This window comes from Barbatula barbatula, assembly GCF_947034865.1.
Source record: "Barbatula barbatula genome assembly, chromosome: 19".
In the NCBI taxonomy this organism is placed as follows: domain Eukaryota; kingdom Metazoa; phylum Chordata; class Actinopteri; order Cypriniformes; family Nemacheilidae; genus Barbatula; species Barbatula barbatula.
In genome coordinates this window covers 18,404,648-18,693,005 of record NC_136782.1, presented here as the reverse complement: position 1 = coordinate 18,693,005, position 288,358 = coordinate 18,404,648, and the positions used below count along the sequence as shown (strand labels likewise).

Sequence of the window (288,358 nt, the reverse complement as noted above, 5' to 3'; positions counted from 1 at the left end):
TTTAGTTAAGTTCATTAGAGCACACTTTATGTGAGGAGCACATATAGGCATTGATGTCTATTTACTTCCAAATCAGTCTTGTCGTGACTCTTGATCATTGGTTTTGGGACAGAGCTATATTTATGTAGTATCATGTGTAAATATAGAGGTGAACATGTCCATGCACAAGGTGGCCTGGAAATGCAGTCTCTGCTTGAACATAAAGCGATTTATTGTCAGTCCATCGACAGGTCGAAGTTTGGTAATGAAATAAAGGAGAAAGATACAAGCAGAGGCGGACAGAGACAGAGATATAGAGAATAGCTGGTCTGACAGCCCCTGTGGCAGACAGACAGAGATTGATAGATTGGTTTGAGCTGCTGGGGACATTTCAGTCACTGTCCGCGTGCTTTTATAAAGGTGTTTGCCACTGCCGGTCACGGCACTCTCACGGCTTCTTCAGGGTCAGAGACGTAGAGGCTCAGACAAAAACAACTTGAACAATGATGCTCGCGAGTACCCTGCGTATCTGACAGCGTGCATCAATCAAACGCGTCCCAGACTCAATTCTTTGATAGGACACCTTGATGGGTGAGAGATGCATGACACCCTATTTCACCTGGCAGTAAACAAGGTCTACGGATTATGCATGAGGTAACTGGATACCAAATGTGTTTGATAAGCCTCTGGGCCCAACTAAACGTTTAGCTGGTTTGGGATTTATAGAGCATTAGATCTTTTAATAACTTCTCTCTTTTCATTTTAATTATTAAATTTCTAATAATCCTCTGGTTTAGGGAAATTGCTAGGCTGCAAGACCCACAGTGAAACAGTGGAATCGTGGTATTTGTAATTTTTCAATATTTCTAATTATTCCCCACAACTGTGGTTTTATGCGTCATATGTCATTGCGTAACTTCACACTCAATATATTTGTGACAAGAAAAATATTTCATAATTTCTCCTAATATCTACCAAAAATCTACCAAAACAAAAATTCTGTAATAGTTTTTTACTCTCATGTTGTTCAATACAGACTCTTTGTCCTGTGTAACACAAAAGAAGATATTTCGAAAAATGACGATGGTTTTGTGTCACTACAATGGGATTTTAAAGGGGCTACAACAGTGATGTTTGCTTATCTGTGTTCTCTAAAATATCTTTCTTGTTTCTGCAAAACACAAGTCATAAACATTTGGAATGACGTGCAAGTTAACTGTCCCTTTAAAGACACTTGCATAATGAGACAGTATTTGTAATATTTCAATAGAAAGTCTGTTTACATAAAATAAACGATGTAAAGGCAGGGTACATGGCAGCCTGGTGGATTCCTCATCATTTCCGTCTCCGCCACATGACCGCATCCATCCTACAAATGAAACCACATTATTTTTCTCTGCATTAACAAGCTCCCAACCTTTCACCATGGCAGCTGCTTGTTTAGTGCTTGTTGTTGACTATTTCCTCCTCAATCCAGCATCTTCTAATGATGGTGCCAAGCTGTTTGTCGGGTGTAGCCCTAAATAGTCTTGCTTCTCTAATGGTGGCTCACAAACTTCTGCACAGTGCCGATATTTGGAATCGTACCTTTGTACCAAAGTTAAACCTCCCTGTGACACGTCTTCTGTGCTTTGTCGGCGATCATTAAGATCGCTTCCAAACAGAGCAGATTGCCTTAAGAAAACTCAGTGAATGTTGGCACACGCATCCTAGGGGACTTGCATTGAACGGGACTAAACAGACATCTGCTGCATCACACTGCCGCGTACATGCTTGTGAGTGATATGAGCGCACGTGTTATGCGATTGCAGGATCTAGTCAGGCATTGTGAGTCATCCACAGTCATTGAACTGAAGCAAATGGTCAGCTGAGCTCCAGACGTGGGCATCGGGCTCACCCGGGGAGGAGCCAAGTGGGATCCCTTCCCCCTCCGAGCTTGCCGCCCAATAGTCCGTGTCCGCCCCACTCAAAATTGAGTTGCTCACTCAGCCAAGGGCCTTTAGGAACATCCTCCACATCACTTTCAGTGATCAACCTAAATTTCAGTCGGGGGAAGAAAGCGTCCAGATCTTCTCAACTCAGGATGAGAATATTCTCAGACAGTCTTGGATCTTGATACAGGGGTGCTGGTTATAATGCCGTTGTAGCAAGGTAGGCGGGACGAGAGCCGGTATGCGAGGCCGGTGTCAGCTGTCCGAGCGACCGGACCGTCAGTGAGAGAGGACCAGGCCTGGATTTTATATTGTGTTTTATTGTTTGTTGTAATTAAAAGTTATTTTATGTTCGCCGGTTCCCGTCTCCCTCCTTCCCTTTTATTGAACCTTGTTACAGCCGTTTTGTTTTTACCTTGGCTTTTTGAACATTTGATTTGGAGGAAAGTGAAGAACAACACGTATTACCTGATGTTCTCCTCATCCTGCACTCTTAAAAATAAAGGTTTTTCACGATGCCATAGAATATCCTTTTTTTTGTCTAAATGGTTCCATGAAGAACTGTTAACACCCAAAGAACCTTTCTGCTTCCTTTGTGTCGAATAAAGATAAGAAAGAGAGGGTTCTTTGAGGAACCAAAAATGGTCAAAAAAAACTTTATTTTTAACAGTGTGTCTGAGAAAAGTGTAAAGTTTTCATAAGTGTCCATAGAGCTGATCACTATTTCGAATAAACTCCCGAGCCAAACACATCTAAGGATTCGTCTGAATTCAACATTCTTCTTTTAAAAGATGTACCGCAAGATCAAAAGGAGCGAACTCTCAAGTTCATTCTTCCACCAGCCAATCAGTCCACTCATTTATTGGCACTTCGGGAAGCTGTATAAATCACGCCGGACGCCATCGACCCGGGCTTTACTCGTGATCAGTAGCTCAGAACAACTCATGGATTTGCTGCTCGCTTTGATCAATATGAAGTTATTTAAGAACTTTGATAGCTGACCATTGGACGAGTGTTCTTATTTTATCTCATGTGTTTTTATTACCCAGTGTTGTCTTTGTGGTTATATATTCAGTATATGTGTATCACCAGTTTTTGCAGTGCATTGTCTTAGCCTCACATTACTTTTGTTTTCTCACAGGAGGTTGCGGTAAGCGAGAGCTCGGCTGGTGCAGGCGGATTGCTCGTGGGCGGAGGGAAACCCTGAGCCAGTCAGTGTAAAATAAATATGGACGTAGAGGGGCAAATGAGAGCGGATCATCTGTTTTGCCATCTGCTCACGCCACTGTGTGCGTGGAGCCACATCGATGCTCATTCCATCGAGACTTGTGTTTCTCGAATGCGGCCTGAACCGAGATCTGCCCACACAGACACAGTATAAAAAGGGACAGGGCTGTATATAAAACGATTATATTCAATGCAAACAAGCATATGCTAATTATATTTTGTTCAGACTATTCATTACAACTTATTAAACTCATAAAATAATACTCTGTCATCCTTTACTCACACTCAAATTGTTCCAAACTTGTGTAAAATTACAAAGAAAGATATTTGGAAGAATGTTAGCAATTGACAATTGAAATGAAAACTGTTTGTTCTGTTAAACACAAAAGAAGATATTTTTAAGATTTTAGAAAAGAACACAGGTCTGGGGTAGTCCATGGTGCCCCCCAGGAAATCTCAATTGCTAACACTTTTTAAACATATAATTCTTTGTGTTCAACCGATTTTATACAGTTTTGGAACAACTTGAGGGTGAGTAATGCACGACAGTATTTCCATTTTCGGGTGGAGTTACCTTTTAAGTCGTTTTTAATGTAAGTGAGGACATCTGATCAGATTCATCTAATTTCTGGAGGTAAACTAGATAAATATAGATACAGATACACACATCCCTTCATTGCTACGTTAGATCCTTTCATTGAATGGATATAAAAACACACAGGCACTAACATAAAAACATAACATTTACAGCCGACCTCTTACACACACCCTCAATACATTTGTTCACACAAAAGCAAAGCAATTTCAGCCGCTCGTTCCCAGATTTCCCCACTCACCACCAAAGAGCTCGATGGCCATGCATCCTCTTCTGGACTCGGATACAAAGCATGGAACAAAGTCTCTGTGTGTGTGTGTGTTTTGCTCTGCATTGCTTATTTAGCAAAGCAGCTGGCATGCTGCAGACGTTACGAAAGATAGATGGAGTGCCAGCCTGGAAAGTGATCACTGATTGTTCAGTTGGCAGTATCCAGTTTGCCAGCCTGGTGCTTTCTGTTCGCGTCCAGAGCTCCAAATTCAGCGGGGTAGGGAAAACAAAATCACATGCGCATGTATTTCTACATTGTAGTAGCGATTAGCTTTGAGTGGAAGTTTATTTAAAAAATACAGGATTATTTTCAACCCATGGTTGGGTCGATTATGAAAATGTTCTGGGTTAATATAACCCGAGGGTTGGGTTCCTTCTTTTATGACCCAACCAGGGCTTGAAAATTTAGTTTTTTTTACATTATGCATGTATTTGTATTGGATGAGTAAGACCCGGTCAAAACCCTTCATACGTGCAGGCAAACCACAGATTAAAGAGAAGGGAATGTCAAGTATCTCCAAGGCTGGGTCGTTTCATGCGGCCGTAAATGTATTTTAATAGTGGACCCCTGATGCTGCATGTCCAGAGGAATAGCCACATGCATACACAAATGTCGGATCACAAGTAGAAATGCTTTCTATTGGCAGTCATAAAGCAGTTTTAATTTAATTTGTTTCTTCATCTGAGGATCAATAGCCAGTCAATTGTGATTTAGTCACCAGCAGAAACAGGGCCTTTGTGATCAAACACAACCTGATTGCTTTGTTCTCCCTGTGGAAAGCTGGCAGGAAGAGCTTGTGCGCACATTTTATGGCCGCGTGTAAAGTCGGACACGGTTCTCATTGATGTGTACGTCTTGTTTGCCTGCTAGCTCCTCCCCCTCCCAGCCATACGGAGTGACCCAGTAGCCTTGATTCGTCTATAATTTGTGTCTTGTCTTGATAACTCAACAGCCGGAAAGAAAAGAAAGGGACTGAAGATGATGACTAATGCATCTCTCGAGTTAATGGTCCCCTTGTTCTTCATGTCCTAAACGCATTCCCAGCAGGGTGAAAGAGGAAGACAGCAGAACCGATGGGGTCACTCGGTTCGCACTGTTCCTTCCTACCCGCTTTCTCTGTGTGGCCCTTCTGGGTCCGTTTCCTGTCTTTTCCGTAGACTCGCATGCAAATGGACCTAGAGGGTTTTCTCAGTTCGTGACAAAAAATGAAAAGAGGGATAGAAAAGAAAGAAAGGAAAAGACAGAATGAAGAGCGAATAAATGTTCATTACGCTAAAGAGATCTTTCAGTCTTGCACATTCAAGAACTCGGGTCTGTCTTGCAGCGCCCTCTTTGATTCTGAATGTTTCTCTGTTAAACAAACCTTTGTTCCCGGTCTGCCTCTGCACTGTTAGCATTTGATAGAGAAATCCCCAGCATCCCCTGTCCCGCAGTAAAGCCTGGGATTTGCCATCCCTTTCAGCCATAAAGACGAATTGAAGCTGTACCAGTTTTGCCAGCTGTCATGTTTTTAGTTTTTTTTCTGTTCTCTCTCTCTCTCTCTCTCTCTCTCTCACTCTCCATCAGTAGTGTTTGAAGTGGCTCTGGCATTTGGCAACAGAGCGTGAGGGCTTTGAAAATTGGACTGGCTGAAAGTTTAATTCCAGCCTCTGATTCACAGGAGGTGGAAGGGACGCACAGGCTTGGCGCGTTTGAACCTGACTACAGTAACACTTCGCTTTGAATGACCTTATCAACCGTAAAATCTCCTCATTAACACCATTAGAGGGAATGAGTGGAGATCTAAATCTGAATGGAGTGACCAGAACGCAAAGGACCAGAAAAAGGTTGTTTTAAGACAGTCACGCAACCTGGTTACCACTGACAGAGCCAACTGGTCACATACACAACCTGACAGGTCACAATATTACAATATGATATACTATTGCAGAGTCTTTTTGGGGTCTTACTTTCTAATGTGAGAACATATGGGACCCTTTCATCATTTTGTGTCACTTTGCCCCAGAAACACTTTTTGAGTTTTGTGCTCTAAAGTAAAGAGAAACTATCTGCTATAGATACTGCATATAGTCATGTTTTTGCCCAACATGTTATGTGTAATATTGTGATGGTGTTTATGCTCATGTGGACTTTTTCTATTTAATTAGCTTGAGTTTGACGTTAAATAATGTTTCTGTGGTAAATAGTAAAGTAGTCGACAAGTTGTTTACATAATAACCTGTTTAAAATACGGATTGGGCAATAACATGAACGTTGAGGTAATAGAGCACTGTACTTTAATGAACATCAGATGCTATAACGCGAAATAGTAGCCTATCATGTTTTGATCTAGCTGTCCTTTGAAGTGGCAGGTGATCTGAGCTTTGGAGATTTGTCACATTACGTTAAAGAGCATCAAACAGTCAGTATTGTTTAGGATGCATGTGAACATTAATAGAAAAGCTTTGCTAAAAAATTTTCTTTTTTTAAACTTTATGTCATTTTATGCAGCAGTGTAGAAATGTTTTTATGTTCAATTGGCTCAGTTGTCTGTATAAAGGCTGTTGCTACAAGTAATACATTTACGAAACCTCAACTAAGCCTACTGAGAATGTAGATGTTACCAGTCACTAGAAAAGTTGGAGTGTTTTTTACAGTGAGTTATGTGCTTTATTTTAATTTTTTCAGTTTAAGTGTAGTTTTTATTTATTTTCAGTTAATAATTAAAGCGCCTCAACTTCAATTTAGGGTTAACTTGCTAGGGCAACATTTCAGATTTTCATTTAATTTACATAATTAACAGATTTATAGCATTTATTTTATATGATTGCAGTTAGGTTTAAGTTATTGATAATAACACAGCTTACATTGCAGGTGTGCCATGGCTGTTTAAAAATGTTAATATAAACCAAAATAAATCCAGTCCATCCGTGTTAAATGGTATTTGTACCATTTAATTATGACTTTGTATTTCAGATGGACAAAGAAACTAAAGCCTCCGGAATAGCTGTCCAGCACAACAAAACATGAAGGGTGTTCACCTGCATGCGTGTCACATCTGGCACTTGATGTGTAAACAGGTTTGGTTTTCTAAGTGATCTATAGTTGTGTTTGGTATTTTCAGTTGTTTTTATTGTTCCTGCAGGGTTAATAGGCTTTTGTAAAGTCATTTATTTTCAGTGAAATTACGCACCATCCCCAAAACGATAGCAGTCAACCTTTGCAGTTGTTGTCAGACCTCCACCCCAGAGGGACTCTGTTTATGGTCCATCTTTGAGTTGTTCTATCTCACCAGGCGCAGAAGATTAAGTGTTTGTTCTGTAAATCAGGTCAATATAACAGCCGGTGATTAAAGACATAGCCACTGCTCCTGTGAGCACCATAAATAGCCGGCGATCTGGCTGCAGAAACTCTCGTGAACGCAGACACACACACCTACGACCGCGAGCAAACACACGAGGCGGCTAATCCCGAGCTGAAGGCCCGTCTGAAACACACATACACGTAAGATCTGTTTTGAGGAGGGCGATGGGTTCTGATCATCAGCCAACGCGATCTTTCTCGGAGAAACCCCGTCCACTAAGATAAGCGCTAAACTCGGCTCGCGAAGAAGCGTGACCAAGATCAATTAAAGCCGCGGATAGCAATCAGTGCCGCAGGCCAGCCATCAAATGATGGGAGGAGCCGGGAGGAGAAAGAAGGAGTCTTTCACTGTATCTTTCTCCTGCTATCTTTTATCTCCCTCTTTTCTTAATATTTCTCTGGGATCGATTCGTCCCACCGTTTTACATCCGTACCGAGCGCAACAACAGGCCGTTGTATCTTCGGCCATCATGAATTGTTATCTTTCTGAATGATGCTGCTGCCGGATGCATCAACAGACCACGTCTCCAGATGTTCATGGGGCTCTTTCTGTAATGATTTTATCTGTTGTTGATGGATGCCGATTTATAACACATACAAAAACAATTCACCACATGTAGCGTGTGACGCACATCTTTTAATGTAGTGTCTAGCCTCCAGATAGAAAGGAGTTTGATATCAATTTAGTTCTTGGAGTCTCATGTAAACAGACGCAGAGAGGATTAACCGGGGCAATGCACCTGTTCCCCAGTGTAACGTAGAGATAGGTAACGTCAGTAGCGTACTGCGATAATAGCAATGCTTTTGCAGCACGTATTCAATTTTCTGTATGTATGGAGATCCTATTACATTCATGCAGAATAGGTTGTGTTAGAGATGGTATACCATAATGCAATGCAGCTTACTTATCTTTTTGTTAGTGTTTTTGTTGTCTCTCTGATATGTTGGTCAAAATTGAGTACTTTTTGCTTCCTAAATATTTCTAAGTACAAACATATCGATTTATAAGTAATATTAACCTTTTTACAAATTGTAAATGTTTTTACATTACTTAAAGTTAATAAGTTTCTGCTCAAGTTAAGCTGTTTTGTGAGTTACAGCAACTAGTCAGTATTTAAAATAGAAAGCTGGAATTACTTTGTATTGAAAAAATATTATTTAATTAAATGTAAAAAAATTAAATGCAGCAAAATGCATAAAAACATTTAATACAGCAAAACGTTCTACAGTGTATAGATTATAACAGGAGGATCTCCTATAACAGGAGATTATAACACATTATTCAAAATGTTTATTTAATATGAAAATAGTTACAGAAAGTGGTATATAGTAAAAATATTTTTTTACATTTTATTGTATGTTTTACTATGTGATGTAGAATAAGAGTTTGTATTTTCAGGGGTGGTCTTTTAATATCCTGGAGCGCATATTCTGTCTCAAACCAGCTGTGACATTTCTTAAATTGCTGATTTTCACGCGTCCTTGATTTTCCTAAGTCTGTCAAGAAATTCTGAAGGTACATTTCAAGTCATTTAACATTACCGTAGGTCTGTTTTGCAGCAGCATTTCCTCTATAGATTTATTTTTTAGTCTTCCTTCTGCCTGAATTCACTTTCTCTTCCCCAGAGACGTGCATCCGAGCCGCTCCTGAATCTTTGAGCCGAAGACAGAAGGAAACAGGAGGCTGCCCACAGACAACCCCACATTCGTGGATGTGCGTGTCCATGTGAGGCATTCGGTGAGCGTGCGACACTATGGTCTACCCGGCCCATCATCGCCTTTGTCTGTCTTCCCCTGAAATCATCACAGGAAATGAACCATCTGCTGTTTCTTATGACCACATAACACACACGAACACACACACACACACCCTTCCCCAGTAGCCTATCCCTCCCCGTCGTTTTCTAAATCTCCAATCTTGTGTTACTTGCTCCTGTCAAGGAAGCTTCAATTACATCCTTTCCTCCAGCTTATGTTTTGGGTGGATTACACGTACTCTCTGTGGGTAGGCTCTGTATGTAGGCTATGTCGGGCTTGCCTAAAGACAATGCCGCTCTTGGCCCCCACCAGCAAAATTGCTTCCGCCGCTGCAGAATTTCAGCATTTAGAGAATCAGACAAAAAAGTAAAAGATCCATCATTTGTTTTAGTTATCTTGTTTATTCTAGCTAAGGAAGTCTATTCAAGTTTGCCAACTGGCTTCACATGGCGGTGACCTATTTTGATTAAAGCGGGTTGTGGTTCAATGGTGGTTTTGTTGCCATCCTAGTGCTCATCGCGTAAACAGGGTAGTCGGAAGAACGCAGCTCACGAGCTCGTATATCCATGTGTCGATTTCCCAACTGGAAGTGAGCCACAGCATTTCAAAGAGTCAATTTACACTTTGGTACCTCAGATAATTGGATCAACAATAGCACTTTATCAAGAGAATTACAACGAAAGTGTTTTATAGTCCGTTAGAACGCAAGATGCCCCGAAATCCCAAAGTTTCCACGTCCAACCGTTATGATAATAAACGAATGCATGACATTTTCAGTCATGCTCGCTTTAGAAATCCCCCCAAGCTGCCAAAAAGCTAATTAGATTGTGCGTGAGCTGCTTCCTGCCAACTACATTGTCTTCCTTGCTGTTTATCAAAAAACATACGTTTAATAACAACTTCGGCTGATAATGTTTTTTCACACCTTTAGGGGCTGAAATCATATTTTCTCCATCGCAGTGCCTGGGAAACTATTTCAATCTTTACATTCTCAGTTCGTTTTTGATTAACCTAATGAACTGTTGACCTAACCGAGATACAAACACCACAGTGTTGTTTCTTGTATAATGCGTGTTTGTTATTTCAGTTGTGTAATTACTTGTGTATCTTAAAAACAAATCCTTAATAATACATCATCCCCTCCCCCAGACCTTGTAGAAGAGGTTTGTTTTGGTTTGAAGTCTTAAGTCCAAACCTTGTGTTATCTGCAACCGATCCAGCTGTCGCGTCAGTCAATAACATACAGCCAGGTTTTCCATTCGACTAGACCTCTGACACGCAGAAGTCAAGAAGAAAAGAGACCGAAAACAAAAGCTCGAGGTCGAAATGACTGAAAATGTTTCACTTCAGCACTGTAACCTTCGGCAGATATAAAAGATTTATTCTTTCTTTTGACATTCTTACTAATCTTAACTGTAAAATAGTTTTCTTAACTGTGGTGCGGTGGATAGATGTGTTACAGAAATACTGAGCTTTGGTGAAAATGCAGTCAATGTAGGTTTGAATCAGACTCTCGTCCTCTGTTTGTGTTTTTTGTCAGCATCCACACTTATCAGATCAGCGTAAAAATGAGAATAATTGCTTCCATGTGTTAGACGGGAATTACTCAATACTGTGACCTCCACTTCCACATGAGAGGATTTACAGTTTGCCAGCTTCTCTACAGTCACTTGGGCAGAGTAAATGGTATAGAACTGTCATACTCTTACCAAATCTCCCATAATGCCTAAATAGCAAAGCTCATCTTCTAATCTATTTGAAAAGAACCGCAGGTTCTTTGTGGGTTGGGGCTTCAACCCTTATCCCTTTGGATCAAAGTGCCACGAGGCTCTTAAATCCAAACTAATACTGCTCTCACATGTGTGTTTCCTAATCTCTGTACTAAAAGAAATGTTGTTGAAGTTGTTGTGTCAGCTCATATACTGTAGCTGGACCTCTATGGAAATCTGTAGCTAAATCGACAATATTGGTCTTGCATCACTTGTGAGATTTGCTTCTGCTGCTCCCGAGGTTCGGGGAGTGTTGGTACAAGACTCCAAATAGAATTGAATGTTGAACGTGAATCTCATGAGACTTTTGGCAAACCTAGATACAACCAAAATCTGCTTTCTTTTCCTCCCAGACTCCTACGGAGCTTCTTGTTTTAGTTAAAGGCACAAACTTCCCGTTGAGTAACACCTACTGTTTCCAAACCCTGTGGTGTATAGTCTGCCAGGAGACTCTCTCAGCGTTGGCACAGAGGAAGGGGGTCGTCTTTCATTCACAGGCCCCTTTACCAATTCTTGTCATCCGTATGGCTGCACAGGAGTGCTCTGGATCTTCTCTACATCCCTCTATGAAGATATAAAAAAGGGCACGGTGTCTTCTTCAAAATCGCAGACCTTGGAAACCCATCTGAGAAATAATGAAGAGAGAAAATCGAAAATGGAGAATAAAAACAGCAGGTTGTCACTGGTTTCCACTAAAGTGAATGTGTGTTGCAATGCTGTATAATTCAGTTTTAATGCGTTATATTGGATCCAGACAGGACAGATTGACTAAGCCTCACCCAGGGTATAAAACTCGTCACTCTTATTTCTTTCCGCCAGCCCCTTTCTTCCTTTTCCCTCTCTCTGTAAGGATTTTCTGAAAATATACTCTTGGTTATACAGTATCTCTGTCGCTGTAGCTGAGCCGCGTCGCATCTTAATTTGCGGTTTTATAGCTTTCCCAACTTTCAGTTCTTATTGCTTCATGCTTATTTTATTTAAAAGCCATAATGGAAGCCAATTTCCCACTCTGGCTTTGAGAGAAAAAAAGAATAAAAAAAGCATAATCAACAACAGCTCCAGAGTGTTATGAAGGTAGTCATGGATGCGCCTTTGCTGCCAAAATGCAATATTGTCTCTTTCACGGGTGCTGGAGCCTATAATAGGTTCATTACATTTTTAGAATTATTTAAGCATAAGGGATTTTGAGTATTATTTTAAATCTAAAAATTAAGAAGAGTATTTTAATGCTGAAAACAGAATATGTTTTAATGTAGTGTTGATGTAAATATGTTTTTATTAGTTATTTTATCATTTTAATTGTTACGTCTCTCTCTTCGTCCCTTATGTTCCTTAGTCCAGCAATTGCTATTTCTTTATATACAGTATCTATTAGATACAGTATGTATGTTTGTAGATTATTGTAGATATGGGCAAATGAGGCACTGATGGTTTCTGTTATTCTGATGTCAGATCCACTCGGAGAGGGACAGAACGGATGCACCAGATCACCTGTCAATGCTGCAGTATATTACAACGGTCAAACGTACAAAAAATCTTTTAGTTTTAATGGCTTATGAATGTTTAATTTCGGGGGGTCAAGTCTGAAAAAACATGACCGTAGCAATCAATAAAGTGAATTTTTAAATGGATGCCGGAGTAAAACCGAGGGACTCTAAGAGAGAGAGATGAGAACACAGGGAGAAAGAATAACTGGAAAATGACCTGATGTTTAATCGCTCAAGGTGCGTGCTAAGTCAAATCAACGGCAAATTTGGGATGCATGTGTGTACGTTTGCAAACAGTTTTATTTCCGACTGTGTCAGGTGGACTCGAGCCAGTGCTTAAGAATATAACTTAATGTTCGTGTGTGTTTTTTTTTATTTGAATGTGTGTGTGCAAGTGTTTTGGTAGAACTGTTATGCACATAAATTAAATTTTACAGAGGCAAAACATGAAACACAAATATATGTGATGGTATGAGAGAATGTTTGCCAGGATGCTTTAAGCTTGTGGGTGCGTTTTCACAACGCATAACTTAGAATCATGCAAACCTGTCAATGCTTGACTATAGCTCCGCTGCGATTCCTCACGGTACCCTGTCCTACGCGGCGATGGCTTTGCTAGCGGTGTGTGCCTTTGAAAGGAATGGAGCCCAAGGCAAGCTAAACATACATCATCCGGGTTCAAGATCTGGATCCCTCTGTTTAGATATGGGATTAGAAAGGAATGGACTGAAAAGCAAAAAGTGGTTCAAATTAAGAAAGGTCAAAGCGGTTGTGTAACCGAGAGATAGCTCGGGATGACCTGTGGGTGAGGAGGTAGCCTAAACTAACTTCTGGATTTCTGTTTGCAGAAATGGAGATGGAGTTACGGTGATACGGCTCTTGAATTCCGGCAGCAGCGAGAGAGACTCACATGCCTGCCAGCTGTTGATGAGAGCAGCTTACGGTCATTTCCAATTCATCTCTATACCAGAGCGTTCAGATGTTCAGCGCACCACAGGCAGGTTAAGAGAAGGACCACCACCACCTGGTCCTTTTTATTGGCCATCTAACCTGCAAAGAGGAGATAAAGGCCAACAGGCTTTTTCCATAAATGCACTTATCAGTGCCCAACAAGTTCTCTGAAGGTTGTTTGACTGACAGCCTGGTTATTTGGGATTCTGCAGGCATCTGGTTCCCCCGCACTTTACGCGGACACACAAACACATGCCTCCCGCTTCGCCTTGACAGTGTTTCGCGCTCTCAAGAAGTTGTGCACATTCTCAAGTAATCACTGTCAGACAATTAAAAGATGCAAGAACGATCATGCTCGCCCGAGCGTGCGCGCCCACGCGCATGCAAACATTCATTATGGATAACGAAGAGCCCTTTATTTTTGGCAGCGGAATGCGAACCAATAAAGAAATCAAACAGTGAAAATGAAATTCTGAAGAGTGACGCCTTCACCTGCCCGATTTATCAGCATGAATTTTTCATCAAGCCAGTGCTGCTATATTACGTGCAAGTCTTTAGCCAGCCACTCAATAAGAGCCCTTATATTTCAATCCATATGTTCCAGCGTTGAGGTGTTTTTATAAACAACCCCGCTCGAGCGGACAGACACAGAGCCTCGTTCAATCTGGCTTCAACATCGAGGAGAATCTGCTTATTTGCAAACCACTTTAACTGGAAAGGTTAGGATGGGTTGGGAAAGGGTGTTTGTTCTCGGTTCACTCTTGTGTGGTTATAAACCGAGCTTGTTATGAAGACTATGAGCAATCTGGAGCCAAGTTCTGACCTGACCCCTTAAGACTCGGGAATTGTTTGTGCTGCTGCTTCTGGTTTCTTGGTCTGGTCGTCATCTTCTGTTTCGTTGTTATCTTGGTAATATGTCATATAGTGCAGCTATTTTAGTTCACTTTGAGGGCATCTAGGACTTAAATAAGATGGTGCAGGTCCTGTTTATGTATGTTCCACTTTTAAAGTTTTATTGTGTCTAACCGAATATTTTGTTTTGTTACAGGGAGTTTTGTTGAGGATGTTTACTGGGTCTTATATAACCTTGGGGTCACGCAGTCAAAAACTCAGTTTGGCAGGACATTTTTGAGATCTGGAGAGTTTTCCAAACGTAGACCATAATGTTGAGCTTCCCACCCTGATACCTTTCACTGTAATTCACATTCTTGTTGATGCGCAAGCGTCCTGAATCAATATATTTTGTATTTTATTTAAAAATGCAATTTTCTAACCTGATCTCACTGGGAAATGTATTTTCTGAGGTGACTCTTAGCATTTTGAATCTAGATACGATTCATCGCGATAAAAGTTTGTGTTCACATAATATTTTGGGATTTATAAACGCATACATGTAAACATATTTAGGAAATATCGACAAGTATTTATTTTAATTTTAATTATATATGAATGCTTATAAAACAAATCTTAAACATTTGCATGTATTTGTTAATAAAAAATAATTATATGCACAGTATATGGTGTTAACACAAACTTTTATTACGGATGTTATTATTTGCGGTTAATAATTGAATCACTAGTTCTTACATATTATACGTCAATAAATGATATAATTTCATATATATTTGATATATAGAAGAATACATTGTCAATATTTCAATATTGCAATATATTAAATAATACATGAGGAATTGCTGCTTTTTATATTATATAGAAAAATATAAGCACTTGGTTCCAATAAATAGAAATGGATTATTTAATATATTGCATATATTTACCTGCATATTCACATATTCTTATGAGCGCAAGGCATGAAGGTTTGAGTGGACGCTATGAGATGTTCAGATAACAAAACCCATGTTTACTTTGTCTTACGTAGCCTTGTGTATGCCCCACTCAAATTTCAAAACTTCACAACACTTTATTCTCTATTCCATCTGCAAAGCACAAACATTATCATGTGCATCTCAACTTCATTTCATTTATAAAATATAAGCTCGGAACGTAGTACTGAGGACTGTGAGAAACCTTCGGAGAAATGGTATTTTACAAAGAAGTGTAAGCTACTTCTCGGTTCTTGTTTAAGGTTTAAAAGATAGCAAAGGTTGGTTTACAGAGAAGCTTGTGCGTCACACACAACTCCTCAATATTTCTAACAATGAAATGATAATGGATTTTTGAATGTTCTCCGAATCATTATTTTTCTGCTGTCCGGTCCTTATGTTACCAGATTCCAACCAGCTGCTGGTCTTGACTGCGCTGGGCTGATGTTCCACACAGATGGGAAAAAAGTCATGCCTTCCAGCCTACTGTTTATTTAGATGGAGAAAGAAATCATTACAGATTGCTACACAGATATTCCCCAGACGGAGCAGGTGTTTGTCAAACGTGGCTTTTAATATATGTATTTGTTATATATTTAGAGGTGAGTTTGCATGCAGATGGCTCCGGCGCTGGAAAAGAACTATATTTTACTGGGTCTGGCCACCGCCGTTCGAGACCCCCGGAGACCACGCCAGTGTGCTCTCAACAACGTAATGTAGGCCTCATGCAAAAAAACTGAAATGGACAAGTAGGCCTGTTCTCCCCAGGTGTTTTGGTCTCTTGATCTTGTTCGTCTGCTATTGGCTGGGATTTTCGAACACTGTTGAGACTCTTTTTCACAGCTGCTGTGGCGTTTAAGTAAAGTGAAAAGAAACGTCCCCCTACTCCTGGGAATGAGTGTTAATCTGTTATTTTGCTACACCTGTTATAGCTGGTAGATGAACATATGGCCCCCTCGGAAAAGTGCGGTTGACAAAATTGTGCTCAGGGTGTTTGAGGAATGCTTTCATTTATTTATTAATTCTCTATTTTGTGCGAGAGAGAGCAAATGAAAGACGTTTTTTTGCTTCCTGTTTTGCCGGTCACTTGCCAATAAGACGGTCCCATTAGAATCAGCATTTTTAATAAAGACTGTTGTGTTTTACAGTCTTTGTGTTGGCAGAGATATACTGTACATTGCAATTCGTAATTGTGTTAATTCAACAGTTGTTTCACAGTTGACGGTAAGTATGTAATTAAACAGGTGGATGTCTTTAAATTAGGGATGCACAATAAATTAGCAGCCATATCGGCCAATGAGTGGTCATTTTTTATGTTATCGGTATCAGACGATTATAATATTTAGGCAGAAATAATTATAGACGATAAATCATGAATTAATTCCTCTGGACGCTGCTCACAATTACAATACAGAACAGTAGGCTACTGTCTTTCTGTCATGATCATTCACTTACTGCTATTAGCAAAACATTGTCGATGTAGGTATAGGGTATGTAGATACAGTGTTTATGAAAGTGTAAATTATAGGAACAAAAGCATATTGTTTGATTCAGACTGATGTCTGAATGCTATCTGTCTTGAGACCTGTTTGACATGTGGGGTTTTCTGGGTTGCCCTGGAAGAACATCTATAATTTGTTTATTAAATAAAAAAACATATCAGAAAAGCTTAAAGAATTCATTTTTTGCGATTTCTAAGGTCCTCATTTGGTTCATGGAGTGTCCAACAACACGTTTCCGTACATACAAGGTGTACAAACACTTTCGTTTTCTAATAATAGACCGCATGAAATTTCATTTTAAGGAAACAGAATCGTTCTAATGTAAAGTAGGCTTGGTACATGATTTTCAGGGGAAAAAAGACAACGATGGTTACCTTGTTTTCTGCAGTGAATGTTTTCAAATACAGTTGCCTTTTGTTTCAGTGTTAGGGAATTTTTAAATTCCCTTTTAGATACTGAATATTAGCAAATATATCGGTTCCAAAAATCGAAGGAATAATCGGTTATCGGTCAAAATGTATATATTGGTGCATCCCTACTTCGAATTCAATTTTATTTATATAGCGCTTTTCACAATGTGATTTGTTTCAAAGCAGCGTTACAGGGGAAAATAGAAACCGAAAAACACAAAAAGGGTAAAACACACTACATGGTGTTTTATATAATGAGTTAAATTATTCTAGTGAATAATATCTAATAAATGCAGTCTCCGTGTCGTTTATTTAGCACATTTTGCAATTTAAGCAAATGCTTTGCTGAAAAGATGTGTCTTTAATCTAGATTTAAATTGAGCGAGTGTGTCTGATCCTCGAATAATGTCGGGAAGGCTATTCCAGAGTATAGGTGCTACGTATGATGTCTAATGTCAGTAACCGTGTGGCCAAGGACCGGTTTGTTCATAAAGTGGTTGCAAGTTAAGGTATGAGAGAAAAAAGTGTACTTTGTGTTATCTCTAGGGGAATAATTTAATCATATGATGCTCCAAAACGTGGTAAATCCAGTTACTAATAGGAGTTGTTGCATTCTTGTTATTCTGGGTCTGTTTTAGAAGTTGAATTGTCTGACATTATATTATTTTATAATATTCTGTATCTATGGGTGCGTCTGCACACATTAAAGTGGCCTTCGGCTGTCAGATCTGTTTACTGTTTAACAGACGGTGTTGTTTATTATGTTGACACCTAAAGCTAGTGTCAGTAGAGCTGTTTGATCGTGGATAAACATTTAAAACATTCTCATTCTGGAAAATACTTTATCGAATTATGTGTTGTGCATTATTAACATGATCTGATTTGCCTTTGAATTGTGTACTTTTGTTTCTGATGTTGACAAAATGATTCAGGTTTTGAATTTTTTCAAGAATTCTTTAAGAATTTATGCAAAAGAGTTCATTCAATTTATTTAAACGACGCAACTGTGCATCTAGGGACTCTAGTTTGGTTCTTTACTGTATCGGGATGCCACGGTTAACAGGACAAACAAAGATGGAAACAAAAGTCTTTAATATGGCATTAAAGGAGTAGTTTAACAAAAAATGAAAGTTATTATTTACTCATCATTTCGTCATTTCAAACCTTTCATTCTTGTGCAGAACACAAAATATATTTTGAAGAATGTTGGTAACCGGAAACCGTTGGTCCTCATTGACTTCTGTTTTGTATAGACACAAAACCAATGTAAGTCAATGGGTACCAGAGGTTTTCGTTTACCAACATTCTTCAAAATGTCTTCTTTTGTGTTCTGCAGAATAGTAAATGATGACAGAATTTTCATTTTTAGATGAAGTATCCCTTTCATCTTGTTGGAATAATTTAGACTAGATGTTTATTACAAGGGGGCGGTGTCGTTTAGTTACAATTTGACAAGGAAAAATGTCCTCCAAGTTAGAATCTTTCTTGTTAATGAAATACATTCTAACAGTGTTGTCGTAATCTTTGATAGAGTTGCTTTAGGGTGCTGTGTTCTCCGTACATATAAGAGAGTAGTTATATGTGATTTGATGTTGAAAGTGTGTCATCCATCACACTTGTGTGTGTGTGTGTGTGTGTGTGTAGCACTGTGAATGCGTTTGTGTGTTAATGATGTACAGCGATGGGCAGCTGTGGCTCTGTATGCACAGATGAAGGCAAAGTGGAGGGGATTTGGGGGCATGCTGGGAAAAAAAAAACCCTAATGGACAGGAGTTGATGGAGGCCTGGATTAAAAGCTGGTGTGTGTGTTTGTGTTCTAGAGAGAGAGAGAGAGGAAGGGAGTGAGAGAAAGAGAGAGCAAGGACGGTATAGGTGGGTGGCAGTTAGTCTCAACCTTAATTTGGAGTAATTTCCCCTTTCTGGGTATGGTGCAGGGGATTTGTTTGGTGGCACGGTCTGGTCCAATCTGTTCCTCTGATATAACTATATATATCTCAACAGCTTTTAATCCACATTACGCGGATTTATCGTGAGATACACTGGGATTTGTGAAAATCAGCGTCTGTCACACAGAGAAGCCGGAAAAATTAGTTTGGAACCTCCATCCTGTTTTTCAGTGGCTGTTTACCACGGAAGAGATTCTGATTCTTATCATTGCAATTTGTCATCCACTGGCAATTTTTTGTGCGTTTAGTGTTTATGTGACGCAACATGTTTCAGTGTCTACATATGGATTGTACAGCTAGCCCAATGTTGTATATACACACATACTCTACTGTTGAAATGTTTAGGGTCACTTCACTAAAATGTTTCCTATAATCTTAAAAAACTTTTCATCTAATGTTATAGGATTGATGTTGAAAATATTATTTTTGCCTGCAAAAATTCAATTGTTCCTAACATACTTTAATTACAAAACTAACATTTTATAACAGTGTTTTAATACGAGGACCACATAATAAAGAAAATGCAGACAATAAGAGCCTAAAATAGATGTGAACTCCTTAACCATTTACATTTAGGCATTTGGCTGACGCTTTTATCCAAAGCGACTTACATTGCATTATCCTATACATTTTACAAAGGTATCTGCAATCCCTGGGATTGACCCACAACCTTGCGTTGTTAACACAATGCTCTTACCACTGAGCTACAGGAGGTTACGTTATGTGGGGTTATGTTGACTCCACAAATGTTTTAATATACAACAATTTACTCAATTTTAAATTTTAATTTGTCATTTACTTTTTTACTCCCACTTAACCTACCTAATGTTATTTTGATCAAATGTAACCTTTTGATTTATGTGTACATTTGGTTGCTGAGTTCTCTTAAAAGAGTCATTGTCGCTTCAAAATAAGACCACTATCCAAGCTCTAGTTCCAGAATGCGTGTAAAAATAAAAAAATAAATAACTAAAACATAACCATTATTTTCATGCATTTGTGTTTTTTGTCACATCAATATGTTTCAAGACTCGAGGTTTAAAAACACATTCAGGATACAGGAGTCCCCTAGTTAGGTTTTGTGATATTTTACTCTTATTCCCAAACGTGGAAGAAAAATAAGGGACTTTTTGAATGGTAGTGTATATTCTAATATTCGCCTGACAGACTACCAAGCATTTGCATTCAACATGTTAATTCAATCTGATTAAACCCATAGACACATAATGCTTCAAACAATATTTGGTGATAATTAGATAATAAATCTTTTTAACAACGCCTTCTCAAACATCAGAACTGGCATTCCAAACATATTTGGGTTCCCAGTCATGGTTTCCCAACCGCATAATCAGGAGTTGACCCCATAACTTCTATCTTAAAGTAAACCTGACTTAATCCTGTGCTGGTCTGGCACTCATCACACATTCCTTTCAACTGATTGCGCTTTCTTCTTTGCCTAATTTAACCCAATAGGATTTTGTTTATTTGGTGTAGCTTTTGTGTGCCAATGTTTCCCCTCAGGCTGATATATATCAGTTTTGTCTGAGCTCTGTTTAGTTTTGAAACCCGAGTTCTCGGATCTGTTCTTAAGTCCAGGTGACTTTCCCGCCCATCAGCGCTGATATCTATGCCATATGTAAACCCTCAAATCTGGTTATTGGCTTTCATCGAATGCACTCAAGCGCACACATATCCTTTTACACTCCAGAGTGCAATTAGTGTGGAATTCGCTTTATTAGATTAGATTCAACTTTATTGTCATTACACATATACAAGTACAGTGTAACAAAATGTAGTTTAGGTCTAACCAGAAGTACAGTAAGCAAGTGCAGGATATACAGTTAGAATAAATACAGAATACAATATGAGAGAATATAATACAGTGGGCACACAGTTTATGCACAACACTCGGCAACACTTTCCCTCTCAACCAGGCTTTGCTCATTAAATGCTTACTTGCGATGACGAACACGCTGCATAATTGTCGCCTCGAAGTTCTCGGCCTGTAACGTTCAGCGGCGATGAGTTGTTGTCCCAGCAATACTGGATTAACACATCGTTTTTCTCAACCCCTTTAACGTGTTCCTGGACCAGTTTCAAATGAGAAAGGATGATAATTCACGGCAGAACAAATGCATTACGATTTAGCACCTTTGGAAATGGATACGGCAACTATTTTAGTAAATCCTTTGAGTAGACACACATAAATGTTTTCAAAAGTGTCCATTATCTACTGATGTATACATTGTAGTTATTAGGTTATCTGTGATGTGCAGTGTCACTCCTAAAGAGATACAGATTAGAAATCCAAATTCATTGTTTTGCCTGTCATGGCACATGTGCATGGATGTACACAGGGTTATTGTTGGGTTTCATGTTTTCACGTATTCTTTCGAATTCGCATGTTCTTTGTTTGAAAACGTACCGCGAATGACTAAAGGACTACTCCGCATTGGTGCTTAAACGATCAGTGCACCCCCAAATGAAAATTCTGTCAACATTGAATCCCCCTCTTGTCATTTCAAACCTGTATGACCTTCAGTCTTCTGCAGAACACAAAATCACATATTTTGAAGAATGTCGGTAAGTGAACAGTGGCTTTACCCATTCACTTGCATTGGTTTTGTGTCTATACAATAGAAGTGAATGGGTACAGCTATTGTTCGGTGACCATCGTTCTTCAAAATGTTGGCGTTCTACAAAAGAAAGAAAGTCATACAGGTCATGACAGAATCTTTGGGTGAACTATCCCTTTAATAATTTTTAGTCTGCTTTGTTATGATGTCAATATCATACAATGAACAATGTTTCCTCTTTCTCTGAAAAAGGCATGCCTATTTGTAACCAAAATGCAAAACACGTCATCCGACACATCAGCAGGAGTCAAAAGTTGCCGGATGATAAGCATTGCTTCAAATTTATACTTTATTCTGGCTGAGATTACTCTCTGTAAAGTGACCGACCACGGTTTTATTAAATGTACGGTCTGATGTAGTTTTGTCCCGTTGGGTGTCTAAAGCCCTGCCAGATCTGTCACCAGTCTTTGATTTGGACTTCATAATTTAATCATAAAGCCGCTGGAGATGTGAAGATCTGAGCGTTAGTCACGGCTAAACCTGACAATATAGCCTCTCTCTCAATTCGTGTTTACTGTGTCAATGATTCCCCAACATGAAATGAATCCAATAAGCCCAGTTAATAACCGTGTGTTATTATTCTGCCTCTCTGCTTTATTCATTCATCCAAAATCTTGTTTGGCTCTTCGGCTAACGCAATTTTTAGCACTCTCTCTAGCTAACTGTGTCACCTGATACCCACCATCAAAACCCGGTTGCATTTCCATGACATATTGTAACGCGCGCCATGATCATCTGGCCTGCGGTGTGCGTCCGTCACAGCTCCAGCAACCCAGCGTCGTGTGCTATCCCACACTGCAGAGAAAAAGAGCCCACCCTCACATCTTCAGCCTCTAAATCCACTTCACTCCGAGGACCAGCGTATTTAAAACAGCAAACTTGACGATTTTCTTGCCAAGCCCTGAGAAGTGCTTATGCCTCGAGTCTCTCTGGGTGGCGGGGGAACAAGCTGTCTCTGTCTCTGCAGCGCGGGAGAAAGAACTGAGAGAAGAAGATGATTTCATGTGTAATTTCTGACTGAGGATTTCGGCCCGCAGTGACCCTTTCTCTCCCTTTCTCCCCAGCTCTGACATTCTCTGCTTCAAAATGATAAGATTTAGTGTCATGTCCATGAGCTTAATCTTATTTATATAATTAAAGCTTCTTCGGATCCCAGGCATCGGTGAGAGAATTAAAAGGGAAGCTCTCCGCGGGAGGAAACTTTGTGAGAGCCATGGCAGAGAATTTCATTTTTTACAAGTCATCGTGGCTTAATGTGGGTGTCATTTTGTTGTCACGCTGAGTCTTTTAATAGCAAACTTTACAGGTACTGTCGGTGTGACTTCCAGAATATAAGCGCACCTGTTAAGTTAGCACACGAGTATCTGTGGTTGTTTATTATTTAGTGTTTTTATTTGCCATAATCTCCAGTATCCTTTATGTTAAAATTTTAAATGTACATATCTGTGTTTATTAAGTAACAAGACAGAAACATGCTCAAAGATAAGTTTAGTAAGTAGAATAAACTACAACTGGAAATCCTACCAAGTTCCCATGCAGAAAAAAGTAAAAACATTTCCCGGCAGATTCTGACACTGGTCTGATTTTATGCTTTGCAGTCTGATTAGAAAATGAAAAAAAATAGGATTGTCCCAATCACCCATTCAGGACCAACTGATCTGAGCTCAGTGTTAAGAGCTAATATTGTAAGTGTTGATCCTTGTCTGAATCTTCTGCTGTTTTTGAAGATCTTTACAGTTAGTGACATTTAAGTCTATTTCTCTCAGTCAATCTTTCACTGCTTTCAGCAACTTCTTCTCTGCAAAATCACGCCAAATACTTTTTATAGATCCAATCACAAAATGTAAACACCGGTCCAGAAGTACTTTTTATTAAAACATTTTACATATATGATAAAATGTTCAGTTGGTTGTATTCTGTTCAAACATTTGTGCAGTGTTAACCAAACCGAAACAGGCGGTTTTGGACCACCATTGGACCACCATTGGACCAGCATTAAGCTTTCATTTTCGGAACGTGTCTTTTAATAGACTGGTTGTGTAGGAAACACTAGGGCCATCTGTTACTCTTTATCAGCTTTATTTATTTATTTTTTTCCCCAAAAGTAACTGCAAATGACATACAATAAAATTCGACAAATTGTAACTCCATGTAATATTTCAGCTCGTAACATTACAATCATTAAGCTACTGTATTTGAATTTTGGGATATAGTTAAAATAATAATAAAATCCTATATATTTTTAAGAAAACTTGCCCAAATATAAATGTGAATGTGTGACTCCTAAAGGACTAAACATATGCAGCATTATTAACATGTCAAGGAAAATTTGATTTTTTTAATGTCTTGATTTAAATAGTTTTTCCCTGCACAAACCCACATTGGTCAGTACAAACCACGTCCAAAGTTGATTTAGCAAATGAAGCTGTATTACATTTGTTTTGTTTCTCTATTGGTATTGTTTTCATTCCGGTTGCATTTAATCATTTGCATCCAGCATCTTTTTACGCTGCTTTGCGTGACCCATTTTTAGGTCACAACCCACTAGTTGGGAACCGCTGAACTAGAACATAAGAACCCAGTTCTCTAACCTAAATTAGTTGCAATAGAACTTGAATCAGCCATACATTTGAAGTGGGCTAATAGAGAGCTGGCTTGTATCATCATGATATCAGAGAAGACCTCACTTGGCTGTCCATCAGTGGGATTTAGATCTCTGTAGGACTCTGTTTGAGCAGTATGAACCCAAAAGGTGATGCATTCAGGCAAACACGACTTCTTCTGTGGTGTAATTGCTCTTTTTCTTTGCATGATCATTTATTTAGCCGGACGCATGATGATAATGACTGTGTACGAGGCTGTGTTTTCTTTCATTATCCTTCTTCCTGTTCAATTACTAGGAATCTGATTCCCGGAAGACCACTGCAAAGATGAAGCAGACTGAGGGTTCGGTCACATGTTTACTCAGTAGTGAAGGGATAAAATCTTGGCGGAAAGGGAATATGGAGTCAGTGTCTTGATGTGACATTCCTATAATTAATATTACAGCTCGCTGTCAAAAGCGTGCATGAGAGCTTCGTCAGAAGTTCCCGTAATCGTCCGCCAAATTCTCAGCAAATCCCAACAGCCCCGCAAATCCGCCTAAACCTCTCTCCACAAACCTCCCTTTTTATTTTTCTGATTTAATTTCCTTCTGTTCTCCCATATTCTGTTTGCCTTTGTTGGCTGTTGGTCTTTGTGCCTAGCGCTCTTTCAATTCAATCATTTGTTCAATCAATCAATCTGTTTTCTCTATGCCTAGTCCCCTTACCTGTTCTCTCCATCCTCATCTCAGCTCCTCCTCTTCACTCCATTTATCTATCTGTTGTCTGTGTGTCTGTCCTGTGACCAGCCGCTCCTCTCTCTTTCTCTCTCTCTCTCTCTCTCTCTCTCTCTCTCTCTCTCTCTCTCTCTCTCTCCCTGGTGAATGTTTGTGGGCGCCAGGCTGTCAAAGCCCTTCACAACAGCAGCAGTCTCCTCCGATTACTGTGTGTTTGGGATTACCGCATACATTCTACGGCACATTCCATCCTCTCCCAGGCTGACTTCCTCACTGTGTCTTGTGAAAGTCACCGTAGTCCCAGCCAAACCTCAAATAGCAGCGCTCCGCATGTGTGCTGGAACTGGCGAGCCTATGTCTCCGTTTCGCCCGGCTGTAAAGATGGCCAACCCTAAATAGGTTGAGGTGGCTTAGTGAGGTTGGAGATCTGCCAGGTTGTGTATGGATGGGTAAAGGATGTGTTTGGTTGGTCAACTGAGCGTTAGGGTTGCGCTTTGACGAGTTGTATTTGTCCCCAAGGATAGGAATAGACATCATTTAATGTGCATCTTGTAACATATATTAATTTGAGAAAAGTTATGAATATATAATAGGGAGATATCATATCTAAATCGCCAATCCGTGATTTTTTCCTCTATATCTCCAACACTGTTAAAATTGCAGGTTACTTTACATAATTGTCTTTGTGTGTCTTGAAGTTCAGACATAAAACTGACATTTACCACAAAATCGTACCTGACAGATCAGATTGTATGTACCCCCATGTGAAAAGTGCAATTTAAGTGTACTTAAATAAAGTGCACTTTTTTTCCCTCAGTGGGGATAATGTAAAGATACAGTTTTAAACTAAAACATTTGTATGTACTTGCTCAATAAACTGACTTTTGTTTGTTTATCAAGAAAATAAAATCTTACGTTTTCTAGTGGTGAGGTTATGAATTGCAACCAACGGCTCACTTCACCCCTCCCATTCGAGGCACTACGGTGGCTGACACAGAATAACATTTGCTCTTCTTCGCCGAAGAAGATAATATATTTACGAAGCACGCTTTGTAGAGAACGCTTTGTTTGTCTGTTAAGGGCTTCGAAATAAGGATTTGAAATTGCTCAGTTTAAGGTAATAAAGACATAACACATCCTAAGGTCTTTATTCACCTCTGAACACATATGGTGCCTCCCAAATCACTTTATGACGCCATTTTGTTATATAAATAGTGCGAGAAGTGCGTTTACGTTGAAAATTCTCAAAGAAGAAGTGCACTTTGAGTACCCGGATGATGCATTTTTTGATCAGAAAATATGACGCACTCAACGGTCGCAGTTTCGTTTACGTAGCGGAAGGGAGGCGGAGTTATCACACCCTGCACGTGCAAAACTCTTCTGCAGAGTGATAACGCTTCAATCTGATGATGACTAAAGTAATGATGCAAAACAGATGAAAACTACATTAAATTTACAATGCACACATACATTTTTATTCACACGCATTGTGCCGTGCGTTGACATCATTTGTGCTCGTCTGGGAAAACCGATATGCTTCTGGTTAGTTTAAAACAGTTTAGTATTCTATTTGGGATGATATTACCCTTCAAAAATTCAAACACTACATGGTTAAGTGCACAGTGCATAGTGTATAGCATGTGCTTTGAGACACAACTATAATTAAGTATTGCATATCTGTCAATAGATCATCCCAAGAAATTACACACTGGACCTTTAAATGGTGTATTATATGACAATTTTCTGGGATATGACAATGTACACAGAGATGTTAAAATAATAAACTAAGCCTTTTCTGTATGGATTGTCACACCTAGGTGGGCGGAGCTAGGCATATCTTCAATTAACGGCTTCATTATGATCAGGCTGCTCTCATCCAAGCTGTACTGAAGACAGGTAATGTCCAATAAATAATGCATGTTAATTCTAGAAAAATCCCCATCTGCACTGGCCCAGCAAAATGAAATTATACGTTACTGTTCATTGACTGCATAGAACATCTTTTTTTATTGTTCTGCTGGATAAGATTAATGTGAGTCATTCTAGTTTGATAACCTTCATGGGGGGAAGATGTAGTCTTTAAAAGAACCTCTCATCTTGATGATGCTTCGGCAATTTAAAGAGAAAGAGGAAAAAGTATGTGGGAATTTATGCATGCTGTATATAATTTGTCCCTCCTCTGCAATTTAACAAAATTGCTACATAAGATTTCTTTCTTTCTCTCTTTCTCTTTCTCTCTCTCTTTCTCTCTCTCTCTCTTTCTTTCTCTGTCTGTAATTTCTAATTTGTTCTGTCTTTCCATTTGTTTTACTCGTACACCAAGGTCGCATTAACATAACTGAAAAAATATTAAAAGATCTGTCATTTCTAATTCTCCTCTTGTCTTTTAGGCTAAACCAGCTCTTATCTGCCACCACTGCTCTTAACTTGCTTCATAAGAGGGGGGAGAGCAGAGTCCGGAAGAAAAGCAAAATGGAAAATGAAGTCCTTTTGCATAAAACGGCAAGTTACAGAAATCTAAAACGGTTGCCGTGGAACTCTAAATAATCACTGTGCTTTTGGAGATGAATATATTACCATAATTTAGAACTCTGGAAGTAATCACCAGTCTTGGAAAGTGAGGGTCTCCTCGGGGGCTTGTTTCGGTCTGGTTTGTCACACATAGTGGACAGAAAAGATTGTGCAACCCAAACGCTGGTTAAGGTGACTTACTAATAACATGCAAGGTGAGGATCAGCTAATACTTCATCTTCTGTTTTTAAGAAGCGAAAAACACATATTATGTCAGAATATATTTTGCTAACTAGCGTACAGACACGCTGTCATTGAGCTGGCACATGTGTCACAGCGGTCCTTGAGGGCACGAACGGCAGCAAACAAAACTTGACAACTCGAAAACATTAAGACCCAAGTTCTCTCATCATATTCTGTTTAGAGTCCAAGAGCGTTATGTTATCTTATGGTACAGATGTTAACACATTTCAAAACGATACGTTTCACTTGTTACAGAAATACAGACTTGGTTATTTGGTTTATTTTCAGCGTGCCGGAGGGGAGGGCTTCATCTCTCAGCATTTGCATTCCTTTAAACGTCCTCGTCTTCGTTTTACTCCCTTGGTAATCACAGACCGCTAGCTGAGACCCGAGCACCGTTGTATCGGGTAAAAAATGTCTCATTTGCAAGTGCTGTCGAATTGTGTGCTTAAAACTCTCCACTCATCTTCTCTCTTAATCGCTCTCTCAATCGCTTTCTCTGCTTATAAATCGCATTAGCATATTCTTCATAAAGAACCGCATAGCCTATGGACAGGCCATGCAGAATGCTGCCCGTTTAATGAGCGATGCTCGGCATCTCTGATATCAGCCTGAAAGTATGCGTGCGACATCGTATTGAGCGCTTTCCTCATATGGCATGTTCAAAACACACACACACAAAGAGTTTCATTATTTGAAATGATGAATGAAAGGAAGAAGAAAGAAATGTTTTGGCACTTCTGAATTGATTGTGCAGAATAGGCTGTTCAGACGACATTGTGACAGGTTCTCTCTCTGTTCGTGGCGGTTTGCTGATACGGGGCCTGAGAGATGTACCGGGCTCCTTTTAACTGCAAACAAAGATTCTGTTTGAATGCAGTATGATAGCGCAAGCATGGGGTGTTGTGGCATCCGTCGGCTACTCTTGTTGCCGGCCTCTTTTTGATGATGTGACGCACGTGATAAGACACCGCTCGGGGGGAGGCTTGTGTAGACACTTTGTGTCTCGCAAAATTGAACAAAAAGAACAACCCCTGTGTGTTACCTCGTAGCACATATTCATTTCCTAAGGTTAGTAATATAAGTCATATCAAAATAATACTTTATATTATTGTGAATTCGACCGGAATGCTTCACATTTTGGTATTTCATTGCAACGGACGATACACAAAATTTTACCTTGTTACAGGAAAGAAGAAAAACCTTGATGTACTTCTACTTTATTCCAGTCCTGAGACTACACATTCACACTTTTGTGGCCCAAACTTAACTTCTGATACACATCCTCAAAGAATAGAGTACCTGTAGATTATTTCTGAAAACAAGCAAAAGAAATATCAAGTAAATAACTTTAGCTAGCAAGTTAAAAGTATGTCTAGCCAGTGTTATTTTAGGTTGCCGGTAGGAGATCTTAAATGCGACAAAGTTAAACGACCCATTCAACAAATAGCTTATATAAAAAATTGATATTCAACAAAATTCAACAAATTATTTATTAAATACAATTATTATACAATAAAATATGAACATAATTTAATTATAATATAAATAGTTATATTATTGCAATTGCCAGACCGATAAACAAACACTTTTTGCTTCGGGCCAGGTACTTGCGTCCGAGGAAATCGTCTATAACTTACTGTATGTTTTTTCATGTATTTGAAGATTTTAAACTTCAGAACTTCAGAGAAAGGCAAATTTATAAAGCTATTTAGGACCATCAAAATGTTCTAAGATTTCTCATTACTGTAATGGTAAATATTCTCAGTCTCACCACTATAATGAAAAATAATACAGGCCATTATTTAAATATTAATTTTACTATTTGAAAACAGTAAAAATGGTTAAGAGTCATTCACTGAATTTGGATTAAAGTCCAAAATACACACCTTATATCTGTTAATGTTTTTTGTGAGATCTGCTCAGTTTCAGCCAGGATAGTCTGATGTTTCTATAGAATTTGTTACAAAAAGATAACGTGTATAGAGGTTTTTGTGTAGCATGGCAAACATAATATAAATGTTAATATAAATGCTATTGACATTGCACTGAATCAGCTCCCCGGGGTTTAGTTTGGATAATGTGAAGATCTGATAATTGTGAGACTGAGGTCGTAGAGGGTCTGAAAGAGAGCGAACGAGAAAAGATGAGATGCAGTGAAAGGGCCAAAGTGAGAAAAAGAGGCAGAGCGATGTTCTTATCGAGTGAATGATAGAGCTCTCCAGACGAAATTAAGAGAAAAGAACTATAGCGCAGACATGAAGCAGATGAAGGGAACGCTCACAGCTGTCTCGCAGTAGAAGGAAACAGCACTCTCCTGATGTTCCAGGTGCAGAAACCCCCTCCTCCTCTTGTCGGTCTCTCTCTCATTCTTTTCTCTCTCTGAAGGTTGTCTGGCTTGCACGCCCTCAGTAAATGTCAGAACAAGCTGCTGCTCTTCCCAGACCACGCAGTGGGAGAACCACCAACCTCATCGCCTTGGCAACCCCTTGTCTCTCGTCCGAAAGAAGAAAGGGCGAGGAGGTGAACAAGAAAAGGGCTTTTATGCTGCTGCCCCCCCCCTGCGCACACACACACTAACATGCCCGTCATGCCCCCACCCACCCGAGAGACCTCTCTGAGACCTGGAACATGTGGGTGAGCTCCCAGGCTTTCTTAAAAGAGTGCTTTCAAAGTAAGAAAGTGTTTGTGATGTAGCCGTTTATAAAGTTTGCGATGCAGACTAGATTTACTGATTTAATTACCATCAGACCTTTTCACTTTTTCCGTTTCTTGGTTAAGATTTGGTGTTTATTTACCAATGAAAAAATATATATTATTTGTCATAAAATCTGACACTATATCAGGTTACCAAGGATACGTCACAGAGGGCGAGAGCATCTTTTATCAAGAATGTCACTTGAAGATTTACAAAAGAAAATAGAAAGTGTTTTGAATTTAAGAATACAGAGAGAAGAAGAGAAAGATTATTAGAACAGAATATGTGAATAAGACAGTAAATGAAAGGCAAGTAACATGAAATTATTATTATTTTTGTTCACATTTAAACCAATGGGAGATGTCTAGTCTAGTCTAGACCAAAAAACCTGTATGCATTTCTTACACCGAACACAAAAGAAGATTTTTTAGTCTCAGTGGTTTTGTGTCCGCTCAATGCAAGTGAACAGATGGAGAAGTGAGAAAGTCTCACAAGTTTGGAATGACACGAGGGTGAATAAATAAAGAATCTTAAATTCAAAGTGGCTTTGAATCACTTGGCTACCATTGGTCGATGAACAGGTTGACCCCTGACCCCGAGTCAATATGCTCAAGCAAACAATATTACAAGTGTTTCGTTTTCAGGAATATCACCTGCGAATTGCATTGTTCTCTTTGCACATTACACTGGGAAAGAAAGAAACATCTTCCCCAAAGTATAACATTTATAAAAATGCACTGCACACCTGAGATGCCCAGATGATCTACTGTATAAAACAAACTTGAAATGGAGTCTGTCTCTCAAAAGGAACCAGAGCTTCAGTTTTGAATGCGTATGATGCCTTTAAATCTATAATTTTTTTCCTCCACTGTTTGAGCTCCATTTTCTCCGTGCAAAGGAAGCTTAATGTGTCATCAGACCACATGGGGCCATTTTGTTGGATGGTACTTTGAGACTGCAGGTGCCCTTTCCATAATGGCTGCTGGGACTGCATTTCTTCCTCAAAAGTGCCCTGTCTGTCTCTTTTTCTCCTGGACTCCCTCTCCCCGTGTGGCAACTCTTACTGCGTCTCTGCAGCTGAGCTCATTCCTCTTGAAAACTGTTGTTTGTGCTGTCTTTTCCGAGAGAGAGAGAGAGAGAGAGAGAGAGGGGGGGGGGGTGGTGGGTGTGTGTCTGGTTTTATGGCGATATTCCATCGGGTCGCTGTGGTGACAGCATTTAGCAAAGCTCTTTGGGGAGAGAGAGAGACGACGGTAAATGAACGAGCGGGTGAATAAGTCCAGAAACATACTTTACGCAAGTATTTAAATGCAGATGAGAATTCTTGGCCAGCACATTGGAAGTGCGGCCCTGTTGAGCTCACTTGAGTTAAAAAGCCTCATTTAAGAGTGCGATTGAGTTGCCTTTAAACGTGTTGTTAAAAAGGTGTGCACTTTTAACTTGCTCAGCAAAATTTTCTTTGAATTGTTGCTCTGAAAGAACTGTCAACAGCTCCATTTAGTGATTATTTGCATTGCTATATGAATTGCTGTCTGACACATGTTGGAATGAAGCAAAACACAGATATAAGTTTGAGGCAGTGTTACATTTAAGTTGACTTAAAACCAATTTTAAAATTGGATATACTTAGATAAGAACATCTGTAAAATAACATTTATTGGTTGGAAACTGAGTTTCTACAAAGATAAAAGATTCTAGATGCGTCATTGCCATTACAAAGAATGGCGAGAAATTCATCGCTCAATATGGTCGCTCAAAAAAGATAATTTTAAGGCAATTTAAACTTAGCAAGCCAACGGAATGGTACAGTTTATGTGATCGGAAGTATGCTCTTAAATTCAAATTTCTGCTAGCGACTTATCTGAATAGAATATCTGCCTGTAGTCGTAAATAGCTGCCCGGAGGCGTTGCAAACATGGCCACCGAGTGGCACGACTTCCGTGAACAGACTCTGGTTTCTAGCAGGTTTAATAATAGAAAAAATGCTTTTTTCTTGTTGTTTGCTAAAGATGTTGTCTATTTTAATCTCTTCATGTTTTAACTGTTTGTCGTTGCTTTTAATTGCTCTTATTTGTTCAGCATTCGGTCAACAATTACTGTTTTAATGTGCTATAAAAATGTGATTGCGAAAGGTCATGCTTTATTTTGCTGTTTATTCCTCTAACCATATTAGCCCAATGTCAGCATGAAAACTATACAAAAATATGCAAGTTAAAAACATTTGTTTTCGGCTTGAGTCTTAACCTGATGAAATGGGAATTTGTATCTATTCTATGAGGTGGCTAATGCATATGAATTTGTACAATGTGAATTGAGCAAAAAGCAATACTTAATTGATAGTTCGCCCATAAATTAACATTCTGTCATTTCAAACCACTTCACAAATTCACTTCTATTGTACGGGCACGAAACCAATGCAAGTCAGTGGGTGGCGGTTAACAACATTCTTTTCATCTTTGAGTGAATTATCACTTTAAGCCCCTCCCCTAACGCCACCCCTAAACCTCACATCATGCGAATTAGCCACCTTACAAAAAGATTACGAATTTCTGTGCGATCGTGTCGTACGTCTTGTTATTTATTTAGCAAATTGCGGACTTTGCTTTGTATCAATTGTAAAATCTCTTTTACAAAAGCAAAATCCAGTTCAGAACCACTGTTTCACACCTAACAGTGTCCGTAAGATGTAAAATGATTCTGTTAGTGTTGCAGTCGGTCAGATCTTAAAGAGCCATCTGGTTGCAAGTTAAAGACTATAGTTAACACTGTCAAGGAGTCCACGAGACACACACTCTCTCTCTCTCTCTCTCCATCTCTCTTTGCTTTTATTCCTTTCACACAACTGGTGTAATATTCCCTCAAACAGAATATTCTCATCGCTCTCTCTCTCTCTATTCTGCTGTGGTCTGTCCTTTCGCACATGTTTTTAATGTTTCCACTGACAGCTCAACGATATATCTTATTTCGTTCTCCTTATCTTTGTCGTTCATTCTGGCTGTCTCTTGTTTCCATTCCTCAGTTTCAAACTCTCAATCTCTCGCTTTCTCTATGTCCTCAACGTAGCAATTTCCTTTAAGTCACTCTTAACAATGGGTTCACTCTCTCCCTTTCAAAATGACATACAGCCTATCCAGCACATGTCTTTTTCACTCTATATATTAGAAGCTCTCTCTATATTAACTGCCGTGATGTTATGTGAGTTTAGGAGTTTTTAGTCTCGGCTGTTGGGAGACACGTGTGCTTTTTATTGGGTGACTCCTCAACGACACAACCCTGGGGTCAGGGAACCGATATTTTTCATATCTTGGGGATTTTTGAGTTGTACCTTTGGTCACCCCTGAGTCCACTGAGGCCCTATGAACCTGAATAACAGTTCGTATGTGCTTGAAATGTGTGTTGCAGATTTAAGATTTTGGCCTGATGGGTTTGGCTTGGACTGGTAAGCAACCATCCAGCAAAGCTTGTAAGTTTTGCAACTCATAGTTCTTCATAAAATGGACAAATCCATTAATGTTAGTATGTGTGAGGCATCGTCCATATGTGGGTATTTAATCTGTGCGTGTGTCTTATTTTGTTCCTTTTGCTTCAGTGCCTTGACTATGCGGCAGTGACCTGTGCGGTCCAGCTCCGCATAACCTAAGGTCTTTAGGGAGGTCCTTACCTTTCATGTGCCCTTCCAACAATGTCACAGCAAAGTAGGTCAGGACATGAAAAAACACCCACACACCACTGTAACTTTGAACAGGCAGATAGGGGAGCACCGGGTGTGGACCAGGTCGCTATGAAGACTGGGCCTGTCTTATATAAAAGGTCAAAAGGTCATCATTTATTTTATATTTGGACTATTAGTTGGGTTACACTTTTCATACTTATATTAAATAAAATAAAGTCTAGGGTTGGGTATTTAGGTTTGGCCAGCATGTATGGGTTTCACGTATATGGGCTTTCACAATATCAAAGTTTCACTGCATGATTATAGTGGCACAAAAACCACAATAACATTGTGATATCTATTAATAAAAAAACGGAATAATGTTATCAATAAAATTCCAGAGTTTGTAAACATTTTGTCTCTTCAGTCTAAACTTTAAACGGGCGCTAAATTTGTAATGGAATTATAACTATTGATGTGTTGTCTTCTTCAACACTACTCTATGAGAATAGAAATATTGTTCACCCTGCCTTGCTCCATCATATGAGACATGGGCTGAAGTTTTTGTTGCTCTTGACATATTGGAGAACTTTGAGGACATCCTGACCTTTCCTTGAGGTACATACTAAACAAATACAAAAAACCTCTACGAGTGTCTTGTGATTGAATAGTGCAGTACAAGTGACACAGATGCTTTCCAACAGACTTGGATGTGATGACTTGGATGTTGGATGGTTATGGTGATTTGAGACCAGCATGCTGAATACTGTTTGAATTATCTTATTACTGAAACCCTGTAGGGTGGAAGCACAGGGACGAGGCAGGAGAAGGAAAGCCCAGCTGACAGCCATAGAGAAAGAGTCCAGAGCCCCCCAGCCGTCAGTGGAGACATCACCATCTGGAGCGAGGCCTGCACGACATGCTGGGGCTGTCAAAAAGACGAAGCTCTTTTCACAGCATACTTTTGTCCATCCTCTCTCTCCTCCGGTGGAGCTCTCACTATCCTGCAGAGCTTTCACAATTCTCCTCTCCATAAAGCCCTCCCACTGCACGGATTGTGCTGTTCATTGGCAAGAGGGAGGAACCGGATGGACATCACTCATCCAGGATTCCACAGAAGAGTTAACCAGTAGAATGGGTAGATTTACACTAATCCTTTGATGGTTATCGACATTCTTTTGGTGTTAAATCGGGGTGAATGCTGAATAATGAGCTGTCATTGACTTTGTCCAACATCACAAGTGTTTACGTCTGGTGTTAAATATCAATGAGATTTGAACATAATATGAACATTTGTGTTTTTGGTATGTGTGTGTGTCTGTGTGTGTAGATAAAAAAGCAGAAACAGGATGGCATTTGGATCTGTGCTGTATTACGTAATTTATTTTAATTTGTTTAATTTGAGTATTTGCTAACCGAGCCGACATGTTCATCAATGGCTTTCATAAAAATTATTAACATAAAGTCTTATTATCCCTACTTGTTTGCACTAGCGGCTCAACACGATGAGGCTAGGCTAGCGCACCGCCCAGGGAAATTAGCCTGCTAGCATACTGGTTTTATTTATTTTTAAGCCTAATGCTAAAGTTAAAGGGGGCTATCCCTCTGTGGTTCGGTAAACAACACTGGATGGGAAAAGATTGTTGGAGGATGGCACCAAGGGTTGCCTTTCACCTCAGTGCCAGAGGCATATCGGAGTAAGAAGTAAAGCTAACAAATCCCATCGTGATCTAAGAGCACGTTTCTGTGAGGAGGATGGACGATCTGACTCCACCAGCTGGGAAAGTCTCCTGTCGATGGCTATTCACGGGACTTTCTAAATTCACTCTGCCCATAATGCAGGTTTTGAACTCGAGGGGTGAAATGTGGAGCAGTGCGGCTAAACAGACCTGTCAGCACCATTCGCAGTATATTGTAAGTTTTTTTTTTACTCTTCCCACACAACCGTTTGAACAAGAGAAAACCTCAGAGGAGCTCATTTGGGAAACTTCCTTTAGCCTTATTTCGACTCTTCATTCTTGTATTTAATTGATAATTGAATAAACTATCGCCATGTAATCAATTAAGAGCTTGATCTCCGCCACCGAGACGAGCAGTAAATTGGCTTGTGCCACTGAGAGCTCAGGAGATAGCGTGGGTTCATGCTGTGATATCAACAACGGTGAGATTTCCGAGGTAATTTGCAGGTTTTCTTTTTAGCTTTGATTGCATCGCTGGTTTCAGGAATCGCTCAAGAGCAATGACCGGTAGGCTAGATTAGTCTTAGAGAATAGCAGAGTGCTAAAGCGTCACTGTGGAGTGTCACCATCTTTGATCTTGTTTTCTCAGACCTTTCTGTGAAGGTTTCCCGATCACCGACCTTTGACGGGACGAACAAGCATGCGTAAAATTCCGCACCGCCTGCCGTCGCTTCTTCTTGGGAACCTGTGAGCTGTGAATGAGGTATTGGTGGGGAAAAAGGTTCATCGATCTCGCCTCACCTGCTTTTTTTTGCTTTTCCGCTCTGTCCTCTCAAAACATGTCTTTTTCAGTCAGTTGACTTCCATTCAAAGCAAGCCAGCGATGGTGAATGCTTGACTAGGTTGCTTTGCACCAGCAGCCCCCTGGGTTCTGGCCAGTGGCCTGAAAGACGCATCAGGCTGTAGATGAATAGAGAGCTAGCGCAGGCAGGGGGCTAATAGCGGTGCACAGGATTGTCTTCACCGGTAGGGTGGGGGCCACTAGCTGAGAGTTGAGGGCCAGAACCATCTGCTTTTGTAGTGGTGTGCATCAAAGCCAGGAGGAACACGGCAGGGGATCTCCTTTCACCGGGGACACATTACATATGGGCCTCATATTTCTCCAGGACGGGTTCCTGCAGACCTTTTGGGAACACAGCATAGCCTCCTCTATTCTCTTTTTCTCTGCATGACTACTGAGAGCAAAATAGGTGTGGAGAGACAGGAATTCCCCAAGACTTACCCAGGGAATTAAGATAACAGATGAGTTTGTTTGACCTGGCAGACCCCGAACAACAAACACTCCCTGTTCCCTAATTTTAACCAGTTTTCATAGCCGAAAACGAGATCTTTGCTTTATTTTTGTAGTTGGTAGGAATTAAAAATGGGTCACTAGATGAATCGTAAAACATGCTCATAGCATGATTAATTATTTAAGTGACTAATACTACATTTGCCTCTGAGCGTTTTGTGACTTTAATCCATGGCAGGGGCCAGTGTTAACCAGTGTTTGGCTTGCCACTTGTGTATACACACTCTCACTTTATCGTTCTTCTATCCCTCTTTGCTAAAATTGCTAAATTCAATTTCAGATTCAATTAGCTTTATTGGAATGATACATATTTGAACTGCCAAAGTTTTATCACGTCAGTGTATCAGCATCCTTACAGTCAGTTTTTATTTACCCAGCCCTCCTCCATCCCATGCGTCCATGGAGCGTGGTAATCTCAAGTTTGCAGTTGCTTTCACTGTTATATTTTCTATATATATTTGGAACAACTGAGTTTTTCAGTGCATGTTTTAATGAACATATGTGCATTACGTGTTTCTTTACGAAATAAAATCGCCCACTACTGGTCTGGCTTGCCCCTTATACAACAGTACAGCATTCATTACAGCATTTTTTGGTGTTCCGTTGGAACGTCAGATATAATTGTCTTATAAAATGCTTCACTGGATCTCAGGTAACCTTTACGAGTTATTATAGTTTAGATTTTTAGTTTGATTTAGTTTAATTAATATTTTAAATTAGCATTTTTATTTTTGCTTTTGTGTTAATTTTATTTATAGTTTCAGCAATTTTCACAGAAAAAAGTCTAATTAAAGATGAAATGTATATCTCAGTAACACACATGTGGACATCAACATTTTTTCTCTCTCTATTTTCTCTATTTATTTCCCTTTCAGCTGCTCTTTCTGCCTCTATTTTTGAGTCATTAACTTTTGGAGGGAGCAATAGAGGGAGCTGAAGCAACCAGAAGAGAACCATTAGTTAAATATTATCCAGTCCGTTCCATGAAGGCTGCAGGGCAGGCTGGCTCTCAGAAACAATGGAGCATGTGGGACCCCCACCGCCTCCAGCCCTGAACACACAGGCGAATCTCTCAGGTCTTCACGACTCGCACTGTAGCAGCGCCACATATGGCTAAACTCTAATGACACTTAATGACAGCAACAGAGATGGAGAGAGACAGGTAAAATGCTCTTTAACAAAGAGATCCATGCTGAAAGGGACAGTCAGTAAAGCTCATTTCGCCAAGCGAGCAAAAGTCTGCTGGAGTACATAGCGGACATCACTCTGAAGGCATGATATTTACTCCAACAGCGTGTTTGAAAGTGAGTTGAAATTACCTGTACTTACCATCTAATCACGGACAGCGTGACGTGTCTCGCGGAAAACAATCTTGGATGTGTAAAACAAAGAATTGCTATTTTGAGAAAACACAATCATCAATCAAATGCTGCCTTGCAAAAACCCGGGTTCGATTTTTATTCCAAAACAATTAAAAGCGCCCTGTAGGGAGAGGTAACGCTGAAGCATATTGTTGAGGCTAATTGTGGACAATTAAAATAATTACATGACCCATCCGTATCTTCTATTCTTCGCCGGCTCACAAATGACTTCCCAATTTAACCCTTGAGACCTCAAGGTGCACATATGTTGTAGTTAACTCCTTTTGTTGCTTCTGGTTGACAACGAAATTGGCGTAATTGCATATCGATCATCATGGTTACATCCGGTGATGTAATAGCCTTCGAGAGCTGTTTTCTATATAGAAAGTCATGATACCATTATTTCAACAACAATAGTAACATTACGGTTGTTTTTCGTGGCGAAAGCGGTTTGAATAACTGCATGTGTCAAGGACCACTGGCTGGAGGTAATTTGCTGTGCGATAGCTGATAATGATAAATTCATGTTTTTAGACCGAGGTTAAGGTTTTAAGATCTCTGCAGTATGAACACAAACGCTCGGAGCACAAAAAAGCTGGGCTCATGCTTCTGGCCCGTTCACACTAATCGAACTGCAATCCCTCAACCAACTGGCAGACATGCACCCTCACACACCATCCCTCATACAAACACACTGACACCCCAATCAATTAGTCTTAGGGTTGTGGAGGAATGTCGAGCAGGCAATTCTAAGCTCGCAACATTTCACCTATCTCACGAAAGCAAACTGCTACGCACACGCGCGTGGTGGCTGGATGGCCTTAAGTATTAAGCATGAGAAATAATCAAGGGTATTTAAATGAGGTCGCATGAAACCAGATTGTGTTTTGAGAGAGAGAAAGAGATTCTAACCGAACATTCTAACCGAAAATCATTAGCTGAGGTTTGTGGTTTTTGTTTTACCTGTATTAGATTTGTATGTGTGGGCAGGTTGTGCAGTCACTGTAGGGACAATGCGTCTCCAGTGGAAAGTCTCATCAAATGTTGGTTTCAATATTGTTGCACGCACTTCTCGAAATGTTGAACACCATATATGCTATTCGACATTACTGGAATATGGATGATACCTCAGCTAGTGCAAAGAGGTTTCTATAAAACTTTGTTTGGCGATCAAACGCCACATTGGAAACATCTCCCATTGGCGACACGAATCTCAAGCCAGATGATGTAAGTCAGCAACCTTCCCCTTAAACCATTACATTGTAGAGGCGTGTTTTACATAAACAGGAAAGTGTTCACAAGGCCAATATGGTTAAGAATGCAATCATATGTTCCATAGATAAGAATTCATAATGCTTTGTTTGTGTGTGTGTGTCTATAGAGGTGTTGTCATGTTACGAATGAAACATAAACACAGATGGTTGATTAAGAACATTAGTATGATTGGACAGATAGCATTAAAATAACACCTAGCACTTGTTGGCGCCTGACATTGCAGTGTATTTGCGTGTTCTTGTTTGTGTGATTAAACATCTCTGTGTGACGGGCGTTGTGCGTATTATTTTATAATAAACTCTGTGTTTACTGTATTAAGGCTGGTAATGAATGGCTCACACAGACATGAGAGTTCAGACTCATTACTTGTGAAAAACACACACATCCTCATCCTCCTCCTCCTCCTCTTTATTCCTCCCTCTAATGGGATCATGACTCAATGTTTTTCCTGCATCCTTTCTAATTAAAAAAGGCCAATCACACATGTTGGTCCGTCTCTCCATTTGTTTGTCTATCTGTGATTTATGTCTGGCTGTCTGTCTGCCTACCTGCGTGTGTGTGTCTGTCTGTCTATCCACTTATGTCTGTGTCTGCAGTTTCTGAATTTAAGGACAGAGAGCAGATAATAGCTAACAACACACATTCTCATGTGTGAGTATCATTTGTGAGCGCTCATTCTTCCACTCATGTTTGCGCTCATCTACAGATTGTGGATTATTTGGTTTGCACAGGCATCAAAGCAATGAGCTCACCATGCTGCGTTCATGTGTTTATATATTTGCATAGGCACTTTAAGGGATACTTCGACCCAAAATTCATCATTTGCTCACTTTCGAGTTGTTCCAAATGTGAATAAATGTCTTTGTTCTGATGAACACAGAGAAAGATGTTTGGAATAATGTGTATTTCCAAACAGATATCTACATCCATTGACTACCATTCATTGGGCACTTCATTGGTTTTCATTTTTGGGTGAAGTATCACTTTAATTTGCTCTTTCTTTTCTTTTCTTTTCTTAAGGATTGTGATGGCGTACACATACGAATAGTCGCTGGTTGGAGAGGTGTTGTTTTGAAGTAGGACATTCTTGCTGCTTTCTCTGTGACATATTCAGAGGCATGCATTCCCTTCACATTCCTCTCCACATTGAGGCGGGCTGGATTATACGGCCTCTATAGACGGTACACAAAAGATCTGATCAATTAGCAGCCTTGTGGGTTTAATAGAGTACACACACTCACTTTTTCTTTGTCTGCCCTGGTTTTGGTTGCCATACAATGAAAAAAAGGCCATATCAAGTGAATGTAAGACGGCACGTCTAGGTGGCCATTTTATTTTTCGGTCATGACAATAAAAGGGTTGTGAAACGGCAGCAGAGACTCCCAGACGTTCTTTTATTAATACAGAGAGTTGCACGGAAAGAAAACAGAATGGCAACACAGCAGGCCTACTTTGACCTCCATCATACCAGAGAAGAAGAGAGTATGGTGTTGATGTTAATGTTGTGAGTTTGTGCATAGTGCTTTTGGCCTCAAGTCTACAGCTCATTAAGTCCATTGACTAAAAGGTTCATTAAAAACCAAGCAAGGCAACAATCTAAGTGGCTCTGTTAACTGAAATCCCCTCCCGGCCCACCCACGCCACCCTAAAGAACCAGCGGCTTTAAACCATGAGTGTTAACATCCCCTCCCCTATCCCCTCCTTCTCTCTCTTACACACACATTTACACCCTTGCGTTCCGCCACTCTCCTCTTTTATTCAAGTCTGTCTCTAGACAATAGATTCCATCTGTTAGCGAGATTTTCTTTCCCCAGGCTCTCCTCGGGGGGCTGTGAGCCCACAGCTCTGTGACTCCAGGTGGAGGGTGTGCTGGCGATCCAGCCGTGGTCTCTGCGGATGCTTTCACAGTGAGAGGGAGGAAGTCATGGGAACGGGAGAACAAGCAATGATGACTTCAGGAAAGCGAGGGAGTTTGGAGGGCGCCTTGAGAGGTTTGGCGAGGCAACCAAGGTGAATTCCAGAGCCGAGCTAATGACTCGCACCTAAGCACGGGAGAGAGAACAGCTGCCGTCAATCATTAATGAGAAAGTCTTAAAGAATGTGTCATTTTAACTCGGTGCCTAAGAAGATAAATGTCTATTAGAGGAAACATGAGCAGTACATTTGGCTTTGGTCCTGTAACGTGCAAGACTGCATTGAAAATCTGCAGTTGATCTTAGAGATAAAGTTTTAGGGATGTGAATACGGTCAAATTAAAATTTAAGACGTTATATTTAATATAAAAGAATATAAAACATTTATTTATTTTGATAATTTTATGTAGATGAAGCAGATTTGACTTACACTCTTAAAAATAAAGGTACTTAAATGGTTCTTCACAGCGATGCCATAGAAGAACCATTTTTGGTTCCACAAAGAACCATTTAGTCAAAGGCTCTTAATAGAACCATGTCTTTCTTACCTTTTTATGATCTGAAGAACCTTTTTTTGCCACAAAGAACCTTTTGTGAAGCAGAAAGGTTCTTTGGGTGTTAAAGGTTCTTTATGGAACCGCTTAGACAAAAAAAGAACCCTTTGAAGCACCCCTATTTTTGTATAAAATATGTGTATAAACTCAAAAGCAGTATATTAACACTTCACGATACAGTAATTGAAGCCTTGTTTTACACTTGAGCATTTTTTATAATCTGTTGTCGATCACAAAATGTCTTGGACACTTTTCAACACATTATTTTGATTGGAATAACAAAATATGCAGATTCAAGTGCCCAGCAATTAGCCTCAGACTAAACATTATTATTTATCTCATGCACGATCATGCCTTAGGCTATTTATGCATGTTTCCAACAATCACATTTTCCTGTAGCACAAGTTCAGGAGTTTAAGAAAGTTAAAAATGATTTTAATCAGACGGGGCTCTACTTAAAAATAGTTGTTCTTGCTCATGAAGTTGATGAACGGATAACATGAATAGGAAGTTGGAAAGTGCAACAAGGAGATATCTCATTGCGTGGCCAGCTCGAGTTAAAGTGGCCTTAAACAAATCTTTCTATGGTAAGAATAAGATAATACAGTTTGACCATTACGCAGTTTAAGTTCAGCAAATTCGAATAGCTGAGGTCGCTCAATTGAACGGTCATGTATGGTTGTTGTGGTCTGGTGAATGAATTTAAACTAACCTACTATGCCACTTTAAACTAAGATGCTTTATTGGAGGATTAGCCTGGATTTTGACCTCAACTGTTAATTAAAAAGCCTTTCATAAAGTTAAATACAGAGAGAGTGGCTTTCACCAAAAACCGATCCCAAACCCATCTGTCGGGTTACGTGACTGTGCAAGCGCGTGTGCGGGAGTGTGTATTTAAGCGTGGGCTATGAGCAGCGGCTATGAGACAGTGCGTGTGGGTGTAGGAAGGTGAAATAATAGATCGCATGGCTTAAGCTATTAAAGGACTGTTTTACAGCTTAATCGCTTTTTCGTCGGAGCTTCCATGACGATCTGTTCTGGGTTATTTCTGCCGCTGCTGTTTCCCTCTTTTGGAGGATTTAACCGAATTTACCCCTCTAATCTGACTCTCTTTGTTACTGATACTCAGACCTGCTTGCTGAGATTATAGTGGTGGTCTCGCTAACGTGTGATGGGTCTATTTCATTGTCACGTCCATCACTGTCAGATGTGATTTTGTCTCTCCTCTGAAACAAGCGATGTGCTTGGCACAACATGAGTTTGCGGGTCCATGGAGACGTCTGATCTGTAGCGTTGTAGCGTGAGCTGTTATTTTTCGCAAAATGAGAGTTTGTGGGAGAGAGAGATAGGTAGTGAAAGGGCCGGAGACAAAACGCAAGCTTTTGGTGTTGTGCGTGTACGTTTTGTTATGTTCGAGGGGCTCAATATGTACCTTATAGGCTATGGTGTGTGACTTTCACACAGTTCTTTTTTTGTTTGTTTGTTGTGCGAATATGGCAGGTAAATTGTACAAATGCATCATTACCTGGCGTGAATGTTTTATTGTCCAATAGAAGGACTTATTGAGATGAAGTAAGCACTGTTCAGCTTGCTGTCATGTGATCTTAAAGGGATAGTTCGCCCAATTCTGTCATCATTGTCATTCAAAACATGTACACGACTATACATATAGTAAGATATTTTGAGAAATGCCTCATTGGTTTTGTTTGAGTGGGGGTCGAATGTTGTTTAGTTATTTTGTTTGTAATGAAAAAAGTCATGCAGGTTTGGAATTGCATGAAGCTGAGCCAATGATGAATTGTCAAGTCATGTTTGGGTGAACTAATGGGATAGTTCACCCAATAAATGAATGGTCTGTCATTATTTACTCACCCTCTTGTCACTTCAAACCTCTATGACTTTCTTTCTTCTGCAGAACACAAAAGAAGATGAGAAGTCAATGAGTACTACCGTTGTTCAGACAACACTCCAACAACGTTCTTCCAAATATCGTATTTGTTCTACAGAAGTCAAACAGGTTTGAAATGACATAAAAGTGAATAGATGATGACAGAGTTTTAATTTTAGGGTGAACTATATCTTTAAAACTACTAATGCCAACCAGTTGTGGGTTTAATGTTGGGGCACAACAAATTCCATATATATTTTGAATATGAAAACTTTTACATGCCTTTATTATTCTCCAAAAATTAGTTACAGTTTTATAATCGTATTGTATGAGAGGTGTATCAACTGAATGAGCGTTGATACGATGGCACCGCGGGACTTAGCTGTTGAGTATCCCTCCACCACAGTAATCGCTAAAATTAAACCATGATGAAGTTATTAGATTTCTCAGCAAACACATCACGGCAAATAATTGTACAAGCTCTGGCTGTCTTTCTCACACGGACACATTCACACCTTTTGATACTAAAGTAACAGAATCCTGAATGCATCATTTACTAGCAACTAGCAATGCGGCTTTTGCAACCGTGGCACACAAGAAGGTTTTTGCAGCACATCTTGGTTGTTTCTTCGCTTATTACTGTATATATATATATATATATATATATATATATATATATATATATATATACTGATTTAATTGCATTTTAGTTTTTCTGAACAAAAAATAAATCTTACACATTTCCCCCAGATTTTCAGAAGACGCACACTTAAATGTAATTCAGTGAAACAATCTTGTCGTACATATTTACAACAAAAATCGATTTATGAGACATTAAAAGACTAATTTCTTTCACCCCAAATGCTAAAAATATTTGCCACTCTCCTAGGTTTTGGCCATTTGTCAATAAGAATTTTTTATTTTCTATTTAATTCACAAAAAATCATATGCTCCCTTATTCTTTTATATAATTTAATATGTACAAGTCAAAATAAGCATGAATTCAATTTAAATATTGTGTTACACTGTTACAATGACAGTGTAACATTATTTCAACCATATTTTGACATGTAATCCAAAAATTTGAAACCATAAAGTAGACCTTTTACTTACATTTGATGTGCTTTCTATGGACATAAAATGACTTTTGTAAATTGATTTTGATGGGGACATCTTAACATCTTTGACCCATATATATATATACAGTATGCACCCATGTTAAATACATATACAAACAATTATGGACCAGTGGTATACAAAAAATAAACACAATAAATGTACCACTCATTTGTTAGCGATATAAATAACAACGGCTCTGCCATATACTGCGGCTTCCTATAATAGTAGACAAAGAACGGTACGTAGCTAGCCGCTTGGCCCTCTTGGAACCTCTTGTTGAAGTCCTCTTACAACCAGCCTATCTACTGTACGTGTCACAAGCTGCCAAATATGAAAACTAACAATGGTCCCCAATAACCCAACTCTACAAGGTATTCAGAGGTTGGTATTTAATGACTTTAGTCATAAAACTTTCCTCCAAACTAAGTCAAAGGTACAAGCAACCTCCAAAACAAACACCTATTTACACATCTCATTAATGACATTAACATCTGGTGCACACACACACAAGTCTTTAGGTCTCTCTATCTGTGTAGATGTGGTTCTGTTATCTGGTAACCATATGATGGACCCAAATGTAACTTTTTGACCTTGACAGGGTATAAAATCAAACTTAAAGGGATTGTTCACACAAAATGAAGATTCTTTAATCATTTACTCAGTTATTCCAAATGTGCATACATGTCTTTGTTTTGATGAACACAGAGAAAATATTTGGAAGAACGATTATAACCAGACAGATTTTCCCCCAATTGACTACCGTAGTAGGAAAAAATACTACAATTCCCATTTCCCCCCCCCAAAAATTTTTTGACAAAGAAGCAAAAACATCGCTAGATGTCGCTAAAATCTTCACATTGCTCCTTTAATAATAGTTTAGAAAATGTAAAAATGCCTAAAAGTAAAACAAATCTGTAAAGGTTTGTTTTATAAATAGGGTGAAGGTTTGTGGTTAGAATATATAGTGTAACAAATGAAGTCATTAGAACATCCTCATACAAAATTTTATGGATACAACAAATAAAAATATATACCTTTATATAGGGTTATCTGTGAAAACTAATAAATCAAAAAACACACTTTGCTTTTCTCTGTGTATGATCTTGTATTTTCCCATGAGTTTTTTTATGGTGCTTGTGCATATTTTCTACCTGAAATGGTAGCGTATATGCTTTTGATTATTTTTGTTTATCTTGGTTGTTTACTGTGTGTATTTATGTGAGATAGCATCAGTAAATAGACTCGTGGTGCTGAAGCGGTAAATAAGGGAACGGGATGCACAAGGTTACCCCGATGCTCATCTTCTCTGACCTCCCGTTTTGATATGGCGCTCGTTTGATTCTGCCCCTCCTTCACTGTTCTTCACTCATCCAGCTTGCTGTCTCTTCATCAGCCCTTCATTGTGATCGATGGCCACGTGGAGGGACGGTAATGCCCTAAAGTTTGTGGGCCGTGGAACCCGCACCATTGTGCATAAAACTGAGTGGGAGAGACAGCGAGCCAGCGCCTCAAGAATTGGATTGAGCAAAGAGAATACGTCAGCATTTTTCTCCCAGTATGTTTCACTCAGCGCGATTGAGTCTTATTATCTGACCCCACTCCCTCCTCACGCTGACCAGATAATATTTCACCACTCACACATTCTCTCTGTCACTCCCTCCATCTTTCCTCTCGTGCTCGTTCTCTCTCTCGTTTGTTTTTCCGCCGTGGTGTTTTCTATCCTGTTCACTGCAAATATAATTTTTTACTTAGTATTGTTGTTGCTATTTGATAAAAATATCAAAACATATTTGAAGAGAAATATACAGTATAGTGGCAAAAAGTGATGTCGGGGGGATATTTGTACAGTTTTTGCTGTTAATGCTCTCTCAGGTTGGCGTCAACCTTGGACATATGGGGACATATTAGTTTGGCAAAAAGGCAAACGACAGCATATCAGGAAAAATTAGTTTATTTTCATGTGCAAAAAAAAACTAGGCTATATTAGCATCTAGGCTATCATAAGCTACAATTTTATCTCTTTCTAATATTTGGTTGAACAACCTCACTTGTTTTTTTAATTTAAAAACATTCTCCTGGTCCTTGACTCAATAAACATCCCTAAGTGGTGTGTGTAATGTTTTGTTTATATTATTCTCAAAGATGAGCTTTTGTTTATACTCAAAAGAACAACTAGACAACATGTTTGATACATCTTTAATAATATATTTAATGTTTTAGTAAATGGAGCTTTACTTTCTTTAAAAGAAACAATATAGAGTATTTTCTCGATTTGTCCATAGACGATTCTGAAGTTTTATAATATAAAATGTATAATCTCAGCCGCATGTAAACGGTACCCATCAGCTGTCCGAATATCACTATATTAAATAGCTCATATTTACAAGCTCATTTTAGGTTTGGGGTTAAACCGAGCCGATTTTGAGATTAGTCCCATTCCAATCTGGCTATCACAGCTGGTTTCCAGCCAGCACTGAATCTGGAGCCCCGTATCAATGCCAGAGTATGTTCGTGTGGTGCTAAACACCAAACAGATCCAAGATCCTAATCCCTCATATCCAGAATTCATAATTTTCTCCCACCTGCTCACAGTGTCCCTCTTGGGTCACAGACACATAAGAGGTTACAAGCAAACCCTGTCTTTGACCTTTAACCTTGAGGAGATTACTTACCATTGACATCCAAAAGATACATCCCAGCCACACTGCCGAGGCCAAACGGTTGTTTGTTGATGAAGGCGATTTCTGTAATCAGAGTGGTGTGTTTTGATGTTTCGAGTGCGATTTTTCTTTTTTTTTATGTGCGTGTGCAGTCTTTAAGTCGTATTTGGCCGAGCGAGAGCAATGTGTGTCATCATCAATCTTACAGTCAGTTCTTTCAAGTTAATACAGACAACAACTGAGATATTCCTGCGTTTGCCCCTGCCCGTGTGCTTCTGTTAGTAGCGATGCACAGCTTTTGTAAAAAGTTAGTGTCGCAGAGCCCACTTGGCTGGAGAGATCAGAAGGGCTGCAGACTTCTGCCTCTCCGTTACACATTAGCCAGACGCTTTACAGCAGAGAGCAGAACTCGATTGTTCTCCTCAATAAGTGCTCTACACTTTAAATACTTTATCAAGTGCAAAACTATCATACTATAAACGGTATCTATACAGAGTCATTGGTAAGTGCTAGAAAGAGTTGCTAAGCTCCAAGCTGTGGAATCTAGAGATGCACTTTGTTTCTTATTGAAAAGAAAGTAAACATGAAACAAAAAAGTGTGTTTTATTTATTTGTTGCCAGAGTGACCTTCTTGTCTGGAATTTGTATAGAGATAGCATTTAATTTGTATGTTAAAATGTGACATTCGATTAGAGTAATCTATAAGGAATTGAAACATAATCCATACAACATTATACAGATGCTGTGGATTTTCTGTTTGTTTTAAGTAGCAATCGTCTCTATATGAAGAGTTTATTTCCAAAAAGAGTTTATTTCCAATTTCTTATTGTGGATTCCTATTAATATCAATCAAACTGCAGTTGCTTTGTTTTGATTTAGGCCATAATAACAAAAAAATATATCTAACTAAGACAATAAAACACGATGACATAATAAAAAACAAGATCTGTTTCTCTTTATGGAAATAAACTCTTCATATGTTCCCTGTATTTAAATGTCCCGTATTGTGTCTGCATAAACATTGTCTCTGTCTATACATTGTCTCTATATGTTGTGTCTGTATAAACGTTTATGTTATGTGTACTGTATGTAAGCATTGTCTCCATAATGGAGACTGTATAAATGATTTCTTGATATAAATGCAACATTAAATACATTTCTGTAAGCCATCTCAATAAGTCTGTATTTTAAAATAAACATGGTCTAAGATAGAACATAAACATTGTCTTTATATACACATTGTCTCTCTACGTTGTCTATAATCACCTCTGTATATTTTCTCTATATGTTGTCCCTATATCCAAACGTTGTCTTAATATGTCTTCTTATGTTGTCTCCTATAGACAACTTTGCAAGATGTAAGCCCTGGTCCAGAAGCACTTCTGTGGCCTGTATCACGAAGCTGGTTTCGGCTGGTTTTTACCCAGGTAAGGTCGTGTTAAAATTGAGCATACTCAATTGGTTTTGAGCGGGATTCGCCGCCATGGTACGCTACACAGCTAACCTCCTCCGGAGCAGGTTTTATTCTGGGCCGGAGATTGCAAACTAGAACTGGACCGATCAGCCCTGAGAAAGTGACTTATATCTGTGAAGTCTCTCCCCATGTACTGTATCTCTTTAAGTTTAAAATGATAAAATATTAGAGAGAAAATATTAAGCTGTTACTGTAAGTCTTCATTTTTATAATGTATATTTACATGTATTGATTATAATTCAAAACCCTTTCATATAATTATTGATAATCAATATTAATTAATTAATATAAAACACAGCATTTTAATCAATGAAACAAACTTGAATATATAAAGCAATTAAAAGTTACTTTTGATCTCATTAAATAATTAAAATGTAGTTGATTTTGCATTGATATAGTCAAGCCTTCTCAAACTTTCACTGCAGCAGTGTCTAATCCTGCCTTGTAAATGTGTTTCAATTCATGACATTTTTTGATGTCTCAGTTCACAGGGAACGTTTATACCAAGCGTTGTGCTACAGCTTAACCTGATCTAAACCAGGTTGGGTTTGTCAACTTAAAACTTACTCTGCAACTCAGTGTTTGTTCACCTCGCTTTGTGATACATGCCACTTGTTTCGATATTTATTAATTATTCGTTTTTAAAAATCATGTATGTGATGAAATCTTAGAGATATATGTTTAACATTTTAAATTGGTTGTACATGTTCTGTTGGTTGTATTTTGTTTAAACATTTGTGTAGTGTTAAAGAAGTTCTTCAGGATCAGCTTTGAACCTGTGTTGTTAACGTCATCCGAAGAGGTCTTAATATATATATATATATATATATATATATATATATATATATATAATGTCTTTACTGCATGTTGTCCCTATGAAAATGTTGACTTAATATATCATTTTATGTCATCTCTTTTATAAACATTGTTTTTATAAAGAATGTTTAAATATATTGTTTTATATGCAATGTTTATAATGTTTATTTGTGTATACCTGTGTATATACAGTATATAAAGGTATACTATATAAGTTGTCTCTACATGTTGTCTATAAAAACATTATTGTATGATTTCTCTATATGTGGTCCCCGTCTTAACTTCTCAATATGTCCTTTTATGTTGTCTTTTTTATAATCATTGTATTTATTTAAATTTGTATAATGTTTATGTTTGTAATGTTTATTTGTATATATAAGTCATCTCTATATGTTGCATCTATATTAACACTTCTATTTGTTATGTCTATATAAACATTGTCTGTGTTGTGTCTATATAAATAGTCTATGTATATGTTTTCCATACTTAAATGTTGTCCCTATATTTTGTCTCCTATATAAACATTTTCTCTTTATAACAGGGTGTTGGAGATGGTAAAAGGACTTGATGCAAGACAAAAAGGACAGTAGTTTCAAAGGTTTTAAGTATTAAAATAAACCTCTGATCAGACATTTGGTAAAAAGAATAATTAAAAGAATACATCTACATGTAATGAACTAACCTAAATTCATGAACCTGAAGTCAGTATAAATCAGCATGGAACTGGGGTAAACTGTCCCTAGGGACAGGAAAGAGTTTTAACGAAAACCTTTCAGTTGTTCTTAGATCACGTGATCTAAATGAGGTCACTCAATCGAGTTTTTCCACATGTAATAGTCTGGTAATTTGTTTCTCATGAGGGTGTCTTCAATTCCAAGAGTCACTTTGAGAAACATATAGTTTTTTTCTTTAACTCACACACAAATATTGAAAACATTTCCTGTACTTTTTACCCTATGTATTCTTGTGCTAATTCTTTAGCTTAGTAGCTTGTTAACGTGTGATTTTCTACCTGCTTCTAGGGATTGGGAAGTCTTATTTTATTTAGATCTACACATTCGTGAGACGCTTAGCCAAAGCAACTCACGGTGCATTCAAGCGATACATTTTTATTTCAATGGAGATTTTACCCATGACCTTTCCATTGCTAATACTAATACAACTTTTTGTCAAGTTTTGTTGAATCTTTATAGAAACTGCAACGTTGTCACACCTCAACACAGTGCAGCCAACCATTTCCAGAACTAATACTTTGTAAAACCCATGCCGGTTGGATCTGGCACTAATCAGGAGCGAAACCCTACTGCTGTTGTACGGAATTAGTACGGCACTCTGCCGTTAACAGCCTTAAGCTGACAGCAGGACTATAGGATACAGATCACGAAGGCTACTGGGTTAGGTTGTAATTCCTGAGCTCAGAGCGCACATATGATCCGATCTTGAGCCGGAGCCGTCTTAGGTCCAAATGGGTCAGTGAGGTCCTATTTCATTAAATGCAACTCTGTTCAAAGTGCGCTGGTGGGGAAAGGCAAATTCCCTCTGATGAAATCGGTTATTAGTGTCTGTAAAAGCTCTTTTTTCCTCATCTGTCTAACCTCGAGTGACTCTTTACACTTTATAATTAAACTTCCTGTCACCCACTCACCTATGTGAACAAGTGATGCAGGTGTTGTATTTTGGTACATGTAGCCACAAAAATGTCTGCATGGATGGGGAGCTCTTTATAAATGTATCTAACAGAATTAACATGGAATTATATTTTCAAACATATATTTACATTGCTAAAATGAACAATTATTTCCAAATTCATTTCTCATAACATTTTGTCAATTTGTAGTTGTGCACATATTTTGTTATTCCACAATCCTGCTAGTGCATATGTGTGTGTGTTTTATACTTATCTAGTCACAGAAGCAGCCTCTCTCATACACTGCAACTTTGAGAGCCCCTCTTGCACCTACATTTAGTTTTATTGCTGAGGATGTTTCTTTCCTTGACCATTTCCCCTCTCCGTTTCTCTCTTGATTGTGTGTGTGTGTGTGTGAGAAAACAAATATGCAGGATCTTCACTTTTCTGTAAACTATCTCTGCAGCATCCACGTCTCCAGGTGCTGCCTCTTGTTTCTTCATCTTATTTGTTCAAGCCTTCCATTTTACCTCCACTCGACTGATGTCCCTTCAATTCAGAATTTGTGGCCTTGACAAACAGACAGATCAAAACACTAACAATACTACAGTTTCTGTTATGGACCACTTAAGAAAATGTAAACAACGCTGGTCCAGAAGAACTCCCTGTTTCCGTTTTTTAACACTGGACAAATGTTTGAACAACCAATTGAATATTTATAGCTGAATAAAAAATGTAAAACGAATATATTAAAGAAAGTAGGATTGACTTCTTTTTGTAGTTTCTTTTTTACCTAAATCCTACTATTTGTTTTTTTTACAGTTTATATAAGTATGATTTCAGAAAATAAAATAAAACCGGAAGTGATTCTGGACCAACTCAACTCAACTTTTATTTACATAGCGCTTTTTAAGAACAAAGCTGCTGTACATGGAAACATGCTAACTATAAGCATTTGTGATATAAATGAATACAAATAGAAAACAATCTTCTATGTTACCCAAAAGCAAAGAAATTGTAGGGCCATCTAGTTTTATATCTTATTTATTTAATAATATTACATAAAATCCCACTCCATTCGATGATTTTATTGGTTTAAAACTCATCTTTCAGCGTTAAAATAGCATATGTAAAAGTTTGGATTCATAATTATGCAAAGTAGTCCCCGGTATTCAATTGTCTTGTCTTGCAAAAGTAGAGCTGAAAAAGCAGCGATCATTTCAGTTCCGAGTCTACGCACCATCCTTACATATCTATGGCTCAATCTCTGGATCAAAATCTACCACCATGCTTTTATTTTTGTGTGTGTGCATATTTTCTGGATAGTGAAGTTTTACCTACTGTGCAAAATGTGTGTGCGGGGGGGCATTAACCTGCGCCTGGGGGCCACTCTACATAATGACAGAGCAACAGGCCCCAGCTGTTTACATCTGTCTCTCTGGCGCTCCCCCTGCCTCTTGTGTGTGTCTGTCTTATATGCGTGTGTGTGTGTGTGTGTGTGTGTGTTCAAGGCCACCTCCTTGACAGTGGTTCATGCAGATAAAAGAACACTCCGCCCGAGCTTTTAAAGTTCATCTTAAATCTATGATCCAGTTCTCGCTGAGGTTGGGCTCACTGTTTCACATTCTGCTTCTCAGTTTATCTTCCCACTACAGCGAGAAACGCTTTACGGAAAACCTTGTTGGATTCAATGCATGTCTTTACAAAAGAGTGTGTATTTTACATTTCATCAACACGATTTAAAAACATCTTCAGAATATGAAGTATGGCTTTTTTGTGTAGTTTTACTGGGTTGTTGTAAACATTACACATCAAATACTGAACCAAATCTATTTTGATGACTTTTCCTTGTCAAGAGGTTTGGTCAAGCATTATAATCCTTGGAAGTTCTCATTGATCTAAAAGAAATACCCTAACCCTGACCAAAAAGCGTGTTGTGCACGCAAGCGTTTCTTAGTTTCTGTGTCTCGTATTTTACAGCACGGTGTTTAAATTGTCCTTCTTAGTTGTGTTGTATCAGGCCACAGTCAATTCAGCACACATAAATAAATGTATAGCCTGAATGCACTGCAAGTCTCTTTGTACAAAAGCATCTGCCAAATGAATGTGAATTTATTAGACTGTGAAGTATAGGAGAACTATACCGTTCTGAAAGAAATAATGCATTGTGGATGTGCTGACTTTAACATTACTTATTTCTTTGTAACCACTAAAATCCATACACGCGTGTTAAAGTTTAACTGACACTGTCTGAAAATAAAACGCCTTCTGGAACACTGACAGAGGGTTTGATTCTCAAGAGGAAAGTGACAGGGGTGTTTCCCAGTAAGTCTAGACATTTCTAAAGAACAAAATCTTTTCGAGAATTAAAGAGGGTTCCAACTGTTCCGAGCAGAAAAGTAAATCCCTTTCTCAGTCCCAGACAACAGTTCTTGGTATATAATCCTAATAATAAAAAAGAAGAATTACAGTGTGAGGGAAAAACAGGGGTGTTCAGAGCACAATCCAACATTCAGTTGTGGAAAATGAATTATTTGTAAAATGTGTTGTTGGGCGCGACGAGGGAGCGACGGCCGGCCCTGAGGAGTGTTCAGTATACAGTATAAAATAAAGTGAATATTCTCTGAAACATGTATTATGCATGAGCGTAAATGTTACAAAACCGGTCGCTGTGGAGACTGCTGCGCTCACTCCGGTGTTGGCGAGGGTACCGCGTTCCCACAAGACACAAACAGCGTTTAAGACTACAAGAAATGAAATAAAATCATCATTGTGCAGTAGTCCGTTAGAAATGCCACAGCCTAGATGTTAGCATGGTCTTGTTAATCTCATTAAAGTCTCACAACTGGCTAAAAGTGATCAGATGAAAAAACAGGCCGGCCGTCTGGAGTGACGTGTTAGAGGAGCTTCTCGTCTTTTTTGAAGTCAGCAGTTTATTCGTCATCTCATTTCATGTCATCTCAACCTCCCTCATTCCAGTCTTCTGTTGCTGTCAGGCTTTTTTAAACTGTCAAGATGAGGAGGATGTTTGTACGGGAGCCCCGCTGGCATTTCTTCACCAGAGCTGGTGAACGTCTTCAGACGAGAACCTCCAAATCGAGACAAAGCAGGGCGGTGAAACTCAGCAGGTAAGAGAAATTCTCTCACATTTAAGTGCTTTATCACACTCAAAGAAACCTCTTTCTTTTTTCACTTGCCTTGTATATGTTTTCGTTTTTTACATTTCTCCTTTGGCTTTAAGACGCCATGTGAGAGGGAATATGAAGAGGGTTGAAAGGAGGCCAATCGTCTCTCTCTCTCTCTCTCGCTGTCTGTCTGTGTCTTTCTGTTGTCAGTTCTAAGTTGGCTTTTGAGTCAGGGGGATGGATGGCGAGAATGACAGAAGTGTTTCTGTGTCGAAGCCGTGAAACTGAGTTGAAACGGCATGACGCAGAACATTTTAACCGCACTGCCTCTTTAGGGGAATCTAAAAGTGGGTGAAACCATCATAGGTCTTATGATGGGCCCATTTTCACCGTAACGCAACGGTTTAATCCTTTAGCTGTTAGTGAGTTTCTGTCTGTGCATTTCACAGTTAGCAAGGAATGATGAATTCATGTCATTGAGCATAATCACAATCGTCCTGCAGTATTTTGCATTTTATATTATTTGTATTGATGACAATTTAGAATAGTAGTAAACTATTCAAAAAAAAGAAAATAACATAATTGTAACTGGGATTTATGTTGTGACTGAAAGGATTACAATTAAATGAACACTGTTATATTTTAGCATCTTCAAAGATGTCACCCTTAGCCTAGAATTTGCTAAATTGTACTCTTGGGAGTTTTAAGTTAGCTTCTCGAGGAATTAAAGGGACAGTTTACCCAAACAATTTTAATTCTTATTACTTTATTTATTATATTTGTTCCAAATCTGTATACAATTCTTTGTTCTGTTGAACAGCAAGACAGATGTGGAAGAATGCTTGTAACCAAACAGTTCTGTCTCCAGTATCTTCATTTGTGTTTGATAAAACAAAGACATTTATAAAGCAATTTTTTCCTCCTATTGTGGTCAATGGTGACCATAAACTGTTTGGTTACACGCATTCTTCCAAATATACAGTATTTCTCTGTGTTCATCAGAACAAAGATATGTATACAGGTTTGGGACAACGCGAGGGTGTGAATTTATATTTATATGAGTCTTATTGGCTGATTTTTATTCCTTATCAATATTAGTAGTATAGTATTAGAAATCCATTTCAAAAATTAATTTTTTATTTTAGTTTTCTAATTAAAGAAATTAATATTTTGACAATTGAAATATACCGTTTTTAAAGGTGACAAGAAACTTTTGAGTGGTAATGTAATTGTAAATAAGTAAATATCTCAAATTTGGCTCATGCCTTCTGATTTTAAACTTGGCATATATGTTTAACTGCTTTGCTAACTGCTGGTTTGCATTTACAATACAATTTAGCATTTTCTGGTCAGGAAGCAGATATCCGTTTCTGCACATTGAGAAATTTCATGCCGTTATTGCATCCAACAGGCCCAAGTTTGAGAGTATAAGCGTTGTTTGATGTTGTAACAAGAAAAAGATTCAAACGGGAACGTGACCTCTGCCATTTCCTCCCCGCACACCACCCCAGAGCCATCAGAAACCATACTGGCTTCTACTTACAGTGCAAAATTGAATTTCGCATAAAAGTTCTTCAAGGCACTAGGAGACTTGCAAGGACATAAATGAGATGTAAACAAATTGCAAAACAAGCATCAGTTGTCACTGGGTGAAATGACATCCGTGACAGCGTGCGGGAATGGTATTGACATTTCTCGGTATCCAGCTTGTATCTGAGCAGATTACTGTGTTGTTCAATCTAGCAAGGCCAAATATAATTCTTATTCGGCAAGACGTGCAACGTCAACGTTGCATTTATGTGAAGGACAAAAAAATGCATTTAACTGGAAAGTGCACTAAGCATTTTTGTCTTTTGCTGGTCGATGCTTCAGTGGGTTTGAATATATTTCAATGAATGATGTAAGTGCGAAAAGCATATTTTTCCATTGAAGCCATTCAGAAGTAGTCACGAATTTTTCGAGCATTGCTAAAATTGTATGTGATACCAGTACCCATGTTTCGTATAAATAGAGATAAATTGGCTCACTTCAGACTTATATTCAGATATTGTTGTTTGCATTCCTTCCAGAAAGACCAGCTGGTACCAGCGGAGCCGTTCAAAACATACATTTATACATTTGGCAAAGACGTTTTTATCCAAATTGGCTTACAATGCATTCGAGTTTTTGAGGTCGTCTTTGGGATTTAAACCAATGTTTTTTTGCTAATGCATTGCTCTGCCATGCTTAGAATAGTTAAGATACCAGGTGTAGATTTCAGCATTCACAAAACAACCTTTAGCACACTTAGCAAGGCAAAACTACGCCGTCTCCTTTCACATCAACCTGTTTGTTTTGACCTGTTGAGTTAAATATACCAGCGATGTTGCAGTAGGATAGTTTGACAAGAACACGAGCAAAAAAAGCTAATTAATTTCCCGTTCCCGTGCAACTTTATATTTTCTCTGCAATTAAGGATGTTGTTTGTCTTTGAAAGTTGAAGGCAGCGGGACTTTAGACAGGCCTCGAGAACATCTCATTAAAGATCGGTACAGAAAGCGCTGAGTCATTCAAAACAACTCCAGACACGAACCGTTCACAGCCAAACGCTCTCTCCAATGACACGCCAAACTGGGTTTTCCTCCAAAGAAAAAGGCTAGATTCATTTTCCCAACAAGCAAAGTGAGTTGAAAGCACTGAATTGAGAACAAAAACTGTGGGTCTGTCTTTTGATTAGTCTGTGACACACTTGGGGAACATTTGAATGAGAAAAATCCAGAGCGAGAGACGCACGAAAGAAGATAGGGAGGGAAACGAAGGGATATGTTTACGGAATGCATAAATACAGGATGCGCACGCTCTCCAGCTAAAAACCCTCCATCCTTTCAATGCGCGAGGAGGGCGATTGCAGTCTGCGCATTCACAGTTTGGCGTCTGGGACTGTTTGCGGGCAGAGAGTATAATTGACTGTGAGTTAATTCCTATCAAAGCCCATTGGACTGAAACTAATGGACCGAGGGAGATGCCTCAAGGAGCCCGTGCTTTCAATTTCTTTTGTTTATTTAGATGGGAAAATGTTTTTAATTAAGTAAATCACTATTATTTGTTCCACCGTGGTTGGTAATTTGAAGAGATTGCGACCTGACTTGAAACACAAGCACAACTGGCTTTAAGAGAGAGAGACGGGGTGTATTGGGGCAGGCTAAAGCGTGGCATAATGACCATGAACCATAAGATAGCTCTTGCACTAGAAAAAGACATTTCCTTGGCTTCACTTTGAAGTGTTCCTAAGGTTCTCAATGAAAACCTGTACTTATTCAGAAGTGCTTCAAAGTCGGAATAAAAATCAAGAGGAGCCATTGCAATGTCCTAGACTTTCTTAAGTGTAACATGTGTTCGTTTTTCATACCTTTCTTTCTTTGCTTTGTCTGCAGATTTTTGCTGGCCTGTGATCGGAGGTGATGGGATGCTTGTCTTCAGTGATCCTCTTTCTTCTAGCACATTTCAATGGTACTGTTGGAAGGTTAAATGCAGCTTATTTCCATTCATTACACGAATTGGCAGTTTTATGCAAAGGTATTCATTTTAACAGTATAATGAGATCAAGGACTTATTATAGCAATCTGAGTCTCGCCTTACTAATGTGTGAAAACACTTGTTAATGGCAAGACTAAGTGCCACATAAAGGAAATGTACAGAACATACATTTGTACGAAAGTATGAATGAAAGAAAGTTCTGAGAGCAACTCAGAAACTGATTTGTCCATAGAAAACATATTTTATTCGAAAAACTATGTGCATGTAATAATTATATAGAGTAGGTTATGTATCATAATATTTCTTTGCACTTCAGTTTAATTTCTTTCAAAATATTGCTTTTTGAAGAATCCGAGATGTGAATACTCACAAAGTGTCTAATACCAGCAATGAATTTTATATTTATGAATTTACTTTACTAAAATTGAAACTTTGAAAACGTCTCTTTTCATTTAAATCAAATCGAATATTGACCCAATTATTATTGGAAAAACGTATTTAAATTAAAATTAAAAATTGAAATGTTGCCTAAAAAATAAACTGAAATAAGTTCAAAGCACAAAAAATACAATAATAAACCAAAATTAAAATTAAAAATCATTAATATTATACTACAGCATCATCATCCATTATTTTGGTATAGAACAAAGAACCATAGTAATTTAATTTTGTACTATCGCTGTATTTTAGGATACACTGTATATAATCTTAATTAATGAATCTTAAAGATATTTGTTTAACATTTTAATTGGTTATAAATATTCTGTTGGTTGTATTTTTGTTGGTGTAGTGTTGAAGAACTGAAACGGGACGTACCAGCATTGAACCAGCATTGTTTACATCAGCTGAAGATGTATATATGCTTATAAAATGTTTTTTATAGGTCACATTATGAATAAATATATAGCTAGCCAATTGTTCCCACAAGAAAATGCTCAAATCATCAGCTAGCACAGAACGTGTGGTAAATGCTCGATCACCAGCATCACTCAGCTAGAGAAAACTGCATCTGAATTGCAAGAATGGCTCAGGCAATTTACTGTAATGATCGGTTGTTGCATTTTCTTTTTTTGCCTCCACATGCACAGAGCCACTAAAAGATTTCATGGGGTCTGGTCCTGATACAATCAGACGTTTTAAAGACGTGTTTGGTGTGCACCCGTTGGTCCGGGGTGCTTTTAACATGCAGGCCTCCACCTCCTGTTCTGTTCACCATCTTGAAGTGAGCGTTTATTTCATAACAGCTCTGTCGCCTGTACAGTAGCAACGATCAAGTTTAGTCGAGAAAAAATCGGTTACTCTATACCAAGGCTCAATTTGGCCTCATAGCAGCATATGTTACTGCATGGCTGCGATGGAAATAATCTGCTTTGAGTGGAACGTTGTTGTTTGTGGAAGGTCTTTGCTACTTAGACAGAAGGAAAAGGGGGAAACACAAAATGTGTATTTGTGTGTAGTGTGCTGGAGATGTGATGGAAAGAGGAATGAAGATTTGAAATTTCTGTCTCTGGGGCGGCCCCCTATAAAAGTACACTAAAGACAACCTATTAGTTCCTCAGTTGGTACCAAATGTATACATAAAAGTACCCAAATGGTCCCTTCTTTTACAATTTTTTTCTGGGAGTGTCCAATGAGTTTTTTAGTTTTAAAGAGTAACTAACAATAACAATAAAAGTCCTTAAAATGACATTTCATGCCGTGTGTAATGTTGCAGTGTGTGAATGTAAGCAGTCTGCCAAGCTGTAAAGCAGAAAGTGAACGAATAACAAAGTTATTGGCTTGGGAAAAAGGAGTCGACTCTGTATCACGCAAACAAGTCGTCTGTCGTCCTATTTCAGTTTCGGGTCAGATTTGCGTCAATCCGCCTACGTTAGGGTTTCCTTGCGACACTGCTCGCAGCAGACCAATCACAGCAGACTAGACCATCTGACCAATCAGATCAGAGTGGGCTGACAGAAAGGAGGAGATTAGACAGATGAATCGCTGAACGAATCATTTGAGATTCCCTCAAATGATAAGGTAATAATAGGTAATAGGTAATAATAACTGGCTATTATTAGAAAATGAAAGCGTTTTTACACCTTGTATGTACATAAACTTGTTCTTGGACACCCCAAAAACCAAAGGAGGATCTCAAAATTCACTAAATATTTACTCTTTAAGTATTAACTCTATTAACACACCATGAGACATAAAGAACCATTTATAAAATAATCTACATAACGTCTACTATCAATATCTTCTGAAACCAAATTATTGCACTGTGTGAGAAGTAGACTAAAGATTTCACCCTCACAGGAAGAATGACATTTTGGCACCTGGAGTGATTTCATCATTTTTGAATTTCTTTTAAATCAGAATTTGGATCTCAGAACCTTTATTCCAAATCAGTTCTTTCTATGTAAATAAAAATTTCAGTTATTTGTTTATTCCATGAACAAGTAAAACTATTGCAATACAAATTACATTATGAAATACTTCATATGTTATGTAAGAAAGAGATATTAAGAAATGTATGAATGTCTGGCAGCACATCTATGGAATAATCTCCAACCTGCATTCCAGCGTAATCTCACATGGATATTTCTTATGAATTTATATTAAAGGGACAGTTCACCCCAAATTTCTTATTCTGTCATCATTTACTCACACTCAAGTTGTTCCAAATATGTATTCATTTCTTTGTTCTGATGAAAACAGAGAAAGATATTTGGAAGAATGCTTGTAACCAAACAGTTCTTGGCCACCATTGACTACCATAGTAAGAAAAATGACAATGGTAGTCAAAAGTGCTCCAGAACTGTTTGCTTTCATACATTCTTCAACATATCTTCTTTAGTGACGAAGAAATATATAAAGCAATTTTTGGGTGAACTTTAAGTATTGTGCAAAAACATGATTTTTGGAGAAAAGCAGTTACAAAGCCGAATTGCCTTGAAACTGTATTGGTGATTCTGTGTGTCTATTAATATTCATATAATTTATGTGTTTTCCGTATAGATAACATGCAGTATTACCACGATGTCAATCTAAAAGTTCCTCTCTTAACCAGACGAAGAACAAATGTTACATTTTTTCATAGTGATTTACTTTACAACTCCACTCTGTGAAACTTTCAGATCTCGCCTTTGATCCCACAGAAAACACAATAATTGAGATTATAATCTCAGAGTGACATTTATTCAGACTACAAAAGGAGGAGAATCATTTTACATTTACATTTATTCATTTGGCAGACGCTTTTATCCAAAGCGACTTACAAGTAGTTTTTTTACAGTGACACATTACTGCAGAGCAATCAGGGGTAAGGTGCCTTGCTCAAGGGCCCTTCAGTCATGACCTGCTGGCACTGAGATTAGAACCAGCAACCTTCTGATCACAAGCCCAACGCTCTAACCCCCAGGCCACAACTGACCCCACAATCATGTAGTGTTGTACATCGCATTAGCACTGATACTTTTTGTTCGGGCGCTGCGTTTTAGCAACGGCTGCTCTAGACTAAAAGTCAGATTGTGTGATGCAGCTTAATCCCATGTCTTTATCTTGTTCAAATAAGACGTCAAAGCACCACGTCAGGAGTCGAAAGCAGAGCAGAGCCCATTTGACACGTCTTTCCCATCCTATCTCTTCTTCTCAGGCAGCCGAAGGGAATCGAGTGCTCTTGTACGACCGGCTGCAACATTTAAATGTGCCACGCTGATTATCCCGCCGCTGTGTTTACGTATTCATTTATGTAAACATTATGCTAATATGTTTTTCGACTTGTCGCTCGCGTCCAATCGCGTCCTTCAAGTTTGACGTGAGGTGACTGATGCAACCTTGATGGGACGTCGCAGCACCTGTCGCTCGGTCTCGGAGCGGAGTCGAGTGCGCACAGATGTACTGGATATTTGTCATTGGCTCAAAAGAGAGGTTGGGGTTTGAAAAGTCTCACCGGTGCTCTTGGGAGCATCCTTTTAAGAAAACGTATCCTAAAATAACTGACCCTTTTGCGCGTGCTACATTAAGTTTTTCATGCTGAAGGGTCTCAGAGAAATCATGGTCTCTAAGAGGCCTTTGAGGGCCGGCTGAAGTCAGAAGCACATCAGAGGAACCTTACAAAAGTTGGACGCCACATCAAGTAGGCCTACTTGTGGGATTAGAGGGAAGTATGAATAGATGCAACCTGGTGTGTGTGACTTTAAAGGAACAGTTCCGCCGAAAATACAAATTCTACAATTTATTCGTTCTCGTGACTCATATGCTGTTATCGTTTTGTGAAACACAAAAGCAGTTAAAGGGATAGTTCACCCAAAAATGAAAGTTCTTTCAGCATTTATTGGTGACCAAATTATTCGGGACACCATTGACTTTCATCAAATGGACTCAAAACCTCTGATATCTTTCTCAAAATATCTTCTTTTTTGTTCCACAGGTTTTGAATGAGATAAATATATGGTGAATTAAAAATTATTAATTTTAATCTTGCGTCAACTATCACTTTTAAGATAACAAAAGTAACAATACCACAAACTTCAGTTTCCACAATTGCTTTCCCGATGTTCCCCAACGGGGTCATCAGAGAGTCAGTGTCAGCCCCGCGTCCCATTAAATCACGTTTATGACAGGTACAAGCCAACCCATCCCAAAGAATGATCAGCAGATGAGCGTGACACACAAATCATTCAGGCACAACCCGACCGCTGAGGAAAGAGGCGTCTTTTCCCAGCCCCTACATTATTCTTCCATGTGGATGTAAGCTGAATGTGTATTGACAGCTAAGAAAACAGCAAGGGGATTTGAGATCCCTCTATCCCTTTTTCTGCCCGATCTTCTCCTCGCGGAGGAGAGATTTAATTCTCTCTAATTATTTTATTGATTCATTTGTGGAGCCGAATTGGCTCCAATCTGTCATCAATAAAACATACACAGAGATGAGGAACGGCACAGCCATGCTTGAGCACAAACATCATAGTGGGAGGCAAAAAAAATCCCTCTACTGGGTAATTTACAAGCCGTATGTGTCATTTTTACATATAGAGCTGTTACTTGACATTAACATGACATGATTTCAATGGCTTATATGAACGCATATGTCCTTGTAATGCCACTGGATAGTGTTTTACATATAATACAGGGACAGGTTGAGTGTTCTGAATAGCATATTATCATAATACTACCACTACTACTATTTTTCAATATACTATGTATACTGTACACAGACTGCATTGAATATTAAAGGTTAAGTGTAGCAGCATTTAGTGGTGAGGTTGCGCATTGCAGAATCTCAGGTCCTGTGCAAAGGCAATGTGTGGGGTCCCTCTGCGCTTTATATCAAGTAAATTGTTATATTTATAATACAGCAATGAATCTCGTTTCTGTATGAATTGTGATATACATAAATATTAAAGGATCAGCCCAGTCTCCCTTAAACATGAATTGACAGTTGAACTACATTTTATTGAATTGTATTTCATTAATAGAGATACTGTACAGTGTAGTCTAAAACATTACACATTTAACTATTAAGCAGTAAAATAAAATAGGAATAGGCTAGTACTGCATCATGGTAATAATGCCACTTCATGACTGTAACTGAGGCTGCCAATAAATATTTCTTAAAAAGTGAATGCCAAGTTGAGAATGTCAAGAACAAATGGCTCTCTTCTTAAAAAAATCTAAAGTCCTAAATGCACTTGCACATCTTTTTATTACTTACATATTTATTAACCTTTTTAACTTTGGCATGCTATTATTTCAATTGACTGTTTATATATTATTAGGTATAATATATGTCAGAAGAACTGCCCCAATGTCATACATATCCAAAGTTGACCTCAATATGCTGATAAAAACAAAAAGAGCGAGATGTTTGTCCCTTCGTGCTTTCCGTAGTTCGGTGTACATTGTTTTCAATTGATTTTTTTAAAGTCTTAAAGCTTGCCCTGTATATTCAATTCTGACAATCTTTTGGGGTTGTCTCCTGAATATAACTCTCGCAGTCTCCTGCCTAATTTTTGTGAAGGCTGAACAGCGAATTTGGTGTTAATTTAATTGGGTTACTGTATTGAAACAACATGGTGAATTCCAAGGGGTCCCGCGGTGTAGATAGAAATATCTCATTTTAAGCTTATACACCTCTAAAGACATAGTTATGTATATTATATTGCATTTCTAGTACACATTGGATATTTAAAGAATAAAGTACGTCGGATTTGTGCAATATGCAGTAAATTGAGATTTGAAAAAGATTTGAAGATGAAAAGTCAGATGGGAACATGTGGCGAGCCAGATTTGAACTCCGCTTGCCCACACGAGCATCACAGTTCTTCCGAGTGTCTGGGCAACAGCTTCAGCAAAAAGTTTTGCTAAGGATGGAAATAAATTAATGTTTCTAATATTCTGAAAGAAGAAAAATCTCTAGTCTCTAGTTGTTGACCTTCAGCACATTGGCAGAGAGTAATTGGCCAGAGATGAAAGAGTCCCGCTCTATATTCTCTATCTCAATGTGATGATAGCTGTGTTAACTCAACCTGTTCCCGGCTCTGATAACTTGAGATTTCAATGACTCTGGCAATTCCATGACTGTTGGGCATTTACATTTTCTGAAGAAAAACCTGCGACAGTCCTGTTTACTTGACTGTACGACATGACCAAAGGGTCAAACCGTACTCTATGTAATGTAGTTCTTAGTCTAAACACATTAAATGTGTAAAAAGCTTGGTCATTTGGGTTTCAATAAATGTTTTTGATGATTAAAAACTAATGAGATTTTAGCAACAGGACAGTAGATGGATGATGAAAGAATTTAGCAAGAGGTGCATTTTCATTGGGCTGACTCTGATTCTGAATCAAATGATTCGGTTACACTTGACAACAATGTTCATATTTGTAAGGTAAATATAAATTTTTACAAATACAACTTTACCGTAAAGTGTTACTAGTTTCCATGCATCTGTCTTGACCAAAGGTTAAAAGCCTGTTTGAGGGTGTCTGATAAGTTAGCATCCTTCAGAAACAGAAACCCATGTCGTAAATGAAAGATTTCTCCATTCTAACCTTGACTCACCTCATTTTTTCCCACTGTTTTCTGTTTGTAGGTGTGTGTGGACAGCAGGCGTTTAAGACAGAGCCGCGTAATATGACGGTCAGGGCACGGGCCACGGCTCTGCTGAAGTGTGAAGTGCTGAGGGCCTCAGGGGCCGTGCAGTGGGTTAAAGATGGGCTGCTCCTGGGACCCCAGAGATCTCTTCCCGGCTATCCACGCTACAGTATGACAGGAGACCAGCAGAGAGGTGTGAGCTCTGAGGGTTGGAAAGACTGACGCGCGGTGATTAAAAACAAACGTCTGCGAGTTGCCGGGATATTTGCTGACAAGTTGTTAGATGTGCGTGAGTGCTCGAGTGTCCCGGTAGAGCTGGAGAATACTCGAGTAGAACATGTTGAAAACCCGTCCAGGTGACATTTTAATTCAAAACCAAATGAAACATAAAAATAAAGAATACTTTTTCATATTTTATTCAGTTGGGCGCAGTTTTGTCTTTAATTCCAACATTTTAATTTTAACACTTCTTATCAAAGTGATGAGAATTATGATAGAAGTTTCAATTATGGTAATAGGGGAAGGATGGGTAGAGGATACTTTTTTGTCATGAAAAATAGTCAGTTTAGTAATAATAGTCAGGTAAGTGCCATTTTCAGGGTTGTCACATCCATACATATTCCTCATGAATGGACACCTTTATGCATTTCAATTCACAGAAATCCTTCAACATTGCTAACTCCCCAAAACGGTGTCCTTTTTTCGTCACATTCATAACGCCTGTTTGTTTCCCTATATAGAAAATTTTTGCATAAACTGATATTTTTCTGATGTTTAAACTCTATCAACAAGGGTTTAGTAAAATATAAACAGATGAACTTCGAGTGCGTCCGGTGACACGTTAGTTCATATGAGGAAAATGCTATCCACCTAATCTCCGGCTAATTTGTATGAATTCATATAACGTAGATGAATCATAACAAATCGTATTATTAAAATTATTACTAGAAATAACAACAATGAATCCTCACTCCTTATCCAAACCATCACTTTTGGAAATGAGATTTGATCAATTTATACGAATTGGCTGCCTCGTAAAATTATGCACGCCTGTGTTGAATCTATAAAGAAGCCTTGTTTCTTTCCAAAATGTGAGCGATTATCACGGTAAATCACTGGAGACTGTTAAGCTCATAATGTGCAGTCGAGTACAGAAGCCTCAGTCTCATTGTTAAGTTTAGATGCAACTCGGCTCTCTCAGAAACAGCTTAGCGAGATGCTATCAAAGGGCTTCTAATTTAAGCGTCGGAGACGGATTTCAGAAATTAGCTTTTTTTGAGCGAGAGCCCCACAGTCTTCTCCCTTCCCCTTCAAATTATTAAATACATAAAAAAGATTAAATCACTGTTTTTGAATGGCCATTGAGAGTATTGAGATTATTGTGCAGTTGGCTGAGGCGTAAACTAACCTGTGATGTTCGGCCAGAATGCATTGTCTATGTAAAAAAAGCCAATTAAAAGACAATACAGAACAAGGCCTAAGCATCTGCTCCTCTTTGTAGAGTACAAAAGCTGCTATCCAGCACTGCGTGAGAGAGGCGGCTTGTGCAAAGTGCTCCATTTGCCTCTGGGCATCAATAGCACGAGAGATAACAATAATATCATAAAAACATTCAGAAAGCAGATTTAACGTTAACCTTGCCAACTTTAGTGTGCAGTTGTACGAGACGGCCACCCACACGGTCCCTCGTGAACTCGGTGACATGTGATAGGTGTGAGCTCGCAGATACGTTCAAGGAAATGAATGAGCGAAGGGGCCAGAGTCCCCGTTGGCATTTCATATCGGTTGTCAGACGTGTAATTATTGGACTTCGTGAAACATGCTCGCAAACGCCCCGAACGGCAAAAGCATCCCGGCGTGTACCGAGCGCAATTTCAGGAGAGTGGAAAATCATTAATGATCTGAAAGTGGTTTCCTCTTCTTGTATGATCACATGGATTTGAAAATTGCTACGGGTTTGTGTTAATTATCTTGCCATCCTGCTTGACACCTCCTCATTTGGGCTGTGGAAGTTGTCATATCAAGATACTATTTTCTGCACGTTGGTTTTCTTCAGAGGGAAACAGAAAAAGAGAAATGTTCAAAGCTCCAACAGCTTGCATAAACTTCGCAGAGGCGGCCATTAATCCTGGCAGAATGGTAGTTGAATAAACAACCCCTCGGTGGCACAATATTCTGCTGGTAAATAACTCGAGCATCTTGCACACAAAGGAATTATGTTTAAGGACAGCATCCAGTAGAATGAATGCTTTACATGTCTCTACAGGATTGGTGGATAATTGGTGGTATTAATTTACGATTGCATAAAAATTTTGCTGGGCTTTTTTGACAATTGGGATTTCTTTACTGTGAATTGTTTTCTGGCTTAATAAAACTGGATTTAAAAACATCTCTATATTAATATGAATAGTAGGATTCTTAAAACTAGAAATGAGAAGCTGTTCTAGTATATTTGTAAACTTGTTTTGCTGCAATCTGTAGTTTTCTTTTGGTTGAAAAAAAATCTGTTATTGAGCAAGTATGTAAAATAAAAAAAAACTTAGACCTCCGCAAAAAAAATTCATATAATTTAATACATGTAATATACAATACAATTTTAATACAAATAAATTATAATATACGTAAATTAATGGATTGTTGTATTGTAACCATAAGCAGTCTGGAAATTAACTTCGGGCCCGGCACGTGCGTCCAATGAAAACGTCTAATGTATTCTAAATAAAAACAAACTTATATAATAATATTAAATTGATTCTGAAACTGTGCACTGGCCCCATAGGTCTTTTTCTAAACATATACTTTTTTGTTGAATTTTACAGCTGAGTGAAGAGTTTAAATATTGTTATTAGCTCATAATATTCTTGTAAAGTCAAATTAATTCTGTGTCTGTGTGAAACTGAATTCCACTTTCATAATATTTATCTTCTCTTTTCTCCTCATGCTTTTCTGACAGGACAGTACAATCTACAGATTCTCAACGTGACTTTGGAGGACGACGGCCCCTATGAGTGCCAGGTGGGCCGTTCTGCGAGCAGCCGCGCCATCGTGTCTCGTACGGTTTGGCTCAACGTGCAGAGTAAGCAAAACCATATTTTAACACAGAAGAGGGGTACCGCAAACGGGCCACAAAACCTTTAGCCATGACAGATTTGAAAAGGTGACACACGGAAGCTAAGCCTAACACCGCAGCCACGTTCTGCATGCTAATGATCCGTGAGCTCCTCGGCTGTGTGGAGAAATATCACTCAGATGAAGTCCCATTGGTCACGGCTGTATACGACAGCATTGATGGCACGTTTAAGATGCGGTCAATTAGTCGAGGCATCTACTCCTGCCGGCAACGTCTAAGATCTGGAGAAAAGATCAGCAGTGCCAACTGTTTGGGGGGAGGATCATTCTGTTTGTGTTGAATTTTATTTTGGTATTTTGTTAGTAGCCAAAGTTGAAAAGGTTTTAACCCACAAATGAAACTTGTTAAACAGGAAAGTTGTGTTGATAAACTGGAGTTTACCCCGTTTTAGTTTTTCACGAGCAAGGGTGCGTTTCCCGAACAATGACTGAAACTCGCTAGTTTACCACCATAGTAAGATTCATTATTGGAGAAAAAAACTTGAAGTCTTTCAGAGATCAATTGAAGAGTTTGCTTCCAAAATGAAATAACTTAAATTTTCAAAAATCATGTTTTTTCATTGTGCATTCCAAATAATATCAATCAAACTGCAGTTGTTTTGTTTTGATTTAAGCCAAAAATTCAAATGATTTTAAATTTGAATGTTATCTAATTTTGGAACCAAACTCGTCAATTGTTTGAACCAGGGATGGATTACTGACCGAGCCAATGGGGCCAGTTCCCAGTGGCCCTTGACTACCATGAGCCCGATGGGCCCTGGGCTTATAGGTTGCACCATCCAGTTTGGTACAGAAATCCCAACAACAATGAAAACAAATGTTTATCTATGTTTAATATATGGGTCCCATAGCCTTTACAAGGCCCCTGTAAAAATGAAATGATTAAAAAATCATGGCAACAAATGTGGAACCACATTTACTGCTATATAACTCCAAATCTTGGCGCTTCAATGGTTCTTTGGTGTGACCGAGGTGCTATATTGCACCGTTTCCATATTAAGAACCTGTTAAGCCCCTCTATGGTTCATCAGCACTTTTATATAGCCCCTCAGTCATCCCAAAGAACCGCTGAAGAACCACTGAACCACCTATTTTTTTGAGTGTTGCAACATCTATCATTAATCTAGCAGCATTTTCTTTTCATGGTTTTATCAGGTTTCGGTTAAAGGAACAGTTTTCCCAAAAATTCTGTCTTCATTTACTCTTCCTCAATTTGTTCAAAATCTGTATACATTTCTTTGTTAGGATGAACACAGAGAAAGATATTTTGAAGAATGCTTGTAAACATACTGTTTGTGGCCACAATTGAACACCATAGTAGGAGAAATGTCTTAGTTATATTGAAGACAATAAGATATTTGGAAGACTGTAGGAAAGCAAACAGTCCTGGGTCACCCTTGACTACCATTGTCATTTTTCCTACTATGGTAGTCAATGGTGGCCAAGAACTGTTTGGTTACAAACATTCTTCCAAAAATCTTTCTCTGTGTTCATCAGAACAAAGAAATGCATAGAGGTGTGTAGCTCAAGGTTGAGTAAATTATTATATAATTTAACATTTTGGGTTAACTGTCCCTTTAAGGCACATATGTAAATATTGTTAATTTGCATGTGTAATGTCCCTCTCAATACTAACTCTGTCCCACCTTTCTTCTCCAGTCTTTCTTCATTTGCTGCAGTCTTTCTCTGCACCTCTCCTGCTCAGTCTCTTTGAGTCTCTGTCTTTTGCTCTTGTTCCATCTTCTGCCTCCTGTGGTGGGAGCCGGCCCATATGTCTGAGGCAGGGGGTCCTGAAAGCCCCTTTTCTTTAGCAGTCATCAAGCATTCACTTCCTATTCTGTACCAGATATGTGTGTGTGTGTGTGTGTTTTTAATGGAGGCTGGTTGCTGTGGTGACTGCTTTTCTTGTGGCTGGAAAGGCTTTATTGACAGCAATGAAAACGAGGAAAGACAAGACAGTTAATATAGTTACGGCTGTAACAGAATCTCACTTTCACATACACACGCTCACATGGCACGCGTCTTCTCCATGAACAACAGCAGATATCAATCAAACATTTATCACATTGGATTTTGTGTTCGGGCATTTTTTATGCAAATAACAAATGTCATGGTTTACTTTTGCCTCGGCACGTGCAGCTTAAAGACGACAGGATACTTTTTTGAGAGGTTTGAAACAGACATTTGCAAATCCGAATGCTGAGGGCTGCAGTATTTTCCCATCCATTACCTCACTATTGCAGGCGGCCCGGGTTGGATTTTTGCTGTGTCTGCTTCTAATCTACCTCAGTAAATCCAATCCAAATGGCATAATGTCTTTACCGAGGGGAGTGGAGGAGTGGCAGAGAAATAAAAAGGAGTGGAGTACAGAGCGAGTGACCAAAAGATGAGGCACGGTCTTAATTGGATTCTCTGTGTCCATGTGATATGTTTTATAATGGCCTTATTCAAGATGAATCACCATTGGCTTGCTAAAAGCTAATAGCGTGGTCACGGCATCAATAGTTTTCTCCACAGGCGCTGGCAAGAGGCGTTCTCAAGACTTCTGCGTCTGTTTGTGTGTGTCTTTTTTCACATAGACAGGAGATAAAAATACGGCCGTGGCACCTTATAATCCTGAACAATAAAGTGGTCTTGTCCTTTTGCTGCTTTTATGACCAAGGCAGCCATATTCACATATGTTTTGTTTGATCTGTTTTAACATAATTTTCTTGATCGTTGCTTTTGTTCTGTTTATTAGTTTAGTTACCTCTAATCTCATTAACGTTTTTTTTAAAACAAACAATTCATAAATAGTACAGGCTGGTGCAAATGTCCTTCTCGAGTACATTTGGATGATCTAGGAATAATTTTTCATTTCTTCAGATATTTTATAGGGGTTCATTCGAGAGACATCTTTTGTTAGTTGTTAGTTGCAGATACTGGTATTTTTTAACACAGCCAAGTTAGATTAATTTGATTGTATCAATAAACAAAAGCACTTGTTGTCTCTTGAAGTAGGCACTTGAAGCATTGAAATATCAGTAACTTTCAACGTTGTGATATTTTTTGCCATATTAGATGTTCGTGTTACCTAAAAAAGAGCAAAACCAAGAAAATATTCTGCTTTTTATTTACCAGCATCTTTGAAAAGCTCCCAAACCAAGCCTTGTGTTTTCTTATAAAACTGATTTGTTTAAGTTATAAACAGCAAATTACATTTACGTTTATCCACATGGGAGACAGTTTCATTCAGTGAACTATGGTTCATTCAAGCTGATACATTGTATCAATATCTGTGATTTATTGAGAATCAAACCTACAACCTTTTTGATGTCAAAGCAATATCCTTATAGGATACACAGTGATACAGGTATTTATTAAGGTATTATATAAAAGATGCATGATACAGTAAATATATAAATTTTATAAATATAGGCTATAGTGTTAGATGTCCATGGCAAATGGCACCGGCCAACTGAAATCTCATTTCTGAGGATGTGTTCACTGCTGAGTGATCATGATCTTGGTTTTGTTCAGGCATCTCTTCAACGCCCACCTTCAGTCTCTGAGTCATGGTTTATGTCACATATGCATTATTGTCATTCACATGAAGTAACTTGCAGGGCCTGTCACACCTCGGTGTGGGAGTGTTTCTGGTTCTTTGAATAGCCAAAGACCGAATATAAATGTGAAACTGTCTCCACCCAGCTTTCTCCAGAAGTGACAAAAGTTCATGTAAGTCTGAATAAACCATTTGGCAGGTTGTTTTTTATATAAAGTGACTTTTTAAAGTGAGTCTATTTCCGTTTTCACTCATTAGGAGTAAAAGAAATTGAACTATTTTTACATTCAATTTTTTATTGTGACAACAAATCATGAGCGCAACCCCTCATCTTGCCCTAAAGCATAAAGACGAGGGTTGGAACCTGCAACCTTTTACATACCAGACCAGACTTTTGATTTTCAATAAGGTTATTTCTATTTATTTTATTTAAAATTACAGAAATGCACGTCATATTTTGGTAAATGTAATTTTAACACCTACTTTGTTATTTTGCAAGGTGAAAGTTGTTATCTTTTGTAGGAAAGACGACTTGTGTTTCCAGGTTATGGGTGGTAACCGCTTCGTACTCAATTTTGTTTATCATCCGTCACCATGTTTTACTTAAATCAAGTCTTGTTCTGTTGACTGCTGAAAGTGTTTATCATATCCGCTGGGCTACGAATAAAAGAACATAAAGGACTGGCAAGGAAAAGATGGCAGATCTCTGCCCCTGACGCACCTGCTTCAATGCACTTCAGCCAGAAACGAAATGGGAGGAGATGAGAGGAGAACTATAGAGCGAAGGGAAGGGTGGAAAGATCAGGGGTATGAAGATGAGAAGATGAGATGAAATGAGAGAGGGAATGAAAGCGAGAGAACGAGAGGAGAGAAAGAGAAATGGAACTGCTTCAATGCCTCTTAGCTTCAAAGCTCACACCTGAGCCCACCGTAACACGCGCGTGCGCGTGTGTGTGTGTGTGTTCGAGCCTTTTGAGGCATGCCTGGTCAGAGCTTGTTAACAGAGCTCATGTGGTCTAAACAAGGCTCTGATGTGTGTGCGTTCCTGATGTTTGTGTACATGTGTGAACGCCAGAGACATTGTCCAGAAACACGTGAACACATGAAAAGAGGGACTATTGCGTCTGAATTACCCCGACCTGCTTCGTGCTACCTGCTCATTTAAGAGGTCATCTTTATTGAACAATATCCAGATTCTGTTCATTTTGCTTAGCATGTATACATAATACATTAATTTCATTTTTTTATACGTCATTGATTTTCATTATCTGACACACTGGCTACATTTTTTTCCTTTTGCAGTTTTGCTTTTAAGACCTGACCAGATGAAATCTGGAGGTTTAGAAGATGATTTTTCATCAGTTAATCTGTTTAAAAATGTCAAACCTGTACGATTTTCTTTTTTCTGCAGAACACAAGAGACGATATTTAGAAGAATGTAACCGGCACCGATTCATTTGCACTGGTTTGTGTCCATCAAATAGAAGTGAATGGGTGCCGGCACTGTTCGGTTACCAACACTCTTCAAAATATCTTCTTTTGTGTTCTGCGGAAGAAAGCGCTTCCTACAAGTTTGAAAGGATAAGAGGGTGAGTAAATGATGACAGAATATTCATTTTTGGTGAGCTACACCTTTAATCTGTAATGTTTTAAACATAGAGTTGTGGATAGTTGGCATAATTTTTTTAACATTTTTGGACTGGGAGGAAGTTATTTTTAACGTAACATTATGTTCTCACTGCATATCAAACTTAACAATAAATTTGACTTGTATTTTAGAGAAAATAGTTAGTGGTGCATTGTGTTTATAATGCAGTGGTCATAGGTTCGAATCCAGGGAACACAAAAAATTAAATAAAAAATCGATTGAATGCACTGCAAACTTGCACTGATTAAAAGCATTTGTCAAATGATTAAAAGTAAATGTAACCACGCCATTTTATGGAATTACCACATAGGGTAATTTCTCCAAATAATGTACTAGTTTTAAACAATTGCTCTGTTTTAAGTACAAATGTACAATCATGTCAATTTATATGTGGAATATATGAAAAAAGCGTGTTTTTGTTTGAAAAATATTTTCCATACACAATATTTTATCATTGTTTTTTTATAATAATTTAACATAATTACATTTTAATGTTTAAGTTGTTCATTACCCAGACATCAAACATATCATCTTCCATTAAACGGACAAGACAGCATACCTTGTTTGCAGGCGGTTGCACATCACTTTTATGACAGTCTAATTTAGACATCCAAACTGTATCAACATTCATTTACACGTATAATGTGTGACTGAAGTGGAAGCTCATGTGGGAGGAAGCTGTATTGGCTGTTTATTTCACCAGTAAATGTGTTTGTTCGTGTATATTTGTGAGTTATAGAAATAGTGTCTGCAATGTAATGGTTGTATTTTGAATATCTGCTCATTCACTTGGCCTGTGCATGTGTGAATGAGTTTTGGGGGAAACATTTGCATGTTTATGTGTTTATTGATGAGCATGTGTGAGAGAATTCAGGGCTTGAGGGAGTTGGGGGGGTGTTCATCTGTCTGCACTAATGAGGCTCTTATCTTCCTTATCTGTCCATCCGTCTGCATTTGTGTAATGAATCAAATTTTGTTTTCCGCACGAGCTGTGTGCCCGCATTTATTTTATTTTTTTCCGACGTCTGCTTGGCTGGGTCAGCCGTCAGCTAAAGGTACAGTGTCAAAAATCACATGACCCGTGACAAGTCGACATCAAGCTTTAAGTATCGAGTCATTGCACTATTTCGTGCAACCCTAGAAACATCATGGTGAATTCCATGCAAGGGGACCCGTGGTGTACGTAGATAGAAATGGCTTATTCTAAGGTAATAAAAACATAACGCTTCATTATGTGAGGTCTTTATACACATCTGAAGACATAGCTATGTGTATTTTATTGCATTTATGTCAATAATTCCTTTAAAAAAATTACACATAGCACCTTTAAGACATACAATGGGATTAATATGAAAGTGTAAGAGTAATTGCCCCAAAACTCCAATTATGATTTCATGAGGTCTTTAAAACAATGTAATGTTCATTAAGCTGTGTCCCTCAAGGGAACTGTTGTTCGGTCCCCACAATGTGGTTGATACCTGGTTTTACTGTCCGTATGGGGATATTTGGTCCCCACAATGTAGGCAAACCTGACCCACACTCTCTCATCATCTCCTTCACTCTTAAAAAACAGATTGCTGAACACACACACCTCCTTTCTACCGCAGCTCAACTGCAGCAGACAGAAAGAAAGAGGGTGGAAATGAGGGAAGTGTAGAGCCAAGTGGAGGGAGCGAGAATGAAAGATGAAGCAGAAAACACACCGGGAGATGGAGAGAGAAAATTGCTCTACCTGCTTGTCTGGTTCGCGAGCATACCATCACTCTTTACTGGGAATGTATATGCCCGAACAATGTCCTCACGAGCACAACAAGTGATGAGCCACAGTTCATCTGCAGAGAGAGAGAGAGAGAGAGAGAGAGAGAGGGTGGTGATAGTGAGTGAGAGTGAGAGGGAATTCTGAGCAGTTAAAAAGAGAGATAGATAGTGTGTGAAGGAAAAGAGAAAACAAATGCATCTCATTATCTAAGCGCGCTCCTCTGCAGTGCTCTTCCTTAGCCATCAGTGTCTGTCCACGCAGATCCAACTGCTTGCTATAAACCAGCTGAGGCCTTAGTCTTGCCCCATCTGTCTCTGTGTAAAGCCCCTTGTGTCATGAGGTGGAGGTGCGCACAGCAATAACGCCCCCTAGTGTTTGGACTTCAGGGGCGACATTGCCCATCTGAAAAACAAGAGAAAGGTGCGAATCTAGAGTTGTTTACTTTATTGTTTTGTGTAGTTGTTTGTCGTGACCGAAATAGTATTTTTATCTTATCTTAGTCTTTTCAGCCAGACTCAAGATTAGAAATGGTTAAAGATCACGTATCAGAGGTCAGTTTATGTCGATCTCCTTAATCTGACTATACAGCATTGCATGGGTCGTATCTTCGAAGAGTATTTAGTTTGATCAAATTTATAAAAGAGAGATACAGCTGTATGATTATTATCGAAAAAACACCAGCAGCCTGTGGTGGTAGTGGGGAAAATGGGACGGAACTACAGCACGAGCAAGCAACACATCATCACATTAATCCCTTCGTGTTTTGTACATTATGCACGTACACGCCGATTGCCAACAAAACACAGACAAATGACTTATTTGACTTACAGCGTGCTGTTCACGTCCGGCATCTTTTAGCACAGGGACCGCGCTATCTATCAGTTTCAAGCGTTGTTCAATCCAGTGTTATATCCACCGTTTATACGACATCCATCACTGAAATGCCGTGAACAAACAGACACGCTTCGCCGATAATCTTGATGGTAAGCGGGTCTCGTTCATCGCTTGGCTCGTGGGCGGGCCATTTCTTCCGCCTTGCCGTGCTTTTCCAGCAGAATAGCCAATACAAGGAATAGGATCCCTTTGACGACACAGGGATCCAGAATTATAAAAAACTTTCCTGAACAAGTTGGAGTGCTGGGGAAGTGTGTGAAGTACAGAAACACTTCGTTTATTAACAATTTGATCACTTTAAGCACGAGAAGCCAGCGCGTTTAACAGTGTGAAGAAGTCAGAATGCATGGCATAGCATGATTCCTGACCTTTAACGTTGGAATTAGTTTATTCTTAACTGTCTATTTTTCATTTAAAAAAATTCATGAATGTATTCATTTTTATTTAGTTATTCTTCTTGTAACTAGAAAAAACGGATTAATGAATCTTTCATATTTTATATGGAATTTAGAATATAATTGGTTTAACTGTAATTCTTTTTTTAGTTTAGTTAAGGTGACTTCTGTGTTTTCCGCGTCATGAGCGTTGCTTTAGCCATTAATGTTTTATTTAAATGCTTTGCGCTCTCTCTTGAAGAATGCGTCTTCTCAACAGATTCTTGTCTTCCTTTCAACTTCCGAAATGATTCTCTTTCACACTTTTATAACAACCCTGTGTCGAGCTCGGTGGGAAAAACACGCCGCTTGGGTAAACTTGAACAGTGCCACATTATAGCTCGATTCGTTTGAACGGAGCACGAGAAAAGGATTTTCACTCGCGTGCGTCAAAAATGCGCAGAAGCGCTCTCTAGCCCCGAGCGACGCAGGCGAAAGTTGCGCGTCAGACAGGCGAGCGCTTTGATCGGTGGCGCGCGCGTCTCTTCCGCTGGAGGTGATTTCCACCACTGTTGCAGCCGCTGTTTTTTTTCCTACAGATTAACATTTAGTGAATTTCCAGAGGCTTGTCGACAGCGCAGACCCTGCGCTTCACCATCCGTCTGTGACGCACAAGCGTTTCAATTGATAATGATTTGGTGCGCTTCTGCAGGAGGACAGTAGCGCATAAGCTCTGAAAAGAAAACACGCGAGGAACGATGAGAGGCGCTTTGAGAAGTATCTGAGATAACTGTGTCGGCATGTTTTCAGGGTTTGAGATTTGCATTACATGCTTAAGGGGTCTACAAGCGTGGAAGCCTGTGGTTCCCTGCTGAAAAACAATAGACGTTTCTATGGATGCTGTTACAAATACCCGTTTTAACCATCGCCTGAATTGAAACCATCTCCATATTCTTTTATGTACTGTGTTTGGGCCTCATTCCTGTATGATTTAATGGTATTCTTCTGTTGGTTCCCATCCCACAAACAGAACCCTCAGCATTACCCGCAGACCATTATAGTTACCGTCAAAAAACCCAAACTATATTATTATAAACTATTCTAACTATTAAATGAATTACAATTTATTTGATGGTGTCTATTGTTAGGGTTAGTTCACAATTCACTTTTTTTGTTGTTGTGTTCGTCTAGCGCGTGCATGCATAGCAACATCTTTCTCTTCCCCGACTGAACCAACAATCTGAAAGTTTACACATAGCAACATGAGAGTTGATGTTTGACAATGTGTCAACAAGCAGCCGTGCAGTGGTTTTATTGAATAAGGAAAGAAAGAAAACAACGGAATGAGATGCTGGTTGAGAAGATGTGGCCAAGAAGGAATATGAGATGTTTTGGGATGATTGTGACGCACAGCCTCTCGCAACACCTTTCCTATTGCACATGACGCCAAAAGCCCTTTCTTCACATTTAGCTTACTTCTGGGGACATTTTTCATCGATTTCACTAGTCGCTCAGAAGCTTAGAAACACGCATGCGTGTTTGTGCTGGTGTGTGACAGGAGAGCTGTGGAATATCTTTTCAGCCAGACACCAAATGAGCTTGTAATAAAATAATGTATTGTGACAATCCCCTGCTGGTTAATCTCTCCTCACCTTCCTCTGCTCTCTCTCCTACCTAAGTCCCGCCCTCACAACCCTACATCCAGCTGGAGTCTGATGAGCCGTGGGTGGAGGGAGAGGAATACACGGTGACCTGCGTCGCTCCCGATGCCAAACCTCCGGCAGATAACAAGATGTTCAAAGGTACACCATCGTTTACGGGCTCGACTCATTATTAAGTGTCTTTTTAATGAGAGACTCCCACTGTACATTCACAATCTCTATGGGAGCTTTAATATAAATGGCCATGAGATCAATCCACGAGAAGACTTCATGATTCATTTACTAAGTTGGTATCAACCTCTGGCAAGACGTGCCCCGAGGCAACTCACTGACTCTAAAACGTCTCCACATTGAGTTTTTTCTCCCCGCTTTTTTGATCCTTTTAATGTTTTCTGGTCTCTTCTTTCAGACGGAGAGGAGCTGACCGAAACCGATTCTTATACCTTGTCAGGCTCGCAGGATAAGCTTCTGAACACAAACACAGAAGTCACGTAAGTTAGCATGTGCTCAATGAAAAAAGGTTTTTTTTGATGTTGAATACTTTTCTCAATGTGCAGTTTATCATGTTTGTGTACTGTTAAATAAAGACGGCCAGACTAGGCATGCTTTCAACAACGCTCTTTAATCTTCAAACTTCCGCAAAACCCCCCCACTAGGCAGCACTAATCGCTCACTCCACAATCAGGCATGCCCAATCATTACCGAACTTAATTTGTGAACAATATATATATTCCTTACAGTGAACACAACAGTATGACCTTGGAAATGTATGGTTGTGAAATTAAAATATATATACACTCACCTAAAGGATTATTAGGAACACCTTTTCAATCTCTCATTAATGCAATTATCTAATCAACCAATCACATGGCTTCAATGCATTTAGGGGTGTGGTCCTGGTCAAGACAATCTCCTGAATCCCAAACTGAATATCAGAATGGGAAAGAAAGGTGATATAAGCAATTTTGAGCGTGGCATGGTTGTTGGTGCCAGTCTGAGTATTTCACAATCTGCTCAGTTATTGGGATTTTCACACACAACCTTTTCTAGGGTTTACAAAGAATGGTGTGAAAATGGAAAAACATCCAGTATGTGGCAGTCCTGTGGGCGAAAATGCCTCGTTGATGCTAGAGGTCAGGGGAGAATGGGCTGACTGATTCAAGCTGATAGAAGAGCAACTTTGACTGAAATATCCACTCGTTACAACTGAGGTATGCAGCAAAGCCACAACACGCACAACCTTGAGGCGGATGGGCTACAACAGCAGAAGACCCCACCGGGTACCACTCATCTCCACTACAAATAAGAAAAAGAGGCTACAATTTGCACGAGCTCACTGAAATTGGACAGTTGAAGACTGGAAAAATGTTGCCTGGTATGATGAGTCTCGATTTCTGTTGAAACATTCAGATGGTAGAGTCAGAATTTGAATGCTTTCAGCACCTTGTTGAATCAATGCCACGTAGAGTTAAGGCAGTTCTGAAGGCGAAAGGGGGTCAAATACAGTATTAGTATGGTGTTCTTAATAATCCTTTAGGTGAGTGTATATTTCACTTACGGAAACCTGTACGAACACGGGGGGAGTGTGTCGAGCACAGAAATACTACGTAACTTGTTTTTTGACAAGTTGACCATGTTAAACATAAGAAGACAGCACGTTTAACACTGTAAAGAATTCAGAATGCATGACAGACCATTGCACCACTCCTTTAAAGGGATAGTTTGCCTTTAAAGGGGTGCCTTTAAAAATTCTATCGCTCTCTAGTTGTTCCAAATGGTGTCAATGGTGTTTGGTTACAATCATTCTTCCTAATATCTTTCTCTGTTTTCATCGTAACAAAGACATTTATACAGATTTGGAACAACTCGAAGGTTAGGAACAACAGAATTTTTATTTATGTGAACTATATTACATTGTTTATCAAAGAAAAAAGCCTTCTTTACCCTGCTTCACAATGAGCTTATATGTAATAATGATTTGTCATTTAAGCTGTCAGATACGATTTTGGGATCGACATTATTTGTCACTGGGTTTTGCCAATATCTGACCAAAAGCACAGTGCTTTTTCCATTTCCTGTAAAACAGTAAATTTGGACATCCGAGGTTTAAAAAGGACAGTGAAAATATATAATTTCACAGTGCTATTATTAATCATAAAATAAACAATGTTTGGGTTTGCATTTTTAACATAATTTCTCACATTGTTCCTAACTTGTAGGATGTTTTTTTTAAATAGAAGATTGAAATCAAGCTCTTAGCAATCCAGGATGTACTTTTTAGCAATTGCATTGGCTAAGTTAAAGCTTTGTAATTTATGAAACCTTAACTGAGGCAGTTAAAAAAAGGTAGATGTACTCAGTCACTAGCAATTTAGAGTTAGGCTTGAGTTACACGACTCTCTTGGTATAGAGCATTTCAGTGTCAACATCTGATACATTATACGGTCAGTAGTATCTTCCCCATTTCAATAGTAACATGAACATTAAGGCTTTTTTTAAATTAAAACCTCTTCAGTTTTACATGCAGTGTAATTACTTGATGCATCTAGACTTTTAACTGCAGACTCATGAATGTTTATCCTATCGACAAGTGCCAAAATCCATACGCAGTTTGACAGAATATCTGAAAAGGGTTTGTTCCACTTAAGCTGCGCACTTGAATAAGGTATTGCTGACAAATCAAATCACGAAGCCCAGGTACGTAAGTGTGCATTGGCGGTGCTCCAGGGTGGCAAATGGAGTAATGTTGTAAGCTCAGTGGGTTTGTGGGTAATTGTGGCAACGGTGGGAAGAAAAAGTGGCACACATTAAGGCAAGCCAGCCTCTCTCTTTCATTACAGCATCAGGGCGAAGAGCTCAGACGACGGGCGGCGGTTGACGTGCCGAGCGAAAAACCCAGCTCTCCATGGATCTCTTGAGGCCAGCCTCACCATGAGGGTTTACTGTAAGCATCTTGCTTCGTGCTGTCTTCATTTTTGGTAGCAAATGTTCAGACTTGTCTACAAAATGTAAGTTGGTCAGGAGCTGCCAATTCCCACTGAACGTGAAGTATTAACTATTAATTAACTATATGAATTAATCATTAATGTTGGTGCATGCATTTTTTATTTCTCTGTGTTATACGCCAGTGGACTAGATATTTTAAATCTCACTTCAAGCTGGGTTGAATTAAATGGAGCACTTGCTGTAAATAATGAAAATCAAACAGTAAGTTGAATTTAAGACTTTGGCAGAAAACCAATGACTTAGTCATGAATTGTCTTATATTGTGAGTTCATGGCCACAGCCTACTGGGTGACTCATATTCAATTGGCCCTTTTACCTGTCAAGTAATATTCCTTTTGCTTGCCTTTTAGACAGAAACAGCATCTGGTGTATCTAAACGTTAATAAAAATAACGCAGAACACCTTTCAGATCAGATTAGGTCACTACCTACAGTATGCATGTGTCATATTATTTTTAATAAATAATATCCAAACCCTATTTACCATTTACATTCAATGAAATGTATTATAAAGAAATACAATGCTGGTCTTCGTAGAGTTCATCCAATGTGAATATGAAATAGCGTTTTAGCTCTGCTGATATCATCTTTAAGAGATACGGTCTGTTTTGATGGACAAAGCCTTATGTTGTAAAGCGCTCCAGAGCTTTAAAGCTATGGATACAATGTATGATATGAATATAAACCGGAATATGGCCGAAAAAAAGGTTTAAGCTGTTTTATCTGTTAGCTCAAAGTCAATTTCGTAAAATTGTTATGGTTATTAGGCAAGCTTTAAAGAATTGTTTAACGCAAAAATAAAATACAATATTTTATACATTTATTCAACCTCATTTCATTAAAAACCTGCATGTGATTCTTTCTTTTCTATAAATGAAGGAATTTTCATTTTTGGTTAACCATCCCTTTATATCCTGTTTTTAAAAAGGACTTCATAACCACATTCTCATGCACTTGAATGTTCACCACAGCAGGTCTCAGCCTAACGCCAATCACATTTTTGTTTTCTCTGCTCTCTAAATTTATGCTTTAAAACACAAGGCTCACCCCATCCCTCCAGCTCATGGTTCCATTAACGGCCAGCCAGTGCAATAAGTGCTAATGTAGCAGAACCGATGGCCAGCATTGCTGTCTTACTCAGCACGCCTGGCCCATCAAATCCAACTTTTCGCTGCCCATTTTCATCGGCTGCAGATTGTGAGCAAGACGGCACTTTGTCATGGCAGTCTCTTATCCGTCCATCGCTCCCGCTTCCAAACTGATTGGGGCAATAACAAAGAGCGGCCCGGCCCCGTAATTTATTTTACGGCAAATGTATTATTCAGGAATCCCACGGTAATTTATTCATGTTCCGCATTGCCTTATTACGGTTTAAACATCTGTTATTTTGGTTTATGGACTGGTGCCAGTGTGTGGGGTGCTCTTTATACTTAATGGTTTCATCAAAGGGACAAGCAATGTCCTCACGCCGCAGTCCTATTAAATGGCATCCATTTAACAATGTTGTATTGGGACTTAAATTGAGTTGTGCTCTTACTGAAGTTCTGATGCTTTAACTTCATTTGTGTGTGAGGGGTATTTTCAGGGAACAAAGGAAATATTCTTTGTTTAAAAAATCCTATAATTAAAAAGCCACAGGTGTTGCTCTATTTATGGAAAAATGGGAAGTGTGCAAACAGACAAATGTTACAAATTACTCGCCATTGATTAACGGGACAGTTTACCCAAAAATAAAAAATCTGTCATTTACTCACCCTCGAGTTGTTCTGAATCTGTATACATTTCTTTGTTCTGTTGAATATATTTTGAAGAATGTTGGAAAGCAAACAGTTCTTGGCCACCATTGACTACAAGTGTAAGAAAAAATATTTTTGTGTTAAACAGAGCAAAGAAATTGACCAAAAGTCTTTATACTGTGGTAGTCAATGGTGGCCCAGAACTGTTTGGTTACAAGCATTCTTCCAAATATCTTTCTCTGTGTTCAATGTATTCAGATTTAGAACAATTCGAGTGTCGGTACATGGTGACGGAATTTTCATGTCTGGGTGAACTGTTCCTTTAACCCTTTATTCTCCTTTCTCACTTCAGTCCCCCCGCAGCCTCCAGTGATACTGGGCTTAGAACATGACGAAGTAAAAGCCGGCACTCTTCTCCGTGTGGTGTGCATATCTTTTGGTGGAAACCCTTTGGCCACTTTGCATTGGACTAAGGTGAGAGACATCAGAATGAAACCTTCGCTTGTTTTACCTGCACTCTTCATCTGAAACACTCGGCCTGTTTCTCTTACGGAAATAGGACCACATGTTACGTTAAGCAGGTTAGAGTTAGATAAAAACCGATGGGCCGCGTCATTTATCATTCAACAATTAAAAGTCCATTTACTTAAATGGTTTGCGGACTAATTGCCTTGACTATATTACCAGACGAAAGGCCACAGTCAAAGTCACAAGTTTGTCAAAGTTGGCAAGGTTTCTGTTCGAGATATTTGGCACGTAACCGCAGGAGATCGGGAGTCACTGGTAGCTACAGCTCGAGCAGATAAATAAATGCAATGCAATGTTCACTTATAAATAATCTCCGGGCTCAGGGTTACTGGTGCAGTTGATTGAGTTTTAAATGACCCTGAATCCCCACTTAGGTTTACCAAATGATGCTTCTTGACTGAACCTCACACGGATAGACAAATAATTCATTTAATCGGGATACACATCAGAAAAAGTTATATTTGAACCTTGACTTGGGTCTAATGCTAATATATTGAGGCTTTGGTTAATAAATATGCATTATATTGTTAATGCTGTATAGTCAGGGTTAATAAAAGCAGTCCAATATGAAGGCTGGTCTAATTAGGGGGTCTCTGTGACTATATAATAATCTATATTTATTATTTATACACTGCCAGACAAAAGTATTAGGACATTTATTTATCTTGTTCATATTTTTTTCTCATTTTTGAATAAAAGTAAGCTTATCAACACATGTGGAATAACACAGTTGTGTTGCGACAAAAAAAGAAAAAGAAAACATGTTACTTTTTCGCATCATTAGTCTTGTCACTTTTTGCCTAGAAATCGCATATTCGCTCTCGTTTTTTCAAGCAGCTTCATGAGATTTCAAATTGAACATTTTTTCAAGGTTTTCCCATCTATTCTGCGCTCTTTATGGCTCTTTTTTTCATTATTAAGTGAAAGTTCAAAAACGAAATTATATTTTTTGTCTTCAGACATTTAAGTATACACCTTCAGATCAAAACCACTTTTGTCAGGTAGTGTATTAACTTTGCTTTTATATGTAAATGTAAATATAAATATGCAGTGTTGACTGACTGGGATGATAGTGTGTTGATACTTATAAAGAAAGATAATGGTTCTCAACGGTAGTTAAGTGGACATTAAAGTGAGACTTTGTATTGCGAAGGCAGCGAATGATAGTGTATTTATGTAAAAAAGGTACTTTGGAGATTAAACAGAATAAGCAAAAGCAAAGCTTTTTCTCACAGCTATTTAAAAATTCTTATAGAGTTTAGGGCATTTTGTCTTGAGAATGGCTCTTGGGTAATGTTAAGTGGACTTCCCGCCTGTAAATGTTTCTCTCAAATAGCCCATTCAGACGCTATAATACATTTATTTGTCTTTTAATTCATCCATTTATTTAATTGCAGAGCTGGGTTTTTTTTGTCCGTGCACTAATTTTGCAGGCCTAAGGGAGAGTTGAGAACTTTATTAAATGGCTGTTGTTTAAAGAACGGAGATGAGCGGTCGAGATTTAAATCATACTGTAAAGGGTCGGCAGCTGATTCAACTTTCGGATTCCTATAGTGTCCTGCAAATGAACTCGCACTTTAGTTTGATCGGATGTGTCAGGTGTGACATCCCTAATCATTTTCAGCTAATGCAAATGTAAGCATCTGCGTCACCGTTGAGTGCTGAGCGATTTCCTGACGCGTGACTGCAATGCGTGACTGCAATGCGTGACTGCAATGCGTGACTGCAATGAGGACTTTCAAAATATCTTTCTCTATATGTGCAGGTAAAGAAACTGTAATTGCTCAAGCTAAAAAAGTACATAATTGGACAACATGTCATTTAGAAAGAGTTACTGAATACACTGAAGCTATATGGGTAGTATATGATTATATTCATTTATATAACCAAATGGAAACTAGTGATAAACTAGTACAGGTAATAATGTAATAATGAATATGGAAAATCCCTTCATATTAATAGAGTATATTGTGCCCTATTTTTACAGATTTGTTTAGAATGTTTGGTGTGACAGACTAAAAAATGAAGAAAACAAACCATTAATATTATATATTTGTTATTGTTCATATTTATAATATAAAATAGCAATGAAGATCAATCTCTTTTGTGCTAGTAAGTTTTTTGTTTCTAAATGTTTGCTGTCACACATTAATTGCACATTCCTTTGTCAATCATTCCTGTTTTTTTCCCAGAACGGAGAGGTTCTGTCCACTAGTTGGGAGGTAGACACCGCCAAACGTAAGGCCAGTAGCATATTAAGGATGGAGGTGAAGCCAGAGGACAACCATGCAGAGCTACAATGTGAAAGTGTCAATCAAGTGTCTCGCTCACCAATGTCCCTAACACGCACCCTTACTGTGCTGTGTGAGTATAAAGTGCTATAAAAGACATTGAAAGTGAGATTAAAATCAAGTCAGGCTGTTCAAAAAGTAACGCAAGTCGTTCACATCCTAGCCTTGGGCTTCATCTTTAATAACAAAATGTCACTTATCAATGCAAAGCCAATTACATATGGCGATATTATTATGACAAGCAGATCAGGTCAATACTTGTCGCTACTTGCATTTTGTCTAATCTCTCATTAATGAGTGATGGCTAGTGATAACCAATTACACGAGTCAAATACCAATCTAACATCATGAATGTAGCCTACTTGAAACGTTAAAATGTGTAACTTATCAAGAATACATCTGACAGCGCACAAGTACTGATAAGAGCCTGCCATTTATGAAAGATAAGATTTCTAAAGACATATTTCATTGATCATCGGGATCATTATTTCAGGATTGTTAGAAGATCAGGAGAATGTGTCGTAGTGGTCTCAAATCCGGGCGTATTTAAAGGGCTTGCTGGGCAGATGTGCTGACTGTACATTTATCTTCTCTGTGTTTCTGTCACGGTAATCACTTTTCCTTATAGTTGAACCTGATGTGGTTACGCTATTGGGCTCTTTCGAAGCCGTGGTGGGAGAGGAGATCAATTTGAGCTGTTCCACTTCCTCCAGTAATCCGCCGGTCCAGATCCGCTGGTGGCTCGGCTCCAAAGAGCTAAACCAAACCATTAATATTATCTCTGAGGTATTTCACATGACACTTATTATTATAATAGTCAAGACCAGAGAATTTATTTTAAATGGATTTAAAAATGAATATTGAATTTGTTTTGTATATTTTTAGGGAAGTAATTCCATTACTTCAGTTGCATTACTGTGCAAAGGTTGTGGGTTCAAAGCTCAAAGCTGGTGTCTCAATATACAGTGGCATTGACCATGATATTAAAACCCACGATTGACGATACAGTGTTAATTCTACATAGTAAATAATTCAGCACCCATTTAAAGTTTTGCTTTAACAATGCTTACAAACTTTAAACCCTACATTTGAATTTTAAGTGTGATTTGTTATAGCATTATTTGTGAATAAAAAAACATTTACAATAGATATCTAAATGACTAAATATCATGATAATATTGTAACCGTGAATTATTTTGGCCACAATAACCGTGAAGTAAAAATAAGATTTTAAGTCACTTAAAAAAATCACAAGTCACAAAAAATTTATTTTGGAAATGGAAATGTATGAATGGAAAGTTACGAAGAATCCGTTTTTTCGTAGAAGCAATAACGTGTATTTTTTATATTTTGAACCTAAGATACTTCCCACAGTAAAGGGTTGCTAGTATTATTGTTAACCTTGGATGATATTTTTCTAGGTATTAGTTTAGAAACAGTTTAGAAACATTACATGACAGTGCTCAAATGCTTGTGGCACGCTTTTCTAACAAGTAATTTTTACCCATCCTGCATCTGTCATGAGCTCTCTCCTCCTAAGGAGTGCCGGAATGATGCTCCTCAGCTTTGTATTTGCCTTTGGTTTTGCCATTGGTTTAAGACTTGCAGGTTCACCTGCTAAGTCATGAACAACAATCATACACCAACAGCCAAAGGCATGTGATAAGAGAAAATAACTTCGCGAGTCTTGACCCGACAGCGCCTCAATCTCTATCATGACACTGCTTTTACCCTAAATTCTATTAGCGAATTCGTAATATTCTGTGGGATCAGGCGCTTTTAGTGACTCTGTTTTTTAATCTGTCGTTGGTCCTCTCCAGGGGTTGATTTGAATGAAACGTAAGTGAATAAAAGCCGACTCGAGGCGGCTCGCCGCCACACAGGACCCTTGTTCATTTAGTGCTCTTTTACATCTGATCTTTCATTTACATGACAGAGCTAATTCACGATTCTCTTTCACTTTCCGAGTGGCTCTTTGGGACATGTTTTTTATGTTAGTTTGGACCGTAATAAACTAGGAAGATGCGGGTGACCCTCTTAGCGGGTGTCAATTAGAGCTCAGCAAATGAACAGAATTATAAACTGTATTGGGTTAGTTATGTTCATTCTGCAAAAAAAGACTTATTTTGCAAACCGTTTCCTTCAAGTTACATACGATGTAGGAAGGTTGTCGTATATTATTGTCTGTGTTACTTTTGTTGTCTATGTGTTTCTGTGTGCTATGGATTAAAGTGTAAGTGGTAAAATGTAAAGGATGTTTCATTCAGTCGAATTGTATTTGTATGCGAAAGATACTAGAACTTCTCAGAGCTATTGCACATATTTGCAAAAACTGACTGTATTGTATTTGTGTTGCAGGGAGATGATGGTGGTATGGTGACGTTTTCTAACCTGACGTATAAAGTGTCACACGAGGACAACGATCTTACACTGACGTGTGAGGCGTTTAATAAAGGCACCCGCTTCTCCAACGTCCAATCCAGGCAGCTCATTGTTTACTGTGAGAGATTGCCAACCTCTTACTTTGTGTCGTTTTCATCTCCGTGTTTTGTTTATGTAAAAACATTTTTTCTCAGATCCTCCTCAGAAGGTTTGGATAGATGCTCCTCCACCGGACGAGATCTTGTACTCGGGGTCAAACGTTCGGTTAGTTTGCTTTTCAACTGGTGGGAATCCAACAGGGCAGCTGGTGTGGTTGAAGGTGCGTTGTCATTATGACCAAAATATCGATGTCTGTTGTCTATTTTAATCAAATATGTTATGCTTGCAGTTCAAAATGTAATCGATTTATTTATTGTGTGTAGAATGGCAAAGTAGTGCAAACCGCATCAAAGCAGGTATCATCAGAGCGTGGTGTATCTCGAGAGCTCCCCCTCAACCTTCAGCCCAGCGACAATCTGGCCACCTACCGATGCGACTCCTCCAACAAGGCCAAGAAAGTTATCTCTGCCCAGACCAAACTCAGGGTTTTTTGTAAGCCATTGAAACTCTATATGTTACTATGGGACATACACCTAATATTTTGGTCTCTGTATCATTTATGTAGAAGATTTTGTGGTATACAATTGTATTAAAATAATTGTCAGTATATACAGCTGTAGATTGCTGGAATAAAAATATGTTCTGTTTTTTTAGAATTTACTATTTATACGTACTGTAATTTTCTCACTGTTTTCATTTGTCCTGTCGTGCTGTCAGTCTTTTACATTTCTGTATGGATGACTGAGATTTGATTTAGTTAAAATCAAACAAACACTGGACGAAAATGACCACGATACTTTCAGAAATGCTGATTAAATAAATCTGCGGCTGTATTGTTCAAGAGTTTAGGGTAATTTAAAGGGGAAGTTCACCCAAAAATCAACTTTGTGTGATTTTTTTACTCCTGTTTAGAGAACTTCTGGCATTTTCGGAGCACAAATAAAGATATTTAGGTGACATCCAAGAGATTTCCAGGCCTCCTCATACATCATGGTGTCCGTTTTTGCCAAGGTCCAGAAAAGTACTAAAGACATTGTTAAATTGCTCCAAATCTCTCAGATGTAACCGAAATATCTTCATTCGTGCTCTAACGCAGTAAGTTCTCGAAACGTGTTTAATGTCATGTGGGTGAGTCCAAAATCACACCAAGTAGATTTTTGGGTGATCTTCCCCTGTGAGTGAAGGGTCTCTTTACAAACCTTATGATTTGAAGCTATATACTTACATGTCTCATCTTGAAAAACATCTTAGTTTTTTTAGTACAAAACAAAGGTTTTATTTAGCTAAAATGTTTTATTCAATATCAAAAGTTTCACTTCTGTTTACATCTCATGGTGAGACCTCAAGAAGATGATTTATAAATGGTTAAATACATTTCTGCACAATTGGCTTAAAGGATGACTACATTGAAGATTCTTGATTTATTTGGGATTTTTGGGTCAAAACGTATTTGCCAGTTGCATTTGTGTTGTCAGTCTTAATCTTAAATGTTGTAATCATCTCCCTGGTTTAGTTCCAGCTATAAGTGTGAAGATCAAGGCCAAACAGGAGGAATTACGTCAGGGTGAGACGCTGGATTTGGAGTGTCTGGCTGGGAGCAGCAACCCCAGTGCGAACATCAGCTGGAGCCTCGGCCCTGTCAAGTACTAAAACTCTCCCTTACACAAATACAGACATCAAAGCCACATTACAGACATACAGAAATACACACACAGGCTCAGCTAATACTGTATTACTTAGTCTGACGCCCTGCAAGTGCTCCATAGAGCTCCCGAAGGAATGCTGTCTTGTATTTTAAATCAGAAAGCACATACCGTCTGATTTATCTAAATCAATAAACTGCAGAGCGTTGCCTCCTAATCCACACAACAAAACCACTGTTTTACGCCGAATTCAGCATCATTGGTGTGCATTTTAGATGAATGTTACTTCAAAAACGCAGATGCCATGGGATGCAGCTAAATGGATTACTGTTGATGCACATCTGTCAAGCTTTGCTCATTTCCTCACGGAAAAAGAGCAGAAACGGGGCTCATTCTGAGCAGGAGAGCTCGATAACTGCTTTTAGGTGGATCAGGAAGGTGTGAAGTGTTTGCTAAAGCAGGCAGGCAGTTGACAGTCCGTCCAGAGACCTTTTTCTTGCCTCTGTATTAAGCTTCGACAGACAGCCTGTGATCACAAAGTCATTACCCGGTTAGAGTCGGTCTCGGGTGCTGTCAATACCCGAACGAATGAAGAAATTCCACTTTACGGCAGTCGTGAGCAGATTAGAAGCGGTGTTATAGCAGCCGGGCTAGACTTTATGGCTTAGCTTTATTTCTAAAGTAATTCAATAATGTTTGTAGTATTTGTGAGAAGTCTTTTGTTTGGGAGAGGAGGGATTCGTTTGGTGGAGGAAAGATTTGTTTTTAGAGTCTTTGAGTGCTTTGTTAAGTAGAGGAGTGAATCGTTTAGAAAAGGACCTACTTTGGCGTGATTTGTTTAGAAGAGGGGCGATTAAAGAAGAATGATTCATTAGTGGAAGAGTGATTCATTTAGTAAACGGTATAGGAGGGTTAGAGGAGAGATTTGTTTAAAAGAAGAGGGATCGTTTGGTAGAGGATTGATTCGTTTAGTAGATGAGTCATTTGGTTAATAGAAGAGTGCTTTGTTTAGTAGAGGAGTGATTCGTTTAGAAAAGGAGTGACTTGTTTTGTAGAGCAATTTTTTTATTATAAGGGGAGAGATTTGTATTATAGAGGATAGATTCAATTAGAAAAGGGGGGATACGAGGATAAGAAAACATGTATTTGCTTTGTATACTGTGGTAGGCCATATGAGGCCAGCGTCTGCTAAATGACTAAATGCAAATGTACGAGGAGTGACTCTTTTAGCACATGGGTGATTCATTTAGAAGATGAGGAATCCAGTTAAAAGAAGAGAAGTCTTTTTTTCAAATGGATGAGTGATTCATTTAGGGATTCGTTAAGTAGAGTGATCTGTTTAGTACAGAGGTGATAAGTTAAGTAGGGGAGTGATTCCTTTAAAAGAGGAGTGTTCTTTAGAAGCAGAGAAGTGATTCATTTTGAAGAGCAGTGATTTATTCATAAGAGGAGTGATTCGTTTATAAGAGGTGTGATTATGAGAGTACTGTTTAGATTGATTCGTTTAAAAGAGGAGTGATTCATTTAGAAAAGGAATGTGGGTAAAAACAAAGGATTAATTCAAAAGGGCACTGATCCGTTAAGAAGAGGAGGGATTCGGTTGGTTGAGTGATTCGTTTAGTACAGGAGTGATCCATTTAAGAGGAATATTTGTATTATACTGAGGAGTGATTCATTAAGAAAAACTGTGGTTTATAAGAGGTGTGATTTGTATAAGAGAGTGTTTTATTCTGTAGATTTGTTTAAAAGAGGAGTGATTTATTTAGAAAAGCAATGTTTTTTAACAAAGGAGTAGTTAATTCATAAGGCCATTGATTCGTTTAGAAGAGGTGAGTTTTATGGATGTTTAGTTTTGTCAGATGTCCCCGGGAGGCACACGTCAAGCCAACAGCAGGTAACACTGTCATCACATGGGGTCAATTAAATATTCATAGTCTACTTTGTGATTTTGTTCTGATGGGAAAACTTTTCATATGCTTTGTTTTAACGGTACGTAACAGTAAATGTCATAAATTGTATTCTGTTTTCATGAAGCCTGGTTGATTTCTCTCTCTCAGACTTCAGGGAGTCGATCAGGCTCCTAAAAGGGCAGAGTTTGGTGGGATGTCCCGGACCAGCAAGCTGTCTCTTGACCTCGGCTCTCATCACAACGGCAAACGGGTCACCTGTCAAGCGATAAGTCATGTGCTTTCTGAGGGGATCAACAACTTCTACACTCTAAATGTGCTCTGTGAGTGACTTTGCGTTCGCGTTAATGTGTAGTGGGGTTCAAAAAAGTCCACCATGAAAATTCGAGTTGCACGATGTAATGTAAACTTGGAATCAATTTAAAACGAAGAAAAACGATCATGTATAACAAATAAGAAATATCTACAGCTCTACGCTTTTTCTAGGTCACTATCCAAGAAAATTTGTTACACTGACCATATTAACTCTTTTGTACAATCAGACTTCCTTGCTTTCATTGATGCACACAACATGCTCTTTAATACAGAATGAACATAGAAACATCATAAAATAAGAGCATTTTCGCTGTGGACCACGTTATTTGAACCTCACTTAACTGTGTTTTTGCTGTACGTTTGGGTGTGTGCACATGCTTGTTGGCAAGAATATCTTCTTTTATTTTGTTGGCATTGGTCGGCATTCTGAGACACGCGTGTTACAGTATGTGTGTTTGAGTGAGCTTTTAGCTAAGCCTGTTCATGACTTTGTGATAATATGACTAAATCATGTGTGTTTTCTGCGCTACGTGCTTTCTAAGTAAGAATTGCATGTGTATATCTGCATTTGTGTATTTTGTTTGCGTAGCTGCTCTAGAACAGACAATGGATGCAAATAGACAAGCTTTCAATCCATTGTCTATCCTAGAACCTTTATATCTCGCCATCCCCCCTACACATGTCTGTGATTGTTTTAGTGTCTTAAGTTTATTTTTCATCATCAACTTTCTGCGTGTGTGTGTGTTCAAGCGTGCACACACTGATGTGAGGCAATCGTTTGTTTAAATCTGCATTTGACTCCTCATTCCTGTCGAAATGACACCATGAACATTAATGAGACAAAGACACAGAAACCTCCTAGAGATCAACGGCACAATAAATCATGTGCCTTGTTTATACGCTGCACAGCAGACGAAAGAGCACAAAATCTGTTTCTCTAGTGGGGGTTTTTGGTGGGGGTCGTGCCCCTTCACAGCATTTCATGGAGTCCCATGTACAGTAAGTACCATAGTACAGTTATGAACATCATTAAAAAAATAATGGTGCAGAAGCCTTGTGGAGATTCTACGGAAGTGCTTTTTATTTATTTATTTGTATTGAGACGGTTAATTACGGTTCGCTTTTAAGAGCCGGGTGTACTTTTATCAGTAGTGTATAACATTATTAGCTGTAAATCCAATTTACAGTTTTGAAAGAAACATTTCATTTTAGCAGTAATTAAAAAGTGTCATTATAAAGTGGTGTCAAAACAATTGTGAGCAGCATTTAAATAGAAACTTTATACTTTTGTAAAAACACAAAAACATGAAGCTCCAACCAATAATCTATTGATTATTATTGGTCATGATCCATGACCAATAATCTATTAAATCTTGTGACTATAAGAAGGATTTATGTCAATATGCATATTAAGATTACAGTTCAGAGTTGAATTAGTAACACAACCACATCAGAAGGCTATAAATAAAATCTACTTTGTGTTATTCTAGAGTAATGTGTTAGTCTGGAATAAGAGTTGTTTTATTACATGCTTTGTTGGACATGTTGCTTGTTTGCATTTTTGCGTTTTGCTGTGTCTAAAGTTCAGATCTCGACTGTATTGTTCATCAAGTTATATATATAGGTTTGCTTTTGTAGTATAGTACCTTCTTACATTTGTGTTTGTGTGCGTTACATTGAACCCAGTTCCTCCCGAGTTCTCCGATGAACAGCCCAGTATGATGCAGGTGGTTGAAGATGAAACCGTCACACTTCCTGCCAAAGTCTCGGCCAATCCGGACACGATCACCTGCGAGTGGATTTTTCAGGGAGAGACGCTTGTGAAAGGTAACAGGCAACATCACATGCCACAATACACAAGCCGTGCCCTCACAGGTCTCCTAAATACACACGCGTAAATACACATTGCCATATGTGTTCTGAATAATACATCGACAGGTTCTGGCACTACACCGTGACAGATGTGATCTCGTGCTAATGTATGCAGTCTAAATGAGGATCGCTGTCGTTCTGAATGCAACACAACGTTTCCGGTCTTCGTTTTTGTGTTGAGGGCTTCTCAGAAGTGTGGCGTTGAGGTCCCTGCGGTATTCCTGCGAAGGGGGTTTTCAGGAAGAAGTGTTGAGGATGAGACAGATGTCTTTTCAGTGTACACAGTGGCCACGGTTTCAGACACTTAAGCAGCACGCTTTTCAAGCAAAACATCAAGCAAAAAAAATCGTTGTGTAGATAAACCAATACGTACTGTGAAAAATGTTGACCATTTTAGTCAAAGCCTTTGTCAACTTGAGGGGACCTGATTTGATTCATTTGATTTTAGCAATATGTTTTAGTAAACTGAGGTGACTAAATATCTAGCGTTTGTTTGTAGATGTAATTGTCTTTGATGCAAGGCAATGTGTTTGTTATCTCATTCAATGACATTCATGCATTTTTTTTATTGGGCCTTAGTTGTATAAATACTTTATAGGGTCACTGTATGTATGCAGGATATTAATATTTTATTTTTGAGTGTGTTTGTGTATAAGCCATGGTCATAGCTCTGTGATTAACCTGGTGCGTGTGGTCTTTTTGTGTTTGTTACAGAAAGAGATCCTCGGTATCACTTTGATGACTGGTCTTTGGAAATCGTGAACGTGTCGCGGCGAGATGGAGGCGATTACTTCATAGAGTGCTTCAACTCAGAGGGGAAATACCGCAAGAAGCTCAAACTGGATGTGCAGTGTAAGGATCCTTTGGATTTGACTAAAACTAACCCTTGCACATCGCCAATCCGAACATACGGACCAAAAGTCATTTGAAAGCACATTAAAATACGGCATTTGTAAGTAGAAACGCAAAACAGCAGGAATAATGGGAAATTAACACTGAAGATATCATGTAGAACAATTCTGAAGTATTCTGCGTGTTAAAATGATTCCGTACTATTGTTAGATCATTCATTTCAGATTCACACATATATAAGAGCGTAGCATTCATATTAACACGTTACAGCGTTCACACAGGTCTCTTAAGCCACATGGTGTCAAGTCCCAGAAGCGCCCCGCTCGCAGAAAGGAATGTGTGAATCAGGCTTAACCAAATGCAAGAAAATTTGTGTCATTGACCATGTTAACGCCTTTGTAGAAAAGGTCACACAAGATGTTCTTCGGATCGTTCTCAAATCATACTGGTGTAATATAGTGCCAGGGAACATGAATACTTATAAATAATGGATTCAGAGATTTTAATTAAACTTTCTTTCAAATTGTACAATTCAATTAGTTGTTCTTTTGGCTTGGACTGCATTGAAGGAATACATTTAATCAGTTAATCATGTGCATTCCCTGGCAGTCAAACCCCTAATCTTTTCATCCATTAATTCCACGTTAGTAGCGAAATGTTATTTTAGTTTAATTGGTAATGAAAATGTATTAAAGGTTAAGCAAAACATAAGGTTTTCAGTAATTGTCACGGGCTTTCGTCACCGCGTGACGTGAGAGGAAGAACCCAATCGCAGGCAGCGGAAAGAGGTGGGGAAAAACAAAGACCCACGATGGGAAGAATGCTGACGGGACTAAAATGCTAACTGAGTCGGAGCCGATGGCCCTGTGTTTAGTGCTCCTACATATAGTGCTGTTGCGATCCGGGCGACCCTAGTTCGAATCCCGGCTTGAGTTCCTTTCCCGATCCCACCCCTTCTCTCTCGCCACTTCACTTCCAGTCCTCTCTAAAACATAAGCTGTCCACATAAAAACAGGCAAAAACGACCCAAAATAAATCTTAAAAAATACAAACTTGAAAATTAACACTTCCCACGAGGGGGCAAAAATAGACCAACTGAAAACACGACATCAAGGCAAGGCTAAACACATGGCACAATTAACACCGTGCAAAGCATCACTTTTGGCGGGGCCAAAGATGAGACCAGAGAGAACACATATTACGTCATGTCTCACAATAATATGTTTCTCTTCACAAAAAACATGTGGCCCTGTCATGATCCTGCCACTAGGCTAGGAAATCAAGACATGAGGAGGCAGAACCATGACAGTAATGATCTCCATTTTGGACCCCATCTTGTTTAAAATACAGCTTCTGGATGTGGAGCAGGATTTGGGTCCAGTGACATTTCACTGTGGGAGGGACTAACCAGGATGATTTAACGGCAAGCTATTGACAAAATGTCTTGTCGTGCGACGCTGTTGACAGGCACAGCTGGTTAGGAGAGAAACACAGATTACAAAGACAGTGTCAACATCATTGCTAATAAACATACCCATCTGACACCTGTGTATGAGGAACTCAAGCACCTGTGAACAAACTGATTATATTTACAGCTACCAAGCAGTCTGTACCACTTTCGACTTAATACACTTTACTATGTTTAAATTGATTTCACAGATTTTCCCCAAGTCTTAGAATTCTGCTATTTTTCTAAAGACACCAAGGAGGATAAGGATAACTATATCGTTCTAAAAGAAATGTCCAAAAAATGACTATAAATATACATCATATGGTTGGCATTAGTTTTAGAGCAATTTTAGTCTTTATGATAAATGCTGAAAGATTGACAACAATTAAAATTAATTCAAATATAAATGGCCTGTGCATCTACAGTAAAATGTAAAACTGCAGCGGGCAAGCTTAGAATAAACATATGACCTTAACATTATAGTTATCTTTATCTTAGTGGTTAACAGTATAAATATATAGATAAAAGCCTAATTAAATGTAAGAAAACAGTATAGTCCACACCAGAGTTAAAATGATACATGGACATTATTATTGTTCAAAACAATTGTTTTTAAGATGATAAAATACCAAACCTTGACAGCCTATCAAAACCCATTCGCATTACATTATAAGCGTGAAACTTATAGAGTATCGCAGGGATGACTTATTTTTGTAGCCCAGTCCGAAGATTAGCGATGCACTGGTTCCCTTTAGGAAGATCGCAAAAAATGTAGATTTGCGAATAACAAAGATTTATTGTTTACACACTTTTCCTTTCAAATAAACACAACATTTGTTACTTTTGAAGCCTTAATGCAATTGCCATAAGTGAAAAGCTAACATGAGGCTTAACAGGCTTCACCACGGTCGCTCGACATCAACGTCAACACCACCAAGCATCCGGCAACTTTTTCGAACTTTATTAAAAGCTTTTTCCCTGGTAAGTTAAAATGACTCTGTGAATGAATTCCTATCCACATTCCTAGAGATTTGTGCCCATTTTGTATTATTTGTGAGATTTATGTGCGATGACTTTTAAAGCCTCAGCCATATGAGGTTAAGAAACGATAAAGCTAACATAAATGTATAAATATAATAATAACATCGTCAAATACAATACACATAACATCATTGTCCATTGGTTTGGATAAAATTATCTTTTAAAGTACATTAAAAAAAAATTGTAGCCTTTATTGTATAATATATTCCAAAACTTGCACAGAAAAGCAAATCCACGATGTTCTCAATGTTTGTACACAGTTTCCATCACATTTCTTTGCTAATTCAAACCCACACACAGCCGCACACATGCTTGAAAGTAAAATAAAGGGAGACATGCAAAAGAGTGGAAAAAAGAGAACTCCCACTTCCTTAATGATTTAATAATAGCACTCCTTCAAATGTAGGCCTGCTTGTTCCTGCAAATCCTTCTGCACTAATGGATCTCGGCGTCCTCGTACAATAGCGGCTGACAGTGGTAGATATTCATTATGTATGGGCCATTTGAATAGCTTTTACCAGCGGTGCTGTTTTCCATGTATAGACCCGCACTTTCTACCTGGTACAATGTGGAACAATGCCGAGGAGGATTGTGCACGTCAACATGACCAAGACTATGCTGGTTGTAATGGCCCACTTGGTTGAGGACATCATCCTCAGATGATGTAGAGGAAGACAACCTTTTTTTGCAGCAGCATTACTATTTTTTAAGGCATCCGGTTTCAGTTGTTGCGAACATGGTTTGACATAATATTTTGTACGATGTTGATGAGATTTGCATTTAATAAATATGCAAGCATGAATTACAGCAAACAATGAAATTAATTAATATAAATGAAAGCAAGACAGAGAGCTGTTGGTTTTATAGTTGCGTCTGGAATGGATTAAACATAAAAACTTTCAAAAGTGTTTCAGGATCGTACGGTTCATTAACATCACGTTTTGTACACAAAGCGAACGATTGCTTTTACCTCACGAGAATCACTGACCTAAAGCCATTGTGTCTGAACAGAGCGTTGCTGCTGGTTTTTGTTACAAATAATGCTTTCTCGCTATAATCTTCTGACAATATTTTCATTATCTAGTTAAATGAGCTTCGCTACTTTTGAAACGAAGGCTAATTGAGGCCCTGAACGAGAATTTTCTGGCGTAAATGTATTTGTTATTGACAGATTTATTTAGTATTTATCTAGTATATTTGTATCACCACAGGCAGCATCTAAAAATGTCTTTCTCTCAACTATAGTTTCTTTATACTTGAATGTCATCTGGCTGTAATCCAGTTTGCTTTCTGCACTTCTTCATTATTGTTCTCTTATCCCTTTACGTACTATAGTTATCTTGACTGAGTGTGACAGATACCTTTTGCGGGGGCGTTAATTCTGTAGTCTTCAGAGGGGGCTGTTAATTTGCTTCAGTAAGCATTAGCTTTCTTCCAACATGTGCGTCCTGTGTGCTAGTGACAGGGACTCAAAGGTCGTTTGCAGTCAGCCATCGAGGAACACTAGAGGATTTAAAATAACCACGTTTTTGTATCTCATGTCCTGTGAATAATTCAAATGGGAAGTGGGAGATACTGCTGTTCACTGTATTGTGCGACTTAAAAAAAACTCATCACATCCAGAATTTAAAAATCAAAAGCTTTTTGCCAAAAGCTTTTCTGTCCTTGAAATTTGCCTTGCAAGACGAAGTCTGAAGTTTTATGCCTTGGATCTTTTCTCGTCTCGTCTCTTCTCGCCTCACCTTCTCTTTTTCAATATTTATGGTTTCCTCTCATCTCACCTAGTCTCGTCTTGTCTCTTTTTCAATATTTATGGTTTCCTCTCATCTCACCTAGTCTCGTCTTGCCTCTTTTACAATTTTTATCTTTTCATCTCGTCTTGTCGCTTTTTCAATATTTATATTTTCCTTTCGTCTCACCTCATCTTGTCTCATCTCATCTCGTCTTGTCTCTTCTTGTCTCTAATTCAATTTTTATCTTCTCATCTCATCTTGCATCTTTCAATATTTATATTTTCCTTTCCTCTCACCTCGTCTTGTCTCATCTCGTCTTGTCTCTTCTTCAATATTTATCTTCTCATCTCTGCTTGTCTCTTTTTTTAATATTTATATTTTCCTTTCGTCTCACCTCATCTTGTCTCATCTCATCTCGTCTTGTCTCTTGTTCAATATTTATCTTCTCATCTCCGCTTGTCTCTTTTTTTAATATTTATGTTTTCCTCTCATCTCATCTCATCTTGCATCTTTCAATATAAATCTTTTCCATTTGTCTTGTCTCGTCTCACCTTGTCTTGTCTCGTCTCATCTCGTCTCTTTTTCAATATGTATCTTTTCCTCTCGTCTCGTTGTCTCATTTTATGTTTATGAAATACATGTGTGTAACAAGATTCGATAGAAGGGAAGGAAGGAGACGTGAACCGGCGAACATAAACTAACTTTTAATTCATAAAATCAAACGTAAATAAACACACACAAACCACAATATAAAATCCAGGCCTGGTCCTCTCTCACTGACGGTCCGGTCGTTCGTCCTTTAATATGCTCCACAATCTCCTCTGTGATACGAGACCGGTGCCTCGCATCGCGGCACTCGTCCCGCCTACCTTGCTACAATGTGATTAGATTTTTGTCTTTTTGAACTATCTCTGTTTAATTCATTAATGCATTCATTTATTATGTCTTTATTCATTTGTACTACATACACATGTTTGAAACTTGCACTGAATGGGTGTTTTGATATTTTGGGAAATTTAAGTACGCAGTTGTTTAAAGTCTCCTCTCTATCTTTTTTCATTGAGCTTGTTTGTCTTTTGGTTGGCCTTCAGATGCCCCGACTGTTCATATGAAGACTGATCCCATTTCGGTTAACTTGGGAGAAACTGCTGACTTACTCTGTGTCGCCGATGCCAATCCCATCACCTTTAATATGTTTTCGTGGAAGTGGATGGTGAGTGAGTCCTTTGTCATTGCTGTTTTCTTTAGCTCGCTCTCTTTTGCTTATTATCGCACTTTTTCATGTATATCGTCTTTTGTTAGTCTAGCTGGCTCTCTCTCTCTCCTTTTATCACCCATTATTTATCTCTCGTCTGTCCTCTGTCTCCAACTTCTCTCTCTCTCACTTTGTTTCACAGCGACTCTGTAACAGAGAGGCTATATTTCACTCTTATAACCACGACAGCGTCTCACCTTTATTCTTAATACTTCTGGTCTAAATGGAGAAAAATAGCTTTCATTAAAGCAGCCCCTCCAAAGGCCACATTTCTCAGCGTTAGCTGCAATTGGGACCGTTTCCGACCATTTGTACATCTATTGTGCCCCGCATGCTTAGTCAGTGTCTTTGATATCAAGCAGCCCACCCTTGCTGTCTGTTTTATATATGTGTGTTTGTCTGAGGTGATTGATGCGTGTGTGAATAGGGAGAAATCACATTTCAGGAGCAGTTGTCTTCCTTTGACTGGAAAGTGTTAATAATCATTGACGTGAAAACTTTTTTGGCTTTTTGATCATTTAAGTGATCGATTTTCAGAGTTTTGAGTTTGTTTGTGTTTTGATTGAATTCTGTAGTCTGTTTGTGTGTGTGTGTCTGTCTGTACGCTTGAAGGAATAGTTCACCCCAAATATTCTGTCATCCGAAAAAGACTTCCATGAAGATTCTTCAAAGTCAATTCCGGAACATTGCTGTTTTAATGTTAATAAATAATTTGAATGTTTTAATGAAACTAAGTCAGTAAGAACAAATGTTCCAATTCTACTAAATACTGTTAATAAATCCAGCAGTTCTATTTGGGTTTGAGGTGAGATCCAGGGGCGTTTCCACCATTGAAGGACATCCGGGGCTTTGCAGTGACGTATAAGTGCGTCTGACGTATACGACGCCGGAGGCGTGGTTGGCTGTCAGTGCCAAACTCGCTTATAAAAACGAACCGGGATCCCGATCAGCACGAGGGACCGCATCAGACCTAATCAAAGCAACATCGCGCTTTCCTTAAGCATCCACTTCATGCAGCAGTCATCATCAGAGAAAACACCCCCAGTTTTTTTGTTTGCTTTCCCGCTCTAGCTAGCCTAGAACCAATTATAACATATAACGTTATGCCTATGGTAGTAATAAATAGCTAGTTAAACAAATAGGCCTACAGTGAAAGCCAGCCAGATGATGATCGTCAGACTTTAAGGAAAAAAGTGAATTCTTACCGACTGACGACTTTCCGAAAAATCCCCAAAGTCTTGTTTGCTTTAATTTTTCTTTAATTATTTCTTTCCTGCTCGCTTACTGTCTCAGTTGTTAACTAGCACTCGCGCTTTTGTTTTTTTTGGGGGGGGGGTTTGGCATTTGGCAGACGCTTTTATCCAAAGCGTCTTACATCGCATTATCCTATACATTTTACATAGGTATCTGCAATCCCCGGAGATCCAACCCACAACCTTGCGTTGTTAACGGAATGCTCTTACCGCTGAGCTACAGGAAAGCTCTTGTGGTTGACTGTGCTAGCTCCTCCCCTTTCTCCTGCATATTCAACAGAGAGGAAGAAACGGAGTAGCCCATAGGCTACCGACAGCAAAGAAATGTCAAGATTATTTTTACAGGTTGTAGGCAGTATATGCAAAGCCAAAGCGCAATGAAATAAAGCAACTTATGATTTCGGGGGTTTACATAGGCTGTTGTCCAGTTTCATATTTGCTCAGTGACAGTCATTACATTCGGGGCTTGACTCAAAACATTCGAGGCTGAAGCCCCGGCAAAATCGAATGGCGCCGCGTCTGTTGCGATCCTCATTACTCGAGTGACACGAAAAACAAATAATCTCGCAGAGAAAGAAACACGATGCTACACGTTAACATTAGAGTAAAGGCCATTATTGTTAGAGAATCCGTAAATATGATTTCGTTTAACCCCACTGTTCCTACAGCTGCATGTTCTAGGCTATGTGTGTGTGTGTCTTAAACATGTAGGGTGAAGAGGAAATCGAAGATCTAGGGGAGCAGAGTGAAGATGAAGGAACTGGCGTGTTAACCATATACGAGGTGACGCGTGACAGGGCAGGATTTTACAGGTGTACGGCAGACAATGGTATAGCGCCCCCTGGCAGCGTGGAGGGACAACTCATTGTGCGCTGTGAGTTCTACCACTCAGATATAAATCCATATCATGCCTGTTTGGAGTGTAATGGATCTCCTGTTAAGCTCTATCATACCCGTCAGAGACATTGTGTTTGTTGGTTTACACACAATACTAAAATTACTAAATTGTGAAGGTCTCTACGCTAGTGTCTTCTGGGATTTTGGTAAACAATTAAATCCACAAAAAACAACATATTTTGCACCACTGAGACACTTTTGAATGATAAAAAAGTGAAATTATTAGTGCTCTCGTGTGGGCAGGAGTACAACGGGTCTCTGCCTTCAAAGTGGTTGTAATGTTTTTCTGTAGTTTCCCCCGAGCTCCAGAAGGGTCCACAGTGGAGAAAAGTGGCCAGCAGGGGGGACGGCAGCAACGATGCCAATGTGGTGTGCCAAGCAGAGGGAGTTCCACGTGTACACTTCACCTGGGCAAAAAACAGATTCCTTTTGGACCTCGGTAACCCCAGGTGCACGCCTCTCAGCACTGATACAGACACAGATTAGTATATTCTGCAATATAAAAGAGGATCTGGAGGTAAATACGAAAAATAATAGTGTTTTGCAACCTCAAACAGATATGAAGAAAAGATGACAAAGGAAGGTGCCATCCACACCAGCATTCTGACCATTATAAATGTGAGCGCGGCGCTGGACTATGCTGTCTTCACATGCACTGCCCACAACAGCATGGGACAAGATTCTCTGGACATCCAGCTTCTTAGCACCAGTATGTATAAACAGAAAGCGTGTGGTTTAACAACAAGCCGAATTGGTCATCTTCACTTGAATGATCCTGTCACCTTCCCTTGACCCCCATTGAAAGGTGACAGTGAATTACCATAAACCTATGAATAAATCAAAGCGTAATGAATGAAAACAAACAGACACAGGTATCTGTGTGTCCACATCTAATTACAAACTCATAAACACCAACACAGATTATAAGCGGGGTCTTGAAAACGCTTTGTGCTCTGAAATGAGATCTAGTTTTCTTTACCTGAACGCCAGTTATGATATTAATTATTCACAGTTGCGGTAATGAGAATAATTTCCCTTTATTTACAGAACAATAGCATTGATCGATCTGTGTTTCTCTCTCACTCTCTCTTCCATTTACGTTTTCAATTACATGTTTGCATTTGGTTTTTATCCGAAGCGACTTACATTGCATTTTTACTATACATTTGTTTCTGACTATGTGCAATACCCTAGGATCGAACCCATGACCCAATTGAGCATCTTCCTGAATGACCGGCTCTATTCTTTCTTCGTAATGGCAAGAGTTTTGTTTTTATTTATGTCTGTTTATTTATCTCTAACAGCGTGAGAGCATAGAAATGCATTAAAGAAACATTCATACAGTTCTCTCTGTGAGTTGTTTGTGATCACCATAAAAAACATTAATAAATTCAGCTTATTTCTCTTTATTAAAAACAAGCAAAATTACATTTACAGCAACGCACTCGTAATGGAAGTGCATGAGCAAGGAGATAAACATGAAAATAAAATCAGATTAGAAAGCAGCTCCATCTATCTCATGCTAACTTGTTTAGAAGAAAAGTTCACCTCATCTATTTTCTTGCTTTTATTTGCTTATGTCGTTCCAAACCCGTTTACTATTGTTTTGCAAGAAAGTGTTTTGATGTTCTAAAGTCAAGTGCTAAGAGTGTTTTTAGTAATAAACTGAAATTTAATTCATTATTCACTGAAAATCCCTTTCAAGCCACGATGTGATGGATTGTGTGGAAGCATTTTTTACATCTTTTGAAAAATGAGATGTGGTTGTTTATATAGGGATAGTTCACCTAGAAAAATGTCATCATTTATACTCACCCTCATACCATTCCAAACCTGTATGACTATCCTTCTTCTGATATTTGATATTTGGATATTTTTCCGATATTTTTCCGATATTTTTCCGATATATAAGATATTTGGAAGAATGCCGTGGCCCTTCAGTGATTCCTTAAAATATTTTTTTTGTGTTTCACACAAATAAACTCCAAAAAGTAACTTTGTATCAGCACCTATTGCTCTTTTATGACATATCGCTTATTCCTCCCTGAACTCTTTGTAAGTCGCTTTGGATAAAAGCATCTGCTAAATGACTAAATGTAAATAAAACCAAAAACTGTAGTTAAATTGAACAGTTAACATTCATAAGAGATTGACGGCATGCAGTCAGAACTGTGTATTTGAATCTTCATTTTTGAGCTTTTCGATTCTTTCGAACCCTCCAGACCGACAGAAAATTCACCTGTGGACTTTGGTAATAAACCTTAATTTAAACTGAACCTGGAATATTCATTTAGTTCTCTCTTTGTAGCTGTAAACCTGAATGCTTTTTCCACTGTTACTACCTCTCTGTTGCCTCCACTCTATATCTCTCCCCTCGCGTAGAATCGGCAGACACTTTTAATGTTTATCATAAAAACCATGAAATACAATCCAATATCCTCTTTTTGCATCCACACCTCCTTCTCTGTTTTATCGCTGTGAATATTCATAATTAATCTTCTTATCATCAGGAGAAAGAGGAATAGAATAAGGCAGATTTTTGTTTGCCGCTTCGCCATTTTGCTTTGATTCTTTCACCTCTCTCATTAAAAACATTTAATAATCGGAATTCATGCAACTTTTGCGTCATTGTAGATCGACATGCGTCACAATCCACAATTTGTTTTGTTGTTCTTCTGAACACAAAATGAAACATTTTGAAGAATGTAGTACAGCAAACAGTTCTGGGGCACTTTTGACTACAGTTTGTTTTTTGCAAACAAAACCAAAAGGTTTTTTTTTCCTACAATGGGTGTCAATTGGTGTTGAGATCTGTTTGGTTATAAACATTATTCCAAACATCTTTCTCTGTGTTCATCAAAACAAAGAAATGTATACAGATTTGAAACAACTTGAAGGTGAGATAATGATGACAGAATTTAAATTTTAGGGTTGTCAGATTATAAAATATACTATACAGATTATAATAACTATACCGCACACGGGCTGCACAATGCGATCAAAGCTGCACAAAGCCTTCATGGTTTCTATTGTCTTTTATCGCTTTGCATCCACCATTTGTCTGCATGTTAACACGGCGGTTAAACATAAGCTATAGGTGTGTTCTACAACGTGCTTTGACGTGCAGAACGATTTGCACACACACCGAGAGCTTGACCCTTGCTTATTTCTGTAAGACAGCTTGTTGCGTGTTACGTGTTGTTGTTGTTTTGCTCATGCAATTCGGTTTATGACCATCAAAAGTTCAAACTGGAATCTGATATTGGCCACATTTAAAAAATAGTGTGAACAGCCGAACAAAAAAGCAAAAAATCTGAATTGAGTATAAAGCTTGCAGTGTGAAAGTGGTCTTTGGTTACCAGAGAAAGCCATGCAGGTTTGCAATGACACAAGAGTGTGTAGACGCTAAAATAATTCAATTTAGGGGTGAATATCCTGTTAAAGCAAAGAATCTTGAATGTGTGATTCAAGTTTGAAGCTTTTAAATCAGATGACACCGACAGAATTTAGAAACGGTGGCGTTGAAATAAGTGTGTAAGGCCTTGTCAGAGGTTTTGGTGAAGGGACGAAAGATCAGTTCATTACAAGCTGTCGAATAATTTTAGAAGACTTTCAGTATGGACTATTAGTCATATAGACATATGGGAGATAAAAATACATAAAAAAATTGATTTTGTGTTCCAATCATCAAAATACGTCACAAAAGATTTTAAATATTTCTTATTTTGACTGTTCCTTGTTTTTAGCTGAGATTTTAGATTTATTATATTGAGCTTACGTTTTCTTCATTCTCTCTGTGTCTTTGTTCTCAGACCACCCCGATCCTCCATCAGAACTGAAACTTCTGCGTGTCAGCCATGACTCCGTAACTCTGGAATGGATGCCCGGGTTTGACGGAGGCTTGACACAGAACTTCCGTGTCAGGTGGGGTTGTCATATATTTCCCTGTGAGGTGTCAATATAAAACATATGTGTCAAGGATTAGTTTTAACTCCCCAAGTGTGTCACAACAACCCAAATTGTACTTTTTTTCAGTGAACTGATGTAAATGTGACTCCCTGATAAACATTAGCATCTGGTTTTTTGACAGGTACCAGTGGGCGGGATCCGTCAGCTACATGTATGTGGATGTTTATCCTCCAACTGCAACTGTTTATACCGTGACAGGCCTCAAACCTTCCACGACGTACAATTTCTCGGTCAACGCTCTCAATGCTATTGGAGAGAGCATCTATGCAGATAACAACAAAATACTGCCCGTCACCACCTCTGGTATAAAGCGGTGCTTCTTAACTGATGTGTTTTTTTATTGACTTGCATATGAAAAATATTTGTTTGTTCCAATTTTGGGTCGCAATTGAACGTCCTGCATGCTGGAACAAAACCAGCTAAAGAACCACTGAGATGTATCTCACCAGGCGCATACGCAGAATTATAAATCTTTCGAGTTCCCACCTTGCAGGTTAAGATACAAGCCTTTACTTTCCACTGCCTTGATGAGCCATTCATCAATCCGACCAATCACATCTCATTTGTGAGGCCAAGATCACGACTGAGCTTCATGCAAATAAGCTGAGCGGCTGAACGTCTGCACCAATCAGTGCACCCGTGTGTTTTCTGAAAGAAAATCTCAGTCTTTATTATGTGCTGTCTGCGAGGAAGAGTGATTGAAAGAATAGAGACAGAAATAGGAAAACAAAACAGTGCGATGTATGATAAATGAAGATAAGCTATATTCCCTCTGCAAATATAATGAATTCTGCAATTGTAATGTCATAGCATTTCATTTGCAAAACAAATTAGTCACGAGAGGATGGCTGCTGACGGATACGTGCAAGAAAAGCGGCTTTGACAGAGTTAAATAATGCGAGGGATTGATAGAGCCATTACAGATGGGCACAAGCTAGCAGAAGACGTGACTTTATACAGTTATCAGTGAAATCATGTAAATATATGAGTCCCAAATGCCATTTAGGCATAGAAGCTGCATAAGAATATAAAGTATTTTAGATTTCTTGCCTAGGATCCGATGCCATTAACAGGATTTCAATAAGGTTGTATTTGTTAACATGATTTAATGCATTAGCTAACACGAACTATAGCATTTATTCATCTTAGTTCATGTTGGTTTCAGCCTTTAATACATTTTTTAAATAAACTAATTGAACTGTTTATATTAGTTGATGCACAGTGAACCTGCATGTTTCTTCATTACAAAGATTAAAAAATGCTGAAAATGTATATTGTTTATTGTTAGTTCATGTTAGCTAATGCAATTACTTATGTTAAGGAATACAACCTTATTGTTTAGTTACCACTTAATAAATTGCTAAATCGAAAGTAAATGCATGATACTTGTTCGTAGATGTATTTGGGGAATTTATCAATTTGATTTACGTTCACAATTTTCATTGTTGCAGTGCAGCTTTACATACATTATAATTGAAAAAGATAAATAATAGTCTATAAAATAAAGACATTATATTGTATTAAAAGTTTAGCGGCATCTAGTGGTGAGGTTGCGAATGTCAACCAACGGCTCACTCCACACCTCCCTTTTGAAGCACTACGGTGGTTGACACAGGACTAAGATGACGTCACGTTTTCGCTTCTTTGCCGGAGAATATAACGTATTTACGAAAACGTGAAAGGTCTTTATACATCTCTGAAGACATAGTTACGTATATTATATTGCATCTCTGTCAATAGATCCTCCAAAAAGTTACACATTGCGCCTTTAAAAAGTGATGCTTTAGTTGATAATTACAAAAAGTGATTTGGTTATTTGTGAGATGTCAACATTTTTTTAAATAGATGCTGTTTTACATTCAATGCAAATAAGGCTTTAAGAGGAAAATATAACCTGTTGTTTTATAAACATTTTCAGTGAACAAAAAAGCGTTTACCGTGTTTTTATGGCTGCATCAGGTGTGTTACGACATATTGGACCATGTGTATTTCCGTCCCTGACTTCATTTTTCCACAGTAAATGAAATACAACATCTACAGTCTATATATTCGGTACCTGCAGTGGATTTCACTCTGCTGGCCACACTAATGGAGTTTGCTATGTACTGATGGAGATGCCTATACACACGGTTATATGGTGGTGCTAAATAATGCAAAGCGTTTTTATTCTTTAAATACATGGTGAACAAGAAAATGTATAAATAAATCAATTTACTTTTGGGGTTGTTTTGATCACAGGCTACAGCTCAGAGCAGCCGAGCACAATGTACACTGGAAGCTCAGCATTAAGTGATTTACTCTCTCTCTCTCTCTCTCTCTCTCTCTCTCCCTCTCTCTCGCTCTCTCTTAGAGGTGGAGTTAGCTGATGGTGTTTCGCCAGCAGACCAGGACTCGACTCCTGCAGGTGCGGCATTTCCTCATTTCCTCCTCCGGCTTACTGCGGCTGCTATTTGTCAAATGTAGAAAAGCCTGACAACCCAGAATTCCGATCAATTTCTTTTCTCATACTTCAGTTTGCGTGGCCTTTACCGCCTGTTTCGTTTCAGAAAGCCTTGGGGCGCTGTGTTTTGCCAGCCGCGGTTTTGCTCGAGCTATAATCTTGAATGCTTCGGCGCTGTTTAAAGGGACAGGGTGGCAGTTATTGACCCTTGATTCAAGGAAACAGAATAAACAGCAGATATGAGGTCCGCCGGATGCTGCTTTGCATTTTGATTGGCTTTGTATAAAACAGATTCATTAGGGTTTTCAATTTCCTTTGGATGGTGATGGTGTTGATTTGGGACTGATGTAGTATGAGGGATTTTTCACAGAGAGATTAATCACTGTGTCTTGTGTTTGTGAATAAACTGGTTCATGCAGCACGGGAGACACTTTCACGAGGCGAGGTGTGACAAGCGTGTCAGATCTCTCACAATCACACACTTGCTTCTACACAAATTCAACAGGGCAATGTCACACAGCTTTGCTAATTCAGCCTAAGACGTCTTTCTTTCAGCATTATGGATGTATTCGTGAATGTTTTTTGCAGAGTTGCCATTAACATTATTTTTGTGCACTTAAAAAAGGCTTTCTCACAACTCAAGTCATTTTTTCAATCATTTTTTACCATATGGCGCCAAATTTATTTTGAGAAGACTCCAAGGTTCGCATGTCATATATAGATAACCACAGATGTAGTCTATCACCTTGACTGTCACGAAGTTTGACAACCAGAAAGTGTTCGAATGCTTTTTATTTTAATTAAAGGTTCATGCAAAAGCAGTCATCACTTGTATTTGTATATTAAGATGCTTTCAACAGCAACAACATAAACCAACGTTATGTGGCCTAAACGTAACTCCCGGTAGACCTCTGCAAAGAATCAATAAGTGCTGAGTCCTTTTAATGTAATTTAATACAATTAATATACAATAAAATTTAATGTTTAATAGTTTTAATCATTTATATTAAATTAATCATTTTAAATTCATCAGTGAATTAAAAAAATATTAATAATGAAAATTAAATATAAAAAAATATATAACCAAACACAGTTAGGGCCAGGCGCATACGTCCCATGAAACCTTCTATAGTAGCAGTACGTTCCTTTATTCATAACTTTTAGATTTTAATAATTTACCTTTGTTTTTTTATATTTTAAGATCAAGTACACAACGTTACAGTATGTTTTAATTCCATAAACTGTGTTTTTTCAACAGGCCCCAGTGTTCCTACATACGCTGTGGTCATACTGGTAGTGGGCGGAGTCCTGTGTTTGCTTAACGCGTTGGGCTGCTTCCTATTCGTCAGGCGCAGAAGAGGGCGGAGCCTGACAGGTAACAAACAGCGCCACCCCAAAGTGTCACAGTTTCTTCTGTGAGCTGTTAGACAGCTTGTCCTCGACAGGTCTTCTCACAGCTACAGCGTGCGGCGTGAAAGGGATGAACCGTCTGAATCCTAATATGACTTCTCACTTTTAAATCCGTCTGCCTCTCTTATCTCTCGCTCTGTCTCCTCACCCATCTGCATCACCCCTCCATCGCTTCTCTTCCCGGCAGCTGTCACTTCTTCCCTTCATCTTTTGCCTTATCTCGCCCCTTTCCCTTTCGTTGTCTGTCACTATCTCTCTCGCTCGCACCATCTGTCTGTTTCCACTCGTCCCTTCCCTCAAACTGTCAGGTGTCTTGTCTTATGGCTCTCTCTCTCTCTCTCTCCCTCTCTCTCTGTTTTTCGGTCTATTCATGAAACTGTCTCCTCTATTTCAATTTCAACGCCTCCTTTTTATCACTTTATTAAAGCTACTGTCACAACACAATTTGCAGGGATGAACCAATAATTGAATGGGTGTGATGAACGTTCTGCGCACAAACAAATCTCGTCTTCTGTCTGTCTGACATTTCGTCTTTTTTTATTATCCTCATGTGACCTGTGTCCCGTAATGTCATTTTTTGCGTATCCAGCGGACAGCAAGAGCATTTCACAGGACACCAAAAGCGACGAGGACAGGTGAGCTGAATTTCTCAGTTTTTAAAGTTTTAAGTCATTCATGCATGCTTGTACGAAACTTGTGACTTCCATTGTATGTACACAAATAAACATTTCTTAAAATATCTTCTTCGTGTGCCACAGAAAAGAATTATGAATAACATGTGGGTTAATAAATGATGACATCATTTTTATTTTTGGGTGGTGAACTATCCTTATTTTACAAGTTATGCAGTTGATCAGTGTGTGTATTTTATACAATCTACCAATCGAGCTACATTGCTTTATTCTCTTATTTTATATCCACTTTGAAAGCAAACACGCTAGTATGCATTTAACATGAGACAGATTTGTATTGCTTATCGTGTTACGTTGCAACACAAGTAACAGTGACGCGTGCACTAACAAGCACAAGATCAGCATGTTGTGGTGGCGAATTGAGAAAAGGCCTCCAGTATAACTGTCTCTCTAAATGAGGCTTTGAGCTTCCAGTGGCTATAGCAGCCATCACGATGGTGTAGAAACACTGCTGAGATTGCGTCTCCATAAATAGACTCCAGAGCTGTACAGAGGGTTCATTTAAGCAGCCTACAGGTGACATGAGCTACAGAAATACTGTGAGTGTTTCTTATTAGAATGGAGACATACCTAAATGAGAGTTTCTGATTGGCCACTGCAACCTTTATCTTCACGTAAAGTTTTTACTTTTGTTAAAACTTTATTTTTGTTGGAACATTACGTAAAGATAATTTCGTCAAGAGAACTGCAATTCTATGATTCAAACATAGATGGCAACATCGAGGCAAATTAAATTGCAGCTTTATCAAGTAGGTCTGCCAAACATCTTAAATGGATACTCCACCCAAAAATGAAAATTCGGTCATGAATTACTCTCTAGTTGTTCCAGACATGTTTACATTTCTTTGTTCGGTTGAACACAAAGAGAGATATTTTGGAATAATGTCAGCAATCTCTCTTTGTGTTTAACCGAACCATTACATTTATACATGTCTGGAACATCTAGAACTTTTGGGTGGAGTTACCTTTTAAAGAGAACTCAACATTTTGTAATCTCAAGTAACGTGCAGTTGTAAGTCATGCACAATAAGACCAGAAAGCAAATAGGGTCAGTTGTGAATTCGTGTCTGCTTCAACGCTTCCAAAATTCAACATACATTTTTTTAATGTCTATTTATCCACTCTCAGGGAAATCCTCCCCGGTTGTGGAAGTTTTTCTTTCTTCCCTTTTCTAACTCGCAGTTGCGATGTGCATGGAATAATAAGTTGAGAAGAGCATTTTCTGCTTCTGCAGGTCCACGGCGAGCGGCTCAACCCGCTATGCGAGCAGAGAGCTTATCAACTCCACGGCACGGCAGACGCTCCTCGTCGACAGCGGCTCAGAGCCTGACAGCAGCGTCTACGAGAGCTTTGGACGGGTATATCACTGGACGCTCGTTCAGCCTGCATGCTTCATATCAGTTTTTACACAGACTCGGTGGAAAGAGCCGGTCTAGCAAGACATATAGATACATTTAAAAACATGGAGGGTGCTGAATCACGAAGGGTCGTTTTGCTTCGTGAAATCGATCACCGGAAAATAGGTGTTACTGCAAAATATGATTTCCTTCTATTTGTACTTTTATTAATTTGCTTAAACAATATCTCAATAGCAGGAGGGTTCACATTATTACTACCCGACTGAGGCCTACAGCCCTGTCCTTTACTCTCATGCTGAAGGCCCGGAGTACCAAGGTGAGTTTACGTGAATGAATATCAACATTTTTTGGTCTCTAGATATATGACACTGTTCATATATGTGTTATATATATGTCACTTTGCTTTTTTTCTAAATCCTTTTTATGTACACAATATACATTGTGTTGTTTGGGTATGGGCATCAATAACATTGACACTTACCGCAAATACAGCAAAATATATACCTTTAAACTCTCTCTCTCTCTCTCTTTCTCTCACTCTATCTCTATATCTCTCTCTATCGTTTGGACTTTAACAAGTTTTTAAGTGTTTGAGCAAACTATCTCAAAATGAAGTTTTATTGGTTAAATATTCACATGACATGATTTAGTGTGACTCGTTTTTCAGAGTTTATGCTAAAAATTCTGAATATAACATTATCATCAATATTAGAATAAATTAGGAATAAAATAAAACAAAATTATAAAAATTTAAAAATTAAGTTTAAGAGAAGTGGATACTTGACAGAATAAAATGTGAAAATTTAAGTATATACTATAAGTGTGCACATGAATAGTGCATAATGACAAATATATAGGTGGTAGCAGACTTTTTTAAATAAAAAATAAAATAAAAAAGGAGTATACATTTAGATTTAGATAATAGATACTCGATCGCATAAAATATGAAATATATGTATATAAGTATGCACGTGAATGGTGCATAATGTCATGTAGATGTAGATGTAGAAGTGGTAGCAGACTTAGCTTTAACAGACTAAACATTTAGTCAAAAACTTAAAATGTAAAATTTTATTATAAATGTGCCGAGTTTCCTTCCCTTCAGATGGAAGACACAACACAAGTCCTCTCACTCACGAGTATGAGGAGGTGAGAGGCTGGGCACTACATGAGGAGCTGCAGGGTTACTCGCTGCTGCCCCCTCCTGTCCGCGGTGATCAACCAGCACCTCCCTCCGGTTATGAGGTGAGCATGAACAGACAACAAGCCGGACCTGTTTTTACTGCACCACTTGTCACGTCGTGTGATTGCTAAATTGATCTGTAAATTGAGCCGTAAATCTGAATCTCCAAAAATCCAAGTCTTAATTCAAAGGATATGTGATGTACGCAAGAGAAGCACAATAGATGGGTGTTGCAGAACACTGGTGCAATAGTTCAGTGTAATAGATTCTGCCAGTTTTCTGTTTCTCTTTGTTAATGTTGATGCGTGTTATGTTTTTTTTCTCAAACAGGGACGGGTGTATAGTAAACCTGATCTGGAGGTTACAGCCAGAGTTTACGATTCTATGGTGTATAGACGTAAAAGAGACTCAAACTTGCCATTTGAACTAAGGGGTGAGCTTGTTTAGTTTAGTTTAATGATGCTGATATGAATTCCTTTTTTGGCCAAATTGATCCGGGTTTATGATTTTAAAGAAACTTTGTTCTCTTATTACATTTCAAATTGTCCATTAATGTTTCATTCATATCATGTCAATTTCAATAAATGGCATGTGTTATTAATTTGGTCTCTATCTTTTTTTTGTACATCTGTAACTGCCTTATATTTTTTAAGGAATGCTTTTCCCAGAAAATAAAAATTCTGTCCTCATTTATTCATTCTTATGTTATTTAAAACCTGTACGACTGTTTCTAGTCTGTAACACAAAAGAAGATTTTTTGGAGAAATGTCTCAGTGGTTTTGTGTCCACACGATGAAAGTCAATGGGGTGCAGTGTTGTTTGCTCACCGACTTTCTTCAAAATATCTTCTTTTGCGTTCTGCAGAAGAGAGAAAGTCAAACAGGTTAGCACGATCCTTTTTAGGGTGAAATTTAAAGCATTACAGTGCGGCTTAAAAATTTTTTTTTAGATAAAATTGTGTAATCTTGAGATTTACGTATTCGTTAGAAATATCACTTGTGACTTATGCAATTACATTGAACCTGAGTGAAGCTGAATGGGTCGTTTGAAGTCTATTTCAGCATCAAAGATGACTTGTTTTATAAGGCGCTTTAGTGGACATCTGTTATTGAGAAACGACACACGAGTTATTTTACATGCTGTAATTGATTCCTGGTCTCAATGGTTTTCCCTAACGGCATGCGTGACTCCTGGGATTCCTGGAAAGTGTGATGCTTTGTCCCAAGAGGAAGTCTAAAATGTGGGAACTGTGATACGAGTCTTGAATCCTTGAGTCTCCGGAAGGCGTCAACAACAACAGCCTTCGAAGATACACATTTGTGGATGTTTTTAAGTGTGTGTCATTACAAGGAGTTGTGAAATATGCAAGGAAACTAGGTGGAAGGTGAATGATGCACAGTATGGATCTGAAACAAGCTTGAAACTAAATTACAGCCCATAGTTTCACCAAAAATGAATTTTGCTCACACTCAAACCTGTAGGATTTTCTCTCCACTGTCTGATGCAAAAGGAGATGTTTGGCAAAATCTTCAGTTGGTTCTTTTCAGCACAGAGAAAAGCACTTAGTCTGGTAAGCGGGGCTTCCAAAAGCTACAAAAAAAGCACCTCGCAGCTTGTGAATCATTCATTGCGAAAATATTTCAGAAGATCTTTTGTGATCCAGCTTTGTAATAACAGAAGAGTAATGATAAAAGAAACCTCGTTTCTAGGTGAAATATTACAATAATTCTTGGCTGAATTCTTGCAGCTAAGCTGGTTTAAAAGTGGACAGCAATTTACAAGTCAGGAGGGATGCCAGAAACATGTTTCAGTGTGCTGGCGTAACAGCTTGTTTAATTGTAAATCAAAGGTGGTCTATAGCCCTTTGTCTTCAGCAGTTCTATATTTTCCCATTTGATTGCCGTTGTTTGGCACAAGAGCAAACCCTACATCACCCTCCCTCTTCCTCCGACGCTGAGATCCGCCTTCACGTCCGTTCAGGCCCGGCCGTGACCCTCCACGTGGCGCCTCTACGACATTGAGCAGACTTCCAACACCCCTAATGCGACAAACAACTGTTCAGACACCTGGCTCGGGGTGGGGCGATCTCGTCTTTTCTTTATACCCACAATCCACTTGGCCTTTTGACCGGATCACCGGTCGTGTCAGACGCCTAAAGCAGCCGCTAGGTCTGTGCAAGGTGAAGTTGCTCATTGTTGCTATGGTTACCGTTCTCCTCTCCACCCTGCTTAGAGTTGTCTGGCGTGTAGGTGCAGAAAACATCTGACAGGGGGTCTAGGTTTTCCAGACGACTGTTCTGTGATATTTCGGCGCGGAGGGAAATCCGAGCGTTTAAATCAGTTTTCTTTAAAGATTACGGCTTAGATCATATTTGGAGAGAAACCAGCAGTGATTAGCTTCATGTTTCAGGAGATGAGATTTCCCCCGGGGAATTTCTAATTTTATAGCTTTTCTTCTCATTTTACTAATAGTATTTCTCAATGCCAAGAAAAAAGCCTTGTTTTAGATCAGCAGCATTATGTGAATAAAGAAATAGGCTGTTAATTGCCAAGCTATAGCAGGATATCAAAACAACGTTTTTGTGCCGCCTATTTATATCGTCAAATTTTCTGCATATATTCAGAGTAAAGGAACAGTCAGCCGTTCCATAATGTGAAGTGGATCGGTCATATATTTTATTTATTTTATGAGAAGTCTGTTCATTGTCTTGTTATTACATCTCTGTGTATGAATAAAAATAAATTATCTTCAGATATTGACTTAAATCAATCAGAAAGAGATATAAAAATTGCACGGCTTTGGAAATTGGTTATCTGGGGCAGCACTCAATTTTATTGCTCATTATACCGACAATATTGACTGCAGAGGGCTATATCCACCAATCATAATCAAGTATTTCAGTGTATCACAACATGAAAAGTAATTTAGTAAATGGCGAATAGCTAACCTTACTGGTACTTTACCGTGTCATCCTGCAAAGGATGGATAAATATGTTCTTACTGCTTTTAAATTTTGCATAAATAATTGACATCAGCTAAATTTAAATTAGTTATTTACATTTATACACTGGACAGGTGCTCAAAATGGCTTAAAGTGCATGCGTGGTTCGATGATATTTGAACCCACAACCTTTTGTGCTGCTAATCTGATGCTGTACTAAACTTAAAGAAAACTACAGAGATATGAAGCAATGTACAGTAAAGTTATGCTATATGCACAAACCTGTAACACAAAACTGTAATCTTGTTGCTAATTATATAATGGTATCACGTCCTGGTTTGGTTTTGTAATCCTTGAGGACTTTCAAAAGAAAGCTGAACAGTAACCAGGTACAGATTCTTTCGAGAAATAGTTTCTTCATGAGCTATGATGCTTTCAAAGTAAACAATAGCACAATAACAGATAAGAAAGCCACAACAGATGAGACATCATTGTTCTAGATGAGAAAATGCCTCATCCCTCACGATCTGTTCACAGTGTACCCTTTTGAATTGAGTGGATGACAGAAATGAGAAGTTGACACACACACACATCATTTGAGCTGTTTTGTAATCTGTCACGTGATTATGAGTCTTTGTGCGCACACAAACACCCTACACACACACTTACACAAACAAACTCAATCAACACGTGTATTCTCACGCCAGTGGAAATGTACACTGTCAAAACACCTGTCTTTTCTTTCATTTGGATCATCATCATCTGCCCAGAATGGTAATATACCGTTTTGCTGTAGGGTAAATTCTATCAAATTCAGCCTGAATATCCCTGTTGTCTATGGAAGTGCCAAAGCTTTTTATAGATTAGAGTGCAGACGCACTTCATTATTTTTACCTAACAACATCACTTTGCTTTGAAGAAGACCATTATTTATTTATATATATATATATATATATATATATATATATATATATAGTTTTTTTGGCTTTGTGTGGATCAACATATGAAAATACAAATAACCTTAGACAAAAATAAATTAATAATGTATTCACTCTCATCAATCAAAACTTGTATGACTCTTTCATTTGCATTATTGCGTTTGGCAGATGCTTTGTATTATACATTTGTATCTGACTATGTGCAATCCCCTGAGATCAAACCCACGACCTTGGCGTTGCTAGCGCCATGCTTCAACCACTGAGCCACAGGAGAGCTTCCATCGTTTACCTGTCCATGTAATGGAAATCAATGGGAGCCAATGTTGTTTGGCTACCAACATTCTTCAAAATACAGCTTATCTTAGTTTGCGTTCTGCTGATGAGTCATACAGGTTTGGAATGACATCAGGTGGAGTGAATGAAGGGAATACCATTTTGGGTGAACTACAACTTTCACAATATTTAAAAAGCATCCCATCATGCGCCTGATGAAGTTGTTTGAGAAAAGTGTGTGCAAAGCTGTAATACAGCCAAATGATGCATGGCTTTACGAAGATCAAATCTGAATAGTTTTGATTAAATTATTTCATTAACTACATTCTATTTGTGTCATCTTATAGTTTTGTTGACTTGACTATTTCCCCAACAGCACAAATAAAGAAGGAGTGCATTTGTCCAGACGTTTGACTGGTAATTCTGGTTTGAGCACACTAATAAACTCCAGTAAGTTTACTGTAGCTGCAGCTGTGGCCGCATATAGATTATGTCACCGCAGTAAAAGGCCGACAGCACGCTTACCTCAGCGATTTCTTTTTCAAACTACGAAAAGTGAAAAATGACTTTTGTCTGCTGAGGACATATTCATCTATTTTTTGTGTATATAAAAGATGAATTGCCATTAATCAAAATCTCAGCGCATTTATCAGGGAGAGAAACGCTGGAGAATCTAATGAATAAACGAGCTTCTGGAATGAAATAAACTGTTCTGTCTACGCTGCATTGTATGTTGCTTTAATATTCTTTCTTTGCATCAGATTGGGTTTGATTTTCCAATGTAGGGGGTTAGTTGCACGTCTAACTCTGTTACGCTTGTCACAACTCACATCCGGCCCGTAACTCTTGTTCTGTACCTGCCAGAAACCGGTTGCTTGGGAAACAACCTTTTACTGTTTGCCAGCAGTTCATAAGCGCTTCAACCGCAGTGCAAACTGGCAATGTTTCCTAATGGAATTTGCATGCTGAACTTTTTCTATCGAAATTGCTTTTCACATGGCAGATTTTAAAATTGCATGAATAATAAGGCAACATGAAGTAAGGTAATAAGAATTTTGATTGAATTTGGCTGGCGGTCTATCTCCCATTACGCGACAGCTGCAGTGTGTTTTGCTTCCTGGTTTTTGCTCATTTACTGCTGGAAAATGACATACAATGCAGTGCATTAGCAATCAGACCATTGAGGAGTTGGTCTATACAGTGAGCAAACACAATTTATTCCATAATTACTGATGATAAAAGTCTGCAAATACGGTTATTCTGAAACATTACCCAGGATCCTTTTCTCGCAAATCGGGACTGTGTGAGCGTACAATGCAGAATATACGATTAGCTGTGACTTTTAGCAATTTAGCATGCCATCGTTTTTCTCGTACACGTATTGCGTGTATTTCATAATGATTTAAAGAACACAATTTGCACATTGTACAGAATATAAGTGGTTGCTAGGGCATGCCGCTGTGTGGTTGCTAGGGTGGGTGGCTACTTAATGGCAGAAATGAACAGAGCTCACCACCTGGTATTTGTTCCTACGTTTACTCTTTTGACACATGTTGACATCGCATTTTGTTTCCTTTCTTACTTGGAGAAACATGACAGTAAACCTTGTCTGGGTCTATGTTTTCTTATTTCATAATTGAAGTTTGTGCTGTATTGTTAACATAATTGTTTTAACCCATTTCGTTGGATAAAGACGTATCTCACCACAAAGAAAATGCATGAGAAAAAACCTCTACCAAACCAAACAATCTGAGGTATCAAAAACATTTGAAGTTATCTACATGTCACATTTGAATGTGAGTTTGTTTTAGATTCATTTTTTTCAAAATATTGATTGTTTTCTCACACACACACACACACACACACACACACACACACACACACACACACACACACACACAGCTATCATTTCGATGATGTATGTGCTTTCTGGAGCTTAAACAGGGACCTACTGTATACACGGACATGAAATGATAGATTTTCAATCTTCATTTGTATTTGACTTAAGAAAAGGGTGAGTAAATTATCGGCGAGTTTTCGTGTTTGGAAAACTGTTCCTTTAAGGAAAGAAAACACTAATATGCAATAACTTTACCTCATGATGTCTACCCACCTCATAGATTTGCAGACAGTCTTCGCACAGGACCTCAGAAGACTTCAATCAGGTAATTGCCAGAAAAACAATAACCCAAGCACATGCTCCATCCAAATTGTTGTAATCACAATGCCGTCTGGAGAGGTGTTTTTCCTTTCCACTCTTTCCATGATGGTAGTTCTGAGTCTTGCGTGCACACATTAGTAATGTTGTTTGCTAATTATGATATTTATGTGAAAAGTCTCGACTGTGTGATATCAATTATGTTAAAGACTACTGACAGCAATTTAATACTTCTGTCACCATGATGCATCCTCTGGGAGTTTACAAACAAACTAAAATGAGTGAAACAGCCATCCGACATCCTTAAAGACCTTGTGAATGAATTTTACATTTCTGTGTTGACAAATGTCCTAATGAAAGTTTTTTCCGGTTTTTCATGTTTTTTTGTTGTTGTTTTGTATTTTATGTCCAGTCCATTTTCCTTTGAAATAACAAATAGGATTTAGATATACGAAATGTATACGAAGCTTGACTTATCAATGTGCTTCATCTACACATTTTCTAGACCTTCACACACACACAAAATGTGTAGTCTATATATCTTTATGTTTGTTTACTGTCTGTTCTTTAGCTTGTTATTTTTTATTTCATAATGACGGATCTGTCCTGCCCAGTTAAGGAAACTGACACATACACTGTTTCAGTTGTTTTGGTCTGTAATTGGCACTTTTTCTGTCATCTGTAGGGACAGGCTCTCAAGGATAAGTGCTGCTCCATAAACGGTCTTGTTAAAACTTTGTTCTCTTCATTCTCGAGGAAATGCTGGACTGACAGGGCCAGTCTTGATCTATTCTGCTTCAGTTTATAAACGGCTTTTGGGAAGTAACACTTTTTAAGGGTGTCTTTGTTAAGGTTAGTGGAACAACATGATGTATGATTTCAGTCAATCTCAATATCCTAAAAGGTATCATTATGGACGTGGCCAAAACTTCTAACCTTACATTTTAATTCGTTATTGTATTGAATTGAAAAATAGGACATGTGACTTGTTGGCAAGAGGTGTGCTAATACTTTTCCATCTCAACGGATTCAGGATTTCCACTTTGTGGTTTTATTAAACAATATAAAACAAACTAATGGAAAAATCAAGCCGTATACAGCTCTGAAAAAATATTGCTAATAACTTTAGTCTCAAATTCTAAATAAAAATTATTATTTTTCATTTGCATTTATTTGCAGAAAATGAAAACCGTGCAAACATAATATTTAAATAACAATATTTAAAAAACATTAAGCATGTCAAATATAAAAACATATATTACATTTACTCTAATGTTAAATATTATGATTATTTTTAATTATGCAAGTTCGTATTTATTTTCAATGAATTAATAGTTTTTAATTTGACGTATTATGAAACAGTTTTGAATATGACATATATATTACATATTATTAGTTAATAATTGAATTTGAACACTATGATAACATTTGATACATTATGATAAATGAATATCTGATGGAATTATCCTGTCTTTATGCACAGTTTTTATGTGTCTTAACATTCTCTCAGTGTTTCGCATTGCTGTTGGTGGAAATTCAACAGACACTGCACTGAAATGGATGTAATGTATGTAGAACTTCAGATTAAAGGCAAATTCGGAGTGGTCTCTTAATTTTTTATCACTCACTATTTCCCATGATACAACATGCGATGATCGCCTGATTCAGCTGGAGGAGAGTGACCGTTATTGCCACGAATGCACTTGTGTTTATTCTTGTTGACAGTTCTTTTCGTGTTTTTGAGAATAAACAGATTAGTTGAATGTTAAAGACGGCGGTGCTGTATTTTCAACATATTAAATAATTGTATTAAACTTAATAAATGTTAAAGTAAATAAATCTGGCAAACAGTTGTTTTGTTCTCTTTATTGAAAACGAATACAAAAACGTGACACATGAGGTGTCCATTAAGCAATCCATGAAAGCCACACAGGTGAAAGATAACTGTTATGTCGAATGTCCACGGCAGTACTATCAGATACAGAATTACATTACATCAGCATCCGATATCATTCACTCATTTTCATTCACTTCTTCCCCATATAGTGGACTCAAATATCATCCGCTATATAGGGAATGGTAAAGGGGTGAGCGAGGGAGCGGTTTCAGACACAGCAACCAATTTGAACACATTAGCAACGCACAAAAAAACTAGATATATGTTTCAGATAAAACTAGATATATGTGTCAGATAAAAAGCCAGTAGAGGAGAAATAAGTATGTGGAGAGCATTATGTAGTCAGGGGAGTAGGAGAAATGTGACAGGAGCGAGGTGGTCAAACAAACCCACCAGTCAGTTTCCATTAAATGAGCACTATTGCTCCTTTGTTGATTTATGGAAATCTTGTATTGTTTATTGTAGCCGAATGTAGGTGTTCAAAAGAACAAAGCAATGGTCTATTTATACCAGCCGGGTAAAGTTCACTGTGCTCAACCTCGGGGTTCTCAGAAGAATTGTTAAAGAGGAAAAGCTGAGGAACAGCTGAGGATTCATTTGTTTTGTCTTGAGAAGCATTTCAGAGTGTGGAAAGGCTTCAAAACCTACATATATTCATTACGTTTATTTTAATAAGGCTACGTTGAAGAGAACGTTTCAGATTTGTAATTTCTTAGGAGGACAGTGCTGTCACGACAACATCTGGAACAATGTGATCTTATTTGGTTACCACGTTTATGTTGTGGTCGTAGGATTTCCTTCCTTTGGTTTTCAAAGAAATGAAACGTTGGCCACGTTGTTAGTAATATCATCGGTGAGAAAGGAGAACAAGCTCAAAACTATCCAGCTCAAAAGTAGACTTTGAGTAATTTTGCTGATTTCCAGTAATCGTACCTTTGTTTACTTCTGAGATATATAATGAGATAAATAAATAAGTTTTAAATTGTGCAATAAAAGTCACATTTCCATATATGGACTCATATATTTTATAACTGTGTTGCGTAATTTCATGATTTTTAAGTTATCAAGGATGTGCTTCAAACATCATTTTTATACATCTACACTAACATCATATATTGGTAATTATTTCATTTGAATCTAAAATAAATAAAAAACCAAAACTCAGTTTTGAGCTGTGCTTGCTCTGGCAAAACTATAAACTGAAAAACTGTGTGCAAAACATGACACAGAACAAGTAAGTTGTTTTCAGTGTAGTTTGTTAATGGTTGCTAGGGAACTGCTGGGTGGTTGTTAGGGTTTTCTAAAATAAGATCACCTCTTCAAGTCTCTATAAAACCAAAACCTAAACATTTTCTTTTGGTAGCACAACATTGAAATTGACCAACAAGCTGTATCTCAATCTGATAAAAGAATCGCTCACAATCAACATTTACTTTATACATTTCATCATACACTTAAGTTGCTTCATACAGAAATATAGACATCATTATGAATTCAGGGCCTTTGGAGTGGATATACACAAAGATCTACAGTGCAGATACACACACGCAATGTGACAGAGAGCGAGGGAGGCATTAACACAGTTTGAACTGTAGACAATGGGTGATGAGACTGGCATGAACAAGGATCGGCAGATATGAGCAGAGTCAGGGGCCTGTGCACCAGCGAGAACGACAGAGAGAAAGAGAGAGAGAGAGAGAGAGAGAGAGAGAGAGAGAGAGGAAGTGCTGAATGATGATAGAGGAAGTTAAAAAAAGGGTGTGGGTAACCGTCTACACATCTTCCATTTTCTCTCCGGCACTGGCATATGCAACCCTGTGTTCAACTCCGATTGGATGTGATATACAAGTTCAATATGAACACTAAGGTGAGTGAAATTAAACAATATATATTTAAATTACATTTTGATGCCTGTTTAAGATCGCAATACAGACATTGAGGTAAAATGGAGGGAACAATATGCACAGCTAAAGGCACACGTGCTTCAATCATGTGAGGTCAAAGTGGACCAGACTTCACATTTATCTGATCCATCGATCATCTAACACCCAGAGGAGAATCTGTCTGTAGAAACAGGTAAACACACTCACTCACCTGCTAAAAAGAATTAAGCACGCAACCCAAAGTTCAATACATGCTTGGCCTCACATAGATCAAAGCTGCTACTTCTAATGGGAAAGGTCTTGGAGGCTGCTGAAGAAAATTGTAGAATTAAAGAAAAAATACTATTCTTAAAATAACCATTTTGGATGTGTAAATGTCAGGAAAGGTAGCTGTATTCATTGTAACATATTTCACAGTAAAAAAAAGAAATTATATTATGCATTACAAAAATAACACGTCATTTAAAATAGTTTAATGCATTTCGACATTGTCAGAATAATAAATATGTGTGCTTGGTTGTGATAGAAATAATGCAACGTTAGCAAAAGGTTATAAAGTACTTATAAGGTAATATTACTGTAATAGTTAGCAGTACAACTTGTCCTGTAAAGTCAGACAAATATTCGTTTGAAAGCTGCTGCGAACATGAAGTAATGAACGGGCTGAAGCATTCAAATATGCTTCTCTGCTTTCAGTATGTTGTCATAAAGTCGAGAAAGGAAAGATAGGGTAGATCTGACCTTTAAACTCTCTACGACTTTAGACGTCATAACACGTGGCAGAAGTTCACACTTAACAGAAGTAATGTGAGATAAATTGAGCGTGTGAAACTTACAGTTTCAATGTGCACTGAAATGCTTGACTTTGCTGGAGATAGGACAGGGGATAATTGTAAAGCTTTTTGTTTTCATTCTCAAGACGTTTAGCCTAGAGCTTTGAAATTTCCATTAAATGTCTTTGAACGGTCGATTGTTAACCTAATCGAGTCAGATGCATTTTTACTAAACATTACATTTACACAAAAACAAGGTCTGTAACGGGTACTCTGTGATGCACAGAAAAAAAACTGAATTTCTGTTACAGGGGTACAGCATTGAATTGTGAGTGTAGAGATATTATTGTGGTGGACATCAGTCTGTAGGAAGTACATGTGACCTTTATACTCACAGATCCCGCAGAACTACCAGCCGTAGTTCTCTATTTCTGACCTTCAGCTCCCGTGTCAGAAATCTCACAGTTTTTGTGTCGAAAAAGCTACATGTTGAGCCGCAGCAGCAGTTCTTGATAAATGATGTTTTGCCTGTGCGGTTTGCCCTGTGACTCTGGTATGATTGGTTTGTATTAAAACCTCTGAGCTTTGGCCAAGGCTACAGCAATCTGTTCTCCACACAGAGGGGTCAAGCCCATTCAAAGAGTTTTTTAACAGTCAGTTTTGCATGCAACCTCCAAATGACGAGTTGGGCATCTATTAATCAGTAGGACTTTCCATAGTAAGACACTTTTTCAGTTATGAGCTGCAACCTCGTCTCCTTTAGAGCACAGAGTCCGGAGCTCGGCTCACGGAAACCTCTCAGTCCCCACAACAAGACTTTCAGACTTGTTCTATGCTGGTATGCACCATCATTTAGGCAAACCATTTGTCACCCACTTTCATTTAGACCCGCCGGGTGCGAGAACTGGACCCATGAACTGGGTGTTTGACTTATCTGTCCAGACCGATGATCCGTGTATGTCAGAAACTACTGTGAGAACAGACTGCTCCATATGCTTTCAAATGGCTCTTGCGATACGTTGGTGTTGTCTGCGCTGTCGAACACACCTATTGCCAGCTGACATACAGGTATCGTTAAAAGGGAACAACTTTTATGTTACAGTTCAATTTCAGGGTGCTAAGATTGTTGTTGGGTGCTGTCATTCCGATTCGTGTTTCTAATCCATCTGTCCGCATTTGCGTTTCGGCCCATGTGTTTGCGTTTCGGCCCGGTTTGCCAGATGGCCAGTCCGCCCCTGCAGTGGCATAACAACACCGGCCCTCGCGGCCAAAAAACAGACCGGCCCATCGGGAATCTTCCAGGTCCTCTCGATTAGCCAATACGGGCTGTTTAAGAAATAGATGCACTTCAATTATTATATTATGTATTATATTAAATTAAATATTTTTGTGGAAGGATAATAAATCTGTATTAAAGGCAGTTGAACATAGGGCAGCCACTTTGCTTAATTTTTATTTGCTTTCACTTTTGTGCTTTATGTTCATTTGTATGCAAACAATGACATTTTTTACTATTGTAGCACAAAATTGCATACAAGATACACCAGACTGATGCATTTACCTTAAAAATGTACATCTTTTTTTTACAGGGAACAAGATTCATATAACAATGTTGTAATTTAATTCTCTCAATGATTTGTGCGATGTTTTGAATATGCTGAAAAGATATTCTCTATAATATTGCTTTAAATGTATGTATTTGTTTCTCTGTGTTGTGCACCCTTCAAAAAATGGATGCATGACGCACCGTCTCCACACCTATAGAATTCTGGGATTTTGGTTGTTTCATTACACCAATGGGGAAAATGGTGACTAATGTGATGATGATGTGTCCTAATCTAGTGTTTGTGTTAGGTGCAGACTCTGTTACTAGGTAACCAACATCACCGTCCTCCGCACACAGGCATTGACAGTCTTCTATTGTTGGCCTTTATGGATCAAAAGGCCCAAATTTCAACCATGTCTCAAATTGATTGGTTAATGATAACCCTGAGAAATGTCGAGACCTTTTATCTCATAAGCTGTCATTACATCGGCTGAATGTTTACGGGCAGACCGTGACAAAACCATAAAACATGCAGTCCTTAAAGTTGCAGTCCTTAAAGTTCCCAACTTCAAGTTGACCTGAAGTGTAGCCTTAGACACAATGTTTTGTCATTTTGAATTTGATGTTTTAATACAAAACATTGAGTATTCGATGCATAACTAATTAAATGCCATTTTGTGTTGACGTCTATGCTGGAAAAGTTAGATTTCCTTATTTACAATACAGCACACAAGATGCTCTCTGGAAACTTCTCAAATCATGCTGTCGTATGGTCATTTATTTACTGAAAAAGCAGATCTCAATTTTGAAACTGCTGTTATTGACATGCACTTTGCAGAATGATAGCAAGAAGGAATAGAAAAGAACAGAATAAAATACGAAAATGTCAGATATGTCAGATACCTTATTGGTAATTCAGAGCAACGCTTTGTTCGACATAAGAGCAGTTTTTCCTTTTTGCACTTGGGCCTGAAGACAACCTTACAGTTTTATAAAGCGATTTATATATAAAGACACACTTTTTATGTACAACCTGTTTGTGGTTTTCTAATAGCTGCTATCTTTCCTTTTTTGTTCAGATTCTGTTACGAGAGGTGACATTTTTACTATTTCTTTACCTCAAAGGTGAGTAATTGGCTTGCCATTCTGATTCTCTCTCAAAACACACCATTCACACCAAAAATTCTCTCTCTCTCTCTCTCTCTCTCACACACACCATTTTTTTATTATTTTATACACATACTGCATACACTACAAACATTTGTCAGTCTAATCTGATCAGTTCTACTTTTGATAAAATGCCACATTACCCAAAGCCACGAATGACCAGCGGGTCTAATATGTAGAATTGTTCCAGAGGAATATTTGCAATAAAAGATTGATTATAGCCGTTCTGCAATAATCACATCATTTGCCGAGAGAATTGCTTAATCCCATGTGGCCATTCGTCTTGTGAAGAGATTCATTGGAAAGCCACGTGTAGCCAGAAAACGCGCCCAAATTGTGGCTACCCATCTCCGCTATAGCACAATTAGTCCTTGTTCTCTGGCAGGGTGTATGCGAGTCCGGCCTTCATTACAAACCACTGCACTCTACATCACCACACTGTTATTATGCCACAGTCAGAATTCATTTGCATTCATTTGCTGGCCACTGTGTATTCTGTTGAGCGCGAACAATGTGCAGAACGTGTTCTTCAAACGCGTATGAGTCCTAATGGTGTCTATAAAGATATATCGTTTGGTTCAACATTTTCAAGCACTTCTTTCAAGATCAGACCAATGGCAGCTTTATAGGTGGAACTGGCCCTCTTTATTACATTCCCACACATCAGAATTGGGTCATTTGTTTATCACACATTTTGTTGCAGTAGCATGGTTTTATTATAACCGTTTTAAACTGTTATTGCAGCATTAGATGAAAAGAAAACAGAAATGTAAAAATAATGACTTTTTCGTAAACTGCAGTCATCTGCCAATGGTCAGACAAACAAATAGCACTGCCCCCGATGTATGCCTTTGGTTGCTTTGTAAGGCTGTGCAAACAAATAGAAACCAAACAATGATGTGACTGTTGTTTTATTTATGTCTAACCAAAAATATCATTTGTGACTTAAAAAACACCTTTAAATGAAAAATCTTTGTTTTGTCTATGAAGGATATGCCACTGAAACACTTGCGCCTGTTTCCAACACACCTGGACGCACAGGAAATGGTTGGCGATTCTTTTAAATACTTATTATTTTGGCTTAACAGCTTCCCTTTTAAGTCCATTAAAAACACGTTTGTTCCCTTCCCTCAGTTTACACAACCGCCACAGAGATGACGACAGGCACCGTCACCGATGAGAAAAAGAGTCAGACCACACCTGCGACAGACGGAAATATCTTCACCAACTCCACCGTGACCTCTACAGTGACCACAAATGAGACGTCTACAGTCAGTACAGTCAGTACAAGAACACAAAGTAAGCTTTGATATATTTCCTGCTCCTACTGGCACTAGCTCTACAGTAAAGTTTTGTTTAAGTTCACACAGAAAAATCACAAATGTGAGTGACATGTTCTTTGAATTTCCAAGTTGGGGTTGTTTCGGTGAGAAAACATAGAAGCAATGAATGTGAAGTCTGTAGTTGACTATACATGTATTTTGGAAGCTAATTTCAGTGACTTAGCTTGTCTATGAAAACCCAGCTCTCAGTCTTTTTGTATGAACTACATTAATTTTACATGAAGTTTTCCACATAAAATCATACTGTAAAGAACATTGTGTTCAATGTTTAGGAAGTCAACTTCTGGAAATCTGTGCAAAATAATGTAATAAATTTGAGTACCTTAAAATCTTTTATCATTTACAGCAATAAGCGACTTCAATTGAAAGGAGACCGTTCCAAATTTTCATTTAACCAGCCTTTATGTATTGTGGTCTTCCACAGTGTGTCTGTGGCATTTTAAATAAATCAAACCTCAGGAAAGATATAAAATCATCCTACAGCAGTGTGAAAGACTGACAGATGACTAGACACTTGAAAACTCATCACATACATTTTTTTTTTTACTTTTCCTAAATACATGTACAAATATTACGGTTGTGCTGCTTAAAGTGAATATGAACTCTTTTTTTTGAGGTGTGAAAAAATACAGAGCATCTTTTTTGTTATTTAGACCCGTTCCTCCAGTTTCATTTTCTGTAAACTAATGTTAGAAGCAATATTTTTACTTGAAAATTGAAAGAAATATTGGTAGTAGTTCACAGTATGATACAAAAATGATCACTTTACCTAAACGCATACCTATAAATAATACATTTAGAAAAACTGAAAATAATTCTGAAATGGTCTCTTATTTTTTTCCACGGCTGTGTAATAAGATAAGGTAAACCGCCAAATGTAATGCTGACTTCCCAAATACAAGCAAAAGGATTTTAACTTTAGAACCTTCCACTCGAACAAGCGAGGATGCCGGGAATGGGATTGGGAGGAGGGTGACGGTGCAGAGGATGGCATGAATAGCTAAGAGGCTTCCACTTCACTTGCGCAATTCATATCAAGGGCACACATAACTTGGAAACTAATTAGCAGGTAATTAGAAAATGTTGGATGGTCTTTCCATGCTGCGGGGCTTAAAGATAATGCTGCGTTTCTGTGGGATTGAGCAGCACTGTCGTGGCGATGCTTTATGAAGAATCAACCGACCATATATCCTGAGAGAGGCGCACCATTGAAATATGCCAAAATTGAATTTGAAAGACAGGCCGGGACAAAAAAAGAGTGCTGCTTGAATTGAATTAGAAGTAATTATGGACGAATCCATAAGATTGTGATAAGGGGCCACGCTGTCTGCTTTTCAAGCTCAGGGTCCGACGTCTCTACTGTCGCCCTGCATTACGGACACTGAGAAAAACCTCATTCAAAAGCTTCCTTTTATTCATTATTGAATTGGAGAAAAGAATGTCCACATTAGATTAAGTCTTGTTTTTATGTTCTCCTTGCAGTGACCATGAAGACCAACACATCCACAATTTCCAAAACCAACTTCAGTGCGTGGGGTAAAGACCGTTTGCTCATTCTCTTCTACTGTTCTGTTCACCCGCTTGCTATATTTGACTGAAACATCAGTCGTGTTATTGATATTAAGCCATTCTGAGGTTATCCGCATCAGTCAAGATTATCCGCGTTGATTTAAAATGGGCACAATAGCCTTGTCGATTGTGTAAAATATTCGCACTGGCAGTATCTCAAATCCATATATTCATAACAGCCACACACTGTCATTTCACTGCCTTAATCCAACCATGGGAAATTTGCGTTGGAAATCATCTAAGGTAGACGGGAAAGATTGCTTTCTGATCGTCATCCCATTAGATCCATTAAAAAAAGCCAAACCCAGCAGGCTCATGATGCACATGAATGTGCCGACACACTCCCACACATTGCCTTACTTTACATAATATGAAAAAGAGTCCTTTATATTTTATGGGTGTACACAATTGTTTGTAAGTCTTGTTTATTATGTCAAAACCTCTCTAAACTGTGCCATTTTCTCTACAGAGAAGAAATGGGATGAACCATTTAATTACGGTAAGTATCTGTTGAATCATTTAGTAGTAAGTGGTGTTTGCTAATGCAAGCAATACTGTTATTATCGCTAAAACAGAGGGTCGATGTAAGAAAGCAATGCCATGAATACTTTTGCAAGCTTAAAGCAACGCAATGGCAACATTCTTGCATTGTAGAAATCAGTTTTGCACAGGCAAGTACCACTTTTTTCCAGAAAATGCAGAAATCTAGGATGTATAATTTTGTGCTGATAAAGTCCTCACCTATTGTGGATGTGCAAATCTGGTGCATCGACTATCACATTCTCACCTTGGAATTCATAGGCGTAATTTGCCAGACCTTTTGGAAAAGCAATTAAGAAATGCTTGCGGAAGGTGTGCATTGTTTAGGGTCCATGAATATCTAAAACTTCATCAACACTTTGAATGCATACCAGAGACCCAATCAGGATCACCTTTCTTTGATTTGTACTTTTTAATTTTTTAACTTAACTTTCTTAACTGTTCAATGTGTAATTTTTTGGAGGATATAAAGGCCGTAAATAATGAAGCGTTATGTTTTTATACCAAAGAATGAGCGATTTCTATCCACATGCACCGCTAGATGCCGCTTAATTTCATAAACTGGACCATTAAATGTTACAATATTAGGCTTTAAAGGTCAAATAGTCCACAATTTAATTCATGGGGTATTAATACCAACAATTAACATTAGCATGTTATTTCAGACATACTTATCTGCAGAGAGAAAGCCAGTCCCGCTTGTTGTGGAATAAAGTCCAGGGGCCTCATTTATCAATAGTGCGTAGAAAAGGTTCAATATTTTGTCCTACATGAATAAATTTTGTGTAAATACTTAAATATCCGTATTTATCAAACGTGTGTACACGGGTCTTACGCACACCAGTGAGTAATCATTGGTAATAAATATATGGGATGAATTTAAACTCAAAACTATTAACAAAAGCAGTTATTTTACTATTTAGATTTTTATTACATATATAATAATATTAATATATTATAATTTTGCGCACACCAAGGACACCTTGTGCATTTGTGGATCAGGCAACCCACGTGCATTCATCCTGTGCATTTGAATTTTGATACTTTCGTTTCGCTGTTTTCAGCATTACACGACCCACATACAAACATGTATCAATAAATTAGCTGATATCTACGCATTATTTGTCTTTTATACATTTACATTTAGTCATTTACCAGACGCTTTTATCCAAAGCGACTTACACAGAGTTCAGCGAGCAATAAGCGATATTTCATAAAAGAGCAATAGTACATTTGGTGCTAATACAAAGTTAATATGTCTCTCATTTCGTGTCTGTGAAATTTGGAACTGAATGAATATGAATCACTTTGTACAAACAGATATATATTTGCGAATGCAAATGATCTCTTTTGTATAAAAATATCATAATTTGTCCATTTCTAACAGAAAACATGCATTTGCGGATCAGGCGACACACGTGCATTCATCCTGTTCTGTGCATTTGGAGACTTTAGTTTCACGATTTTGCGTTGGACATTTCAGTTCAGTTTAATGTGTTTAATAAAAAAATTCCGTATATTGTTCTGTTAAGTGTGTCTTTAACATTGTGCTTTCAATAAAAGGTCTTTAGTAGCTTCTCACACCAATTATACAAATGTCTTTCTTGAACTATGAATATGCAGAGACTCCAATTAAACAACACAAGAATCACACAGCAGTATTTTCTTTTGTAGTACATTTACATTTACATTTAGTCATTTAGCAGACGCTTTTATCCAAAGCGACTTACAGATGAAGAAACATTGGAAGCAATTGTAACAACATAGGCAACAAAATTCATCAAATGCATCAAACTAGTCCATTAAAGCCTAGCACAGTATAAAAGCTAAGAATAGTGAGGTTAGTAAATTATTATTTTTTTTTAAAAAAGGAAAGGGAAGAGCATTAGGAAAAATCTATCAGCGACGTGTTGACGGAAGAGATGCGTTTTCAGGCGTTTTTTAAAGATGGCAACCGAGTCTGCTGATCTTGTAGCAGCTGGTAGATCGTTCCACCAATGTGGAACAGATCCAGAGAAGGTACGGGAGAGTGACTTTTTTCCTTTTTGGGATGGTACCACTAGTCGTTGTTCCTTTGCAGACCGCAGTGATCTGGCAGGAACATAGATCTGCATTAGCGAGTGGAGATACGATGGTGCAGACTCGGTGTTGGTCTTGTAGGCCAGGAGCATGGCTTTGAACTTTATGAACTTTTCTAATTTTCCTAATGTTGTAGAGGATGAATCTACAGGACCGGATGGTGCTGGCAACATGACTTGTGAGGTTAAGCCGATCATCGATTACCACTCCCAGGTGTCTGGCTGTTCTGGACGGTGTAATCGTTGATGAGCCTAGTTGAATGGCAAGGTTGTGGTGAATCTTTGGGTTGGCTGGGATCACAAGCAGTTCTGTTTTTACAAGGTTTAGCTGCAGGTGATGATCCTTAATCCAAAGCGAGATGTCACTCAGGCATTCCGCGATGCGAGCAGCAACCGTCGGATCGTCCGGTTGAAATGACAAATAGAGTTGTGTGTCGTCGGCATAGCAGTGATAGGAGAAGCCATGCTTCTGAATGACCGAGCCGAGGGATGTCATGTAAATGGAGAAGAGTAGCGGTCCAAGCACTGAGCCCTGTGGCACCCCCGTGTTGAGCTGTTGGGACGCAGAGACCTCATCTCTCCAGGATACTCTGAATGACCTACCCGAGAGGTAGGACTCAAACCATTGCAACGCCATTCCAGAGACACCCATAGCACTGAGAGAAGCCAGGAGGATGTGATGATTGACAGTGTCAAAGGCAGCAGACAGATCCAGTAGGATAAGCACAGATGACATGGATGATGCTTTTGCCAGTCTCAGGGCTTCGATGACTGACTGAGAGCAGTGCAGTCTCTGTGGAATGACCGGTCTTGAACCCAGACTGATTGCTGTCCAGGAGGTTGTTTTGCATGAGAAAGGAGGAGAACTGGTTGAACACAACTCGCTCCAGGGCTTTGGCGATGAAGGGAAGAAGGGAGACAGGCCTGTAGTTTTCTAGCAGTGTAGGGTCCAGGGTGGGTTTCTTTAGAAGCGGTGTGATGCAGGCCTCTTTGAACACTGTGGGAAATGTCCCAGTGGTGAGCGAAGAGTTGATGATGTGGGTCAGAGCAGGCACAACCATTGGAGATATGGCTTGGAGGAGATGGGTGGGGATGGGATCCAGTGGGCAGGTGGTAGGGTGGTTGGAAACAATGACCTTGGAGACATCAGCTTCAGACAGAGGAGAAAAGGTGGAGAGCACACACGTGTCAGGGATGTGGGCGGGTTCGACGGGTGGTGGCGTAGAGAACTGGCTGCTGATGGCAGTAGTTTTCTTTACGAAGAACGATGCAAATTCAGCAGCTGTTAACTCCGATGAAGGCGCGGGAGCAGGCGGACAGAGGAGAGCAGAGAAGGTTTTGAAGAGCGTACGAGAGTCCGGAGAGTTGCAGATTCTCGAGTGGTAGTAATCTGTTTTTGCAGAGGTGACATCTACAGAGAAAGAAGAGAGAAGAGAATGGTAGAGAGAGAGGTCTGCAGGGTCTTTTGACTTGCGCCATTTTCTCTCAGCTGACCGGAGGCTGGCGAGCTGCTCACGCAGTACATCCGATAACCAGGGAGCCGACGGGGATGCACGGGCTGGTCCAGATGCAAGAGGGCATAGGTTGTCCAAGCAGGATAAAAGCGTGGAACACAGAGTGTCTGTGGCATTGTCTGTATTCAAAAGAGAGAGCTCATCAGAGGGGGGAGTGCAGAGAAGACAGCGGAGGAAAAACAGGAGGGAGGGAGAGACCGCAGGTTGCGCCGGAAGGTGACCATCGGTAAGACATCTGTGATATCCGGAGCAGTGAGGTCGAGGGTGACGAAGAAGTGATCAGACGTGTGCAGCGGGGTGACCTGAGAGTGATGAGTGGAGCAGGACCTTGTGAAGATCAGATCTAGATGGTTTCCAGACTTGTGGGTTGCTGATGTAGAAACCTGCTCGAGGAGAAATGATGCTGTCAGGTTAACGAAGTCAGCAGCCTGTGGTTTTCCAATATGGATGTTTAAGTCACCTAGTACCACCAGGGGAGTACCATCCTCAGGGAAGGATGAAAGAAGCAAATCCAGCTCCTCCAAGAAATGTCCAAGCTGACCTGGGGGACGATATATAACTACAAAATGACTTTTAACAGGGTGGGTGATAGTAACAGCATGAAATTCAAAGGAGCTGTTGTCACACATGGGTGTTAGCTGATTGAATTTCCAGTCTTTGGGGATGAGTAGACCGGTGCCTCCACCCCTTCCTGTGATGCGAGGGCTGTGGGAGAAAGTGTGGTTATGGGAGAGGGCAGCGGGAGTGGCAGAGTCCTCTGGTTTGATCCATGTTTCTGTAAGTGCTACAATGGAAAGACCAGAATGTTTAACAAAAGCTGTAATGAAATCAGCTTTGTTCACAGCAGATTGGCAGTTCCACAATCCTATTGGGAAAGTAGAAGGGGCAGTTGCTAGCAGTGATACGTTGTGAAGATGTGAGGTTTCACCACGTGACAGAGCGGAAGTAAATACAAAACGATTTCCCAGTTTAACACAGTACTAAACAACTCAACAAGTGAACAAGACACAATTGAAATACACTTACACAATTCTGTACGCTTCTGCTGCTAAATTGCTTCTCCTGAATTTTTTTACTGCCTTCTATACTTAAATTGATCAAGAAAACGTTATCCATCCTAAAATAAGAAATACATGTCATAGAATGCATTTAATGTAATGTTTTATACACGTTGCAATGCAACATGCTGTATATTATAAGCTGTTTGTTTAAATTTTGGATTTAGTTCATGCTTTGGAAAATAGAACCTTATAATTCGAAGCTGTCTCTTTTATGCATAGAATGAAAGAGACGGGTTCCCCACATCATTCTTGCTACATAGAATGCAAAGATTTTGGGGATCAACATCTCCAAACGCCTCAGAATGATGAGCCTTAATTCCAAGGTGACGATATTTCGTTCGGCAGTTCGAAATGAAAAACGCAAATGACAGTGATTTAACAGCCACAAATCTGTTTTGAAGTAGATTGAACAAACGTATTTTGTCATTCTGATGAATTTGTTAACAAGCAATCAATGTGGCACTTTGGATTTGATTTGACAGAACTTGTATCAGGTGTTAATTTTCCACTGTATATGAGTATCTGACAACATGTCCACACAGAGAGACTCCTATATTTATAAGAAAGTATTGATAAATATATTTGCTATATGTTAAATTATAGCTACATTTCGATATATTGGACGAAAAGCGGCACTTCTATCACTAGTTCAATATACTGTAATATATAATAAACGTATTATTCTATGTATTTTTAAATATAAATGATTTTCTTTGCATAAGAGGAGAGACTTGAGAAACACAATCCCTGGTGTCTGTGGAAAGTCTTGTGTTTATAAGAAAGAGAGAAGTGCTGAGAATTAGAGCACTACGCTCGCTCGAGTGCTGTAGTTAAAAGCTTATGACCTGGTGACAGATGCTGTTTCAATCACTTTCTCTTGTTCGGGCAGCTACAGGGCATCCGATGTTCAGGAAAAAGCCTCATTAGCTTTGACCTGTGGATGCCTTCATTCTCAATTCCCCAGCGTTTTAGACTTTAAAAGTGCCTGAAAACTCTTCCAGAAAGTCATCAGTTAAGGATGTGTTGTGCAGGATGTTCTCTATTACTTGAAGTTCTGTGCGTGTGGGTCTGGTTTTAGACTAAATGTCCCCCAAAAATGTCCCACAAGAGCAGAAAAACCTGCAATCACCCAACAGTGCCAACTGTCTCCATAATGAAAACAACTCAACAATATCAACAAATCTTGATGAATACAAAGGTGTCCTGCTATAACAGCATTTTTCATTGAAACCAAGCAGTGAGAATCCAATAATTATCAGGAAAAGGAGAATTACACCATTAAAAGTAAAGCTCCCAGGGAGTCACCAGCATCTCAGCTGCTTTTATAAATTTGCCTCTTCTCCTGCTTGGAGATACAGTTCTGTGCGATTGAACATGACATCTTCACCCAAACATGAAATTAAATCGAATGAGACTTTAAGCTTTTGGAGAAAATTTGAGTGCTAGACAAAATTCTGTTCATTTACTTCGCATGATGTTTAGTGCATAACATGATTTGTATGTTTTCAGACTACACCTCTCTCCGGCGAGTAGGTTTAGGCATCGCAGCGATTCTCTTTGTGATGGGGATCTTGGTTCTTGGTTGTAAGTTTTTTTTAAAGATCATTTACATTTTCTTGATCATTTACATCATTTACAGTTTTAAAGGGACAGTTCAACGACAAATAAACATTGTGTCATCCTATTCTCGCCCCCGACTTCCAAATCTGTATACATTTCTTTGTTCTGGTGAACACAGAGAAAGATATTTTGCTTGTTGTAACCAAACAGATCTTTTGGGGCTCAAGCCACGAATGTTTTTTCAAAAGCCCCGAATCGACCTCAGGTTTCTAAAATGAATTCATTCAGTACGCTGTGTGGCAGCATTCAGCCTTAAACTTGGCCCTCCACTACCGAAGAAGACGTTCAGATTAAAACAAAGGTAAATTATATGTGTGCAAAATGCAGAATCTTTTGACATTAAACATGCTTTGCACATCAGTCATTATTACAGTGGCATCTTTATTACCGTGAAAGGGTATATTTGTAGTTATGTGATGTGAAAACTGTTATCTGATGCAGAGATACCGGTTAATGGCTAATGTTAACACTAGGCGAATAGACTATGTTGCTCAATGTGTGCCGGCCCACTGTTGGGATATAAGTAATATTTTTACAAAACAGCGTTTCCAACAACCTGTCACTGTTATCGACTGTTTTGAATGTATAAACATGAACACATTTCGTCTGTAAATATGCACATGGTTAGAGGCTGTGTGAAACAATATAGCCAATATTGCTGCTTTTGATGGTGATTTGTTAGAAGATGTCGCGCTAAGTCAGAACTGACAATAGAAACAGAAATCTGTAAATGAAACAGCTTTATTGTCGTAAATTTAATCTATAGGCTTATGTAACGGAGGCAGCTAGTGAAGAGCTGTGCAGTGTGTAAACCTCACTCGCCGACCAACAGAGACCTTAGCGACAGAAGTTAGTCACTGCAGTGTTTAGCCTCCTCTTTAAAAGCGCCGTCTTCCATCTGGCTAGTCCGAATAGAACCGGTGACACTAAGTTAGAACTCTGTGTGAATTATGAAAGAATCTGAAAGAAATGAATTAATAGGTAGAGGCGAGGCAGTGTGTGCTTGCAAATGCCAGTGATTTTCAGTATGCTGGGAAATGTCTTGATATTGTTGTTGCTGATCCAGAAAAGCATTGTTGTGTTGTAAATCCTATATGACGGAGAATGTTTACAGGTGTTGATATTGTCCTTCAGGTTGTGATCATAATTTGTAACTTGGCAATGTAATCCTGTGCGTATTGTGCCCAGGAGTCACTGAATTCTTAATCCGGGCCTGTGGCCACCAGCATAGTAGGTACAGTATGTTTACACTCACTCCTCCAAATATCTTTCTCTGTTTTCATCAGAACAAAGACATTTATACAGATTTGGAACAAACTTGAGCGTGAGTTTTCGTTTTTGGGTGAACTGTCCCTTTAACATAGCAAACAACACAAGTCCGATAACCATAACAACTTGGTTGTAAGTTATGAATTCTGAATGCGTTTCAAAACCTTCTTCCCTTACATTTGTTCTTCCTTCATCCCGAAGGTGGTAAAGTGAAACGAATACCACGCTGTCGCACTGGCAAAGGAAGGTGAGCTGGACTTTTGTTTATACTTTTTTATTTTATTTTATTTGTGTGTGTGAGCCTCAGAAGTTTATAGTAAAATCACAAGATGTGTTAAGAATAACATGCTTCTACAGATATCGTGTATGCGTATAAGTATGTGGCAAGCTAATATGCAAATGCTCTGTGTCTATTATAAGATAAGGATAACGTACATACATATGAATGACCTGATCTTCCATTTTCTGTCCGACAAATGAAGTGGATGACATTGTCAAAATATTTATCAAAAGTAACTTCACTGTCAAGAATTTCTGTAGAAATTACAGTGTTGCCGGCAGCAGTTTGCCAGTAACTTACTTTAGATTTACATTTATATAAGATAAATGATCATTAAACACTAACTGTAACTATCCTTACAGAAGAAAACTATAAATAACAGCCTCATACAAAGTACAGAAAAAAAGTGAATGCTTTGAGAATGGTTCCCAGAATGCTTTGCACGAGGCTGTTATTTAAAAGTTTTTTTCCTGTAAAGATAAAGACTTGTTAATGTTTAATGTTCACTTATCTTTGAACAAACTGTTGACAATAAATTAGATAAATATAAATCTACAGTAAGTTACTTGCAACTACCTGCACAACTACAGCAAAAAAAATTTACAGTATTGATTTATTAAATACTTGATTTATTAAGATGATAAGTGTATTGCACTTACTGAATTACTTATTCCCTGTAGAGAAGTCATGTAACCACATCGTGCGTTGCATACTGTGCGTTTCACAAACTATTTGAAAAGAAAAGTAAATAAACAGCATACTGTGCACAGTAAGCAATAAATAAGAAAACCATTCTGTTTATTGTGCAATAGTTCACTGCTTAAATATCAGCGCTGTCATTGCTTTTATAACCTTTGATATTTTTTTGTAATATCCTGATGCGTCCTTACAGGATTTATTATGTTTAGACATCATTAGGGGTTTAAATAGACCGTCCAATGTGCCCGCCGTTCAATCTTGCTTCATGTAATTAGAGCCAAGAGTTTATGTGTAATACAATGCAATGTAAGTCGCTTTGGATAAAAGCGTCTGCCAAATGAATAAATGTACTAATGCACTAATGTGTAATATGTGCTCATTATACACCTCTCCGTGCCATTTCAAAATGAAATTTCTAAATAAAAAGTACAGAGCGTTTGCATGTCAGCTGGGTTGACTTGTGCAAGAGGGACAAAACAGTATGTAATTTGAGTAATATAAGTGTAGAATAATAACATGCTTCTCTATGAAAAGAGCTTTTTCAAATGGTCTTGGGTATTAAGGGGAAAAGGCATAATTTTCTTTCTCTGCAAAACAGTAACAATCGGTTTAACCGCTTTTAAGGCTTTACCTAGAGAGAATGGAGTCGCTGAAACAGCCTGCGCTCTCGTAGAGCGTCTATGCAAACCTGCTGAAGGGTTTGACTGTCGATTTATGATATATTTAATGCCCTTTGGACTATAAAGTAGCGTTATATAAATGTGAAGATGATAAATGGATAGTTCAGCCAAAACAGAAAAGTTTTGTGTCATTCATGCCTTCTCACCCTCGTGTCACTTTAAACCTTCTTCTGCAGAACACAAAAGTAGATCTTTTAAAGAATGTTGATAACCAAAGAACACTGGCCCCCATTGACCTTCATTGGGCACAAAACCACATAGACACTTTTCAAAATATCTTCTTTTGTGTTTTTTTTACATGAAATCATACACCGACAAACAGAGTTTATTCATATATAGAAAAGTAAAACCGCTCACCCAATAACAATCGATCTTAAAGGATTAAACTCATTTGCATAAAGTAAAACTTTTTTCATCTTGTTTGTGTCACTGTTACTGATAGTGTTCAAACTTAAAGTGAATTTTGGTTTGTTTGTTGCTGCAAATATACATCCTTTTTTGTGTACGGTTGTATTTGCTCATGAAGTGGCATAACTAACCTGTTTCTGTATATTCTATTGTCTAGTTCGTACGAAGTGACCAGAAGTTAGCGCTCAATCTATCACAGCTCATCATCAATAAAACTAAAGGCAACAGATGAAAACAGAGGAGCCAGTCAGACCTGTTCTGACAGCAGTTAGGCCAACATACTTAAATTTCCCTCCTGTGACAAAACAAGGCCAAGATGGAGAGATTGTGTGCGTAAGTGTGTTCATTATTTTAAACTGATCTCTGGGTTTGGCACACGAGGCGCTGGGGAATGTGTTGTTGCTCTTGTGCAGCACTATACGCCAGCGGTAACACAGCAGCTGGGACTCAGAAATAAAATCCCTTCATCCCCCAGCACCAAATGGCTCTGTTTTAACGTCAAACTTTGTTAAACACAAACCTGTACTTGCTTTTATATTATTATTTTAACATTCTGCATCTTCACGTGTGTCATTCATTTGGATTTGGAGAAGAGAGGGATGTAAAGCTCACAAGCGCCCTCTTGAGGCCATTTACTGTACTATAAACCAGCAACGAAAAAATAAAGTTTGACTATAAAAGTACGGGTGTTTTCAGTTTTGCATTTATCTCAATTTATCACCTGGACTTTTGTGTAAAAACAGGGTTACCAGTGTATCTGAGCTAAAAACTAGTAAAGCTGGTTTCATAATACATAATGCAACTCCAAGGCTGTCAACAAATGGAAAATGAGTATTTGCTGATGTCATAGGAAAAATATATCAAGATAATCTCTTTGAGATTTTCCATTAGCATTTCTAGGTTGACCACAAGGAGTTTGTACAAAATCTGAAGCCATGTACTCATAAATCAATATAAGTACACTTGATGAGAACGTTAACACATATTTATTTCAAAATAAGTTTCATAACAAATAGCAGATCTTATCAAATATTTACAGAAACAGGCTTCCATTGTTTAACTTGACAATTAAAACAATCCCAGGTGTACAAATACCAGCTTCTACTTTAAGTTCAATTCTCTCAAACATGATCAAACGGCTGGTCAAATGAGTGGAACCCAACGTATTGAAAGTAAGGGTGGTGCTTTCCACATTATAACTTCTAGTACTACAAACGTTTATATGTTCTGATATAATGCATATATGTGTTTTAAAACATTTTAAAGTCATACATACAACCTCCTAGTTTTCATATAACAACGTTACTTACATTATACCTGCTTTCTGATAGAATACCTTTTATAACACAATAGAAAAGAACTACTGATGTCAGAAACAGCTTTCATTGTAAAGAAATACAATAGATTGTAGATTTCCGCTTTAAGACTTGTGGAAACAACCTTCCGAAGGAACATATACATCTAAATCTCTCTGGCCATCACTTTTTTTCCCTCCATACTCATATAAAGATCCGCCGTTTTCCAGATTGCAAGAACTATTAAGAGAAACGCTAAGATCATTCAAGATTATATTACACTGCTGATTTATTTCTTAAATGTTCTTTAATGGAAAATATCAAACACATCTTTTAACACAAGCGTCCCTTTACATATCACAACATTTTCTTTTCATCCACCTGCCCAAAAAGCCCAGGAGAAAGAAATTAATCTCAGAAATGAATCGAGCATAACGTTTTTAATATACAAAACTCATTGAACGTAAAAACGACGTGAATCTGGCTTTCGAATTGACTCAAAGAAGTTTATATATCGGACTCAAAGTTTATATATATGTTCCATTTATCTGAAATGCCAGAACAGTTACATTATATTGCAAATCTCAATTAATATTACACACTAACGCTTTTATATACACCCACACGCATCAAAGTAACAAGCTCAAGCTGTCTGATGCAAACAAGATTGGATTTCATTTAGATTTACATAAGAAACCTATGTAAGTTTTACATAAGAATCCTGATTTATCAAGAAACCGCAGATTCAGCTTCTGGAAAGGTGGAAAAACAGTCAAAGATCATTTTGGCCTTAAATCAGCAACCTGGGGAATCACTTCAAACTTACATTTAATTGATAATCAGATTAATTTACATAAAGTTCTGTAATTGATTGAGTCGTATTTCTTTATTAATATATCTGTAGAAATGTATCAGGGTGCGCAAATACTGTCTTTACTTAGCTTTGCCTATAGTGTAGTGACACTTGACAAAGAGTTCCAATGGGGTGTTGGCTGGTGTGACACATGGCTGTGATTACGGCATATTTAATCATGTTGGTCATTTTTCCCTGGCCTATATGGTCATGTCAGGTTTTCAAAAAGTAGCCCCTCAAACGAAACGATTTCTTGTGGAAAATCGCTCTCAGGCACCTTCTCTGGATCGGTTCCACATTTGTGGAATGATCTGCCGCTGCTACAAGATCAGCAGATTCTATAGCCATCTTCCGTCAGGACATGACAGATCAGTTCCGATTTCTATCTCTCTTTTACTCTTTCGAAAAAAAAAAAAACGTAGCTCTGTATACCGTGGTAGGCTATGAGACCGGTTTTACTGCGCTTGTGCTTTTTGTTTTCCTTATGTTGTTCCAATTGCTTCCATTGTCTACCTTATTTGTAAGTCGCTTTGGATAAAAGCGTCTGCTAAATAACTAAATGTAAATGTAAGTATCCCTCGCAAGGCAATAAATGTCTCTTGCCAAAAAGACAACGGTAAAAGTGCTTGTGTATATTCACGATAAAGAGCCGAGGTGCACAGTTTGCATTGATTGATTTCCGTTGAAAGTAAACAACATTACGGAGGGGAAGAAAGAGCAGGATAAGTACAGTGAATAGTGTCTTTATAGATATGTTGTTCCATTTGTAGCTTAAATGACACATGGGTATCCTGGGTCTGTCTGAATCTCCCCTGATCCACCCGCCCATTGGATTTTCTCCATCCCTATTGAAGCCAGCAGTATATATAAAACATTAATCTGCTACCCAGCATCCCAAAGCTATTTACAATCTGCAGTACTGTAGAGGGTTGGACGCTCGGTAAGGAAAGAAAGGGAAAAAAGAAAACAACATCATTATTCAAAGCGGTCGATTAATTCAGCGCTTCACAAGTGGCTGTTCGGGAGCGTTTTCCTACTCCTTGGACACTTTTTCTCCTTTGAAAAGTCAAGCAGAGACACACACCAGCTTTACCTTTTTAAACGCCATGAATTTGTCACCTTAAATGCACAAAGGACACGTAACGCCAGAGTACAATAGAGGAAAAATAAGGAGGGTGTTTGCTTTAAACTGCAATGTGTATTTCTGTGCTATGATAGAGTTGCACAAATGTCGAACACACCTCTTCGTCTGTCATTGGTCGACAAACAGATGACGCCGTGTCAGGATGCTCAAACAAACGCGGCACTGTTTTGAGTTTAAATGAACCTGTGAATGGCCTCCTTGTTGAATGCACATGTAAAGGGCTAAATGGTATTTAAACATTGAAAAAAGAACACACTTCACCTTTAAGGAAGCTTTTACAATGTCTTGCAGTTGATCCAATTAAAGAAAAATACAAAGTACGTCTGGTAGAAGAATTCTGGGTCCAACGAGATGCGTAACAGAGTCCGCGTCAAGAACAATGTTGCGTGTACACAAAACTGTACATCGTATATTTGAGGATACAAAGAATTGATAGAAGGTTCACGTTGGCAACATACAGTTATCCATTGCTTTATAGACCCTGCTACATATTTTACATGAGAAAACACATGCTTGCCACATGTCCCTGAAAGATCCAGTTTGGTGAGGAGATAAACAGGCACTGATGGTTAAACAGGGGCTTTCTGTCCTTGCTCTGCTGGCATGGAGTAAACCCTGGAGAGAGAGGGAGACATAGAGAGAGATAAGTACAGTGAATAGCTCACTGTGTCAACTTTGTTTACATAAAACCCGTTGCTGAAGTTGTTTTTTACCCTTTCGTTTAAATAGAAACTAAAAAAATATAAGCAAACAGAAACGACTTGGTACACTCTTAAAGGTCCAGTGTATGAAATTTAGCAGCATTCAGTGGTGAGATTGCAAATTGAAAACAAACGGGTCACCCCACACTTCCCTTTCAAAGCACTACGGTGGCTGACACAGCATTAAGATGTCGTCATGTTTTCGCTTCTTTGCTGAAGGAGATAACGTATTTACGAAACACACTCTGAGCATTTTGTCCGTTTAGGGAAACAACATGGCGAATTCCATGCAACGTGACCCGTGGTGTGTGTAAATAGAAACAAATCTACATATTGTAAGGTCTTTACACACATCAGAACACACAGTTATGTATATTATATTGCATTTCTGTCAATAGATCTTCCTAAAAATTACACATTTGACTTTTAATGGAATCTCAAGATTTTAGAGACGACTTTTTGTATGTGCGTGTGTGTGTGTGTTAGCTAAGAACTTCTGTACGAGTATTTTTTGCAGCTCAGTTTAAACACTCTTTCCAAACTTGTGAGACGTTACATTGTATGTTTTAGCTTGAAAAGAACAAAATTCCTTGTGATATGACCCCTTCAAACAGGTCAGACACACCCAGCTAATCTTCTAGACTGGTGCGTTGTGACAGCATCCTCAATGCCGGTGCATATTTACAGAGCCTGGCTGATTTTAGGGTCAGTTATGGGTCATAATGTACACAAAGCTATATATCTGCATATATGTGAAAAGAGCTTTAGTCTGACTTTGATTCTGAATAGAGGGACATTCATAACAGGGTTCAGAAGCCGGGTGAATGGAGCTCTTTGTGATGACATAATCAAGCTGTTTAAACACAAGTGCTCTCTTCAGGTAAGCACGCTCAAATTTGCCTCCGTGATGAATTCGTTTGCATTTTGCATGTCTTATGAACTCCAGAGCTGGGTGTTTAAAGTGTCCTGCGAGTCGTTTCGCTTTTATTCATTTGAGCGAGTGTGCATGTTCAGAAAGGTTCTGCGGGGATCCACAGGGCCCGTGGTTGCTGTGTGATTAAGCCCCCTTTCAGCCGACCCATCATTCAACAGCGGGAAAAAATACCCTGGCTCAGTTCACCGCATTCCCCTGAGGTAACTCGTAATCCCGCTGAAGAATTTAACCTCAATAAAGAAAGCGAAAGAAAGGAAGACTGAAAACAGAGGATCTTTAAGCGTACTGTGTGGAGGCAGGTGTCACACAAACCTCGCTCTCGCATATCGCTGCGATCAGCAATTCGCCAAAACTAATTACTTTGCAAAACAGGGGAACATAACAACCAAATTCAGTTTCACAACCTATCAGAGCCACGAAATGGGAATGTGAGACCCAAGAGAGAGTTCTTGTTTTATCTTTAAATGCACTGGAGGGTTCTCGAAGAGAGAAATGAGGTTAAAATGGGAAATTGTGCTTAAGGCAGTTGTCTCTAGGCCTGATATTGGAATTGCAAAAATGATGTTTGCACAAAGCTCTTCCAAACACTGCCCATATTTCATGGGTCGGGAAACAGATGTCCACACCCCAAACTCGGCTCATTGGCTGAGCCAGTGTTGCTGTGTTATGAGCAATTTTTGTATTAGCGACAAAATGTGTTGACAGTAGAATATGAAATGCTAAATATTAAAGGAACAGTTCAGCCAAAAATGAAAATTCAGAAAATGTCTTTGTTCCTATGAACACAGAGAAATATGTTTGGAAGAATGCTTAACCAGACAGTTCTTGGCCACCATCGACTACCATAGTAGGAAATATTGCTTTATATATTTCTTTGTTCAGTTAAACACAAAAGAAGATGTTTGGAAGAATGTAGGAAAGCAAACCATTCTGTGGCACTTTTGTCACTATGATAGTCAATGCTGGTTTGGTTCCAAACATTCTTCAAAATTTCAACAAATTAATTTATACGGATTTGGAACAATATCAAATACAGATATTTTTGGGTGAACTGTTCCTTTAGGTCACACAACAGCTTTAATCAAGGTTTATATTTCCTGCACCTCCAACTTAAAAATAACCACAGTGCTACTCAGTCTTCACATACAGATGTGCTTGTGTGCATGAACGTCAATGTGACTCTTCATGTGGTTTATGACAAGATCCTATCTGTTTGTCACAAAAACAGCAATTCATACCTACATGCACCATATAAATGGCAACACCTTTTTTCCACCTTCTTTCTCCCTCCCAAGCAAACACACAAACTGGTTTGGGCAGTTTTCGGCCTGACTGTTTGTGTCCGATAGCATCAGGAAATACTCTTGAAAAAGGCAAACAACCGCGTGTTTGTTTTTTACACTATTTTACCATACATCTGAACTCTCTCAACTTCCCCAGCTAGTTTACAGAAGCAGGTTTAATCTTGATTGCGTAAGCAATCGCTTGACTGGTTTTCAATGTTTCTCAGACGTGCTGCTAACAGCTCAGGACGTGAGTGACGTTTGACAGATACCTTGAAGGAGTTATCAACACACATGCACCAACCTGCTCCTAATGTTGGCCTAACCCTTCTGCATGGCTGCCCTCCATTGTCTCATCTCTGCTGAGTCGTCTCATGTTTAGTGGGTTACCAGGCATTTGCAGAACTGTTACCTCCCTGACTGGTCGGACCACCCCAAAAGTCGATGGGTGGAGCGCAAAAACCGCCTTGTTAAAACTAAGTACTCATGTCACTTAACATTTCAGGAATCAAAGCTCTGATGAAGAGGTGCAATATGTAAGCTGTGGACAGACGCTGAATCTTTAGCAGTTTTTCAGTGAATGCTGCCAGATCTTTCTTGAGCAGAGGACAACGCTGTAATGTAACCCAATTTTCAGGGATCGTAAATGATTTCTGGTTCAACATCGTAACAGGATGATTTGAAGGATGTACTGTATACAGTAAACACGTTTGAGTCAGATGCATTGATTGTTTATAACTTTTTCCAATATACAGCCGTGGAAAATTTTAAGAGACCAATTCAAAATGATTTTAGTTTTTCTGAATTTACTATGTGTTTAGGTGAAATGATCATTTTTGTTTCATTCTGTATACTACTAACAATATTTCTCCCAAATTTTCTCCCATCTTTCACATTACTGCTGGATGACTTTGTCACTCCTGATATTTGATTTTGTTGAAATTCAACAGACAGTGTATTAGAACGACCACAATACATCAGCAAAATGCTGATTCGATAAAAATGTTAATAGTCTCTTAGTTTTTTCCACGGTTGTATGTTCGTCTGAAGCACATGGTACTACAAATTGCTCACAAGCAAACTAAGCAAATCTTACCCCTGTTCCCGACTCAGCAAATGGCGCCTGAAGACTATAATACCTGTAAAAAAAGAGAGAGATATGAATTTTAATAGATTTTTTTCAAGCTCCACAAAGTTACCGGAGTGGCCATTGTGACATCAGCTCTCAGAACGCCAGTGAACTTTTCTATCAAATAATCCAGGGCGTCGCACACCCATTTGTTTGGCTGACAAGAGTTTGGCCCGCAGGTGTGTGCTGTCACTCACTGCACACCTGGGAGATACGCTGCCAGATTCAGCGCTTGTAAAATAAACATCAATATCAAACTGACATTTCACAGACCCATACAAATCTTTTTGATATTATATTAGGATACAACTTGTGCTCCAGAAACCTTATGACTATTTGAATGATAACATGTTCCCAGGTGTGCAAAAACCGCACATATTTTGGTCTTTAATAGCGATATATTTTGTCAGCAACATATATATATATATATGACATTTAATGTAATATTTATCAAAATTGTTTTTACAATATTTTTTCACAGAGTATTCATGTAATGTATTTGTGAGTGTTCTAAGCCTACCTGTTTGTAAATACATAAAATAAGAATGAAATAAGCAGAGTAAGCAGAATTACAGGAACTTACCAACAGCGCATAAGGCCAACGCTACAATGCCTGCAGCAGTTATGATGATAACCGTTGTCCAATCTAAACAAACAAATGAATAAAACATCAGATATCGTCGTAAACAACACATCACACAATTAATTGATTAAATTATCAAAATAAAAAAGCACTTAAAGGCTTTTCAACCTTTTTCAGCTTCTTCTCCTGCTCCTTGAGACTTATCCGCGCTATTGTCAACAGACAGGCGTCTTGTCTTATCAGGTATCACTTCTAGTGAAAAAAAACGCAAGCAAAGGATTTAAATGGCGAAATAAATCCACATCATCCACACCAAATTAAATTACAAAAAACAATACAAAAACAGGAAGACCCGTTCTAAATTAACACCATTAGTCGAGGTTGCCAGATGGTTGATGGAATTTCTTTCTTTAAGAGCCGAAGTGTGATATCTCAGGACACATATTACAGTGATGGATGTCACTAAGTATTGCAATTTATGTGAGATATCCCTTTAAGAGCGTTTTTAAATTAAGCGTTGACAGGAAATGATGCAGCGCAGGCCAGATTTGAACCAGTTCTGTGTGAGGTTTTCGGACCGACAGCCAGAAAGCTCTTTTCCCTGAAATTAGATGGCAAATGAATCATAATTCAAATCGTGCTCATACTGGAGAGTTTCACTGTCCTCCGAACCAGCGCCCAACCCGCTCATAACAGCCTCTGGCCAGAACTGGTGAGCATGGCTTGCTTTAACAGCCGAGTAATTTTATCAGAGAGCAATCATTCCCCTGATGAAGATGGACAGAGCCTCGCAGGGGAGGGCTGAATGAGACTGCCAGCATCCATTAAGGGGATGGACAGGGGTGTGGATGGAGCCCGGGCTATCAGCCTTGCTCTGCGGGGACAGGCTAATTGATTGCTTTCAGGAATTAATGTGGCGGATGAACTGGTCAGGTCTTACAGTAACAACGTGTCTGTACGTCAGGCATGTGGCTGCTGAATACTCACCTTCCTCCTCATCGACCTCCTCATCCCCCATATCTGGGTTATGGAAATGAAAGACAAAAAATCACATGAAATGCAAACTGTTATAATATGTAACATACGTCCATTAATCTGTAACATTTATTTTGGTATTCATAGATACAATTTCAAAACCAAAAAAGCGTTCATTATATTAAATAATATAAAAGACCATTAAGACACGTGAATCTATTAAAGACAAGTCCAGGTCACATTTCACCCATAAACAGATCTGGGGAGCTTTATGTCATAAAACTGATACGATCCCCTTTTGAATTTTAGGTGACATTTGAACATGAACATGGTTTTTTTCATATGCAATTCAGACAAACGTTTATTCAGGGCCCACCTCCAGAAGTTATTCCTTCTGTGTCTTCTGATGCTGCAGCTGTTCATAAGAACAAGAAAAAAGATTACAGCTTGCATGAACGTACTGTAAACATTTAAAACAACGCTAACTTTTAAAGAACGTATAAGATGAATTTATTGTATAATGGAAAGCATCGTTTGAATAACAGTGTCTAATAGCGACACCGTTTGATGACAAATCTCGCAGCTGTAAAAAACGCGCTTTGAAAACTGCTGAATAAATTATTGAGAGAGCTGGTTCACAAGCTTTCACTGAAAAAGATACTGCAGACAGACATGTGAAGAGATGGATGGAGTAAAAATAAACATCCGAATTGAAAAGACAAGAACTTTCAGATGAAAGTACAGCAGAATGTCACAAATGTAGATCAAATTAAACCTACCTGCACATCGAAGAATCAAAAACAATAAGAGTATACGCAGCATCTTCGAATTCTAGGAAGAAGAGAGAGAAAAACGTTAATCTACATATTAGAAAACTGCTGGATTTTACAGCAAAATTATTTGTAGACATTTTGTTACTGTTAGATAATATACAAATACAAAACTTCACTGTGCAAAACAAATGTTAACATTTTTATTTTACTAAATATAATTAAATTAGATCTGTATTTAACAAATGCACCTTATTGTACAAGTTAAAATTATGTCAAACATTAAAATATTTATTTCTGGGACACAACAGATTATAATTATTCATCACAGCATACCACGAGTAAAAATACACACAAATGTTCATAAACTAGGAATAGATGTGGTTTTGTATAAATGTTCCAGTTACCCAAACAGTCTGTCGATTTCATGTTATCATGAATTTACTGAGACCTGACTCGAGTTATATCACATCTCAGGGTTTGTCAACCTTGCGATTTGATCTGGCTCATTGAATGTAGCGTTTTGCTCAAGCAGTTAGGCAGGCACACTCAATAGGAAACTAAATGTTGAGTGCTGGTTTATGTGGCTAGTGCAGACCACACATGCTTCTGCATTTTTTAACAGTATGCAAACATTGTGAAAACGCTGTTTTGGGTATTTGTCATCTCTCCCCCCTCAAAAGTTGTAAGATTTTTTGGATTTTAGTCCGTCCGTGTCGACGGTGTTGATTTTTCCACACACAAAAAAACGAATCAAACTGGGGTCCGGGGACCCCCAGAAGGTTTCAAGCGGGCCCCTGAAAGTTTCAAGGATGTAAGATAAAGAAAAAATTTTAAAAGTCTACTGAACATTATCATTGTTTCATTACTTATAAAGTGTTAATCTCTTTTTTGCTTCATGCCTAGTTTTTAGATTTGTTTGGATTTTTATCTTTAGTGAGTTTTCTCGCATTCATTCATTTTCTACCGCTTATCCGTGTTTTCTCGCAATAGTTCCGCAATAGTTTCTCGCAATAGTTCCTTTTTTTCTCGCTGAATGTGAAAGTTGGTAAAGTACATATACATTTGAATTTAATTTGAATCCAACAAATGAAGCCAATTGATTTAATTTAGGAACAATATGTTTTCTTTATAATAACATAACATAAAATTGCAGGTAACTTTACGTTTTTGTGGTTGGATGGGTTGAAGTCAAATGACGACTGTTTCTTATTAAATCAAACTCGACAGTTCAGATTATAAATCATTATTATATGCTTAACATTGTAAATCAGGATATGGAGACAGTGATATTTATTTACTTTACCAAAAAAAGTTACAGATTAATGGTTACTATTTGAAGAAAAAATATGATTCAGTTTTTTTTGCTTGGAGACAAGACCCCACACAGTTTCTGTAACAGTAAGAAAGTGATTCATTTCAAAAGGCTTTAACCGTTTTTTATGAATCCCACACCTTAATGATTCAACAGCCTCTCTTTTCAAAACATCTTCAAGACATGCTACCAAATAACTCGACTCCTGTCCCTTCCATTCATCAATAATTCCAAAGGACAAATGCACATGCAAAAGTTGAGGAAACCTGCTTCTTCACCTATTCTGTTTCTTGCAACATTTTAGAATTAGAATAAAGTTGTACTTAATTAATATTGCATATAGCAATTTTTAGTTTAATGTTTAATATTTGACCTGTGTTTCTCTCTCCTTTATCTTAAATGTGTGATTCTCAGTGATGACCATGTGCGTGTGTGTGCGCGTGTGTGCGTGTGTGTGTGTGTGTGTGTGTGTGTGTGTGTGTATCTAGGTGTGTTAGTCCGTGTCCATATTGTGTGTGTGGAGTGTTTTGTATGTGGGTGTGTTTGAATCGGTGTGCGTCTGTCTGTCTTCTGTGTTTCCACCGTTTTTTTACTTGTATAACCTTATATGTTTCTTGTACAGCTGCTTTGTAACAATGACAATTGTAAAGCTCACTATATAAATAAAGTAGACTTGACATTTACTACTGTAATTTTCCCAGAGTGGCCTGGTGGTCATAAAGCAGGCAGATGTTTTACACGCACAGCAGGCCGAAGTGAACCTTTGCTTGACAATCATGTCTGTTTGTTATTGTTTCCACTTTGGACAAGGAAATAGGAAGTATTCCGGGAGTGACCTTTTCCCGAGTTCCAGCTAAATGTTCAAACATAGCACATGGTTTCGTCATACAATTAAACAGTTGTTGTCGTGCCCCAATTTCCTTTCGTCATTTTACACGGCAATCCCACAAGCCCCCGCTCTACATCCATATATTGTTAATAATGCCCATTGTGTTGGACCAGGTGCTTATATGTTGTGTGATGTCACAATGGGAACATCACACTACAGAGGAAACTGTTACACACCTGCTTTATCCATTCACATTCTATTACTCTAACTGCATGGGCGCTCCAAACAGATTTCGAGTGCAAGGACCTCAGTGAACCGAGCGTTGCATGTAGGTGGCATCTTGGGTGTGTGAATGATTATTGGTGTGAAAAACAGGTAATAGGTGTGAAAAATAGATAATGTGAGAAATGAGTAATGCTTTTGATACAGGCTACAGTGTTTGGAAACCACGCTGTAAATAACTGAAATTATAAGGATGCCGTGATCCTGTAAGGTCTATATTTGTTAGTCTAATCGAGTAAATCATCATGTTGTATGAATCAGGCTGCCTACAGGCTTGCCATGTCTTTACTTGACAGAAGATGTGTTGGAAAATGGAATCAAATAACTGAAAAGAAGCATCATACTACACGGACGTCTCAATGATTTAATTGGACAAAAGAAAAACAGGCCAGTTTCATAAAATGACGGAGATTAGCGTAGTTTAGCCATCTACTAATTTGAGATTTCCATGCTCATTCAAGCTCAAAGCGAGAGAGATCCTTTCAATTAAACTGTTAATCACACAATCTGGGTCTGGTTTTTGGAGCGGGCACAATCGCAGCTTGTAAAAAATGTGACAGCAAATCTCCCATGAACAGTAAGCTACGGCCGCCTGAAACACCCTCCCCTAAATTCCAATTTGGTGTGCCGGGCTGCCTAGAAGACATAATAAGCTGAATCAATTTAGACATATTTATCAGCGCAGTCCTAAGCCGGCGAGTTGACAGTTCTCCTGAAGCTCATGTTGGCGCACAATTGCCTGATATATTCTCGTGTATTTGAATTCAAATTGAATTTGGTCTATTCTTTGGATTTTACACTTGTTTTCTGCCACCTAGTTTGCGCGCTATCATTAATACACACGACGCTGCCGGAGAGGGCTCACGCTACCCCGCAGCAGACCACAGATGAAAAATCCCTTTCATAACTCGTGAAATCATAAATCAACTTTAGAAGCTCTAGAAATACATAGGTTTCTTAATCATTTCATTCTTATTGCCTCTGTTGATTTTTCCTTTCATATTTAGCCATAAGCGGTAAAAAAGTGTAGGAAATATGCGTATGAACATTCAGTACTATTCAAAGTCGGGACACATCGGATAAAATGTATCCTTTGGATCTGTTTGTTCTCAGGTGTTATGCCGTTTTAATTAAAGCACATTTTACATTACAATAAATAATTAAATTTCGTACAGTACATTCTTCAAAACAATTACGCATGTTAGACAGAAGAGAAGATCAACTTGTGACTAAGTAACAGCCTTGCTCGGTTCTAAGAAATATTAATCTTGTCTGATTGTTTGCTTAGTCTGAGTCATAAACTGTTGTCGATGTCTCAAGCAAATCTAGGCCAGGCTAACTAACAACTCCCTGTTAAATCAGTTAGTCTGGCAGTAATGTCAGCCGAATTTCAGCACAAGTTCTTAGAAAGACTACAGTATTAGATATGCTTCTTTTCTCTTAAACGTTCACATATGAAACCAAAGTGTGGCTTTCAACTCTAAAGGCGGAGACGTGTTAACGTTCATGGTGTCAGTCAGTCTATCATGAACGCTGTAATTTTTTCACAACACATATTGTTTCTCTGTTCCTCATGGTGTCATGACACAAAGTGTATTTTCCTGAACGCATTTCTCTTTATTTCACACTTGCATAATTGCTTTGTGACATCTGCTTCTGACATATCTCAAAATGGATTCTAAACATAACTAAGAGAAAAATCTCCTGATCTACCGTACGTCATTGCATTCACCACGCGTTAACCGCCGGCCTCACCTTCACATTGAGCTGTGCGATTTTGGTAACTGTTCCGATTTGGCCTGCGAGTAAAAGACGGGCAGAACAGTTCAAGGATAATCTATATAAAACAAACAAACAATTTTAACAGGTGTGACTGCTCCTTGTAAGGCAAAGGTTAAGTTATGGGGAAACAGGAAGCAGAAATCCTGTTTTGGTTGAACTTCCTTGAACAGTACTTTATTACGTGAGCAAGATACTATATTTACGTTTATGCATTTGGCAGATGCTGTAATCCTCAATGCTTCGCAGTGTATTCAGGTTTTATGTTTTATCCGTATTCATATTCCATTGCTTGGTACTGTTTTAGATCATGTAGGAATAGATTCACCAATGACATGGCTATGACGGCAGACAGCACCTACAATAGTGAAACATCAAACATTCATCAAAGCGCCAAGGACTAAAGACCAATCCATTGAACAACCTCAGAAGCATGCCTAACCACAGCAACCAACCACGTGAGGGTGATACAATAAGGATCTGGTTATGATCACACAAGGTTTGTGTCAAACGTTGTTTGCTGATGGGGATCGATGCACACTTACGAATTGTAAAAAAGTCAAAAGGATCTAAATAAGTGATGGGTCGGAAACCTGCTGAGAGAAGCTTTCAAGCCCATGTAGGGGAAATTCTGCAAACAAACTCAGCAGACAGTGACATATGTTGTGGTTTGACATGTCATGCAACTGTGACGTTATTTAGGTCCGCTGAACGGATCTCAAAACCCTTGAAACTGAACGGAAAGCGTTTGATAAAGGATGTTTGCGAACGTCAGAAGGAACAAATGTTCTTTAGTGCGAACGGCACAAAGATATTGAAAATTCTTCCATCAACATTTGAAAGTTAAGGTGATTCAGCAAACAGTCAGACAAACTTTGGTCTGCTCAGTCTCGTAAAACCGTCTCTACATACCTGAGGTTACAGTAGGTTAACCTATAATCTAAAAAACGCTGGGTTGTTTTAACTCATGGTTGGGAAACATTTGGCTGAAGTTAACCGTTTATTTCAATCACGATCGAAAATATTAATATTTGACGAAACACTGCATTGAGACAGTCCACCATAAATTCATTTAAACCCAACCATGAACTGAAACAATCCTGCATTTCTTTGGGTATGTAGAATGTAAAACCGCAGGTTTTATCCACACTACAGTTGCCACTCCAAAAATAAACCAGCCCATTTTGAGGATGAAGAAGTTACTGTTCCAGAAATGTCTTAGGAAAGAGTTTTGAATCAGAAAACTGCCCAAGCATCAAGCCATGGATTGCTCTAACACGCATCAAAACAACAATAAAACAAAGTTTTATCAGATCTTATCCAAAATAACTCACCACTCCCTTGCAGGACCTGCTCTTCTGAAAATGCAGGAAGCAGATCTGAGACACAACGTAGCCTACTCTATTTTACAGCCGGCTTTCGTTGCGCGGTTTTCGCCCTGCGCAGGCAATGCGTCAGCTATAGAAATTCTCAGCGCGCAACACAACTTTTGCACGTTTTGTGTTGTAAACAATAATATAATATCATGACCATTAACAACAACGGTCTTTTAAGGGGTTTACACGAATGCAAATAAGTGATTTGTCCCTGCTGTAAAGTTTTGAGTTGCATCTTCCCTGAGTGTGAAACGAAACTTGTCTGCCAGATGCGTCTTTGATATGAAACTATTTAATTTTACGCATCAAAGTATGGAAACCAAACGCGAATGTGACACCGTGCACGTATTACGTGTTGTTTCATTCTCGTCCTTTGACACGAAATTACCCAACTGTCAAAATGCAACTAATTGTCCTGTTTTGTGTTCATTATTTCCTATTTTCCCATCTCTCTGCTGCTTAAATGAATAGCCTCTTCTGTAAAGCTGTTTTGCAATAATGCAAAATTATAAAAAAGCACATTTGAACGGAACTTGAATACAGAAGCGCTTTACACGTACCAAATGCGTCATGCAGCCACGAGTGTGTCAGAAGCGTGCTAGAAAGCGCGCAATATTATTGGCTTCTCTAACTTTCCTATAACTAAACAAGCACACAGCCTGCAGTCATTGACTAAAAAAATGTACAGGGACTCAGGGACAGTAACCAAAAAAAGGATGCAGCCTTGGAGAAGTAGGCAACAAGTTCCTCTGTTATGTAATGTAGTAAAAAGACAGTTATGGAAGATTATTTTAAAGTTGCTGATACCTGCATGTTAAACACATCTTATGCAGGGACAAGATCTGTTTACGGTTAAAACAAAGTTTATTTTTGGATGCATGTTATGTAGCAGTTAAGCTAAATATGATTTGTGGTGTCAACAAATACTGCCACTTAACTTAACCTGTATAGACTAGATAAACAAATTGAACTCACATTCTTAGGCTGACCTAAATGTTTAACTTCAAAGAAATGGAGAAAAATCTTACTTTCAAGACGTCCACACTTCTGGTGCTTTAGAAACCACTGAAGAAAAAAATCCCTCTCTGCAAAGTTCAGACCGCTGCGAGAGATGTTGCTGACATGCGTTTATGACTCTCTACTCGTAAAGAGCTCCTTTGTCAACCTGGGCAGAATGGGAACTTCCTGGCTGTCTTAACCTCAGTGCGCTTTTGACAAGACCGTGATGTGAATGTCTCATTGGCTGACGTTCCACATGAAACTTGAAACCTGCAAGTTTTACCTATGTTGACTGTAAGGTGTGGATGTGTCATCAAAATGTATGTAGGGGCCTTTTCGGTTTCATATATATACGAATTTATGTTCTGGCACTCCCTTGTGCATTTTCAGATTAATGATTTATAAGGTATGTAAAGTGGTTGTAAATTCTGTGAGGAAGGGATCCATTAATGTCAAATAATTTCTGTTTCAGGAATCTTGTAGTTTTGTATGAATTAGATGTTTGACAGAGATAAGGGCCTGATCGGCCCCCGGGTGCTGAGTATCGTGGTGAACATCGTGATGTATTACTATCATTTGTCTTTCATCTTCCACACATCATTTCAGAGGGAAAGGCCTCCATTCTTAAAAATCTGATTATTAATAGAAATAAAAATGAAGTAGACAGGATGAAAATAGAGATGCGTGTTAAAAAAAGAAAGTCTCCACAATCAGAAATCTGTCATTTAATATTTACTTGCGTTCTATTGTACACATACTGCATGCCTCTGTTTAATTTAAAGAATTTTTGTGGAAACACCTGACATCCAAAGAAGTCTTCCCTGTTTGAAAGATTACCTTCTTAAAGGGATAGTTGAATATATCATGAATTACTCAACCTCAAGTTCCAAACTTGTATAAATGTCTTTGTTCTGTTAAACACGAAGAAAGATATTCGGAAGAATGTTAGCAGCTGAGATTTCTGGGGCACCACTAACTACTATCAAAATGGTTCTTCAAAAATGTCTTTTGTGTTCAACAGAACTAAAAAAAACATATACAACAATTTTTCAACTATGGCAGTCGATGCTGCCCCAGAAAACTGTGGTGCTAACATTCTTCCAAATATCTTTCTTTCTTTTCAAACAAAATAAGGAATTTAATACAGATTTGGAACAACTTGGGGCGGACTATCCCTTTAAAAATACCATTATCCCAGAACGTGTAGACTTTGCAAAATTGTCTTGAAAGCTATTTTTAAAATGTATTGAAGAAGAAGCCACACGTTCACACTGTGCAGAAGTGGCTGTCCTGTACGTATTGTTATACTTGTGCCTCTTTTTATGTCACAGTAATTGCATTTTTACACATTCAGCATGGCTATTTGTTAGCAAATTCGAGATAACTTTGTTGCAAGATCTGCACTGCACTAAGCAAAAGGCTGTCTGCCTAATTTAAATCAGACAGACTGCATTATCTCTGCAGACGTTTTCTCACGACGTGCACGCCAGTAGTGCAAAACAGGCAGAGCGTTCATTTCTGGGTGAACTGTTCCTTTCAAATCATAGGAACAGCACTGCTTAATAAATAAAGATTCTCTTCTATCCCATTATATGTAAGAATCGTGATCAAGCGTTGAGCAACTGGGCTACTTGTTTGCTCTTCATGGCTGTTAACAAACAAGGTAAGGAATGAATCAATCACATATAATCCACCTGAAGTCAAGGAACAATTGTCTTGTCCTTCAAATCTGAAATCAAGCCTCGACTTGCCCAGCCAACTCCCATAAGAACATATGCATGGACACAATGGCTCGAACAAAATACTTTTGTAGAATCAGATCTGCTGTCGTCAATGGAATTAAATAGTTTGCCAGTAACTTACTGTAGATTTACATTTATGTAATTAACTGGCAACAGATTGTTCAAAAATACATTTTCCTTACAGGAAAAAAACTATAAAATAACAGACTTTTATAACAGAGGTTTATGTTGATTTCTGGTTCCTAGAATGCATGAGGCTGTAATTTTATAGTTTTGTTCTGTAAAGATAAAGACTTGTTAATGTTTAAAATAATGTATCTTTGAACAAACTGTTACCAATAAATTAGATAAATATACATCTACAGTAAGTTATTGACAACTAGCTGCATAACTGCAGCAAAAACGTTAAAGGTGCATATTAGCAAGGGTGTCATGGTATTAAAAGGACATCTTGCCAATTAATAGAAATTCTCAGATTATCAGGTCACCCTTATGGTGATTTTTGAAAATGTGATGAATATCCCGACTATTACACTATTTAGTGAAATGAAAGGGATCAAAGTAAAGACGTCCATAAAATCCATTTCGACAAGATTAACACAAAAGTGTTATGCAATATTTAAAGAATTAAGTTAAAATTGTGGCTGATTTTTTAGGGTCAGGTCAGCTGTGTACCTGGTTCCTAGATGGCGTAATAGTCTGTCCTCATGAGTATCAGTCATGCATCTGACTCACTCAGGTTTCCCTGCCCAAATAGGAGCCTCATCGAAGACCTGCAGGCAAAGGTGTTTACTCCATAGCTGCCGAAAGTCTACGGTGCCAAAATATCACTTACCCAGAGGGCTTCACCTGGGCCAATTCTAACGGATCATTCAGCTGAAGTCAGCAAAGGTACTACTGGTTCTTCTGGCTTTCCTACAGCTGCTGAAACTCCAAGGCAGAAAACCAGTTATGGTAGGCCTGCGCTCGTTTTGAAAGGTGGATTTATAAAAATCATTGTTATTTATTCACTCCTGTACACATGACTTCAGCCCGGCTGAGTCACAGGTGATCTGATAAACTGTTAGTTTGAAAAGGTACTTGGCACGGGCCAACGCGTCTAAGAAAGCCACGCAAAGCCTCTAACCAAGACATAAACACTCAGGAATGTTTTGACAAGAGTAATCAAGTGGCTTTCTGTCAATGTTCTGCCAAACAAATCTATCTAAATATCACTTTTTTGTCCAGTGTGTATAATCTTTAGGACGATCTATTGATAGAAATGCAATATAATATACATGAGGTGTATAAAGACCTTACACAATGAAGCGTTGAACCTTAGAATGAGCTATTTCTATTCACATAATGTCCATGTTGTTTCCACAGTAGCCCTAAACTGACAAACTGCTCTACAGAGCGTATTTCTTCATTTTTGTATCTCCTTTGGCAAAGAAGCAAAAACAACATCTTAGACGACATCTTAGTCCTGCCGCCTTGAATGGGAGGGGGATGTGTGGAGTGAGCCATTGGTTGCAATTCGCAACCTCACGATTTCATATATAGTGAACCGATCAATGTAAACTTAAAAAATGTATCTGTCTGTTATACATTATTATTTCAGTTGCTGAACCTTAAATGGATAGCTCACCCGAAAGTGATTTTTTTGACAATGTTGGGTCTACCCCATTGACTACCATTGTAAAGAACAAAAACCCTTTTGAAACAGGAAGTTAGAAAAAGACATGAGACGGTATATTTAAGAGCATGTCTTTTTAAAATAAACAATAACATTTAGTTGGTTTTAGGTGGAGAGTCATTCTAGGGAGAATTACACTTATTTGAAGGAGATTTAGATGTGTCCCTACTGTACATCTAAGATGTCTCATCAGTACTTTTGCTCTGTTTTCCCAGAAGACAATTAACTTAGATGGCTCATAAGGACAATTACAGAGGTTTGTACAAATGTTTTAGTCATTGACCAGCTCATTTCCCTACTTCTTTTATTGGCTAGAATAAAGGCAAAAGTAGGCTACAGCCGGGATATTCTAAGAACAACGATTTAGAAATGTGTTTATAGAGATAAAAACTATTTACAATCTATTGCCAGAACACCAGAATTATTGAATATGGGCAAAGGGGTGTTGTCTAGATACATCTTTGCACGAACAGATATTTGTTTGTGTGTTTGTGTGCCATTGGAGCGTGAAAGGGACGTGGGCAACACGTTTCAAATTGCAATATTTGCAGCACAAGCATGTTCCAAAAAAATCGGCTTAGGACAAGTTGTATGTTCAAGCACAAAGAACCATCACAGGGTCGGTATCTTTGCAATCTGAGATGAAAACAGGTCAAGGATTTCCATGATGCTCGAGTAAGCCTTGGGTGATCTGCTCAGGTAGATGCACTGACATTCAGAAATTAAAACACCTCATTACACAATTGCTTCACGGTAAGAAAGATGAGTATGAACAACAGCTCGAAGGGGTTTCAAGGATGGTTCGAGGAGCAAAAAGGCTCATGTGAAAGAAACACACATACATTTGTTAGTAGTACTAACTGGTATTAAATGAATGTATGCTGTTTGTTAATAAGAATTTGTTTAAAACAAAACGGCCTATTGTTCTTTATCATTGTTGCGGCTGTCATCATTTGTATATGAACATGATCAGGCCGGTTTGTGCATATGGTATGGCTGGTGTAGGCTTACATTACAAAGGAAAACTTTGTTACGTTGTATCTTTTAACACCTGTTCTAACCAGCTGAATGGCCACAGGAAGCTGACTAAAATCAGATGATCCATACACCCTCAACCTCTATGATGTAACTTGCACAATGTAAAAGTTTCCATCCATAAACAATTACGTAATATGAATTCCTTTTGATGTAACATCTGTGTGATGGATCTGTGTCACGCCATGTGATGGATCTCTCTGGGACCACAGGACAAAGCTGATTGGCTGATCGTGCCACAAGAATGTCCACATCCCTGAGTTTTCCACTAACAATAGGTTACAACGTTTTGCCTCAGGCTGGTGATGCCAAAGACAACAAACAGGAAAATTAAAGGTCCACGTCACGGTTATGAGCTCTGCAAAACATCACGCACCGTGGAAACATCTATTCTAATGTCATGACATTTTTGTCCGATTTATATTGTCCTTGCAAATTTAGAACGAAGGGTAATTGAAATATATGTGTATGCTCTCTCTTGCCTCACACATAAAAATCTTTGGCTTCCCACAGCGTAATAGGATTTTAAGCAGAGGTTGCACCACACTTTTTATTAGATTGATCAAGATGTAGAAAGTTCTGGAAGCACTTATATGCAATCCAAGCAGGTGCATTGCAGTGACTGACTCTTCAATTCATTTAAGGCATTTCCCCCGACATCAGTTTAGCCAAGTCATGATCTGCCAGGTGCTGCAGACCTGAACGCCCAGCTGTCAGTGTGCATGTGTAAATCACAGACAGAAGACACAGAAGCTTTTGTGATAAGAGCTTTGTTCTTGAAGGAATCTTAATCGTAATGACCCCCCTCGTATTTTAAACACGAATATCAATTATGAATTCCATCATCACATTAGAAATTCGCTTTGTGTATATTGGCTTATTTTAATATTCAATTTGCTGTTATTTTTAAGTGAAAACTTGACATTGAGTGTGAGATGTGAGAGGGAATCAACTTCTTCAGCAAGGTGCTACTGTGACCTGTGGTCTCAGTGGGAACTAATGTAAAAGTTGGAATGGCCTAAAAAACACTTTTTAAACAAGGTATACATACCGCAAACGTTACAATATAACACATTATATGTTTACTTTATAATATGATTACGTAGATTCATGCAGCAGGTCTTGTCAAACTACCAATGAATGAAACAGTTGGTCAATTCACACATACTCTAGTGCTATTGTAAGTTCATGATAGTTCATAATGTAGTAAATAATGATACAATATACAAAGTTCAAATGTTAATTCAGTATGATAGCCTATGTATATACAGTACTATATGCTATATGTATAATAAATGAAAATATAATGTCTTGGCAGCCATCTCTGTGACTCCGCAACTACAGGCCTTTCGTGTTTCCACAAGGCAGCTTTCCGTTCTCTATATGGAAGGCAATGTCATCTATCTTAATTTGGCCAGTTTTGCAGCAGGCCATTCTGCTGCATGAGGTGGCAGGGATTTTTCTTTATTCATGCTCTCCACAGCAAATTTGCAAATGCATTAATTGTGCCATATTGAGCTACTCATACATGGCATGTTGCCAAGTGAAACTATAAGAGGAAGCAAGTATGGATGCAAGTTAATATTGATGACACTTTGTAGAGGAAGTGAAGCTGAGTTTTGGGCTATTTATATGCAGATGTGAGCTCTTGCAGGTTTCGGAAATGGATTCTTAATGCACAGTCATCATTGACTGACAAGTATTTAGATGAGCACTTTCATTCTGGCACATGTTTGTGCACAGAGCAGCACATAAACGCTCGATGGTTTCATATTATCATCAATAGATGGCAGCATTGCACCACGTCTTGTGCATTCCTTCACCTTTCCAATAATCCTCGCATTTTCGTATTTATTCCGCAATGTTTTAAACATATCGAAACAAATAAGTAGACCAAATCATGTGTATAAATGATTATTTGTATATTTATCCCTGTAATGAGAGTGCAGTGAAAAGTTTGGTCGCTCAAGCCTGTCAGATGCTTAATAAATTTTTCTTTAACAGTAAACACGTAAATTATGTGACCATATTGTCTATATATTGTTTCTATTTTTGATTTTTGGAAAGTTGAGTGTTGCACATTTTCCCTTTCATATTCATTCTACCGAATCCCCTTGGTATATCTATTCTAATCATCTTCTGTCCAATCAATATTCATTTTCAAATCCAAAAATGGAAAACTAAAAACCTCGAATATTTTCCACAAAATAAAAAAGGAAATGTGTTTTTTTATTATTACCTTACCCAATTTTTACCATGGGGGACAGTAGCATTTTTTAGGAACAGTTGCAAAGGTCACCAACAGGGAGAGCAAAGATGCTGCTAAGCAACTCCAGTCTTTCATGTCCTTTCTACACATTCTATAGAGTTACCATGAACAAAGAGAATATTTCAAAATGTTGCGTGTAAAGTCACTTTGTTAATGTTAATGAATGTGCACTTAGTTGTTATTTGATGGCCTTGTTTGATAATGAAACTGTTTTTGAATGTGGAGAACATGTACTGTAGCACATGGTTGAAAATATAGCCTTTAAATATGTTCATTATTTCATTTTCTCATTTTGACAAAATATAGAAAAATGTTACAATGTTTTTTTTTTTAAAACAGATTTCCTTTTTTATTTTATGAAATAAATAAATAAATAGTTTTTGTTTTGCAAACGAATATTGAATGGACGGAAGATACCCTGATTTATAGTCTTTAATGTGTTTGACTTCACAGTGGAAATGCCAATTTAGGTATGACATCAAAGTAGTGTGAGAGCTTATTTGAAAGCATTCAGAATTTTCTCCTCTGGGGCACTTTGATGTCACACAATGATTGACATGCGCAGCATCGCACAACACACGTTCAACACCCTTTTTGGACTCGAGGATAGAAAACCAAATGTATGTACGATTTTATAATGTATTTTGCAACTATAATAATTTGTGCTACCAGCTGACACAATAGACCACTGTTCTGAAACTGCTTTCGTTTAATTTATCTTAATTGAAGACAGTTTCCTTAACAGTACAGGTTCTGCAGCCATTGGATGTTTGTAGGATGGCTCAAAAGAAAAGCATTTTCCCTGTAGGGTTGTTGTTGCTTGATGCAGAAGTGGGAATCAAGCACATATCTTGAGTTAAAACACTGGAAATCTGGTTAGTAAAATGACAACAAATAGATTTGCATTATCCACAATTTTAATAAAGTAAATTGTCAAATATGTTACTTCATCTTTGGTAGTGAAGTTTCCTTTTTTATCTCATTTAACTGGAGAAGGTCATTGCAGTTTTGCCAAGAATCGTTTAACATAGGGCCTACCCCTGTGAAGGGCAGAGAGATATACAATTTAAAAGCTAAATTTCACTTTAGTCTGAGCAGCATTCATAAAGTAGTGAATTCCCTTGAGTTATCTAAGATTGTTGATTGAATTACATTGGATACGTTTTAAAACATAATTTGCTGATTTCTAAAATAGTCGAAGTGGGATGTCTTTGTAATATTTCACAGGGTTTTGAAAATATATTTATTTTAGGTATTTTTAGGTCTATTGGTAAATGAATCACAGTGGGGAGATATAGACAGTCCCTCAGGCAAATTGCACCCTGCTATTACTAACCCCTTTACTTGTGTCTTCAGTTGGGCGGTCTTAGACAAGTGATACCACGAACTGACGTAGATGTGTGGGGGTGTGGCTACACGAGGTGTTTCAGGTAGGTCTTGCGTGAGCATTCGCTTTTATATGGAATGCATCTTTTGTTCCGATACTTACATTTTTGCAATTGAATGTGTCTAATACATGCATGGGCAACTTTTAACACACCAAAGACACAGACAAACACGTATTCGCGCCATATGACCCCTTTATATTCGCGCCAATTCTCTTCCCTTTCCTTCTTTAAAAAAATAAAAATAAAAATAAAAACGTACTAACCTCACTATTCTTAGCGTTGTATACTCTGCAAGGCTTTAATGGACTTGTTTTGATGCACTTAAGTATTTTGTTGCCTATGTTGTTATAACTGCTTCCAATGTTTCCTCGTCTGTAAGTCGCTTTGAATAAAAGCGTCCGCTAAATGACTAAATGTAAAAATGTAAATGTAAAACTCTGGACCTATATTATTCAATGCACTGTTCACTTTATTGTCATTTCCTCCACCTGTTACAGTATCTTTTTCTATTATAGGATGTTTGTCTTTTTCTTTCACCATCCATCTCTGCTGCAACAGCTCTGGGAATATCTCCATATCGTTTCATGTTCGCATATTGACGTAGCAAATTGTGTGCTCTGATAATGCAGATAATTTATGTTCAAATGTGTATGGTTTAATCTTTTTTAAACGTGTTCCTTTTCTCAGAAATGATATCCATCTCTATTTTTGAACACCATTCATAAATGTCTCATGGGAGAAAATTAATCCTTTTTTTAATGTTTAAATAGAACACCTCCCCAGGTTCTGAATTTAAAATTGGCAATGCTCTGATTGGTTTTGGGTGTATACTGGGATGTACTTGATTTTATCAGGATGGTTAGGTAAGAACTATATATAGCTACGTACATCATTATTTCCATGTAAGCCGCAATTAATAATTGAAAAAGTTCTCTCGCTGGTGTCACTTGACAAACAAAATGTGATTTTTATGCATTATTCAATCAGTTTTGGGGATATATTATATTATGTGGAGGACACTTTGACTAAAGTAGTTTATAAAGTGGATTTTTATGTAATTTGTTTTTACTTCTCCAGACCGTCTAAGATTAATTTGCATTATGGAAACTAAACTTTTTCAGTTATGTTTTATTACCTTACTTTATTGGGGTAAGTTTATAGTTTGAAGTATAATTTAATGTATTATATGAATTGTAATACTGTAGATGTTTCAATGTGAAAAGCATATAACAAGTTTTTCTAATTTCCATGTAACGCGTTTCAAAATTATGTTTTCTATTTTAAATGAAAGGTTTAAGAAGTCCTCAAAATGATTCATGACGTCTCTTTCTTGTATTCATTCTCTATCAAAAGGTAGTTGCGAAGCTCGACCTGCAGGACGGGAGTTTGCCGCTGCTTTCATGCAAAACTACCTAGCTGGTCATGAACAACCGCTCTTTCAACTTTATATCAGCTCGCTGCATTCCAGTTGCTGGATGAAGGTCAATGTCCCCGGTCTTCATTTTTCCATCGAGCACCAACTGGCTGCAGGTCAGGGCATCACTGTAACTCTCCCAAATGAGGTTGAGCTGTATGGCAGCAAGAAGTCACGTAATACCGCCCTTATTCAGGCATCTGATGATGTAACCGTGACCTCGCTAAACTCAAAGCTGTACACTGCAGATACTTCCTTGCTTTATCCTATGAGCGAGTGGGGTACGGAATATTTCATTTTCACTCCAAGCAATTCTCCTCCATCGATGCTGAAGGAATTTGTGCTCGTCAATGGTAAAGAACAGAACATTGTAGACGTGTTTCTACACGCAGCAGTTAGATTTGAAGGACGTTTGTATGGTGTTGGCAGTAAACTTGTTGTGATGATGCAACCCTACGAGAATGCTCAAATTCAAAGCCAAGGAGACCTGACAGGAACCCGAGTGTCTTCACAGAGTCCCGTCGCTGTGTATTCGGGTCATATGTGCACTTGGCGCTTTTCTAAGTGCAATCATGTTTTTGAGCAACTGTTGCCAGTGCAGAGCTGGGGAACTCAATTCCTGGTGGCTCCATTGAATGTTCAGAGCCAGTTTGACACTGTGTATATACAGGCATCACAGTCAACCAAAATAACGCTTCAATCTGGCCGTTTCACATCAACTGACAATTTACAGCGGGGTCTTATACTGGAGTATAAAGTCCAGTTTCCAGAGGGTCTTCACATCATTGCTGACAAGGGAATTCAGGTTATTTTTCTGTTTAATGGAGTGCGAACATCTCGGGGGCAGCTGTATGACCCTTTTTTGATCAATCTGCTGCCCAACAACCAATTCTGTTCCTCATACGCACTGGAAGGCTTAGCTGGTTTTGACAATAAAGCCATTCTGATTGTTTTGACTAATGAGCAAGCAGGGATAAATTTTGATAGCTTGAATTTACCTAGAAACACTCAGTGGAGAGTATTCAAAGGTAGCGAGTATTCCTGGACTGAACTTGTTTACCAGCCTGGGGCAGGCAGGCACATTGTAACTCATCCGAGTGCTTCCTTTGTTATGTACAGTGTGGGGATAGGGCAAGTAAATGGCTATGGATCTGCAGCCCCATGTATTGAACCAGGTATGTTACAATTGGACATTTACTGCTGTAAAAAGAGACCAGAGATGTGTTGAGTTGCTTTACTGTGCTTTATGCTACACATGTTTATGATTATCTTGATTGCTTTGTTTGTAGAAGTTTTGCCAATGCCTCGCTCTTGCTTTGGCATGACCTGTAGTTTGGACGAAGATTGTCAGATGAATGGTTCTCACCCCATCTGTGTAAAGAAGCCAGTCGGCACCTGCTGGGCTATGGGTGAACCTCATTACCACACATTTGACAGACGCTATTTTGACCTCGTGGGCACATGCACCTATGTCCTTGTGAAAAACTGTGAGGCAAATGGCAGTCTACCTGCTTTTGAGGTCCTGGCTAAACATGAAAACCTTGGCAGCACAAAAGTCTCCCATGTGGCACGTGTTACCGTGAACATTGGTGGCATCACCATTAGTGCTATGAGTGCAGAGCCTGGGAAAGTCATGGTAAATCCTAATGTTTTGTAGAAAACGTTGACAAAACCGTAGTATTAATGATTAGAAGAATGTTTTAGTTATGTCTCAGTACTTAATCTCATGAATGCAATATTGCTTGTACAATAATATGATTTGTGCAGGTTGACCAGAGTATGTGGAACCTTCCGGTTTTTCTTGATGACGCCGGAGTATCTGTCTTCCAATCTGGTCAATTCATCACCATCCTCTTATCTTTTGGACTGAGTGTTCAATATGCCTGGAACCACTATCTCGTGATCACCCTGCCCACTACGTTCATTAATAAAGTTTGTGGCCTCTGTGGAAACTTCAATGGTGATCCTAATGATGACTTTGCCATGCCTTCAAGCACCCAGGCTCACAATGTGACAGAGCTTGGCCGTAGTTGGAAGGTTCCCAACCTAGCATTGGATGAGGGCTGTACAGATCATTGTGGGGGTCATTGCTATGGCTGTGATGCTCAATCACCTAGACTATGGCAGAAGGAAGAGCACTGTGGGCTCTTAATTTTGGAGCCATTCATTCAGTGCCATTCTATTATTGACCCAAGTGTTTATATTCAGAACTGTCTGTATGATGTCTGTATGACAGATGGGCACAGATACTACCTATGTAAGGCCTTAGAGGTCTATGCAGATGCTTGCCAACGTGTTGGAGTACAGCTAACAAACTGGAGAGAAGCAGCCAATTGTCGTGAGTAATAACTCTTTCTTTTCGTAATTTAATAAGAGTTAGAAAATTAACATCTACAAAACAAATATGGGTGCCATGTTCATGACGTCTGTTTCTTCAATTGTGTTCAGCTTACAGATGCCCTGAGAATAGTCATTATGAATTGTGTGGTAGTGCCTGCCCTTTGACATGCTATAGCCTTGGTTGCCCTGCAAACTGCACTTTGACCTGTGTTGAAACATGTGTTTGTGACCGTGGTTTTGTTCTGAGTGGAACCAAGTGTGTCCCCTCAACACATTGTGGCTGTTTGTACAATGGACATTACACATCTGCTGGGGAGACTTTCTGGGTGGATGATGCTTGCCAGCGACATTGTCGTTGCTCAGAAGGTGGAAATCTAGAGTGTGAAGAAGTAGGTTGTAGGGCAGGGCAGCATTGCCAGGTGGTAAATGGCATTAGGGACTGTTATCCAATCTCTGAAAGCACGTGCATGGCAATGGGTGACCCCCATTACTACACCTTTGATAGGAGAAGCTTTGACTTCCAGGTAGGTACAAATCAACTGTCTGGATGTAAAAATCTCATCCTTTAGTGAATTTTTTTTTGTAGTGGCTGAATAGATAGTTTTGAAAGAAACAGTCAACCTTATCATTGATATTCTTTCTACAGGGCAACTGTGTGTATCAGTTAGTCGGGTTATGTACCACATATCCTGGATTGGTGCCTTTTGATATTCTGGTGCAGAATGACTTTCGGGGAAGCACAATGGTGTCGCTCACTAAGCTACTGGAGATTAAAGTGTATAATATTAGCATTGTTATCGACAAAGACTACTATGGTTATGTTACCGTAAGTTCTAATGTTGCTTTTGATACAATAGTTATCAGTGATTTACCCATTGTGTTGTTACAACAAGCACACGATTTAAGTGGAAAAGTTGATTTTCTTGAATAAAATGTATTTAAAGGACAGTACATTTACCATTGTCTTTGTTTCATAGGTTAATGGTGAATTGCTAAACCTTCCACTCCATTTGATCAAGGGGCAGGTGTCTGTTTTCAAGAGTGGTTGGTCTGCTGTTATTCAAACCTCTTTTGGCCTCAAAGTGACCTTTGACTGGAACAGCATGGCAACAGTTACCCTCCCCAGCACTTATAGGGGTGCCGTATGTGGTCTTTGTGGGAACTACAATGGAAATCCAGAAGATGATCTAACTCTTAAAGAAACAACATTACCTGCCTCAGGTCCAGAAGAGTTTGGTGCCAGTTGGTATGTGTCAGAAATCCCAGGTTGTGTCCATGGCTGCACAGGTATTTGCGCAATTTGTGACGCCAACACAAAAAGGCTATATGAGACATCTGAGTTCTGTGGATTGTTGCATGATCCACAGGGGCCTTTTACCAACTGCCATGCTACATTAGACCCTGCCATGTATTTTGAGAATTGTGTTTTTGATGTCTGCTTGTATAATGGAAGGAGAGATGTATTATGCCAGGCTATAATGGCATATGTATCCGCTTGTCAGGCTCTGGGAATATCCATTGGTCCATGGAGAACTTCTCAGTTCTGTGGTAAGTGAAACCTAGTGCCATTGTGTCTAACCTTTTAGCAAAATTGTGTGTGGGTAGCATTGTTGTTCATTCACTAAAGAATGTAAAGCAAAATCTCAGAGTAAAGACACAGTATACTCTCAAGATATAATCTCTACTGATGTCAACAAAGACCTTAGAAAATACCTGTATAAGGCGGAGTACAAAAACAAAGATACTGTGCATAGGAGGGTGTGTTAGAACATTCTGCCAAAGGGTATTGGGTTCTAATCTATGCATGCAAGATTACATATCATATGTTCAATCAATAACAACAAGAAAGCATTGACATTGTGGTATTTCTAATGGCCATTGTGTAACCAAATTATAGCATTTGTACTGATACCAAGCAGCAATTGCTCTTCAGTTACTATCTCACTTAGGATATTCCACCAGTCACATTTCTCTCTCCTCTTCAGGTGTTCAGTGTCCTATCCACAGCCACTATGAACTTTGTGGTTCTGCTTGTGAAGTTACCTGCCTGAATTTAGCCCCTCCCACCGGCTGTCATAGTTTCTGTAAGGAAAGCTGCGTTTGTGATGAAGGCTACATTTTGAGTGGCCATCGGTGTGTTCCCCTGTCTCAATGTGGATGTCTCTATGACAACCGGTACTATTCTTTTGAACAGGTGTTTTATCCTGGCAAGGGCTGTGAACAGGAGTGCAGGTGTGGGCAATATGGTCAGGTAGATAACTCATAAAAAATGTGCCATATGACAATTCCCTATTCTGAAATCCCCAAATAATTGCAATAATGTACTTTCTTTGTTTAAACAGGTGGTTTGTAATGAACTCTCCTGTGGGCCAAGTGAAAAGTGTGAGTTGGTAAACGGTGTTCGCAAGTGCCAGCCAATCGGGGAAGCTCTTTGTTTAGCTTCTGGTGACCCACACTATATGACCTACGACAGACTTTACTATGATTTCCAGGGTGTCTGTACCTATGTTTTGTCCCAAGCCTGTGGTCTGGAATCTACTAACCTACCCCCATTCTCCATCCACGTGGAGAATGAGAGATGGCCCTATACAAACAGCAAACTCTCTGTAACCAAGCAGGTGGCCATGATAATCTATGGGAACACAATAATCTTGAAAAAACACATGCCCCAGATCTTGGTAAGAGATATTTTATATTTTTTCCTCCATTTGTTGTATAATGCCTACTATCTAGAATATCATCAACCTGTTGAATTGCTGTCAATGTATGTGCAACTCTAACATGACATTATTTCCATACATGTAGGTCAATGGGGTGTTGACTAACCTCCCATACAGTTCCAATAGTTTAAATGGCACCTTGGTTCAGGTTTATAAAGATGGAGGGAACTATGTAATAAAGACTGACTTCGGACTCCAGGTGACCTACGACCTTTATTACTACGTCACTGTTACCATCCCTGGCAACTACCGCAGCAAGACTTGTGGATTGTGCGGCAATTTTGATGGAATTCCTTCAAATGACTTCCGTCTTCCAGATGGGAGTGATACACGTGATGTGAATGAATTCGGAAGTGCCTGGAAAGTGGACATCAGTGGAGTGGTGTGTGAGGATGGATGTGAAGAAAACAAATGCCTGGTGTGTGATTCCAAACTGAGAGCAATCTATGAGCAGCGTCCATACTGTGGAGTTCTGGTTGATCCCAATGGACCGTTTGCTCGCTGCCATTCTGTGATAAACCCATCAGTTTACCTAAACAACTGTGTCTTTGATACATGCGCATCTGACTGGAGCAGACAGGTGGTTTGCGAGAGTGTGGGAAGTTATGCACAGAGTTGTCTCTCAGCAGGTGTTGAAATTGACAGATGGAGGACAGACTCATTCTGTCGTAAGTTTTCTTTCTGATGTATTTTTTTATTTTACCGTGAATATCATTGTATATAGTACAATGTGTTCTAAGTGTCTCATTTGTAATAATATGAATGGATAGGACACTTTGTTAATCTTACTATACATGAAGGTGTGGATTTGATTAATAGTTTAAATAATACAGCACTTAGTACTCTTAGTATGAGTGTCTGCTGCTTTAACACTGTAATTCTCCTCCAACCGTATACATATTTTTTCTTTGTTCATTGTTTCAGCAATGGCGTGTCCAGCTAACAGCCACTATGAGCTGTGTGAAGACGCCTACGCCGCTGCCTGCCCAGGTCTTACTTCGATAGTTCAGTGTCCTAAAACCTGTACAGAGGGTTGCACCTGTGATCTTGATTATCTTTTCAATGGCCAGCAGTGTGTCCAACACCAGCAATGTGGGTGCTATGGGGAAGGACACACTTATAAGGTGGAGTTATGGTTTTGAGTTTATTTTATTTTATTCATTCTAGTGTAAATTCTCCCTTGAGCTTAATGGTAAAGCATTGTGTTAGCAGTGTAAGGTTCATGGGTTTGGTTCTTATTTAACACACATATAAAAATGTAATCGGAATGGATAAAAATGCATGCCAAATGAATATATAGTATTTTCCTTCAGGCTGGGGAGGTGGTTTACTTAAACCAGTGTCAGAAAAGGTGTAAATGTGATCCAGGACAAGGACTTACCTGTGACAGTCACACCTGTGCAAACGGCACACATTGTTTACTTAGGGATGGAGTGACCGCATGCTATCACCAGGGTCTAGAGAATTTTCTTTTATTCTCCTTTTTATCTCTTTTATGAATGTTTTTCTGTATATTTATATAACATACAGAAGCACAGTCACAGTGTTGTGTGAAATTTAGCTTGGTGTGTCTATTGACATTGTTTCTCCTCGCAGATCCATGTGAGGACATTCTGTGTCGTGAGAAAGAGACATGTCGCATTGAGCAAGGCAAAGCTGTGTGCGTGCCCCTGTACAATGCCACCTGCTGGGCATGGGGTGATTCACATTATCATAGCTTCGATGGCTATGACTATGACTTCCAAGGCATCTGCAAATACATTTTGTCCCAGACCTGTGGTAATATAAGTGGCCTGGTGCCCTTCTCCATAACCCAGAGAAATGAATATCATGGCAGTCGAACTATGTCTTATGAGAGAGAAGTGGAAGTTTTTATATATGGCAAGACTTTCACTATGGTCAGACACCAGACGGGGCAAATTATGGTAATGAGTAACTTCAAATAATATTACCAGAATTTTCTATGTAGTTTTGATATTAGTCTCTGCCACAGTTAGTCTTTCTGTAAATCCAACCTGATTTAGAAGTGAACGGCTACATGGTGTTTCTCATTAATTTTGTAGATATCCTGAACACTGATTTATAAACTTGATCATGTTAAAGACTAATGTTTGCTCTTTCAGGTTGATGGGTTGTTGTCGTATCTTCCTCTTGACCTTCACAGTGGACGATTGGTGGTACGTCACAGTGGCACTGCAGTTGTTTTGGTAACTGATTTTGGTTTGCGAATGCATTACAAATGGGACTCCGAGGTTTACCTGCAGCTGCCTAGTAGCTACTATGGTGCCGTGTGTGGACTGTGTGGCAATTTCAACGGTAATTCTGCAGATGAGCTGATCAACCCTACTGGAAACCTCCTGCCAAGCGTGTCCCAGTGGGCAAATAGCTGGAGAGCTGAAAACTCCGGGTTCATGTCTGACTGTCAAGATCGCTGTGAAACCGACTGCCCTGTGTGTCCTTCTGACCAGCAAGCACAATATGAAACACAAGCCTTGTGTGGTGCCCTGACAACAGCTCAGAGTGTTTTTGTGGCATGTCACTCTAAAGTAAATCCACAGGTGTTCCAGCACGGCTGTGTGTATGATATGTGCTTGAATCATGGAGACCGAGGAATTCTCTGTCAGACTTTGGAGTCCTACATCAATCATTGTCGCCTGGAGGGCGTCATCATTACAGATTGGAGAAAAGAATTCAACTGCTGTATGTTTACTGAAGCATTTTTATATTCGTAATACTGTCATATATTTAATACTCCAAATAGGCTTATTAAGCCTCCATAATATATCCAATATTTTTGGTGTGCCTTTAATGCATTAATGCATAACTTTAGAAATCAGATGAAAGAGACAGTATGTTGCTATTCAAGCATTACTAGAGTATAAAGATTTTATTTCATATCCAATAATGCTGGAATATAGAGTGTATATATATTTTTTTGGAGTGAAAAATGTTCTGTTCATCATATGCTCCTAATTCATAATGTCATAATTTGATATATGATTGAAGAATTTTACCCATAAATGCCTCTTTCATCTTTAACAGCCATGAACTGCCAGCCAAACAGTCATTATACGGCCTGTTCTTCTCCTTGTCCTGTAACATGCCCACACACAAATCAACATCCATTTTGCTCAGACACATGTATAGAAGCATGCGTATGTAACAGCGGGTTCATACTGAGTGCTGGAACTTGCGTGCCCGCCGACCAATGCGGCTGCTTCTTCGAGGGCACCTACTACCAACCAGGGCAGATTTTCTGGGTGGATGAGGGTTGTCATCAGCTTTGTGAGTGTGACCGTAGTCTGGGTGTTGTGGTGTGTCGTGATTCTTCCTGTGGCCCCGGTGAGATTTGCTCGGTAGTTAATGGAAGACGAAGCTGCCAGCCAGCGAGCACTGCCTTATGTTTTGCAACAGGAGATCCTCATTACCGCACATTCGACGGACACCATTTTGACTTCCATGGCACCTGCGTGTATCAGTTGGCAGCTTTGTGCGAAGATAAAGAGGGTCTTGTACCTTTTAATGTGACCGTTCAGAACGAACATCGTGGGTACAAGGCAGTGAGCTTCCCAAAGACTGTAAATGTATTTGTGAATGGTTTTAATGTCACAATGACTAGAGAACATCCGTATCAAATACTGGTGAGTTCATATTGCATCTTCCCATATACTCATTCTGTAGCTTGATTATGGTTTAGTGTCATATTTAAAGGGATAGTTCACTCAGTCATCATTTATTCACCCTCATGTCATTCAAAACTCTGTATGTAACTCTTTCTTTTGTGGAGCATGTTTTTGATGTTTTTTAATACGTTTTGTTCCCCTAAGTTTGATGGCCAGCTAGCACAGCTTCCCCTGTTAATACCAAATGAGTTCATGGTTTACCGAAGGGGCAACATTGCGGTTTTGAACACAGACTTTGGTCTCAAGGTGACCTTTGACTGGGGCAGCTCGGCCAGCATCACCATTCCTCTCGATTACAGAGGCACCGTGTGCGGACTTTGTGGAAACTTCAACGGTGTCGTCGAGGATGACCTCACAATGTGCAATGGTATGACGGCGCCAAACGTTTCAAGCCTGGGACAAAGCTGGCAGGTTACTGCAACGCCTGAATGCTCGTCAGCTGGTTGTCATGGCAACGAATGCCCGACCTGCACCGGCACCCAGAGGCAGGTTGCCCTCGATCACTGTGACATCATTATAACCCAGACTGGACCTTTCAGAGAGTGTCACGCCCAGATCGATCCCTCTTCCTTTTTGGAGGATTGCATATTCGACACCTGTTACTTCCAAGGACACCAGAGTGTGTTATGTGATGCTGTGGCTGTGTACTCTTCCGCATGTCAGGGTGAAGGGTTAACTGTTTACCCATGGAGAAACGGCACTTTTTGCCGTGAGTAACTGATTAGTCACTGAACCATTCTTCTCCAAACATCCCAACAATGCCAAATAATTTTTATTTTATTTTGCAATGTACAATATGAATTGTATAATTGGACTCCTGCATCTCCATTTCAGCTCTGTCTTGCCCGACCAACAGCCACTACAACCCATGTGCCCCTGGCTGCACCGAGACCTGCGTTAATCTCTTCCCCGATCACAGCTGTGACAGCCCCTGCACCGAGGCCTGCCAGTGTGATCCCGGATATGTTCTGAGCGGCCAAAATTGCGTGCCACACTCAGAATGCGGCTGCTCCTATAAAGGACGATATTACGAGAAACACCAGACGTTTTACATCAATGAGCAGTGCTCGGAGCTCTGCAGATGTGCAGAAAATGGAACCGTTGAATGCCAGCCATCAGGGTGTGGCACAGGAGAAACCTGCAGTGTGGTGGGAGGAGTATTGGGATGCCACCCGGTTGACTATGGAAGGTGTATGGTCACCGGTGACCCACACTATATGTCTTTTGATGGCAGGTGGTTCGACTTTCAAGGCACATGTGCATATACGGTCGCCAAGGTCTGTGATCAGGCCGGAGGTCGGCTGGTGATTTTTTCAGTGGACACCCAGAACGAGGGGTTTAGAAACTGGGGGGTCTCAGTCATTAAGAACTTAAGTGTGACTGTATACAACTGGACAGTTGGTATCAGGCGTGGCGAAAACTGGAGGGTCTTGGTAAGTTTTCATCTGTGTAATAGAGATGTGGGTTGAAGAAACTCATGTTTAATATCTAAACTTCTAGACTTTTTTCCTTTGTGTATATATATATATACTTATATATATATATATATATATATATATATATATATATATCCGCTTATAGCATCCATGACCATTCATATTGTCTTTTCTATATTTTAAATATTTACTAAAATAATTGCTACCTTACATTTTAAGGTTCAGTCTAATTGTCTTTACATGTCATTTCAACTTACAATTTTCAATTTTGACCAGTTGCTGAAACTTATAAAAATAAGTTGAAATTGATTACCTTACTTTGATGTGCTAAAGTAACGTAAAAACATAACGAAATAACTTTTAAACTGAAATTTACTTAACATTAAAAACCAGGGCAGATTTTGAGTTTTCAATTTCAGGCCTTCCGAATCCTCATATCCACTGCATGTCCTTTTTCACAGGTAAACAATGAGTTTGTCAACCTTCCTGTGTCTCTTTACAATCGTGTCATGATTAACCAAGTTGGTTTTAGCGTCATGCTTCAAACCGATTTCGGCTTGAAAGTCATATATGACACCAGTTACCATGCAGAAGTCCATGTCCCCTCGAGCTATCAAGGCAGCATGTGTGGCCTGTGTGGCAACTACAACAGCAACCCAGCTGATGACTTCCTGTTCCCTAACGGTACCCAGAGCGCCAGTATAGATGCTTTTGGGCAGGCGTGGGCAGTGGCATTATCAGGTGACCGGTGCGGAAGTTGTGATGGCCACTGCCAGCAGTGTGATCAGCTGAATGCAAAGGTTTTCCAAGAAACCAATGCCTGTGGCCTTATGGCAAGGTCTACAGGTCCATTCAGTGCATGTCACGGTCGTGTGAACCCCAAGGAGTATGTGCATAACTGTGCATTTGACATGTGCGTTGTGGATGGAGATAGAGATATACTGTGTCAACATCTTCAGACTTACGCTACTGTCTGCCAACAAGCGGGAGTACAGATCATGCCGTGGAGAAATGAGTCTTTTTGTTGTGAGTTAATATTTATAACCACCTTACAGCGTAAATTGTATATTGCTGTAGCTTTAATGATTTTTTTCTAGCTTAAAGATTTCTCATGACCTAAAATATGGGAATTAAACTGCATATGTGATCTTTTTTAAAGCACCTGAATGTCCAGCGAACAGTCACTATGCACAGTGCACCAACAACTGCGCCAACACATGTGCCAGTCTGACCTCAACTGGCAGTTGTACAGATATCTGCATGGAAGGCTGCGAATGTGATGAAGGTTTTGTATCAGATGGTGATCAGTGTGTATCTTTGGGTGACTGTGGATGTGTCCAAAATGGCAAATATCTGAGGGTGAGGTGTAATACTTCGCTATAAAGTGTTTTAGTGTAAAAATGAGTCAAGACTTGTTTTTGCATCATAATCAAATGACTGAAAGTAGAAATTGTATTCTTACAGTATATTTTAAGTATGCCTATTTTGTAGAACCGTTAACATTTTATATGCACGTCCAGAGAAAAAAAATAACCTGACGTTATGAGTCATTCTTGGAATTATGGGTAATCTGTGCTCTGTTCACTTAGGTTGGTGAAGTATCAGTGACAGACACCTGTAACACAAGGTGTGTTTGTCACACCGGTGGAGTGCTGGACTGTGTAAACCGAGCCTGTGCCACAGGGGAGATCTGTGATGTTCAGAACGGCACACGAGGTTGTTACCCTGAGTCTGGCCGCTGTGTGTTTGATACTGGTGACCAGTTGCAAATGTTTGATGGTGTGGTGGGGCCGGTGATGAGCCCCGGGGCCTTTCAGATGGCTTTCCTGTGCGATGAAGAATCTCCTGACTGGTTCCGCGTGGTGCTTACTGTGCGAGGATGTGCCACCAGTAATCTTGTTAATGTGACTTTAGTCCACGTCTTTCTACATGGCGTTATCATCACTGTCAACAGTCACCTGCATAGCTGGGTCAGTGGAATATACAATTTTATGTAATATAATATTTTTCCGTGTGGAGATTTATTTCTTGTTGTATTGTCAACTGAAGTTTACATTCACAATGCCTCTTGATAAACAGGTAAATGGAAAGAAGGTGTCATATCCCATCATGCCTCAAGGGGGAGTATTAGTCTGGTACAGAAATGAGTCTGTGGTTGTTGAGAGCAGTGATGTGAGAGTGACTTACTCTCTTGCTAACGGGGTTGTGTTAACCGTAAGCAGAGAGCTGATGGGCAAAGTTTGCGGAGCCTGTGGAAATTTCAATGGAGATGCCTTAGATGACATGACAACTTCTGATGGAAGAAGGTCCTCTATGATGTCTGAGGTTGTATCATCTTGGCAGGCTGAAGACTTCTGTCCATGGTGAGATTTTGATACCTGGTATTGGAAGTGGATGTCCTTATGGTCAAAGACAGCTGACGTATAGAAAAGCTCATAGAAAGCAGAAGAAATGTTAGACTTGATTATAAATCTCAGCCATTATAGGTCTGAATAAGAAATAATTGTGGTCATATGGTAAATGTATTTTAAAACATCATCACATTCTGTCAAATGTAATAACAATGACTAATGTTTTTGTTTTCTTTTGCTCGTATTACAGTGATGCATAACACAGCTGGAAGGAAGGTCTTGCTATAATACAGAGATTTATGGGTAATAGAGGAATTGTAAATTGTATTTAATTGCACAATTAGCTTAAATAATGTCGAAATAATGAACGGAATGATTTCTATATAATAGCCATTTGGTTTTAGTATCATCTTGTGCATGTGCATGACACAATAAAGATAAACTTCTGAAAAACGGTCTTGTTGTTATGAGGAATGGACAGAACCCAAGCGCAGGCAGCGGTTTGCTAAATAATAAATAATAGAGGCGGAATGGGTGGGACAAACTTGGGAACACTATAACTGGGTGGGGACTTAGGAGGAACACCGGACTTGACGGGACCACCGGACTTGACGCCTGGGCGGGGCTGGATACCGACTGCTGGGCAGGACAGGACGGTGCCCCTCTCCTCTGCTTCTTCCTCTTTGACCGGCTCACAGGACGTGTGGCTGTTGTCAACACCCCGAGCTTCAGGGCGAGACCCTCAGGAATGGGGCCCAACGGAGATGGAAAACACGGATGGGTTGAGGTCCTGGGCTCCGGTCACCTCATGACAAACCTGAGCATACCCTTGAAGTCTAGCGGTCTTCGCCTCCTCATCTCCGCTGGCGATAGGGGAACCCTGAGGCAAGGTAGTCCACCAGGTCTGAGTTATCCTGGCGAACGCTGCAGAGGGGACGAGGCTGGCGGGACCTTGCAGCGAACACTGCTGCCTGCTGGGTTCTTCTTGGTCGGTTCATTCTGTTATGAGGAATGGACAGAACCCAAGCGCAGGCAGCGGTTTGCTAAATAATAAAACTTTATTTAAACAAAGACCCTCGATGGGGAAAACATGAACAAAAACAAGACAAGACTGAAAACTAAAACTTCCCACAAGGGGGACAAAACAAACAAGGTAATAAGAATAAATAAACTATAAGTCCACAAACTTGAGTCCAGGGAACAGCAACAAGGTAACTCCAATGGAAAGCAGGGTATCAGGAGACAGGAGACATGAATGAAACATTAAAGGAAAGCTAACAGGAGGATTGCACCAGGGCTAGTGACAAGACTAACACTAATGGGCCGCTAACAGGGAAACAGGGGGGCGGGGCTAAAGGATGCGACACCGGAGAGAGAGCATGGCGTGACAAACCACACAAAACACATGGGACTGACATGATCCTGCCACAAGACTCGAAAACCAAGACAAGGAAAGGCAGGATCATGACACTTGTTCTATTTTCACACAAAAAACGGCAGCAAAACCAAAACATGAAAACTAATTTATTTAATGAAGTAGTTTGTCATGAAGCTAAATAACACACATTCATTATGCACCCAAATAACTATAGTTAGTAAATAAACTATATTTTAAGAGTGTTTCTTAAAGTCTGGGCGAATGTGAAGTTGCTTGATGAACTGCTCCTTCGCCGTAGAGACATGGTGAACGTCATAAAAGATGATGGAGGAAGTTGAATACGTTTTTGTTTATTTTAGATTAAGCAACTTTCCTTTCGGGTGTTTTTCACGAGGTCGATTCTCTCAGATAGTTAGTGTTAATACGGGTCATTCCAAATATATGTCAGAGATTCAGCCTCGAAAAAAACAATAGTTCTTCAAAAATCTAAAAGTTGTGATTTAACGAAATGACAAGAGACATGCCGAGTTCGAATTGTTTTCAAAGTTACAAGAGAATACACAGTAGCCTACTTGTATTTGTTTTATTCTGCCTTAAGGTATAGTAACTGAAAGACCGTATAATGTAATGTATTAGGATAGCAAAGCAAAAATCACAGTTATTTCATCTAAATGCTACGTTTGAAACATTTATTTCAAATCCAAGAACATTTTGATGTTGGTTTTATTAACGAAAAGCAATTGAAATGGAACTAAAAAGAAAAGCTGGCAAAGATTTTGCAGAGGAAGTTATTGCCATTATTTTGACTAGTTTGAAATTCAGAAGTTTGAATAAATGAATTTGAAATATACACAGTTTGATATGTCAATTTTAAGGGGTGTGTCTTGTACTTGTTCAAAAACAACTTGTCCTGGCGTATTTTACAGTCATACAGTCATACGATCAGATTCAAGCCACTGATGTTTGCCTACAGGCCTATTACTGGATCTGCACCAACATACTTTCACACCTACACTCCCACACTCCTACACCCAGGATAAATCAGGATACACTTGAATTCAATTTAAATCTGTTAAAACAAAACATACATCTGAACTTTGAAGGGAGTGTCTTGTTGCATGTTGGTGTTATTGAGAGAACTAGAGAACTGGGGGTCAGCTGTGGCCTAATGGTTAGAGCGTTGGGCTTGTGATTAGAAGGTTGCCAGTTCGAATCTCAGTGCCAGCAGGTCATGACTGAAGTGCCCTTGAGCAAGGCACCTTACCCCTGATTGCTCTGCAGTAATGTGCTACTGTAAAAAAAAACTACTTGTAAGTCGCTTTGGATAAAAGCGTCTGCCAAATGAATAAATGTAAATGTAAATGTAAACTATAACACAACAAAAACTATTTAAATGTTAAGCTTCATGAAAAGCTATGAATATACAGTATTTCAGTAGCAAAACTAGCGAGGATGTAGATTTTAATTTGGGAACTTGTAATGTATTTGTACCTGTACACTAAAATGAACACTCACAGCCCCAATGTGAAAACTGGTGAAATACAAAATAGAAGCTCAATGTTGAGATTTGTACCCGAAAACTCACAAATCTGAATTTGAAGTTGCATAAAAATAGTCACAAATTTGTAAACTGGCATTTACTAAATACACTGACGGATACAAATGCATGTCACTTATTTACACGTTTTCCTAGATTCAGATTTGAAGTGCGACCACAAATAGCCACTCAAATCTGTCACTGCAGTTTCAAATCTTCATTGCTATCAACAATAAATAATCAGACTTTCATGAAAAATGGAAAGAGCCTTGTGTTGACACACCCTAACCCAGGTTGTGCCGATGTAATTCCTGTAACCAAATTACATTTAGCAGTTTGAATATGGGTATATGATTGACACTTTAAAAAACTTTCCATTCCTCTTTTCTAAGAAAAACTAACCCAAACCAAGCTGTGAATTGATGCTGTGTTTAAAAATTAAGAGGTTTAAAAAGAAACAGTTACTATAGTCTCAGTCTGTGGCGGGCTCATGAGTTAAGCTGTGAAATGTGGATGTGGGGGTGTTTTGAGTCCCCCCAAAAAACTCTTCAAACTATAATCATAAACACATCTTTAGCTACATAATCAATCTTACATTTTGAAAAGAGTGCTAAACAATAGTTGTCTGACCTAGGGTTAGACTAAACTAGGGTAGATCTGGAGTAATCATCTGAAAATTAACATTTATTAAATAAAACTGCGTAGAACTAAGCTCAGTGGTAAGGGCATTGCTTCAAAAAACGTAAGGTTGTGGGTTTGATCCCAGGGGATATGTATAATATATGTATAGATGTATAGGATAATGCAATGTAAGTCACTTTGGATAAAAGCTGCCAAATGCAGAGATAAAAGCAGCGGAGTAGAGGATCAGTGATTCTGAAATAGCCTACTCTATTCATTGCCAGACAATTTGATCTACGACATATCTTGATATAGACCTATGTGTAACAGAAGAGGCAAAAAAGTGTTTGTTCACAGTATTTGTATTTATTCAAGACATTGTGTTGCCAAAAAGGAGGACAAATGAGTGTCTGGCTTGAGGCTGCGCCGGACAGGGGGCTTAAAATCCTGACCATCCAGCCCAAATTTGGACGTATGGCCACCCTATTCAGAGCAAGCAAAGCGGTGGCAACTCTAGGCAATCGAAATGCCACTGCATGCGGGGGCCCGTCCAACGACCAGCCACAGCGTGCTCATTGCACACAGTACCCCAGCCAAGCAGGGACGTCACCGCGACGCGCCTCAAGACCTGCGCGAGCAGAACCTCTGAGAAACCTCTGAGAAAAGAGACATCTGTCCATGGGACTAGGGTGTGACGGCAATGAGGCGTGAGCCTCGGTTCATTTGCCTTTTAAAATTACAATCAGAGATTATAGGTTCGATACAAACCCCAATCAATCTTGACACAACGTTAAGAGACTGACAGAAAGGGAACTATATTTAAAGTCACTTAAAGTATAGTGTATTAAATAAATGCCTTTGAAATCTATTGTCTTTGTATATTTTGACGGTAAAGAATTATCATAATCCAACAATCTGACATTCGCAAATACAACTTTACAACATTGCTAATTCAAATGAATCATTTGTAAATTTTAGCTTTCACGCCTGTAATGTTTAGAAGAGGGTAGTTAGTCTCAGTATTGATTTTTACTAATAATCATACAGTTTTGTATGATTCACATCTTATGAATTCATAAAATTAGCCACCTCATAAAATGATGAGAGATCAGGATGGAAAGTCATTATGATTACTGATAGTATTGGTTTAATGTAAGGAAAGCAGTTTGTACAGGTACCTGTAACCGAGCTTCCAAGGCCCACCTGAAGTATCGCTATATGGCCTACAGTTCAAAAGAATTGCTGAGTTTGGTTTTAAGATTCACAATCCAGGTGTAACTCCATATTTAAGGTGCTCCCTAACATCAGTAAAGCGCTACGGTTTAATAGTTTTCTGGTGAGTGGAATTAAATTTATACTTTATCGTGTAATGGTTTACTTATTATGTAACTTTTTTATGACGTTTTTATCTTAGATTGTTAAAAAATGAAAAAATTATGTAGCACGATTTTGAGTGTTATTTGTGGTTTCGCATGGGATCTCTACGGTTGGCTATTGTCATGGTACTTCCAGATATTTCAACCTTTTATACAATGTGGGTGTCTTAAATTTTTCTGTAAAGCTGCATTTCCAGTAAGGTCACACCCTTCTGGGCAATTATACATACGTGTCTTTCTGCAGATGCAGCATCTGAGACTCGCAGACTGTAAGTATATCAATGTGATTCATTATTTTTACAAATGTTAGATTTTTATGTATAATATTTTTTATTGAGGTTTTCAAACATAAAAAAAATAAAATAACAGACAAAAAGACCCTTCAAAAAAAATGTGTAAAATGAATCAAAAGTACTATAAAAAGGAAGTACAAATGTTAGATTTTTAATAATTGTTTTGAAGTTAATTCTCATGAGAATATAACAACATACACAGCTGTTTTAAGAGATCTAGTTGATCTTAGATGTTGTAACACCATGTTAAACATTGTTTTACTAATAGAAAGGGCAACACATTGTTTCTCTTCTGTTGTATTACTTTATTTATTAAATGTATTAAATGTCTACTTATCTATTTAAATCATTGTTATATTGTCCTTAAGTATATTAAGTTTTACGTACATTTTGAAATATTTGTATTTTATGAGTATTTTTATTTTGGAAAAGTTGTAGTTCACTACATTATAAAGCATATTTCATGCATTTTACTCCTCTACATTTCATGAAAATATTTCGCTGTTTTTACCTTTTAATACTGAAGTTAATTCAAATCTAGTAGTTTCTTTTTAGAAATAGTTGTACTTTTAAAAGTTGGAAAGTATTCGATTTTAAAAACTCACTTAAGTATTATATTTAATGAAAAAACATGTGAAAACGTGTGTGAAATGTAGTAGAGTAAAACTAATGATTTATGCCTAATAAGCTAATGCATTTTTTTCAAAAGTAAAACATTCTCATAAGACACTTCACTACTATACATCTCTGATGTAATTCAAATGCCTTTGAAAGCACAATGTCCTAACAGCAAAAAAAGAACATATACAAAACATACGTGTAACCAGTCAAACAGGGTGATCTTTGACTAAAAGATGTGCACTATGAGCTGTTTTTTTACTAATACCTTCATTGTTCTCTTCACAGCAGTATGGTTATGAGGCATTCCAGGTCTCTTAATTGAACTTCAGATTTTAAGGTGGGACGGAATTCTAAAAAAGGCATTTAAAGACAATAGATCTTACTTCAGGAATCGAATTGGCTATCTAACCTGTTTCTCTCAGTGGCATATTACAATCCAGGAAATCGAATTGAAAACGAAATAAAAGAATTACCGCTTTAAATACAGGTGATATCTTTATTTAACAATTACCTGTTAAGATGCTCAAAAACTTTACATTCAAAATACTACTTTTTGTAAGTGCCCTTTTTCTCAAATTATAAAATACAGTAATTCTGAAAAATGGAAATTTGTATCACAAACATTACCAAGTAACGAATTCACATTCATCTTTTTTATTAATATTTTTTCATTTTTATCAAATAATAAAGGGTGGGCAGGAATTTACATGTTTGCATTTGCTTTATTCAGAATGTACCCCAACAAATGGCGTCAGGTTTATTGCTGGATTGGTCTCATTTTCTCCTTGTCAGTGGTGTTGGTTACTATCATCCAGATTGAACACATCAGCTTGCCAATGGCCTCACAGACAAGGATAGTTGAAAGACATTCGCTAATGGAGAAAGATATCGAACTGCTAAATAAGAGTGCCCTGCCCGTTTCTGTAAACTTCACTAAGGAGATCGTGCAAAGAACGGAATTGCTCACAGAACATCCCAAAGAACCCACAACATGGGATATCATCAGCTCCAACTGCAGTGCAAACCTCAGTTTCTTATCCACAGAATGGTTCAAAAGTCTTGACTCCAATTTTCAGCAATATCTGCTCTACCGGCATTGTCGATACTTTCCTATCCTCATGAATCACCCAGAGAAGTGTGCCAGAGATGTGGACTTGTTGTTGGTCATTAAGTCTGTGATAACACAACATGATCGCAGAGAGATGATAAGACAAACATGGGGCAAAGAGCAGACTATCAATGGAAAAAAGGTCAAGATCCTTTTCCTTCTTGGGACATCTTCCAATGAAGGAGAGAGAGGCAACCATCAAAAACTTCTGGAATATGAGAATTACATTTATGAGGACATTCTTCAATGGGACTTCATGGATAGCTTCTTCAACCTCACCCTGAAGGAGATTCACTTCTTGAAATGGTTCTCCATGTACTGCGGAAACACCCGCTACATCTTCAAAGGTGATGATGATGTATTTGTCAACATTCCCAACATCTTGGAGTATCTGGAGGCAAGCAAAGACTTGAAAGACCTTTTTGTGGGTGATGTTCTTTTTGATGCACTTCCTATTCGCTATAAGATGAGCAAGTACTACATCCCTGAAGTCTTGTATGAAAAGAACTACTACCCACCGTATGCTTGCGGAGGTGGTTTCTTGATGGATGGTCCTCTTGCACGTAAACTCTACAGAGCGTGTGAAACTCTGGAACTTTATCCCATTGATGATGTGTTTCTTGGGATGTGTCTGGAAGTGCTTCGGGTAAAACCAATTCTACACAAGGCATTCAAAACTTTTGGAATTGTAATGAATGAAGCCAGTAAGATGAACAGGGAGCCATGTTTCTTTAGGGACATGATAGTGGTACATAAACTGCTCCCACCAGATCTGATCAACATGTGGAGGCTGATCAATAGTGACTTAAAGTGTTGGGAAGTAGATTCCTACAATTAGAGACACTTCTAACTTAACTACCTTTTTCAGTAGCTTGACGGTTGCTCAACTACTTTTAAAATAGTGTAGCTTTTCCAGTACTTAATTTATTTTTAAGAAAGTAGCGATGTAGCGTGACCAAAAGCTACATTCCGTTCTGCCGCAATAGCAACGCTCTGTAACATCTTCTTATTACTGTATCACAAACTGAAGTGGTTCATTACTGCCATCTACTGCAGTAACTGTGTTTTGCAGCTTTAGAGTCAGCAACAATTGTCAGCAACAGGCCTTGTGTTTACATCACACGCTAATTATAATATCATATATTGTATTAGTAGTCTCACAGGCCTTGTGCTTAAGAGCTCACATGGGTTCCATATAGAGAATACATGGATCCAAAAGTTGCAAAGTAGCATATGTACAGGTTGTATCATGGGAATGCAATCAGGTTTAATTAGCTTAACTGCATATGCAGGATTCCACATTTAAAACAACAAACTGTTGTGCAAGATACTAGGTTTGCATGAGTTTGGTCATTCTTCGTTTCCCTGGTTTGAAAATCAATGAGCACTGGATGATATCCGCTGTTCTCTACTACAAAAATGTGTCTTAGCTGAAAATCCACTTAAGATAATACCCAGCCGACTTCGATGTGCATCTGTTGTCAGGGTTTACCCATTGGTCTCTTTTTGGCCACTAGTGGCCCCATTGAGTGCTTATTTGTCCTTCACCTGTTTCATTAATGGCATCAGTTTCACCTGTGTCCTGTTTCTGCAGATTGTATTTAAGCTCTCTGTTTCCTTTGTTTTGTGCTTGGTGTTTGAGTGTGTGTGACCCATCCTTGCACTACTCGTGTTGTTTATTCTGGTGAGTCAACGTCGATGGATGTACGAGCTGAACATGTTGGACTTTCCTTGTTGATGGTCTCTGACTGAGTCTTTTTGAGTTTTATTGTATCTTTTATTTATCATTATTATTTTTTTGGAACTTTGAAGCATTTTTCCCTCCGTTGTATTGGATACAACAAAGTTGCCCTATGAACTTTCGGAAATAAATTGCCTTTTGAAATCTGGTGTGTCTGCTTCACCTTTTGGGTTTGTTATCTGCCTAGTGGGTCCGTAAAGTAAAGAGGCACACTCTCACACCAGAGATCCGAGTTCAAGCCTGGGTCCTGACTGCTGTTTTGTCTTAGTTTTGTCTTGATTAGGATCTGAAGACATTCTTCTAAAAGTGATTAATGCAGTAGTTATTTCAACAATGAGGACATACAGAATTATTAATCTCTGACTTTCCAGAAAGGCTAGCTTTCAGCAGTTTACTGTCATTACACACATCCTTCTGTGCACTTAGAGTTGACAGGTGGGCAGAAGGGGGTAACTAAATATAGATTTTTGCCCAAATTATTTTCTTTTATTATTCTTACATCTAGTATTAATGTTGTATATTTTACTTTTACATTCTTATTTAGCCTACGTATTCTTTTACAAATAGATTTTAGCATTAAGAAACTGAAGATTTGATCAAAACATGAAAATAACTATTCACAGCATTAACATTAATTCGGTCACAAACTCATATCCAGTCCATGTATTGCTTTTTCGCAAGTTTCTTTTCTCCCACGAAGCATTGTTCGGCGGAATGTTGTCAAAACCATCACCCGTCGGGTGAACATTTGTGTGATGTGTGTAACAATCATCATGTGTCATTTTGGGTTTAGGGTCGGGAAATAATACCTGCGGATGGAACGCGGATCCAGCCACGACTGTTTCGACTCACCTCAGTTTATGGGATGTTGTTCAAACTCTGCCTGAAGAGCTTGTTTCTAACCGCAGCTCACTTTGCAGCGTTGAGCATTGTAGATCGTGTGCAACTGATGATGGACAGCAGCCAGCTATAGTGAGGAGGACTCGATACATTATCACAATTTAAATAAACTCCTCACGCTCCCTTTTGCATAATTCAAAACACATTTCACAAATCACTGATCAAATATATAATATCTCCTATATTATATAATATTTGAGTGGATTCCCATTCGGTTGTCTCTCCCGAAACTCTGAGATATAGAGTTACTACACACATTTAAATATTTTGTTACTTGTTGCGTGAGAAATTCAATGGTTTTGTCTACATAATGTACATGTAATTCAGGTGCGGTTCGGGGCGCGGCATTTTTGTCAAACTGGTAGGGTCGGGTATGGAATTAAATTAGTTATCCATGTTAATACACGCAACGCGAATGCAAACGTATGCACGCTTATTAAACAGTCCATACCCCATATCAGATGTTATGAGACTAGTGTGATTTTTAAGAATACCATTTACCAGTGCTTATAATTACAAATCACATAGTACCTCAACTCACAATGTTGTAGCTTGTTCCATCTAAACTTTTCAGCTGGCACAATTGTCAATTATCACCTGTGCCAAGAGCCTGTTTCTGAAAATTTTATATGTTTTATATTTATTAGAATAAACAGTAAAATAATATAACAATATTGCTGTGTATTATTCCCATATTTAAAGCTCAATATAGCATTTACCGGAATAACTTACAAAACCAACTGTGTTCATGTGAGTCTCAGCTATAATGCACACCACTGCAATCCATGTTATTTTGCCTAATATAACAAATAATAGTCATTTTGTTCTAATTGTCAGTTTAATGTTTTATTTTTTCAAGTGTGTTAATTGATTTAATATTTCTTATAGTTGACAGCTATTTTTATCTAAATGTAACTGACAAGTGCCCCCACAATGGTTTGCTATGGGCCCCAAGACGTCTAGGTTTGGCACTGGTTAGTTCACCCCAAAATAAAACTTCTGTCATCATTTACTCACCCATTGAGTTGTTCCAAATCTGTATGACACCTTTGACCAACAGGAAATATTACAATGTTACACATACACAAGTGTAAAAGTGATTTAAGCGATCGATTTACTCCTGTGGCCTTCAATGGATTGCATCATATTCCTTGCTGTTTTATTATTTTTATTTCCGTTTTAAAACCAGTTTCAATCCCCTGTTTTGTAAATGGTGTGCTTTGGTGTCCATTGTTGTTTTTGTTTTGCATTTTTTGTTACTTTTGCCTTTGCCTTTCGGGAAGATGTGCAGTTCCCAGTAAAACCAGCTAGATCTCCTGAACAACCCCCACATTTTTTATCAGAAATTTAAATGCGGAAATGTACACTATGAAAATGTTTTGTGTTGTTTCAAACCATGGACAGGTTAAACTGATGTGAATACTCTCCGCTGCGCATCCGCAGTTGACACAACATTTCGGGTAAATTCAGCAGTAGCTGATTTTTCACGACCTCCAGAGTTTGGACTTAGACTTTTTACTGTCTTCTTTCCACCACCAGTCTGACAACCTTAGGGCCGTTCTGTCACGGAAGTCTGAGATGCACCCGCGGGGCCGAGGCCGATAGGGTGCACCGAAAGCGGACACTTTCACCAAAACGCAGCAGATTTTTCAGACTTCCAGGATTTTATTTTCCCTTTTAAAACCTGGTTGATGTCCTCAGGGCAACATAATATTTTTATACCATTGTTTTTCAATTATCATTTCCCTCTGATTTTAGGGATTAGATATGGTTAGGGTTGAGGTGGGTTGCGCTTTTATTTATAATAAAAAAATAAAAAAATATTGTCAAAACACCCAGCCTTTACATTGTGTAGGATGATAAATATAAATCACATTTTTAAAGAATATTTAGTGAGTAGTCTTAGGAGTACCCTCTGGCCTGCGAGGGGCCGACGGGGGAACGGCGCGAGGCCGGTGACGTGAGTAATAACAAGTGTCAGTTGCACGTGCACAGGTCTCCCATCTCTCACCGAGGAGCTCCGGAAGTTTTTGTTGTATTTCGATGAAGTCAAACCTCAGGAGTGAAATAAAGTCATCCAACAGCAATGTGAAAGACTTTGCCATGGGCCTCAGGGAAATAAAAACAACATTTTTAATGATGTATTATTAACAAAGTTTTGCTAGAGCAAGTGCGGATAATCAACCGGGCTGGCTTTCCATGACTTAACTCAGCAATCAACCCGACTGGCTTTCTATAAACCAATCTCACCAGTCACCCTACCAGCTCGGGAAAGAAACCCTTACAAATTGACGCCTTACCTGCCTTCTCCATATCTTTTCGCAACATCACTGCTCGTAAGAAACGCAAACACAACATCTTTTTTGCTTTATGTTTGTTGTTTGTGCAGACAAACCGATTCCTAACGTTAAAGCGAAAACCAAACTCTAAAAAGGTTTTCGTCGGTACATGGCAGTGTGAGGTATTTAAAAGGGATTCTATCAGATTTAAAGCTCTGCAGGGCTCGGAGCTATGGCGATGGAGCCCGCCAAACTGGGCGCGGCTTTTGGCTACATCTCATTAGGGTCCTCAGATCTCTTCTCCTTTATCGATGACTCTACCTTCGCTACTCGAGACTGATTGCTTCGCCGTCAAAAATGCGATGCGATTCAGTTTTATTTATATAAGGCTGTTTTTTATATTTGAGATGTGATTTCCAAATTACAGGTTGCTGTCAAATATAACGCCTAGGTTTTTAACTATATTTGTTGGAGTAACAGTTCAGCCTTCAATTTGCAGATTCGCCTAATAGGACTAGGTGTTAAAATCCCACTATTTCAGCACAGTTGAATTGCCCAATAGGACCTTATGCATGGGGAAGCAGCCAAGAATATGAATAAAGGAACTGAGGTCTAATGTTTCACTGGTTCGTCAGGTGTGCATCCTCTTTCCCTGCCATTATCAGAGAGACATATCAGTTGTGTGTCCCAATTTCATCACATTCATAAATAGATAAATAGATGCGTACATTGCCGCCCCTCGAAACTATCGTGTAACGGCGATCCTATGATTGGAGATACGATAGAACGATCTAACTATATCGCCCAACACTAGTCTTGCACTTGAAAGCTGAGGATCGGCTACTGAAGCAGCACTACTTTTGAAAACAGAAAATACGGTACATGTGGTAAATGTGTTTATGATACAAAATCTTGTAAGATTTTTAAATCATGTATTTGCATAAATTGCTTATTAGAGTTCATAAAACTGTATCATATGTACAGACATAAGTTTTTGGCGCTTGATGATGTTTGAACAAGTATATAAACAGGCTTTAAGTAAAATAAGTATTTTTTTCTTCCATGACATTTCGTCATTATAGAATGGGTTTGATTCAAGACCTCAAAATCTCAGCTATCATTTTTTACAACATTGTTTAAGAGCAGCTTTAAAGGGAAATTATAAAAATGGGAAAACATACATAAAACACACACAAGAATACAATACTTGGTATTATTGCAAAAAAATAACTTAAAAAACTGAAAGGTTGTAGATGAAAACTGTCCTTCTTAAAATATTGTTATAATTAACTTATTTGTCACCTCAAAGAAAATGTATTTGTCATAATATTCACGTTTTTGTTTTTAAATAAATGCCTTTGAGAATTGTGACAATCCAACAGAATCTCGCATTCATAACTTTACAGTCAGGTACAGAAGGATAGGACTCAGATTCGAAATAATCAGACTTGTTAAATAAGACAGCAAATGAGGCAAGAACAAAACAAACGGCGAGGTCAGACAGGCGGAAGATCGGTCGAGGTGCGTAGGGTCCGACAAACGACTCCAAGGGCGAGGCACTGGCGAGGTCAGACAGGCGAAAGATCGATCGAGGTGCTTAGGGTCCGAGGGGGTAATCCAGAGAAGAAACACACAACAGGCTAGAGTTGATCCAGGCGCAAACAGTCTCCAGAGGGAAAAGGCGAACTCGTGATCCCAACCGGTGAAGGCGGCTGTAAAGTCCAAACCCGAGCGGCAGATCAGCCCAGGGCGATCTCCAAACAAAAGCAAGCACTAATACTAGCCGACACCAGTGTTAGGGCAAAATAACATCAGAGTGCTAGAGTGAAGTCCGTCATAAAACGCAACAGCAACGAAGGAGAGAAAAAATAGGAAAATAAAGAGAGAAAATAATGAGTGAGATAAGAAACAGGTGTGCGCGCGGCTGATTGCCAATACGCGTCAGACATGGAAAAAAGAGCAACAAGGGAAAAGTGAGACAATGTGAAGGAGGATCAAACCCGGGACCTGACATTTAAAACATGGCTAATTCAAATTAATAATTTGTATATTTTAGTTAGATTTAGGGGTGTGGTTATGGGAGGGGCTTCAGTAATGCTTTTTGCTAATAATCGTAAAGTTTTGTACAATTCACATCTTATTAATTCATACAAGCCACCTCTTAAAATATTTACAAATTCCCGTGAGATCAAGTTGGACCATTTTTATGTCTGATTAATAATATTGGTCTAATGTCATGAAAGCAGTTTACCTGTTCAAAAGATTTCAAGAATCTTGAACCAGCATCCAAAGCCCACCTCAAGTATCGCTATTTTGGATACCTTTTAAAAGAATTGCTTTCTTAGATTTGCTTTTCATTCCCTCTTGAATCCACCAGATTTAACATTCGTAATCCAGATGAAATTCCATGCAGTTTAAGATGCTCCCTAACATCAGCAAAGCAAAATCTCCCATGTCTGATTTTTTATAATTATTTCACCGATGAGGTTTAAATCTTTTTGGATGAGTGGGAATTAATTCATACTTGATATCATATGTGTTGTTTTATTATGTCACTGTTTTTATCTTAGATTGTTGTGAATGAAAAAATATGTAGCACGATTTTGACGGTTACTGGTGATTTCGCATTTGTTCTCTGTTTAAGACTTGCTAGCTATTTTAGGTTTTTTAGAATGTGGGTGTCATACATCTTTCTGTAAGGCTGTATTTCCAGTAAGATATGTTATCATCTCACCCTTCTGGGCTGTTATAAATACGTGTCCTACTGTAGATGTCCGAAACTCACAGACTGTAAGTATATCCATGTGTGATTTATAATTGTTTTTTTATATAATTTATATTGCTAGATTTCATTTGTGTTAATAGTTGTTTAAGAAGCCTATTCCCATGAGGATATACTAACATACACAGCTGTTTTAAGAGTTGATTTTAGATTTTGTTAAACCATGTTAAACAATATAATATCATGTTTCTTTTGACGTTTTTGTTTTGGAAAAGTTGTATTTCACTACATTAGAAAGCATATATCATACATTTTATATTTTTACGTTTTAATACTGAAGTATATTCAAATCAATTTTACATTTTAAAAGTGGGAATGTAAAGAACTTACTTTAAAATGTAAATAAGTATTGTATAAAAGGTTACAAACATGTAAAATCATCTATATATGAAATGTATTAGCGTAAAACTAATGATTTATGCCTTATAAGCTAGTGCATTTTTTTCCAAAGTAAATACAGGAAACACTTCACTGCTATACATCTCTGATTGAAATCTGCTTTTGTGTATTATAATCTGTTTTAACATTTTTGTTGCGCCTTTTGCCTTTGAAAGCACACTGTCCTAACAGCAAAGAGAAGGAAACTAATCAAAAAAATTATAACCAAATTTACAAATGTGTCATAGCCAGTACGACAGGATTATATTTGACTAAACAAACTTTGATCTTTGTTTTCTTTACAGACTGTAAAGAGTATTCACTGGAGATCAGCTGTGTATTTATGTGACAGGTCTTTTAATTTAAAGGAAAATCGTCAAAAAAATAACACTCCAGGAAATCCTTTAAATAAAAAATACTAGATACAAGGATTACTGGTTTTAATACAGGTGATATATTCGTGTCCATATTCTTTATTAATATTTGTATTTTTTATTAAATAATAAAGGAATTTAAATGTATTTCCTTTTCTTTATCCAGAATGTTGCCCAGCAGAAGACGGCAGGTTTACCGCTGCATTGGTCTCATTTTCTCCTTGTCAGTGGTGTTGGTTACTATCATCCACATTGAACACATCAGCTTACAAAAGGCCTCACAGACAAAGAGAATTGAAAAACATTCGCTAATGGAGAAAGATATCTATCTGCAAAATAAGAGTGCCCTGCCAGTTTCTGTAAACTTCACTAAGGAGATCGTGCAAAGAACGGAATCGCTCACAGAACATCCCAAAGAACCCACAACATGGGATATCATCAGCTCCAACTGCAGTGCAAACCTCAGTTTCTTATCCACAGAATGGTTCAAAAGTCTTGACTCCAATTTTCAGCAATATCTGCTCTACCGGCATTGTCGATACTTTCCTATCCTCATGAATCACCCAGAGAAGTGTGCCGGAGATGTGGACTTGTTGTTGGTCATTAAGTCTGTGATAACACAACATGATCGCAGAGAGGTGATAAGACAAACATGGGGCAAAGAGCAGACTATCAATGGAAAAAAGGTCAAGATCCTTTTCCTTCTTGGGACATCTTCCAATGAAGGAGAGAGAGCCAACCATCAAAAACTTCTGGAATATGAGAATTACATTTATGAGGACATTCTTCAATGGGACTTCATGGATAGCTTCTTCAACCTCACCCTGAAGGAGATTCACTTCTTGAAATGGTTCTCCATGTACTGCGGAAACACTCGCTATATCTTCAAAGGTGATGATGATGTATTTGTTAACATTCCCAACATCTTGGAGTATCTGGAGGCAAGCAAAGACTTGAAAGACCTGTTTGTGGGGAATGTTCTTTTTAAAGCAAATCCAATTCGCAACAAGATGAGCAAATACTACATCCCTGAAGTCTTGAATAAAAAGAATTACTACCCACCGTATGCTGGTGGAGGTGGTTTCTTGATGGATGGTCCTCTTGCACGTAAACTCTACAGAGCGTGTGAAACTCTGGAACTTTATCCCATTGATGATGTGTTTCTTGGGATGTGTCTGGAAGTGCTTCGGGTAAAACCAATTCTACACAAGGCATTCAAAACTTTTGGGATTGTAATCAATGAAGCCAGTAAGATGAATAGGGAGCCATGTTTCTTTAGGGACATGATAGTGGTACATAAACTGCTCCCACCAGATCTGATCAACATGTGGAAACTGATCAACAGTGACTTAGTTTGTTCAAAGAAAATATGAAAAAATTTTGTATCTAAGACTGTGATTAGTCATGAATAATCATTTTTTATGTAAAGTCTTCGTTGCCGTTTGAGTATAAACAGGGCTACGAATTACTGGTAAATATGCTTTTTAAATCCTCCAACAATCCATTTAGCTTTTGTTTGTGCAATTTCTCAATGTTTACAAATATCTTGTGACTACTGCTCTTTATCCAAGTCATGGCCACAAGGTGGTATGACACATTCTCTCGTTTGCTTTCAAAAAATAATGTGATTTTAAGTAACACATTATCTCTTAGTTTGGTCATTCCTCGTTTCCCTGGTACAAAAATCCATGAGCACTGAGTGATATCAGCTGTGCTCCGGTACTACAAAAATGTGTTTTTAAAAGCTGAAAATCCACTTAAGATATTATCTAGGCTACTTCAATGTGAGTCTTTTGTAAATTCTCATTGCAGTGCACAGATATGTTTGAAATCTATTTTCTCATTCTCAGCACTATAGCTTAGTATTTTCAATATATAATAGATTCAGTTTTATCTTAGTTTTGTAGTCTTGACGATGATCTAATCTTATTTTGTGACTAATGCTATTGTTATTTCAACAATGAGGACATTCAGTATTATAAACCTCTGACTTTTCAGATAACTGAAAAGTGGAGCTGTATTTCCAGAAAGGTGAGCTTTCAGCAGTTTACTGTCATTACACACATCCTTCTGTGCACTTACAGTTGAATGGCTTACTATAGCAGATGTTATGAGACTCTAGGCTAGATGCGATTTATGCAACTTAAGAATACCGTTTACCAGTGCTAATAATGTTTCAAATCAGTAGTGGCTTGTTCCATCTAAATTTCACAGCTGGCACAATTGTCAATTATCACCTGTGCCAAGAGTCTGTTGCTTAAAATTGACAGAACTTTAGCTGAGCCGATTGAACATTTTAGAAGCAACAAGTCATCAGAGATTTTTTCTGACATTTTCTTGCAAAGTTTAATATATTTATTAAAGGGTTAAAGTTCACCCAAAAAAATAAAATAAAATACAGTTTAGAATAGAAAATAAATAAAATACAGTACAAACAGTCGGACGGTCAGCACAGTGCACATTCATTAAATGCAAAGTTAAACTGATGTGTTTTGAGTCTGGATTTGAATGTGACTACTGTAAAAAAAAGAAATATATAAAGCAATTCTTCCTACTAAGGTGGTCAATAATGACTGCAAGAACTGATATATCTTTTGTTCCTGTTCCAGGTTGTTTGTCCAAAGAGAAGTTTATGTCTATGAAATTATAACAATAAAAACCAACAATATGCAAGCCCTGTACTGTAATGCCGTACTGTTTGTGGTGTTATGTGGTGTATAAGGGTTGATGTTTGTCAAGATACTGTACAATGTAAAGATTACTGGTTAACATACATAAATGTAAAAAAGGTTGAAGGATTGACAGTGTTTTACCCCTGTGGTGGCCTTTAATGGATTGCATTATATTCCTTTTGGATTTGTGAACTTTATGCTTTGCTATTCATTATTATTTTTATTATGCTTTTTTGTTACTTTTGCCTTTGAAGCACATTTGCTGAAAGCCACAACTTTGGAAAGATATGCAGTAACCAGTTAAACCAGCTTGAACTCCCGTACAACCACAACATTTTTATCAGAACTGCGGAAATGTCCTTTTTTGAAAATGTTTTGTGTTGTTTCAAACCATAGACAGGTTATACTGATTTTGAGAAGTTGATGTCCTCATACGGAATTTGTTTTACAGACTGTAAAGAGTATTCAATGGAGATCAGCTGTGTATTTATGTGACAGGTCTTTCAATTTAAAGGAAAATCGTCATAAAAGGATTACATTCCCGGAAATCCTTTAAATAAAAAATACTAGATACAAGGATTACTGGTTTTAATACAGGTGATATATTCGTGTCCATATTCTTTATTAATATTTGTATTTTTTATTAAATAATAAAGGAATTTAAATGTATTTCCTTTTCTTTATCCAGAATGTTGCCCAGCAGAAGACGGCAGGTTTACCGCTGCATTGGTCTCATTTTCTCCTTGTCAGTGGTGTTGGTTACTATCATCCACATTGAACACATCAGCTTACAAAAGGCCTCACAGACAAAGAGAATTGAAAAACATTCGCTAATGGAGAAAGATATCTATCTGCAAAATAAGAGTGCCCTGCCAGTTTCTGTAAACTTCACTAACGAGATCGTGCAAAGAACGGAATCGCTCACAGAACATCCCAAAGAATCCACAACATGGGATATCATCAGCTCCAACTGCAGTGCAAACCTCAGTTTCTTATCCACAGAATGGTTCAAAAGTCTTGACTCCAATTTTCAGCAATATCTGCTCTACCGGCATTGTCGATACTTTCCTATCCTCATGAATCACCCAGAGAAGTGTGCCGGAGATGTGGACTTGTTGTTGGTCATTAAGTCTGTGATAACACAACATGATCGCAGAGAGGTGATAAGACAAACATGGGGCAAAGAGCAGACTATCAATGGAAAAAAGGTCAAGATCCTTTTCCTTCTTGGGACATCTTCCAATGAAGGAGAGAGAGCCAACCATCAAAAACTTCTGGAATATGAGAATTACATTTATGAGGACATTCTTCAATGGGACTTCATGGATAGCTTCTTCAACCTCACCCTGAAGGAGATTCACTTCTTGAAATGGTTCTCCATGTACTGCGGAAACACTCGCTATATCTTCAAAGGTGATGATGATGTATTTGTTAACATTCCCAACATCTTGGAGTATCTGGAGGCAAGCAAAGACTTGAAAGACCTGTTTGTGGGGAATGTTCTTTTTAAAGCAAATCCAATTCGCAACAAGATGAGCAAATACTACATCCCTGAAGTCTTGAATAAAAAGAATTACTACCCACCGTATGCTGGTGGAGGTGGTTTCTTGATGGATGGTCCTCTTGCACGTAAACTCTACAGAGCGTGTGAAACTCTGGAACTTTATCCCATTGATGATGTGTTTCTTGGGATGTGTCTGGAAGTGCTTCGGGTAAAACCAATTCTACACAAGGCATTCAAAACTTTTGGGATTGTAATCAATGAAGCCAGTAAGATGAATAGGGAGCCATGTTTCTTTAGGGACATGATAGTGGTACATAAACTGCTCCCACCAGATCTGATCAACATGTGGAAACTGATCAACAGTGACTTAGTTTGTTCAAAGAAAATATGAAAAATTTTTGTATCTAAGACTGTGATTAGTCATGAATAATCATTTTTTATGTAAAGTCTTCGTTGCCGTTTGAGTATAAACAGGGCTACGAATTACTGGTAAATATGCTTTTTAAATCCTCCAACAATCCATTTAGCTTTTGTTTGTGCAATTTCTCAATGTTTACAAATATCTTGTGACTACTGCTCTTTATCCAAGTCATGGCCACAAGGTGGTATGACACATTCTCTCGTTTGCTTTCAAAAAATAATGTGATTTTAAGTAACACATTATCTCTTAGTTTGGTCATTCCTCGTTTCCCTGGTACAAAAATCCATGAGCACTGAGTGATATCAGCTGTGCTCCAGTACTACAAAAATGTGTTTTTAAAAGCTGAAAATCCACTTAAGATATTATCTAGGCTACTTCAATGTGAGTCTTTTGTAAATTCTCATTGCAGTGCACAGATATGTTTGAAATCTATTTTCTCATTCTCAGCACTATAGCTTAGTATTTTCAATATATAATAGATTCAGTTTTATCTTAGTTTGGTAGTCTTGACGATGATCTAATCTTATTTTGTGACTAATGCTATTGTTATTTCAACAATGAGGACATTCAGTATTATAAACCTCTGACTTTTCAGATAACTGAAAAGTGGAGCTGTATTTCCAGAAAGGTGAGCTTTCAGCAGTTTACTGTCATTACACACATCCTTCTGTGCACTTACAGTTGAATGGCTTACTATAGCAGATGTTATGAGACTCTAGGCTAGATGCGATTTATGCAACTTAAGAATACCGTTTACCAGTGCTAATAATGTTTCAAATCAGTAGTGGCTTGTTCCATCTAAATTTCACAGCTGGCACAATTGTCAATTATCACCTGTGCCAAGAGTCTGTTGCTTAAAATTGACAGAACTTTAGCTGAGCCGATTGAACATTTTAGAAGCAACAAGTCATCAGAGATTTTTTAAATAGGAAAGTTCTGACATTTTCTTGCAGAGTTTAATATATTTATTAAAGGGTTAAAGTTCACCCAAAAAAATAAAATAAAATACAGTTTAGAATAGAAAATAAATAAAATACAGTACAAACAGTCGGACGGTCAGCACAGTGCACATTCATTAAATGCAAAGTTAAACTGATGTGTTTTGAGTCTGGATTTGAATGTGACTACTGTAAAAAAAAGAAATATATAAAGCAATTTTTCCTACTAAGGTGGTCAATAATGACTGCAAGAACTGATATATCTTTTGTTCCTGTTCCAGGTTGTTTGTCCAAAGAGAAGTTTATGTCTATGAAATTATAACAATAAAAACCAACAATATGCAATCCCTGTACTGTAATGCCGTACTGTTTATGTGGTGTATAAGGGTTGATGTTTGTCAAGATACTGTACAATGTAAAGATTACTGGTTAACATACATAAATGTAAAAAAGGTTGAAGGATTGACAGTGTTTTACCCCTGTGGTGGCCTTTAATGGATTGCATTATATTCCTTTTGGATTTGTGAACGGTATGCTTTGCTATTCATTATTATTTTTATTATGCTTTTTTGTTACTTTTGCCTTAAGCACATTTGCTGAAAGCCACAACTTTGGAAAGATATGCAGTAACCAGTTAAACCAGCTTGAACTCCCGTACAACCACAACATTTTTATCAGAACTGCGGAAATGTCCTTTTTTGAAAATGTTTTGTGTTGTTTCAAACCATAGACAGGTTATACTGATTTTGAGAAGTTGATGTCCTCATGGCAACATTGTTTTTCTTACCATTGTTTTTCAATTATTATTATTATTTCCCTCAGATTTTAGGGATTAGTTATGTTTAGGGTTGAGGTGGGTCACGGTTTTATTTTTATAAATTATTTTTATCAGTGAGCAGGAGCAGGTTGACAAGCAAAACAACAATGCCTGTATTTTTCCTTTCTGTTACATTACTTTCTGCTACCTTAACATTCTTACATCAAGTCTCATGTATTTATACTGTATACTTTAAGCTATAGCTGTATGTTGTGTATAACAATGTTTTTATTAATGTGATTACGAATCTTATGAGTCTTTAGTGTTTCAGGCCAGACTAATGGAGGAAAAGATAAAAGGATTGAGATGTTGATCTTAAACATGTAAATTGATCATTGGACTTTTTTATTCATGTTTGTATTTTGCATTTCCTTGCAGTACAGTAATATGACATCACATTGAGCTGGAATCTTCACTGGAAATCACATCTGCTCGTTTCTAGGTGTGACGGGTCTGTTAATGTATCTCCTGTTAATCTGAAAGGTGCCACAGTTTTGAAACCAGGTACTCCAATTAAACACAATGCATTCGAAACCTTTGGCATTGCAAAAAATAAAACCAGTTAATTCAATAGGTAGGCATGCTACTTTATGGACATGATAGTGGTGCACAAACTGCTACCTCCAGATCTGATCAACATGTGGAAACTGATCAACAGTGACTTAGTTTGTTCACAGAAAAGGGAAATGTCTCATCCAGATTAAGACTTTGCTTCGGAGCATGAATTATAGAAAACATAATTAGGGATGTCCAAAAGAAACAAAGCATACCATGTTCATGCAAATGAAATAAAGAGCATGTCATTGTGTGATTGATGGACGGTTCTCACGAAAAAGCATATTTCTATAATACAAAAAACAAAATTCTTTACCAAAATATGCAACCTTTTTTGCTGGTACGTGTAAATGATAAATTAATTTATTAAATTCCTGAGGGTGTGTAAAGCTGGTCTTAGTACATGTTAAAAGGTAGGGAATACACAAATGTTACTGTGTAAAAAGTACTAGATGTAAAAATGTTTGGTAAAATTATTAGTATTTGTAAATTAACATTTCTTTTAAATAATCATATTATGTATTCAAATATTTTCAATCATATTATAATGTGTTTTATCGCTGGAACGTGACCACCTACACTTCAGCATACCATTACCGATAAATGCAAGATTAGAAACTAGAAACTCACCTTTTACATACTGTTGTGTCCCCTGTCTGGTCACCCTGGGTTTCGTCTGTGTTTTGAAACAAAAGCAAGGCAGTGTATGATGAAGTATTATATGAGTCATTAATGAAGTATAATGAATCAACATAATAAATGGTCAATAAACATGGCTTTATAGGTTTGAAGTGAAAGTGAACTACAAATAGATGTACCTGGCTAGCCATAGCCATAGCGTTTGGCCTTTGGCAATTATTACTATTTCTATCTGATTCAGAGCTCTTCCTTTGTCTTGTGTGCTCTAACCCTGTATCTTTAAGAAATTTAAAGAGATCTTCAGTACATACCCCCATTGTCTCATCTGCCCCCAAAATCCCCTTCAAACTAATTCTTCTTCTAACTCATTTATATTATTTTGCAAGATAAGATTTTTTACACCTCATAATGATATGCTCAACATTTTCTAAAACGTTACAGTCATCACAATTATCTGATATGATTTTTCCTATAAAACAGGGTTGATTTTAAACCAGTAAGTCCAAGTCTTACTCTTGATAAGATCACTAATTCTCTTCTGAATTTTAGTGGCAGGATCATGACTGAGCCACGTGTTTTGTGTGGTGTGAAACATATAACATGACATAATTGGGTCCGGCCCCTCTCGTTTCCTCGTTGTCTTCCCATCAGTGTTTCAATTCCCACACCTGCCTATTGTTCATTATCCTTTGTTTGTCTACAATATAATGCCCTTGTGTCTGACATATTGTGCTGATTTGTTTTGTCCTGCGGGTAATCCTGTCTCCTTTGTTATTTGCCCCCTCGTGGGAAGTCTTTGTTTGTCCTGCCTAAGTTTTATTTTATTTTTTTCATCGTGGGTGTTTTATTATTAATAAAAGTCTGTGTCTGCAACTGGGTTCTCTCCTCATAGTCTCTGATATTAAAGGAACAGTTCACATGAAAATTAATGTCCCTCCGCCCTCTAGCGGTCAGGCCTAGCACTCGCTCCGTACCGGTAGCAGTTTTTAATTGCTTTTCTTCTCCAGATGTATGTGGGGGGCGTCGCATCCGTGTGGGATCACTTTTCCCAGTGAGATGGTTCACCATCCGCAGTTTTGCACAAACGCCTACAGAAGTCTCTCCTCCGTTTCTCTGGCCGCTCTGTGTCTGCGCTCGCTGCAGCTGCCTCCCGGACCGGCTGATGATTGGCTGTTCTTGCCTTAAGTCCCGCCTCTCTTGGTGTGTTATCTGTCAGCTCGTGCTGAGGAGGCGGGTCCTTATGGTTATTTATCTCCTTTTCCATGTACTTTGAATGAGTGTTTATGCTTTCGAGGTTTTTAAATAATCTTCATATGTGTTTGGGAAGATCTTTTGTTGACATGTCGAGTGTCTGCGGTATTATATTTCGTTTTTTAGACTAATGATAATTGGGATATTGTGCAGCAGCTAGCTAAATTCGGTTATGTGTGGCATGCAATGTATAAAGTAACTATGATGAAGAAGGCAGGGAATCGACGAGGAGGAGGGACAGCTGTCATTGTTAAGCATTGTATTTGTGGGTTTATTGCCAGTGCAATTGATTTTGATATTTTGAGCATTGTTTGTTGATTCGATGAAGACTTTCAAAGTCCCGCCTACTTCGCTACACAAGCTACACAAGCTTATCACATCAGTCTTTTTGTCACGCAGTATCATTAAGAGGCAGCAGAAGATCGACACATTTTTCAAGAGAAATCCTGTGAGTGAAGTCGAACGCTGAAAGATGAAAAATGTTGATTTAAATGTTGAAAAATGTATTTTATATCTCGCGTTGTTCCGCGTGAGTTGAAGTTACGCCCCCTTTCCTAGTTACGCCCCTCTCTTGCACAGACTCCACCTCGACTTTCCTCTCATGCTTTTGCTTTCGTTTTAGGTATCTCTAAAGCCGTTTGTATCTTTAAAAACACGATCACGTTTTTTAAATGTTATATTTTACTTCAATTTATATTTTATTCAATTAATGCTTATAATTTCCTGTGGAAGAACTGAAAATGGAGACGTCAGCTTCAAGTTGCGCATCCGGTAAAGGTGATCGTTTTTCTATCAAGTTTTTTAACACTATACAATCCATATGAACTACAGATTGAGAGAAAATGTTATCGTTGTATTTATTCGTAAAGTTTATAAATTGTTTGTGTTCGACAGAATGGAGGATTGTACTTTTGGGTCCAAAGAATTCTGGGAAAAGTTCAACGGGAAACACTATCCTGGGAAAAAAGGAGTTTGACCTAAAGATGACAGTTCAATGTGAAAAGAAATGTGCTGAAATATCAGGCAGTAAATTCACGGTGGTTGATACACCTGGCTGGTGGGGGATTTTACCTTATGAAGAAAACCCTGAACTACTCAAACAAGAAGTTGTCTTGAGTTTTACTCTGTGTGCACCAGGACCACATGCCCTGCTTTTAGTTTTAAATGTGGACACGCCATTTAGACAGAAAGAAAGAGATGTTCTTTGTGAAAATATGAGATGTTTCGGCGAGGATGTGTGGAAACACACAATAGTGGTGTTCACTTGTGTAAATCAACCTGGAGTTGAACAATTTAAAGAGAGGGAACGTGAAACATTCCAGTGGCTCCTTGACAAATGTGAGAGCCGGAATCATGTTCTTAACATTAGAAATAAAGGTGATGGACCTCAGATCACAGAATTGCTAATGAAAATACAAAAGATTGTGGAAGGAAACAAAGAAAGACATTATGAAATACACGGAGAGACCCTACAGCGTCTGGCAGAGAAGAGAAGAAACCAGGAGAAGAAAGCAGAGGAACGAAAAGTAAAGATAAATCATAAAAAAACAACTGGTGAGCATTGTATATTTGCTTGTTTGTATATTATGTGCACAAATGCCTGTTAATGCTAATAAACTAAAATTAAGCACAAATGATAATAAAACAACAATGTCTGTATGTCACAGGACTTAAACATCCTCTCTCAGAGATAAGGATTGTGCTTCTGGGTTACAATGGCGCCGGGAAGAGTTCGACAGGAAACACCATCCTTGGCAAATCTGCATTTGATAAAAAAAAGATCCATTACATCTGTAATGAGACAAGAAGATGTAGCAGGGAGATGCATCACAGTGGTCGATACTCCAGGCAGAAGACGAAATTTCTGTTCGCAATACACCCCCAGACTTTTAATAGACGAGATCATGTTGAGTTCCTCTCTTTGTCCTCCAGGACCTCATGTCTTTCTTCTGGTCATACGTGTGGATGTGGCCTTCACTGAAGTGTATAGACGAGCCGTGGAGGAACATGCTTCTTCTCTCGGTGTCAATGTCTGGGATCACATGATCGTTCTGTTCACTTTTGGTGACTGGCTGGTGGAGACAAGTGTCGAGCTGTTTATTGAGAGTGAAGGGGATGCTCTTCAGTGGGTGATTGAGAAATGTGGGAATAGGTATCATGTCTTCAACAACGTGGACAAAGATGATGCCAATCAAGTGACTGAGCTTTTTGAGAAAATAGAAGAGATGGTTTCAGGAAATAAGAGTGGAGTGTATGTGATAAGCGATGAAAATGTACAAAAGGTGAAAGAAAGAAGACGGAAGGCAGAAGAAAGAGTAAAAGAGATGAAGGACCAAGAGCAAAAAAGAGATGTAGCACGACGATTAAAGTCTGGTGAGTAAGCAGTTTACAAACACTATTTAATAATAAAATAGAGGTTAACGCTCAATGTACTCCTATTCGAATCTCAAATATTAAGCAACTGGAATTTTTTCTTTTAAAGCATATACAGAACAGTTTGAAATGGGTTTGGTGTTGTTTGGGCTGCATTGTTCTGGCAAGATTTCCGCAGGGAACACCATTTTGGGTAGAGAGACATTTGTCGATACTTGGTCAGGACAGAACCTGAAAGAACGCCTGAAATTTGCAGGAAGGAATCTCACTGTGGTTTGTACACCAAGTTTTGCCAAAAATGACCCTCTTCAAAAGACACTTCAAGATGCTAAACTTAACCTATTGAGAAGTGTTACAGAGAGCTCCTCTGAAACGCACCCTTTCATTTTAACCTTGTGTGTCGACTGTTCGTTTGCCGAGGAAGACAAGACCGCAATAACTAAGATCCTGGAGCCTCTAGGTGAACAAGTCTGGAATCACACCCTGGTCCTCTTCACGGATAAAGATCAGCTCGGAGACACTCCAATCGAGTTATTCATTGCAAGTGAAGGCGATGTTCTCCAGCTGCTCATTGAGAAATGTGGGAACAGGTATCAAGTTCTCAACATCAAGAACACGGGCGATGGATCTCAAGTCACAAAACTGCTGGAGAAGATTGGGGAGATGGTGGCAGGGAACAGAGGTTGTTATGAAATAAACAAGAAGACATTAGAGGAGGTAGAAAGACGAATCGCTGTACCTATGAAAAGAGCGTCGAGTATGGATGATCCGGTCAATCGTAAGTTTAACTTTTGTATTTGCTTTACAATGCAATATAAACAGTATAAGACAGACAATGCAAAGTAAAGTTTTCACTTTATACGTGAATTTCAACTTCTTCTTTTACAGTTGCTAAAGACTGCACTCCTACTTCGGGGGTAGGTTCAGAATACATGTCCCAAAGAGAGAAAGATTCACCCACAGAGCATTTCAATATTGCAACGGAATCGGAAAAGAAATCAGAAGATACATCCGGATTGGAATCTCTTGGCTCTATTCCTGAGTTTGAGGAATTTGGGATTGATTACGACTGAACCTGCCTTAAATCTTTACTGTATTATTTTTTAGAAAATATTTAGATAACGAAAAAAATACATTTACAAAATATGGAACAGTCATATGAAAATAAACTATACTTGTTGTCTTCATTCTCATTGTTATATTTTACAAATATTAACTTACATTCTTTCTTGAGTTCTTTTGCCTTTTTATGCTTGTTAATTTGATTTGACATATTCTTGTATTATGACTTTTAAACTACTCTCTTTCATTCTACAATTTATAAATATGTGTGATAGTATAAAAAACATGTAAGATGGAGAATCGCCTATGTGACCAATTTACCGGTTTTCATGTGAGACCAACATAAATGAATAATGACAAGATTCTTAACCTTAACGAAAAGGAGTGGTGGATACAATGAAGTGTGATGTCTATATGTGTGCCTAATCTTTCTGCCAATCACTACCACCTGTTGTGACTAGGGTTGCCATTTCCATAACACCAAAAAGGATGCAGAATTTAGTGAGGCAAGAATAATCATCCTGAGGTGATGTTGCTTCTCGAAAAAATGACCTAAGGGAAGACTTCGTTCAAGACTTATTTTAATGTTCAATGTTAGGGGAAATAGTTATTTTTCTGTGCCATATACAGTATATGAGATTTGGATGTGGGCTATATAGGAAGTTAAAATTAAACACATTAAAATGTGTTTAGATTGACTGCCTGTTCACTCTAAAAAAATGGATGGTTTTCAATTCATGAAAAATATTTGAGTTAAATTAGCCTATAAAATGTCCACATGACCCAAGTGTCACGTACAATTGCTGGCGCCCGGGTTCGCCACCTGAGGGCGCCATAGTGTTCTGTGTTTCTGCTTGTGTTTTGTTGGACTCTATTGAAAGGTCGATGGGGCAATATGAGACAAACATGAAATGAGACACAGGTGAAACCAGTCACAATAACGACACACAAGGCATAATGCGAAATGGAGTCCTACAAAACACAAGCAGAAACACAGAGCACTATGGCGCCCTCAGGTGGCGAACAGAGGCACCATCAATAGGAAGTGACACCAACAATGGATTGAAACAACCCAACATAGATTAATTAAAATCCGCAACGTTTGGTAGAGTGATTTTACACATTTTATAATATTTTAATATTTTATATTCTTTTAAGGTCTTATTACAATGAGATCTGTGGGCAAGTTTAACATAATTTAGTCCAGGGGCGTCAGACCCCTTTTACTGGGGCACGGGACTCGATCATTAATAGTCCCTGTAGATAGATGGAATAAACAAACTAATGCACATGCCCAGCCAGTCAGGTCTCAGGGAAACATTTGTCATGTCTGTAAAATTGCATTGTTGTTTGGAAAAACATGTGGGTTATGTACTTTCAGAAAAGAAAATAATATTTTAGGGCCCATTTAGGAATTACATAAAAAGTTGGCAGTACATACAGTATGGCTGAGATGACTATCTATTATAGGCAGTACAGTTTAATGCTGAACAGTTGGTTCACAAAATGAACCAACTTTATTTGGACTTGGCTAAAATATGTTGTTTATATATTAGTTGGAGCCATAAAACAACTGGTTTCTTGAATTATAGTAATTGTAAATAATTAATTGTTATCACTGTGTAATGAATGCAGATGTGCAAGAAAAAATTCTCTCTGCTTTCATTATTTCCATAAGGTGCATGCAAACATGTAAATAAAGTTTATGTTATGTTAAGTATGTTGAAGATACTTTAATATTTCTAAATACATAAATGTTTACCGTTCCCAGTATCGTTGCACTGTAGTAATAGGTTTAAACAAGGGACATATATTGCATTGTGCATACTTCTTACACACAGCAGGTTTTTAAGAAAAAAGTGATGGGAAAAGTAATAGGGGCCTGTGTCCCAGTAGAGCTTTAGGTCTAGCAACGTCATTGCCTGAAAATAAGATGATGATCTATTAAGCAGCTGCATCTCAAATTAATTGAGAAGATGCAAATCAGATCTACTTGTGGAAAAGTTATTCAGGACAATTGATCTTATATGCAAACATACACGTACTGTTTGAGTTGCTTACGAGCAATATATAGTGGTACATTGATACATGAAAAGAAAAAAAAACACGTAGACTAACCCTGTTCTCTCAACAGATGGTGGTCTAGCTTTTGTTGAAACTTTGTATTAGCACCTATTGCACTAATGCTCTTTTGTGACAAATCGGATTTTGCTCCCAGAACTCTTTGTAAGTCGCTTTGGATAAAAGCGTCTGCTAAATGACTGAATGTAAATATAAATGTCCTCAGAAGTCACAATGGTGGGTGCATGGAGCCATTCTGTGAAAGTGTAAAAAAAAATGCAGTTACAGTTAATTTCAATGAACACAACTTTTATTTATTAACTATTGTATAAGCACAGAAAAACAAAACTTCCAAAAATAGGACAACTTTTCTTGAGAAGAGTTAACAGTGAAGTCAATCAGACAGACTGACGTGACCATGAAGATATGCAAAAATATACAAATACGATTGCTTACCAACAATAGGCTTTATAGCACATTAGTCATAAGATTTTGACTTTGATACCTAAATGCATGTTACTTTAATGAATTAATTAACCTTGTGTTTAAGTATCTGCCAAAATCATAAAAGTCCCTGTTCTTAAACAATACTCATCTCTGTTTGTTCTTTTTGTCTTGTTGTTACAGTCATAAAATACCGTATCATCACTAAATTGTGTCTTCATTTTCATGCTTCAACACGCTCTTTGGGGAGTCTTTTCAGTCTGTCGTAATGAAAAAAAGAAAAACATTTGAGTGCATGCCCATGTGATGTGGGCGGAATGTTCACTTCTTACCACGGATCCAACCTTCACTGTGATCAGACTCATACGAGATGCAGAAATGAGAGCTGTTGAATTAGACTTAATATCTTAATATCTTTACAATAAAGGAAGTGCCCGAAACAAGAGAAATCAAAGTGAGTAAACTCATTTGTAAATGTGCGTTATGTAAAGCTTCATATGTCAAATGTTGATCTTTCTTTCAAATTGTCTTTCGTTCTCTATTGCATGTGTATACATTCTTGTTCATTTGAGCCAAAACAAAACTTGTTGATTTAGACGCGATAACAATGAAAAGTTTGACCAAACTAAGACCACAAAAGTTATTTCTTGAATTTGTTTGCCTGCTTTCAGAAGCAACTACAGTGATCTATTTGGACATTTTCTCTGCGTCATATTGAAAACATATCTTTCAACCAGTCTTAAAACTAGAAAGGCAACATACCACTGACTGTGTCTAAATCTCTAAAGTCATTTGGTTGTTTATCTCTTTCATCCCACACAAACATATGAACAGTCTTTTATTTTACAGAAGTAGGAAAAAGTACATTATTGAGTGTCTTGTTTCAGAGCCAGTTGAGCAGGTATGACTGATGAGCATGAGGTGAGAGATCGCTCCTCTCTTAAAACCCACAGGTAAGAATTGAAAAACACAAAAACTAAGTCATTTTATGATAAGCCGTTTTAAACGTTTAAAAAAGCTGACAAATGCATAAATGTTAAAAGAAAGACTTAACCGGTTTCTTGGCGGCAACAAAATATGTTGGCTTCAGCCATAACTTTGGTCTCTGAGAGATTTCGCTTTTTGATCTCTAGTTTAACATTAATGCATCTTGAAATGTGTTTAACTGAAACCAGTGTTTTAGGATCCAGTTTGTAAGTCTTAGCTTTGCATCTTAAACCCAATCTTTAGTGTAGTTTGATAAACCAGTGCCTTGAAAATGTTTAGTTTTCTCCAGTTTAATTTTGTATGTGTTTAAGTACTGATGCAACTAAAGATTTAAACTGATCTCATTGTTTGTATTTTACTGTAGTTTACTACAGCCAGGGGGATCAGACTCTCTTAACCCCAGTCATGAGCTTAAGGCGAGCAACAAGTCTCTGGATCATCTGGTGGAATTTCAAGGGTCCAGGTGAAAGAAGTCATTGTTTTTTTTAAAATACTAAACTATTAATAATATTGCCTGTTTATTTTTATTTTTTTTGCATGGCGCACAAACCACCTAAACAGTGACACATCATAACTGTACAAATAAATGTACAATGATAGAGTATTAATAATAACAACAATATTAATAAAACTTCACCGAATTACATAATTATGTCTCTGTTTTGTTTGTAGCTCAGTACAGCAGGAGGCTTCTCCGAGCCCCAGCCATGAGTCCGTGAGGAGCAGTCAGTCAATAAATCATCCAGAGGACATTAAAGCATCCAGGTAAATAAATGAACATACTGTGACCAAACCAGACACCAAACCTTCATTTCTGTCACTTTTCAGTCATTTCTCCGACGTTATGTCAAACAGAAGGATTAAAAGACGCAGAGAGCGATATTGTTTTTTTAACAGAGTTTGGTAAAATGTTTTATCCACATGGGATTCAGTGAGGAAATGTTGTTTTAAAGTAGTTTGCATTTTGTTTGTCAAAGGTCTTGGTTTATATTTAACAGTTCCACAGATATAAACAAAAAATATAAACAGATATAAACAAAAACAATGTCAACACATAAATGTACAATGATAGAGTACAACAATATTATCAAAACTTCACTGAATTACAGAATTATGTCTCTGTTTTGTTTGTAGCTCAGTACAGCAGGAGAGATCTGCTTCTCCGAGCCCCAGCTATGATTCCGTGTGGAGCAGTCAGTCAAAAAATCATCCACAGGACTTTAAAGCATCCAGGTGAAATATAAACATAACCAAACTCGTATTCCTTATGTCATTTTATGGTGAGTTGTTTAAATGGTGTCAGTTAGAACAGTAGGGTTAAAAGAGAGAGACAGATGGATCAGGGTAACTAAGTCCACACACAGTTATTCAGTTATATGAACAAAGGTTGTTAAGCAAACAAATACATCCTCTTGAAAGGTTATACAAGGAAGGGATCATAACCACAGGTGATTGTTATGTTGGAATAGTTTGTGTTGATTTAGTAGACGTTTAGTTCTTCAGTTCTAGAATTTCACACGACTGAGGTGAATAGATTCCTGATAATATGAAAATCTCTTTTTGTTGAGTTTTGCTGAACTACACAGAAGTTTTGTCAGTTTGACTCTTTTGGTAGTTCAGTACTGTGCAAAGTTGAAAGGTTTAACTTCTTCAATTAGCTCATATTTTACTGTATATACTGATGTATAATTGTATTACTTTACTTAACTATGGAACGCAACGTACTGTATTTTTACACAGATGTACCTGCAAATGACAGTTTCAATATTTGTGTTTTTCTGCAGCTTACTTCAGCCAGTTGGATCAGATTCCCCAAGACATGAGTGTGAGAGTTCAATGGAGCATCTGTCGGATTTAAGGTAAAAATGAGATGACATGACTGTACATATAAAACATTGTAAATGTTACATTGTTTGTGTGTAAAAACAGGAAATAAAATAATAATATACTTTGATATGACAATTCGTATCTTGATCTTTCAGCATTATCACATCTATTAAAGGAACCAATTTCAGTGTTTGCATGAAGGGACCTCTCGAGGACACCTATACTGAGCTTCATATCACAGAAGGTGGATGTGGAGAGATCAACACTGAACATGAGGTGAGACAGATTGAAGCAGCGTTCAGGAGAGCAGCCAGAGAGGAGGACAGACCGATCAAATGCAACGATATCTTCGAAACATTCACCCAAACAAGTCAAATCCATCAGAACTGTGATGACCAAAGGAGTTGCTGGCATTGGAAAAACAGTCTCTGTGCAGAAGTTCATTCTGGATTGGGCTGAAGGGAAAGCAAATCATGATGTTCACCTCATATTTCCACTGGCTTTCAGAGAGCTCAATCTGATGAAGGAAGAAAAAGTTAGTCTTAAAGACGTTCTTCATATTTTCCTCCCAGAATCAAAACAATTGGACATATGTACCGATAAATATAAAATGTTGTTCATATTTGATGGTCTGGATGAGTGTCGTCTGTCTCTGGATTTTCACAGCAGCGTGAGGTTGTGTGATGTCAATGAATCGGCCTCATTGGACGTGCTGCTGACAAACCTCATCGCAGGGAATCTGCTTCCTTCTGCTCTCATCTGGATCACCTCCAGACCAGCAGCAGCTGATCTCAGGCTTAAGAACTGTGGCATCACTCATGAAGGTTGTCCTGCCCTGGCTTTAGCATTAAGATCAAACCCCTCGCACTTGAGAGAACTGGATATGTCAGGAAATACAATAAGAAACTCTGGGGTGAAGCTGCTCTCAGATGAACTGGGGAGACCACTTTGTAAACTTGAAAAAATATTGTAAGTTTACTTCTTTTAGAATTAAATAGCATGCGTAGAAATATTTATCTGTATACTTTGTCAAACCCCATCTATAGCTTTGAGTTTTTGGTTGTTATTTTGCTTCCATAAAGAAACACAAACTGTGTCAAACTGTTATTTTTTCTCTATAGGTTGAGAAACTGTGGTATCACACCTGAGGCTGGTGCTGCACTGGTTTCACTTCTAAGTTCAAACCCCTCTCACCTAAGAGAACTCAATTTGTCTAAGAATAAATTTAGAGATTTGGGAATAAAACAAATTTCTGGGGCATTGGGGTCTTCTACCTGTGAACTGGAGATATTAATGTAAGTTCATTTCAGAGTAAGACATGTATTGAGAGTAAAAAATGACTCAAATTGCTTCTGAGAAACTTGTTGTTTTTTTGCAGGCTGGAGAATTGCTCTATCACTCATGAAAGTTGTGCCATGCTGGCTTCAGCTCTGAGATCAAACCCCGTACACCTGAGAGAACTGGACCTGTCTGCAAATCAACTTAAAAACAATGGAGTAAAGAGACTTCTTGTCAATCTGGAGAGCTCTGGTTGTAATCTTGAAATTTTAAGGCAAGAATATGAATTTGCTCTGAATGAATTTGTGTGCGTGTATGTAAAAGCTTGAGACAGAAATAAATGCGTCATACCTCATGCAGGTTAAATAATTGTGGCGTCACAGAAGAGGGCTGTGTGGCTTTGGCTTCGGCTTTAAGATCAACCTGCTTAAACCTAAAAAAGCTATCTCTAAACTGGAATAAAATTGGTGACTCAGGAGTGCAGCCACTTTTTGCTGTTTTGGGAGATCCCAACTGTAAATTACAAGTTCTGCGGTAAGTTTAAAAGCATGTCAAATGTTTTTAGAAATATCATTTTTTCAAAGTTATAGTGATATTATTAGGGTTTGCTTCTTATTTTCAATACACAGACTGAGAGATTGTAATATTATGGATAAGGGGTACGATGCTCTGGCTTCAACTTTAAAAACAAACCCCTCACACCTTAAAGAACTGGATCTGTCTCAAAATAAGCTGAGTAACTCTGCTCTGTACTGCACTGGCTTCTTCGAACTGTAAACTGGAGATCCTCCGGTAAGGACATGGTTTTTATCCTCATGCTTTTATCCGAATTTTTTCACACAGTCCTTAGTCAAAGACTTTGGGTGTATCACTGTTTCGCTGTTCTCTTCGCAGTCTGGAAACTTGTGGCATCACAGATAAAGGTTGTGATGTTCTGGCAGAAGCTCTGAGATCAAACCCCTCACACCTGAGAGAGCTGGATCTGTACATGAACAATCTTGGATTAGGAGGGCAGCTGATCTCTGCTATGGAAGATGATCCAAAATTTAAACTAGAAATACTAAAATATTAGCCAAATGTACATTAGTCCTTGATACTAAGTATTTGAAGAAAGAATGAGGAATTGAACACTCACATTCTTGTTGTTGACCGGTATTGCTTATTGTTTACTAATTGTTCACAGTTTGCACTGATGTAAATATTTGGATATAATAAAATAGTAATGTGCATTGTATAGGATGTTTTATACTGTATAGATATCAATAGTTTTCCAGATTCTTACACGCTGTTCTGCATATTAATCAACAAACAAAACTAAACCAACTTGGGAAACTATACCTGAATAAAATGTATTCATTGGATGATCAGAGTGATCACTTATCCCAAAACTGTAATGTTACTTGTTTGCAAATAAAGTCATGTGAAATGTATTCAAATAATTACTTTTAACAGCCAACAGCACCCATTTCATTCATGGCTGCCAGTGACAACACCAAAAACTTGTCATTTTAGCATAATACATTTCTAATTTTATGGATTAATAAAGAACTCTCGTCACCTTTTAAAGTAGATACTGTCAGACAATGTAGCCTACATTAAAAACATAGACTAACAATTAAAAAATAACAATAATAATACAAAATGATGAACATAGTTACTCATAACTTGGAAATATGTTTCTTCCAATTTCGTCTTATTTATTTATAAATATACTTTATTATAGAGTTCTTTATTACTTTATAAAGTAAAGTATATACTTTATACTTTATACAGTCAATATAACTGTTCACACACACAAACAAACAAGTTCAGAGAAGTGCGCACAAGTATTTCAGTATAGGCTACATTTTCAGTATCTTAAATATTTTGCCTGTTTAACTTTTTAAAGACTCCGTTCACACATAAAGTGAAGAAATTGCAAAATTATGTTTTTTTTTAAACTTTTTTATTAATGTACCAACTGTCCCTGTGGAGTGTGTGCGTATATATAGGCCTACATATGCATGTCACAACAGAGTATGTGGATAGCTGACAGATGTAGGTTTAACATGTGATAATGTTGGCTTTCTACTAAAAACCGAAGCAAATACAAAAGGTGTTGCAGCTGTCCCCAGTTTTATTTATTATAAATTTGTCCTGTTTGAAATTTCCTAATAAATTGTGAGACACTGTGTGCGGTTATTGTATAGTTATGTTGTAACTTTCATCGTCTTAAACGGTTTACATAATATGTATTTTGTTTGGAAACGTTTGCCTCTGTCTCTCAAAAGGAGCCCCATATGTGTCCATCATGCGCAGACTGTCATGTGACCTGTCTGCTCATGTGACGTATCAAAAGCTGCGTTGCGTGTTCAGGGCTCAAGACAAGCGTGAAACGAGCCTTTATTACTATCATTACGGTAATATCATCAATGAAACCGAAAGGACTTGTTTGAGTAACAAGTTTGTGACAAAACGTTGTACAGTAAATAAGGGCTGAAAACAGTAAGTATGCCTACTGACTTCGTTTTATTTTATTTTCATTGTAGCACAGAGCCGTTTTACTTTTTATTTTGTTAGCCTGTTATTATTTTTTCCTGTTTTAACCTTTTGACTTTAAAAAGTACGTGGTTATTTTTTGTTGTTGTTATTGATATATAACGTTTTAAAATGTTCACACTCAGGAACAAATGGCGTGTTTTCCATGAGCTTTTGTCTTGTTTTAATACAAATATCTAAACTTTTTCAATCTATATACAATTACTTGATCCAATGTGACCTGTGAAGAAATTTAGTCTTGTTTTATGAAAAAATAATATAAGAATTAAGAACGTTTACGGTAAAAACATACCTTTATTTGCTTGTTTTTACCATAAACCTACATAATTATTATACTTTATTCCTTAAAAAGAGACTAAATATCTTAGGTACATTTTCTTGTTAAGAAAGTTCATTTTGATTTAAGGACGTTTAGATATTTGTAGTACAAAACAAGACAAAAATACTTAGTAAGAATGTCATTTAAGGAATGCTTTCAACATACACTGAGACTGATCTGATTGGTTCCTGTCTGTGAAGCCCGCCCCAGACCAAGCCCCTTTTGGGGGGGACATGTTTTTTAACTTTGTATAATTCTGGGATACATGTCCCTAGCTTTTTGTGTTTAATTTTTATGTCTAACTTTTTTGTCAGTAACATTGCAATTTAATGATCCAGTTACCCAATGGGTGAAGCGGTATCTATAGAAGATGGAGATTTATTTGCAAGAAGCAGGTTTGTCGCAGTACACATTAAAGTCCACAACACAAATGAAAACAAAGTTACAAGGAATGCAATTTGAAATGTATTTTATTGAAAATCAAGGCCAAAGTCTCCAGTGTCCAGCTGCTTGTCCATGAAAACCAACAGCTCTATTGATCATCTTACATACCTAGATGAAAGAATGACAATTGAACACAGGTGAGATGTTCATGTTCAACACATTACAGCAACGGCGATCAAACGTGAGCATTCAATGCCACTGTAATATGTGCAGATATGTTGACTTAATGAATACCTAAAAGTTAACAATTCAATGCTGTACATTAGATCACATACGTTAAATAATAACGAATGACTGCTGAAAAACTTGTTTTTCTTCATAGTAAGCAAGCAAGATCTGTGTCACTCATACACAGCAATGTGTCCATGAAGAGTAATGCTTCGATGGAACGGCCTCCAAACATCAATGGTGAAATGCCACCTGGAGGAAAATCAGACTTCGAAGATATCACAGGGTCCTTCGGGAGTAGCCGGTCACCAAGCACAGAAAAATGGGGAAACATGGTATCACCACCAAGGTGTGTCATTTTTGTCAGCAGATTATTCTTGGCAAAGTGTTGTACAGGTTGCTTGATGAAGGTCACTTGATGAAGTATGTAATAATGATAATACAATTATTCTTAGTAAAATAATTTAATGGTCTTCCAGCACTTGTGAATCTGAAACTGCTGTTCTTGAGAAATTCAAATCAAACATGAAAGTCAAGTTTCAATGTTTGCATGAGGGAACAGCCCATCAGGGAAACCCAACACTCCTCAATGACATCTACACAAAGGTTTACATCACAGAGGATAGTTGCGGAGGGATCAATAACGAACATGAGATCAGACAGATTCAAGCAGCATCCAGGAGAACATCAACAGAGGACAGACCCATCAACTGCAAAGACATCTTCAAACCTTCCTCCAAACAAGACAAATCCATCAGAACTGTGATGACGAAGGGAGTTGCTGGAATTGGAAAAACGGTCTCTGTGCAGAAATTCATTCTGGATTGGGCTGAAGCGAAAGAGAATCAGGACGTCCGGCTCATATTTCCACTACCTTTCAGAGAGCTCAATCTGATGAAGAACAAACCACTCAGTCTTTTAGATCTTCTTCATCTTTTCTTCCCAGAGACCAAAGAATTGGAAATAAGCAGTGAGAAATATAAAATGTTGTTCATATTTGATGGTCTGGATGAGTGTCGTCTGTCTCTGGATTTTCAGAGTAGCGTGAGGTTGTGTGATGTAAACACATCTGCCTCAGTGGACATCCTGCTGTCAAACCTTACCGCGGGGAATCTGCTTCCTTCTTCTCTCATCTGGATTACCTCTAGACCAGCCGCAGCTGATCTCATCCCCTCTAAGTTTGTCGATCGACTCACCCAGCTAAGAGGCTTTAGCGACCCGCAGAAGGAGATATACTTCAGAAAGAGAATAAGTGACCCCATCCTGTCCAACAAAATCATCTCGCATCTAAAGTCATCGCGGAGTCTTTACATCATGTGTCACATCCCAGTGTTCTGCTGGATTTCAGCCTCTGTTCTAGAGAGAATGTTGAGTGAAGCTGAGAGTGAAGAGATCCCTACGACTCTGACTCAAATGTTCACACACTTTCTGCTCATTCAGATGAATATCAAACATCAGAAGCATTATGAGAAGAAATTGAAGGATGAGGAGATGATTTTCCAACTTGGAAAACTGGCTTTTGAGCAGCTTGAGAAAGGGAATTTGATATTCTATGAAGAAGATCTGATGGATTGTGGCATTGATGTTGCAGAAGCATCTGTGTACTCAGGATTGTGCACTCAGATCTTCAGAGAGGAGTTAGGGCTGTACTTGAGGAACATGTACTGCTTTGTTCATCTGACCATGCAGGAACATCTTGCAGCGCTATACGTGCACCTCTCCTTTATCAACAAAAATACAAATGTTTTTGATCAAAACACCACAGCATCCTCAGATCTGTCTGACATGCTCACGATCGCTGTTGATAAAACCCTAGACAGTGAAAATGGACATCTGGATCTTTTCCTCCGGTTTCTTCTGGGCCTTTCTTTGACGTCCAACCAGGCTCTCTTACGCCTGCTGACACAGACCGAAATCAGCTTCCAATGCACAAAGAAAACAGCCAAATACATCAAATGCAAGATCATGGAAAATCTGTCTCCCGAGAGGTCCATCAACCTGTTCCACTGCCTAAATGAACTCGGTGACCATTCTCTTGTCAAGGAAGTTCAACATTTTCTTACTTCTGGGGCCATAAGAGGAACTAAACTTTCAGCCTCACAGTGGTCGGCCGTGGCCTTTGTACTACTGACCTCAGAACAGATTGATGTGTTTCACATGAGCAAGTATGCCAGAATGTGCAGTGATATCGATGAAGTTCTTGTGAGGCTGCTACCCGTGATCGAGGCTTCCAGAACGGCTCAGTAAGTACTGAAATTGATTGTTGCGATGTCGATTCTGAGGGTCACGAAATAGGAAGTGAAAGAGAAATATTGTTGCTATTTTTAGCATGTTTGTTTTTAATTATTTACCGTACGTGTGGTGTGACACACTTTTCGACCTCTTTTGTAAGAGTGGAATAACCTGTTGAAATAGGGAAACTTTGGAAAAAAACTAAATTGAAGGCAAAGAAAATAAATTTAAATGTCAAGCATGACATGGGTTTTAAAGCGTTTAACACCTACAAAATAAATATGGTTGATCAAGTGTGCCATTAGTATATATACTTTCAGTATATATTTTGGTACTTTTCAAAAATATACTTACAATTATACTTAAGTATACTTCATAAAAGTCTAAGGATATTTGGTCTATACTTGTACGGATATTCTTAAAAGTATAACGAAATATTCTAAGTATATGTGGATTGTAGTTGTGTCTTTAGTAATAATCTATCATCTTTCTATCTATCTATCTATCTATCTATCTATCTATCTATCTATCTATCTATCTATCTATCTATCTATCTATCTATCTATCTATCTATCTATCTATCTATCTATCTATCTATCTATCTATCTATCTATCTATCTATCTATCTATCTATCTATCTATCTATCTATCTATCTATCTATCTATCTATCTCTCTATCTCTCTATCTATCTATCTATCTATCTATCTATCTATCTATCTATCTATCTATCTATCTATCTATCTATCTATCTATCTATCTATCTATCTATCTATCTATCTATCTATCTATCTATCTATCTATCTATCTATCTATCTATCTATCTATCTATCTATATCTATCAGAAATATACTTATAGATAAGCATCTTATCCCTTTGGTGCAGCTAGACATGTTGTTCAATGACAGTTTATTTTTTTGTGTGTGTACAGTCTTCATTATTGCATACTATCAGCCAAATGTTGTTCAGCTCTAGCCTCAGCTCTCAGCTCAACGATCTCATGCCTGAGAGAGCTGAACTTAAATGGAAATGGACTTCATGATAAAGGAGCGACAGATATTTTTGGTGGTCTAGAGAGTCCTCATTGTAGATTGGAGATACTACGGTAGGTCTGTCAATCTAACGCTAAGTACATGACAATATATGAAAATACATCATGTTTCACTTATTCATTCTTTGTTTATTTATATTTACATACAGTATGTTTGTTGGCACATTTTATGTGTACATACCAAATTTCAAACAATCAGACATATGCCACAGATCAAAAATCATGGAAAATATTTCAGTCCAAAGTTTTTGAACGGTAGTGAATAACAAATAAATGTAACCATCTATTTATTTTATTTAGTTTTTTGCATGTTAGGAGCACACTATGTAGGGTTTCACACAATTGGACAGTTGGACACATTTAGTAATCCCTTTGTTTCTATATAGGCTTGCAAACTGTAAACTGACAGACAAAAGCTGTGCTGCTCTGGCCTCTGCACTAAAAACAACATCCTCCAGTCTGAAAGAGCTCAACCTGAGCTGGAATAACCTGCAGGATGATGGAGTGAATCTGCTCGCTGCTGGACTGGAGAATTCACACTGCAAACTGGAGATACTGAAGTAAGCAGGGGTGCTTCTCAATTCTTATTTGTGCATCCTCTTTTCCTTTCCTCGCCTCTTTGCTCCACCCCTTCAGGACACGAGGGAAAGTAGCAAGGAAAAGACGCGAGGACGGAGACATTAAAAGAAGTGAAATGGCATATCCTGACTCCCTTTAGCGTCACTTCAAAGCATTGTCAAGCAATGATGACTGTACACATTGCAAATTGAAAATATTAAAAAATTAAAGTTAAATACATACTTAAGGCAGATGTCATAATCCCCACTACAATAAAATCAGTTAAAAGTGCTTAAAAGTGCTCAGAAATGCATATAAGGTATGCACATTTTTGTTATACATGAATATGAACTATATTGTCTGAACTAAGTCTACAATTACAATAATATAATGCTTAATAATCACATTTATTTGAATATGATCTAAAGGTGTGAGGATGTGCAGGGGGAGGAGAATAATACGCGGGTCAGATTAAGTCGATAAAAAACATGACTCCTCAAAAAGCTTCCTCAGTCCTCGATCCTCTCCTCCTCCCGGTGTATTTAAAGAATTGAGATGTCCATAAACATGGCAGAGCTCGATTGGTTTCCAGGTCAGAGGATGGAGGACCGAGGAAACGAGGAGGCATATTGAGAAACATATTGGGAGGCAGTACGATTTACTGAATCCTTTTGAGCATTAATGTTTGTCAATGGTCTCTCTGCAGGTTACGGAAGTGTGGTTTCACTGAGTCAGGTTGTGCTGCTCTGGCCTCAGCTTTAAATTCTAATCCTTCTCATATGAGAGAACTACATTTGAATAGAAATGATGTTGGAGACAGAGGCATGGCATTGCTCTCTGGTGCACTGGAGAACCCACGCTGTAAACTGGAGATACTATGGTAATCTTTAAAATACATAAATTGTGTTTTGGAGTAGATTTGGTTTGAACGTTGATGTCTTGCCACACTGAGAGTTGATAAAACGTCTTTTTTCTCTCTCCAGTATGCTTAGATGTGGTATCACAGCTGAAGGTTGTGGCGCTCTGGCGTCAGCTCTGAGATCAAACCCATCACACCTAAAACAGCTGAATCTGTCTGAGAACGATCTTGGAGATGCAGGATTGACCAGAATCTCTGCTGGATGGACGAGTCCTGACTGTAAACTAGAATCGTTGAGGTAAGGCATCACCATCATTCGTAGTTGACCGAGCCTCCAGAAAAGCGGCGAAAGTGATTCATTTGTTGTTTGTCTCTGCAGACTGATGTACTGTGTTATCACACATGAAGGTTGTGCCGCTCTGGCATCAGCTCTGAGATTAAACCCCTCACACCTGAGACATCTGAATCTGTCTGGAAATAATCTAGGAGATTCAGGAGTAAAACTGCTCTTTGATGGACTGATGAATCTTCGCTGTAAACTTGAGAAACTAAAGTAAGATGGTGAATCTGAAGATCTTATTATGTTTAAAACGACACCAGCGTATGTATTTTATTTATATATTCACATTGCAGGTTGATGTATTGTGGAATCACTGACGAAGGTTGTGCTGCTCTGGCTTCTGTTATGAAATCAAACACGACACATCTAAAGGAACTCTATCTGGATAAGAACGAACTGGGAGACTCTGGAGTAGAGCTGCTCTCTGCTGCGTTGGAGAATCCACACTGTAAACTGGAGTTACTGAAGTAACTACATTTCAGAAAACTATGAAGTCTTTAAATTCCTAGTTTTAACTATTTCAGTTTTAAAAAGGTCTACTATTTATACGTTACTAAAGGAGTGTGTTTTTGCTTTCTTTGAAGGCTGTGGGATTGTGGTATTACAGATGACGGTTGTGTTGCTCTGGCTTCAGCTCTAACATCAAACCCCTCGCACCTAAAACATCTCTATGTGTTTGGGAATAATCTCGGACTGTCGGGAGTGAAGCTGCTATCTGCACTAGTAGATGATCCACATAATACACTGGAGATTTATGAGTAAGTGGACATGTCTATGAAAATAACTGCTACATATACTGCATACAGTATAGTCACATGTACATGATATCACCAGAGTATCTCAATACGAAGACTTTAGACTGACTATGTTTAATCTCTAAGTGGTTTACTTTAACTCCCGTTGTCATTGTGCTCAGAAAAGACTACATGCAGTTTAAAAAAGCTGTAATTATGCTTATGATTATTTCTTATTTGTTGACTATCAGTTTATACTAGATGCTACTTATTGAAGATCATCGCTGAAGAGATGCTGTGACTGAGTGGCAACACTGGAGACATTTTTAGATTATACTAGATTATTCTTCTTCAAAATACAGTATGTCAACATATACTGTACTAATATAGAAGTTAAACACCCTTTTATTACAACACACTCTTTTTACCTGTTACTTCGCTATATATCATTACAAATCAATTTAGTGTGCGCTATACATACTGTGTACACCATACAGCATTGTTATCTGGAAATTGTATATTCATTTAAGGAGTGTATTTGTGTGTTTTATACATTAACCCTGTGAACAGTATGGCATTTGACATCTCATTGATTTAAGTTGACATAGAAAAGTCACAGGTGTGCTGCTAAGATTTGAGTCTACAGCTCATTTCAAGTTTATTGTTACATCCCAGGTCAGACTAGTTATTCAAAATGAAAATCGTTTACCTCTGTTTGTATCATTTATGTTATATGTCTATTCTACTTTGCTGAATTTAACAAGTATTGGGAACTGCTGTGACACAACAAGCATACAAGTTGGTGAAGAACTACTGATTTACTGAAAAAAATTGAACGTTACATATTATCTGTGATTTTAATATATGTGATACAACAATAAAGTACAGCAAGAAAATACAGCATAAATCCGCATGGAGCTTTAACTTACATGCATTATTAAGCACACACTAATGCAGATGCAGAAAAAAAACATTCTGAAGATAAGAATATGGTTCCACCACATTGGACAGGTCAGTTTTTCTGCAAGGGTTTGAAATCTGGCATGTGAAAGACCGATCGCAGTTAGATATACAAACACTAGAGGGAGCTGTTCGTCCGATCAGGACGAGAGTAGGTTCCAGTATTCCAATAGAAATTCATTCTTTGAAAAAAATATATTTAAAATTTTTCTGTCTGATTTTATGGTGTTTTTATTGGGTAAAATACCATTATTGTAGATCTCTTTGAAATTTAGACTGATATTTAAACCTTTTCCTAATGCACTTGGGAAAGAATTTGGCATGGACTTCACACAAGTTTACTGTATTTGTATGAGTTTAATTAGGCTATTTATAGCTCAACATTATTTATAGACCAATGCTTAAATCAAACAACAATAAAACGTTATCAAAATAAGATGCAAAATAAAAGTAAAAATGTTTCATATGTAGGCCTAATATATTTGTGGTCACAGGATGTTTATTTTGTCATGCAAAACTATTGTAATTGATGAGATACACTTGATCAGTACATCCCTCAGTTAAATGATTTCTCAAAATGTTTTTTTTGCATCTGTTTCCTGTAGGCTACTTTATTTCCTCTCTGCCAATTAACGCGCGCGCAGGTCCCTAATATATTATATAAAATATAACTATAAACGACATAAATGTTATAATGTCACGAGTGTAGCCTATAAAGCCACGAATGTCAACAAGACTTTTTTTTAGGGTAACGTTTTGGTTAAATGTCACAACATTATAAAATGTGCGTCATAAAAAAAAAGTTTTTCTATCCGTAAAAGTGCGTAAATAAATATGTGTGGTTTGTGCTAGTTTTAGTTTACAGCTGATATTACACATTACCATTGTTCAATAGCTTTTCTGTGGCGGTTAAGGATGAAAGATTTGATTGACGGCTGAATGGCTGAAGGATTTATGATCAAGGAGGCAATGTCTTTCGGCAATTATTTACCTCAATGGCAGTTATCAATTTAACCTTTTAATAATAATTTATATATATATATACATACATGACATATATATATATATATATTGCGTGTCTCTGAATCGGTTGTTTGAGCCTAATGTGTGTAAAAATGCATGTTTTACAGAAGCGCGAGCGGTGGAGTAATGCGGTCACGTCACATTTAGACACCCTCGCCACGCGACAGCAGCAACACGATCTTTCGAGCGGATCACGACACACACCCACAGACACACACAATACTTTAATAGCTGAACTGCTCGTTGTCACGCTTTTTGTGTGTGTCTTATTGTATGATGGGCCTACTTACATTAGTTTTGTGTTTTAAACGGCTCCGCCGATGCAGTCGTTTTTTCTTTTTCGATTTATTTCCCTGTTTAAAACAATAGATTTGTGAATGGTTTACTTTGCATCTGCTATTCTAAAACATGATGCTGTTTGCCACTAAATGCATTATTGTTTTGGGCCTCGTATCAATAGGATTTGGGGTGGTTTCCATCCGTCAAATAACATCGCTATAGAACCCAACAGAACCAGTGAAGACCCACAGCGACCATTATAGATTCTATTAAAACTAGTACAATTCCCATTATAACCATTCATTACATTGATTTGCAATAGGTGTAGATTTTCAGTATTCTTTCTTTTGCACCTAATCATTTTTGCACTAAATCAAAGCAATGCTAAAATAATATTCTGTATTTATTCTACAAACTACATTTCGTTACACTGTACTATGTGTAATGACAATAAAATGGAATCTAATCTAATCTATAATATGATATTACTCTTTCTATGATTGCAGTACTGTGCAAAAATTATGTAACCTATTATGTAAATATTCAATTGACATATTTCTATATGTTTTTTGCATATATAGGCAAATATTATATTCAACAAGACTGCAAACAGTTGGCATATTAAATTAAAACTGGATAAAAATCCCTGAAAAAAATTAAAATGAGAAGCAGACCAGTTGTTGTTATTTCCAAAGTATCTTTGTCACTGAAAAACAGAGCTTTACATGTTAGGCTTTTATACGGTTTATAGTGTACAGTTACTCATGCTTCACAGCTATAGACACACATTAACTATTACACCAGGCAGAGGAGCATTCCGGCATACTCTCTCCACCTTATACATGATGTATTACTGCAGACCTATTAGAGATCAAGATAAACGGGCTTCCTTAATTAGAGAGGCACACACTGCCTGCTTAAACTTTAACTTTGTCTCTCTTGAGCAGTCTCCAAATGTCTAACATGTTCATAATCACACACCTTTAAGGGTACAATTACCATTCATATTATTCATATTTTTTGATAAGGCTCAAGATTAGACCCAAACTTAAATTAATTTTGAGCAGTCTTGACTGAAAATACCTTGCCCTGACATATCATAAAATATCTCAGTGCCACCGTTTTGTCTCAAGATGTACATCAGTAATGTTTTTTTCTAAGACATTTGAATTTTAGAGACTTCATAGTCTAAATTTACTAAGGCATAGTGCTGTCTTAGGCTAAGCCTTGTCCATGAAACTGGGCCTTTGTGTCTCATAAAAATGAATTGTATAAGCCTTTAGCTTTTCTACATTTTATGCATTTTGCAGACGCTTTTATCCAAAGCAACTTAAAGTGCAGACATGTCTTATATCAGTGTTTTTTTTTAAATAGAATCAGAACAGAATAGAATTTTTAAAAGTCAGGTTTAACCACATTTCTGCACCCTTAACTTTGTCTCTAGAACATGTTAAAGTATTGTTCACTAATACATTAGAATAAATGGCACAAGCTATACAACAAAAGTCTGTTATGGCTCTGTTTAGAGTTTTGTGTGAGGTTTGTTTTAATGCTTGTCAGTTTATTTGTGAATTTTATGGAGTTCTGTTGTTAATGTTACACCTCTCTAACTAGAAACAACCTCGATGACTGTCTTCAAGAATGTGACTTCAAAATCACTTCAATATGACATATTATCATTAAGGTTTCTCTTATTTCTATTTGCCCTTTGGGTCGAGCTGGTTGTGTTTATCAGATGAAGCGAGTCATATAGCATTCAGAAGAACACTCAAAAGATGAAAATCCACTGAAATAAATATTTTAACACATCATTACCTGTCTGTAAATGAACTGTGAACCTTCTAAGATCCTACAAAAGTCTGTGCCTGTTGGCCTATTGTGTCAATTTCATATTGTTTGAATTTTCCATTGCAGTTCACAGAACTGAGGGTGAGGGGGTGAAAGACACGTCTGGGACAGGAGAATGCTTTTTATCTCACACGTGTCTTTATTTACAATAACAATTTAGCGCTCTACTACAAACACAATCCTATCAATCATTTTGTAAAAAAGCGAAAATCATTTGACCTTTTAACACAATGACTGTAACACCCATAAATTAATATATATGCACAGGCATACACATAATCACACACACAAATATTTTTGTATGTCTATATTTTACACACACACACATATATACAGTACTGTATACAGTATATAAATAGGCAAAAAATGCATGTATGGCAAAACCTGTCGATTGTGTAACACATCCTGTCAAGTTTCCTTTTTGGTCTCCCCATCATCTTATCATCACCTTTCCCCGTAACTGTTATTTTGCAGGTTCTCGTACTTCTCAAGGTGCCCTTCCTTGTCAACCTCTCAATCTGGAGGCCATCTGCAGGGGGCTTAACCGTGTCATTAAAGATAGACCACTCGCCCCGGCTTCTCCATGGCTAACTCAGGCTCCAAACTTTCCCTGCCGTCCCCAGCTCCCTGAGGGAAGAGCAGAGAGTGAGAGGCTGGGCAGAGGGGTGGGATAGAGGGCTGGTAGTATCCCATGTAAGACCCCCATGGGGGTGCAGCCCATCTCGGGGAGGAAGGGTCCCTTGAGACCAGCCGGCCCCGTCTTTTGTTTCCCAGTGGCGGGAGAATGGAGAGATGGTAACGGAGAGAACCAGAGGGAGGGAAACAGGTAGGGAAAAGGAGGGAAGGTGAGCGAGCTGTGGGAATGGCAATGATAGGTTTGGAATAACGTCGTAGCAGGAGAAGATTCGCGCCGTGCGACATTGATACTTAATGCGCCGGTTCTCAATTAAAAAGAACAGTTAGAACAACTGGCGTTTCTGTCATGGCTGTTATTTTCAATGGAATACATATGCAAACTGTTCCGTTGCAGGTGTCATATGCGACATATGCCACGTTCATAAACTGTCAACGTGACACGAAGGAGCGGGTCATACAAGGTTAAGTGAGACAGGAGCGTGAGAAATCTTATAAGGGCTGAATGCACAAGGCAATGCTTTTAAAAAAATAATTTATTACATCAAAACATCTGCTTTTCATTCACAGTTGTGATCAACTTCAATGACAAATCATGACCCAACACTATATACAAGTTTGTTTCACAAAGCTATTGAATTATGTTTCATTAACCTGGAAAGTTGTGCGTTTTGCAATTATGAGTCACAAACTGTTATTATTCCTCAAATAAAAATGCGTTTCTTCCCAAAGAAACAAGGGGTTATAATTCTCTATGAACATTGTTTAGGCACCCATGTGAACTTCCATCCTCCCTGTGCATCTCTGCGTGTGAAAGCTTGTCCTTGAGGAAAACTGTGCGTCTTGACACTGTTTTGTGGACTTAGCGACATGCTAAACGCCAAGTCTGTCCTGCTACGGGACATACGAGGTGTGGAGAAAATCTGACTGTCACCCCCTGGTGGACTGGAGGACTCACAGTGTGGTGCTTGGTAATATGAACCCGGGCTCACGTCGTGGGGCCGATATGGAGTTGAAGCAGCCCGTGGTGGAGTGAAGTGTTGAGCAGGAGTCATCACCGGTGAAGAGCTGACCAGTGACCCTGTGGGTGTGACAGTGTACAGAGCTGAGGGGTCAAGGGTCGTATACTCTGAAGCCAGGTTTTGGGAAGTGCTGTAGCCACTAGAGGTGTCCAGACTGCAGGGTGAGTCTATGATGCTATTGTAATCACAACGTGCATCAGCATTAGGGCTGACAGCATTGCCTATAGATGCCGTACTGTAATGTTCTGCTTTAGGGGGCGCACAGCGGAGAGAGGCATTGTGGTCATGCATTGAGCTGTTGAAACTTTGCTCAGGGTCAACTGTGTTTTCATCTTGCAGGCCTAGTGTCTCCAGTATCCACGAGTCTAAAGGTGGAGTGTCCGCCAGCTCCTCTGCAGAGCAGAACTCTAAAGAAAGATTGCGACAGGTCCGCTTCCCCAGGGCACCGTGAAGCAACTGGCTCGGGTTCTGGAAATCAGTGTGAGCTCTCTTCCGGTGGTTCAACCCATCTTGATCCTTGCAATTTGAAAGAAGTTTCTACAATTGGACAAGAAAGTGAAAAACGTTAATTACAAATATTTTCAGAAAGATAAGAAAAATAAATAATTATGAGTCAACTATTGTTTTTAGTGTATCGTTTAAGTTCTTAAATATATAATTTCTTTCATTACCTTACTTTTTTCCTCTAAAGACTTCACATACGAGGAGTTCAAAAACTCTTTGAGTTTGTTATTCTCTTCTTGAAGTCTGGCAAGCTCCTCCTCTCTTTGAATTAGAGTGTCTTGAAGCTTATTTGTGAAAAAAATGTATTCCTTTACAACATGTCAGGAGTTTTCCGTGAATAATATAGTAAAGGATATAAAAATCTCTCTAAGTACCTGTTTGTTTCGTTGAAGCTGAGGTGACAGTTGGTCCGGCCAGGTGTGATGTCCCAGACCATGCTCAGACACAGGCAGTGAATCTTAAACAAAAGGGGCGATTTAAAATAGAGTCACTATCTGGACTAGAAATGCCTTAGGGATGATGTTTGTGTGAAAAGCAAGAAAAGAAAAAAAAACATCAATGAAATCAAAAGGGTGCTTTAAAAACAAAAGAAGCAAGGCTTAAAAACACGTTGAAGGTGGCCAGATACTCCACAGCTAAGCTAACAAAACATGAAAAAAAAACAGATGGAAAAGATCCAGTTTGTGAATGCGCGGTGGAGCCGGGAAGTCTCTCGCGCCGCTCATCCCGGCATATTGCAAGACTTACCCCGCCGCGGCGGCTCGTGCTGGCGGGCAGCGTTGTCCAGGGGACCAGTGTCCCAGAGGGAGACGAGCGTTTCCGTGGAAACGTCAACACTGCCGTCAACTGACGTCGAGGTGGAGTACGGGCAGTCGTAGCGCTGCCCTCCTGCAAAGCTCAGATCTTGGCAGGACAGCATGCTGCTCTGTGCAAACGCAGCAATAAGAATGAGACATTTTGCTTTTTAAAGAAGTTAATGCAACTTCATATGGGTTACTGCACAGCGGTAGAAATGTATTTGAAGCATTCGATCTCTGAATTTTAAAGACCATTGCGCAATTTCTACATTAAAGTATTGCAAGCGACTTATCAGTAGTCCTTTAGCTGTTACTCTAGGTATACTTGTCCACAACTGTTACAACACTTACTAACATTCAACTAAAAACCATTCCACGTTTTTCCATTTCACCCACCCACGTGTTGCATTGGCTAAAACAACCTGTTATTTTTAATTAGCTAACCATTCTTGTCCTGGAATTACTTTATGTGCTAACTGAGTATATCCATAAACTGTCTGAGAACCATATTGATAATAAACTCAAGATTCACGAACTTAAATCAGAGACCTATTCAAAACCCACAGGTGCGCGTAAAAGCGCAACCGCTAAAAGAATTCCCAAGTGATTAAATGTTTTACGTAAGTAAATAAGAAGGAAAACTTCACATATCTTTGTATTTTACAAAAGTACTCACCATTTCTAAGTGCAGGATGAAAATAGTAGGCTATAGATGCGAGCTGGGATGCGAAACCTTTGGGGTAGAGCGGCAAGTGCGCAAAACTTCATCCACACAAGCGCACCTCTTGAGAGCGCAGCAGAAACCTGATTCGGTGTGAAGCTGTCAAAACCGTGACGTGACACGTTCAACCGTTGGATCGCAGATGCGCAACGAGGATGTGGGCGAGCAGATCGCAAAGATTTGTTCACCTCAATGAGCGTGACACAACCTTTCCAAATCAATGCACAGAGGAAAAAACACGAGGTTTGGAGATATAAGCCGTGCTCCTTTGCGCATCTGGCTCCAAATGGTTAATGTATAATTGCTCAACAGATTGCTCAGAAACATGATGAATTAATTTAACCAAACGAAGTAAAAGCAGACATGTTCATGACCCCTTCTCAGAGTTAAATGAAATGTGCATACCACCGAGTGACACATTAACATACTTTTGTGCACTTCTGAAAGTCCCCAAAGATGATAATTTTGATGCTTTTGAACTTTGGACAATATTTGGAAGGCTGCAAGGTTGTGTCAGGAAAGAAAGATCATTTGTTTATACTGAATGACCACAAACATTATCATGGAACGTAATATAATAAAAATTGTTAAATTTGTACCAATTAGATTTTAGCAGTCCACTGCAACAGTGTTAAAAATTTTATATGAGTATTTTCAACTTTAAACTCATTTATATTTCCAGGTAGTTCGTTCAATTAAAAGAATAAATTGACACATGAATGGTCTGATGTGTCTAATATAGTAATATTAAAATATGTAAATTATTATTTGCATGAGAACATTGTTAAGTCTCTGGATGTCTGACAGCAGTGTCTAACAAAACTCACCATATAGGAAAAATAAACTTTACATATAACAAACATGGATGGCACAAGATAAAATGTACTTACAGTATACCAAGTATGCAGGAATTTCCTTCTTTAAACTTAATCTGCACAACTTTAACTGTATTTGTGAGGACACATTATTATTTTAAGATTTCAGGTTGTGCTCTTTAGTAAATACAAATAAATACTTATAAACCAACCAAATAATGTTTACTTTACATCTAATGTCAGCAGGAATGTGTGAGGGTTAGGTAATCCAAAACATCATTAGCCTTGTATGAAAACAATGGAGGATGTCCTTACTAATATAGTGAAACAAACTTGTGTGCATTTGTGTGTGGGGGGGTGCACACTCACTAATTGAAGGGTTTTAGAATGACTTTGTCCAGGCTTCCGGGAGCAAAGAGAGGAGAAGAGGTGGGGGGGGGATTTAGTATTAGTGTTTAATCGGTACACCATAACCGGCAATTAAAGACTTCATAGCTCTCTATCTTTTAATCTGAAACCTCTTTCTAACCTCCCTCACCCATCACAGATAAGATGTTAGAAGAAATGTCTCAGTGGTTTTGTGTCCATACAATGGAAGTCGATGGGAGACTATTTTGTTTGGTTACCAACATTTTTCAAAATATCTTCTTTTGTGCTCTGCAGATGAAAGAAAGTCATACAGGTTTGGAAAGACATGAGAGTGAGGTAAACTTGTATCAGAAGTGACAGATGACAGCTTTATGAAAAGATTGAGCGCCAACATAAATCCAAAGCTGTGCACTAAATTATAAGGCCATACAGTAAGTACATTATTAATTCAAGTGTATTTGTACGTACGTTTGTGTGCGAGTCTATGGAGGAAAGTGTGTTAAAAGGCTCTGTCCCTGTGTCTCCATCAGCTCCCTTGCTCTCAAGGTTGGGTACCAGTATACCGTGTCAGGGGTCCGGGCACTGGAAAGGACACTGGATAACTTCATATTGGGACACTGTTCCCTTATTTTCCTGTAATGTGACTGCTTAAAGGATAACTCCACCCAAAAATGTAAATTCTGTCATGAATAAGTACATATCTACATTTCACCATTGACTGTCAGTAGGACCATTTTAAATTGTAGTCAAAAGTGCCCCAGAACTGTTTCCTACATTCCTCAAAACATCTTCTTTTGTGTTCAACAGAACCAAAACATTTTTTCCTACTATTCAGAACGGTTCCTAAAATTGTTCCATAATATCTCTCTGATGTAGAAATGAATACATGTCTGGAGCAACTAGTGGGTGATTAATTCATGACAGAATTTTATCAGGTGGAGTTACCGTTTAAGCACGTTGTGATACGTCACAGCTGCTTTTATTTAACAACTGGCTTTAATTTATATCAATTATTATTTAGGTGAATATTTTATTGCATATTCATCTTATTAAATTAAAACAACTCAACAGTTATTGATTTATTGAGGTCTACCAGAAGTTAAAGAGACAATTCACCCAAAAATAAACCTTCTGTCTTCATTTACTTACCATCGAGAACACAGAGAAAGATATTTTGGAAGAATGCTTGTAACCAAACAGTACTTAGCCACCATTGACTACCATACCATAGTGTGGTGTGGTATGACAGAAGTGCCCCAGAACCGTTTGCTCTCATGCATTCTTCAAAATATTTCCTTTTGTGGCAAAACCGACAACTCCCTGACTTATTTGAAGTACATATGAGAAACGCTTTTATTATTCTGTTCCATATCCATGCATTTATTTGGTTGATATAAAATGTAACTGTTAACTAGATTGTGTTGCCTGCCTGTCTGGCAACGATTGTTTATACACAACATAAAATAAGAGTTTGTCTTTTCAAAAGTTCATGAAGTTTATTGAGCTGGCTCGTGCGATTTAAAAGTTGTCACGTGATTCCCGATAAGGGAGCATTGGATTTTTCGCGTTGTTTTGTGGGGATTTTTAGGACACGAACGTTTCAGTCCACTGGAAGGATTTTGCGAATGAAACAGCCCTTAATATGGCTGACTCCCTGGGCAGTGCCCTGACTACTGAACAAGGGAGCTGAGTGAGACACAGCCTGTGTGTGTGTTTTGTGCTAACTCGCTCAGAGGTGGCAGCTTGGGTAATTAAGAGCAGAGCTGTTGTCAGGTGCCTCATTATGACATGAATGGCAGTTTGTCACTCTCCTCCTCCTCCTCTATTAAACAGCCTCTTTTCTTGCTGTCAGCTGGTCTGACTGTTTATCAATCCGTCTGTCAGCAGAGTAGTTTATTCGCAGGTCTGACGTTTTGTCTGTTGCTCTGATTTTACGGCTCTGTTACAGTAGACCGATCCTTCTGATCGTACAGTATGTTTCGGTTGTTTGCTGAACTTGAAAGTGAATCCAAGAGTTTGAGATCAAGCTGCATAAACTTCCATTCTCAAACGATTTCGAGCTAGTTTACCTTTATGAATATTGCCAAGAGATACAGTGAATTTAAGGTGTACATTTTACAGTAACTAAGAATTTTGACCATGATGGTGATGGCCAAGCAAGCAGAACCAACAGTATACAGGATATCATTGCACGCACGCGCCTGACCCAAAGGTAATTTCCGGTTTGTGTTAGGTTATAATATAACAATTTATTTGATATTTAATTTATATCAATAATTATTTAGATGAATATTTTATTGCATATTCATCTTATTAAATGAAAACTACTCAACAGTTAGTGATTTCTGCGGAGGTCTACCGGAAGTTAAAGAGACGACTTGAATGAACATTTACTCACCCTCGAGTTGTTCCAAATCTTTATACATTTATTTGTTCTGTTAAACACAAAGGAAGATATTTGGAAGAATGTCATTAACCAAACAGTACTTGGCCACCATTGACTACCATAATGTGGTATGACAATGGTAGTCAGAAGTGCCTGACTGTTTGCTCTCATGCATTCTTCAAAATATTTCCATTTGTGTTCAAGCTATTTTTCCTACTAAGGTGGACTAGAAGTGATTGGTAACAATCATTCTTCCAAATATCGTTCTCTGTGTTCATCATTGTGACCCTACTCCCAAAAACTCCCAAAAGTCTTTCTGTGATTTATTGTTTTCTTTCCATAATATTGTTCTGCAAAATGTAAAGAACATTCTGTGAAAATATAACCTTGATATCTTTAAAAATTGAAATCAATGTTTGGAAATCCTACTTTTGAAAATAATAAAACGTGTCAATATAAACTTTGAATTGAGTATTAAAATAATCAATGGAAGTCATTTAAATGAAAACTTGAACAATCAACAGCATCTCAAAATCTATCATGTACTGTAATCTGACATTTACAGTGATAAACACACATCATCTATTTTAATAATATTATGACTATGACAACTTATCTTATGATTACACTTTAAGAGGACTTCACAGACAGCGCCATATATGTGAAACATAAATATGACAGAAAAACTAGCATCCTCTTGCACAACTCAGAATCCCTGTAATGGACAGACCACTTTATTAAATGCAGCAGTCTGAAATATATAAAATAAATCAATTATTAAACAGTTGTATTATTATTGATTCCAAAAATAAACGATTCAATATGTCAACCACACTTTCAGAAAAAGCTATACTAAAACGGCCATGTCGGTGGGGTACTTCATTAGTACACTTTTTCACCTAAAGAGTGCATAGTAGCATGTTGTTGAAATAATTGTACCTATTTGTACCTTGGATGTGCGAAAGTTTCAAAATACTACAACTATAAGTTACAACTATACCAATGTAATTACTGTTGCTTATTACAAAACAGGGAAAAACAATAAAGCAGAGTACTTGACAAAGCGGGTAACAAATAATAACATGATTGGTTATTTTCAAGCTTACAAAAAATAATAACAAAATAAATGGTTTTGGTAGACTGTTTTGTTTGTATAAAGCATTTAAAAGGAAAGTGTGCTCTACTGTATAAAAAGTAAATGTCAATAGCAAACAATCTCATATGAACAAATTAGAGACTTTCATCAGACTTCTGCTGTCTCTCATAGTGAAAATGTGTTGTCTCTGGGCGGACTTTCAAGGTCACTTACCTGCCTGAAGTTTATGTATATTTTAAATATGCAGTAGATTTTTCCGGTAATGACTAATACTGATGACGGCTCATGTTAGGTACAGGTGACTATGACTTTTTTCACATATCGTGTATTTTAACTTGCAAATCAATCTGTATTCTTTATTTAAATCTCTCTATTTGTCTTATTCCATCATTAAAACTAAGTTTTCCGTGTTTTGAGCTCAGTAAAATGTCGATAGGTTAAAGTCTTCGTTCTGCCAAAACAAACAGCATATGAGTTTACCTCCACTGCTTCTAACATATAGCTACATAATTTGGATTGATAGAATGAATTCCAAAAGCTCCACTGACATACCCGGGTAGACTCGACTTTTTTTAACTGTGCATGTGTTTAAATGATTTTAATGCTAGAAGCTGTATTGTGAGCTAAGAACAAAGTTTTTCCTTGATTACACCATCTTTGGTTAAATATTGTCAAATGGAATATGGAAATAAATGGCTGTGTCCACATTTATTTATGATTGTATACATTATCTAAACTTTGATTACATAATTTATATTTACCATGCTATTTGTATTTGAAACGATGAGCAGACAGGAAAAATTTGAGAAAAGCTGACAATAATACAAATGAATAAGCTATCATTGGGTTATTGTTATATAGACGTTATTAAATGACAAACGCGGCTATTTTCATGGAAAATACACGTTCTATTATTTATAAATGCAGAAAAACACACAGCAGCATGAGCAATCAGAACGAAACGCTGTCCTTCATGAAAAAGGATAGCCATATTAAGCTAAATATAAATTGTCAATCGAAAATAAAAGCTATTGTTTACGCTGTGTGTGTGTGTGTGTGTAAGGGTACAGAAGAACATACAGCCTTGTTTTAAAGATGGCTAAGCGATTCAATTTCAATCCAGTGATAAAAAATGTCTATTATTTTATTGTAATTTTTATTATTGTTTGATTAAAGTCTGCATTTAGATGCCACATTCTCCTATCTCAGTTTCAGTTTGCAGGCTCTGGATGTTTTGACTGCATTCGTTTTTTTTTACTTTTTCGAATATTAGATTACTCAATTAAATATCTTTTCATTACCAATTTATTTAACATTTATTATGCATGCATAACCAACACGTAACTCATAACCACGTGTAAAAAACGTGAGCATTGAGGGAATATAATGCAAAGCTGCTCATCTATATTAGTAAATAGATCAGTAGATTTGTTGGTTTAGCAGAAAGTCCAGTCGTCATCAGTCATTTAATGTGTTAATGTGTATAGTGGTCTGAAGCAGCCGTGTGCTTTTTTTCTGACTGTCTAAGACTAGAAAGAAAAAGTTGAAAGAAAAAGTCTTAGAATGTTTCTCCTCGGCTTTAATAATTTCTCTCCTGTTGCCGTCTGCACTGAACCAAGCACGGAAGTACCGAATGTGCCCCTAAAAATATAGAACAATTAGAAGAACTGTGGGGCATTTCCGTGGTATTGTGGCTTTATTCCGTTGTGCTGTGACTCGATTTCATTGTGTTGTAGCTTGATTGAACTTATATTTGCTTTTTAAATTTCGTTTTGCTGGGCACTAGTGGGCCGCCATTCTGCTCTCATCTGTTAACATGGGCACTCCAAGAAAAACTTGCTGCTTACGTGTGTGGTGTGAAACGGGCATTATATAACATGTATAGGACACTGAGTGTGTGTGGTGTGTGGGGGTTTCTCCAGCTGACAGAGTGGACAGTGGGAGTGAAGAGGAGTGTCCGGGGGGCCTCAAAGATAAAAAGACCCCTGTTTAATCAGACAAATCCAAAAAGTCCCGTAAACACAGAAAACACACAAATGTCCATTCACCACATACAAACTCAAACATCTCAAAAATCATAATTCACACATACACATTCCTTTCATCCACCATCTGAGCCTCCCACCCGATACCCGTGCACACACCCCACTCTCCCTCCCTGCAGTTGGACAATTAATTGCCTTCTCTCCGAGTTGGTGATGACGGTACAGGTTGAGATACCTGGGCGTCTAACCCCTCTGCCCCGGGCCAGCTGTCTCTCAGTCCAGGCCTTTTTTCCTGGGCAGCCCCCCACCGAGGTCTCTAATAACCAGTCACTTCTGCTCAGGAGTTGTTGGCCAACAAACTGGACTCATGGGGACAGGCAACCTGTTAGATACGTTAAGTGGCAGCTTAGCTAGTCTAAATGTTTGTGTGCATGTGCTTGTATACATGGTTTACGAGGACTCAAATCTATGAAATTATATGTATAACAACGCGTGAGTGTGTGCCAAAGGTTATGCAAGACACTACAATCAAAAATAAATGTAATAAAACAATTAAAATGCTTAAAGGAAGGTGATAACCAAAGATATTAGTTACATTTTGCATTTGGCAGATGCTTTTACCCAAAGTGAGATACAAAGTAAACATTGTGTGTTTCCTGGGATCAAACCCATTACTTTTTCTTGCTCTACAAATATATGAAATACAAATTTACTATGAAAAGGATAACAGAGCTGAAGGCCTCCGGTACTCTGGAACACGAAGGACCAATTAACTGAGAATCACACGTCAATATAAAGTCAAAACAAAGTCAACGGGGCCCTTGACTTCTTCACAGGGGTTTCTCCTCCGGCCCTTCTTCCCCTTCCCACTTCACTCAATCTAATTATTACCAGCCCCCTCCCTCAGAGATAACTGACCCCCTTCCTTTGCGAGTACGCTCCATACGCGTGTCAAAGCTGACTCGGTGTGCTGTTAGCGTGCTGCGATTCTAAGCCTCTTTTACCTGAACAATGATCTCCAGCAGAGCACACGCTGCCAATTAAGCCCAGGGCTCTCTCCTGCATCCCCGCCCGCCGTGGCTGCCCGTGTTCTGGCCCAGTTTCCAACGCCCCTTCCATCACTGCAGGCGCACGTAGGGCTGCCCTAAGCAGGGTTCCCTTTGTGCAGCACAAGGATGACCATATTGGTTTCGGCGGGATATACACGGCCTCCCTCGCAGACAGAACATGACGCTTTGTAGATGAAATTGCCGCCAAGTGGCGTCCCTTTCCCTCGCTTACATCCGTTTAATGGCCCACCTTGTTTTCCCTCTGCCAGGCCTGTAATGGCTGAATGCCAGCTGACTCCACCCGTACTCAACACTGCCCCCATTTTTTCATGTCTTGGATGTGTGTACGAGATTGCTTTTAGATGTGGGCTAAATGCCAGTTTTACATTTGAACAAGTACAGGACTGACAGGAGGATTAACATTAGTTGAATAACATGAAAAAGTGTACCAATTTTATCAACTTTATACCAAACCAGCGACATCTAGCGGTGAGGTTGCAACCAACGGCTCACTCCACCCCTCCATTTTGAAGCACTACGGTGGCTGACACAGAACTAAAATTTTGTCACATTTGCACTTCTTTGTCAAAGGAGATAACGTATTTTACGAAACATGCTTTGTAGAGCAGTTTGTCCATTTAGGGCTTCTGTAGAAACAATATGGCGAATTCCATGCAAGGGCACATGTAGATAGAAATAGCTTACTCTAAGGTTATAAAAACATAAAGCTTCATTATGTAAGGTCTTTATATAGCTCTGAAGACATATAGCATTTCTGTCAATAGATCCTCCAAAAAAATAAATGACACACTATACCTTTAAGCATTAACACTTTTATTTTCAAACTAGTGTTGGGTCAAAAACTCTTTGAAAACTTTTATATTCAACCAAACAATGTATTAAAACAACCCAGCATATGGGTTAAAATAACCCAACATAGGTTAATTTACAATCCAAAGGTTGGGTTCGACCCTTTCTGACCCAATGCTCATGTAAGAAGATGCTTTCTATCAAAGCAGCAACAACAAGTTCTGTTTATAAAGTGCAGCTCAAGAAATAACCCATCAACACTTTTGAAGTCGCATGCAATAACTACTTTCCATAAAACGCTACTGCAATATAATGTTTTGTTTTGGATTTTCTAAAAACTCCTTCATCTGGCGGTATGTTAGAAAATACAACAATTTCCATATTGGACTGTGGATTGGACTATTGGACCCACTGAGGAATTAAAAAAAGTGTAGACTTTAAACAAACCAACCTGTTTTGCTGGTGCTGAATTATATAGTGACTTGTACTGTATATGCACGTTCTAAAGGTTTTTATCCAGACAAAGAGGTTGAAGCATGCCAATTAAATACATTTACCCTTAAAGAATCAAATTACTAATCTCAAACAAGATATATAGACGTAATACAGCACGTTTCATCTTGACATAAAATTCGACCAACAAATGTTACTTCATAACAAAACACTTGAAAATGTATGTACGAAGAAATAAAAAATAGATTTCTAAACCACAGACCAAAATCATTTCATTGCATAACGTAATCGCTCAGCTTCCGGCAGGTATCGATGTGGGCAGGCTGGGGGTTTGAATGCGGAATGTAGAGAAAGATTACCGAAACACAATCTGCCCTTGAACGCTGCCTCTGATTATATGCTTGTGTTTCAATTCATCTCTTTATTCTAATGAAACTATTAGATGATTAGTGAAAAGACAGATTACGGTGGAATGCCTAACACCCTCCCCCAGTCTGGCATCTACAACATAAACTTCACCGAGAGCACACTTGATCTCAGGTGACACCCAGCGCCACAACACCTCCACTCGCCCACTCAGTTCCCCTCGAACACAATGGACCTGCCGCCTATCCGTGACCTAATCCCCTTCTCGGCTTTGGATTGGCTGCCCAGCTGATCATGTGACACAGAGAAGAGAGGAAAGTTGCAGGTTGAAATTTCTGCGAGACAAAGTGTTCTACGGGAGAAGCCGAGCGTGAGCGATAGAAAAGTTCCTGGAGGCCTGGCAGGCAGCAGAGCACGACCAAAGTGATGTCTTTGTCTTTAATCCATTTCTTGGGGTGCTTGCCAATGTGTGTTTTAAGGTTATACTGTTCCTCATCTGGGGTCATGTTAATGCCTTTTTTTGCCAATTTTTTGTGCTTAGTGTTTTTTAAATGCAACTTCCGAAGAGAATTATGGGTTTATAATGAGCTTTTACAATTTATTGTTAAATGAAAAAGTGCCAATAATGTGCCAGTTTGGACAGCAAAATTGAAATTTGGCCATTATTTATTCATAGTTCACCCTGCATGAGAGACCAAAATATTATCTACAAAAAACTTTTTATACATGTAACAAAAGTGCTTTTTTTCTCTGGTCATGTCATAAAGCTGTTATCTTAAGGCACATGGAGAGCACAAACTACTGCCCCTTCAAAAATGGTGCGTGACGCCCCTGCATGGGCTTTTATTAATTCTCTATGAAACGTCTAGAAGTCAGCCAATGATAGAATACAAAAACTGAAGGAGCACCATGTTCTGAATGTTTAGCACCAGGGCTCAGCTGATATAGCTTATTAGAACAGGTCAATGTGAAAAGTGGCCAATATAATTTCCTATCACTTCACTATTCATAATGTAATTTTATTTTGTTGCATACCTGTACACACAACAGTCCAGCCAAGTGTTGCCTCCCCACAACTGGACTCATTATTCGTTCAAACTTTACTATTTGTTTAATTGATAAACACCAACTTAACCCTAAACTCAAAAAACTGAATTTACATTTAATACATTGACATATTTGCCGATAAAGCGACAATGAGTGACAATGCATTCAAGGTTTTTAATATGTGTCAAGTTATCCAAGAAACCAAATTCAGTCTCTAAAATTGAGGAGAACATTTGTATAGTAGACTTAAATTCATAATTGATGTTTTGTCTCTGTGCTACTGTTTCTCTGAAGGGTTTTAAGAGCACACTGCGCTACTGTGGTCTAATCACACAAAGAATCTGAAAAACCTTTATTTCAAATGTCTTAAAATGGTCTTTGCAGGATACTGCTGTGACGATTCATTGAAATGAACATGTTGTCAAACATTACTCGCCATCCTTCAGAAATCATTATTACTAGTCAACTTTGACAACACAGTATTTCATCATTTAAAAAGTACAGTGTTTTTTCCATTCTTGAAACAGTGAATTTGGACTTGCAAGGTTTTGAGACTGCGACGATATAATGCTTTCCAGTTCTTTTATTAAAATTTTGACAACCTTTGCCAATTATGCAACTTGTTGAAGAGTCTGTTTTTCCTGAATAGTCGTGTGCTTTGCATGTGTGTGTGCACTGTACGTACCATCCGAAGGGTTCCTGACTCAATCTTCTGTCCGGGAGTGTCTCTAAGACCTAATGACAGATAAAAAGAGAGTGTTTTAAAGGAATCCTTTTACTTTGAGATATATCAATCGGATAATCTGACATAACAAAAGAACTCAGACTACATGTGTTGAAAGTCTCGGAGCAAACATGATCACATAATTGATAGCTTGTAAATCCCACACACTCGTACAGAACATTGAACATTAAAGGCAAACTAATGATGCAGAGTTTCTTGACAGGGGGAGGGAGAAGGCAGGTTTAATTGTCTCGTCTTTCTAATCCTGTCTTCCAAGACCATCCATCCTGGCTCACCTCCATCCATTTATCACCCACATTTCTTTTCTTTCGGAACGTTAAACCCTCTGTACGTTCTTTAATATTTTGCACAGACGCTATGCTGGAGAACTGGAAGTGAGGATTTAGATATGACGTCCTGTCCGGGAAATGATCGGTGCACATTCGGCCAACCGTTAATGAACGATTTCAAATGTCTCTGTACCTCTGTAGGGACTCCACCCTGTTTGAAATGTAAAACTAATTCTTATATCTTAGGTTACACCTTTCATGGATCATATCTTTCAACGATTGTTGACATAACAGAATCATGTTTTGAGATGCAAAGGGCTTGGAACAAAGTGTCATACGAATGAATCTTGTACAAAATTAAAAGACCACTTAAATTTTCCTGTTAATCAGTATTTCTGCACGTATTGCATGCATTTCCGTCGTGTCAATAGAATATAAAGGGAAATATTTTCAATTTCGGGTGAACTATCCCTTTAACAAGAACAAACCTAAGGAATGGCATAAAGTCACCCAACAGCAAAGTGACAGACAGAGAATGCATAAAAGTAAAGAAAAACAACCCTATTCCATCATACATTTATTTTTGAATCGATCCTAAATGTGAAAACATTAGTATTGTGTTATTTAAACATGAAAATGAACTTATTCAAAATCTGCAAACATTGCTTCTTTTATGTTATTTGTCCAGTTCGTCCATATTCAATTTCCTGCAAGTAAAACTGTTTTCATTTGGAATTGGGGAGAAATCCTGCAACCTGTTCAGCAATTAGAATTGGTTTCTGTGGTTTGTGCTAAGAGGTCAATCTTTTTGCTCCATAAATCTGCAGGTCATGGGGTCACCAAACTTGAACTTTGGCATGCAACAGAAGACGAAACTTCTTTGCATATGATACGACTCCCCTCTCCTGCATTCATATATGTATGAATAGAAGTAAAAGGAGCACAAAGTCTTCTGACTGCACCCTAATTGTTGAGACTTCAGATGGATAATGAATGCCTTGGCAGTTTAAACTGGCCTCTTTTATTGAAAGATGAAGGAGTACATTTATCAGGGAAGTATCGCAGGTCAAGACCTTAGACGTTTACTCACCTCTGGTAAAACACAGCGGTGTTCAGGGTTGTGCGTCTGTTTAATGTACATACGTCCACTATGTGGGTTAGTATTTGCTTTGTATGGTTTGGATGGATAATCTTTGCCATGCTGACCCAAGGAGCCACCATTTTATACATTTATAGTACGTGTGTGTTTGGGAACAGAAATATGTTGGAGATAGAAAGGGAGGGATAAGGGGTGTGGAAGTTGAGAGAGTTCAAACATTTGGGGGTCTTTTGAGGGGGTCTCTACATGCCCCTCCTCTTACCCTCTCTCTCTCCAAACACATACACACGAAAAACACATGGCATTCACACAACATTCACATATTTAGTGCAAACTAAATGTATCTAAATATATGTTTCGATTACCATTTGATTTTAATGGGGTTTTTTGTTTGTTTGTTTGTATGCATGCATTTAACTCTTTAAAGAACAAGACCTAGAACAAGTGTTGATGGCGGGCTCTTATACTATCAGTGTTGTTATTCTTAGTCTCACTTACAAAAGTAAAATCATATTTAGTGTGAAATTGCCTGATTTAGAGAAATAAATAAAGAGAACGCTCGGATGGTGACACTATTGTCCAATCAGAACTACTGATTGTTGTGCATGTCTTCCTCAAAGGGGGCCCCGGCCCTGGCATGCACCCCTTACCCATGAACTAACCCCCTTTGCAGTCCATAATGAGACCGCAAACCCGTCCAAATTTCAATCAGTCTTTCCATTAAATGAAGACTAACACCTACACGCTGTTGACCCACAGAAAAACTGTTATTGCTTAGATGTCGCTCTTTCGTGGCTTGTTGTCTCAGATGTTTCTCATAAAATACCTTAAAGAAATGAGCATGTGAGCTCAAATTAAAACGTTATGCTACTTTTGATGGCACAGTTAGATATATTAAATCTGTGACAAGCTTTTGAATGGTATGAGTCTCAAAAGCAAGAAAAGTACTAAAATAACTTTATGCACAGTACAAAGGAAAAGGAGATTTTTCCATTGGGGGGGTTACATCAATATACACTCAGCAGTGCCTTCAGTTGTCATTGTATCAGAATATCATAACAAAAAGCCATTAAATAACACCAACAACAATAAAAGTGACACAATATACACAACCGTGCAGTGCACAGTCATTTGCAATTTGATAAATTGTTGAAGAGCACTCTCTGGCCGTATCAATAAAAATCAGAAATACACACGGATCTAAAACATTTTCAGCACTGCAGTTGACATACTTCTTTAAATCGACCCAAAATCGTGTGTCTTTTTGTGTATGCGTGTGTTTGGAGATGTGTGTGTATACAAGGCTTAGACCACAGTGTGTTTGTTTGATTGTTTGTTGTGTGTGTGTGTGTGTGTGTGTGTGTGTGTGTGTGTGTGTGTGTGTGTGTGTGTGTGTGTGTGTGTGTGTGTGTGTGTGTGTGTGTCTGCCTCAAAGAAGTTAGATCTGGAAAGAGGCCAAGCCAGAAGGGGTGACATGAGAAAGAGGAGGTGCAAAAAAGATTCAAAAGGAGAAAGAAACCAATCCAGAAATTACAAGCTTTTTACAAACCTAATGGGAAGACTTCCAGCACGTGCTCGAGTACACACGCCCACAACATGAATGAAATGCCAATGGTGTGCGACGGTAAGGGTACAGTGACATCTGCTGGTGGAAGCCGATCTGCGTCCAAAAGTCGAGCAAAGCTAGGATGAATACATTTCAGACGTTTCTTTAGTGTAAATATTAATAATACATTAACTTTCTCATTCTGTAACTTAAATGTTCAGGCATTTTTATATACAAAGCATCTTCATGCTGTCCCAAAGGCCAAATAAACTGTTACAATAAACGTTTGCAGTATTCAATAACAAAGTGCCATTTAATCGTAATGGATTACAAAATATTTCTTCAAACGGCAATACAACATTGCAATTTAGAAATACTGTTCATCACCTGCTATCTACGTAGGCTTTGTTCATAAAACAGACACGTGACCTTTTTGGCGTGGGCGCCATCTTGAGGAGCCCATGAGTACTTCAGATCCGAGGCGACATTTGTGTAGTTCTTTCCACATGTTTAACAAATCGTGTCTGTAGATTAATAAACCACACCCACAAGTTTCCAATCCGTGCCCTCAATTTTGTAAATAGTACCATTAATCCTTGAAAACCGTACCACAAATACATATATTCAAAATAAATATACCCTAATTTCTACCTAGAAATTAAAAAAAATGAGTATATCACATTTACAGGAATTGATTATAGAAATGAGAATTTATAGAAACTAGATTAAAAATGTTTATTATGTTTATAATTAATAATGTCCATATTAAGTAAAGAAAAAAATCATTATTTAAAAAAAATCATGTTTATGAATTAAAACCATTTGTTACTGGTATGGGAATTTGGCCGTATTTTGATAAAATTTCATAATCGATAAATGATAAAAGGTTCATGTGCGTAAGAAATGTGAGAAAACTGTGGCCACGGATTTGCAGGGCATGTTTTTTCCTCCAACACGGACCTCGCAGGGTCTGTATAGGCCCACTCAGAGGATATTGTAAAACATGAACCCATTTCTTTGAGATTTGCTGTTATCACAGACAGACGCATGTTGCTGTACGTTCCCGCAAACGGTGCCGCACCGCTGTGTGACGGCAAACCCATGAATAGTTTCCGTCCTGGATTCTGATTGGTTAAGCATCAACCTGTGGCCTTATTACATCAGTACTGCGCACCTGCGGTTTTGTTGCTTGCCATCCCTGGTGGAAGAATACTTGTTTACAATCATTAATTATGTTACTGTGGGCACTGCTTTATGAAACCTTGCTACATTGAATAAACGTGGTATAACAGTGAATTTAGAAACAATGGGGAAAAATACATTTAGAGTTTATTGTGCGCGTGAGAGATTTAGAGATGATTGACAGCCGTGAGGGATTTACGCATTTAATAATTGACTGGAAAGGACGGTTGCATAAACTGCTTAGACTAGTCTTACAAGTTAGTCACCAAATTTATTTCTTGACATCTAGTCAAAACGTCTTTAAGTCAGTCACATCAAAAGATAGATAGTCTAATTCACATCTAAAAGTAAGACTGATTAGTCCAAATTAATTGCTAGTCAGTGAGACGAGTTGCTAAGAATCGTTTTTCTACAGCATGTTGTAGAAACTGTTTATGTTGTTTCCTACAGTAGATCACTTCACCTTTATCATAGACTTTTGCTCATAATTTCCGTCACACATGCTGAGCAGGGCCATTGGCTCTGTTGCCACACACGCTGCGGTCCGTCTGTGTTTTTTGAGGAGTCCCAGTGGGCTTCTGGGAAAGAGGAAGCGTTAGTGTTTTCCTTGTCAGCCGATGTTTACTCAACAATGAGCTCAATCACATGCCTCACTGGCTCTACGATCCTCAGCTCTCACCTTAGCTCTCTCTCTTTTGCTCATTTTTTTCCGTTCTTTTGGTCCCAACAGGAAACAGGTTCCCTTTTCAGGTAAATACGGTGATTTTAAAGGTAAAATATATTTTAAATTTCATTGTGTCAGAAGATAATTTATAGCATCATGTTGTCTTCAGCGGGGTGACATGTGTTGCAGTTTATTTTCTTTACTAGCAAGGTGCATCTTATTTCTACAAATATATGCACTTTTATGTCACAACTGGTTAACTATTTGAAATGATGAGAAATCATAAAGATTCAACCTTTTTGCTTTTTTTTTACTTTTTCATGTACTATTCATCTTTTTCATAAATGTAAAGCCTTTTCAATGAAAACGTATGTTTGTATAGCGTTGGCATTAATTTAATCCAATCATTCTTAATGTAATCTTTTCACATTTATATATGAGGAACATAAATTTCACTCTTTGCACAATTACGTTTTTCAGTATTTGTCATCTGATTTTCACCCCATCATTTTTGTTTCTAGTCTTTTCTCTGTCGTTCTCTCAGTAACATGAGGGACTCCTCTGGGTTTGCTTCTTTCTCAGAATAAATGTGGGGAAACTTTAGATTTGGCCCGCTGGTGGGAGCGTAACCCCAATTTCCTCCCAGAGAGGCAGGGAGAGAAGCCGGGAGGTGGGTGGAGAGGAAGTTTACCTTAAACTTGGGTAACCACTGCCCGTTTCCAAGGTGACGACTGTCATCATCATTTTTCTCATGCTCTCGTTCTGTTTCTCTCTCTCTCTCTCTCTCTCTCTCTCTCTCTTTCTCTCTGTCTCTCTCTTTGCAAGGTGGTCCCAGGGCAAGTGATTATGAGTTCAAATTGGGAAAAAGTGTGTCATGCTAATCGCTTTGTTCATTTTGTGTTTCTAACAATGACACAGTTTACAGTTTTTCCCCTTTGTCCTTTCCTAGAAACTGTCCATTGAACTCTTAAAGGGATAGTTCTCCCAAAACTACTATCCGTTGTCATTTACTCACCCTGAGGTTGTTCCAAACCTGTCTTTGTTCTGCTCAACACAAATGAAGATATTTGTAAGAATGTCAGTAACTAAACAGATCTCATCCCCCATTTCCTGCCATAGAAGGAAAAATAAACACTATGGGAGTCCGTGATATATTTGGATACTGACATTCTTCCAATGTCTTAATTTGTGTTTAGCAGAACAAAGACGTAGTAAATGATGACAACATTTTCATTTTTGGGTGAACTATGCCTTCAAAGCCTCTAGCCCCAGCAGTTCATAATATTTTGTGCATGTTAGCTCTTCATTAGAATTTCCTATTATTTCCACTTATGGCATTCTTATTTATTATCAAGCATCCATGACAGGTGCACAGTTGCCTGTACACCACTAAGTGGCAAAAACAATAAGCTTTAGGCAGATAGTGGGATTTGGTACTTCTCAGGGTTTTTCGGACAAAGATGGAAATCCGCACACATGGTTTTTCTCTCAGTGGCTAAAACAACAGCCTGAGAAAACTATCTCACTGTATCTGCAGATTGAAAAAAGCCTTCGGTCTCTCCCTTTCTGCACCCATACACAATGTTTCGTCTTCGGTCCGAACTTCTCATCCTATCAAGTTTCCCTCTTAGAGTCTTGGAGCTCCGCACAGCTGCGGACCCCTTTAATCCACCTCTCACCGTCCTTTCACACACACACAACTCTAGTGTCACTTTTTTGAAGCGCGTTACTGGGAAAACATGGAGGAAAATAGCATAATTTAGAAAGAATCCCATAAATGCAATCCAGGATTTTAGAAAACTCCATTTGAACTCGCCTACAATATTCCATGGGCGGAATGACCATAGCAAGGAACAGTTTTAAACATCCTGCCAATTTCCACAATTACAAATTAAACTGTATAAGAAATCTGCTTTGAAACATGACTCAAATATACCAAAGCTGCGCCAAGTCCATTCTTACTTGTTTTCTAAATAGTGGATCCAAGTGACAGACCTTCTAATAGGTGAGGTTATGTCAGAATGTGTCCGGCTATGCTATCAAGCATCACACATAAAACGTAATGACACGCCGTCAGGAAACTAAATATAGATGGTGTTTTGATTACTAGAAAATTGGCATTTCAAAAGAGATTAGGATCAGGCCGCTAAATCAACACGGCGAAGAGCCGCTGGGCGCACGCAAAGAGAGCGAGAGAGCCTACCTTTACACGCCCAGCATAGTACGTAACCGGGCATGCGGGGCACATGGTGTAAATCACTCTCAGTTTTTCCAGCTCGGGCTACCGTAAGTTTGTGTATGCAGGAAGAACATCGCTCCAGCATGGCTACTCTTAGCCTCTTTTTCACGCAATGGCTAAGTGGTTGATCCAGTGACCCCCGTCTCCTTGGAGCTCACGGAAGTCCTTGCTTTGCAATGGCAGTTGGACGGATGACATCATCAGGGGAGAGAGTCCCATTAATGACAAGCAGGGGGATTGAATGCGTTGTCTGTATTTTCCGACATTATTCTGACATTACACCGACTTTATTGTTGTATTAGAAGGGTCATTACTAGGCCAGGTGTGTTTTCACAGTGAGAAAACCCTTAGTTGCTCTGAATGGATGCTACGTGAGCCAAGATCGAAATGGGACGGGGTGCTGGATACCGGTTAGAATGTCTTCGTCACGCTAACAGGCATCACGAACACGCAACGGTTCAAACGGAGTGCACGGATGCAACATCTATCTGCATCCTTATGGAAAAGAAGTATACTTATAGCAGACTTGAACTTCTTTTTGAGAAGGGCAGATACAAACACAAAACATGACTTTAAGGGGATACTTCACCCAAAAATAACAATTCTGTCATGAATTCACCCTTGTGTCCCTCTATATGCGTGTTTCATCTGTGGAGGACAAAAGAAGATTTTTTGAGAAATATATCAGTTGAACAACGGAAGTCAATGGGTGCCAGTGTTGTTTGGTCAGCAACGTTCTTCAAATAATCTTATTTTGTGTTCTGCACGAGAAAGAAAGTCATGCAATTTTGGAACTTTAAGCATTTTTGATCTGGTACACATTCGGTATCTACATATAAATTTCTACATTCATTTGCGAATCTACATGCATCTAAACTGTTCTTTAAAATACAATTTGAGTCCCAAAATTGACGTAGGATTTTTTTTACAGCGAACACTCAATGCAATGCCTGGATCACTGCGAAAGCTATCATGTTCAAGAGAGCATGGGGATCCTAACAGCTCGGGCCAGAAATGACGGTCTTCCTCTTTTAAAAGACCATCGTCATGGAGACGTTTCCGACACCACGTAACGTTAAAATGGCAGAGATATTCAGTTGCATGCACACATGCGATGCCAAAGACTCGCAATTAAAAAGATCTTCATTTCATATCCACCTGGATGTATGCACACAGTCTCAACAAGATCCCTGCCAACAGATGGACTTGTAGATTAGCAATAAAAAACAGAGATAGAATCTTGCGCACACACACATCTTCATGTCTGATTATAGTTAAATACGGTTGTGTTGAGTCTGGTCGCTATACACACAGATCTGGCCTCACCCTGAGGATTTTGGGTAACGGAACTGTGCAGATCCACATCTCAATAAGTGTAGAAACAGGTTTCCTTTCTAGCTCTATTTTCTCACAGCATACTACATTTAGTTTTCTCATCTTCCTCTTGTAAAAAGGATATGAGATCTCTTTAATGACTCAATACTTTCTCCTAGACAGCTGAGACCTTTAAAGGAGAGCAGTTGGAGACCTTTGTTTAAATTATTTATTTATATGCTTTGGATATTCTGTATTTCCTTCTGCTGCTGGTCTCTGTGAGCTACCAAACAAATGATGTTGTTTTATTACAATGACAGTAAAGCGTCTCTCTGTTTTTTTTTAATATTCAGCTTTTCCGATTTCCATCTGAAAAAAAACAGCTTTAAAGATCTCAACACTTAAGACTATGAATCACATTCTCAGAATACCAAACAATCAAAAGTCAAATGCTTACAAGCCAATGTAAGATTCTGTATGTTATTCACACTTTACTGTAATTTTATTGCTCGTAGCTCCATAATGCACTTGTTATGCAACTGCATGTTAACAAATGTCACATTTGTTTTTAATTCTGCAATCCATTAATGACGCATGATAACTTGAAGTCCCCTGAGCCATGAAAGAGCAACATTTAAGCGATCAAGTTTTTATAGGTTTAACATACAGTTATCGATTTATATAAGAATTTCATCTGTACGAGCGTTCGTGCACGCCTCATTTGTTTCATCTGTACAGAGGACAAGAGGTATAGAGGGAGATCGGGGATCATCGTAGGGAAATCTTAGTGAGGTGGACAGGCTCTTTATTTAACAGTGGTAGTAAAGAGAGATGGCTTCTGCGTGCAGATAAATATAGTGTGAGAACAGACAGGCTGCTTGGAAGCTTTGCACAACATAATGCTTCCTATCCGTCGCAAAGAGAAAAACAGAAAGAGATTAACTGTTTGTCCAGTTAAGACTTGATGAGTGAATTATAAGATGGATAACGTTTATGGCTTCATTTACTGTCACCGGTAACCATCAGCCTCCGTCACTGCGGGTCATCTCGATGGGATGCGCACACGCCGTTATTGACTAAGACAACTTGAAATAGGGTTCAGATATTGGTTATTGATAGAGATATGATTTTGGATATTTCAGAGCATTCTCCTGCTCTGCGATTGTGCTTTCATTGTTCAGTTGTTTCAGATGTTTCTCTTTCTCAGTCATATGCTGAATAGAAATACAAATGAGACTATTGTTAACTTACAAACAGTAAGATTATAGCCTGAAGTCTAGAAATCACATAGATCAGATTTTAGGTCTCGAATTTGATGGGAAATGCTCTTCATAATGAAATCTTAAACCTTTGCACATGGGCAATTTTGGACACAGTCGAAGTCTCCATCTGGAAAGACATGGAGATAAATCTGAGTGGCACGAGCAAATGTTTCCATGCCTTCCAGTATCGATAAAGACATCATGTAAATTTCCATTTCTATGTGGTTGTAGTAAAGAGCGACACAAAGAAGGACCGAAAGAGAAGTAGAAACAAATGTTAGACAGAGGTGACCCGCACACACACACACACACACACACAGAGATTTGTTCAGCTGATCCCATGGGTTGCTATTAGTTTGTAATCGTAATGAGGATGAGAGAGCCGCTCCAGGGTGAGCAACAGTGGAAAACCTCCAGAAATGATGTCAGAGGAATCGGGACAACCGATTGGAGTGGAGATTCCCGGCGAGAGCCTATAAAACGGGGAAAGACAACAGCAGGAACCAAAGGCAGAGAACGTGAGAAATTCCAGGAACTGCGCCGTGTCCATCTGTCTGTCCCGTGTGACTGAAACCAAATCAGATTAAGGGTAAGGAACCTTGCGGAGAGAGAAACAGATCTACCTGCATGTTCCTTCAAGGCTGTGTGTGCATGTGTTTGGGTGGAAAGGTGACCCGGCAGGTGTTGGGGAGGTATTTAAAGGAACTTGAAGGTTGTTTGGGGTCACAACAATGCACCCCAACAAGGGTGGCTGCAGTTTTTAATTGTTCATTTAATAGTATCATCAGCTTGTTTGATAACACGTTTATAGATGTTTAAGTTTTGGAAACATCTTGTTGATGTCGCATCGTTGCAATAGTGAAACAGAGGTGTGAAATCATGTGTGATATCAGAGAAGTGTTGAGAGTGTGTCTCTGAACGTGTGTGTGTGACAGAGAGGGTGTCCTGTGAAGTGTATGTGGGCAATGGGAGATGGTTGGAGTTGTTTATTTTTGGGGACGGAAAATGCTAAAGTTAGCCCATGTTGCTGGACAATGCATTTCCCCGGTCGTGGGGCAGGAGAGAAACTGCACCTCAGTGCTCCAGACCTGAGCGCTAGATACAGATATAAAAACTCATGCTCAAATGACTGATGAGAGAAGTTCAATTGACATTTGAGAACCACAGAATGATACGGCAAAGGCTTCAAGTCACGTAGAGGATTTTTTATTATTGCTGAAAGTTGAGAGAGTGTTTGGAACTAAATTTGCAGTGATGTGTAAGGATATGTGATGAGAAGTTAAAAGTTTTTTTTTAAGGGAACTAAACCATACTATAGTTTTTTACTTGGCATGCGATATAAATTGCATGTATTATTAAAAAACAAGAACTTATAATAATAAAAAAGTTCTGACTCGACAATCGTATATTATTTGCGTACATTAAGTAGCCTGCATTGTAAAATCGAAGTAGGCTACACCAATGATCGCACATCATTTCATTTTTGTTTAACATTGCCTGGCTGTCAACATTATAAAACATTTTATACAAATATTGTGCAGATTGCAGTCTCCTATAACGTATATCCACTGTGAATATTTCATATGATTATACGAATATATATTTAAGGTGACATTTATTTTTTTATTAAAAATGTAATTCACACAAATTTCATTGAGGTAATTTAACTTGCGCTGTAATTCCACAAATCTGACAACAGGCGGCAGTCACAATGTAGCGCTAACATGATCTTAATCTGATTTAAATCGAGTTTCAAATTAACCTTAAAAACTGCAGAGGAATGAGACGAAGGTGGTGTCTTATACGTATAATACAGTTACTTTAAATTCTATGGTAAAATACAATACTGTCAAATATTTTCCTTTATGTACCTTGAGGATGTTTTTTGTGTGGTTACAGTAAGAGTGCATGTGTTTTGGGGACACACAGGTAGGGGTGCAGGTCAGAGTTTGTGTTTTGGCTGAGTTCATGTGTTTGTGTAGAGGGTGTGTGTTAAAAGCATTCTCACACTCTCACGGCTGCGGGACCGCCCAGTCAGAGTGTATTTTCACAGATGGAGTCTGGATGAATATAAACACCACCCTGTATCACAGTAACTCAACACGGTGCTGAAGCTGATGTGCGTGTATGTGCTCGACAGATAATAAACTAGGACTTGATAATACACTTTGAAAAGCGTGTGTCTTATAGTTTAAATAGTAAGCTAAACATATTCTGAAAAAACAAAAAAGATATGCAAGCCCTATGCAATTTATTGTATATATATATATATATATATATATATATATATATATATATATATATATATATATATATATGTGTGTGTGTGTATTTATTTGTTTGTGTATAACTGTGCAGCACTTTAGTTTGTCAGTAATCATTTTGCTTGCATTATAGATGTTGGGTTGTGGATGCGTGCTGCTCTCGGGTCTGTTAACATTGACCTTGTTCCACTGCAGTACTGAAAGTCTTCACATGCCCCAGGAAAGACCAGAGGTGAGTCCAGGTTATAAGGGGACAGACATATACAGTACACACATATACAGTACATGGTAGGGTGACAATATGACTTATGAGAGAGCTGGTGAGGCACATAGTGTAGGCCACCTTTGGAGACACAATGTACACACAAACTTTAATAACAAGTTATTTTAACTTACTACATTGTACCTTAAAAAATGTAAATAGAAAAGTTGAATAGCAGTTTAGTTGTACTTCATTGTTAAAGGGATAGTTCACCCAAAAATGAAATTTCTTTCATCATTTACTCACCCTGATGTCATTCCAATCCTAAATTTCTTACGTCTATTCTGCAGAACACAAAAGAGGGATTTTGAAGAACCTTGATGACCAAACAACACTGACCCCCATAGACTTTTGTGTCCCACAGAAGAAAAAGTCCTGTATGTGACATTTCTTCTGTGGGACACAACATAAGTTATTTCGAGAAATGTTTCACACATTATGGTGTGAAAGTAAATACAAAATTACAACATTTTCACTTTTGAACTGTCCCTTTAATATATTTTACATTGTTTTTCAATGCCTTGTTTTGCTCTCCTCTATACAGAAATGTCATAAATAAAAACATGGGTAAACTAGCATACATGTGTATAAAAAAGATACTGTGACTAATTCGTTATAAGACAAATCCTTGAACTTAACCCTGAAAACCAACTCATCCAATGTTCTATTATGGACAGTTTTTTTGGAAAGGGACACTTTTCTTTCATACTATACCTAAGAACCAACAGATATGTAGCATGCACTCAACCTTATTTCCACCTCTTTCTGCTACAGTATGTGGAAACGTCTGCTGTGGAGGACCGGCGTGTCCAGCGAGGTCAAACCGAGCAGAAGACCTCAGGAGCCGTGAACGCGAAACTGCTCCTGCTTGACCAACTGGTCAGACTGGAGAACGATGTCATTGAGACCAAAAGAAAACGCAGCTTCCCCGGATCCAACACGCCACTTGACCGGCTGTCAATCAGCACCATGGATCCCAAGAGCAACAAGCAGAGGTAAAGAGAGAGAGAGGGAGAGAGAGAGAGATAGAGAGAGAGCAATGTTCTGACATTCTCATTCTAGATGACTTTCAAATTTGCAATAACAGTTAAGCTTGAATTCTCAGAAATCTAAAACACTTGTTATTTGCTATACTCCAGAACTGAAGATGAACTGAACTGTAGGCTTTGATATGATGTGGCTCAACAGTATGTTTATATTGGCCGAAGTGTGTCATGCACAGCTTGATAACTTTGCATGTGCGTGTTTGTGTGTTTCTAAGTTCACAAAGTGCAAATTAATGTTTTGTCTGTAGCCCACGGTTAAAGTGCCTTAAATTACCTGGGTGGAGTCACAGTGGTGTGGATTGCGGTTTTGTCTGACATAACAAACGCCTGATACCGATTTACGGGCAGGAACAGTCCAACTGTGATGACTGGAGCACTGCACTTCCAGTCAATGGTTCACATTTTATTTCCGTGAATGATTCCGATCTCCCCGATCTGCTGGACGGAGCACACGGTGTCACTCAGCATGGCCCGAGGCTCGGACACAGCTCCAATACAAAATGATCTTAAGCACTTGATAAGATCAGGATAGAAGCCAAAAACAACAAAATGAGCACTGTCTCGCGCATGATCCAATCTCGACTCGGTCAAGGTTCTAATAAACACATGAAAGCCTTTATTAAGTGATAGTGCAGTTTCGTACTGCACCATCACTTAATAAAGGCCAAGGTTGGATTCCGTAACTGAATTTTATGTATTGTACAGGAAAATCAAAGTTGTGCATCTTTCAGTTATCGAAAAGAATACAAAAAATATATTTTTACTTTGTGGCAACAGGAAAGCTGAGTTGCCACGACGGCGAGTTAGCGTTCCAATCGACCGTATCGGAGTGGGCCGTCTTCCCAACAGCCGAGGATAGACACCACCCTCTGACCACACCCTGACAAACAGGTTGGTAAGATGGGCGTATCCTTAGTATATTCTAAAATATACATTTGATTAAAAAAGCATAACACATTTTCAAGAAGTAATTTGTTAAATATGAAGGAAAAATTTAAAACGTATGTCTGAACATTCTTTTACAGAAGGGGGATGTCACAGGTAGAAGATATGCATAAAGCACACCAGCCATCACACATCACCAACCATTGAACAATCTTCACTTTTACAGCCCTCGCCGCCTCTGAAGTTATTTTCCTCAATGATTAGCCTTCTATCTCTGACCACACGCTGTCTATTTCTTTTCCTTATTCTCCATTTAAGCAGCATATGTTCTTTGAAATGAAGTGGCCGTTCTACATCCTTTATGATGTAATCAGAGCCGCTAGCCAAAGCAGAATCTGCTCGTAGCTTTCATTGCACGTGTCATTATTATTTACTCTAGTGTCCCGGCTCTCGCTTGCTGTAATGTTGTAATGTTTTCTTACTTTGACTGGAGGTCGAACCGGTTGAGTTCAGCCTTGACAATAAAAACTATGAAACTTTCTTTAATGTTTCAACTGTTTTCTTTGGTTGGAAAAAAACTGTAAGTGAAAAAGCACTAAAACATTTCTAATTTTGTTCTTATTTTCCAGAGTGCTTAAATTTATGTATTTTTGTTGTATAATCCGGAAGTTAGCGCCCCACTGTTTCCCTCTACCGAAAGCCTTACCCATAAACTTTTGAAAGATCGCAAGACAAATAGGATCAGTGATTAACAAATGTTTGTGGCGTTTACATGTTTTGTGTTATTAAACAGATTAACACAATATTGGCAATTTTTGAAGCCTAAATACTATTGGCAGAAGTAAAAAGCTAACACGACGCTATAAACAGACTACACTATGGTCGCCTCCGACAACTTTCTCAAACTTTATTACAAACGTGTTCCCTTGTAAGTAATTACTCTGTGAATGAATCCCCAACAATGGTTTTAGAGATTTGTGCTCATGTTGCATTATTTGTAAGATGTACACTCACCTAAAGGATTATTAGGAACACCATACTAATACTGTGTTTGACACCTTCAGAACTGCCTTAATTCTGGCATTGATTCAACAAGGTGCTGAAAGCATTCTTTAGAAATGTTGGCCCGTATTGATAGGATAGCATCTTGCAGTTGATGGAGATTTGTCGGATGCACTTCCAGGGCACGAAGCTCCCGTTCCACCACATCCCAAAGATGCTCTATTGGGTTGAGATCTGGTGGCTGTGGGGGCCATTTTAGTACAGTGAACTCATTGTCATGTTCAAGAAACCAATTTGAAATGATTCGAGCTTTGTGACATGGTGGAAGTAGCCATCAGAGGATGAGTACATGGTGGTCATAAAGGGATGGTCATAAAGGGATCAGAAACAATGCTCAGGTCGGCCGTGGCATTTAAACGATGCCCAATTCTGACATATCCCATTCTGACATTCAGTTTGGAATTCAGGAGATTGTCTTGACCAGGACCACACCCCTAAATGCAATGAAGCCATGTGATTGGTTGATTAGATAATTGCATTAATGAGAAATTGAACAGGTGTTCCTAATAATCCTTTAGGTAAGTCTATATGTGCGATGGCGTATGACGTCCCCGCCAATGGAATAAGTCGGTCTTAGCAACTTGTTAGCAACCTCCGTTTTTAAGACACAATACAAGTTTAAACAATCATAAGCGGGTTATAACTGGTGTGTTTTATGTCATATTAAAACCTGAAAAGGTTTTGTTAGCCACATACCTTATTTCAGGGGATTTACCAAAAACCCATTCAAAACAACCATAGACTTTAGGGTGATGGAACTCAAAATGCTAACTCAAAAATACATCATCTCTGCGAAGAAAGAGAATCTCTATAAATAAATATTATCAATTGTCAATATTAATACATTTTAAAATAAATTAAAATAAATTCACTGAAAGGTTCTGGCAATTTTCAAAGTGTAAAAAAATGTGAAGACTGCTTTGTACTAGTAGATTACTTACAGACCAGAGGGCTGTAGGAGCCGCCCGTCTGGATGAAGCTAACAACATAAACACTAAAAATAATAATTCAACAAGCACAACCAGATAAAGTCCCACTGTATTCGATTATATTTTATCACGTAAAACTAATCTTTTCACTGTGGTAATTTCTTCATGCCTTAAAATGATTTGAATGTAACTTTGTTTATACCCTTGCTATATTTAGTAAACACGAATATAAATTTACATGGGTAGGAAAATTAGTCCACACCTCCATTCAATCGCACAAGCTCGGACCATCGATTATATGTGAATACATGCCTTATTTAACATGTGAGCAGCGCATGTTGCAGAAGTAGAGCTGGAACATTTCAGTTCCGAGTCTATGCACCATCCTTCCATGGCTCAAATCTGTGAACGTGATTGGTTAAAAGGTTATGATGTCATAAAAAAACATATTTTTATCAGTCTTTGGTAAACATTGGTTTAAAATGATACACTTGCACGTGGTTTTTCTTAAAACATATTAAAAAAACTACATAGACATAAATAAACCACAGGGGGACTGTAATATAACAAGAATTGAAATATCTTTTGAAATATATTTATTTTATTAAAAATACATTCATATATGTGCAAATACAACAAAAACTAAACATGTTTTATGGCTTCTAATAAGAATGTGAGATTCATATAATAACATTATAATTTGAAAGTTTGCGAATAGGCTTTATGTAGTGTAACGGAAATCCAAGTCTTTCAGTGGTGTACATGATCTATAATATAATTCTGTGTTACTGGATGATAACAGACATTACGCCATATGATTGTTGCTTATATAGTATCATTTGGATTAAACACTGTCTTTGAAGGTTAAACCTCTTAACCAGTACTGAAGCAGATAATCCACTTCTTAGATGACAGAAGATAAGAAGCACATATAAGTAAAGTGAGTACAAACCTCTTTGCCTTGTCTTGAATATATACGTTTGATAGGTTCAGGCAGCCTGCGCACATCATAGCTTCTATAACATCAGAGAATTAGTGGACTTTGATCTAATACTTTGTGTCTAGATTAAAACTGCCGATAATAACATGATTAAATAAAATACAGAAACGTCCTGAGAAGTGTGAGTCTTACCAAAATGAAGAATTAGCACTACATGCAGTAATTCTAGCTGGACAGGTGTTCTTTTGAACAAAGATAAAATGACAATAGAAACGTCTTTAAAGGGCCATTATAAAAACATTTCACAAAAAGAAGACTAATAAGAAAAAAGTGATAGTTCACCCACAAATGATAATTCTGACATAATTTGCTCACCCTCATTTACTTGTATGACTTTATTTGTTGGAATATGGCAACTAAACAATGGCGGCACCCATTGACTTCTACTGTACAGACACAATACCAATGCAAGTCAATGGGTACCACTGGTTACCGACATTCTTACCGAATATCTTCTTTTGTGTTCTGCAGAAAAAGAAAGTCTTACCTTTTTTAAATGACAAGAGCTTTAGTAAATTAAGACAGATTTTTCCATTTTTTGGTAAACTATCCCTTTAAGGTAGAATATAGGCCGAACATTACTGCTCCACTATAACTCCTACTCCCTCACCACCAGCTATCTATGTTCATCTCAGTATGCAACCAGTGGACGTAGTTTGCCACCCGGGTGTACACCCCATACACCCTCTGACTGCCACACTCCTCTGGGCCACCCCAGGAAACAAGTCCTTGTGCCACCCATCTTCCACTGCGGATGTCCTGGATTACAAAGGCCCCCCCGCTGTCCCCTAAACAGGTGTCCTGACCGCCTTCATAAAAGCCCGCACAGAACATATTGCTGGTGATGTTATAGTTAACAGAGCGTGACGCATAACTAGCTTCACATTCATCCTGTGGCACAACGGGGAGCTTCACGTACTGAAGCAGCTCTGAGACCGAATCCGAGGACAAACCGCTGATGGATGCTGAAGCGTTAGCTGTGTTGATGCCCCAACCGGCAACCACACCCACTGTGTTGGGCAGAGGCATCAGGGCATTACCTTCTCCGCCAGGCTTTGGAAGACAAACAGGTCGCACAAGCTCTGACAGCGCCACCTCCTGGCTGAGTTTCACAAGCGCAATGTCATTATTATAATTTTGGGGGTCGAATTGTGGATGAAGGATGACCTTCTCTACAGAACGATTGGTGGCTGCGTGCTTTTCCCGAACGTCGGTCAGGCCCAGGTGAACACAAATGTGTTCAGGAGCGACGGGGACGACGGAAAGGTCACGACGGTGAGAACGCAGGACGTGGGCGGCCGTGAGAACCCAGGATGGGGTGAGGAGAGCTCCGCTGCCAAACCAGCGGTGCTCGGGCACACGTGAAGCATCTTCTACTGAGAGAAGAACCTGCCAGGGGAAGAGTCCCGGAGATGCTGTTCTCCCACCGACAATTCGCTTCTGATGTGCTGGGAAGAGCTGTGACTGTTCGCCACATACTTAAACATACAAGCAAGGGCAAATTGATTAATGCAGCAATGCAGATGCACAACTCTGAAGATTTGATAATACATTTAGTGAAGTTTAGGGCTTACCAAGTGGAGTGCTGGCTAGTGGAGTGGCAAGCTGGAGTTCAGGATTTGCATTTGAGATACTTTCATTATCACCTACAGAAAACATAATATGTGACAATGACTGTATACTTTGGTGAACTCTAATGTTTATGCAACACAGATGGGGACGTTTGTGACTGAGCTCCAGTCATCATCCACCTCCACTCTATGATAAATGCATCAACATTTTGAAAAAATTAACCCTTGTGTGTTCCAATGAAGAAAGAAATGCTTACAGGTTTGGAGCTTGAGGTTGAATTACTGAGGAGAAACATGTGATGGGTGAACGGGGCCTTTAAGATAACGCTTAAAGTATAGCAAAACTGTTAAAGGAAAAGTTTAAGCCGTTTTGGGTCACCATTGACTCCCATATGGTAGTTCAAAAGTTACAAACTTTCATTAAAATATCTTTGTTTGTGTTCAGCACAACAAATAAATGTATACAGGCTTGTAACAACTGGAGGGTGAGCAAATGATGAAAAGGTTTCATTTTGGGTTGAACTATTCCTTCCGATATAGTAAAACGCTATATAAAAGCAAATAATTGTTATGCAACATAACTATATAGACTAGACGGTTTAAATATAGGTGACTTAATTTCTGTAACACACCTTACCTGGTGAACAGGTGGGCAATGATGTCCCGGCTTCACTCACCCACTGTCCGCTCTGATGACAGATGTAAGTGTCTGTAGGACCAATGATAAAGTCATGAGATTCTTAATACGGCTCCAGTCAAATAAATGACCAACAGTGTTGAAATACTTACTGTTGATCTGGGGAGAGTCTTTACAGCTGTATTGAATTCTTGATCCGAACAGAGTGCCTTTTTCATAGTTCTCAAAGACCACATCACCCAGAACTAAGTCTACTGGACCACAGTCGACCACTAAAGAAGAGAAAGCGAGAGAGAGAAAGAGGTGACAGAAGAGTGTGTAATTCTTAGTATTAAGATCTGAATAAAGACTTTCATGAATAATTAGGAATGAGTTTTTAAAATATATTTTTTATAAAATTGAAAAACTTACTCATAATAAAATGAACTTGACAGAATAAAATGAAGACATGATTTGTTTGAGGAATTAGATAGAAGAGGTTATTCAAACAGAATGAGAGGAACAGCACAATGTACAAAATGAAAAAGAGGAAGATTTAGATTTAAATGTGATTGGTGGATTTTGCACTAGGTCATGCCACAAAATGATTTTTGACAGGTGGGATCTGAGATGATGAACCAATCAAAATGTAAATCATACCAAACTTTCAGTGTCCATCTTCCAAACGAGCTGTTCGTTTCCAACGGATAAGGCCGTTCTGTCTTGTCTTGAAAATCTGAGTGCATTTTGCTTTCTCATCAAACTAAGATATTTAAAATTCTTTACACTGGTTTGCTGGAACTCAGAAGTCATGTCATTACAATTTCTACCAGTAGATGGAGACAATATCTTACAATGTATACTTATTTGAGTAAATCATCAACACCTTGTTTATTGAAATCAAATATTTTTATTAATTAAGGGGGTTTACTGTAATGTTGGATGGGCTTAACACGAATCCATACCATATCACAGATCCTGTTTAGCCCAGAAGGCTCAAAATGTTTCCTAATTTCTGAAATATGAAAATGCATCTTCGTTAATCTTCATCGACTTAATCTATTTCACTCGAAAATATATTTTATTTTGAGTCAAAATTCATTCATTCAAAATTCATTGCACTAGGGGTTGAAATTTTATGTTGATATTGTTGGGCTACCAGCCATTGCTGTACGGTTTAACTCAGTATCTGATTGGTTAAAATACTTGGAAGGGAACGACGACTCCTTTGAGATTCCTTCTCTGGTGCCAGCATAAAAAAAGTAGAAGAAAAGAGAGAAATGAAAAGTGAGAGACCGTAGGAAGAAAAAAAAGAGTGTGTGCTGTTACCAAAGTAAAAGTAAGACTTACTTTTACACCGTGGGATTTCGCTGCTCCATGTTCCATCTCTCTGGCAGTCAATCTGATAATGCTCAAATTCTTTCTCACCCTGTGACAGATGACGGGTGTTGTGTGACAGATGTGGGGGAAAACACCAATAACATTAGCTGGAATTAGACGGACATTATTATCAAAAGTGAGTGATAACCTTTGCCTGACCTGTCTGAGTGAGTATCCAGGGTCACAGGTCACTGTAATGTGGTCTTTGAATATGTAATTGGACTGCAGGGGCACTAGCTGACCATTAAGCGGTGATGTAGGAGGAGGACATTCAGAACCTGAAAACAACAACATTTAGCGCCCCATTCTCTACAGCACTTTACATACAATAGTCAGATGTACCATCAGATTCCCTATTTTGCTGACCTGTGGAGGTATAGGTGAGTTTCCAGCCTATATTCTCCCCTGAGTTGTCACTGTGAAACAGGATGTTGACCGTGTTATTTCCTGTTAGGATCTTCCCTGGTGATCGGTCACCACAAAACGGGCCAAACTCCTTGTCTCCAGCCTGAATCTTTGGATAGAATGAATATAGTAGGCCTATCTATTTTAAATAGTATATAACTTTAATTTGTATATTTTACTCTATCATCTGACTATGTTTTGAGGAAACATAAATTGCCAAAAATTATTGTGCACACTTGGCTTAAAGTTTCCTGTTTGTGTTTTACTGTCTAATTGTGGTGCTTTATAGTGTATACACTTTTATGTTTTAATGTATATTTAAGTAACGTTCTATGGCCAAGTGCTCTTGGTTCTTTCTGTACTTTATTAAATAACATTTAAATAAATGAATTTTGATATTAATAAATACAATTAAATGTGCTTTGGATTTTTCTTAATGTATGCTTTAAGTCCATTTCTAATGAGACAATTTATACAATATACAATATCTCCAATATGTCCACATCTGTAAAAATGTAAAATTTCAAAAGTTGCCAAATTCTCACTTTGATTGAGTCATAGGGGCAGGTGACCTCAGGGTGGCTTTCGATGTCAAAGGTGTCATCAAACTCCAGAGTAATTTGAAAGCCCTCCTCCAGCTCAATGCGGTACACACACTCTGAACTTTTGGGGTACGGTTTAGGGAAAACTGCGCTGGTGATCTCTCCGGACCGCTCCGTAAACACGCTTTCATTACACTCGACTGCAACACAAAAACACATATCCTTTAATATCATTCGGTGTTCAAATGACTGAATCTATGTAGAACACACATGTACAGTGATGACAGAATGACTAAACAAAGACACTTTGTTGCTTGACTCTAGATCTCGTGTTTAGAATCTTTCAGTTATGAGAATGTCATGCTTGTATAGAAATGCATGTAAGCTTCTCGCTATGGCTCTAATCGTGTGTTTGAAGTTCACCAGTTTATCCACATCTAACTGACTGCTGAAATGTAAATATTTAGCGTTAGGCGCTCGGTTACAATCAGATGGGCAAAGGGCAAAGGCTAGACATGAAACAGACCTGGAAACACTTGACCGTACACTTACACACATAACTATAACAGCAGCCCTTTGCAGGAACATAAATCATGATAATGTTAACAGATTTAACAATGTACAAGCCAAGCTTATTTAAATATGTTGCAATTTCTTTATTTGACAATGAAGACTCAGACGAACCTGCAACAGGATTGCCTCTTATATACGGCTTTATAATTATAAATTCCAGCCACTAATCCTAGATAATCCGGAAGATTTATTCTATGTGAAGTATGCAGTTTAGAGCCAAGAGCACTTGGTCAGCCAAGAGATTGCCAAGAACATAAATGTGGACACATTGTTGTAGATACGGCCATGTACACACGCACACGCAGATGACAATTCTAGTGACAGGAACTTAAGCGACTAACCAACATTCTTCCGATTTTAGCCGCTTATAGGATTTTCCTTATCGAGCCACATAAATATTGCTTACACAATGACGCATTTGGCACCACTTAGATATAGGTCAGAAGGTCAAGGGCTTTTGTTGAGGTTGACTGCAAAAGGTAACCGTTTTGACAGCTGTCAGGGCTTCATTACAGGTATTTCAAAACGCTACCTTTGCATGTTCTGTTATCAGAATGAAGCAGGTATCCATAGCGGCAGGAACAGTAGAAGCCACCGATGTAGTTGTGACAGAAATGATCACAGACGAGATCTTCATCATTTCTGTCTTTGCACTCATCAACATCTGCCGAAAGAAAAAAGGGTTTGGCAGATTATATTTAGTTTAAAGAACAATGCTTAAAGGAACATCTTAAAATAGGTTTGATGTCATGCAACATCAAATGTCACAACGTCACACCTGCGCCAAAGGCACAATTAACACAGCGGGGGTCTCATTTGTATGTTGCATAGAAACCGTCCTAAATTTGATGATTTTACGATCATTTCTCAAAGTGCGTACGTGTGATCATAAAACGAACTAGAGCTGGAAAACCTATGAAGTCGCTAAATGGAAAAGATGCATGTGAAGGTTTTTTTTCAGGATCTTTTATGCGTGGCAGAAAAACATGCAGGTTTGAACTGACATAAATCAAGAAATTTTGCTAACACTTTATAAGGTGCCTTTATTACGCACGTGACATGTAGTATTTACAATAAATTATGCATAATTACATGTAACTAACACTAAACCAAACCCTTATCCTAACCCTATAGTAAGTACATGTAGTTCATTTCTATTACTCAGTACTTGTGTATAATTACACTGTAACAAGGCACTGTAAAATAAAGTTTGACCCACATTTTTTATCTATTCCTTTAAGAAAAAAGGCATCAATATTTACTTGCTTTAATAATTAATATCTAATAGTTAACAATATAAAAACCAATGACAACACGATGGGCCAGTGTATCTGTGCATACAAATCTCTATTTATATTGTATAGACGCTGCAATGGTTGCCCCTATTGTGTCTTTGTACTTAGTAGCACAGGTATATTTGTAGCTATAGCCAACAATACATTGTATAGGTCAAAATTATCGGGGGGGTTTTATGCCAAAAATCATTTGGATATTATGTAAAAATCGATGAAGATGTTTTGTAAATTTCCTACCATAAATATATTAAAACTATATTTTTTGAGCAAACAAAAAATGGCCGGAAACACGCCTTATGACCGGTTTTGTGGTCCAAGGTCACAAATATGTATTTTTTCTTTCTCTCCACACTTACCAACTGCACTATAGTGCGCTTCGAACCCCCAGTAGCGCTCCTCATTGGAGAAGTCTGAACGGAATGCCACACTGAGCATGCTCCTGGGGGACGTGATGACATCATCAGCGGGCACATGTTCTGTGTCTGTGTTCTCTCTGCCACAAAACACAGCCAGCTCATCGCTTTCTGAGTACAACTGTGTGAACATTTACAAAACACACCACAAAAAAATTATAAATAATATACATACTGTACACACAAGTGTCCAGACACTTTTCACAATACTGTACAGAGAAAGTAATACTTCATACAAAAATGTATATTATGACATCATGACTTTCCACACCCGTTCATTTTATTCTTTAGTGGCACACAGAGTGAGGTTCTAGCGCAAATTTTCTTTCATATAAGGACTGTCAGGCTTGGGTTCTTAAACCAATGACATTTGTGTCTATTTCCTTACCTTGGTCACCTTATGCTTTTTTGTACAGAGAAATGTGAACTTTGAACTCAAAATTGGGTGATGAGCCGAGCATAAGTAGATGTTGACAGAATTTAACTTTTTGAGTGATCTATCCAATGATCTATACAAATGAATGAAATGCTCATGACGTCGTTACACTGAAGCTACCCCGTCGCCATATTGGTATGCACAAACGTTCTATTAAATTAATAGGGAGTTATAACATATTAATGATCAAACAGTTATTTACCAGTCCATGTTTCTGTAGCTAAGGTCTCACAGTACATTCTTGCAACGCAAATGTCTTAAGCAAGTAAATGGTTAATTATTTAAAGTACATTCCCGTCTTATAAGATATTGAGTGAGTAACGTTCATTTTCATTACAGTAGGGTACATATCAGATCAGTAGACTAACGAAGAATTTAAACACACGCGTGAACTAAAAACTTTTCGGGTTGTTTTAGATCGTCATTTTTACCGTAAATCAATGGCGATTCTGTCAGTTGGGCATACCAAGATGGCGGCGCGATCGCTTCCAGTAGCTTCACCTCCTGTCGTTGGTTAAGCGTTCTAGGTAGGGCTGTGCAATTAATCGAAAATTAATCGCAATCGTCAATTTTGGCCTTCATCAATTGCAAAAACAGAATAATGAAGGTAAACGATTATTGTGCCGCATTCCATTTTGCAAGGATCCTCTCATTTCTTGCAGGATAAATCCACAGCGCACTCATTTCCTTTACAGTGGTTCAGCAGTGCCATTTCATTACATTTATTTTCAGTTAAATTCAGAGTTTAAAAGCCAAGTTTTTGAGTTTTAAAAGGTTAATGAGTAATCGTGTTAAATAATCGCGATTATGATTTGTGTCATAATCGAGCAGCCCTAGTTCTAGGCACAATCCAGTCATTTACATAGATCAGTGGATCTATCCCTTTAAATACTCCAAATTTTTACAAAACACATATGACCCAACCAGATGACTGACAGTTCGGCAATTACTCAAATTCATGCTTGCATGAACAGATGTAAAAAGTCACAGACAGACACATAATTTAATACGAACACTCCCAAATTCTCAAACTCTGAGTGTAACCACACAAATTACACAGGAAGAACACTGCCAATCCTCAATTTAAGAAAGTACCTGCACAAAAACTGGCATGCACATTAGTGCAATTAGACGTGGCACACCGCCAGACCATAAATCAAAGGCACAGCCGCACATCCAAACATTTCAGACTGATAAAACAGCCAAGACCTCATACACACTCACAAACATGTCTCTTATCTGGCTCCCAGCTTGCGTGTTTACTTTACCCGTGTCAATGAACGGTGTGTAACCCACGATTAGCCACCAGAGGCAATTCATTCCTGAGCACTATGACACACAAAATCACATTTGAAAATATCCTACGATTAAAATGTCTTAAAAGGGTTCAAACTGGGCAAACACACCTCTACAGAAACACATAAAAACAGGCAAACATGTCTCTGTCCACATGCAGTCATATTCTTTGTAAATAGCAGTGTCTTACACAACACAAAGAGAAGTCTATATTTGATTCCCTGTAGGCATTTATATTTGTGTGTGCTATTGTCATCATGCAAGTCTGTGCCCTTTGTGTCTGGCAGAAGCTCACGCCAAAGCTTGTTACCATAGCAGGTTGCTGTGGCACCCGCTGGGGGTATTTGAATATGAATATGCCCCCTTTGGTGTGGGCAGTACATTGGCTCTTGGGAAAAAATGCTTTTAGCTCCATCAGGGTGCCAGGGTATCTGGGAGACCCGTCCGTCAAACACTTGCCGGCCCCATTACCAACTTATAAAATAGCACTCTGAGACTGGGATGCTTGTAAGCAAAAGCTACAAAAGGTTGTCCGGACAGATTCGACAGCTCTTTATGATGATTACAATGAATACTAAAAAGTTATGATGTAATATAATTTACACTTAAGTAACAATAATCAGAAGTGCAACTATTGTATCTTTGGACTTGGAAATGACATGCACCATGAACACCATCCCTATTTCTAAAGGTTTCCATTACAAATACCACTATATGAACCATGAGCTGTTGATTACAAACCTAAATCCGCTATTATTCTCATTATTAATAGGATTTACTGGTGTTCTTTTGGGTTCTCATATGCCAGAAACACCCCAACAGAACAATACATACAGAGTATCAGAGACCCACAGTGCACAATACAGTTCCCATTAAAACCAATACAATCCCCATTAGAACCATTAAATCCAATAGAAATAGAATTTATATGGTTGCTCAGCAGAGATCTTTTATTGGGGGGCGATTATGTATTATCAGTATAACATGAAACCACCAGTATTTTTTTGTCATTTTACAGGAATCACATTCAAAATGAAAATGATGTTTTTATTTACACACCCTCTTCATTTTAACCCTGTGTTACTTATTTTCTATAAAAACAAAAGAAGATATTTAGAAAAATGTTGGTAACAGAAAACCTTAGGTCCCCATTGACTTGCATTGGTTTGGCGTCCACACAATAGAAGTCAATGAGGACCAGCGTTTTTTGTTTCGCACCATTTTTCATAATATCTTTTGTGTTTGATTTTTGTGTTTTGTAAAAGAAAGAAAGAAAATCACACTGGTTTAAAATGATGTCAGAATTCTGTATTTTGAAGGTGAACTATTCCTTAACCTAATCTAGTTATTTTATTATTAACATTTTTTGGGGGGCAGAAAGGTGTTCGGAAATTAAAAGCATTCACATGTACTTACCCTGACGTAGTCGTACTCACATAAGTATGAGGGCTCTATGTCAAAGTGCATAAAATAAAGTCGTATTTGATATCCGTCAGGCACGGTTATATTCCACTGTAGATCGGTCTCTTTCGGATACGACTCGGGAAAGTTCGGTGACAGGATGGTCCCGTACATTTCCGTGAGGTGCATGACTCGTGTCCACAGGGGCCACACGAACTGGGCCAAGATCACCAAAACTCTGCGTATTGAGATTTTTTATTTAATTTGGCATTTAACAACATAATTGTTAAACCAAGGTGTGTCTGCTTGACATTCTTCATAGTGTTTAATTTAGCGGAATAAATCCCTGCAACAAAAAGCGAGAAGTAAAACAAATCCCAGCTCGCCAAATAGGCTAACGTTAATCCTTAATCATTATTTTGTAAGTCGTAAACAAAAAGCTGTCTTTTCGATAAATAGGCCTAAGTTAAAATGTAACTTTCTCAACAAAGTTCTCGATTGGTTCAGAACACTGAAGCGCAATCTCTGTTTTAATGAAGAACCAAAGGAAGTTTTAAACAAAGTTTAAGTTATTACCGCGTGAGCTTCATGATCTCTCTGTCAGTCGAAAAGATGTTGTTTTCCCGTCAAAAGATGTTGTTTCCCTGCACACATCACATCGTAACTGTTTTCAGAAAGCGGTCACCCCCACGGTCTGTGTGAGAGAGTGTCGGGGCGGGGTGCGAGTTTTTGTTTTCCCACGCAGTTTATGGTCCGTCCACAACGGACGTAAAGCAGTATTTCAATATAATAAACAACAGGTGAATGTTATTTTAACGATGCAATTTACATATAAAGACATCAGTTTTATATACATGGATTTAAATACTTTTACAGTAAAAGGCCATTTAGGCCATTGTTTTTGGTTATTTAAGTATTTTAGGTAGATCCTGGTATTTTGTAGCTGTGTTAAAAGCCCTGCTGTGTGAGAAATTATTTCTCACCCTTTCCAACATGTGCATATTTCTAAAACTTTCTAACCTCTATTCTGTGTGCTCGGCCATGCGATTAGTCTTGGACAATATACAACAATGCATAAGGCATTACACAAACATATAAAAATAACAATAACACAGGCAAAGAATAATTAGGTCAGTTGAAATTATGCCCTAGCTCTTAAATCACAGTAGTTTGCCTGTCCTTGTTCGAGGTCACACTTGTGGATGTATTATTCAGATCTGTGATAGATGATCTCTGTGGGTAATAGGGCTGATTAATGTATTCCTCAAAAGTTCTTTAATTTCAGAAAGATCCATATGGCCCTGTTTTCTCTCTCAGTATGACACAGGGAGCGAGTGCTAATTGGACAGTTAGCCCAACAGTGCCACAGTCGACGGGTGGGTAATGAGTTCTGGGTGTGAACTTAGGAAAAACGATTGAGTTTGTGAGAAATAGAAGGAAAATGCAGAAGAGCAAAGGTTATAGTAACACACGCTCACATGCTATGACCACTGTGAAAGCACCGCCTATGGTGAAACCTCATGGCTATTGGTAAATTTAGTTTTATGTTATCAGGTCATGGTTGCACAAATACTGCTTAATAACTGAGATTGAAATTCCGCATTATTATCAACATTGTATCCTATCTTGAGTTGTGAAAGATGGGTGACAGTTTGTATCATCGAGTAGTGTTCTTTGCCTTTTGACCTCTAGAGGGGGCTGCCGACCACCCATTGTCTGAGTTTGAGAAGGTCGCTTTCTTGTCTCCTTGCTGTTGGCCACCAAATGATGAATATATATATCGCATGCTCCTGCAGAGAATTCACCAACCTTATTATGTGACAGCTTGCTTAAAGCAGGGTTTTAATAAGGTTACGCAAACTCTGTAGATAAAGAAACGATTCATTTTAATGACCTACCACGTATATAAAAACACCATACAGTGATAACAGTAGCTATAACGCTACGTATGTTTACATGTGCCACGTTTTCGAAATATGCAATAGCCTATGAAGTTTAAAAAACTCTGTGTACTCCCACTGGACTAACACACACTTCTCAAACTATTGTATATTCACATTAAATATTAAGTATGAACTGTGTAAGAAGGTTAAAGTTAGAATAAAACACTTATTGGTGTGCTTGGGATTCATATTTGTTGGTTCGTGCTCAGCTTCTGTTGCTCTCACAATGTATAATATTGTAAAGACATTTTATGCTTCCCTTTATAAATTATGTTATATTACAGTTTATGTCTTTTTAAATAGCAGCAATATAGTTGAAATGAGTAATGCAACTGTTCATTATAATATGGGAAGAATAGGCGTAATGGTTTCTCAGCCTATTCAATTTTCTTATGTCCAATATTTCAGATATGGTAGTGTTATACTCTTAGTCTTCATTAACTTTTTTGTATGTAGTCTATTTCCAAACCAGTTCTATCCGGAGTCCTCGCACAATGACGTGTATATTTCTTAGTATTATTAATCTGTTTCAAAACTTTATTGGCGAACTGTATAATATAAGCTAATTATACTCATTACAGTGCTTAAGTTAAATTGCTTTTAATGACCTGTGTGTGCACAGGTCTAGAGATCTTTAATCTCTTTCACCACAGAATAAACCAACACTGTTTGCCTCCGAAACTTAATACTTAATCAATACATATCCGATATAAATGAATCCACATCAAGCCAACACACACAAAGAGAGAGAGGGACAGAGAGATGGAGAGAGACAGTAAACAGTTGTGCTCAATATTCCACTCATTTTGAGTCATGGCTGACGTTATGAAATGAATCAGACATTAGTCACATATTTAAGCCTGTCCAATAAACCAGTCAGGTGATATTTCAGAATCTGTGTGTGTGTGTGTGTGCCTCGGTGAGTGAGAAAAACAGACTTTTCTAATCGACTGAGAAAACATTTGTTTTGTTTGTGAATGATAATTGCTTTGACCATGAAAACGGTGGGCTTTTGAATAACTTTCTTCAGGTTTTTGGCAACACTGTAGCCTCCGTTATTTTATAGCGTAAACAGAATGATTGGCATACAAACATAATTGTATTTAAGGCAATTCAAATAAGGAGAAGTTTTGTACGCATGACACATGATAAAGCATAATTTGATATATGCAATAAGTGTATGATGTGATTTGTATCTTAGTACGTCTATGTGTTCTTGTTGTAGTTGATGGATGTGCACATGTCTGTGTTATGTTTGTTTTTTCGTGTTGTGATTGCGTGTCTGTGTGGGATGCGTCAGGGTTAAAGAACTGTTCTATCAGCGGGCACCTTGCAGTGGTGTCTGCATTGTCTGTTTCAATGCCTGTATTAAAAGACTTTGTGTCCTTTGTCAGGGTAATAGCCTCCTTCACACGGACAGCACAACAATGGAGACTGAGCGGAGGATCCCCCACTCCCAATTTTTCCTCCTTCCCTCATTTGTCTTCCAGACTTCTCCTCACCATTGTTAGCCTTGAGGGGAACATGGCATCCCCCAATGCTTGTTTGTATTATATTTTCTGTCCTTTGCTGTTAATAATAGGTAGGTTTTATTTTGTGAATCTTTTCATTTATTCATTCCTTGGTTTGTTGTTTGCATTGAAACATTAACTAAATTATTTCTGCATTATTTTGTTTAAACCAACATTGCATGTAAACAGAATTGGCATCATCAGAATGGCCCTCAACCTGTTCCTCTTTGTTCTCTGTTTATTTTAAAAGGTCTCTTGTGAATTTTAGAGTGCACCGTTGGAGATATTATCCTCGATGGATAATGTTGTCCCTCTGCAAGATGCTTTAGTTCTGTCAAGGACAAGAACACTGCCTGGCGTTTGAGGTCAAACACAGTATGCGTGTGAAGGAAGATGATCATGATAAGTTTGAGGAAGAATATCTGATGATCTCACCTCTGTGCACCTTTAGATAAAGTCATGGACGTCCTGCCTGATCTCTATCTACTCCCATAATGCTTTTCACCAATCATCCCTGTAGGCATCAGAGACAATCATCCTCAGACAGATCCTGGATAAGCCAATTGACTTTGATTGGCTTTGTGTGTGTGTGGATGCTGAGCGATGTCCATTTTTAGTTCAGGTATTCCACAAAGGTTTTACATTTTAAGTTCACATTAACTGTGTTGTTTTCGTTTCTGAGTTAAATGGTGAGTGTGTTAATGTATTTCAGAGAGGGGTTCCACCCTCTACGTCAGTAATTTCCTAAAGTAATTATTTCCCGGAGAGGACATTACTGCGAATAGGAAAGTCATTATTTCCGCAAAGCCCCACAAAATCATCTAAATTTTTGTTTAATAAATCGGTTAGGCACACAACAAATGCTATTGCTTTCCTCTTTATCAGTTAAACTCACACTGTGCGAAAATGAGGATCTCCTGCTGCGGTCTATTACCCACAATGCAGTTCAAGTCAGCTGTGATAATGGATATGCAAATGATATGTAAATAAAACAAATGGACGTGCTTCATTTCACTTCTTTTCCAAGTTTTTTGATAAGATGGGGAAACACCATAGTTGGACAGAGGTTTAAACTGTTGCAACAGCATGCATTGCAATTCTTTTAACTAACAAAATGTATTATAACAAAATTATTTTAAATAACACATTTTTTACCAAAAAATCCTAATCTAAAAGACTATAGATGTAGATATATGAATGATATGGTCTACGTTCATGATACAACATAATGGCTCAAATTTTTAATATTTTAGGACAGTCTTTAAAGGTTCAGTGTATGGAATTTAGCGGCATCCAAAGGTGAGGTTGCGAATTGCAGCCATCCTCTCTTTCAGACAGAATGCAGGCAAGGAGACCAGACGCTGTTATATGATTGGCTGAGGTGTCTCTTGTGATCCATGTTAGCCTTTATGCTACAATTGTAAGTATTACAGACCCACAAATCTCATAAGACAATCTCTTATTGAGTTTAATTCTGTCAAAGGCAAGAACATTGTTGTACATTGTCGGTCTTGTTGTGGTAAGCAGAAAGCTCTCTCCCACGAAAAAAACAACCCGAAAGGGAGGTAAAGCACATTTAAACTTCTCGAGGCAGTAATGTTACCGGGCACAGAGAGCAATGGGTCAGCTGGTATTAGCAACTTGTTATGTTTTGTCAGACTAGTTTTTGCTTCACTAACGCAGTTATATTTATTGTAGGACGAAGAAATCATCAAAGAAATATGCAGAAGCACTAGTTAAAATATACAAGTTATAAGAAACTAAGTAGAGACTTACATTGTGGAGCATGTAGGTATAGAAATACTACAGTTCACATATGAATACGTTTTAAATTTAAATGTCACAGAGTTTCATTATTATTATTATTTATGACAGGCTTTATTTTGGAATAAGCAGAAATAAAATATTAAAATAATTAAGGACAGGCTTAATTTAGTTTGTTACGAGAGTGTTCACTTTCCAATAAAGTATAGTCATGAGTAGGCTAAAGAGGTTATTTTGTTTTTTGAGGGATGGGGTGTAGTAATGAAACTAGTAATCTAACAAATTACTTTTGAAATAAAATAATCTGACCAGTAACTTGATTACTTTTAAAATCAGCCACTAAATTACATTTACTTGCGCAACACTGATAATTTTGCATTTCTTTCAAAAGATCCTCCAATAAACTGCACACAATACCTTTGACTTCTCTCTTAAATTTGGTATGAAATGTATGTATTAGTTTTGTGAAAAAATAAGTAAGTTTGTGAAAAGATTGTGAAAAGATCTGATTTTAAGGTGAACATTCATGATAGAGAGAGAGAGATTTAATACTTTTTAAGGGAAAGATGCCATTATTCTAAGCACAAGTGCTGATATGCCATCAGCACACACAAACCCTGAGGGCCACTGCCTCCCTGAGAGCTGCTAATGATGGAGAAGAACGCAGACAGACCTGTTCACATATGCAAAAACTTCACATGCACACTCATGCTGAGGGTGTGATTGAGTTTCCAGCTCTCAGGAGACATCATTACTTACCCATTATAGATTTGGATTCTCAGGATTGCACGTGTCTATTAGTTGTGTCCTTGAAAGAGAGAGAGTCAATAATCACTTTTTATTATTAAAGCAAACAGAAAAAAGTAAATAAGACTCTATGACACTAAAGTGTTTTCGGCCATTACAATTTTGTGCACAATCGCTCATTTTTAAGTTTGCATTTGGATGGATTCTTCTCTATAGCAGATAATAATTTTGAAAATGATTTATTTCTTCACACCTGCATCCAATATACTCTGGGTTTGATAGTGTCGATCCCCAAGAAAGACTTGAATCACTTCGATGTTCGATCCCCAAAAGAGACATGAAACAGAGCTTCGGGTTTAATGTGAAAAATTTAAGTTTTAAAGTGATAGTTCATTAAACAATGTAAAATTCCTTCATCATTTACTCACCCTCTTGTAATTTCAAACGACTTTCTTTCTTCCACAGAACACAAAAAATATATTTTGAAGAATGTTGTTAAATGGCTCCCATTCACTTGCATTGGTTTTGTGTCCATACAATAGAAGTGCATGGGTGCCGGCGCTGTTTGGACACTAATTTTCTTCAAAATATCTTGTTTTGTGGAAGAAAAAGTCATACAGGTTTGAAATGACACGAGTAAATGATGACAGATTTTTCTGGATCTTCAGATTTATTTTGGGTGAACTATAACTTTAAGCTTTCACTATTATTTTGTCTTATTTCCTGATAGGGTAAAAATGCTTGAGATGCTTTGAGATTGAATTTTGTAAATGCAAAGCAAAATTTATCAAAATAATATTTGATTTAACTTCTCAAGAAAAGTTATTATACTATCATACATTTGTCAGTATTTAGACTGGCACGGACTCCACAAGTTTGTACAGAAACTGATTGTTCATGTTATGCCAGAATGGTTTGGGAATATGCTTAAAGCATCGTATGCTTGGTTGCAAAGGGAACGTAGTAAGAGCGAATTAAGAAACAAGCAAATGGGGTGAATTAACATACTAATGTCTTTGTTTACACAACAGAATGATCACGTTCAAGTATAAAATCAAAACACACACATATTACAGACGACACAGCGTGGTTTAACATTTAATTATAGACAATTACAGCGAAAAACGCGTTATGAAAACATTGTTTGCACAACAGAGAATCTTGAAGCTTCTGGAGAACCGTTTCAACCACTGGGGGCTAATAGACTCCGAGCTTTATGACATCATTAAGGAAATATTGACTTTGCTCTTTTTTAGTTATTATGAATCTGAAACAGGGTATAGAGTTTTAATCATATAAACATAAATCAGTAAAAAAAACTCTTTGTAAGAAGAGTTTCAAGTGTTTGGCTGCAGCAGTAGAGAACGATTGACGACCAGGCTATTTGTTAAAAAGGCAACCCTTTATTCGGGCGGGGCAGAAAACGTTGGCCAAGTCCTTAACCCCAGATTTAGGCCTGCTGAGTTAAGCCTGGCTGTGGATGAAACGGAAGGACACAATATGGGCTGCCAAATGACCACGTAATAAAATGGTGTTGTGTGTTGTAATGGTATCCCATATGGGACCGGGGGCACTGAGCATTGCATTAACGTTGCCAGTCGGGCTAGAACAGCCTTAGCCAATGGGTTGGCATGTAGGGTTGCGTTGATTTTTTTGTACTGTGTTGTAATGTTGTTACGGGAGCGGGGCACTGCGAATGCATTTCAGTTTAGGGAGCTGTGGCCTAATGGCCGGACTAGTGACCAGAAGGCTGCTGGTTCAATTGGTTGAGGTGGATGGACAAAGCATGGGCTGCAACAATGCAACAGGTCTGACCAACCTGCGGTGGGCCTCCCTTGGCTGAGGGTGTCTTGTGATGAAGGGCCGAAACACCCAATGAGGCTGAGGTGCACAACTGACGATGTGTCTCATTGATTGGGAACCATACAAAGGCCATTATCAGCACCCTCTTACCAAGGTATCTTTCACCCAGGATAATGGACGTGACGAAAGTGGGATCACAACTCATGTGATGTCTCTCTGATAATGACAAGGAAAGGTAAGTATGAATTTCAAGAATCATTAATCCCCCAAACACAGAGGAATCCTACCCGGAGAACCCAGTGAAACCTTAGACCTCCTTTTCCTAAATTCATTTTCTTGACTGCTCCCTCTGTCATGCATAAGGCATGTGAAATGTCATATTGGGCAAGTCAACTGTGATGAAATAGTGGGATTATAACACCTAGTCCTATTAAGTGAATGCTATCTACAGCTTTTTTTCTAGTAAAATACAGTCACAGCCGATCCTAGACGTCTGGGGGCCTCCCTCAGTTAACCTCTGTGGGGCCCTTATTAAATTTAGTAAATATAACTGTAAACTATACGAATTTAAAATGCTAATATCTAGCTGTCAAAAAAAACGTTAACATGTAAATGCGGTTTGTTTTTACTAAATATATGAGTGATTAACAAAAACAAAACATGAGAAATATAGTTTACTCAAGAAAGCTGAGCATACGAAAACACATCAATTATTCTATAAATGTGATGACACAAAAATAACATATTATCGTGGGCAACCAGTGGATTGCAGGGGTGTGCATTATAGCTGACACCCACGTGAATACTGTACCCTTTAAATGCTATTTAAGTTAGAAACGTGAATATTAATGGATAGCCCAAAGGTCCCTAAATGCAGACTATCGAACGTCCAACGTCAAACCAAATGTATGAAGTGGATAACTGAATGTGTAAATCTGTACTTGCATAAATTGATGACAAAACTAAATAAGACTTTGAAAAAGTTCCATAACACATTACTTTTTGTTATTTTGCTTCGAGTTTTCCGCGTTTTTTCCCGCAACAGACGGATAGCTCTCTTTTATGGCTATATATGTAAACATGCATCATCACATCACGCGCATGCGACCGTATAGTCTGCGTATATGGAGGATCGGCTCTGATCGGTGCATGTACACAGTTTTAAATGATGAGACACATAGCACATTCACACAAATATACACAGAGCACAACCCTGAATACCCACAAGCTTCTTTCTTAATCTCAAAGTAAGGTATCATCATTAAGCAGGGGAATAAGGAGGCGCCATTAGAATTAAAATGGGTCTTTTCATTCCGCCACAGGAAACATTTAACACACAGAAAGAACAACCAAAAGTGTAGTTGTCCCCGAAAACATCACACGACCCCCAACCCCCGTCCGAAATTTGGTGCACCATATTTCCACTCATAGATTTAATTCAATGCGGCAGACTCATAAGAAATCTTTTGAAGTCTTCAATTAGCTCTAATAAATAGAGACGCTGCAAACAACATGTCGCTTTTACTCGTTTTAAAAGCTCAGAGGCAGATGTTAGGATTGGTGTGACGCATGGCATGAAAAAATGAGCCGTTTAAAATGATTGTTTGTCTTTGTGCGCATTTGTGTAAGTGGTTTAAGTATTGACGTCTTGAGACATTATATGTGGGTGGGTAGATATGAACCACTGTTAAAGAATATGTGGGGTGTGTGCTGAAACCCACACACACATATATAGGACCAGGAACTGACTAATTACGTTCTTATTTATAGTAAAATTTACTATAATATTTATTAAAATGCAAAACACATTAGCTTTATACAAGATAGGCTACACATTTCAAGCATGCATTGAGTGTAAAGTTAGGAAATAACTGCTAAACAATTTCAATATCTGTAATTTGTAAGACATGAATACACCAGCTTTCTCCCAGTGGGACTAAAAGTTAAAGCAAATACAATTTCTAGACTTTGGATGGTTGGAGCAGCTGCCCAAGTATTGAATTTGTTTCCAGTTATGGTATTAACTAACTTTAAGAACCTCTATTATGTCATCTTAACCGGAGAAAGTTGCATTCTTTATTGCCATTCAATGTTAGACTTGCCATAGCAAGCGAACAAATCATTAACAAAAATGTCCTCTGTGCTTCCACATACCGATATGAGGGAAATCATAAACATAATCTACGTGCATGGCATACGCAGATTGTATTGTAAATTGACAGAGACTATGCAACATTAACAAATGCAATCTTTGACATGCAACAGTCATCTTGTTTTATTTTTATTTTTAAAGAGATGTCTGCAATCACAGAGGAGAGGAGGGGCCCAGAAGGAAATAAAATGATAAAGGGCTGTAAAACGACCACAGATTTTACCGCACATACTGTCAGGCTCTTACTTCAGTAAATGTCAGAGATAATGATGTTTTAAATGTAACCGCACATACCCAAAATTAGGTCAGTAAGAGCAGATATTTGTCATATTAAAAAACACATTCATATTAAAGAACATTGGCCCATCTATGCTGGCTGGCACGGCCCAGTCTGGTTATTCTCCACTGTCTGTCAATCTCTCATTCTGTATTCCACCGCAGACCAAGCTGTGCAGAGAGATAACACATTGACACGACACGCACACGCAGGGTGGGCAAAGGACCTGTCAACTGGCAGGATGAAATATGCACAAGTGTTCTCGTAATTGTTTGAGAGCTTTTCTAAATGAATCTCTTATGCTGAAGAAAAGGTTATTAAGAGGTTTTCTCATACACGAGCCATATAAGGTCTCTCACTGTTTCTCTCAAACACACACTCCCTCCGCTCCACCACTTTCTATTTGGCGTTCTTTTTCTGAAGGGTTTGAGGTCATCATTAAATTAAATCTTATTGAGAATTGGCCAAGCTCACACCTGCCTCCACTGTATCATTTACCTGTTTAGTAAAAAGCGTTGTTGATTTATTGATTAGATCTTTGTAAAAATCCATGTGCATGAAGCTTTCCTCTCCAGAAAAATGCATTTCCTATATAAGTGTAAACTAGTATACATCTTTAATGGCTTGATATAAGCTTTCAACTAAAGTTTTTGTGCTTTTATGTGTTTTGATAGACTGTTCGAGTAATGATAAAATTGTCTGTGTGCGTCTCTGAAGTTAAAGTGATAAAGTTGAAGTATGCATTGGCTCTGAAACATATATTTTATTCAAACAAACAATCAAAAATAGTGATATCTGCTATAATACGCAAAGCACAATTAAAAGCAGATTTGCACACTTTCGTAAAACATTCTTTCCGATGACACATCGACAGCCTCGAGATGAGTCACTATCATCGTTGTTAAACGACAAATTTAACAGCGTTTATTTTTTATAAATAGTTTGAATGCGATGAATGATTAAAAGACGGGAAAAGAAATACGAAGGAGTAAAAAAATAAGAACTCAAAACCACACGCCGGCGTTGAGCGATTAACACGACGTGAAAGTTTTCCAGAAAAAGTTCTTGCATCCGGCTTTGCGCTCGCGAGGTGCAAGCATAGGACCAGCGGCGCGCTCCAACTCCAGACGCACATCATCTTTCTCCACGGCACGAGACAGATCATCGGATTCGATCGCTTCGTTTTCTGCTTGCGCGAGCTCTGACAACAAGTCTGCAAGTGTGTATCTGGCGAGGTCCTGAAAGTACAATGAAAAAGAGAGAAAAGTTATTTTCAATCTTATTGATCGTGGGAAATTTACGCATTACTTTGCCAAAGTGAGTCTAGTCTTAACATTCGAATGTATATCGTGTTTTTCTTAGCGCGTCCCTTCGTGGTGATTAGATCAACGGTTATTCACGTTTTTCTTTTTTCGGGTTGCTAAAGAGATTTCAGAACCATGGATAGTGCACGGTTTTGCCCGGGATTCCTTATTTTAACACATAAAAAAGACTGTTGTCAATAACAAAATCAAAACATTAAAGTATCTTATCCAGTATGAATGGATGTAAACTATCTGTATGGGAATACAGATAAGGCTGGACATTTGGGAAAAAAAGGGGAAACTTTAATTATCGTTCTCATTATTTGTATATTCTGTCATTACAAACAAATCAGCTTTTCTTTGTAATTCTGTATACTAGTAAAAGTTAATGCTGGTTTATAGTAATACATTTTTATACATTGTTTAAAATACTGTAAAAATGTATGTTTCACAAAATTCGCAGCTATTTAACCCCGTTTTGTTTCCCCATTGTGTAGACGATTGTTTACCTGTTTTCCAGCCGGGTTGAAGAGAGATCTTTGTAGGAGTTGACGGAGTTTGGCGTCTGTTGGTGCCGCGGAGATGCTGTTGACGGCGAGCGCGAGGGACAGGAGTGCCAGAGCGCACTGAATGCGCGTGGAGAGCATATTTGAAAGTATTGATTTGGAGGGTAGAAAGGAAAGAGATGCGTCGATTGTCTCTTCTATCTCTTTGGCTCCTTCTGTTGCACCTCATTCTTCCAAACTTGCCTTTTAAACGATCCGTCTGACGTCAGGAGGCAAGGGGGGTTTCCTCCGCGTGCGCTTCAGTGATGCTGAGTGACAGAGATGGCACGGATTAGGGGCGTGAATTCTAAAAGAGGTAAAAGGGATAAATGATCGATTTAACCTGCACCCTTCACTCCAAACCCTGACCACACACACAAAGTGTCTGATATTCGATCTGATTTTGACTCTGCTTAAGAAACCTTTTCCATGTTTCCCTTTTATCCATTTTCAGGATTTTTGTTAAGAGGGTAATTTGGCATATGTAATAAACTACTATAAAACAAACCAAACTGTTCTTACTGTGCATCTTTTGTTCATATTTTATGTTTATCCGCGGAGTACACATTGTTTGGCATGATGTGTAATGTCGTTTACATGTCTTGTAAATAAAGTGTACAGAACATGACGTCAGGTCATCACACAAATATTAACAAGTTTTGACTTTGTGCGTCAAGGAAAGACAAGCTATTTAAATGTTGTTAAACTGCATTAAATTAAGACTGTAATGAACGCAAAGAAAACCTATTCCAGGATTCCATCATTGGTTCCAATTGGGTACAGATGGGTCCTCTAATGATCTGTTTGGCCAGGACTGAAATCAGACCCACTGACTCTGATTGATAGTTTGGGTTGCACTGTCTCATGCGCGCATTGACGTCAAAATTTCCGAGAAGAAAACTGCTGATTTCTCCGGGGTGGGCGGATGGTGGATGTGTTTGCCTCTTCCCTCCTTGGGGGTCCTCGGCCCCCTCTGTTCCTCCAATCAGGACGCGAGTTCCGATTAAGTGATGTTAATGACCAGGCACGATACGCGTGGTGTACGCCGTCTGATCCGTGATGTGGTAGAAAGAACTCAAACTAAATCTCTTGAACCCGTGGAGATGGTATGTCTGTCGCACCCGCTCTTGCGAACCCGATGACTTGAGACGCGTCCGAAGCGCCGTTATTTGCGTCGTTTCTATTTTTGGCTTGCCAGTTTTTCGTGATATGTGTTAAGTGCCCATCTAACACTTACAGACACAATGTTTCACAGCCTCAAATGCTAATTTCAGTTATGCGTGACTCAAGCACATTTGCCCTTGGCGATTTCAGAATAACATATTTAGACACATATGGTTGATGGCACTTATATATATTAAGGGTATGGAGTTTGGCAGAGGTGACACCAGCTGCAGCGAAGCCTATTGACAACTGAGGCAGTTAGCTTATTGAGATTTAAATGTGCATCTTGAGACTTAAGATGGAAGTCCATTGAAATGTCATCGAATTCTGATTGTCAAACTGTGATGCACACATGTGATTACTCTAATGACCTTTGGACCAGTTGCTTTGGAAGAGCCAACTCCCAGAATATGCAGACGGCACTTTGTTTGATATTTTTTAACACATTTGTTTTTGACTTAAGTGTGGCTTATGTGTTGAAGCCATTCTTTGGTGCCGCTGAATTAGGCACTTACACATTTCTACCGAGCGCTCTCAAAGCATTTTAATTAAAGCGTCTGTTTATTGAAGAGAGTTTACAATCTAATTTCCTCTCTCTCTCTCATTCCTTGCTCTCTGTAAAATGGATGTAGACCTTTTCTCATTATAATGAGAGTGTGGATTGGAGTTTGAATTGAGTGACTGAAATCCTACACTGAACCAAGAACAAAACCGTTAAAGAAAATGGCTTTCTGATTAATCGCACCAATACCAGAGAATCCAGTTTTCTTAATTTTCTTCTTAACAACGTGCATCTCTAATCGGTGTTTGGACAGCAGTCAGTCCAGAGAACGGCTTGTTTTCAGCAGAAGCGTTTTCTGCATGATGAACCCCAAATGTTGAGGTCTTGAGAAACTTTGATCTTCAATGGAAATGTTATATAAACCACAATATGTGCACTTTTCATCTTGGGGTTTCCATAATGTGCATTTATTTTTGTTCAAATCCCTAATCCAAATGACCTAAATTTGCCTTTGCCAGCATGATGAAGTGATGAGGAACTAGTAATGGTTGAAATATGTATACCTGTTTGACTGATGAGGTGGTGCGTTCAGACAAATCTTTTTTACTGGAAAGGTTATTAATCTTTGTGATACACACAAACTGAACCGGGTCAGATGCTGACAGTGTGTCCAGGTGCTCGATGCAATTTGGACACATCTGTCCATCAACCACACAGCTTTTTTATATTCCATATATATACATACAGTATATTTGATCATTACCTTTTGCATTATGTGATTGTGTGCATGTGTAACTATAATAAATGGTTCTTGCCATTTTTTCTTCTTATGATGATTACATCATCCATTTTTTATAAGCCACCAGCTAACTGCAGGAAATTACACAAAGATGTGCAAAATTCAAACGAATTTTGCACGAGAAATGTGAGCCGTTAATATGCTTTTCAAACAGGAAACATTCCAATAAGTCTTTTTTAATTATGATAAAGGTCAACCTTCTGTTTTAAGCCTTGTCTCATTTCCTTTTTTGCCATTTTCTGTTTTAGTATTTCAAGCTGTACGTGCTTACAGTAGCTTCCAGCAGACTTGAATTTCTGTACTTTGGTCAGACACTAAATATTTTTCCCAGTATTTATATTTTTCAATATTTTTGAATATCCTCTAAAAGCATACATAGGATAATAGACAATTTAGAAGACTAGTTAATTCTGATAATTGTTTATAATAAATATGCACCAGTGGTTCTCAAACTTGGTGGTGGACCCACTATGGATCCGGGGGGCACGTTATTTGTGGCATTTAATGATTCAAAGAAGGGGACCATTTGAGAACCACTGATATAAAAAATACTGGGTTACTTTCAACTCAGCATTGGGTCAAAAAGGGACGATACATATATTGGGTTGTTTCAACCCACGTTTGGGTCATTTACAGTATATAACTTTTTTGTGTTCCTTTTACCCCACTGCTGGATTTGTCCATTTCTGACCCATCACTGGGTTGAAAATAACCCAGCATTTTTTTGAGTTTACCTATTTATTAAACATTAGATGTTTGCTTTACTGTACATCATACCAAAGAACACAATGTCTCTTTTGGCACATCATTTTAGTCGTACATGTAATCCAGGGGCTACAAAGATGTATGATGTAACTCCACTTACACCATTGTGAATAATAATGAGATCACATTGCATTAAAACTGGTGATGCTTCTTGTTAAGCGCACAGCACCATTCAGAATCCAGTAGCCTATGTGGAGAGTATGATTCAGCGTTTTGTGCATTGAAATCGTGAGCCTCGGGCACATGTCTGATGATACAACATTACTTCACTGTATTTCTCACCAGACTCAAGCAAACATACTCATACACACTCAAACAAATGATGCTTCTGTGAAAAGTTACACCCGGTGTGTCTCCTCTGGCGTGTGTAATAGCAGAATCAATGGTATTTAGTGATAGATCAGTCAGGCACAGGCGAGAGAAAAGAGCACCTGCAGAATCATTCAGTATTGAAATTTAAACACATCCCTCCTCGAACCCACCCGCACGCCGCTAATCATCTCTTCAACACGCTCTCAAGTCTGTGTGTGTGTGAATGTCTTTGAGCAGGTCAAAAAAAAACATCTCCTGAGTGTCTCGAAAGAAAATGCTTTTGAAACTTCTCATCTCCGTTTTCGCAAAAATGAATCGGCTGCGATTTACACGCCACGATTCCTTTATGGAGCTTGAATAACATCAAATCTCTTTTTCCCTCGTGTCAGGAATATGGAAATGCAACAAATTTCAAGAGCCATTCATGCATATGCAGAATTCACGCTAATCAAGCACCAGCCCAGAAACTTTGCTTGTTGAACAAATCACACAATTATCGTTTTTTTTCCGTCGACCGGCCATCACATTTTTAATTGCTTAATTTGTTTAGTTAATTTTGAAGCTGTCAGGACGATCAGACACGGTCGGCTGTGATATCATTTCGAACTTCTACCTTCATGCAATGTGCATTAACTTACAGGTTGTTGTTTTAGAACAATGCTGCTGAGGACTGTGAAATGTCATAGTGATTGAGTAACAGGAGCACCAGAGGGACAGTCTAAAATTGAATTTCAGCTGTCTCTGCTTTCAAACTTATATTACAAAATAGATATTCTCTGCTTTTTAATGTAAACCTTATTTAAACTGTATTTGCAATGGTTTGAAGGGATGTGCTCTTTCTCTCACTCTATTGATCTTTCATCTTTTTTAATTCAAAAATTATGAAAACCTTCCTATGACTGCATAACATGTATATTGGTGCAAGTAATGTAGAATGTCTTCCTCAATCTTGTATTTAAAGTGATAGTTCACCAAACAACAAACATTTTGTCTTCATTTACTCAACCTCTTTCAAGTTCAAACCTGTATGATACTCCTTCTTCTGCAGAACCCAAAAAACATTTTGAAGAATGTTGGTAACCAGTACATTTCAAATTCTCAAAAAAAAAATTGCTCAAAAAACAGGTGCTTTGGGACAGGAGCTGCCGGTTTTATAGTTCTGCATTTCAAATGTTTCAAAAGGTTTAGCAAGCCTAAATCCTTAAATTTCTATAATTATTCTTAGTAAAACTTATTTCAACAAATATTCCCTTTAACTTTGAGGGAGTTAAAGGGAACTTTAACAATCAAACAAAAGTCCACGATGAACTTAACAAAGATACAATTGAAACAAAAAACTTCCCACGAGGGGGCCAAAAACAAGATAACTAAAATTGAACTCCTCAAGACTTTGAGAGGATTAGGAACTAAAAGGCATCGGTACACAATCTATGTACTTCCAACATGCTTAGGCAACAAAGAAAAACGAAACGGCACAGGACAGCAAAAGGCATGTTGATATGCCACCCGAGCATTATGGCATGGATACTTATGTTTGTAATCAGGGGCGTCGCAATCCCACATAGCAGACGGACTCGGCCCAAATGTGGCCTCAGAATGGCACTGATGGCGCACTGCCGGCACTGGAATGCAACATGTCAGCCAAGTGTGGGCCATATGTGGCAGTGATGGTACTGGATGTGGGCCATGCATGACGGCAGATAACAGTTGGGCCGATTGTGGATGGGAGGGTTGTGGCCCAAGATCAGCATAGTGATTGTGGGCCACATTTTAAATAAGTTTTACTAAGAATAATTATAGAAATTTAAGGATTTATGCTTGCGAAACCTGTTGAGGGAGTTAGATTGTGATGATCTGATTTGACCCTTTGTCTAGAATTAGAATAAATATATATTGCCATTTTATAAAAAAATATATATTTTTAAAGTTTTGAAATGTTAGAAAATTTGTTTTCACAGTTAAAAAAATGCAGTATATTTTGTCTATAACATTTAGTTACAAACCAAAACTTCTCTCTCTGACATGCATGGGCACACATATAGTTATTATTGTCATATCATTTTTTTGTATATTATAATATATTATCGAAATATGAAATAAACTGTAATTTTGCTGCCATGTTAGAAGCACCACTTTATTCTGCTCTTTGATTTTAAATAAACAAATATTTTGTCATTAGAAGTTGCATGATTTCCATGGTAGGACATGTTTTGTTGTCATGTCCTGTAAAATGAAGTCTCTGAAAGAAGAACTTTTCTTAAATAATATTTTGTATGATGGATTGAATGCATGTAGACGAATGATTGTAGTATTGATATTTATCAAGAACAGTAGATTACAATATAGAATACAGGTAAATATAGTAAATTCTCCTTACATTCCATCACATTAGGTGGCGGTATGCGCCTATAAGTTGGTTCTCAACCCGCCATAAAAGAGAATCTTCATTCTGACCCAGGTAAGGGAACCCATTAAAGTGTATGCTCTATCGGTAGATACAGTACATAGCTAACGAGATGTTTTATATGTATACTTGAGTTTTGCTGTCCAAACAGTTCATTATCATAAGTTTCACATTGCGCAAGATAACTTTTGGTTGTTGCGAAACACTGTTTCATCGGAATTTGGTTTCCTCTTCGGCTCAAAAATAAATTACAGTTATTGTGCTGCACTTCTTAACACACTGTTACGTACTGGATGTGGTTATGATGAAAAAAAGTTAAAACATGAAGTTGTCTGTCTTTGCAGTCTAAGCGCTCGTGTCACGAATAGTCCAAGAAAAGAGAACCCAAGTGCAGGCAGCGGTACACTAATAAAGTTTAACAATCAAACAAAAGTCCACAATGAACTTAACAAAGATACAATTGAAACAAAAAACTTCCCACGAGGGGGCCAAAAACAAGATAACTAAAATTGAACTCCTCAAGACTTTGACAGGATTAGGAACTAAAAGGCATCGGTACACAATGTATGTACTTCCAACATGCTTAGGCAACAACGAAAAACGAAACGGCACAGGACAGCAAAAGGCATTAAATATGGGAACTAACAAGGGATAATTACAATAGGCAGGTGTGTAAGCTAAATGAGGAAACCAGGGGGCGGGGTCACGCGACGAGACAGGAGAACGCATGGGCATCATAAACAAACAAATAAAATGCGCCTCGACACAAAACACCTAGGAGTGTCATGACCCTGCCACAAGACTAGAAAAGCAAGACAAGGTGATGCAGGATCATGATAGTACCCCCCCCCAAAGGACGCCCCGGTATCCTCCAAGGGGACACACTAACAAGAAAGGACCGACTGGAAAACAGACAAAAACCAACAGAACATTGTAAACATTAACAGTGGCAAGAACAATCAATGGGTTGGGGTGAGACAATAAAAAACACTGGAGGGGGGTGGGGTAGTACATAAACGTTTTTAGGAACATAACAGTTAGGAACATAAAACATGCGACATTAAAATACCAGGATGCAAACATTTACGTGAGTCATGTGATGTAATGAGTTGTTGTAAGATGAGACAATGAATGTAAACAGAGATGTTTTCATCATATAAGATTAAGAAATAATGCAATCTGACATTGAATTTTAATATGTGCACGGCCTGGCACGGTACGGGTCACTGTAAGTTTTGTCAAGTGTTGTATTAGTTTAGTCCAGTTAGTTAGTCTATGTTCCTGTTTATTCTGTGGTTATTATTTGTTTGTCATTGTTGTTTTACCCCCTCGTGGGTTTTTGTTTTACGTTTTCATGTATTAAATCATTGTTTCGTGTCAAGCTGCTTGCGCTTGGGTTCTCTCTTTGTCCAATCCAAGTTTGCATGAAAGGTAAATTAAGTGATCTGGGGTCTATCCCAAAAGCATAGTTAACCAACTATGGTCGCAAGATCCGTCGATTCAGCATAGTTAAAAGGTTCAAATATTTCCCAAAACCCTTGTTCGAACGATCAATCGCAAGCAGCATGCAAAGTGGCGTGGTTGGAACTACAGGTCTAGAGCTGTGGTAAAAGCATAGTTCCTTATGACAAGATAGACTTAATAACGCTAGAAAATGATGACCGAAAAAACTTGTTACGTTAATGGCTTTAAATATTTTTAATGCATTAATTTGAAAAAAATTATCCCATGAGTTAACGCGTAAATATTGACAGCCCTAATATATATATATATATATATATATATATATATGTTTTCAAAAAAAATTGTTAAAATCATTACTGTATCAGAAACATGATAGTACAAGTTAGCGGTTGACAAATATTAATTAAAGATTACAAATAACTACTTTTTAAGTGTATCCAGACTGTTCACATAATTATAAGGACCAATGAAATTATAAATGTCAGTTGCACAGTGAGAGATTAAAATAATGTTATATCGTGATAAAATCCTTGTCAAACATTCCGCAAACACCTAAATCCATTTCTCAACCAAACCTATTGACCCTTGACTAACACCCACATCCTCCACAGAGACATCTTAGCCCAACATGTCTTGAGTTTTATTGATGGAGGAAAATATAGTGTTTTTTTACAGCTGAAGTACTTCAGTTTACAGTCTGGCTTTGTGTTTTCCTACAGTAATATTCTTTGTATGAGACTCGGAGGAAGCAGGAACAAGCTGTGTGATCATTTTAAGTGAGTTTAAATGGAAATTTGCAGGCAGAAGTGGACGTATTTGTGCTGCCTCATTTCTCTAAT

The 288,358-nt window shown here is 38.3% G+C and overlaps 14 protein-coding genes across 22 annotated transcripts; 10 read left to right on the top strand and 4 right to left on the bottom strand.

Moving 5' to 3' along the window:
- Positions 1-54,786: 54,786 nt before the first annotated feature.
- Positions 54,787-114,409, top strand: nphs1 (NPHS1 adhesion molecule, nephrin). The gene is made up of 30 exons (XM_079481784.1): positions 54,787-54,895; positions 58,306-58,381; positions 65,488-65,682; positions 68,443-68,565; positions 78,517-78,639; positions 78,908-78,989; positions 81,339-81,442; positions 83,592-83,713; positions 85,960-86,131; positions 86,687-86,844; positions 88,417-88,558; positions 88,635-88,759; positions 88,863-89,031; positions 90,053-90,182; positions 92,240-92,412; positions 94,091-94,231; positions 94,991-95,128; positions 100,444-100,565; positions 102,572-102,734; positions 103,050-103,206; positions 103,315-103,466; positions 106,570-106,681; positions 106,848-107,029; positions 109,077-109,130; positions 110,425-110,541; positions 111,166-111,211; positions 112,503-112,626; positions 112,861-112,942; positions 113,732-113,871; positions 114,140-114,409. The coding sequence occupies exons 2-30, from the start codon at positions 58,333-58,335 to the stop codon at positions 114,254-114,256; spliced, it is 3,714 nt and encodes a 1,237-aa protein (XP_079337910.1). The 5' UTR covers positions 54,787-54,895; positions 58,306-58,332; the 3' UTR covers positions 114,257-114,409.
- A 9,148-nt stretch (positions 114,410-123,557) lies between these two features.
- fxyd5 (FXYD domain containing ion transport regulator 5) lies at positions 123,558-141,129 on the top strand. Its single transcript, XM_079480929.1, has 9 exons — positions 123,558-123,883; positions 127,298-127,343; positions 128,376-128,432; positions 128,520-128,684; positions 130,211-130,264; positions 130,767-130,796; positions 137,000-137,074; positions 138,581-138,626; positions 140,604-141,129. Exons 1-9 carry the CDS (start codon positions 123,824-123,826, stop codon positions 140,626-140,628), a joined length of 558 nt encoding a protein of 185 aa, XP_079337055.1. The 5' UTR covers positions 123,558-123,823; the 3' UTR covers positions 140,629-141,129.
- Positions 141,130-141,417: 288 nt separating this feature from the next.
- LOC306908233 (uncharacterized protein) lies at positions 141,418-157,017 on the bottom strand. 2 transcript variants are annotated; one of them, XM_079480927.1, is made up of 8 exons: positions 156,723-157,017; positions 150,123-150,174; positions 149,720-149,758; positions 149,356-149,388; positions 148,537-148,620; positions 148,369-148,431; positions 147,753-147,795; positions 141,418-144,353 (listed from the first exon to the last, which is right to left on the bottom strand). In XM_079480927.1, exons 2-8 carry the CDS (start codon positions 150,163-150,165, stop codon positions 144,308-144,310), a joined length of 351 nt encoding a protein of 116 aa, XP_079337053.1. In that variant the 5' UTR covers positions 150,166-150,174; positions 156,723-157,017; the 3' UTR covers positions 141,418-144,307. The 2 variants fall into 2 exon arrangements, with proteins under 2 accessions (XP_079337053.1, XP_079337054.1); XM_079480928.1 differs by lacking the exon at positions 156,723-157,017 and adding an exon at positions 155,653-155,840.
- Positions 157,018-166,661: 9,644 nt separating this feature from the next.
- fcgbp (Fc gamma binding protein) lies at positions 166,662-178,762 on the top strand (the record flags this gene model as incomplete). The annotated part of the gene is made up of 21 exons (XM_079480677.1): positions 166,662-167,391; positions 167,506-167,852; positions 167,984-168,356; positions 168,453-168,554; positions 168,920-169,080; positions 169,203-169,382; positions 169,534-170,104; positions 170,542-170,807; positions 170,899-171,234; positions 171,362-171,944; positions 172,201-172,400; positions 172,444-172,468; positions 172,873-173,174; positions 173,400-173,976; positions 174,319-174,917; positions 175,104-175,668; positions 175,794-176,392; positions 176,857-177,421; positions 177,555-177,754; positions 177,985-178,365; positions 178,475-178,762. The coding sequence occupies 21 exons, from the start codon at positions 166,662-166,664 to the stop codon at positions 178,760-178,762; spliced, it is 7,950 nt and encodes a 2,649-aa protein (XP_079336803.1).
- Positions 178,763-185,447: 6,685 nt separating this feature from the next.
- On the top strand, positions 185,448-186,518 carry LOC306908087 (UDP-GlcNAc:betaGal beta-1,3-N-acetylglucosaminyltransferase 7-like; the record flags this gene model as incomplete). Its single annotated transcript, XM_079480676.1, has 1 exon — positions 185,448-186,518. The coding sequence occupies one exon, from the start codon at positions 185,448-185,450 to the stop codon at positions 186,516-186,518; it is 1,071 nt and encodes a 356-aa protein (XP_079336802.1).
- Positions 186,519-194,065: 7,547 nt separating this feature from the next.
- Positions 194,066-196,802, top strand: LOC306908285 (UDP-GlcNAc:betaGal beta-1,3-N-acetylglucosaminyltransferase 7-like). The gene is made up of 2 exons (XM_079481019.1): positions 194,066-194,209; positions 194,301-196,802. The coding sequence occupies exon 2, from the start codon at positions 194,302-194,304 to the stop codon at positions 195,505-195,507; it is 1,206 nt and encodes a 401-aa protein (XP_079337145.1). The 5' UTR covers positions 194,066-194,209; position 194,301; the 3' UTR covers positions 195,508-196,802.
- Positions 196,803-197,237: 435 nt separating this feature from the next.
- LOC306908682 (UDP-GlcNAc:betaGal beta-1,3-N-acetylglucosaminyltransferase 7-like) lies at positions 197,238-200,124 on the top strand. Its single transcript, XM_079481787.1, has 2 exons — positions 197,238-197,403; positions 197,495-200,124. The coding sequence occupies exon 2, from the start codon at positions 197,496-197,498 to the stop codon at positions 198,699-198,701; it is 1,206 nt and encodes a 401-aa protein (XP_079337913.1). The 5' UTR covers positions 197,238-197,403; position 197,495; the 3' UTR covers positions 198,702-200,124.
- Positions 200,125-203,477: 3,353 nt separating this feature from the next.
- Positions 203,478-207,054, top strand: LOC306908205 (GTPase IMAP family member 8). Of its 2 annotated transcripts, none has more exons than XM_079480876.1 (5): positions 203,478-203,708; positions 203,826-204,485; positions 204,599-205,304; positions 205,414-206,082; positions 206,193-207,054. In XM_079480876.1, exons 3-5 carry the CDS (start codon positions 204,647-204,649, stop codon positions 206,375-206,377), a joined length of 1,512 nt encoding a protein of 503 aa, XP_079337002.1. In that variant the 5' UTR covers positions 203,478-203,708; positions 203,826-204,485; positions 204,599-204,646; the 3' UTR covers positions 206,378-207,054. The 2 variants fall into 2 exon arrangements, with proteins under 2 accessions (XP_079337002.1, XP_079337003.1); XM_079480877.1 differs by having other exon boundaries at positions 203,521-203,702.
- Positions 207,055-209,201: 2,147 nt separating this feature from the next.
- Positions 209,202-214,392, top strand: LOC306908479 (uncharacterized protein). 4 transcript variants are annotated; one of them, XM_079481376.1, is made up of 13 exons: positions 209,220-209,325; positions 209,759-209,824; positions 210,223-210,321; positions 210,531-210,623; positions 210,993-211,091; positions 211,643-211,717; positions 211,841-212,220; positions 212,352-212,654; positions 212,807-212,980; positions 213,064-213,237; positions 213,324-213,497; positions 213,593-213,755; positions 213,858-214,392. In XM_079481376.1, exons 2-7 carry the CDS (start codon positions 209,775-209,777, stop codon positions 212,142-212,144), a joined length of 720 nt encoding a protein of 239 aa, XP_079337502.1. In that variant the 5' UTR covers positions 209,220-209,325; positions 209,759-209,774; the 3' UTR covers positions 212,145-212,220; positions 212,352-212,654; positions 212,807-212,980; positions 213,064-213,237; positions 213,324-213,497; positions 213,593-213,755; positions 213,858-214,392. The 4 variants fall into 4 exon arrangements, with proteins under 4 accessions (XP_079337500.1, XP_079337502.1, XP_079337503.1 ...); XM_079481377.1 differs by having other exon boundaries at positions 209,223-209,325; positions 209,543-209,824; positions 213,858-214,195; XM_079481374.1 differs by having other exon boundaries at positions 209,202-209,325; positions 211,841-212,654.
- A 976-nt stretch (positions 214,393-215,368) lies between these two features.
- LOC306908478 (NACHT, LRR and PYD domains-containing protein 3) lies at positions 215,369-223,108 on the top strand. 3 transcript variants are annotated; one of them, XM_079481372.1, is made up of 13 exons: positions 215,369-215,447; positions 216,159-216,215; positions 216,306-216,401; positions 216,587-216,781; positions 216,912-218,675; positions 219,594-219,767; positions 220,100-220,273; positions 220,978-221,151; positions 221,255-221,428; positions 221,510-221,683; positions 221,764-221,937; positions 222,055-222,228; positions 222,456-223,108. In XM_079481372.1, the coding sequence occupies exons 2-13, from the start codon at positions 216,166-216,168 to the stop codon at positions 222,463-222,465; spliced, it is 3,333 nt and encodes a 1,110-aa protein (XP_079337498.1). In that variant the 5' UTR covers positions 215,369-215,447; positions 216,159-216,165; the 3' UTR covers positions 222,466-223,108. The 3 variants fall into 3 exon arrangements, with proteins under 3 accessions (XP_079337498.1, XP_079337497.1, XP_079337499.1); XM_079481371.1 differs by having other exon boundaries at positions 215,374-215,447; positions 216,135-216,215; XM_079481373.1 differs by having other exon boundaries at positions 215,377-215,447; positions 216,135-216,215; positions 216,620-216,781.
- A 3,330-nt stretch (positions 223,109-226,438) lies between these two features.
- On the bottom strand, positions 226,439-244,076 carry gmnc (geminin coiled-coil domain containing). Its single transcript, XM_079480889.1, has 6 exons — positions 244,030-244,076; positions 241,053-241,102; positions 229,221-229,398; positions 228,848-228,930; positions 228,641-228,757; positions 226,439-228,506 (listed from the first exon to the last, which is right to left on the bottom strand). Exons 2-6 carry the CDS (start codon positions 241,053-241,055, stop codon positions 227,700-227,702), a joined length of 1,188 nt encoding a protein of 395 aa, XP_079337015.1. The 5' UTR covers positions 241,056-241,102; positions 244,030-244,076; the 3' UTR covers positions 226,439-227,699.
- Positions 244,077-251,193: 7,117 nt separating this feature from the next.
- ostn (osteocrin) lies at positions 251,194-255,685 on the top strand. The gene is made up of 5 exons (XM_079482206.1): positions 251,194-251,276; positions 253,085-253,183; positions 253,988-254,208; positions 255,037-255,150; positions 255,285-255,685. Exons 2-4 carry the CDS (start codon positions 253,085-253,087, stop codon positions 255,116-255,118), a joined length of 402 nt encoding a protein of 133 aa, XP_079338332.1. The 5' UTR covers positions 251,194-251,276; the 3' UTR covers positions 255,119-255,150; positions 255,285-255,685.
- A 2,015-nt stretch (positions 255,686-257,700) lies between these two features.
- masp1 (MBL associated serine protease 1) lies at positions 257,701-268,764 on the bottom strand. 2 transcript variants are annotated; one of them, XM_079482247.1, is made up of 12 exons: positions 268,640-268,764; positions 268,079-268,301; positions 264,874-265,051; positions 263,755-263,886; positions 262,653-262,849; positions 262,069-262,216; positions 261,862-261,980; positions 261,673-261,751; positions 260,496-260,615; positions 260,344-260,415; positions 259,710-259,781; positions 257,701-259,613 (listed from the first exon to the last, which is right to left on the bottom strand). In XM_079482247.1, exons 1-12 carry the CDS (start codon positions 268,651-268,653, stop codon positions 258,742-258,744), a joined length of 2,226 nt encoding a protein of 741 aa, XP_079338373.1. In that variant the 5' UTR covers positions 268,654-268,764; the 3' UTR covers positions 257,701-258,741. The 2 variants fall into 2 exon arrangements, with proteins under 2 accessions (XP_079338373.1, XP_079338374.1); XM_079482248.1 differs by lacking the exons at positions 257,701-259,613; positions 259,710-259,781; positions 260,344-260,415; positions 260,496-260,615 and adding an exon at positions 261,192-261,564.
- Positions 268,765-279,291: 10,527 nt separating this feature from the next.
- Positions 279,292-280,211, bottom strand: sst1.1 (somatostatin 1, tandem duplicate 1; the record flags this gene model as incomplete). Its single annotated transcript, XM_079482115.1, has 2 exons — positions 279,292-279,498; positions 280,074-280,211. The coding sequence occupies 2 exons, from the start codon at positions 280,209-280,211 to the stop codon at positions 279,292-279,294; spliced, it is 345 nt and encodes a 114-aa protein (XP_079338241.1).
- Positions 280,212-288,358: the final 8,147 nt, after the last annotated feature.

What these genes read in the sequence shown, in the direction of transcription:
- nphs1 (XM_079481784.1), top strand. Translation starts at nt 58,333, where the DNA reads ATGGGATGCTTGTCTTCAGTGATCCTCTTTCTTCTAGCACATTTCAAT. An exon ending in AACACAAACACAGAAGTCAC is followed by an intron (nt 78,990 to 81,338) that starts GTAAGTTAGCAT and finishes CTTTCATTACAG; the next exon opens with CATCAGGGCGAAGAGCTCAG. An exon ending in TGGAGCCTCGGCCCTGTCAA is followed by an intron (nt 90,183 to 92,239) that starts GTACTAAAACTC and finishes TCTCTCTCTCAG; the next exon opens with ACTTCAGGGAGTCGATCAGG.
- fxyd5 (XM_079480929.1), top strand. Translation starts at nt 123,824, where the DNA reads ATGCAACCCTGTGTTCAACTCCGATTGGATGTGATATACAAGTTCAAT. An exon ending in ACTATTTCTTTACCTCAAAG is followed by an intron (nt 127,344 to 128,375) that starts GTGAGTAATTGG and finishes TTGTCTATGAAG; the next exon opens with GATATGCCACTGAAACACTT. An exon ending in AGTCAGTACAAGAACACAAA is followed by an intron (nt 128,685 to 130,210) that starts GTAAGCTTTGAT and finishes TTCTCCTTGCAG; the next exon opens with TGACCATGAAGACCAACACA.
- LOC306908233 (XM_079480927.1), bottom strand. Translation starts at nt 150,165, where the DNA reads ATGCTGCGTATACTCTTATTGTTTTTGATTCTTCGATGTGCAG. An exon ending in GGAGGTCGATGAGGAGGAAG is followed by an intron (nt 148,621 to 149,355) that starts GTGAGTATTCAG and finishes TTTTTTCACTAG; the next exon opens with AAGTGATACCTGATAAGACA. An exon ending in AGGAGAAGAAGCTGAAAAAG is followed by an intron (nt 148,432 to 148,536) that starts GTTGAAAAGCCT and finishes TTGTTTGTTTAG; the next exon opens with ATTGGACAACGGTTATCATC.
- LOC306908285 (XM_079481019.1), top strand. Translation starts at nt 194,302, where the DNA reads ATGTTGCCCAGCAGAAGACGGCAGGTTTACCGCTGCATTGGTCTCATT.
- LOC306908682 (XM_079481787.1), top strand. Translation starts at nt 197,496, where the DNA reads ATGTTGCCCAGCAGAAGACGGCAGGTTTACCGCTGCATTGGTCTCATT.
- LOC306908205 (XM_079480876.1), top strand. Translation starts at nt 204,647, where the DNA reads ATGGCGCCGGGAAGAGTTCGACAGGAAACACCATCCTTGGCAAATCTG. An exon ending in AGCACGACGATTAAAGTCTG is followed by an intron (nt 205,305 to 205,413) that starts GTGAGTAAGCAG and finishes TTTCTTTTAAAG; the next exon opens with CATATACAGAACAGTTTGAA. An exon ending in TATGGATGATCCGGTCAATC is followed by an intron (nt 206,083 to 206,192) that starts GTAAGTTTAACT and finishes CTTCTTTTACAG; the next exon opens with TTGCTAAAGACTGCACTCCT.
- LOC306908479 (XM_079481374.1), top strand. Translation starts at nt 209,775, where the DNA reads ATGACTGATGAGCATGAGGTGAGAGATCGCTCCTCTCTTAAAACCCAC. An exon ending in TCCTCTCTTAAAACCCACAG is followed by an intron (nt 209,825 to 210,222) that starts GTAAGAATTGAA and finishes ATTTTACTGTAG; the next exon opens with TTTACTACAGCCAGGGGGAT. An exon ending in GTGGAATTTCAAGGGTCCAG is followed by an intron (nt 210,322 to 210,530) that starts GTGAAAGAAGTC and finishes TTTTGTTTGTAG; the next exon opens with CTCAGTACAGCAGGAGGCTT.
- LOC306908478 (XM_079481372.1), top strand. Translation starts at nt 216,166, where the DNA reads ATGGGTGAAGCGGTATCTATAGAAGATGGAGATTTATTTGCAAGAAGC. An exon ending in TGCAAACTGGAGATACTGAA is followed by an intron (nt 220,274 to 220,977) that starts GTAAGCAGGGGT and finishes GTCTCTCTGCAG; the next exon opens with GTTACGGAAGTGTGGTTTCA. An exon ending in TGTAAACTTGAGAAACTAAA is followed by an intron (nt 221,684 to 221,763) that starts GTAAGATGGTGA and finishes TTCACATTGCAG; the next exon opens with GTTGATGTATTGTGGAATCA.
- gmnc (XM_079480889.1), bottom strand. An exon ending in AGCTTCAACGAAACAAACAG is followed by an intron (nt 228,758 to 228,847) that starts GTACTTAGAGAG and finishes TTCACAAATAAG; the next exon opens with CTTCAAGACACTCTAATTCA. An exon ending in CTTTAGAGGAAAAAAGTAAG is followed by an intron (nt 228,507 to 228,640) that starts GTAATGAAAGAA and finishes GTCCAATTGTAG; the next exon opens with AAACTTCTTTCAAATTGCAA.
- ostn (XM_079482206.1), top strand. Translation starts at nt 253,085, where the DNA reads ATGTTGGGTTGTGGATGCGTGCTGCTCTCGGGTCTGTTAACATTGACC. An exon ending in TGCCCCAGGAAAGACCAGAG is followed by an intron (nt 253,184 to 253,987) that starts GTGAGTCCAGGT and finishes TTTCTGCTACAG; the next exon opens with TATGTGGAAACGTCTGCTGT. An exon ending in CCCAAGAGCAACAAGCAGAG is followed by an intron (nt 254,209 to 255,036) that starts GTAAAGAGAGAG and finishes TTGTGGCAACAG; the next exon opens with GAAAGCTGAGTTGCCACGAC.
- masp1 (XM_079482247.1), bottom strand. An exon ending in CTGGATACTCACTCAGACAG is followed by an intron (nt 261,752 to 261,861) that starts GTCAGGCAAAGG and finishes CATCTGTCACAG; the next exon opens with GGTGAGAAAGAATTTGAGCA. An exon ending in ACTAGCCAGCACTCCACTTG is followed by an intron (nt 259,614 to 259,709) that starts GTAAGCCCTAAA and finishes TGTATGTTTAAG; the next exon opens with TATGTGGCGAACAGTCACAG.